This window comes from Gorilla gorilla, chromosome 15, assembly GCF_029281585.2.
Source record: "Gorilla gorilla gorilla isolate KB3781 chromosome 15, NHGRI_mGorGor1-v2.1_pri, whole genome shotgun sequence".
Taxonomy (NCBI): Eukaryota; Metazoa; Chordata; class Mammalia; order Primates; family Hominidae; genus Gorilla; species Gorilla gorilla.
Genome location: NC_073239.2, coordinates 81,200,903 through 81,443,052, shown reverse-complemented (window position 1 = coordinate 81,443,052; position 242,150 = coordinate 81,200,903). Strand labels below are relative to the sequence as shown.

Here is a 242,150-nt window from a genome sequence, read left to right as displayed (position 1 = left end):
GGCGAAGATGAGAGCAATGTTTGCTGGGGAACTAGGATTTCTGTACAGAAGATTAGTGTCACTAGAAGGGAGGGATACAGGCAAGCAATAGGCTCTTCAGGTGGATAGGATACATCTCAGAGCTTTTTGAGCCATGGTCTTTTTCCTGAGGCTTTGGGCTGGGAGCACCGTCCTTTAAAGCAGGCTAGTGATGTGCAGCCATGTAAAAAGCTGTATGAAATGGCGCTGGAGAAAAGCTTTTGTCAACCCAGAAGTTATCTGTGACCAAAAAGTAATGTTGACAGAATTCTATAAAGTCAATGAACATTTAAGATTATTTTATCTAGTGGTGTATATCATTTCCAGTTTTTAAGAACATAATTGGCTATTAATCGGTTAATATCAGTTAGTACTAATTTTAACCATAATTCCTATCCTCTTTTCCATGAATTTGAAAAAATTTTGAAAAAGGGACGTTTTAAAGAGAATATTAGAAAGGCTGGACGCGGTGGCTCATGCCTGTAATCCCAGCACTTTGGGAGGCCGAGGCGGGTGGATTACGAGGTCAGAAGTTCAAGACCAGCCTGGCCAAGATGGTGAAACCCTGTAAAAATACAAAAATTAGCCGGGCCTGGTGGTGGGCGCCTGTAATCCCAGCTACTTGGGAGGCTGAGGCAGAGGATTGCTTGAACCTGGGAGGCAGAGGTTGCAGTGAGCTGAGATCACACCACTGCACTCCAGCCTGGGCGACAGAGCAAGACTCTGTCTAAAAAAAAAAAAAAAAAGAAAAGAAAATATTAGGAAAACAAGGATAAAACCCAGACTTTTCTAATTGAAACTGTCATGAATTGTGAGTACAGATCTCTTGATTTTATTCTTGGAAATTCTTGTCTTTTGTGTAGTTTGGGGGTGGGGGGTATTTGTTTGTTTTTTTTTTGAGACAGAGTCTTGTTCTGTCGCCTAGGCTGGAGTGCAGTGGCTCACTGCAACCTCTGCCTCCTTGGTCCAAGAGATTGTCGTGCCTCAGCCTGCCAGATAGCTGGGTTACTTATGTGCACCAGTACGTCCGTCTAATTTTTGTATTTTTGGTAGAGACAGGGTTTCACCATGTTTGCCAGGCTGTTCTCGAACCCCTCACTTCAAATTGTCTGCCCATCTTGGCCTCCCATCGTGCTGGGATTACAGGCCTGAGTTTTTCTTCTCTCTTTTCTTTTCTTTCTCCTTCTTTCTTTCTTTCTTTCTTTCTTTCTTTCTTTCTTTCTTTCTTTCTTTCTTTTTCTTTCTTTCTTTTCTTTTCTTTGTTTTTTTAGAAAAGGGAATTAGTGGGCTGGAAGCAATGCATATTCTTTGTAGAACTGATAATATATGACTTAGAGATAGAGTCTCAGCTACAACTGAAACAAAGAATGTGAGAAACACAAATTCTTTAAATCTCTTGCATTCAGTCAGCCCTCAACACACCTCAAGCAAACCAAGATTGCAAAAGAGCAAGCAGGCCAGAGTTCTCACATAGAAACACTAAAATTAGAGCTTCAGAGGAATAGTTTCTTTTGCACAGTAACTGTGCTACCTCTGTGCCCAGATATTACAAACACATCTTGCAATCTGACCACCACATTCATCTTTAACACAGGTTTCTGAAACCACAGTAGCAATTATACCCACATGTTCATTAGCCATGTATATTTTTTTCTGCTCTAACTTGTGTTTTGTATGTTCCATAGTTTAAGAGGCATCCTAAGCTTTTCCCAAAAAAGACACTGTATTTGTATTTTGGGTTTTTAAAAATTTGTTTGTTTGTTTTAAGAGACAGGGACTTGCTGTGTCACCCAGACTGGAATGCAGTGGCAGGCTCACAGCTTGCACAAGCGATCCTCCCACTTCAGCCTCCGGAGTAGTTAGGACTACAGGCATGCACCACCGAGCCTGGATAATTTTTGTATTTTTGTAGAGATGGGGTTTTGCCATGTTGGTCAGTCTGGTCTCGAACTCCTTAGCTCAAGCTCTCCACCAGTCTCAGCCTCCCAAAGTGCTGGTATTACAGTAGTGAGCCACCACACCTGGCCAATATTTTTTCTTTACATTAAATATGATCATGCCTTTTATTTAGCATTACTCATTGTGGGATTTATTCTAAGGAAATAATAGAAAATGCAGGTAGTATTATTTATGTTAATGATAATAGAAAGGAAATGGTTTAAATATCCAAAAATAAGAGATTACCTAAATTATAGTACATGCATATGATGAATTCTTATGCAGTCGTAAAAATGGTTTACAAGATTTTTAATGACACGGAAAAATGTTCTTGGTATAATTAAGTGAACAAAATATATGAAACTTGTATCTTCTTATATGTAGGATAATCTAATATAGATTTAAAATGCATCAAAATTGGTTATCTAGAAGGTATAATTATCAGTAATTTTTCTAAGTTTCCTTACTGTGCTTTTACAATTGATTTTGAGAACTTGACTATTAACAGCTACATTAGTCCATTTTCACGCTGCTGATAAAGACACCCGAGACTGGGTAATCTATAAGGGAAAAAGACGTTTAGTGGACTCACACTTCCATATGGCTGGGGAGGCCTCACAATCACGGCAGAAGGCGAAAGGCTCATGGCGGCAGGCAAGAGAGAATGAGAACCAAGCAAAAGGGGTTTCCCCTTATAAAACCATCAGATCTTGCCCCTGGACTCCCCCGAGGGCTGCGGTACTGTCCTGCTCTCCAGTATTTGCAAGGGCCGAAAGGTGTACCAGCATTTCAGCAAGGCCCAGGAACCCCGCACAGCCACACCAAACCCTATGTCTGCTCCAAGGGCTGGAAGTTCGAGTGCATCAGAGGCCGATAGGCCAGCCGAGGCTACAAAAACTAACCTTGGATCCTACCCTCTTAATAAAAAGATTTTGGATGCTGAAAAAAAAGATCAGATCTTACTCACTACCACCAGTTACATGGCAGCAGGCAAGAGAGAATGAGAACCAAGCAAAAGGGGTTTCCCCTTATAAAACCATCAGCTCTTACTACCACGAGAATAGTATGGGAGAAACCGCCCCCATGATTCAATTATCTTTCACCACAACACATGGGAATTATGGGAGCTACAATTCAAGGTGAGATTTGGGTGGGGACACAGCCAAACCATATCAACAGTTGAAACAAAGTCTATTAGTCTTACATAGAAATTATTACTGATTTTCAACAAGTGAACTCTCTCTTTGGCAGATTATAAATACTAGGGTATTTCAAAGTATTTTTAAAATCCAAAGACTAAGGCTCCACAGATTAAATGGTGGAAAAAACAAGAGCTTTAACATATGTCAAATCCTCTGTAATTAATTCCTAGCACCCAGAAGAGTGCCTGGAAAGCAGTAGTAAATCACTAGCTTAGTATTTATTAAAAGTGACCTGAGACACATTATTTAACAAAAAAAAAATTTAGTTTTTTTCTTTATAGTAGGAAGATACACTGCCTACCTCTTATATTTCTGTACTAAATGACACTGCAGAGACCAAAAGTTGAAACAAATTCATATCTGAAAATATTTGTACTAGAGATACAAAGGTGAATAAGATACGGCCTAAAACTATGTGCCTGGGTGTTAGACCTGCCCTAAGGAGACTGAGCAATAATATATTTTTGCAGAATTACTAGGGAAAAAAACCCCAACTTGTGAATTTTCCTAAAATCGTCTCAGCCTCTACCCAGGAACAACCTTCACAAGGGTTGTAGATTATCTTAAGGAGATAATGTTGGCCTGAAGAAAAGATGGAATAACAGCCTCTAATTTGAGGGCCCTTGAGCAAACTGAAATTCAACTAATGATTATCTTTAAGATCTCTATAAATACTGCCATTTTATAATTCTTACAAAGTGCTGTGTCCTAAAATATTTCTTCACCTATCACTACAGGAAAAAACTTGCCATTTGTTTCTTTGAGTCTTAAAGAATTCAGTCTTGAAGTTACACTTAAGCTGTAGATACACAGTAGGCTGGGGTAAAACATTTCCATGCCTGGTATGGAAGGGTAAGAGACCTGAACCTGGAAGGCTTTTTCCAAAAGAGAAGTTAATCTATGACAATAGCAGACAAATTATACCTACTTCAACTTTTAGTGCTAACCTTATAGACCCTTGTGGAATAGACTGAAATAATCTGGAAGAAGTGAGGCTGTCCTATACTTGGAGAATCAGATTCAATATGCAATTATTGTTAATACTTATTTAATTCTTAAACTGAAAAAAAAATGAATTGTACTGGCAAAGTAGTTATTTCTTTGACAGTAAATTGTGTTTACTTGAAAAATGAATTAAGCCTCTGAAAGAGCTAAACACTTTATCAATGGATATTTATACATAATTATTTCTTTGTGTATTAAGAAGGAAATCCAGGCCAGATGCAGTGGCTCATACCTGTAATCCCAGCACTTGGGAGACAAAGGCAGGAGGATCACTTGAGCCCAGGAGTTCAAGACTAACCTGGGCAACACAGGGAGACCCCATCTCTACAAAAAATTTTAAAAATTAGCAGGCATCGTGGTGGGAATCTATAGTCTTAGCTACTGGGGTGGCTAAGGTGGGAGGATCCCTTGAGCCCAGAAGTCTGAGGTTACAGTGAGCTATAATCTTGGCACTACTTTCCAGGCTGAGTAACAGATCATTCTTCTATATTGAAAGAAATCAGGATCTGGCAATAAGAATTTTAGCTAATTCTCTTTGTGCACATCTTAAGCTACCTGAGAACATCATAATTAGCTATATCAGATACTTTATTATTGTGGTATTAGAGGATGGAAGGAGTTAATAATTTTCAAACTAATAATTTTTTTAAATGGCCAGATTGGAAAAAATACAGTATAAATAAAAGTAATATACAGACAATTTAACTTTGGAATATAGAGGAGGAAATTTTATTAGGTAAAAACAATGGATTAAAAAATGTAATAAAAGTACTTTAACCCAATAATTCCATTTTATACTATATACTAAAATACAGAAAATAATCACATTGTAGAATGCATTTATACCATTTATAATTATTATAATTCATTACATTTATAGTTAGTACAGTCAAAATTTAAGCCATTTTTATTTAGTAAATCTAATTCCACCAGTCGATCAAAAATTATTTGTTGATTTATTACTATTTTGATCTGGCACCTTTAATTATTGGTAATATTCTTTTATTTTTCTTTTTCCTACTTATGTTTAGAGGTCTGCAGTTCTGTATACCTCCTTATGTTCCCAAAAGAGATTAACTCTAGGGTTTTTTAGACTCTAATATTTCCCTAGGCTTATTTGTTTTATTTCTCTTAAAGCAGTTGAATTCACATGTATTTGAACCCTTTAGTGGGTTTTTCTCTCCTTTCTACCCACTATCACATTGCAATTAACTCTTTCTCAGATTTTCACTTAGTCTAATTATTAGAATGAATATTCAAGTTATCCTACTTTACAGCAAGGGTTTTTTAAATGATGTAACTTCTGCACATACTATTAAGAATACTATAAATCTCTGTGCTTCTTGTTAAAACGTTGGAATAAATAGTCATAAAAATAAGCATTTCTCAAAATAAATAACATCTTGATATTGCAGAAGAAACAGAATAATCATAAGGAATTGGGTACATAAACAGAAAGAAGTAAAACTACAAGTATATTCAGAATAAGGAAATAAAATTCATATGGTTAAGTAATATATATATATGTGCACATATATATATCAAACAAAGCATTTATAGCCAGACTAAAATCTCACCAGATATTTAACTTCTCCATTAAAGATTTTTTTAAAACATGTTAACCATCGTTTTACTGAATACTTAAATTTTATCTTGAAATTTGAAAGCTGAGAAGCATGGTTTATACATAAATATTGAGAATAAGTATTTTAACAGAAACTTATTCTGCCTTATTAGGTTATATTGCCAAGTTCAGAAGAAAATAATGTGTCTGATTTGTGGAAATCTACCACTATTGAAGTAATACCATTTCTGTTCTCCTTCAAGTTAACAGGTTTAAAAGGGAGTTTCATTCATATAAATGATCAAGATTGTGACTGGCATATACAGTGGAAAAGGAAGAAGGGCAAGCGTTTTACTATAGTGAGTAATAACCAAATTATCGTGTTAAAATATTGGTCTTAAATTTTTTTTCTCTGTACCCATTACTTCTTACACTCTAAACTACAGATTTTTGGTGTAACTTTTTAAGTTGACTAAGTACATTTCATAATATTTAAGCTATAATTCTAGTGATTTTAAGTTTAGAATTATTTATATCTATATAAATAGATTTGTGATTATGTCTCTTTATATTTGCAGTAGGCTAACAACCCCTTTTATTTTAGAAAGACCCTTGAAGATAATTAGCATATAAAGTTTTATTTTAGTATAGCTGTAACCACTGATGTTGTATGAATTTTCTAGTTACTTTTCTTCAGCAGATTTACACAAGTATTAGAGAGTCACCATGAATCAATTTTGTTACAACAAAGTGATTCCAAAGTGATCTTTACTGAGTTTTCTTGGATCTTTGCAACTGGAACTTTTTGGGTTGATGGAAGTTTGTCAGGAAGACAGAAAAGATGGTGCCACTTCAGATCTGATATTCCTGGGTCTGTACTTAAAGATTATCTGTTGAAGATTGATTCTTCCCCATGTCCTCTCCAAATTCAGATCTCTCACTTCTCCACAGGTTTAGAAGGCCCTATTTCACCACTGCCACACAGAAAAAGACAAAACTCAAGAAAAATAATATTACAAGTCGACTGCTCTACAAGATACAACATAATTCTTAGAACAGAATTTCTTGGCTTTGGCACTAGGCCAACACACTGTTAACAGAACAGAGAATGGAAACACAAGCATAGCCCCTAGAATTTAAATTTAATTACTTCCCGAATGTAACTCGTACCATTCAAATATAAGATGTTCTTATTAATCTATCAGTAGGACATATAAATATATAACATAAAAAAAGATAGGGATCAGACAAATAGAGGAAAGTAGGGAGGAAGGAAGCAGTTAAGAAGTGTTTTCCTTCAAATAAAATGATTTTACAATGTACTTTAACTTGTTAATGACAAATCTATGATTGAGACATAAATCTAACAATTTTTTTAAAGTTCATATTCTTTTTACTGTCTTCAGCCACTCTGCAAATGAAAATGAAGCATACACGCACACACACATACATGCACAAAAGAAGAGGAGGGGTTTTCCTGCAAATTCCTAGGCTTATAAGCCTCCTAATCTGCCCTAGTGATTCTGAGTAAAATTATATTTTTGGCAACAGTGCTTTTCCCTCATAATAAGATCCTTAATTTTTTTAAAATTTTTTAAACATAAGCATTTGAAAAAAAAGATGGTTCATAATCTGGATGCTTAGAATTAATGTTTCTATCATCTAAAAATGAGCTCTCCTGATTGTGTTTGATATGAGCAGTTAGTTTAAGGAGAATAAAAACATGTTAACTTTTTAAGTAAGTGGGGGCTTTTTAAGCTGTATAATTAACTGTTCCTTCCTCAAATAGGAGAAAACAAACTGCAAATTTTCTCACATAAAATTATTAATATCCCTGACTCTGATATGAAATAATCTTTTAAATTTTGGTCATCCCTTGGCCCTAGACATTCCCGTGTTTTCAGTTAATACAATAATGATTAGTACATTGATATGTTCAGTTCAGAGACAAGTATTTAATTGTAATCTTCATACTATCTTTTTTGGTCAGCAATTGAGATGGATAATGAGAAATTATAATGGCTTTCTGTCCCTTAGTGATCTGTGGTAGATTTTGATGGAAAGAATGAGCAATTTTGACACTATACTAATTGACTTCAGTGATTTGGTTCTCCTGAATAAGAGAACAACTTAAGTAAGATTTAAACTTCTTAATGCTAAATTCAACCAATTGTGTGCATATAAATGTAAGTGATATTAAGTTTGTTCAAAATTAACATTAATTTTTTTTTTTTTTTTGAGACGGAGTCCGTCTCCCAGGCTGGAGTACAGTGGCACGATATCAGCTCAGTGCAACATCCATCTCCCAGGTTCAAGCGGTTTTCCCGCCTCAGCCTCCAGAGTAGCTGAGACTACAGGCATGTGCCACCACTCCCGGCTAATTTTTTGTATTTTTAGTAGAGAGGTTTCATCATGTTAGCCAGGCTGGTCTCGAACTCCTGACCTCAGCTGATTCACCTGCCTCGGCCTCTCAAAGTGCTGGGATTACAGGCATGAGCCACCTGAGCCACTGCTCCCAGCCAGAATTAGCATTAATTTACAAGCTGCTATTGTCATTTAGTTTATATTTAACACTTAAATGATTATATAGACATTGTCCACGGAATCTTCACTATCTCATTCTTCTGTTCTCACTTGAAAAGTGACATTTGGCAGACGGTAGCCAGATCATTAAAGTAGTAGGTTTAACATAGTAGTATAGAAATAAGGTAATAGACGCATAAAGTTAAAATAATATTAGATTGAGGGAGATTGTTTCACTTAAACCATTAAATAACCTTTTTTAAAGTTTGCTGCTAGGTTAGGGTGGTTATGCAGCTATGTGTCATTTCCTGAAATTATCTTTCATTTGTTTTATGAGTAAAACTGTCTCTATAAGTTTACCCTAAAAATCCATAGGTATTTTGGGAAATTGAATTATAAGTGGCTAGACTAACCAACATTTGTTTTTAGGCAAATTTAGATTGCTCTATAAATCTTAATCAAATCAATCACCTATGGTAACTGGGGAAGGGGGTTCTTCTGTTTATTAGTCAAAGATATGATGAATTTATTTGTTTTTATTTTTTGAGACAGGTTCTCGCTCTGTTGCCCAGGCTGGAGTGCAGTGACACAACCACGGCTCACTGCAGCCTCGACCTCTCAGGCTCAAGCAATTCTCTGACCACAGCCTCCCAAGTAACTGGGACTACAGGCATGCATCACCATGCCCGGCTAATTTTTAAATTTTTGTAGAGATGGGGTTTCGCTGTGTTGCCAGGGCTAGTCTCAAACTCCTGGGCTCAAGCAATCCTCCCAACTCAGCCTCTCAAAGTGCTGTGATTGTGGGTGTGAGCTACTGTGCCTGGCTAAGATGATGAATTTCTTATCCACATAATCTGTTAAGGCAAAAAGAGGAAACTGGTTTTTCTGTTATCCTGCTTTTTCTTGGGAATATTTATTTTCAAATGATTTGAGTCCTTCAACTCAACAGTCTTATAACCAATAAAAGGAAATGGAGATTGGCGGGAGAGATTAAAACATAAAGGACAGGAACAGGGGAAATAAAGGAGGAAAAGGTCACAGACATAGAAATGTGGAAGTTGAATTCAAATTAATTTTTAATTGAGCCCACCTACTATGGGCCCCTCAAAAAGGCTGACAGTACCACTAACTGTTTTAAGTTTAAATGAAGGAAAATCAAAACATAACAGCATTTAATATTTATTTCTAAAACATCATTCTGAATCAACCATTTAAATAAAGTTTTGTTTTCCACTCACATGTTTTCACATTATTCAGCATGTTAATTGGGTACCCACTATTACTAGCCACCTTACCAGCACAGCAGATGACAGATGAACAAGGAGCACAATCTCATAGGAGCTTTATCACATGTGTTTCTAGGCTGAAAAGGCCCTTCTTTGTACTTCTTGATAGGTGGAGTACAGGAATGTAGAAGTCAGAAACCTAGGTTCAAACTCCAGTTCTAAGATACATAGTTTCTGTGTGATTTAGGAAAAATAATCTCTCTGAACCTCAGTCCCCCATCTGGAAAATTAGTATGATACTTACCTCATAAGGCTGTGGGGATTAATTAAAATTATGTATGTAGAGCACTTTGCAGAGTATAGAGAGTGCTAAATAAATGGATGCTGGGGTTATTAAGTGAGAGCCCTAGGATGGATGGATCATGGGTTTCCAAATATGGGATGCAATTTCAAGTTCTTAACACCAAATATAACCCTACTTGTTTTAGTTTCCTGGCATTCATCCTATCATCCCCAGTTTACTGCACCTCAGGTTATCAAGGATGTGGGAGGGATTCTACAAGGGTATGTTCCCCCAGAGCTTTTTGGTACCCTGCAATCCTAGAAGTTGTTGATGCTAGGATGTCTGGAGAGCACTGGCCATTTATTACTGAGAAGCATATGTTACAAAGGAGATGGGAGTAGTAAGGAAAGTTGAGGAACTGATCAAAATAGATGAATGGCAAAAAAAAAAAAAAAAAAGAAACGAAAAATGTTTTAACTTTTAATTCATGATAAAAACCCAGTTAAAATTAGGTATACCAGATTTCTTTATTCTCAACCATGTGTGCACATACACTCAGATTTTTTTCTTTTGGTAGTGATTTGGCTTTTTGTTAACAAAGACACAAGTTTTATGTTTAATTTAAATATTACAATGGTTAAACTGGTTTTGGGGAAGATTTTCCAGAAATTTATTAAATACAAAGTTCCTTAACTACTGACTTAGAGGAATGAGTATTGTTTAACCAGGGAAAAAGTTGTCAACCACCACCATCTTCTCTTCCTACTTTTTTTTAGAATATAAAAGATAATATCTCAATTACTTTTTCCTCTGTCATCATTACTTACAAAAATCTCAATTATTTAGGCATATCCTTGGCATGTTCATAAAATTGTTCCATTAGGCATTCTATAATTATAGTCATATTATTTTTAATCCCTACTCATCTCACCTATAATTTTCAAATGTTTGATTTTTATTCAATTTTTATATCCTGTTCATATATTTTTTAGCTACACTAAAACATGATTTTTCATGTGTATTATTATTATTATTATTTTTTTGAGATGGAGTCTTGCTCTGTTGCCCAGGCTGGAGTGCAGTGGCATGATCTCAGTTCACTGCAACCTCCACCTTCCAAGTTCAAGAGATTCTCCTGCCTTGGCCTCCCAAGTAGCTGGGATTACAGGTGCGCGCCACCACGCCTGGCTAATTTTTTTTTTTTGAGATGGAGTCTTGCTCTGTCACTCAGGCTGGAGTGCAGTGGTGTGATCTTGGTTCACTGCAACTTCCACCTCCTGGGTTCAAGCAATTCTCCTGCCTCAGCCTCCTAAGTAGCTGGGATTACAGGCTTGTGCCAACATGCCTGGCTAATTTTTTTGTATTTTTAGTAGAGATGGGGTTTCACCATGTTGGCCAGGCTGGTCTTGAACTCCTGACCTCGCAATCCACCCACCTCAGCCTCCCAAAGTGCTGGGATTACAGGCTTGAGCCACTGCGCCTGGCCTAACTTTTGTATTTTTAGTAGAGGTGGGGTTTTGCCATGTTGGCCAGGCTGGTCTCGAACTCTTGACCTCAGGTGATCCACCCACCTTGGCCTCCCAAGGTGCTGGTGCCCAGCCTCTACTTTTCCTTTTAATTAGTGTCCTGACTGCTCTAGCAAACTTTTTTTTTTTTTAATTATTAGCCCCTCTGGGATCCTTTCTTCTAATTGAATTTTTGTCCATACTCAAACTGTTAGTTTGCCATATACCATTTAACCCATGTGCGTCATTTCTAATTTTTTTCAGAGATGGAGTCTCACTCTGTCACCCAGTCTGGAGTGTAATGGCATGATCATAGCTCACTGCTCCCTTGAACTCCTAGGCTCTATTGATCCTCCCACCTCAGCCTCCTGAGTAGCTGGGGACTACAGCTGCATGCCACCATGCCCTGCTAATTAAACAAATTTTTTTTTTAGAGATAGGGTCTTGTTATGTTGCCCAGGCTGGTCTGGAACTCCTGGACTCAAGCGATCCTCTTGCCTCAGCCTCCCGAGTAGCCGGAACTACAGATGCAAACCACCACACCTGGCCTCTGAATATTTTTACCTTAAAAACATGGGGGAGATGAAGACGCATTTCTGAGTCCTAATCTACTGCTGCCTTGGTTGTGCTCTATTAATTTCTGAAATTCTTAGTCCTGTTTACTAAGGAATCGTAGAACATGCAAGTTGTATTGTACTATAGTTGATGGCAAGCTTGCTAACCATTCCTCTGGGTTTTCTTGCTGTGTGGAATAAAAGGGCCAAAGCAAAAGAGTCTCATGGTGTTCATGAGACAGAAAGAGAATTTGATTCCACTATATATCTGTGTAGATTCTCCTTTCATTTTTAGATTTGGAACCTGAACACCTAAGCTACAAAGGCAGAAGATCTGGCAGCTTCAACACACTTGTTTCATTACCTTCACACCCAGGGAGGGCAAGAAGCAACAGCAAGGAATGACAGCTCTGCAGCTCTGCAGCTCTGCCCCAGGAGAGGAAGGAGATATTAGGGAACCGGGCTGGAGAAAAGTGCTGGATATTTTTCATTCTCCCTAATTTTAAAAAGCAAGTAGTCTTTAACTTTTTGCCTTGATGAGAATTGTACATTCCACTTTAGAGAAGCCTGTGCTTCCATGTAGCTAGCTCCAAAACAAAAAGGTATGTTCTGTGAAACATGAAACTCAGAAAAAAAAATTGAGGTGGCCGGGCACGGTGGCTCATGCCTGTAATCCCAGCACTTTGGGAGGCTGAAGCCGGTGGATCACGAGGTCAGGAGTTCAACACCAGCCTGGCCAAGACGGTGAAACCCTGTCTCCACTAAAAATACAAAAATTAGCCGGGTGTGGTGGCATGCGCCTGTAATCCCAGCTACTGAGGAGGCTGAGGCAGAGAACTGCTTGATTCTGGGAGGCGGAGGTTGCAGTGAGCCAAGATTATACCACTGCACTCCAGCCTGGGCAACAGAGTGAGACTCTGTCTCAAAAAAGAAAAAAAAATAAATAAATAAAATAAAAAATAAGTTGAGGTATGGCTTTCTAAAACTATAAACATCTCAGTCATGTAAAATTAGAGAGTAAAGTTTATATATTTGCTTGCTAATTGTTAGCTGTTAGTACATATCAAAACACTAAATTAAGCCCCCTTCCTACTGGAATAGATAATCGTTTCTTCAAAAAGTGGTAGTATTTAGAAAAAGCCCTATTCTTTAACAATGGGGAAAGCCACTGCAAGAAAAATTTTGATGAGTCACGAAAAAAGTGATCTTAAATAAATTATGTCCATTATGATACTATATACTGTAGTTTGGAAACTTGGTTTATCTGATCTCTTTATACCACTCTCTGATGGTCTCTGGGTTAGAAAACTTTTATCTGGTTCCTATCAGTAATATACATACCACATTTCGTTTTAAGTTGGATTTCAAATTTAATTACTTGATAAACTATTGTATCTAAGTAAGGGTAAGATGAATCACTTTTCCTGCTTTTGCTGTTAAATTTTTAATTTTTGTGTGTATTCTACCCGTCCCCTGCCTACTTCCCGTTATTTGAATTCTGCACTTGGTTCCTGTGCTATTCCTATCCTTACTTAACACTTCAACATATCCCCACAAATCTCTGAGCTCACATGGTGCTCTAATGCTTTCAACTAAATCTGTACTCACCAGTATGTCTCTCAGTTCTTTTGGCAACTTGTTCTTTTGGCAACTTGTTCTTTTATGTAAATTGTATACAAAATATGATTTGCATATTTTAAATATGATGTGAACAAAAAGAGCAATGCTATTAGTGTTCAGAATCACAAATTTATATTTTTAAAATTAGGAGTTAATTAAAATCCCTTTCATTATGAAAAGGGTACTACATTGCAAGTAATTCACATTAAAAGGCATTCTATTCAATAGATGTGTTTATTGGTGGGTCAGTTTTGCCAATGTTTTAATTCACATGTAATTATGTAGACCCTGTGTCAGCAACAACTAACAATAATACTACTTTAACTGAAAAAATGATAAACTGTTTCCATTGATATACTCTGTGATTATTTTATAATCCTCAAGTTTTATAGTCTTTTACAGAAAAAAATAATAAAATATGGCGATAAACTGCAATTTGCCACATTTCCTCCAAATCTTAGACAGTATAAAACACAAGACATTTTTTTGTGCACTCTACTTTTATAGAACAACCAGGTTTATAATTGATCTCTTTATTTTATTAGATTTATCAATATACATGGAAGCTTTCTCAAATCTCAAAGTTCCAAAAGTATGTATTGTAAAAAATCATCTTTTCCTTTAGAGGTCATATTCTTAGAGAGCTATTAAAGTCTATTTATAAACAAAAATAATTGATAAGCTAACACACTTTAGAAATCAGAATATTTTAAATTAAAATATTTTTAATGAATACAAGATATGTCTTTTTAATTAACTATCATAGTTAAATTTAATATCACAAAACAAAATGGCTTATCCCCACTAATTTTTCAAGTGAGGTAAAGCCACTGGAATTTACACTTAATATAAGTTTTAAATGTGATAATTAAATGATAATATTTTATCAATTGTAAGAAATATTCATTTATAAAAATTTCCTCAGGTTCATCAATCTTTTTAGGCCAAGTTTGAGCCCATGTCAACCTTAAAGGTTAGATTCAGTGCACCTAACTTGCCTAATAAGCTTGTCAATTTAAGAATATGAATTTCATTAATAAGGGGGAATAAAGAGTAGTTAACTCACTAAAAGCGAATGGGATAGTTTCAAATAATTACTTAAGAATTTTAAAAATTTAAACAGAAATGGCCAATGATTCTGGGTTTAAAATTTCACAGGATAACCTTAAAAAAAAAACACATAGAAATAGTGAAGTCATCACCTTATTGATGAAAAACTAAAGTTTAATAGTCATTGAATGGGTAACAACCACTTGTAGTCTACATTTAAAAATTTTAATCATAGCTAAGAAAAACTAAAAACAAATAATTCTATTAAGAAACAACAAAAATGATAAACATTTAATACCTAAATGTAGATACTTAAAATCCTAAACAAAAATATTAAAGTTAAAAGGGCCTTGAAATTTGTTTCTAACAAATCATCTTATATAATCAATTCCTAAATAGCTCATATCCTTTGCTTTGGTGTTTTATCTGCTATCATCTAAACATTAGTACAGTAGAAAATCACTTAGGTTCTTTTCAAATGCTTGGCATTATAATGTGATCTCATATCTTTCCTCAAATTAAATTTTGCTCCACATATTCCACATGTATACAGATGAACATCCATGTGCTGCTCCAACTGTTCATTATTTGGGAATATCTGAAAGCAGACCTGGCATATAGTCTCACCAGCAGATAAATGAGAAATCATATGCCGTACATGGTCATGTTTTCTGAAGTTTCCTTGATCACAAATGGAACAGACATACCTGGCCATGCCTTTGTGCATATCATTGTGCAGTCGCAACTGACGCTCTCTTAAAAACTGCTTTCCACATGTTTGACAAACAAACTGTTTTTCCTTAGTATGAACAGTATAGTGTTCTCTTAAGTGACACCGCTGATAAAATCCTTTTCCACACAGATTACAAAAATGCTTTCGTCTGTGATCTCTTTCATTTTCTTCCATGATGGCACTCTTAAACATATCTTGATCTAAGCAGCTAGACATATGTTCAACCACTAGATTTTCAGTTTCAAAACGCTGGCCACAATTAGGACATCGAAAAGGGCAGGCAGAATGTTTAAATAACTGCTTTTTTTGGATACTGTTTATCTGGTAATGATTGTCCCTAAAATCATCCAGCATTTCAACAAACATATCTCTTATTTCGGACTGCTCATCAGGATTCTCTTCCAAGTCCATTTTCTCCTCAGTATTTCCTAACCCATTCATGGTCAGATCTTGGGGCTCGCCACATCGTTGAGCATGTTCCTGAAGCTGCCTACCCTTTACAAGTATTTGTCCACATTTACCACATGCACAGATATTTTCAATGTGTTTGGCTAAGTAATGAGATGACAGGTCCTCCTCGGTTATTGTAAGTCCACACAGCTCACAAGATGCATTTTCAGTATCCTCTTGTACTGGACTGCTGTTGTTAGGGGGCCTCATATTCTCTAAACCACCTCTTTCATCAGCACTTACTGACATTCGAGGTTTTAGAGTTTTCCTACCACTTTTTTTTATGCTGACATCTTCTTCAACATAGTATCTATAAAATGGCTCTTCAGGTTCATCTTCTAATTCATCATTGTCAGTGGATTCATTACAGTCTTTATCAGTAACTTTAATAATGTTAAAGTCTTTCAGTTCATCTGTAGGAATATCTTCTGGCTCCATCTTAATAATAATCCTTTTCCTCTCAGCAGCTCTGCTTTTCTCTTCACTGGCTATTTCAGACTCCACTGTGCTACTTTTTCTGCTTCCAGTGGTTGAAGCTGAATCATCAGCAGCCTGGCTTGTGTCTCCTCTGTATTTGTCCGTCTGTGCAGAAAATGTTTTGGAAGAATCTTTTTCACCAAATTCAGCTTTGATGTTACTGTCTTTTCCATCTCTAATATCTACTATTCTATGGTAAGATCTTGTGTTTTGGTATAAATGTCTGTTAGTACAGGTTAGCACATGCTCATCTAATAATTTTTCACAGCTAAAGCCAAATCCACAGCTATCACAGGTAAAACTCCGCCCAAAGCGTCTTGACACACGTTCTTTTGGAGTAGATAATTTGGACACGGAACTTTTTTTACATACATCAAATAGTGGCTCAGGAAAATTACCTAATTGTAAAGACTCTTCATCAGCCTCTCTATTATGTGGTGTATTCACCGTTGAACTTGGCTCTGCACACCACCTGTTGGCTTCATTGCCATTTCGAGCCACAGTATCTTCATACATTCTTACCCCAAATATCATTTTGCTGTTCTGTTTGCTGGACGCAGAAGAGGAACATTTTGAACTAGAACAATCTGCATCCTGGATGTCTTCTAAACAGTCAGGAACATTGTATAGCTGTAGGTAGTTCATTGCCACTTTAAACTGCTCAAAACTGGAGGGAGCTGTCATAATTTTTCCTAAATACATAAACTGCAAAATGAGATCAAAACATTCTGCACTAATTTTCATGTTGCTGAGATTCAGTTGTGCAGTACTATGCTGATGGTTCATGAAAAACATTCTAAAATAGGAGCTACAGGCAGCTAGAACTGCCTTGTGTGCTTGAAAGTAAATGTCATCAATTGCAATACAGCAGTCACAGAGAAAACCCCATTCTCTTTGGTTGTTTAGCTGCTGAAGGACATAGCTGCTGTGGCTGGGCTTTGCCATCTTCTGTTAATTAGAGACCTATGTAAAACAAAAATATTAAAGTCAAACAAGATATAGAAAAGCACTTGACAAAATTAATTTTATCATGATTTGTGACTTGCATGACTTTGCTATTACAATCAAGAAATTAAGAGCTTTCCATTCTAATAAAACTCAATAATATATACTTGAATCATTTTTTAAATTTGAAGATGAAGACATCCAGCCATTTATTCAGGTTTTTCATATTGAACAAAGGCATCAAAAGCAAAAGACAGTTTTAGTTTCATTACAACTCTTGGGGGGAACATGTACACTAAATTTGAACAGAAAAAAAGACATTAATTTAAAAATACTTGAAGGAGGCCGAGTGCAGTGGCTCACGCCTGTAATCCTAACACTTTGGGAGACCGAGGCAGGAGGATTGCTTGAGCTTGGGAGTTTGAGACCAGCCTGGGCAATAGTGTGAGACCTCTTCTCTACAAAAAAGTTTAAAAAATTAACCAGGTGTGGTGGCATCACCTGTAGTCCCAGTTACTTGGGAGGCTAAAGTGGGTGGATCACTTGAGCCCAACAGGTAGAGGCTGTAGCGAGTTGTGTCACGCCACTGCACTCCAGTCTGGATGACAGAGCAAGACTCTGTCGCAAAAGAAAAAAAAAAAAAAGAAAACAACTCTTGAAGGATATGAGTAATGAAAGTAAATAAAACAGCAACTTAAACTGAAAGTTAACAATTAGATTGTAAAGTATGAAAAACTTATTAGATAATTAATACTAAGGAACTATTGCTCATTTTTTAAGTGTGAGAAAGGTATTTTGATTGTGTTAAAAAGAATCCTTATCTTTTGGATATATATACTTTAGTATTTACAGATGAAATGATACATCTGAGATATGCTTAAAAATAAATGGGGTGGGTGTGGGGAGCAATAGATGATACAAGATTGGCCATGTGTTGTTAAAATAATCTATTTTAAAACCCCTATTAAGCCTGGGCAACATAGCAAGATCTCGCCTTAAAAACAAAACAAAAAAACATTAGCCAGGCATGATGATGCACCTGCAGTCCCAACTACTCGGGAGACTGATGCAGGAGGATGGCTTGAGCCCAGGATTTTGAGGTTGTGGTGAGCCATGATCACGCCACTGTACTCTAGCTTGGGTGACAGAGTGAGACTCTGTCCCAAAAATAAAAATTTAAAAAAACCTTATTAGGGCTGGGTGTGGTGGCTCACACCTGTAATCCCAGCACTTTGGGAGGCCAAGGCGGGCGGATCACGAGGTCAGGAGATCAAAACCATCCTGGCTAACACGGTGAAACCTTGTCTCTACTAAAAATACAAAAAAAATTAGCCGGGCGTGGTGGTGGGCGCCTGTATTCCCAGCTACTCGGGAGGCTGAGGCAGGAGACTGGCGTGAACCTGGGAGGCGGAGCTTGCAGTGAGCCGAGATCGCACCACTGCACTCCAGCCTGGGCGACAGAGCAAGACTCCGTTTCAAAACAACAACAACAACAACAACCACCTTATTAGATTATATAGAAATGGCACCAAACAAGTTTGATCAGTGCCTTTGTCTTTTCTTGAATTATCAAAGAAGCAATAATTCTATAGAGTTAGAATGTGTCTCATGTTGCTCAACATGCATTTCAGGGTATAAAGAAGCAGTGGGTTTATTTGAGAAGGTATTTTATTTATCCTTAGAGTGTAAAGTTTTCTTTTTTTTTTTTTGAGGCAGGGTCTCGCTCTGTTACCTAGGCTGGAGTGCAGTGGCATGATCATAGCTAACTGCAGCCTCGATCTCCCATGCTCAAGCAATCCTCCCGCCACAGCATCCAGAGTAGCTGGGACTGTAGGCACATGCCACCACATTCAGTTTTTTTTTTTTTTTTTTTTTTTTTTTTTAATATTTTGGTAAAGACAAGGTCTTGCTATGTTGTCCAGGCTGGTCTTGAACTCCTGAGTTCAAGCGATCCTCCTGCCTCGGGCTTCCAAAGTGCTGGGATTGTGGGTGTGAGCCACTGCACCTGGCCTCTTCTATTTTTTTTTTTTTAATTGTTAAAAGAAAAAAGTAAGGCTGAGCGCGGTGGCTCATGCCTGTAATCCCAGCACTTTGGAAGGGTGAGGCTGAGGTCAGGAGTTCGAGACCAGCCTGGCCAACACGGTGAAAACCTGTCTCAACTAAAAATAAAAAAAGTTAGCCAGTCGTGATAGCGGGCGCCTGTAATCCCAGCTACTCCGGAGGCTGAGGTGGGAGAATCGCTTGAACCCAGAAGGCGGAGGTTGCAGGGAGCAGAGATTGCACCACTACACTCCAGCCTGGGTGACAAGAACGAGTCTCCATCTCAAAAAAAAAAAAAAAAAAAAAAGTAGCAAAAAATTCAAACATAGAGGCATATAGAATAAAAACACACCTCAGATCACATACCTCTTTTCAGAGGTAACCCCTCCAAACACTCTGGATTATATACCTTCAGATTTGTTGAGATGCACATGTATGTAGTTAGCATATTGAGTACCTATGAGATGCCAGGCACATAGTTTTGCTTTTGTTGTGTTTTTTAACCTAAATGCTATCATACTATATATATATATATATATACCTCTCCGCAACTAGTTTTCTTCATTTAACATTAGACTTAATATTAGTGGGCATTTAAGTATTTTTAGTGTAGGGAGCTGACTTTGGATAAGGAAGAAAGGAGAGGAAATATTAAAAGCACTAGAATCCTATCATATTATAAAGTTAAAATAAGATCAAATTTTAGCCTCAATTTTTAATCCGTATACATAAAGCTTCAGAATCTATCTTCTACTTAAAAATAAGTTCCCATGCAATTTGACTGAACTTAAAAAGAACATGTAACAAGCTGTTTAGAGAAATAAAATGTTCACTCTTCAAGCTCTGTAGTAGTAATTAAGGGTATCTACGTTTACGTACTTCTATTTGCTTTTTATCCATTCCTCAGCGATCACATATGGGTCATACACCCCTTTTACTACCTATATGCCCATCCTACCACCTCTAAGACATAAAGTTCCATAGCCAGAGATACGGGACTGGTGAAATGAAGATGGCTTATGATGAAACCTGCTGTCTTCTTAAAATTGCAACCACTGCACCTTTTCTGGAAGCCAGATCAAGTTTCAAGTAGGTACAATATTTCAAACCTCTGTAACTCAGGTATCTGTAAAAAGCTGTGAGGAATCATGTTCAGTATGTATCTAAATACAAAAAGCAATGTATGCACAAAGATAGTCATTAATGAGTTACTTCTAATTTGAATGCCTAGTAAAAAAAGGAGTCTTAAGGTAAATCTACGCCCCAGAATTCACTGTCATGTGGCAGTGAATTAAAAATTGTATTTCTGGGCCAGGCGCAGTGGCTCATGCCTGTAATCCCAGCACTTTGGGAGGCCAAGGTGGGCGGATTACCTGAGGTCAGGAGTTCAAGATCAGCCTGGCCAACATGGTGAAACCCCATCTCTACTAAAAAATATATAAAAATTAGCCGGGCGTGGTGGCACATGCCTGTAAACCCAGCTACTCGGGAGGCTGAGGCAAGAGAATTGCTTGCGCCTGGGAGAGGGAGGTTGCAGTGAGCCGAGATCATGCCACTGTACTCCAGCCTGGCTGAGGGAGGTTGCAGTGAGCCGAGATCATGCCACTGTACTCCAGCCTGGCTGACAGAGCAAGACTCTGTCTCAAAAAAAAAAAAAAAAAAATATATATATATATATATATATTTATATTTCTAAATGGCAACTACAGAAGTGGAAAAAATGTTCAAGATGGAGAGCCAAATAAATAAACACAGGATACAAAATTATGTTAGAATTATATAAAACAAATCCACGCCACAACCTTATTCAAAAGGTGGGGGGAAAAAAGATGAAAAAAATACACAAAAATGTTGACCCAAGCCCGTTTTAAGTAGGATGAAATTTCTATGTCTATAGTCATTTTTCTAGGATTCAGAGAGACATTTAATAAATAATAAACCATAGAGTAAGAGGCAGAGGGATAGGTATTATTTCTAAAAAACCAAACTTTCTACTAATAAGAGTAGTTCAAGAATGAAACAAACTTGTTTGGAGAATGAGTACCCATATTAAAGCAGGAACAGAATGCTATTGAGGACAGTATAAGTGAAAAGAGCATGGGCCTGGGATCAGACAGACCTGGCTTCTTATCTAGCTTTGCCACTTTTGGGAACTTGCTTATCCTCATTGACCCTAAGTTTCCTGAACTGAAAAGGTAGGGATAATACCTCAAATACAGTATCATATATGAGGATTCACAGAGGCAATGTGTAAAATGCATCGTGCTTGGCATGTAATAATGAAAGTAATAGTGGATGTTGTAATGGTGGTGATGCTTATTTAAGCATCAGGTAAGTTTGAGTTGATAACCTTAAAATTTCCTTCCAAATAACAGTCCATTAGAAAGCCAGTAGTTAATCTATAAAAACTTTCAAGTATTAAATAGTCCAGGCTTGAAATAATGATATAAAGAGCATAGAAGTTCCAAGGACCCTTTCTTATCTAGATGAGCAGCAGTTTTATCATCAGCAACCAAAATTAATACAACTACATAGAAGATCAATATGATAGGCACATCTATAGCTATAGTCACAATTCAACTGAGTAAAAATACATATTCTTTTATTAACATAAAACACTAAAACATTTAAATAAGAGCACTTATAGCATTTTAATGCACATTTATTCATTCAACAAACATTTATTGACTACCTTTGGTATACCAGGCACTGTATAAAGTGTTGATCATCAGCAGTAGCACAAGTATTCTATATTCATTTGAGGAATTTTTACTTTTCCTAGATCAGTGATTTCATTCAACACGTATTCTGCAAAGCGCCCACTCTACAGAAGAAGGCATCATGCTGTAGTAGAAAGAACAAGTGCTCTCAGTCAGATGGATCACAGTGTGAATCCCACTGCCTCCATGTTTATACTCCTATATTCCCCCTATAGAGCTGGAAGCTGAACAAATGGAAGCTGAACAAATGCTGTGTCTAATTTTTAATCCTAACACAACAGTATTTAGGCTGACCTAGAATTGTAGTTTAAGTAACATTATTATGCAAATGTCCAGGTTCTGAGTAAAACTGATTTTAGGCAGCGTAACTTATAATAGCAATCATTGACACATTAGTACCAGAAAATCTGTCCTTGTTACACCTCATTCAGAAAAGCTTTTTTCTTAAATTTTAATTATTATTTTTTTGAGACAGGGTCTTACTCTGTTACCCAGGCTGGCGTGCCATCATAGCTCAGAATGTCCTCAATAGCATTCTGTTCCTGCTTTAATATGGGTACTCATTCTCCAAGCAATCCTTCCACCTCACACCTTCTAAGCTAGCACTACAGGCATACGCCACCATGACTGGCTAATTTTTGTATATTTTTTGTAGAGATGAGGTCTTGCTATGTTGCCCAGGCTGGTCTCGAATTCCTGGGCTCAAGCAATCCTCCCACCTCAGCCTCCCAAAGTGCTGAGATTACAGGTATAAACCACTGTGCCTAGCCCAGAAAAGCTTTAAGAAGGATTAATACACCAAAAACAGGTAGAGGAGTATGCGGCAGGGGAGGAGGGATCTAAATTCCTGTGAGACTTTTAGCTTATCTCTTGAAGATAATTTTTTCATTAAAAATTTTTGAGGCCGGGCACGGTGGCTCACGCCTGTAATCCCAGCACTTTGGGAGGCGGAGGCGGGTGGATCACAAGGTCAGGAAATCGAGCCATCCTGGCTAACACAGTGAAACCCTGTCTCTACTAAAAATACAAAAAATTAGCCGGGCGTGGTGGCAGGCACCTGTATTCCCAGCTACTTGGGAGGCTGAGGCAGGAGAATGGCGGGAGCCCGGGAGGCGGAGCTTACAGCGAGCCAAGACTGTGCCACTGCACTCCAGCCTGGGCGACAGAGCAAGACTCCATCTCAAAAAAAAAAAAAAAAATTATGAGGCATTCACTTTCATTAAATTATAATTTCACTCAAATTCCAAGAGGAGTTTGCTCTTTTTTCATTTTTTTGACCTCTTTATTAATGCTACCAAAAAAACTTAATGAACTTTATGTTCTAGTAAAGCCTATAAAAGGTTTTAAGTAAATGGACAGCTTGTATTTCAGCTGTTCTTGTTTTTACGACTGAAATCTGTGATTGCTTTTGTTTGTACTACTAGCTGCATCACTGGTAGGACAAGTTTAGCACAACTAGAAGTCAAGGGCTCAGGTCTGAGAGCAGAACCTCCAATGTGACTCAAAGGACTTAATGTCATTTGGATAAGGAAAACAAGCTATATAATGCCAAGAGTTACACTAAGGCTAGAAGGATACCCACTGTGCAGAACTCTAGCAAGAATTAAGGAGTTAGGTGATCCAAAAAGTTTTATACTGGATTTTTAAAATTTTAGTCTGAAAAAGTTTAACGGCTCATCTCAAGTTTAAAAACAGCCACCAAGCACATTAAGCATATTAAGTAATTTAATCATACATTTTTAGAGCTTAGAGAGATCTAATCTAGTCTAACATTCTTATTCCATAGAAGGCAAAGATACATGGTTTTTAATGTATCAGGGTATAGTTAACTGTGCTGAAGCACATACTAGGACTAAGGACTCCTGACCACCCAGATAGTAATAACCTCTATATATGGCACTTCCTTGGTACTATACAGTATGGCCTTCTGGAAAGAACACTAAACAAGGACAGGGCATGAGTCCTTAATACAGGGTTTGTTGGTTGGATGCTATTGAGCAAGTGATTACCCCAATCTGAATTATTTATCTGTAATGTGGCTTTATCCATACATGTCAATCTAGTCTTATTCAATAGATGTGTTCCCTAAGTTATATTGTGTAAGCTATTTCAGTAAATTTCTCACTGACATAGTAAGATTTCAGAAATATTTTTCCTCCATTGCTAGATCTCTCAAATTGGAAATAACAGTTTTGCTGGAAGTTTCTCTTGCTCCAGCCTTGGTAAATGATAATTTAAGGGTCTATAAATAAGCATATCCAATGAATAAAGAAGTACCTTAAAGGAATTTTAAAGTGTTTCTGTGAGGCAAATAATCACCCTCTAAATTGTGTCACAGACTTGCAGCACCAATGAGGCATTTGAAGATGATTCGCTTAGCCTCAGTGAAAGTCTAGAGAGCCTAGCATCACAGTCCCAATTCAGCACCCCAATCTCTGACTTACAATTACCTCTGGATCTCAAGGAAGATTTATGTATATATGTTTCCTTTTACCTATTTCTGTGTCTTATAGGTTGAATGTTATGTATGCAGATGGATTTGAGGATTACAGAGTATTTTAAAAGTCTAAAATGTAATGAAAGGATTCTTACATTTTAACATCAGAATATCAGAATCTATTGAATACTCATAATGTTCCTAACACTGGATAGAGCATTGAAATGGAGGGTGGAGAAGGATGGTGTACAATAGAGATAACTGTATATGAGGGATTAAATTTGAAACCAAGAAACAATTTGAGGAGTTTAATAAACTATATTGAGGCCGGGTGCGGTGGCTCATACCTGTAATCCCAGCACTTTGGGAGGCTGAGGTGGGTGGATCACCTGAGGTCAGGAGTTCAAGACCAGCCTGACCAACATGGTGAAACCCTCTCTACAAAAATACAAAAATCAGCCGCGCATGATAGTGGATGCCTGTAATCCCAGCTACTTGGGGGGCTGAGGCAGGAGAATCGCTTGAACCTGGAGGCAGAGGTTGCAGTGAACTGAGATTGAGCCACTGCACTCCAGCCTGGGCAACAGAGCAAGACTCCATCTCAAACATAAAAATAAAAATAAAAATAAACTATATTGAATAAAGTTCAGCAAGAGTTTAGAAGAAAAGCATTAATTATACCAAAATAGTAGGCTTTAGGAAGGATGTAGGATTTGAGTAAAGCCTTGATGAATGAGTAGGATAAACAGAAAGCAAGGGTGAGGCATTTCGAGTATTTATATAGATGTGTATGTAAATAATTGAGGAGGGTACACAGCAGCTTGGCTGGAAATGTAACAGGACAGAAGGTAGATTTGCTTTACTGGACTGGTAGATGAAGGTTATCAAAGTAGAGTAAATGACAACTGTAATACAATAATAATATGAATAGCTAACATTTGTTATGTCTCACTATATGCCAGGCTCTATTCCAGGCAGATGTATAGGGAGATGTATATATATCTCTCACAGATACATTACACATATACACGTATGGATATATATGGATATATGCAATATATATGTGTGAGATATGCACACATATATTGCATATATACATGTATGCATATACATGTATGTGTGTATGTGTGCATATCTGTGTATGTATCCATATATAGGTATCATTTTATGTGTATGTATGCATATATAAGTATCATTTTAGCATTTAATCCTCGTAACAAACCCTACAAAGTAGATGCTGCTATAAGACTCATTTTCAAGATTAAATAACAGAGGCATACAGTGTTATATAACCTTTGTAATATCACAAAGAGAGGACTTCATGGGATTAGAACACAGGCAATATGACTCTAAGCCCAAGATCATGACCTTAAAGATTCTGCCATCTATAAAAATAATGTCACATTGGCAAAATTCTTTCCTAGAATACCATCTTGCAGGGTATAGGGTCCAATCTCTATTACATTCTCTAGGTTTCTCCTTGAAACTTCCAGGAATAACCAGTTGTAGAGGCTCCCAAAGATAAGAGGTTTTATTTCAATGCACGTAAGTGACAAACACGATCAAGTTTAGAAAATTTTATGCACTATCTGCACTAGTGGCTGTGCATTAGACTCCAAATTCAGTACTTAGTACAGGAAGTTCTGCAATTATAACTGGGTTATATCCTAAAACTTTATTTTTAATTTATTTGGAACTTGAAACACATATTCCCATAGAAACAATAATATAAATGGTGGCTTAGTTTTATACCCACACCCTAAAGACATAATGGAGCTGTATATTAAGCCTAACAGTGCAGTAGTATTACTTGTATCATTAGCACTGACAAGAGATCCAAGGAGCAGTGTGATACAGCAATGCCTACTGTACTGAAGCCTCAAAGACAGGGACAAGGCTTAATGGCCTTTGTTTTCCTTGTGCCTAGCACACTCTTCCCACATAGTTGACACTTAATATGTGCTTGTCAAGTGAAGGAATTAAAAAAGAAGCCAGAGAGCATATACTGTTTGTTTGAATACAAACTCTACCACTAGTTTAGCTATGCGGGAACTTCTTTAAGCCCAGTTTTCTCATCTATAAAATTGGGATAATCATACTTCTCAGAGGACTCTTATATAAATTAGAGATGACAAATGTTCCTTTGCCTTTTCAATCCAAGCACAGTACAATTTAAAAAAAATTAATGTCATAATTACAGTTTATAGAATTTTATGAAATGATCAAGTTCAACCCACTGCTTATAGATCAAAAAGCAAACTGAGGCCCTAAGAGGTTAAGTGGTATGTTCAAAGTCACATTTAGTTTTAGTGGCTGTCAGGATAAGACCTTGGTCTCCTCAATCCTGGTCTAGGGCTCTTCATACTACTCTAACTGCAGCCTACACATATAGCATCACCTGGCTGGCTGTTTTCTCCTCTGAAACAATTATGTTTTGCTGAAACATAGTAGTTGTTCAAATTTGCAAGGGTTTGCACCTACACAAAATGGCCTCAGACTGTTATGCTTTTGGAGATTGGGCTTTGTTGGCTAGTTAGTATTTTTCTGTCTCTTTACTTGCAAGCCAACAACTGTCACTTCTGAAAGTTGTGCTGATCTCCTGTGGCCCACCATTTCAATCTCTTCTTGGCTGTGAAATTAGACAAAAACTCATTGAAAATTGAATCTACATATCCATTCATCCTAAAGAGGGAGCACAACATCTTCTGAAGATCTAGGGAAATGCTCATAAGTAAGATGTAAAGTTTTAATTCCTGAATTTTGCTGACAGGCGATCATATTTCCTTCCTCTTTTGCATCAGGCCAAGGCACTGGATAGCTGAGGTTGCCAACCAAATAACTTACAAATAAGTGAGATGTTCCTGTAGTTCAGTTGCATTATATTCTAAGAAATGAACTTATCCACACAGAAAGCAGAAGGAACACAGTGGCTTCTGGAATATTCCTCTCTCCCTCCAGAAGCAGAGGAGGAAAAGTACATTTTAATCCATTCATCCTAACGAGGCAGCACAGCATCTTCTGACCACCAGAGGGCACTGTGTAAACAGTAGGCTCTTCTCAGCTAAAAACGCTTCACCAGGAAATCCCTTATTGCACATGGCATTCATATTCTTAGGGTTCGTTTTGTAGGACTTCTATTTCAAAGTACTAACTCTGTGGACTCAGATTTTGTCTGGAACCCACTTAAAAACGCCCCTCCCTGTATTTTGTCTCAGCTGCCACCACTATGTACCAATCACCTAGACTACTTGGGAGCTACCTAGAACTTCTCCCTCATAACCAACCATTAAGTGTTGCCAATTTTCCCATTAAATATTTCTCAAATCTGCCCATCTAATCCATCCCTACCTTTCCTGCTCTTGCAAGGCCTCTATTATCACTCCTGAGTTATTAAAATAGGCTCCTCAACCAGTCTCTCAAATCCTTCACTCTCAGGTAATCTTTTTCTTCCCAGAGCAATGCTGTTTTGAAGATGATTCATGAAGAAGAAAAATCATATCACACTATTCTACCATGGTTCCCCTCACATATCTTCAGACTAAAGTATAAAATCATTATTGAGGCATACAAAGCCCTCCATGCCCACCCATCTAGTCTTACATGTTTAGCTACTGCCTGCTTCAAACTTCATGTTCAAGCAACATAAAACTGCTCGTCACCACCTTCACCCTCCTCCACACACACCCAGTATACTTCATAAATTTCTTACTTCCCCTGCAGTTTTACTCATGCCGATTGGTTCTTTGGGTCTGAACCTCCCAGATATCATTTAAAAATCAGTTTATCACCTCCTGCAGAAAGCCTCTGTAACACCTTCCTCTCCCACTATTTTAGGTTTTGATCTCATTGTGTATTACCTCTTTATTTTGCACTTTTTACAGTGTATTTTAATAATCAGAACAGCTACATAAAGTAGGTGTTAAAGCACAAACTAACCAGACTGCCTGGGTTCAAATTCTGGCTCTGCCACTTATTAAGTGTGTGACCTTGAGTAGGTTCTTAGTCAATTTGTGCTTCAGTTCTCTAAGAAGGGATGGTAATCCTTTCTACCTCTGAAGAATTATTGTTAAGTATATCTCTCATGGAGTAAGTGCTAGATAAGAATTGGTTATAATTATGTGTTGGTCTCCCCCATGAGATTGTGAGCAACTTTAAGGCGAGGACTTTGGCTTTTTCATTTCTCTGGAATATTAAGTATTCAGTAAGTGTTACTGAATGAATAACTGGTGAGACAGCTCTCCCTATGATGATGGGAGGGATTACCCAGTTTCCTTCTTTGAGCAGATCCTACACTTTTTTTTTTTTTTTTAATTGAGACGGAGTCTCGCTCTGTCACCCAGGCTGGAGTGCAGTGGCACAATGTTGGCTCACTGCAAGCTCCGCCTCCCGGGTTCACGCCATTCTCCTGCTTCAGCCTCCCGAGTAGCTGGGACTACAGGCGCCCACCACCACGCCCGGCCAATTTTTTTTTTTTTTGTATTTTTAGTAGAGACGGGGTTTCACCATGTTAGCCAGGATGGTCTCAATCTCCTGACCTCGTGATCCGCCTGCCTCGGCCTCCCAAAGTGCTGGGATTACAAGCGTGAGCCACCACACACCCGGCCAGATCCTACACATTTTTTTAAAAAATTGTATTGTTTCCAATTTTGTGGCTCCAGTTTTGTTTAATTCAAACCAAAATCCTGAAAACATCACAATCATATAATTGAAATTCAACAAAATGAAACCAATTTAAAAAAATCATAAAATGTATGTTCATTCTAAGAAACTTAACTCCATTTTTAAGCTTTATTTAAGATTCCCCCGATCCCAAATAACCTAACACACCAAAAGCCTTGCCATTTCACACATGCTGTTCCTTTGCTTAGAACCTTTTCAATGTCTAGCTCACTCTGTTTGGGACTTTTTTCTTTTCTTTTTTTTGAGACAGGGTCTGGCTCTGTCATCCAGTCTGGAGTGCAATGGGGCAATTTCCGCTCACTGCAACCTCCGCTTTCCAGGCTCAAGCGTTCCTCCCACCTCAGTCTCTCGAATAGCTGGGACTACAGGCATTCGGCACCACGCCCAGCTAACTTTTGTATTGTTTGTAGAGACAGGGTTTCGCCATGTTGGCCAGGCTGGTCTCAAACTCCTGAGATCAAACAATCCACCTGCCTAGGCCTCCCAAGGTGCTCGGATTACAGGTGAGAGACATTGTGCCTGGCCTCTTTGGGAAGTTTTTTCTGATCTTAGGGTGAGGCAGATGCCTCTTCTGTGCTGCCAAAACAGCCTATACATACAACAATATGGTACCAATAATGCATCATCCCAACTGTGATGCTCTGTTACCACACTTAAGGCAGATATTGCAATTATTTGGCTCCCCTGCTTTACTGCAAGCTCCTTGACATCAGGGCAGTATCTCAGTCATTACTGAATGTCTGACATTTAGTTGATATTTGATGAGTTTTTGAATGAATAAATGTTTAAACAGGTAAGTTTTATTTTGCTTATCAATTTTTTGTTTATTTCAATCATGGCAACTTTTATATAGTGGTTGGAAATTAAAATTAAAATTAAAATTTAAAGCATTTTCCCATACATTATACAACTGATCTCACAACCACCCTGAGATAGGTATTTTTATTATCCTCATTTTGCAAATGAAGAAACAGGTTCAGTGGCTGACTTCCCCAAAACTGCTTATCTTGTAAGTAGAAGCTGAGACTCTTGATTCAAAGCCCTAAGTTTCAGTTTGTGTAAACCAGACAACACTCTTCTGAATATGACTATTAGCTGAAGTGCCCCTTTGGAACATTCTAAGCCTCCTAGAGTCACCTTTTTCATGAATCTAAAAGCTCTCATCATTCTCTTACTGCTCCATCTTGCAGGAAGAATGTCCAGTCCCTTCCCTAAATCCCCTTCCATCTGCTAACTCCCCACTGTCCACCAGAGCATGCCTCTTCTAATACTTCAGATTCAAACTGGGGATGGAACTCATCTCTAAAAACGACTGCATGCATCTCATATAGACAAAAGAAAATCTGGTTAATTCTTTAATCTTCAAATTTTATTTTGAAAACTATTTTAAATTCAAAGACAGAGTAGTATAAAAACCACCCATGTCCCCAACACTCTCAAATAACCAATGTTGTAATTAACTTTCTATGTACTATTTTGGGGCTCTGTTTTTAGATCATCATCAACTTCTTCACAGTTCATTCTTCTTAAATACACATGGCTAAGGAGTGAGTCCCTGCCGCTTCCTCCCCAGTATCAGTCTCTTCCATGCCACATCTGAAAACAGCGGTCATTGACCCTTCTTTTTTGTCCAATTTCCTTTCCATATGTTCAGCATGCAATCTTTGGTGCTGATCAAGAGGAACCCCATCCCATGTCAGCACAGGGATATATTGGCAGTGGTCTTCATGGCAAGTATACCCACTCCTTCCTAATTATAAATTATGAAACTCTCTATAAAGGTGAGGGTTTGCTTTTGTTTTCATGTGTTTGGCTGCTGTAAATCAATCCATCAGAGGCTGGGCAACAACATTAACATGAACAAAGTATGAAAAATAGCCCACCATGATACAGTAAGTATTTAATAAGGACAAACCTAAAATAGCAGCCCAGTTACTTAATCAAATAATTTTAAATCAGTCCAATGCAAAACACTCCCCTTTCCTCTACCTGGCAATTCTTACCAACCTGAGTAATGTGAACAGAGAACATGAGTCCATGAATCACCACAGGCCATCCCGAGGCAGAGTGAGGCACACACAGCTGTGATCAAATGTTGCCTTCTCTCGTTTTAAACAAGGAATTAACTGTACACGGTGATTATCTCTGGGGAGTGGGAGTCAAAATGACTTTCATTTTTGTATTTTATGTACTTCAGTACAGGCTGAATTTTTCAAAGAGCATGGATTTTATAATAAAAAACTTATTTCCATTTTGAGAAAAAGTACACATGAGTAACCCTTAATTTGGTTCACATAAGAATATGAGAAAAAATAATTTCACCATTTTAGCATGAGATACTAGCACAGAAGAAAATGTCAGGAGAAAACAGTCTATAGAGACCAAAGTGACCTCTCAAGAAGATGTTTCTCAAATATACCTCATTTTTTTGGGAAGACAACAGATTGCAGCTTATTAACAAAAATCTATGGAAAATTTTCTGTATTTCTATACCAAATAGTTTCCTCTCCTTTGCACCAAAGGCTTAGTGCTTTTCCTGGCTAGAGGGCAAGTCTGAAAGCAGGTACTTCTTTTCTCCTGCACATTAGAAAGGGAAATGATGCTACAAAGAAAACGAGATACTCTTAAAAAGGTCGATGAACTATATCTTCCCCAGAGCCTGGCAAAAGAGGAGAATGAGGAAGCAGTACAAAAATTTAGAAGTGTTAAACTGAAATCAAAGCACAAGGTCAAGAGCAAGTGGCTGTGACTGTGCTCATGCCCTGCTAAGGCCCTGGTTAAATATGGTTTCTCTTTTCTCTGACAATGATACACCAGTCCCTTCCCCACAAAAACCCCAAAAAAGTAGGCCATCGTATTAGGAGTGGGAAGACTAGAAAGGCTTCAGGAAAGACCGTTCAACCTGAGTTATTCAATACCATGAAAATGTGGTATTAATGGAGAAAGCCTGCTCATAAAACGAATGTAAGAGGTTAACTGAAGACTCTACTGTAGACGTTATGTTTATTAACCTTTGGAAAAGCATTTCACCTCTACTATGCTTCAGTTTCCTGTTTTTGTTGTTGTTGTTGTTTGTTTTTTTGAGACAGAGTCTTCGCTCTTGTTGCCCAGGCTGGAGTGCAGTGGCGCCATTTCGGCTCACTGCAACCTCCGCCTCCCAGGTTCAAGCGATTCTCCTGCCTCAGCCTCCTGAGTAGCTGGGATTACAGGCGCCCGCCACCACGCCAGGCTAATTTTTGTACTTTTAGTAGAGATGGGGTTTCGCCATGTTGGCCAGGCTGGTCTCGAACTCCTGACCTCAGGTGATCCACCCGCCTCGGCCTCCCAAACTGTTGGGATTACAGGCGTGAGCCACTGTGCCCGGCCCAGTTTCCTGTTTAAGAGGAGGAACCCCCTTTCTAGCTCCCAAAGTCATCCAGTTATTATTGAGACTTTATTAGATATCCAGCAAGTGATTCAAAAGCAAAGTTTTGAGGTTCTGAGCAAATGATGGCCAGCCATCATTCAAGCCTCATCTTTTTGTACTCAATTTTCCCCGTTTCTCCACATCATATCTATCTGCACTGACAAAATTTCATGGAATCTAATTTCTCCGTTTCAAAGAAGACTGTGATTGCTCTGTAAATTATGAGACCTGCATCCTTCACCAAATCTGCTTCAGAGACATTGATCCTAGGTAGCCTCAAAAAGCCTCGGACCACTCCTTGGGTTCGAGTGTCAAAGGGAACACTATTTCTTGTACTGATACATACCATATGGAAATACACTAACACCAATGAAGAATCTGCGTGCACTGCCACACTGAAATTCGATTTAAGAACGTTATCACACACAAATGTCCTATCCCCTGAAAACATCAAGGATTTTCACCAACCTCTTCCTGATTCGCCCAATTTAGAAAATGTCATGTCAACCCTTCAGATCATGTACACGCGTTGCTTAGGTAGAAAGGGAGACTGGGCGGGGTGGCTGAGCTCAGACCCTGCCTACATACTTTAGTAGTAACGACTCCCGATCTGCATCCAACACATTTACCGAACTTCTAGTAAGCGCCCACCGCTGCAAGCGAAAGCACTCCCTTCCCAAGAAACAGATCTTTTCCACTTAAAATTCCCAAACTCAGACCTTCCACTTTTTACTGAACAAAAAGCGTGTGTGCCGGCGAGAGGGGGTGGGAAACAGCGTAGCAAGAATTTGCACGGATCTTACGCCTCCTCCCTCGGAGCGCGCCCAAGTCTGCAGCCTCGGGCTCCGGGACACTTCCCCTCCCACCCGCCGCCGAGCCGCAGCTGTAAGTTGAGAGAAGCGGGCTCTAGGCACGTCAATCAACCGGGTTCTCCCGCCTCCCGTCTACACCTCCCCTCCCCCCTCGAAAAAAATAAAGGCAGAGAAAGAAAGAAAAGAAGATAACTAATTTGGGAACTAGTCTCCGTAGGGGCTTCGCCTCCGACTCAGAGAGGCCGCACGCCCGGGACCTGACGCGCCGGCAACAAGCAGGCGGCCTGGCAGCCGCCCGTCACCGGGTCCTCGCAGCGCGTCCGCCGCGCTCCGGCTCCCCGCACGGATCGGCGCCGCTCCGGCCCCGCACTCCGCCAGGCCCGCGGCCCGTCGCCCTCCGGCCTGGGCCAAAGTTGCGCAAATAGCCCCACAACTGGCAAATACTTACCGGCCGCAACAGGAATCAGAGCTGCGGAGATTTTAGGGAGTTTAAGGGAAATCAGCCGCGGGAAAGGCGGGCGGAGGCGAAGGGGCCGCGAGCTGCAGTGGCGGCGGCGCGCGGCACTCGGCGCTCGGGCTGGGCTGCGCGGAGAGGCTCTGGCTCTGCCAGGGACTGTGCTGCAACAAAGGACTTCCGCTGCCGCACAGCCGCGCCTGCCGCACCGCACTGAGCCGGCCCCGCTTACGCGGCGACTCCGGGTCTGCCCACCAGTTCGCTGCGGCGTCCGCCAGCCTTCCCCTCCCTCTCACCCGCCCACCCACTCTGCCGCTGGCTGCTAGGGGCACCCGCGGTCGCCTGTTTGTTGCAACAAGTTTCTGCGTCGAGCTCCGAGGAGGCTGGCGCAACCCGCACCGCGGGGGCCGTCGCGGCGGCGGCGGCTTGACCACCCCTCTTGCCCCTCTCAAGGGTAGGCTTGGGACCACCTCCTCCTCCTGTTTGCACAGCTGGATGGGACTGGGCTCCTCCCGACTCCCCAGGGCAGGATGCGAGGCTGCTTTCCCACTCCGTCCAGATGTCAGACCCCTGCCCCGTTGGGCCCAGCAGCTGGGCCGTCACTCGTGGTCCGCCTCGAGTGCTCCGGCAACCTCGTCCTGTCCCGTCGGTTCAGGGTCGCCCAGTCCCCGCGCCCCCCGACCCCACCTTCCGTGGGCCTGCCGCCTCTGGCCCTGAGTCACTTCCCCCGCCATGCCCCACCTCGCCCAGTCCGCCTCTCCACCCAGGCTCCCGCGGCTCGGCCTCCCTGGCCCCGCGCCCTCATCCCTTCCCCAGCGAACACGCGGGCGCATCCTTCCCCACCCCCACCTTCACCCCAGAACTGAGGGGGTGCCTGTGCTTTTGCACACCCTGGGGAAAGTCCCCGGGTCACGCGGTTGTTTGTGGGGAGCCTGTGACGCTCAGGCTTGTCCCTATGCTTCCGCCTACAGAGTCACGACTGCGAACTGTGGCGGCGGCACTCAGAGCGCCGGCCGACCCCCACCCGGCCACTGAGGCGGGCGGGAGGGCGCGCACGTACGCACGCACGCACGCACGCACACCCCGGCCCTGGCGCCCCTCTTTCCCGTGCTAGCAGACACGCGGTCACGTGGGGCCATCGCGGGCTGCCGGCGCGGGAAGCCGCGCGAGAGGCGGCCGAGGGGTGCGTGAGCCGGCGCCACTGCTTGCAGTGCGCGGCTTGGGAGCCCGCCCCTCCTGCACGGAGGAGTCGGCCTGCCGCCGCGGCGGCATCTGGGTAAGCGACGCAGTCCTGCCCCTGTGGGCTGCCCCGGGCTCAGTCCCTCCCGCCGCGAGCCACCCAGGGCGGCGGCCTGCAGCTGCACCAGTCGCGGGACAGATGCAAGTAGCTGGGGAGAGGGGTGTTTTTGGTCCGATTGAGATGTCAGGCAGGGCACAGGAGGAAAATACATCCGCGAGTGAGCGCTGGGCCGACAATACCCAGAACCACCCTTTGCTGCTCGTAGGAGCGGCTGCCGGGGCCTGATTCAGGGCCTGATTCGCGGCACGGGGTGCCGCGAAGGTGCAGAGCCGTCCCGGCCGCGGGTCCGGGTGCGACCCCCAGCAGGAAACCCCAGTAGGCCTGCGGCCTCCCTCGGGTAGCGCCGACCCCTCTTACGAGCGGGCGACTTTCCAAATGCTGGGAGGACGCTGCGGCTACTGTTTCCACTCCCAGCTTGTGATTACCTCGTTAAGGGCAAGAAGACATCCCCCCCTTTTCTATCTTCAAATTATGTGTATCTTGTTCTAAGCAAATCCGGTTTTTCTTTTTGAAGCTTGACCCATCTTATCACCGTCTTCTCTGGCACTCAGTATTTGGAGTAATCAGGTGTTACCAGTTGCGGAGGCAGCGCATAGCACAGCGTAGTACCTGGAACCTGACGGCACCTAGCATGTTTCAACAGTTAGCGCCCGGATCACCCCAAGGGATTAAATTTGACATTCTTTCTCTTGAGACTCGGGTCCTGGCAGAGCTGTTGATCCTCTCACAAGATTCTGTCATGTGTGTAAAGTACACTTTGGAATCTTAAATTTTAGAGCCGAGAGGTGCCTTATAGAAAATCTGTTTCATCCCTCTCGTTTTACAGAGAAGACACCAGGCCTGAAGAGCGTGATGTAGCTGGAGCTAGCTACACCTCTTGATAGCTAAGACTCCAAGGCTCCAGACACCTTGGTGATTGCACTCTCCGCCATGCCAGGACCGCAGTGCCAGTTTACCCCACTCACCTGTAGAGAATGTATCCGGCGGAGGTCATTATATATACTTGGCTTGATTCAGGTTATGGAGAAGTCAGGCATGGCCACTGTGTGGGTTTGATAGTATTTTTAGGTGAGGTAGGCCGCCTATGGTGTATTTTTGGAACTAAAAGCCTACACCCCCCAGCCACCCCTGAAAATTTCATTGCTGTTCTCTATTATTTGCAGCATTGGTTACTTCCTTATGTTAAGGCATCAAAGTCTTCTTTAACAATCTGGATATATTTTAGTTAAGGGTAAATCGTGAATCCGTTATCGGACATCAACTCCTTAACAGGGAACAGAACACTGACGGGATATGACATGGAATAGATTAGTTCTGAGAGCTGGCAGTCAGTGAAATATCAAGGTGTGGTCAGGAAGAAAACAGAAAGGAACCCACATAACCTGCTAACACCTTTTTTTGTCCAGTCCTACCTTGAATGTCTTATTTGCGTGTAGTAGAGATGGATTCTGCTCAAGCTGGCCGCTGTTTACTGAGTACTTGCAGTGGGCCAAGTATCATACTAGCTGCTTTCGTAGATGAACTTTGTGTCTTTACCAAAAAGGAGATGGTACTGTCTTCATGTTACAAGCCTGAGGAAACAGGCTTATTACCTGGGCTGTGGTAATACAGTCATTTGCAGTAGAATTTAAGCCTAGATCGCTTATCTCTCAAGTCCAATCAGTGCTCTTTTGCATTATATCTTGCTCCTGTTTCAGCCGGGAAGGGAATGAGAGAATCGCTTGTGGCTGATTTATTGGCGCCTGTGGTTGCCCAGAGAGGCCAAGCAGGACTTTCAGCTGCCCTCTATGCCTTACAAAGTGGAGCTGTGAGCTTCCACCCTATCTCCTGAGGGGAATGTGAAGGAGCCAGGCTGTCTAGCTGGGGAGGAGGTGCCTTGGCCGTAAAATATCCTGGCCAGGGCTGTGCTGGGAAGTGTTGCATAATGCCCTCCCCACCACTGAACCAAAGTGATTTATTTGCTATGGTCCGTAGGTGGTGCCTGACCAACTTGTCCATTTTAGCAATAACAGGGCCAGAAAAGAGTTGGGGGTTTTATATTATTGCAGGGTTTTTCCTTGTTTTAAAAAAGCAGTGCAGGTGCTCTTATCTTGATAAGTTATAAAGTGCTTCTTTCTACACCACTTCCTGTGCCCCTTTTCTGCGTATTTATTCCAAATAGCATGTGAACTTCAGTCTTTTAAGAAGAGAAAGCTAAGAAAATATTGCTCCAGTTTATTAGCACAGGCTATGGAGACAGACCTGGCTTTTTATCTCCACTTTATACCATTTGCTGATTGTGTGTCCTAAGCTTAGGATTTTTCCTCATTTGTAAAATGGAAATGAAAATAATACATTAGTCATCACAGTGAGGATTTTAAGAGATAGTGTATATAGAGCACTTAGCACAAGGCCTTGCATATAGTATTTATTATAATAATAGGTTTTGAAAATAACCAGAATAGTATTCTCCCTAAAAAGGAAAGATATTGCTACTTGAACCTGCTTAGGGATAGAGGAGGAAGAAGAAAGTGTTTGTAACAAACATCAGTTTCAGGATTATTGATTAAATTTATTTATACTTCTGGGGTTTTTTTTGTTTGTTTGTTTTTTGAGACAGAGTCTACCTCTGTCACCCAGGCTGGAGTGCAGTGGTGTAATATCGGCTCACTGCAGCCTCCGCCTCCTGCATTCAAGCGATTCTCTGGCTTCAGCCTCCCGAGTAGCTGGGATTACAGGCGCCTGCCACCACACCTGGCTAATTTTTGTATTTTTAGTAGAGACAGGGTTTCGCCATGTTGGCCAGGCGGGTCTTGAACTCCTGACCTCAAGTGATCCGCCCACCTTGGCCTCCCAAAGTGCTGGGATTATAGGTGTGAGCCACTGCGCCTGGTCCATGTTTTCTTTATCCATTTGACTATCCATGGACATTTGAGTTTTTCCCCCTTATTGGCAATTCTTCTGCCTCAGCCTCCCAAGTAGCTGGGATTACAGACGTCTGCCACCACGCCCAACTAATTTTTGTATTTTTAGTAGAGACAGGGTTTCACCATATTGGCCAGGCTGGTCTTGAACTCTGACCTCAGGTGATCCACCCTCCTCGGCCTCCTAAAGTGCTGGGATTATAGGCATTTATTTACCCTTCTGCTTTCCCTTTGCTAGCAGGAATTTTCTTTCTCTCTCTCTCTCTTTTTTTTTTTTTTGCTTTATTGGGAGAAAAAGTGCTTAGAGTGTTCAGTTATTTTTTATATTTTTCTAATTCATTTCTTCTCTGGTTACAAATCAGTCATGCATGGATGTTTTATTTTTTCTGAAATCTCCAAGCACTTTAAGCAAAGGTTTTTATTAGCCCACTTGAGTAGTGTGTTCATGGGAGTATACTTCCATTGCGAAAGAAGTATTGGTTTACTTGTATCCAGAAGTTTTAGTTACTCTTGCCTGTACTGTATTCTAGGTCTGTACTAGCATTATAATTTTCCATCTTTCTCCTGTCCTTTGAGTACCTTATTTTTTCTTTTAGAAATTTGGTCTGTCTTTAATGGACTGAGAGGAATCTTTTCCTTTCTTTCTCCGGGTTCTGATTTTTTTTAAAGATCTATTAACAATTTGTGCTTACTGTTGTTAGTATTCTTGTGTGCTTGGCTTTATCAGGCATCCTACAATGTAATGTTGGTTAGATGGGAATTAGAGGTGCTTGGAGGTTGGCTATGTCTGCCAACAGGCAGGAGGCCCCAAACTAACGTTTCCCAGTTCCATTAAAGGTTTCTAGAGCATAACTACTCTTCCTGTTTCATCTTCCCCCTCCATACCCTCTTTGCTAACATTCTCAGTAGATCTTAATAAGCAGATGTCTGGAATTACAGCAGATTTTACCTCAAACAGTATTTTCAGATTTAGAATTTCTGTATCATTTTTAGGTGTTATGAAATCCAATCTAGGTGTAATGGAGTAAGAGAGTAAATATTTCTTTTTCCTAAATACTATTTGAAAAGAAGTCTGAAAATAGTGTGTTCCTCCACCCCCCCACCCATGCCCATCCTGCCAGTTTAGGAGCACTTTTGATTCTGTTTTTTCTTTTTATTTTTTTTTTTGAGATGGAGTTTCACTCTTGTTGCCCAGACTGGAGTGCAATGACACAATCTCAGCTCACCGCAACCTCTGCCTCCTGGGTTCAAGCGATTCTCCCGCCTCAGCCTCCCGAGTAGCCGGGATTATAGGTATGTGCCACCACACCTGGCTAATTTTGTATTTTTAGTAGAGACGGGGTTTCTTCATGTTGGTCAGGCTGGTCTCGAACTCCCGACCTCAGGTAATCCACCTGCCTCGGCCTCCCAAAGTGCTGGGAGCGAGCCACCATGCCTGGCCATGGAGCACTTTTGTTCCTTAATCTGGCCAATATTTTAAGGTTACAATTAGAATTACAGTTGTTTATATTTGTTCATTTAATGTAGTCAACATAATTTCCATACTTTGAACACTCTTACGGAATTGTTTATTTATAGAGACTAGTATAAAGTTGTTCTATCTTACTTAGTTTGAACTAATCCAGAGTTACTACAATCTAGAAAGTAAAGAAAGTTTTTATTGTCTCTTAAATATCAATGTAATTGTAGAGTGTGAAATAATTTCTTGGGTTTCCTTGGTCCCGTGTTCTTCTGAGGCAGTGGTTCTTAACTGAGCGGTCACGTTAGAATCACCTGGGAAGCTTTTTAAAAAAAGAATCTGGGCTGGGCGCGGTGGCTCACGCCTGTAATCACAGCACTTTGGGAGGCCGAGGCGGGTGGATCACGAGGTCAGGAAATCGAGACCATCCTGGCTAACACAGTGAAACCCCGTCTCTACTAAAAATACAAAAAAATTAGCCGGGTGTGGTGGTGGGCGCCTGTAGTCCCAGCTACTCGGGAGGCTGAGGCAGGAGAATGGCGCGAACCTGGGAGGCGGAGCTTGCAGTGAGCCGAGATCGTGCCACTGCACTCCAGCCTGGGCAACAGAGTGAGACTCTGTCTCAAAAAAATAAAAATAAAAATAAATAAATAAATAATCTGGCCGGGAACAGTGGCCCACGCCTGTAATCCCAGCACTTTGGGAGGCCAAGGCAGGCGGATCACCTGAGGTCAGGAGTTCAAGACCAGCCTGGCCAACGTGGCGAAACCCCATCTCTACTAAAAATACAAAAGTTAGCCAGGCGTGGTGGGCACCTGTAATCCCAGCTACTCAGGAGGCTGAGTCCGGGAGAAGCACTTGAACCCAGGAGGCAGAGGTTGCATTGAGCCGAGATCGCGCCATTGCACTCCAGCCTGCAGCCTGGGCGACAGAGCGAGACTCTGTCTCAAAAAAAAAAAAAAAAAAAAAAAAAAGAATCTGTGCCTCACCCCTAGCAATTCAATTCTGTTTGGGCTAAGCCTGGGTTGGGACTCAGACATCAATACAGCTCTGCATAGAAGGTTTTACAGTATAGTCAGCAATAAGAACCTCTGTTTCAGGATAAAATGATTTCTACAAACATTCTTTCATTCTCTACATAATTAAATGTCACACCTCTACAGTCATGTGAAAGTTCCATTAAAAAGTTAGTCGCTATATAAAGTCTTTTATCATATGGCACTTGAAATATTTTGCTTTTGCCTTTGTATTTATAGCCATGAGTAAGTAGCTCAAAAAAGATGTACATATTCCTCTGCCAACTTTCCTGTCTCCTTGTCTGAATGAAAATTCATCATAAAGTCTCAGTGGTAAGCATTGACAGAGAAAATACCTAAGACTGTTTTCCTACAGAAACAGTCGTCTTGCTCTTTTTGTTCCTTTTTTATTAAGGATTCTTACAGCCTGAGAGAATGAAGAGCTGTGTAGTCTAGGATATCAGGCTGGCTACCATAGATCTGAGAGTCCAGTCTAGTACAGTAGATTTTTCTAAATACATAAGAATCAAAGATATGTATTGAATATCAAGCCAGCTTTAAACAAACATAGATACTAGTATAAAGTTGTTCCATCTTAATTTGAAGTAATCCAGAGTTACTACAATCTAGAAGGTAAAGAAGGTTTTTGTAATCTCTTAAATATCAATGCTAAAACTATTATGATAATTATCACTTTGATAACAGATAAAACTTTTAAAAATGTAGCACTCTTATATTTTGATACTGGTATTTATAAGTATAATAAAATGATACTTTATTTTTCCATAATTTCTCTCACATCTTAAAATTCTCACCAGAAATTCTCAAATGTAACTTCTAAGCTCTTTCTGTATTCATGGGAAACTTTAGCTATTTCACATACTAGAGAAAATAAAATAGTCAAAGAATGATGAGCAAAGGCTATACAAAAAGTCTAGCTAATAATTTGCAGAGTAGGTTGTATTAGAAAATGTTCTAATAACTCAATGGAATGGGGCTATTGATTTGAAGTAAAATCTGGTATATTACAACATCAAAGATCTCCTATTATGCAAAACAAGTTTGAATGCACCTCATGTGTACTTGGTGTTTTTTTTTTTAATAGATTTTAATTTGTTTCATTTTATACACTTGAAAAGTTTACTCCCTTATTTGATTCAACATATTTGCAAAATCTGCCAACAGTGTAAATGTTGAAAGTTCTAGATGGGGTTTTGAAGAAAGGGCCCTGGGTTTAAACTCAGTCTTGATGTATTATCAGCACCATTTAATAGCTAGTTGTTTGACTTCAGGTATGTTTCCTGCCTTCTCTGAGCCTGTGGTTTCTCAGCCATAAAATAGAGCTGATAGTACCTGCTCTACTACCTCACAAGATTTAAAAGAAAAAAAGATAGTGTAGGGCAGTGGTTCTCAAAGTGTAGTCCAAGGAGCCACTGGAGGTTTCATGGGTCAATAAGGATCTCCCTTATGTAAGAACAGATTCTCAATATACTTGAACCAAAACAACAGATGACAACAGATTGAATGCAGAATCAGATAAGAGAGTCCAGCTGTATCTGTTAAAGCCAGATATTAAAGAGGATTGCAAAATGTAAATTAATATCACCCTTCTCACTTGTTTTTGAAAAATTTTTTAGGAAAAAATATGTTAATATGTAATGGGTTTATTGCTATTTTAAATATTTTAAAATTTCTTTTAATTTTGAATATAGTAAATATTGATAAATATAACCTATATAAACAACAGCTCTTCACAATCTGTAATACTTTTTTTTTGAGACGGAGTCTCACTCTGTAGCCCAGGCTGGAATGCAGTGGTGTGATCTCGGCTCACTGCAACCTCTTCCTCCCAGGTCCCGGTTCAAGCAGTTCTCCTGCCTCAGCCTCCCGAGTAGCTGGGATTACAGGCACACGCCACTGTGCCCAGCTTTTTTTTTTTGTATTTTTAGTAGAGACGGGTTTTCACCATGTTAGCCAGGCTGGTCTTGAACTCCTGACCTTGTGATCCGCCCGCCTTGGCCTCCCAAAGTGCTGGGATTACAGGCGTGAGCCACCGCGACTGGTCTGTAATACTTTTTAGAGTGTGAGTGGATCTTGAGACCACAGCTTTTTAGAACTGCTGATAAACAGTAATGGTTGAGTAGGGCTGCTCTGCCTATGGAATAGCCATTCTTTTATTTATTTTCTAATAAATTGCTTTCGTTTAAAAAGAACACAATGTTGGGGGAGGGGGTAATGGTTGAATAGTTCCTATCAGGACAGTTTCCTGCAGATAACTATAAACTTGATACACTTTTTTTTTTTTTTTTTTTTTTCCTTTTGAGATGGGGTTTCACTCTTGTTGCCCAGGCTGGAGTGCAGTAGCGTGATCTCAGCTTACCGCAACCTCTGCCTCCCAGGTTCAAGCAATTCACCTGCCTCAGCCTCCAGAGTAGCTGGGATTACAGGCATGTGCCACCACACCCGGCTAATTTTGTATTTTTAGTAGAGACGGGGTTTCTCCGTGTTGGCCAGGCTGGTCTCGAACTCCCGACCTCAGGTGATCTGCCCGCCTCTGCCTCCCAAAGTTCTGGGATTACAGGCGTGAGCCACTACGCCCAGCTGATAAAAGTTTTAAAAATTAATAGATGGCATTTGAGAATTACAAAAACTAGATTGAGGTCTGCAATTGGAAGAGGAGAACAGCAATGAATAAGCTTCCGTTTTTATGGCTTTTAGACTGGCATAAGGTCCCAGCTGGTGATATGAAGAGGTGGCTACAACTGTAATAACAACCTGTAATCTCTCTTGAAGAAAAGAGGACAGAGCTCACAGTGATCATGCAGCTGGAAAGTGCAGGAGAAAATCCTAGAAAGAATGTTGGAGTGGCAGAACCCCAAACACTTTATAAACTCTGCTTGAATTTCTTGCAAACCCCTCAACTGTACATGTGTGGAGCAGCCTCCAAACAGCACACTTAAGGCTAAAGGAGCAGAGATTTCAGCTGCTGTCCACCATAGGGGAGGCAGAACTTGGAGTTTAAGTCCAGCTAAGGTAATTGTCTGCAAAAAACAAAAACACAAACACTCTTTGGAAGAATATTACAGAATCTAGAGTCAATTGTATTAATCACAATATCTAGACTATAATCCAGAAACAATCACCCTAATCAGTGGAGACTGACCCCATAATGAGCCAAAGATTGGATTTAGCAGAGAAGATTTAAAGCAGCTATTATAACTATGCTCAAGGATGTAAAGCAAAATGTTGTATATGTGAACAAATAGGAAATCTCAGCAGAGAATTAGAAACTTTAAAAAAGAATGAAATGAAAATTTTACATCTGAAAATACAATATCTGAAACAATCTTGAATAGATTTAACAGATCAGATATGACAGATAAGTCATTTAATTTGAGGATAGATTAATAGAAATTATCTAATCTGAAGTAGAGAAATAAGTTATTATATATGAAAGTTCTCTGTAAACTTCAGTGCTCTATGTAAGTTTCAGAGTTTATTACTCCAGGTTTCTTTCATATGTAAAGGGAAGAGGTATGTTTGGGTCTTCTGATCTGCAGCTTCCTTAATGTCCTGTCCTGTCATGTCTGTGTCTAAGCTTTATACCCTCTGGTTTCTTTATTTTTATATATTTTTTTTGAGACAGAGTCTCGCTGTGTTGCCCAGGCTGGAGTGCAGTGGATCTCAGCTCACTGCACCCTCTGCCTCCTGGGTTCAAGTGATTCTTCTGCCTCAACCTCCCAAGTAGCTGGGATTACAGGCATGTGCTACCACACCTGGCTAATTTTTGTATTTTGAGTAGAGACGGGGTCTCACCATGTTGTTCAGGTTGGTCTCAAACTCCTGGCCTCAAGTGGTCCACTCATCTTGTCCTCCCAAAGGGCTGGGATTACAGGCATGGGCCACTGCGCTCGGCCTAGCCTCTGGTTTCTAATGTCCCCTGCAGTCAGATATTTGGCCCTTGCTGCTTTCCTGTACTATTGTCAGAGGTTACCAGGAATCTTTTGGTCAGTACACTCGACCTGTTTGTAATGGGCGTCACCCCCATGTTTCTCTTCAGTATTTTGCACCATTGCCATCTCCTTTCTGCAAGGTCATTGCATTTCCTCAATGACGATGTTTTCTTATTTCTCCTCCTCTGTCTTATTGTGTCTTTTCTGTTTTCCAAAGATTCATTCTTAGCTTTTTTCCCTCTTATTTCATTCTACTTTTTAGTCTACTTTATTATTTTCATACTTGGTTACTTCAGCCTTGTTGTTTCAGAGGCCTCTTCTCCCTCTCTGGCTCTGCTCTCTCTAGAGCCCTGTCCTGCTTCTTGTCTCTGCTGATCACTAAACATTTCTACTTAGATACCCGGTAGACACTTGGAGCTCAGAGTGTCTGAAGTGAAACCCCTATTCTTCTTCTTCTTTTTTTTTTTGAGGTGCGGTCTCAGAACCTCTTATCAGGACGATTTCTGTACTTCTTCTCTAATGTTCTGGGACTCTGCCTTTATATCAACACCTAGCACGTGGCAGTTACTCTGAAAATGTAATCTGAAGGAATGGATGAATTCTTCCAGTTACCCAAGCTGGAATTCTGAGACTCACCTTTGATTTGATCTCTGTGGTGACAAGTCATGTCAGTTTTGTGTCTGATGTATCTCTTGTATTCGTTCCTTCATTCCCACTGCGATTACTTTGATACCATAGTAGGCTCCTAGCCAGTCTTTCTCCACGCCTTTTCCCTTGCTAATATTTTTTATATGTTGCTATTAGAGCAGTCTTTACTCACGCCTAATGATGGTGATGATGATAATGCCTAGTATTTATTAGGCACTAACTGTGGGCCCACTGTTTCTAAGTGCATTATATCATTAAATTCAAATAACCTAGAAGTTAGATACTGTCATTGTCCATATTTTATAAGTGAAATGGAGGCCCAGAGAGTTAAGTGTCTTGCCAAGACCATGCAGCTAGTAAATGGCAGAGCTAAAATTTTAAGCTGTCTGATTTTAGTTCAAGCTTTAACTACCACGCTCTGTTCTTACTTAAACATCTTACATAGTTCACTTCAAACACGACACTACTTTTTAGTCTTATATTCAGTATCCTTTGTGAGCTGACCGCATCTCATTATTTCTGTTACTTTTTTTTCTATGCCAAGCTGAATCCTTCCGTTATCTAACTATTCATATTCTTCCCAGTAATTTTATTCATTTTATTTTTTCTGCCTGGCCTTGTTTCCCATCAAGTTGCCTGTGTTTATCTCCCTCTGATAGCACGTTCTCTAACTGCTCTGTGCTACTGAATGCATTTATTTCATATTATAATTATGGTTTGATGTTTTATCTTTCCTGTGAGCCTGTAATCTTGAGTGTAGCATCTTGTCATTTTTTTCTGTCTCCACGCCTTGTACAATGCAGGCTTTTACACATTTTTTCTTTATTAAATTGCTCTTCAAAAATATCTGTTGAATAAGTGAAGAATTTAACTGTTACCAACAGACCATTAACCATAAGATTCCTGTATGGGTGGCTTATTAGTGTGCTATGTCTCATTTCCCTATGGTTCAGTAGTTCAATATAATGGGAAGAACTGGTGAAAATGTTTATGATCCGAGGGTTTGGTTTTGTTTTTTTTTTTTTTGAGACAATTTATCAGGCTAGTTTAAGATGCTTCAATATGAACCATTTCATTGATTCTAAGACACGTTTTTCACATGCTGAAATTGTCAATACAGATTTTTAGTTTGTTAGGCCGGGCACGGTGGCTCATGCCTTTAGGAGGCCGAGGTGGGCAGATCACCTGAGGTCAGGAGTTTGAGACCAGCCTGGCCAACATGGTGAACTCCCGTCTCTACTAAAAATACAAAAATTAGCTGGGCATGGTGGCGGGCACCTGTAATGCCAGCTACTCGGGAGGCTGAGGCAGGAGAATCGCTTAAACCCGGGAGGCGGAGGTTGCAGTAAGCTGAGATGGAGCCGTTGCACTCCAGCCTGGTCAACAAGAGCAAAACTCCATCTCAAATAATAATAATAATATAACTTGGGGATTATTCCACATCAGTGCATTAAATATGTAGTTTTAATGGAGTCTGCCTTTTTTTTTTTTTTTTTTTTTTTGAGATAGGGTCTTGCTCTGTCACCCAGGCTGAAGTGCAGTGGCATGATCATGACTTACTGTAGCCTCAATCTTCCTGGCTAAAGCTATCCTCCTGCCACATCCACCCAAGTAGCTGGGACTAAAGCATGCACCACCATGCCTGGCTAATTTTTGACACATAGGAAGCACTATAAAATGTTAGCTATATTTATTATATTACCGATCACTTAGCTGTCTGCTGCCCAAGCCACTGCCAATCTTTAGACTGCTAACCCCGCATTACATCACTGACCTCCTTAGACCTTGGTCTGGCTGGCTGGTGTGGAAACCTCATTCTCTTTTTCAGTGTCTGCTCTTTCAAAAGATGTTCTCCTGGCCACCCAATGATGCCCTTTATACTACAGCTACCTTCCGCCTAAAGTACCAGGGCTCTCTCCACAGTAGGGTAGAGAAGATGATGTATAGTCTGCCACCTGCCTGAAACCAGGGCACTTCTGAATGTTTTTGCTGCTTATACTTGGCTTCTCGGCCAGAATTCTGCATGTTCTTCCTCATATAGGCTTCCCCGCAGTTGTTCCACCTTGCCTTTTACTTCCTTTGGGAACCTACATTATAATATGCGTCTGAATCCAGTTGAGATCAGGGTTTAAGTTCTTTCTTTTGTGTGTGTGTGTGTGTGTTTGAGATAGAGTCTCACTGTTGCCCAGGCTGGAGTGCAGTGGTGTGATCACAGCTCACTGCAGCTTTGACCTCCCAGGCTTAAGTGATCCTCCTGCCTCAGCCCCTCAAGTAGTTGGGAGTACAGGTGCATGCCACCATACCTAGCTAATTGTTTTATTTTTTGTGGAGATGAGGTTTCACTATATTGCTCAGGCTGGTCTCCAATACCTGGGCTCAAGCAACCATCCTGCCTCATCCTCCCAAGGTGCTGGGATTACAGGCATGAGCCACTGCGCCAGCTTAAGTTCTTTCTCAGGAGGCTCTTGGGCCACAAGTAAATTGGGGATGTGGCTTGACATCTATTTTAAGAGTTCCTGAGCTACTGTGATGATAAGTCCCCCAAACATTTGATGAGAGTTGGGAAGCCAGTATCCCCTGAGCACCAGAGGATCCCTGAGGAGGAGTGACATCTCTAGCTCAGCCAGGATACCGTGTTATGTTACTAACATTTATAGCTAACATCGAATAGCAGTTTCCATTACAATATGATTTTCACATAAGTTATTTAACTCTGAGGCAGGAATCAGTATCTCATTTTCATTTTTCTAATGAGGAAACAAGATTAGAAACATTGTGTTCACATAGATGGAAAAGGACAGGTCTGTCTTCATGTGTCACTCATACCAAGCTATCTTCTTACCAGATGAAAAAGGGTCATATTTTATGGTTCAGCAGAGTTTATATCAGTTGTCATAATGGAGGAATTTAGTGTTAGCCGTGTTTGCAGTGAAAGTAATAGGATTGAAAACTTGAATAATTTCATTTAAATTTAGATCTCCTTGTTACTCTGTAGGTTTGTGTGAACTGTAGACAATTTTGTATTAATAAAAAATAATGCATATATACATACACGCCTATCTATATTTATCTTGTCCTTTTTTTCAGAACCACAATGGACACTGCCAGCCATAGCCTTGTTCTTCTCCAGCAGCTGAACATGCAGCGAGAATTTGGTTTTCTGTGTGATTGCACAGTTGCAATTGGAGATGTTTACTTCAAAGCCCACAGAGCGGTGCTTGCTGCTTTTTCTAACTATTTCAAGATGATATTTATTCACCAAACAAGGTAAGGATGTGTTTTTGTAAATAAGAATTTTTAATATTGTGATTTATATAAGCTTTATTATAATATCGTTTTGGAAATTCTTTGTTACGGAGTCACACTAAGAAGTAAAATTATAATTTTTTTTTTTTTGACGACAGAATCTTGCTCTGTCACCCAGGCTGGAGTGCAATGGTTCAGTGTCGGCTCACTGCAACCTCTGCCTCCCAGGTACAAGCGATTCTCCTGCCTCAGCCTCCCGAGTACCTGGGATTACAGGCGCCTGCCACCACGCCCGGTTAATTTTTGTATTTTTAGTAGAGGCAGGGTTTCACCATGTTGGCCAGGCTGATCTCGAACTCCTGACCTCAGGTGATCCGCCTGCCTCAGCCTCCCAAAGTGCTGGGATTACAGGCATGAGCCACCGTGCCTGGCCAAATTATAATAATTTTTTATACATTAGTAATTAAACTCAGTGTGTAGGATCCATAATGGAAAATAAGAATGAAAATAAGAATAGCTAAAATTGGCTGGGCGCCGTGGCTCACGCCTGTAATCCCAGCACTTTGGGAGGCCAAGGTGGGCGGATCACAAGGTCAGGAGTTCGAGACCAGCCTGGCCAATATGGTGAAACCCCGTCTGTACTAAAAATACAAAAATTAGCCAGGCATGGTGGTGGACGCCTGTAGTCCCAGCTACTCGGGAGGCTGAGGCAGGAGAATCGCTTGTACCTGTGAGCTGAAGGTTGCAGTGAGCCGAGATCGCGCCACTGCATTCCAGCCTGGGTGACAGAGCGAGACTCTGTCTCAAAAAAAAAAAAAAAAAGAAAGAAAAAGGAAAGAATAGCTAAAATTTATTGAAGGCTTATCCCATACCCAAGCACTAAGTATTTGCTCTATAATGTAAATTCTACTGCTGTCCCTATTTCAGGGAAAAGAAAACTGAGACTGAGTTAAGTAACGTGCCCATGCAGGATTATACAGCTAATAAGTTAGATGCAGATTTGTCTGAAGCTATGTCTATGCTTTTAGTCACTAAGCTGTTAATTTTTGTTTCATATAACACTTTTGTTATTTTTTATTTTTTATTTTTGAGACAGAGTCTAGCTCTGTCACCCAGGCTGGAGTGCAGTGGTGCCCAGGCTGAAGTGCAGTGGCATGATCTCAGCTCACTGCAACCTCCGCCTCCCAGGTTCAAGCAATTCTCTTGCTTCAGCCTCCCTAGTAGCTAGGACCACAGGTGTGCGCCACCACACCCGGCTAATTTTTTGTAATTTTAGTAGAGACAGGGTTTCACCATGTTGGTTAGGCTCCTCTTGAACTCCTGACCTCAGATGACCCACCTGCCTCGGCCTCCCAAAGTGCTGGAATTACAGGCGTGAGCCACCGCACCCTGCTGATTTCAATAGATTCTTTCAGAAGTTTTAAGATATCTTTATTGTGGCTATAAACATATAAAATTTGCCATTTTAACCATTTTTAATTATACAATGCAGTGGTGATAACATTCGCAGTGTTGTACAACCATTACCACTGTCTATTTCCAAAACTTTTTTATCACCCCAAACAGAAACTTTGTACCCATTAAGGAATAACTCCCCATCTCACCCTCTCAACCCCCAGAAACTGCTAATTTACTTTCTATCTCTATGAATTTGCCTATTCTAGATATTTTGTATAATACTTGTCCTTTTGTGTCTGGCTTATTTTACTTAGCATGATATTTTCTGGGTTCTCCATGTTGTAGCATGTATCAGAACTTCCTTCTTTTTATGGTTGAATAATATTCCATTGTGTGTGTAAGCCATCTTGTGTTTATCCACTCATCTTTTGGTGGACACTCAGCTTCTTTCTACCTTTTGGCTACTGTAAGTAATGTTGCAGTGAACATTGGCATACAGGTATCTGTTTGAGTCCCTGTTTTTAGTTCTTTTGATCGTTTACTTGATAGACTGTTAAATTCCTTAAGAGCCGGTACCTATTTTATTCATCAGTTTTCTACCACTGGCATCTAGTATAGTGCATATCACTTAGGAGTCACTTGATTAATGTTGAACTATTCAGAATGTATGTCTGTGTTTCCTAACTTTAGGCAGTAGATTGAATACATGAAGACTTTTTGCTAGGCCATAAAGTTGGTATAAAATGAAAGTTTAAGCCTTTGTTGCCATGTTTTATTAAGGCAGATTGCTAGGTTCGAACTTCTTAGGAAGAAATTGCTTTAGTCTCAGACTATACTGTTAACTGAAAGGCCAGCTAGGTTGTGTTTCATTTCTTGTGGGTCTGTTTTTGTTTTTAACAGTGAATGCATAAAAATACAACCAACTGACATCCAACCTGACATATTCAGCTATTTGTTGCACATTATGTACACGGGGAAAGGGCCAAAACAGATTGTGGATCATAGTCGTTTGGAGGAAGGGATTCGATTTCTTCACGCCGACTACCTTTCTCACATTGCAACTGAAATGAATCAAGTGTTCTCACCAGAGACTGTGCAGTCCTCAAATTTATATGGCATTCAGATCTCAACAACCCAAAAAACAGTTGTCAAACAAGGACTGGAGGTCAAAGAAGCTCCTTCCAGTAACAGTGGAAACAGAGCTGCTGTCCAGGGTGACCACCCCCAGTTGCAGTTGTCTCTTGCTATTGGTCTGGATGATGGCACTGCAGACCAGCAGAGGGCCTGTCCTGCCACCCAGGCCCTGGAGGAGCACCAGAAGCCCCCAGTTTCCATCAAGCAGGAGAGATGTGACCCAGAATCTGTGATCTCCCAGAGCCACCCCTCACCCTCATCAGAGGTGACAGGCCCCACTTTTACTGAAAACAGTATCAAAATACACTTATGCCATTACTGTGGGGAACGTTTTGATTCCCGTAGTAACCTAAGGCAACATCTCCATACACATGTGTCTGGATCCCTGCCATTCGGTGTCCCTGCTTCCATTCTGGAAAGTAATGACCTTGGTGAAGTGCATCCCCTTAATGAAAACAGCGAGGCCCTTGAATGCCGCAGGCTCAGCTCCTTCATTGTTAAGGAGAATGAACAGCAGCCCGACCACACCAACCGGGGTACCACAGAGCCTTTGCAGATCAGTCAAGTATCTTTGATCTCCAAAGACACAGAGCCAGTAGAATTAAACTGTAATTTTTCTTTTTCAAGGAAAAGAAAAATGAGCTGTACCATCTGTGGTCATAAATTCCCTCGAAAGAGCCAATTGTTGGAACACATGTATACACACAAAGGTAAATCTTACAGATATAACCGATGCCAAAGGTTTGGTAATGCATTGGCCCAGAGATTTCAGCCATACTGTGACAGCTGGTCTGATGTCTCCCTGAAAAGTTCTCGCTTGTCACAAGAACACTTAGACTTGCCTTGTGCCTTAGAGTCAGAGCTCACACAAGAAAATGTGGATACTATCCTAGTTGAGTAGCAGCTTCTCTTTCAGAATTTTTATACCAATTCTGAAAAAGAAAATTTGCGTGGCATTTTTTATTCATAAATTATTTTTCTCCTCAAGTTTCATTGACTTTTTTTCTTCACAGCTTATCCATGGTTTTAAGGTTGTATATATTAGATCTTCTCATAAGACGTATTAATATGTGGCTATTAAAATGTAACATTCAATTACTACTGTGAACTTTTCACAAACGAAATAACAATTTAGAAATCAGAAATCAATGTAGAAATATGGAAACTTTAAATAGTTATTTATAGAATTTCTAAGTTTTTCCAGTTATAGAATCAGTAAAATCAAATTGAATATAAAGTAAATGAAATCTGTTTTAAAGCATATTCTAAACTATCACTTCTGCCTACATTTCACATGAATTCACTCCTACCAGGATTATTTTTAAATATTTTCTTCCATATAGGAAATTAATAGTTATTTTAATGCATAACTGTGTTATACATATGTTATAATGTATAAAAATTTATTTTAAGATATACCAAATCATGAGTAGTTTTATTTTTTAACTACTAGCTCCACAACATCTTACCTACATGGCTTCTCTTTACTTTTTAACATTGAGTATACCTCTTTTTTTTTTTTTGAGACAGAGTCTTTCTGTGTCGCCCAGGCTGGAGCGCAGTGGCGCGATCTCGGCTCACTGCAAGCTCCGCCTCCCGGGTTCACGCCATTCTCCTGCCTCAGCCTCCTGAGCAGCTGGGACTACAGGCGCCCGCCACCACGCCCGGCTAATTTTTTTGTATTTTTTTAGTAGAGACGGGGTTTCACCGTGTTAGCCAGGATGGTCTCGATCTCCTGACCTCGTCATCTGCCCGCCTTGGCCTCCCAAAGTGCTGGGATTACAGATGTGGTATATCTCATTTTTAATAAAAAAAACAGTTAAAGAGAGAAGAGTCAGAGAGACATTAAAAAATATTTAAGAAACAGTAAGATATACACACATAGATAAATAAGCATGCAGAGACAGAGACTGAGCTAGAACTGCATTGACTAAAAACCCCAGGGTTGTTAACTTGGTCTAGAGTGTTTTCTTAGACACCTTAAAAAGTAATTTGAGATTTTTATGACCAGAGGTTTACATGAGTTGAAAGAGAATGATGATAAAATATAAATCATGTTTCTACCCTCAGCGTCAGGATTTTTGGGGCTTCCTGGGTTGATTTTAATTTTCTAAAAATCACTGAAAAAGTAATTTTTCAGTGGCACAGTTTTCACTTTTTTCCTGATCCATAAAACCAGCAAAGTGGATACATGCAGTGTTCTATAACTACATTTAAGATCCATGATGTTAGCTTTCCCTCTATAAATCAACTTAACTCTCTTTTATAATGGTGACACTTACAAAGCTAAAACCCCAGGAAAATTAAAGTTGATGGAATAAATAACAGATTCCCCAGCTCTATATACCTGGGAAATAGCTGGTTAAGCTTCACCACAAAGGATAGATCTAAATTGTTTCTGAAATGTTTAAATTTCAAACCCCGCATAGTCAAGGATAATAAAACAGACTCATCTTTTTTTGCCCTCTTGTTAAATTCTAAGCTTCACAGGCATTTGAATACATCTAAAAAATTTGGTTTGTGAGCCTTAGAATTTAACCACTTACAAAACTCTTGAGCTCCCTCAACTTCTGAGGACGTTTCCTGACACATTCAACAGCATCAGCGTCCAATCAGGAGGGAGCTCAAAGAGTAATCCAGCTAATTCTAAGGACACAAAGGTTTTCTCTAGGTAAACAGTTTAGGTAAATTACAAAGTGGTAAGTTTTTCTTGAGGATTGAATGAAGAAAGCTACTGGATATTGTGTAAGGCAGTTGAGTTTCTGCCTTAAACAAGTGAGTAAAGGCTCCTATGGTTAAGACTGATGTGTGTTGAGAGCACATCTAACTTGATAAGATCAATTGTATTGGGAGTAATTAAAACAAATGTATGTTCTTTGGGGTCAGAACTTCGTCTAATCTTAAACTTTTTTCTACCAATTCACTTAAGCAACTATTGAAATTTGTACTGCCCTCAAAAATGTCATCTCATTGGAAGAACACAAGTATTAACATTGATTTTTTGTATTTTAGGCTAGTTAAGATATATTTCCTAGCCTTCTTCAATTCAAATTCTATTGTTCTTATTAAGATAATTTTTCTCCTCTATATTCTTCCCTGTTTGCCTACTCATTATTATTATTTTTTAATTTAATTTTTTTTTAAGATGGAGTTTCAACCCTGTTGCCCAGGCTGGAGTGCAATGGCATGATCTCGGCTCACTGCAACCTCTGCCGCCTGGGTTCAAGCGATTCTCCTGCCTTAGCCTCCCAAGTAGCTTGGGATTACAGGCATGCACCACCACACCCAGCTAATTTTGTGTTTTTAGCAGAGACAGGGTTTCACCATCTTGGTCAGGCCGGTCTGGAACTCCTGACCTCAGGTGATCCACCAGCCTCGGTCTCCCAAAGTGCTGGAATTACAGGTGTGAGCCACCGTGCCAGGCCCACTCATTATTCTTTGACACAGGAAATCCTTGTATATAGCTAAAGGGTGGAGGTAGAGTTGTACATGGTTGGTTGGATAAGACAGCAAGTGCCTCAGGGCAGAGTTTGGATAAATGGTAAGAGTTTGCTAGCAGCTGATTGGCCGCGATAGACAACACTGATTTAAAGCAGAAATATATCTGTTCGTTGAGAGTTAAGAAAATAGTGGTTAACTGTATTTCTATTCTTATAGTTCCTTTTAATATTAGAAATTCAAAGCAAATGCTCTTTCCTTGTTCCTCAAAACATTCTTTCTGTTTAGGAAGGGGGAAAATATCAACTTCATTTTATAGAAAAAAAATCCCAAAAGCTGAATTCCAGAGATGCAGTGAATAGTGGTGTGGGACTGACCCCCAGTTTTTGTTATTGTTGTTTTCATTTATTCTGCAGGCTTTTTTTTTTTTTTTTTTGGAGACAGTCGTGCTGTGTCGCCAGGCTGGAGTGCAGTGGTGCAATCTCAGCTCACTGCAACCTCCGCCTCCCGAATTCAAGTGATTCTCCTGCCTCAGCCTCCTGAGCATGTGCCACCATGCCCAGCTAATTTTTGTATTTTTAGTAGAGACAGGGTTTCACCATGTTGGCCAGGATGGTCTCGAGCTCCAGACCTCATGATCTGCCTGCCTCAGATTACAGGCATGAGCCACCGCGCCCGGGTCTGCAGGCATTTTTTAAAGTAACTGTCATATGCCTAACACTGTGCCCTGAGTATTATTTTTTAAAGACATGATTGCTCACTGAGAAAATTTGCTTTGTATTTTAAAAGTTCTTCCGGCTAGGCCAGGCGTGGTGGCTCATGCTTGTAATCCCAGCACTTTGGGAGGCCGAGGTGGGCGGGTCACGAGGTTAGAAGATTGAGACCATCCTGGCTAACACAGTGAAACCCCGTCTCTACTAAAAGTACAAAAAATTAGCCGGGTGTGGTGGCACACACCTGTAATCCCAGCTACTCGAGAGGCTGAGGCAGTGGAATAGCTTGAACCCAGGAGGCAGAGGTTGCAGTGAGCGGAGATTGCACCACTGCACTCCAGCCTGGGTGACAGAGCGAGACTCCATCTCAAAAAAAAAAAAGTTCTTCCAGCTAAAACCTTTGTTTTTGACTACATTTCCACAAAATGGAGCTATACTGTTAGCCAGTATCCTAATAATATAGTGCAGTTTGCATAATGATTACCAAGCTTGAAACTGGAAATGTCATATGCACTTTCGTGTGTATCAGGCAGATACTAAACATTTTCCCCTTGAGTCAGCTTAAAATTTTTCCTTCTTTCAAAATCTCACGCAGTTGTTTTCTGGAGAAAAATAGAGACTGTTTTAGTATTTGTTCTTATTAGCGTTATCATCAGAACTCAGCACAGTCTGCCTTATAAGAAAACAAAATTTTTTTTTATTTATAACTCTTGAGATTGTTACTTCTTGCTCTTTCTGATTTCCCATCCGTAAAGTGGGTGTAAGCAATACCTACCTCACAGGGGTGTTGTGAGGATTTATATTAAACGTGTTAAGTTCTCTCAGTATTATTGATTAAAATCAACCATATAAACGACATTTATTCTGTAGCTAGACCTATTAACTTTAGTATTTCAGCCTATAAATTCTAAAATGTTCTTAAAAGCAGTAATGTACTATCTAATATTCAATAACTAATTGACAGAACTGATTGTTATTTTTTACAAATAACTAGAAACAATACTGTTGCTAGAATTCCTGTTCTACTGTAATTTAATCATCACTGTTTCTTTTTAGCCTTCAGTAAGGAGGATACTAGTTCTTTGGCATTATTGGGAATAAAACTTTGTCAATTTCAGCTTTATTGAAAGTTCTCCCAAATATATTGTTTTTGTTTACACAAAGGAAAAGGAACAAAAACAATAAAGAAATACCTTTGTTTTTTTTTCTTTTTTGAGACGGAGTCTCGCTCTGTTGCCCAGGCTGGAGTGCAGTGGTGCGATCTCGGCTCACTGCAACCTCCGCCTCCCAGGTTCAAGCGATTCTTCTTCCTCAGCCTCCCGAGTAGCTGGAACTATAGGCACGCACCACCACACCCAGCTAATTTTTGTATTTTTAGTAGAGATGGGGTTTCATCATGTTGGCCAGGCTGGTTTCGAACTCCTGACCTCGTGATCTGACTACCTCAGCCTCCCAAAGTGCTGGGATTACAGGTATGGGCCACTGGGCCCAGCCTATTTTTTTTTCTTTGATGTAGGTGATCTAAATAGTAGATGAGGACAGGAAATGGGGTGAAGGTAATAATAGTATTATTAGAAAAGTCTTCACTGAAAATTGAAGGAAATACATATTAATCGTGGAAAAAGATAGTGTGAAAAATGTGTAATTTCGTTAACATTTATTTGTACAGGCACATTCTTGATGTTGTGAGTCAGATACTTGATAAGTGTCCATTTTTTGTAGTAATTGATGTAAAAATGGGCCATGTGAAGAATTTTCATAATGTAATTTGTGTCTTTATATGTTTTGAACTACATATAGATTTGTGGCACTTAAATTATTAATTTTTGATTTCTTAAGAGTGAAGTCTGTAAATGATTTCTCTCTGCTGTACTTCTGTGTTTGTATGGTTGGACATTTTGAAAACTGGTGAGATTGCACAGTCCCAAACCTCGATGTCTTAAATACAAGGAATTACAAACTGTGATTTTTGTCTTGAAGACCTGGAAGAATTCATTGTGCTTCAGTATGTATTTGTACCGCACTTGATTAATTAGTTAAGTATTGGTCTGGTGCAATTGACATTAACTGTCATCAACTCCTCTATTTTGTGCTAAATAAAGTCATTTAGTCAGAATGGATCAAATATAAATTATACTTTAAAATAAACTTAGATTATAAAAACTTGTTCAATAAAAAAGACCCACTGAAAAATCTTCAAAGTACATGTAACACATAGCTAATACAGGAGACCAAAATCAATAATACATTGTGTGGCTAAACTCATCCACCTAATGTACTGTGAATTTGCTTCAGAAACATTCTTTTAGAAAGTTGTGTATCTGCCGGGCATGGTGGCTAATGCCTGTAATCCCAGCACTTTGGGAGGCCAAGGCCCAGGAGTCCAAGACCAGCCTGGGCAATATAGTGAGACCTCATCTCTGCCAAAAATTTTGGCCAGGGGCAGTGGCTCACGCCTGTAATCCCAGCACTTTGGGAGGTCGAGGTGGGCGGATCACCAGAGGTCAGGAGTTCAAGATCAGCCTGGCTAACATGGCGAAACCCTGTCTCTACTAAAAATACAAAAATAAGCCAGGTGTGGTGGTGCGCGTCTGTAGTCCCAGCTACTTGGGAGGCTGAGACAGGAGAATCATTTGAACCCGGGAGGTGGAGGTTGCAGTGAGCCGAGATCGCGCCATTGCACTCCAGCCTGGGTGACAGAGTGAGACTCCGTCTCAAAAAAAAAAAAAAAAAAAAAAAGGCAGGGTGTGGTGGCTCACGTCTGTAATCCCAGCACTTTGGGAGGCCAAGGGGGGCGGATCGTGAGGTCAGGAGATCGAGACCATCCTTGACAACATGGTGAAACCCTGTCTCTAGTAAAACACAAAAAATTAGCTGGGTGTGGTGGCACGTGCCTGCAGTCCCAGCTACTAGGGGGGCTGAGGCAGGGGAATTGCTTGAACCCGGGAGGCGGAGGTTGCAGTGAGCCAAGATTGCGCCACTGCACTCCAGCCTGGTGACAGAGCAAGAAACAATGAATTTCATATATTTTATCAAGACAAATTAATGTGACTTAATCAAAAACAAGTTTATTAGCTTAGCTTATAGAATGTGTTCTTATTTTACATCAGTGTTTGCCAAATGTTGTGTTCCTAGTGTTGAGGCAAGTAGTCTTTGTACTGGGTAACATTTTGGAGGTGTGATGCAAAAATGCATTTGTGGGCCTAATTCTTACCAACCATAATCTGTGTTAATAGAAAATTGACGTCCTAATCAAATGCTTTCCAACTGCTGTCTCTGGAAAGAAAGGTAGTATTTCGTCATTTCCCAGAAGTTTCTTGCTTTGCTTCTTTTTTTTTTTTGAGATGGAGTCTTGCTCTGTTGCCCAGGCTGGAGTACAGTGGAGTGATCTCAGCTCACTGCAACCTCCACATCCCAGGTTCAAGCTATTCTCCTGCCTCAGCCTCCCGAGTAGCTGAGATTACAGGTTCCCGCCACTACACTCGGCTAATTTTTTGTATTTTTAGTAGAGACGGAGTTTCATCATGTTGGCCAGGCTGGTCTCGAACTCCTGACCTTGTGATTCACCTGCCTCAGCCTCCCAAAGTGCTGGGATTACAGGCGTGAGCCACCATGCCCAGCTGCTTCTTTCTTCTCTATTTACAGTCTACTGTATCGCCTTTTGCCCCCAGTAACATGATCCACAATAGTAGTTCTCAACTGAGGTATATTAGGATTCTGCAGAAAAAGAAAGAAACAACAGGTAGAACTGAGAGAGAGAAAGAGATTGATTGATTATAAGGAATAGGTTCATGGAATTATGGAGGCTGAGAAGTCCCAAGATCTGCAGTTGGGAGGCTGAGAGGCTGGGGAGTCAGTGATGTTCCAGTCTGAATTTGAAGACCTGAGAAGCAGGAGAGCTTATGGCATAAGTTCCAGTCCAAAAGCTGGCAGGCTTGAAACTCAAGAAGAGCTGATGTTTCCATTTGGGTCCAAAGGGAGGAAAAGACTGATAATTGCAGCTCAAGCAGTCAGGCCAGAGAAAGTCTCTTTTTTTATTCTATTCTGGCCTTCAACTGATGGAATGAGAGCCACCCACATCAGGGAGGGTGATCTTCTTTACTCAGTCTACTGATTCAGATTTTGTCTCCCTCCAGAACACCCTCACGGACACACCCAGAATAATGTTTGACTAACTATTGGGGCACCCCATGGCCCAGTCATTTGGACACATAAAATTAAACATTACACAGGGCTATCCCCCCGCCCATAGAGACATTTGACAATGTGGAGATGTTTTTGGTTGTCACAGTTGGGTGGGCGATGAGGGAGGCTGCTGCTGGCATCTAGTAGGTGGAGTCCAGGGATGCTGCTAAACATCTCAGTGCAGAGGACAGCCTCCCGCAATACAGAATATGTACCTCAAAATGTCATTAGAGCTGAGGTTGACCAACCCTTCTAAGACCTTAAAGTAAGTTTTGTAATGGTTGTCAGGAATAAAAGAATACAAAGAAACCCAATTTGGGGGATTTCTATTCTAGTCATGTTTAGAGCAAGTATTGGAGTATGAGATGTGTTCAGAATTAAATTCTATTTGTATTATCCTTGATCCCAGCTTTTAAAAGATAAAAATGTGATTATTAAAAATAAAAGGAAAAAATGTGATTATTAAAAATCAGAGATGTATTAATCAGCAAGACAGTTTTGAATCTATTCATATAATGTTTGAACTAAATAATTGTCTCCCCAAAGAGGTCTCTTCATGAAATTGAGATTGTAGGTTATAATTTCTGTGAATTTTTAATCTGGCCAAAAGGTGGCACCAGTGTACCTTTAAAAAAATGTTCATTATACTTGAATTCAGCATTACTATTAATAGTAAATATTATTTAGGGCTTAGCTACTTTTGGATCATGCTTTATAGAGTCAAGACTAATGAGAATTTTCTTAAAATTTCATAAGGTACTGCAATATCTTGACATCCGTCTTTAATCAAGATGCTTCTGATTTACATATACATATCTCAGCAGATAACTTTTTTAAATATCACATTATTGTGCTACATTGAGCATTTCTGAAGATTTTTCCAAGTCATTAACTGTGAGGCCTTGGAATTTGGGCTCTTTTAATCAGGCATCACACTCAGTTTTTGGTGTTCTGCCTGGTCAAGACATAGATTGAAGGACATTTGAGTAAATACGCTCCCTTGCTCCTTTCTTGCCTTTTGTTCATTTTTTGTACATCCACAATCTATGAGGTATGTTACCTACTGAAATTTACTTTCTTTTCCAACTGTGGTTCAACAACTGACTTTCTTCTCTCATCCAACCCATTCCATTCTGAATAAGTTAAGAGTTTTCTTGCCTTCAGCTCTTCTCACCTTCCAATACTAAGTGAATACAGCCTGCCTCCCCCTTCATTTCTGATTACAATATTATTCTCATCATCCTAGGACTTTGTACCTAATCACCAGTTGCTTCTCCTAAGTTTATTTTACAGCTGATAAGCCAACTTGGAAAATGAGCCCACTCTCCCTCAGATACATTCTCTTCCACTGTTTATAAAAGTTTGAAACGTTTTTCATTGAAACAATTTGGTGATATTGTATCAAAATAATAAAGTATTAAGCTACTGGAACACCATGGTGTCCTTTCATGTCAAACGTCTGAAGGAATGACAGTCCTCCAAGAGAGATTCTCTGTACAAATGGTGTGTCCCCACTGTCCTGGAAACAGGAGAGGCTTGTGCCAGGGGGCTGGAGAAGATGGCTCTCACCCACTGTGGTCGTCATCCCTTGTCTGGTCTGTGTTATTAACAAGTTTCAGGAGGTTCTGTGTCAGATTTATGTGCATCCAGCAGGCCTTGGAGGAATGGGATCTTGTGTATTTGGCACTGCCACATTTTTTCTATAGTGGAAGCCATGTGAAACTTAGTCCAAACCATATGCAGGTAATTAAAAAAATTTTTTTTTTTAAATGGCATTTATGGTAACTACCATATAGGGAGGAAAACCTGAAGAACCTGGAGTGGTTCTGTAGAAAGTGAAGTCACACCTGTTACTTTTTGAAGGTGAAAACATATTTGCAAAGGCAAGGGAAGAGGTTTTAAAATGCAGATCAAAGATTCGAGGGGAGTGAATCTCAACAGTATTCCTAGCTAACCACTTCTCATTTCCCAACATTGCTCTTTTTTCACATGTGTGCTGTCTGGTGGTGTGAGCTCAGTGGTTTCTGTCCCCTCTATCACAATATTTTAACGTCTATGAGGAAAGACATATAAAGGGAAGAGTCCTTTTTTAAAAATCTTAAATATCTCCTATTTCACTATTAACATACCAGTTTTGCTGCTCTCTCAAACTGGTGGCTATGCTCAGAGCCACCATGATAGCCATGCAGACAATGCACAACACAGTGCTAGGGGGTGCCTCGATTGAATGAAGGCTTCTCTCAGAGTTGTGCTGTGCCAGTGGCACAGCTGTGCATGACAGCCTTGCCTTTCCTTATCCTGGTTTAAACACTGGGTTTAAGAAGCCCTTATTTTGAATTTCTGCAGCAAGTAGCAGTTTTCACTGATATAGTCAGGATTAAACTAAGATAGACAAGTGGTATAGAAATCAGAATAAGATTTAAAATTACCCCTAGGTGACACAACTAATGTCTTGGTCAAAATTGGTAGAACTTGTATTAAAAGGGTGGATTTTGCTGTATGTAAATTATACCTTAATGAGAAAAAGATTCATACCACTCAGAAAAATATAAGTCTTAGAGTTTGATGAACCCTAGTGATTATCATTATTCACTGTTAATCCTTCAGGAAAAACACAACAGCCAGATACTGAGGGTTTTTTAAAGAATTCTAAACAAATTCACCCTGAAATCAGGACAATTACTGATAAGGCTATTTAGGGAACATTTGGATAAAAGATCAAAAACTGAGTTTGACTTTTTTTTTACCTGAATTGAGTCATGACCAATTGTTTTGGCATTTTCTGCATCTCAGCCATATAGAGTACAAGGCAGTTCTAACTTAGTCATTCTGTCAGGAGGATAGAAATACTCTAGTTTTGAGCTGGGCGTGGTGGCTCACGCCTGTAATCCCAGCACTTTGGGAGGCTGAGGCAGGTGAATCACAAGGTCAGGTGTTTGACACCAGTCTGGCCAACATGGTGAAACCCCGTCTCTCCTAAAAAGAGAAAAAAATTAACCGGGCATAGTGGCGGGTGCCTGTAATCTCAGCAGCAGGCTGAGGCAAGAGAATAGCTTGAACCTGGGATGTGGAGGTTGCAGTGAGCCGAGATCACTCCACTGCACTCCAGCCTAGGCAACAGAACGAGACTTCGTCTCAAAAACAAAATCAAAAACAGAAATACTCTAGTTTTGGAAGACCTGTTTAAACAGAAGTGATATTCTAAAGTTCTTATGTTGCAAATGGCCATTCCATATGGAACCTTTGCGTTGTAATTTATATATATTTGATTAGCAGCACATGCATGCCTGAAGCTGCATTGTGATGGTGATTTTATCACAGATGTGGTACAGAAACCCGCTTGTAGTCATACTGAGCAGACCTTCTGTGACCTGTCAGAGTAGGGATTTGGGAATAAAAGGTTCGGGTACAAGTGTAGAAATGACTGCATCTGCTTTGGTGTCACCTTGTGCTTCCTATCTCCCAGGAGTGCAGAAATGGAAGGCCTGGGTCCTAAGACCACAAGTATAGCTGTGAAAAGGGTATAATCCTTCTCCCATAGTAGCACTGTCAGATCAAGGCCAAAAGTTCTTTTTGAGTTTCACCACAAAGCAAGTGGTGGGGAAAGTTCATCTAGTTTTGCTAATGTCCTGAAACTGCTGGACACTGCTCCCATTGTTATGATAGGCTGGAGTTTACGGAGACAGTTTTAAGGCTGGGAGTTTCCCAGACGCGGCGCCACACCATCCTCTCCTCACCTAGGTTTCCCTTCACTGCTCATTGTGCTCACACCCAGTTTTGCAGAGGATTTTCTGTGAATGCGTAGTGCACAGACACGCATACTCTCTTTCCTAAGCTCGGGAACTTAACCCCCAGTAAGCTTAAGCTTTCAGGAAGGAAGAAAGAAAGAAAAGTAGGTATTCACAAAAGGGTTGGGGACTCCAGACGTCAGCATTAAAGGTAGGTCTAAAAAGGGATTAGCAGAATTGCCTGTGAGGACAACTTTTGTGAAGTGTAGTGTATCTTTTTTTTTTTTAAACCAAGAAGAGATTTAATAAAACTTTTTTTTGAGACAGAGTCTCGCTTTGTCGCCCAGGCTGGAGTGCAGTGGCATGATCTCGGCTCACTGCAAGCTCTGCCTCCCGGGTTCACGCCATTCTCCTGCCTCAGCCTCCCCAGTAGCTGGGACTACAGGCACCCGCCACCACGCCTGGCTAATTTTTTGTATTTTTAGTAGAGACGGGGTTTCACCATGTTAGCCAGGATGGTTTCGATCTCCTGACCTTGTCATCCGCCCACCTCGGCCTCCCAAAGTGCTGGGATTACAGGTGTGAGCCACCGCGCCCGGCCATACAACTTTTAAAAATCCTGCAAAATGTGAAATATTAGCTACCCTATTACAGTGTTTGTACATTAAGAAGACATTTTGCTTTGAAGCCAGATTCGTTTTAGGACTTTTAAGGTACTATCAAGTTTTAAATTGGTCCCAAGATTTGGAAAGTACAGTCCTTCCTAGAGCCTGACTGTTATCATCGGGCTGTGGTTACGAAAAGATAGAGTGTTAACATTACCAAAATGAAATCAGTGTCTTAGTAAACACAGAACTTTTTAAACACCCACCTTTAGTACGTAACCATCTGAATAATTCTAGCATTTTCACATTGATTAGTCTTTTGAAAAATCATAAAGATGAACAATTCATAGGTTAATGCAGAAAATAATGAGTATATCAAGAGATGAAAACAGTGTGCTTTTGTCAAATTCACAAATGTCATCAAATTCAGAACTGCCCTTTTGGCTGAATTAGTTCAGCATTGTAGGTGTTTATATTTGTCTTGCTGAAGGACTGTTTTAGGAGTGTTGTTGTAAAATCTCTGTCCAATTCCCAATTAGCAGAGTAGAACTTTTGGTAGTGCGAACTCAGTAGTTCCATCAATGTGATCTTTACAGTTATAGGAAATGAACATAGTTTGCCCACAGTTCTTTTAAAAGATCTGAATAAACATGAGTCCATATAACATTTATTCTGTATTAATAATCAGTACATAAATTAATTCAACTTGAAACCTTTTTTCTACAGAGTATTATTTAATATTATCATCTGATCCACAGTAATTTAGTACTAATTTTAATGAGAAAAAATGAAACCTTTACTTTCATAATAGCTCACCCACTTAACATTTTTACAAAGAACTACTATAAATATGTAACACTATGCAGGATTTTTTCTACACCTAGTCAGAAATCAAAATAAGCATACTGTTTATTTAAAAACGGAACACTTTCAAACTGCTGCTGTATTCAGATCACCACCTTCCCCACACCAAAATTAATTGCTCTCTCTGTGTACTCCCCTCTGTGCCACTCATGTTGCAGCATTATCCATGGCTCTTTGCCTTAACCCAACCCGGTTTCTGTTGTCACTGCTCCCTAGGTTGAGTTCTTGGATGGCAGGGAGCCTGTCCCCCTTATCAAATAGTGTTAGGTATGAGTTATGCCTAATACGTGTGTTGAATCAAATTGAATTTAATTAGGACACCTGAATTTTATGTAGCTTCCTTCTAATTTTTGTAACTAAGGAGCATTACAAATTTTCTTTTCAAAATGTACCATAAAATATACCATGGATTGAAATTTTGAATTATGTATAAGAGAGTTCATGTTACCCAATAAAACATCATAGGAATTTGAACCTAAAGAACTCTAAATCTTAAATGAGGATTTTTTTTTAAATGCACAAATGGCAGGCAGAAAAATCAAACCCTGCTATATTGAGTATCAGATGAAATTAGAAAGCAGACTACATATTTCAATAAAGTTGACATTAAAAGGATCTTTTCAAACAGTGGGATTCTAAAGCCTAACAATTATTTTTAAAATTCGGTTGTAAACCTCGAAAAACATTCTTAACTATAAAAAATAAGGTAACTTGAAGTTAGAAATTTATGGATAAAGTTAATGCTGGATTGCATACAGAAGCCAAATTTGGTGCCTCCATGATCCATATCTTTAATGCCTTTAGCAAGCCTGTTCACATATACTGGTGAAATAACAATCTCTCAGAAGTAAATAAAAGAGATTCTAAGACTCCGCTAAGTAGTAGACCAAGTAAGATCATCACAAACTTCATGCTGTCAAATACATTACCTTGAAGGAAAATTATGCAGACAGTTTTTATGAACAACTCCATTTGTGCCACATGCTTATTATTCTTTGAGGTGGAGGAGGTGGCAGGGAACATAATTTCTGTTTGAAAGTTCTTTTGTTTTCTGCTACCTTTACTTAAATGTTACTGGGTACTATTTTTATATCCTATAAAGTGCTTTGAAAAAATGTTAAGTGAATAGTGCTACATAAAATAGAGGAGAATTTTCACATTCTCTGGGTTGTAAGAAGCAAAGTGAATAATACTTGAGTCTTAAAAGAGGAATGATAATATGCTGAAAAAGTTAACAAGTAGCCAATAATCCCCCTCCCCAACCCCCAGCCTTGCAAAATTCTGGGTTCAAAGAGAAACTGAATTTTGGCTAATAAATAAATAAACATTCATTAAAAGCAGAATTTATACCACAGCAAATGTAAATGAAAATTCATGTGGTGTTCCTAATAATTATTTTAATGTCATTAAATGGACATGAATTGAAACAGAACTTATTTATATTCACTTAATGTTTGCATATAAGGTCGAATTGCTTAAATACTATTACAAGAAAAATATTTTATGACTCTGAAGCCATCTGATTTCTGCATATTTCTATAACAATAAAACAATTTGAATCACCTTAGAATTCACTGTAATAGGATTTGGCCATGTAGCACATATAATCAGATTGAGACCAGTTAATTTCTGAATTCCTTTTTCTAACTGAAATCCTACTTAATTCAACAGATATTCTCAATAGAAAAACAGAAACCTCTTAAGAATGAATGCAAGTAAAATATACATCTTATCATAAAAACAATCAGTACATTCTAACCAAAAATATATATCAAACCACAGTGAAAAAAGTAAAAACCTAGTATTAGATAAAATTTTACTTTCTTAACCAAAAAATTCATTGCACATATTTACCATTTATCTGTTTTTTTAAAAATCCCCCAAAATATTTCCAATAACTGGTAAGTACTATACTTTTTGCTTGTTCATGAGATTACTAAACATTTACAATGCAAGTGTATTGGCTTGGAGGCATCCTTGCAGTAAATGAGGGCAGGATTCTTCAATACACTGTAAAATGCACCAACCTTAGTCAGGTTTTTAAAATTGTTCACTTTTAAATATGATAGCTGGTAGCTGTCCAAGTCCATTAGCACCACATATAGTGAGTTAAAGAGTGTTTTCAGAGAAGATGACTCGTCTTTTTTGTTTTTAATGTTTAAAAGTTGTACAATTAAAAGAAATTGACTTCTTGGGTCATGTGTTTTGAATGACACTTTTCATCTTGCTCAGGATTTCCACCCTCCTCCCCGGATTATAAGCGTGAAGGTAGGAAAATCTGGGGGAAATATTTTTGCACTTCAGCAAAGAATCTTGCTAATAATATCCATGATTTGGTTCAATTTCAAAGTCAGATTAGTTTCTTTTGTTAGAGGTCTCAATATGTATTTACAGAAAGAAATGAAGATGATTCTGTAGGACAAAGTAGCAAATACTTTCTATATGCAATCCATACACAATGCAAGAATTCACCCAGATCATTTAAAATCATCTAATGTGCATTATTTCCTCCAAGTGGAGCTCTTGAACAAATACCTTACATCTCATACTTCATCTTTATTACTTCATCTGTTTCAAGTAGTAACACAATCACTCAATTTACACAATGGGGGAATACACACTTTGAATCCTAACCTGTGAGGTAGGGAAGTGCACTGTGGTATTATGGCCATTTCACACAAGGAAAGATTGAAATAGGATTACTTTTTCAAAAAATATGGCAATCATTGATGAGATCAGATGCTTCCCTTTCAATATGTAAATAAAAATGCAAATAAGCCCTTCTCATTTTTGTAAAGTATATCTGGATTGAAAATAGTGATGAAGGCCGGGTGCGGTGGCTCACGCCTGTAATCCCAGCACTTTAGGAGGCCGAGGCGGGAGGATCATGAGGTCAGGAGATCAAGACCATCCTGGCTAACACGGTGAAACCCCATCTCTACTAAAAATACAAAAAATTAGCCGAGTGTTGTAGTGGGTGCCTGTAGTCCCAGCTACTTGGGAGGCTGAGGCAGAAGAATGGTGTGAACCCAGGAGGTGGAGCTCGCAGTGAGCCAAGATCGCGCCACTGCACTCCAGTCTGGGCGACAGAGTGAGACTCCATCTCAAAAAAAAAGAAAATAGTGATGAAAAAGTTAACTTTCAATATTCATGTAAAATGCTTTTTACTGGTCTCTCTCAACACACAGACATGAAGGAATACTGACATTTAAATTATAATGTGCTTTAGCAATAACTTTTCACTTTTCTATTCACCCACATTCATGGCTCATTTTTGGCCGAGAATAAATATTTGCACTAGATTATTAGGATTTTCCAGGATCATTACTACCAGGCTGGCTTTGAATCTACTCTCCCCTCTTTGGAGAGAAGTTGATGAATATGGCTCTTAAAGAAGTAATTCTGCAAGATGAATCCTATATTATCTGTGATAATTTACTTGGGAATTTTCCCTTCTCCTGGATGAAGAATAATATTCCCCTTGTTTTGTTTTTGCTGTTTCATTTTTTAACTTTTCACAGATAAATCCATGCAGAAATGGATATATACAGATCTGTTGAGGCAGAAAGAAAAGCGGGGGAAAAACCCACTCTCCCTGTTTCTACACTTTTGCACTTAGTAACAATTTGCCTGATTGAAGGATTTGTGAATGGTTCTCCTTTTTTTTTTTTTTTTTTGAGATGGAGTCTCACTCTGTTGCCCAGACTGGAGTGCAGTGGTACAATCTTGGCTCCCTGCAACCTCCACCTCTCGGGTTCAAGCAATTCTCCTGCCTCAGCCTCCCAAGTAGCTGGGATTACAGGCGTGCACCACCACACCCGGCTAATTTTTGTATTTTCAGTAGAGATGGGGTTTCACCACATTGGCCAGGCTGGTCTCGAACTCCTGACCTTAGCTGATTCACCCGCCTTGGCCTCCCAAAGTGCTGGGATTATAGGCGTGAGCCACCGTGCCTGGCCAAATAGCGCTTATAAGAGACTTAAGACTATAAAACCACTCACGTTTAATATCAATATGCATATTCTGCACACTATCTGCTGAAATTGGGAAAATGCAATGTATTTTTTGAGTTAAGCCTGCTGCTTAGGAATGTAACAATTACAAATCACATTCACAAAAGTAGCTCACCTTATTCACCATTTTAAACATATATGTGCACTGTAAAAAATAAGTTTTTAAAAACTTAATGTGATGTTAGCCTATACACAGAGCTGAATTATCAAAAGGAAACCAGACTTTGTTATATCAGAGGTCATTAAAAAGCTTATGGCATACCATAAGTGCTCAATAAATACATCTTCCTCCCCCAAAGCACTCCAATCTCCATATGCCATTTTAGCAACTCCCTGTATGTTATGTCACTTTACACTGCAATCTGTGCTGACTTCCTCCAATCCAGAAGTGACTGCATTTCAGTGGTAGAGTTTTATAAACTTGACTTAATCTTTAGCACTTCTGCGCTGGAATTGTACCTTTTAAGTTCTAGAGATGATAAATCTCTCATTTGTTACTGAGTAAGAAATGCCACAAATGTATAAAAGAATTCTTCATTAAGCTTGTTTTTTCTGCCGTGACTCTGGAGAGTAAGTCACTGTAGAAGATTGTTTATTTTATTATCATCAGAGGCCATTTCATTAACCAGCTGTTCTATTGACAACTGAATAGCATTCTTGACGAGAGAAGAGGCTGTTTCAATTAAGAGTGTTTCATATTGTTCTGAAGTTCTATCCTCAAAACCATTATCATTAGCAAAAACCCCTACTTGCTCATTTTCAGTTGAAATTAAGAATTGCTTAGGGACATTTTTAGATTTTGTAACATCAAATTCACTGATTTCAGTGTCTGTAATAATAATAGCAATTGGCTCCATTCTTTTGCTTTCTTCTGATTTGGATTTCTCTTCAGTGATCCCATTTTCTTTAAAATCTGATTCTTGGCTCAATTCAGTATCTTCTGGCTTAGTTTCTTCAGCTACAATCTCTGTACTTTCATAGTCTTTTCCATTTGGTGCACTTTCTAGGGTACTGTTACTGGCTTCTTCCACAATTTGTTGATCTGGAATTGCAGGTAAAGGAGGAACATCAGAAAGTACTGGCTGCTGATGGTCTGTTTCTGAAGTTTCAAGTGGGCTTGCTTGCTGGGGTTGAACATCTTGTTTTTCCTTGATTGTTTCAATTTCTTCAAGGATTAGAGTTCCCGTTTGAATAGCAGAATGCCCATTATCTAATCCAAGTTCTACTGAAATCACTTTCTCTCCAGAAGTTATGCTATTGCTCACATTTGATTCACAGACCTCATCACCATCTTTCCGTGAGATGCCTTCACTTAGATCCTGGGTTGACTTAGCCTTTGTTGCCTGATCATTCAATGGGGTCTGTGTTTGTATATCCAAAATTTCAGCTTCTTCCTGGACTTTGATGCTGCAGTCTGAGTCTTCTATAATTTTGGAATGATTACTCCTTTTTGGCCCTCTTGGGAATTTTATGCAGGGAATCTTAAGTCTAGATTTTGCCTTTTTCTTAGAAAGATCAGCATCCTCAGCATTTATTGCAGGTTGCATTTCAGCCTCCAATGGCTTTTGCTGCTTTGAAGACCCTGACCTTTTCCTGCGTGTTACAAGACGTTTGAGTGAGGCCCAGGCCCCCCGTGTGGGCTCTGGCTGATCAGAAGCTCCTGCTTCTTGTGGACACTTCCTTGCCACATCAGCAGCTTCAGAGCCAGCTTTGGGCTTCAGTGCTTTGGCTGCTTTCTTTCTTCTCTTGAAGCAAAGCATGGATGCCTTTTCCTTCTGCCTTTCAGCCCCAGGACTACCTTCTGCTGATCTCTTCTCATCCTTGTTTTCTACATGAATTTCTGAAATTGTGGTTTCCATTTTTACACTGCACTCTTTTTCTCTAGAAAACTGTATTCTCTCTTCCTTAGCAGCCTTTTGTGACAAAAAGATGAGCAAAAATGTCACACTAGGTAAAATTTCTTCCAGGCATATTCATACCTTTCATCTTACTCCATACAGTTGTTTTAGGTGGTTTCTCTAGTATAGAAATGCCCAGTTTCTCTATGGCTTGTAATTTCTCTCTTTAATTTCTTGATGAAAGCCCTTCTTTGGATAAATTTTTGCTTTATTTAAAGATCAACCTGATGAGAGAAAAGAAAGTGGTATTTTATTTCACTATGAGCCTATTATTTTCTGTGGAGACTATTTCAGTGAATGTATAAGATTCTACCAGGCATATTTTCCATATAATAACTTAATGAAATGACTGGAGAATAAACATTGGGGTTTACTTTGGCCCTATTAAAGAGTTCAGTGTGATTCTATTTTGTTTTATCCTCCTTGTTGAAACTTCATTTTGGATTACCCTGCAAGTCTGATATTATCAGTTCTTTAGTTGTGTTGTCTGTGTGAATTGCTTATGACTCTAAAGTGCAAGTTAAGCAAACAACAAGAACAAAAAATGAAGTGCAGGATGAAAAGCAAGCTGATGTAATCTTTATCACACTCAATAAATAATTTTAAAGCTGCAAAGGACTTTAGAGATTATTTGAGATTACTCAAATCCAGCCAGATGACAAAACTGAACTCCAGAGGGGAGCAGTTGTCTTGTCAAAAGCCATGCAGCTAGATAAGGTCATAGCCAGAGTTAGAACTAGAGACTTTGACTCTCTAGTTTTACCATTATAACATAAGGTTTCTGTTCTAAAAATGTATGTTCCATCAAGGAAGTGCTATTTTTCATACATATTCTTAGGAAAATTTAGCATTACTGTCATTTCCCACTCTTAAATTAGTTGTATAATTTTGACATTTTCATTTAAGTACTGTATCTGCTGTATCACATGTTTCCACCATAATCTGCACATAGTTGGAAGTCAGTAAGAGTAGTAATAGCTGACATTTATTGAGCAATTCTTGGGTATTAGGCAGTGCACGCACTTTTACATACATCTCTAATCCTCACCACAATATTACAAAGATGGTGGTATCACCACGTACAGATGAAGCAATTTGGCTGAGATTACGGCAGAGCTGTAACAGAGCTCAGATTAACACATGATTGCTTGTTGCTTAAAGCTTATGTTCTGAAACTGGGCTTTAAGAGTTTCATCAGAAAATGAATTGTTTGGGGATACTAATCTGCAGTATTTCATTAGTGAAAAAATTAAAAAATTGATTAATGGTCATTTAACCATAAGGCACTTATCAACTCATAATTGAACCATGAGTAGACTGAATTCTTGTTATTTGAAAACCAAGCTTTTGAAATTCTTTATATTTTATTTTTTTGGTTCAGGAACTAATTTAAAAGCCAAAAATAAGTTGGCAAACTATGCAATTGGCAAACTTAGATAATATAAAGGTGTATTGAAAATTTAATCCTCAGAATGGTATGATGGCACCAAAGAATGGAAATGGGAGGTGATTATCCAACAAAGATCCTATGAATTTTAGCGGGTGGATGCCCTAAAATAAGCAAAGGGACTCATTCTTTATATTGTTTTTATGTAAATCCTTCACTGAAGTTTCATTTGGGTAACCCATAATTTTATGAACTGTAGAAGGAACTGGAACCCTGAAAATCAGTTTATGATCTAAGTAAATATTATCTTAGGTTGGGTGTTTCATACTGTATGCCTCTAACAGAAAGATAAAGTCATTCTAGAACAATGACGGAACTAAAATATGAACATTTGACAGTGTTTCTCCTCACAATGTTTCAGTGAGCACTAGAACCTCAGCTGATAACTGTTTAAATCTTCTCACCTCTTGTGAGTTTTCAGCACCTGAGCATTTTTGTTAAGCAGAGGCTGTATTACCACATAATAGAAATATTGAAATGAGATGTTTAGGAGTCTGTCGTTGGAAACTAACCTGGATTGCGCAAAGACAATCGTTTGAGAAGCTCACTTGAATGTATCTCACATACTAGAAATAAAACGAATACCCAAACAGAAACTTAACTGAAGAGGGAAAATAATGCAGTCTGTAGACAATAAAACTTTGCAGAATGTCAGACTGCAAATGATTCGCTCTTAACCAGCAAGGGTAGCTTTATCGCCTCAGGAAATCTTAAAGTCCCTGTGCTCATTTCCTGATGGAATTGCAAGTCTCGTGTCACAGAAAACACCCCCTTTCCTTTTTTCCTTGAGCAGCAAAGAGCAGCCAGTACCCGAGGAAAGCAATGCATCTTTCCCAGCACCAGATAAGGACCACGAAGCTTCCTCCTGGAGGAAGGAATCTCGAATTCTGGCTTGACGCCCCTTATGGCAGGAGACAGAGCGCAGGATAAAGTACTCAAAAAGGAAAATGCCGGGGGCGTGGAACAGATAACCCAGCTTCAGGCTGTCTGCAGAATTATAATGTAATGGCCAGAAACCCAAAATCACATTTCTCAAAGAGGGATAAAGAAGGAAAAAAGCCACCGGCAACCCATGCTTCTAAGACAAGCTGTAACGCGAAGGGGATAGGTGGGCAGACCTGATGAGGGTCGCCCTGGCCGCGGATTCCAGCGGACAAACGACCTCCCGCGTTCTTACTCCCAGCACCTCAGAGGGCTCGGATACCCCGTATCCAGTGGGCACCTCTTGCCCACTCCGCGGTCCGCGGACCGGACATTGCCCCCGACCCTCCTCCCCCGCAGGCTCCCCGCCCTGCCTTTACTCACGTAGGGCGTCGGGGTCCTTGGCCAACACTGCTCCCGAGGTGGCGGCGCGCTCGCGGGGCCCGGCGCCCAGGCCTCCAGGGAGCCGCGGTCGCACCCGGAGCAAGGCGCCCTCTGCAGAGCCCGCCGCCGGGTGCGCCCCCTCCCCACCGCGCGGGGACAGACAGCAGGCAGCGCCAATGCGAGCGGAGCGGGCGGGCAGGGGCGGGGCGGCCGCGGGAGGCGCGGGGCGGTGCGGGCGCCGGGACCCACCTGCAGCAGCAGCCTGCCTGCCTGCCTGCCGCGGGGAAGCCCATCGTGCTCCGCCCGGGCGCCAATCTCCACTGCCAGACCACATCAGCGCCGAGGCGGGGACCGCAAGAGAGCCAGCCGGAAGGTTCGGGGGGCGGGGGAAGGCGGGGGGGACCAGGGCAATGAACCCCGCGTTTTCTGAGACGCTAAATAGTGAGGTCCGGTTTCAAATTATAGACAGTCGCATTACACATCTCCTCTCCTCCCCCTCAGAATATTTAAAGACAAGGCAGACATAGCATTTTAAAAGCAGGATTCAAAACTGTGCATAGAAAAGCGAGGTCATGTTTGTTTGAAGTGAAAATTACATATATAAATGGAAACAGAAAGAAACCCGACTTTCTCAGGAGTGGCTTGAGTGTCAGATCATCGTGGTTCATCGCCAAACAGGCTTTCAAACCTTTGTCTCCCAGTGGGAAGCAGGTGGAGGTGATTGGTGCAGAACTTTGGCCTGCAGGAGCAGCTGCATCTCTATGCGGACAAGGTGAGAAAGGCACAGGAACCCAGCTCCATCCATCTTATACCTTACATAGTTTCAAAAATAAGTTGAGGTAGCTTACAAGTTACCCATGATTCCCTTCAGGACATTCCCTATGAGGGCATTCCTGGGAGCTCCAGCTGTAAAATCTAGTAGGATCCATCACAATCCCAGCCTCCTCCTCTGGCCCCCATAGCATAGCATCCAGATGAAGAACCTGGTAAGGTGAAGTGAAGAACTACTGAAAAGCAGCTGTGTTCATCTCCTTTCTTCAACAGGATCACGACCTTAGGGAGTGTAAATGTCAGGTGTCCATTTTTGTATTTTTTTCCGGAAAGGTTTTATATTTGTAAGATTCTGTAGTTTCCACAGAGGCTTATCAAGGAAAGAACTCTTGGGACACAAAAGCAAAGCCAAATATAAGCTGTCAAGATCTTAAAATTACAGATAAAAGAGGCAAGAGTTGTAAAACAGTAAAATCCATTAAGCATCTAGTTTAGTTGTAATTAAGAATTCAGGGATGGGCGCAGTGGCTCACACCTGTAATCCCAGCACTTTGGGAGGCCAAGGCAGGAGGATGGCTTGAGTCCAAGAGTTTGAGACCAGCCTGGGCAACATAGGGAGACAAAAAAATTTTAAAAATTAGCTGGGCATGGTGGTGCATGTATGGTCCCAGTTACTCAGGAGCTCAGGAGGCTGAGAAGGGAGGATCACTTGGGCCCAGAAGGTCAAGGCTGCTGTGAGCCACTACTGCACCACTGCATGCCAGCCTGGGCAACAAAGTGAGACCCTGCCTCAAAAAAAAAAAAAAATTCAGTCAGCCTTGTTCACTCAGCAAACACGTCTATCGAAATGGTCTTCGTATCTCTCTATGGGTTGCTAGCGCTGCTTGTTGCCAGTTTTGAACTTTAAGCCAAAAGAAATCCATTATGCTCATAAGCAATTGAGAACTATTCCTTATTGAGATCCAAGGTTTCTCAAAACTAGCAGACCTGGGAGTTTGCAAGAGTTTCAGGCAAAAAATAAGATGAGCTTATTTAGGTGAAGACAGGGTAAAATAGCTGTCTTATTTTTATTTTTATTTGAGACAGGGTCTTGCTCAGGCTGGAGTGCAGTGGTACAATCCCTGGCTCAAGCAATCCTCCCACCTCAGCCTCCCATGCAGCTGGGACCACAGGTATGCGACCACATGCCCAGGTTCTTCTTTTTTTTTTGTAGAGATGGCGTCTCCCTATGTTGCCCAGGCTGGTCTTGAACTCCTGAGCTCAAGTGATCCTCCTGCCTTGACCTCCTACAGTGCTAGGATTACAGGTGTGAGCCCCCATGCCTGGCCTTCACTTGCCTTTCTTTTAAACAAAATTAGTAAAAGGGAACTGAAAGGCAGTTTGAGGTAAGAGATGAATTTATTTAGTATTTGAAGGGCAAATTCGGACAGACTTCCTTAAGGTATATTACAAACAAGTCATCCCTGACCTCCACCAACACACATACACACAGAGTCACTCACACAGAGTATAGTACTATAAATAACATAGTGCACCATGGTTTTTCTTTAGGATATGACTAGAACTCAATGCCATATGTGTGTGTGTGTGTTTAATGTATCCAGTACCTCATGCATGAAAGAAACCTGTCATTCCTGAATTCAGGTAAGTGACAACGAAGGCTGTTTAAGCTATTACCCATATCATTGTCTACTACCCCATTAGTAGCTTTTCATTATATAACAGGAAATAGGCTATAAATGTATTTCTGCAATCTGATGAGAAATTATCCTACCTATAGCTTATCATGTTAATATCACTAGATACAGTGTGCCAGTAAAATAGCTTACATATTTATCTGAGCAATACTCTACTGATCTTACCATTTATGCCATCTTGATCTCTACCCATTGCCTGGGCCTATAGCTACCAAAAATGACTTATAACTCCTTGTTAATAGCTCTTACATTTCAGAGGCCTTCTGGGAATAAGCCCTCCAACCCCGTTCCCTGGGACACCATTGAATGAACCTGAGGCTCCAAGTCTCTGGTGGTTTCATCTGTTCCTGGGCACCATGAGGGTTGCACAGAGCCAACACAAACTCAATAGTAATACTGTTGCAATCTGTTTAATGTGGCAGCACATAAATGCTATCTCTTTTGAATTAAGACTGTGTGTACATCTTCAGTGCACAGAAACAGCCTCTGAAGTGAGATCAGAGAATGTACAATTTGTTTATCAGTAATATTACTAATATGGGGAAGGAAGGCATTAGCAGCCCGGAGAAGAGAAAGGGCACGGGAAAGCCACTAATCTGGAGGGACTCTTAGCACCAAGGTAAAGGCACTAGACCTTCTCTGCAAGCACATGCTAATAGTTACCCCAAGCACTAATGCTTCTATAGGTCTTTTTTATTTTGACACAGGGTCTTGCTCTGTTGCTCAGGCTGGAATGCAGTGGCTCAGTCATAGCTCACTGCGGCCTCGAACTCCTGGGCTCAAGCGAACCTCTCACATCAGACTCCCAAGGAGCTAGGACTACAAGCGTGCACCACTCAGCTGAGTTTTGGGGTTTTGTTTTTTGTAGAGATGGGGTCTGTCTTGTCCAGGTTAGTCTTGAACTCCTGGGCTCAAGTGATCCTCCTGCCTCAGCAGCCTGGACAAGACAGTGAGACCCCATCTCTACAAAAAACAGAACTTCAAAACTCAGCTGAGTGTGGTGGGATTACAGGTGTGAGCTACCATGCCCAGCCCCTACCAGTATTGAGGATTTAAACCCATGTGGCTTTTGGCGATATTAGGAAACCTAAATCCTTTAAGATGATCCTTAAGTCACCATATCTGACAAGACTGCATCCTTCCCTTGTCTATAAAATGAATTCCCAGCAAATCCCATTCCAGGTGAAGTTTCACAGGACATTAAGAAATGTACCAGAAAGCGGTCGGGCACAGTGGCTCACGCCTGTAATCCCAGCACTTTGGGAGGCCGAGGTGGGAGGATCACTTGAGGCCAGGAGTTTGAGACCAGCCTGGCCAACATGGCAAAACCCCATCTATACTGAAAATACAAAAAATTAGCCAGGCATGGTGGTGCGAACCTGTAATCCCAGCTACTCGGGAGGCTGAGGTGGGAGAATCGCTTGAACCCGGGAGGCAGAGGTTGCAGTGAGCTGAGATCACGTCACTACACTGCAGCCTGGGCAAAAGAGCACGACTCTTGTCCCCACCCCCCTCCCCCCCTCCGCCAAAAAAAAAAAAAAGGAAAAAAAAAGTACCAGAAGCAATTAACTCTGCAAACAGGGCCTGGAGGATGCTTTGCAACAGGAACTGACAAGTGCTTACAATGTGCCAGGCCCTGTACAAAGCATCTCAGATGATGTGTTTGAGTAATTCCAGAACCGCCCTCACGAGGTAGGTACCAACAGTGCTCCGATTTCCATGGTGAGGATGTGGAGGCAGGGAGGTGGGTGAGGCTCTCTGCCATGGAGCTGGGGCTCTGCACTGTGACCCCTTTGCCATATGCCTCTCAAGGCAGCGCTATCATTTCTGTGGACTGTAAAATTGACTGTATTACAACATTGACATGGACCTAGGGAATTAAAAATAATAAAACCAAGGTCACTGGGAAAAATACTGCTTTGCCAACATCAGCAGTGTTTAGCACTGGCGCCAGTGGGATGCAGCATCCTCTGGAAGGATCCAGTGGAGGGAGACAAGGGGAAAAAGGGAAGGAAACAAATGGGAGAGGAAGAACAGAGATAGAAGATAAAGAACAAGAAGAGAAGGAAAAATATTTGATTTATTTTTTTAGACAGAGTCTAGCTCTGTCTCCCAGGCTGGAGTGCAGCAGCATGATCCTGGCTCATTGCAACCTCTGCCTCCTGGGTTCAAGCAATTCTCGTGCCTCAGCCTCCCAAGTACCTGGGATTATAGGTGCCTGCCACCACACCCAGCTAATTTTTGTATTTTTGGTAGAAACAGGGTTTTACCATGTTGGCCAAGCTGGTCTTGAACCCCAGACCTCAAGTGATCCGCCCACCTCGGCCTCCCAAAGTGCTGGGATTACAGGCATGAGCCACCTCCACGCCCAGCCAGAAGAGGAGGAAAAAAAATATTAGGTTGGTGCAAAAGTAATTGTGGTTTTTACCAACCTAATGTTTTAGGAAAAAGAAAGTCTGGGCCAGGCATGGTGGCTCATGCCTATAATCCCAGCTACTTGGGAGGCTGAGGCAGGAGAATCACTGGAACCCAGGAGACGGAGGTTGCAGTGAGCTGAGATCGCGCCACTGCACTCCAGCCTGGGCGACAGAGACACTGTCTCAAAAAAATAAAAATAAAAATAAAAAGTCTGTAGGGAAGGGTGGAGCCCAGGCATTTAGAAGAAACTCAATGAATACTTGCTGCACCAACAGAATCGAGGCTCACCTAAGGCTAATGCTGTATGACCATCCTTCTTGAGCACTCTAAACATAGACAGTGCTAAAGCTGTGACAGAAATGGGAATTCCAAGGAAGTTCAGGCAAAAACTTGTATAAGCAATACTTCCTCAGGGTAGAAAAACAAAATTCAACAATATAGAAAGGTATAAGATTAAAAGGTAAGTCATCAACTTCCAACCCAACCCTCTCAGGAGGTCCCCTGAATAATGTGTCCTCTCAGAAATACACAAGCATGCATACATTTCCCTCTAAACACAACAGTATCATAAAGGGCACACTGCAACTTGCATCTTCAGCCCAAGGGTCTGCCTGACAAATGAGCTCACAAAGGATGGCAGAGACCTGTGGCACAGTCTGTTAAGGCTGTAATTCATATTGCAACACCAAGATGGCAAACTTATTTCCTTTTATTCTGTGGAACGTCACTAAAGTAAACAGACGTGCATGATTTATGTTAATTTATACATGATGAGAATTAAGGCTGAAAATGACTTCTGGGGAAACTCCTACTATTAGTTTCAGATCTTCTGGGCAGGGGCTGACTTCTCTTGGCTTACTTATACTTCCTAACTCCCAGTGGGCCCGAATAGACACTGGCCAGACTTTCAAAGTAGCTTCTTGAAGATGGATGGTGATCTGGAAGGAAAAACAAGAAATAAATGTTTTCTCTAAGCACTGAAATGTTTCCTGTTCCTTCCATACTGCACTATTACCCACTCACATTGCCAAAGCTGTTAACATTTACATCCTTTCCTGCCACCAGCTCTTCTAGGGCGTGTCCATAAATGGACTTGAAAATGATGCATGGTATTTCCATAGTACTATGTGAATACTGTTCAAGACCAGACCAAGCCGTGAGCCATGACTGCATTTCGAGTATCACACATACCCTCTCAAAGAATAGTGTTCTAGCATCAAACTACAGTTTGCTTCTACTTGGACCTTAACTTTCTCAAATAATGCAAGAGCTTTTGTTTTATACTATGACCCTTTGATATCCTTGTCTTTTCTAGCTTTTTCTAGTTTTTCTCAGGTGCTCCCCCAACCTGTTCCACACAGGATTTGTAACTTCAGGTCATTTGCATGGTTGTCAGAATGCCCCTTCGCTAATGTCCAAATGAGGGTTCAGTTTCCCAAAACTCACGTCTTCCCTTTTTCTTGGTTAATTCCTCATTTTGCTAAGTACATTGCTAAATAACTTCTTAGGAAGAGATGTGGGGTGGCAAACCCTTGCACATCTGAAAATATCCAGATAGATTCGGCTAGGTGTGAGCACATGTTGAAAGTCATCTTCCCTGTGACCTTACAGGACACTCCTCCATTGTCTAAAAGCTTCTTATTGCCAGTAAGACGGGTGTTAAGTCTAGTTCTCATTCTTTTCATAGGCAAGCCACTTTTTTCGTCTCTGGAGAAAGATGTTAGGATTTTCATGTTTGATATTTTTGCAGTTTCAACAGGATGTGTCTAGGGATATAAGTGCACACTGCAACTTGCTGCTTCAGCCCCAAGGGTCTGCCTAAGGAGAGACACGTCCTGTTGAAATTTCAAAAATATCAAACAATGCAATGTCACTCATTGCAGTCGGTACTCAGGGCCCTTTCACCTAAGGCCCTAAGAACTGCCAGATTGGTCCTGTTTCCTTCTCTTTTCTATTATACTTCCTAAGACATTTGCTAATTCTTGCCTTCTAACTACCTATTCAGAGTATACAGACCGTCAGCTGTTCCTGACCTGCCATGTGTCATCAACTCTGAACCCCAAGCCTCCTGGGGCTTCAGCAGAGGGAGTCTAACCTCTCCTGTAGTTTCCTCTGTAGTCTATTGGACAGCAGTTTTCTCCCCTACACTGTCAACCTGTGACAAGCCATGCTGTGCTTCTTCCAAAAATGTGTTGAAATATAAATATTTCAATTCATTGGTTATTGCCAACTCTCATTACTATCCCCTCTCCCCTCAGGGAAGTCTGAAAAGAAATGTTTTGAAAGCATTAGAATGTGAATTTTTATAGCATCAGTTTGAGCCCTATAATTCATAAATAAGCTACATGAGGAAAAAAGCCAAATTATTACCCAGTAACAACTTACCTGTTTAGAATAATCCATTCACCTGTTCTGTTTCAGGGTCCAAATCAATATCATAAAAACAGGGCCGGGTGGGGAGTCCAGGCATTGTGCTCATCTAGGATGTAAAAAAGCATTACAAATAAACTAATGCTGGGCACAGTGGCTCACGCCTATAATCCCAGGCTGAGGTGGAGAGGATCACTTAAGGCCAGGAGTTCTAAACCACCCTGGGCAACATAGTGAGACCCCCATCTCTACAGGAAATAAAAAATTAGCTGGATATGATGGCATATGCCTGTAGTTCCAGCTACTTGGGATGCTAAGGCAGGAGAATTGCTTGAGGCCAGGAGGTTGAGGCCACAGTGAGCCATGATCATCTGATTGCCTGGGCGACAGAGCGAGGCCATGTCTAAAATAAATGTAAAGTCATCTTTACTTTCACTTTTCCTTCAGAAAGAAAGCCCAAGGCATAAAGATAGAACATCATTTTATAGTTGTCAATAAAGTGGGTACTCTTGTTACATATTAAAAATCAAGTCACTGATCCTGTTAAAAAACTCAGAAACTGATCCCTGCCGGGCGTGGTGGCTCATGCCTATAATCCTAGTACTCTGGGAGGCCAAGGCAGATGGATCACCTGAGGTCAGGAATTTGAGACCAGCCTGACCAACATGGTGAAACCCCATCTCTACTAAAAATACAAAAATTAGCTGGGCATGGTGGCGTGTGCCTGTAATCCCAGCTACTTGGGAGGCTGAGGCAGGAGAATCGCTTGAACCTGGGAGGCGGAGGTTGCAGTGAGCTGAGATCTTGCCACTGCACTCCAGCCTGGGTGACAGAGCAAGACTCCATCTCAAAAAAAAAAAAAAAAAAAAAAAGGAAAAGAAAAGAAACTGATTCCTCATGTCCTTCTGCAAACCAAACGCCAGCCTTCACTGTCATCTTCCATGTGGTCACAAGCAGTAGCAGGAGGTGTTTCCACCTTCACCTTACAAGAAGGAGTGCGGGGAGTAGAGGAGTTGCTCACTCGCCTCCTCAGCTCACGCTTTGCAAGACCAAAAGGAGGTACAGGGCTTGTCTGCTTTTAAATTTTGTTTCGTTCAGTCTTGCTAGCTGAGCTGCCCATGTGATTTTTGCTTCAGCAACACGACGGTAGGAGTTAGTATCCTTTAACTTGGGCCAAGACACTTTTGTACATAATCTAGATGGTTTTATAATCACCATTCTTACTGGCCCAAAATGGCCTTCTAAAACTAAACTTGTAATGCTTACAAATTATATTTGTACTCACTACTTTTCTAAAGACTCGGCTTTGACAAATTTCTACTTAGATGCAAATATGTATGGCTTGCAAGTGAAAACTCCGTATATTTTTATCTGTAACAATGTCCTATATAATGAATACACACAAGTTCCAAATCAAATCTAGACAGGAAAACAGCTTAGGTTACTTCTAAAACTTAACTATAAAAAGGTTATTTAAAAAGAATGAGTCATCTTCTGTAACACAAAACATCATCAATACTTTAGAAAACCTCATTCTGACTGACTTCTGAGTACCAATCAATATTCCCCAAAACACATTATAGGGATCTGACAACTAGTTTATATTCTTATATTGTGTAAGAGGTAAGGAGGTGCTAGGTGTGAGACAAGTAGGAGAAAGGAAAGGATGGGTCCTTAGACACAGCAGAAAAACCGGAAGATGACATTATAAAGATATAAGACACATGCCCATTGTTGTAGACGGGCATGTACATGTCAGCAGAAAACCCTAAAGATGGTTCCTCAAACAGTGATGAGTAGGATTTTTGATATTTTCACTCATTCCCCAAGAGGATTTTCCCTCCTAAACACTGGTCACTGATAATCAGAAAAAATACAAAAAAAGAAAATATTATGTGTACGCACATGTATGAACCTAGATATAAAGTTCTGAAAATAAGCCATCACACTTTGAATTAGTATAGAAAATATTCAAATAATCTGAGTCTCGTTAAGGCCCCAACGGCAACTGGAAGGTGTTAGAATAGTGATTAAACCATTTGATCATGTGTGGAAACGCCTTGGTCCAACTTAAAGTTAAAGGCCTCTGACACATACTTTGTTCTAAATGAGAAAGTCTTAAGTTCGGCAGGCTGTCTCTCTCTCCACCTTACAGCCTGACTGTCACTGGCCTGACTGCTTCCAGATTTGCTTTCACCTCTACTGTTACTCTTTTCTTCATGTGAAGATCAAAAGTGACAAGAAAGAGTACAGCTACCCGTCTTTCAGCTGGTAGCTGCTGACAACTTCTCCAAAAAGAACAACACATATTTCTGCACTATTCAAGGTGCTGGGTAAAAATGGTGGAACATTCCTACCAAAAGGGATTTCTACAAATCCTGGAGACTGATGTACATCATAGCAAGGCTAAGCCTTCTGCTCTCTATAGAGAGCTAAGGAGGCAGTGAGATGCAGGCATTTGTGCTAAGCACCACTGTGATGTGATGATGTTGCCTACAGTGTGAGCTGAGGGCAGCAGGGCTCTCACCTTTCATAATTTGCCCAAGGCCAAGATCTGAAGAGGTGAAAATGAATTCAGCTCTAATGTCCTACGTTTTCAACTCTATAATGCCACCTCCTACCACTTTCTTACTATACTGAAAGAATGACATAAATCCAAAAGGATGTATGTTGGTTTCTTTTCCATGTGTGTTGGTTTAGTTTAATATTTCAATCCTGTATTGCATGGCAGTACAATCTGTAGATACAGGATACAGGGCAGATTTAGCGGATAACCTAGATTCAGGATCCAAGTTAACCTTGGAACAATGTCAGCCCAAACTATGATTATGTCCTTAAGCATCCCTCCCCTCTGCTTCCCAACTGGCAATATTCTTCTTTGAATATGCATAAAATCTGTAAGATAAGAAAGCACTGGACACCTTGTTCACCTTGAAGCGTAAATAAGCAACCTCACCTTTCATATCTCAAGGGTCCATTTGCATTTTTTAATGGGGGAAATTCCTTACTTAAAAATAATGAACCCCCTGAATTTCAGACATAAGTTCTAGGCCTGTCAGTAAAACCTCTGTCCCTACCTCCTAGGGCTGTGGGGGGACTGAGTTAATCTATGTAAGGCTCCCAATAAACATTAACTGTGATTATGTTAGCACTACCCCAGCCTATCAACTGGGCTCATCCTAGATTCAGTGAAGAGCATACTGTCCCTGGGAAACAGAATTTTTTATTCAGTATGAGTAGTCCTGGCATCATTCTTGATTTGACACCAAGATGGTCCACAGCAAGAGCTATATAGCTCCTGCTTTATAGCTTATGATCCACAGCAATCATAATAGGCCCGATTCCAATTTTCTTCTGGGCAGTGAACTCTGCTCACTTGGCATTTGCTTGATGGTTTCGGCAACACACTTCAGACAAGAAGTGCAGATGCGCCCACTACTCCCTTGCAGCATGCACTTACCGTTCCTACTAAGGGGTACAGAAAACCAGCCCCAACGCTGGCGCGGATGTCACGAATGGGCAGAACGAAGCCTGTAGGGACACCTTTTTGCTCTGGGTTGTGAGACAAAGACAAGTGTGTTTTAGCCATGCAGATGGGGAGATTCCCAAAGCCCTGGGGAAAGAAGGGAAGAGAGGGAGGACAAATGAAAAGATGACAACCCAGCAATGACCATCTGGGCCCTGTGATTACATGGATTCTTCAATTTATTTGAAACATCCAACTCCCTTTATATACATCTCTATCTTGCTGTCCTCCAGCTTATTTATTATGCCAAAAAAAAAAAAAAAAAGAACTGTTGGGTGAGGGAGTTAGGTACTCACAACTGTAGTCCACAAGTGAATATTTTATTTCCATCTATGGAAATAACATAAAACCAATTTAAAATAATAGTTTGGAGTAGATATGAGAATAAAATTGGAGAGGGTCAGGTGCAGTGGTTCATGCCTATAAATTCCAGCACTTTGGGAGACTGAGATGGGTGGACTGCTTGAGCCCAGGAGTTCAAGACCAGCCTGGGCAACAGGGCAAAACCCCATCTCTACAAAAAACACAAAAATTAGCCAGGTGTGGTGGTGCGTGCCTGTAGGCCCAGCTACTCAGGAGGCTGAGGTGGGAGGATCACTTGAGCCTAGGAGTCAGAGGCTGCAGTAAGCTGAAATTGTGCCACTGCACTCTAGCCTGGGCAATGGAGCCAGACCCTATCTCAAAAAAACAAAAACTGGAGACGTTCTCAATATTTTGGTAAGACATTCTGTATTTCCTCATGGATTTCTACACATTCATATACCGCCTATGGGTAAATAAAGAACCAGGGACTGTGCCACCTAATCCAAACTCAGTATTTCAGAGGAGAGAAGGCTGCCACCCAGAGAAGTGAAGCAATGGGTACTTGGCAGGGCTGGGAGGACCCAGAGATTGTGACTCCAAGTCCTGCTTTGCAAAGAGTTGAAAGGACAAACTAACCAAACATCTACCTGCTTCGTGTAGACTTCAGCTTTGTGTTGAGCTTCGGGAAGTAATTCAATGTCATCTGCTCCATAGATCTTCTGTGCAATAATCCTGATTTTATCCTCAACTGGGAGCTAATGCACAGGAAAGAGATGGGGACACCATGACTGGACACATGTGAGGACATTTAACCAGGACATAGCCACATTCTAGGTCAGAGTCCCTAAAAGGGGCAGAAGATGGTTTTTATATACATATACATAAGCAAATAGTTTGAGGTTGATTGGGTTAAGAACACTTTCTTTTTTTTTTTTTTGAGATGGAGTTTTGCTCTGTTGCCAGGCTGGAGTGCAATGGCGCGATCTCAGTTCACTGCAACCCCTGCCTCCCAGGTTCAAGCGATTCTCCTGCCTCAGCCTCCCGAGTAGCTGGGATTATAGGCATGCACAACCAAGCCCGGCTAATTTTGTATTTTTAGTAGAGACGGAGTTTCTCCATGTTGGTCAGGCTGGTCTTGAACTCCCAACCTCAGGTGATCTGCCAGCCTTGGCCTCCCAAAGTGCTGGGATTACAGGTGTGAGCCACTGCACCCAGCCAGGAACACTTTCTTTTAATATCAAGCCTCAGATTTTATAAGTGAAAATGTCCCACAGAGGTAAAGTTTTTATATCTATATATGCAGATATACATATACACACATACATATATTATATATATAGATATAGATACACATTAATATATATTAAGTAAGGTTTTAAATATATACTTACATAAGTACATATTTAAAATCTCTCGCTAAGTACATCATAAACAGTGTTGCTGACTACCCAAGAATAATTATTTCTTCATAAATAAAAAGTAGATGTTCAGGCTGGGTATGGTGGCTCATCCCTATAATCCCAGCACTTTGGGAGGAGGCCAAGGCAGGAGGATCACTTGAGCCCAGGAGTTTGAAACCAGCCTGGGCAACATAGCAACACTCTGTCTCTTTAAAAAATAAAAATTTTAAAATAATAATAAAAATTAAAAAGTAGATGTTCTATTCTAATACTGGAGATCAGTCCTGTCAAACCAGACCTGGGGACACTGTTTATGAAATAAGACAACCAATGTCCATCTACATAACTCCCAGTCTGTATATGAGAGGCAGATGCTACCCTTAACACAATTGATTAAGTGCAAGCACCAGGAATTAGGAAATAGTCATAAAATCAAAATCACCCAGGTATTAGAAAAAACAACCCAGTGATTTACACGATCAACACGCATTGGGCATGTCCACTTTCTGTGGCACCTGAAGCTAACAGTGCAGTGGACAGAGACCAGTGGTCTAACTGGTGAGGGCCTCAGTCCCATGGGCTGTTTCCTCTGGGGCAGCCTTCAGAGAAGTGGAGCTGGCTTCTTAAAATGCTGTGTAGACTAGTTCAGGGCATTAAGATTAAAGAGAACAGCATACGGAGAGGTTGCCTAAAGGAAATCAGAAGCAAAGCTACTCATGGGTAATTTGAATGAGCAAATTACAAAAATTAGGCAATATATCTGTCTTTATAGCAACTAAAGCTAAAAGAACATATTAGGCAGGTTCTTATTTATTTGAGACAGAGTTTTGCACTTGTTGCCCAGGCTGGAGTGCAATGGCGTCATCTCAGCTCACTGCAACCTCCACCTCCTGGGTTCAAGAGATTCTCCTGCCTCAGCCTCCCAAGTAGCTGGGATCACAGTCATGGGCCACCATGCTTGGCTAATTTTATATTTTTAGTAGAGACAGAGTTTCACCATCTTGGTCAGGCTGGTCTCGAACTCCTGACCTTAGGTGATCCACCCGCCTCAGCCTCCCAAAGTGCTGGGATTACAGGTGTGACCACAGCGCCCAGCCAAGTTTTGTTTTTAAAAGGAGCAATAATCTATCTATAAAAACAAAAATTCCCTTTTGAACTAAACAATGATAATTTATGAAGGGGCTTTATATAATGGGCATGAATAAAGTGAATATTCAATAAGGACTTTATAAAGATGAAACACAGATTATTTTCATATGCATCTCATAACTGGAGCTCTATAAATGCCAAGGCACATTTAGAACTTCTGAAGCAAAAGCACTTTGGTTGAAGGGTGATTTAAGACTAGCAGACGCTGAGTAAGACAAAAAGTGGCAGCCTCCTGTTTGCCAGAATGGATAAAAGTTGCAAGTAGAAATGGCTTCTAAAGTCCATATGTCCCTGCTCTTTCAGGTCTCCTGCTGGTTTTCAAGGACTGGGCTTCCAGCCTTGGGTGCTATGCATTGGAGCCTGGAGAGGGTGCCTATAAATGCTTTGCATTTGTGTGCAAATTTGTGTTTATGGCATTTTTCTAAAAGGATGATTGCTGAACAGATTTTAAAACTTGCCTATAAAATCAAAGCTCAACAGGAGAATGTCAATGTCAATGTTAATTAACTGTAAGTGTATTATATCTGCAAGGGGCAAAGAGAAATAAGAGAACACTAAAACTCAAGAGTAATAAGTTTATTCCTTCTGCTTTTTTATGGCTGTTTTTGAAAGTCTATGATTATCTATTAAAAACCAAGCCAGGCCAGGCACATTGGCTCATGCCTATAATCCCAGCACTTTGGGAGGCTGAGGCAGGAGGATCACTTGAACCCAGGAGTTCGAGACCAGCCTGAGCAATATAGGGAGACCCAGTCACTACAAGAAAAATAAAATAAAATAAAACAAAATTTTTTTTGAGACGAAGTTTCGCACTTGTTGCCCAGGCTAGAGTGCAGTGGCGCGATCTCAGCTCATTGCAACGTCCGCCTCCCGGGTTCAAGCGATTCTCCTGCCTCAGCCTTCCAAGTAGCTGGGATTACAGACGCCTGCCACCACACCCAGCTAATTTTTTGTATTTTTAGTAGAGATGGGGTTTCACCATGTTGGCCAGGCTGGTCTCCAACTCTTGACCTTAGGTGATCCACCCGCCTCGGCCTCCCAAAGTGCTGGGGTTACAGGGGTGAGCCACTGTGCCTGGCCAATAAAACAAATTAGCCAGGCTTGGTAGTACATGTCTGTGGTCCCACCTACTCAGGGGGCTGAGGTGGGAGGACCACTTGGGCCCAGGAGGTTGAGGCTGCAGTGTGCCATGATTGTACCACTGTACTCCAGCCTGAGCAACAGAGCAAGACCCTGTATTAAAACAAAAAACAAACAAAAAAATCAAGCCAAAAACTAGCCTAGAGAATAGGAAAAATTAACTACAGCATATATCTCATATTCCTAACACAGTTTCCAGTTGTTGTTTCCATACTACTTAATGTCAAATCACATCCTGAAATACACTGGACAGATAAATGAAAACAAAACACAACCCTATAATAAGAACCTTTTCCTGAACTAACTTTATTGTATCATAGAGTAAGCAGGGCTCTACTTAGACCAGGTGTAATTTAATTTGCTTAGTGATGGAAAAAATGATGAAGCTTCCTGGAGTACTTTGGTTTTACATGTGAGGGCCCTCAACTTGAGGCAGCACCTTACCAGGAAGTGAGCGTGGGGGCACACTTCTTTCCCCTATTACTGAAAAGCCATCAGAAAAATTTTGTAAGCTCGATGCAGCCCCTTACCAATCTGCTACATGGTTGGTGCCTTGTTTTAAAGGCTACAGTGAATTACATATTTGGTCTATATGTAACCTTCTCTTCTGCCACCTGTACTTTGACCCTTTTCGAAGTTAGGATATGAGCAACGGTTCCCCCTCCACCCTGGGGTATTCCTGCTTAAATCCCCTCTGTAAGTAAGCAGTGGCATATGTTTATAAAAAGGCTGTCTGGGCGGACGCAGTGGCTCACGCCTGTAATTCCAGCACTTTGGGAGGCCAAGGCAGGTGGATCACAAGGTCAGGAGTTTGAGACCAACCTGACCAAGATGGTGAAACCCCGTCTCTACTAAAAAAATTAGCTGGGCACGGTGGCGGACGCCTGTAATCCCAGCTACTCGGGAAGCTGAGGCAGGAGAATCACTTGAACCCAGGAGGCAGAGGTTGCAGTGAGCCGAGATCATGCCTCTGCACTCTAGCCTGGGCAAAAGAGCAAGACTCCATCTCAAAAATAAAAAGAAGGCTGTCTACAGCTGGGAGTCCAGGCTGTGGTTGTATAAGTCACCTACGTGGGAATCAAACCGCAAGGCTGAAGCTGCGAAGCATGGGGCTCTAATAGAAGTAGCCACACAGAAACTTCACTGTGCCCTTTTCGTCTTTTTTCTTTTTTTGCAGACAGCAAATCACCCACCTTGAGGTCATAAAGGAGCTGGAAGCTGCTGGGTGCTTGTGCTGCTCTCTGGACGGCCTGAGCCAGGGCTAAGGCACCCTTGCCCCCTTCTGCCCAGTGAGTGCACTTCACGGCATCAAAAGCCCCATGTTCTCTGGAAAGGCGGCTGATGAGGTCCAGCTCAGACTCTGTATCTGTCCTATAAAGGAAGCACTTCATATCAAAGCATGGAAAATGGCTGGAGAGACAGAATTGTCTTCTTTTTGCCATTAAACCTCATGTGAATTACCCACTGATAAACGAACACTAACCAAGAAATTTGGCCTGGGTTTGAATCTCAGCTCCGAAACTTACTAGCTGGTGACTTTTGGCCAGTTACCTAATCTTTATGTGCCTCAATTTCCACCCGGGTAATACAGGAATAATCACAGCACTTATTTCATTGGGACGTTGTGAGACTCAGATGGTAAATCCATGTAAAGTACTTGGAAAATTCCCAGCACTCCAGAAGGAATCAGTAAATACTAGCTTTTAAGAATTTTGCTGGCTGGGCGCGGTGGCTCACACTTGTAATCCCAACACTTTGGGAGGCCGAGGTGGGAGAATCACGAGGTCAGGAGATCGAGACCATCCTGGCTAACACGGTGAAACCCCGTCTCTACTAAAAATACAAAAAATTAGCTGGGCATGGTGGCAGGCACCTGTAGTCCCAGCTACTAGGGAGGCTGAGGCAGGAGAATGGCATGAACCCGGGAGGCAGAGCTTGCAGCGAGTGGAGATCGTGCCACTGCACTCCAGCCTGGGCAACAGAGACAGACTTCGTCCCAAAAAAAAAAAAAAAAGATTTTTGCTTCCCATTCTACTATGGTGAGGCCATTATAACAAAACCCTGACCACCAATGCAATACCTAAACAACCCACACAAGTTCTTGCATGACCCCTTCCAGAGTAATATGCCCAATTCTTTGTCAAGACAACATCCCACCAGATCTAGTAAAATAATGGAACACTATAGGCCTATGACCTTCTGTTAGCATAAAAGGCCTCTAAAGATGAAAAAGGAACATTGAACTTCAGGCTTGTGTGTTACTTCCCCCAGTGGAAAGGAAAAGGGCCCATAGGAGCTGAATCTGACTTTGGGACCCTCAGTGGGTGAGGTGGTGAGCCCGCTGTGACGTACGCAATGCCTGTCACAGTGCAGGCTAAAACCACAGGCTATAACCAATAGCAGTAACTGAAAAACAAAATAAAGCTAAAAGCAGTGCTGTACAGTCAGCTCCAGGAGATTTTCCACATTCATCCTTTTCGCTTACACTCTACACTTACTTGAATGCATTCACGGCCACTACTACTGGAATTCCAAACATTCTGGCATTTTCAATTTGTTTCTTCAAGTTACTGAAGCCTTTTTCAACCAGCTCCAGGTTCTGTAAAAACAACAGTGAAAGGCCTATGAGATCAGAGAGCTGAAAACCACTGCAGGTTCTTCTTCAAAGGCAAACAACCTCCTTGAGCCAGCAGCCACTCACTGTCAGGACAAGGAGGCCAAGAAAGAAGAGAGAAGGTCCCTTGGTGCATTTTTTCCAGTGCGGTGAGTGGATGCTATGGAGAACTGCAGCTTTCACTCCAGCCTATGACACTAGAGTGGAGCTCTGCTTGTTTCCCAGCCTTCAAGAAAAAAAGAGCTGGTATATTTCCTGTCATTATGCCACATCATTATAGCTTATTTGCTGTTTGAAAGGAATTAGTTACCCTTACCCAAATTATATTTACCAATTGTGTTTATAGATTTTATGTATTCATAGGGTTATGATAATACAAATTGACTCTACTCGGCACAGCACAGACCCTTCCATCAGAAGACAGAGCCTAACAACATAGTGGCTGGCACAGAAGAGGTATTCGTTATATGGCTGCCGTAAATACTGCCAGGAAATATGAAGTAAGCAGTGATGTTTTCAAAGGTTTTGATGAACTCGACCGTGAACGAGGTCAAGAAATAAGATAAATACTATCTTTAGGAATCAGGCCAGTGGCTGGGCCCAGTGGCTCACACTTGTAATCCCAGGACTTTGGGAGGCCGAGGCAGGAGAATCCACTTGAGCCCAGGAGTTTGAGACAAGCCTAGGAAACATAACAAGACCCCATCTCTACAACTGAGAAGTTAATTTAAAAAAAAAAAAAAAAAAGGGCCAGACCTGGTGGCTTACGCCTGTCATCCCAGCACTTTGGGGGGCCGAGGCAGGTGGATCACAAGGTCAAGAGATTAAGACTATACTGGCCAACATGGTGAAACCACGTATCTATTAAAAATATAAAAATTAACTAGGTGTGGTGGCAGGAACCTGTAGTCCCAGCTGCTTGGGAGGCTGAGGGAGGAGAATCACTTGAACCCCGGAGGCAGAGGTTGCAGTGAGTTGAGATTGCACCACTGCACTCCAGCCTGGTGACAGAGCAAGACTCTGTCTCAAAAACAAAAAAAAAAGAACTGAGCTGGATGTGGTAGCTCACACCTGTAATCCCAGTACTTTGCGAGGCTGAGATCGGAGGATCACTTGCACCTAGGAGTTCGACAGCAGCCTGCCTGGGCAACATAGGGAGACCCCGTCTCTACAAAAAATTAAAAAATTAGCCTGGTGTGGTGGCGTGTTCCTGTTCTTCCAGCTAGTTGGGAGGTTGAAGCAGGGAGACTGCTTGAGCCCAAGAGTTAGAGGCTGCAGCTATGATCACGCCTCTGCAGTCCAGCCTAGGTGACAGAGTGAGACCCTGTCTGTAAAAAAAACCCCAAAAACCGGCTGGGCATGGCGGCTCATGCCTGTAATCCCAGCACTTTGGGAGGCCGAGGCGGGTGGAACACGAGGTCAGGAGATCGAGACCATCCTGGCTAACACGGTGAAACCCCGTCTCTACTAAAAATACAAAAAAATTAGCCGGACATGATGGCGGGTGCTTGTAGTCGCAGCTTCTTGGGAGGCTGAGGCAGGAGAATGGTGTGAACCCAGGAGGCGGAGCTTGCAGTGAGCCGAGATCGCACCACTGCACTCCAGCCTGGGTAATAGAGCCAGACTCCATCTCAAAACAAAACAAAACAAAAAAACCCACCAAAAACCAAGTACTACAAACTAAAGGGAAGCAATTAATGAAATGTATCTTTAAGTATGTTTACTGCAGCCCTGCTTGTAGCATTGGAAAATTATAAACATAAACCTCCTCCAAGGGGGACTGGGCCAATGAATTATGATATATACACTCAATAAATATTTATCATGCAGATGTTATGAAAGTGAGACCCATCTGTGTTAACATGGAACCTGTCCAATATGTACTAAAGGTGCAAAACCATGGAGAGCTTAATTATTCCATTTTAGGACAAACACAAAAATACATGTGTATAATTCATGAAAAATTTTTAAATGTTGAGAAATATGCACCGAACTGTTAAGGGGACTCAACTCACATATATTATATTCTTATAATGTTTAATTATTATTTTTTACAAAGGGTATATTACTATTGTAGGCTTAACAATACATTAAATATTTTTAAAATAAAAGTCTTCTATAAAAATACATATACTGAATCATCGAGCAAAACCCAGCAGTAATGTTTGTTGATCCCAAAAAAGCAGAAATAGGTAGGATAAAAGGTGGAAAACCACTAGGTTCATTATAAATGTGACTTATGCTTTTTTCCTTTAATAATTGAAAACTGAGATTATGATTTATTTGAGCTTCTAAAGAACACTGCTAATTCTTTACCTCTAGTCACATGAAAACCAATTAATATGTAACGCTGATCAAGAACAGTTTTAAATAAGTAGAATTTCTTAAATGAAGACACCAGCTGGGCCAGCTAGGGGCAGTCACTGTAATTAGACACAGGAAAGGCTGTGGGGTGGCAGGAGGGCCAGAACTGTGAATTCCCCTCCTACGCGTGAATCAGACAAATGACCATAAAAGGCAAACCATAACTCAGAAGACAGGCAGACTGAAGGTACCAGCAATTTTTTCTAGCCAGTTTTGAAATACTTCCTTTGGGGCCTGAACAGTGACCCTGTATTACTTGATAATTTAAAAGCCTTCCAAAAAGGCAGAAAAATTGAATTAGTAGTGACAGCAGGTGACCTTGCCACCTTATCTGATGGCCTGTCTTTCCTGTAACCACCCCAAACTGGCTTTAGAGATGTTTCTTTGATGGTAAATGACATAAATATGAAAAGATTTGAGCTCACAGTTGTTCTCTAGCCTCCTGTTTGATGCTATAAATATCCAGGAAGCTTTGTCTAGAAAAACCACCAGAATCCTGACCATATATCTTGGCCTGTTAATATGGATTTAAATTGGCAGAGGAGAAGCCATTTCAAAAAAGGTCTCTACTTGCTTCTGATCTGAATGGCATTTGGAACTTACCCAGCCAATGCAGGGAAGACAATGGAAGGGAACTGCTATTAGTCTAGGACAGGGTTTCTCAGCCTCACACTCCTGACATTTGAGCTGGATAATGTTGTAGGGGCTGTCCTGTGCATTAAAGGCTGTTTAGCCAGCATCCCTGGTTTCTACCCACTAGATTCCAGTAGCACTCCCCACCTCCAGTTGTAGTAATAAAAAAAGTCTCTAGACATTGCCAAATGTCCCCAGGGTCAAAATCAGCTGTTGAGAATCAACCACTGGTCTAGGGCAGTGGCTTATTGACACCCTATGTGGGACAATTCTGTTTTGTGAGGTGCATCTTCCCTATCTACTCATTTAGTATAACTCCTCAGCACACTGCAGGCCTTTTGGCACCCTGCACCCTGGGTCACAGCAATAACCCATTCATTTCCACATGGGCCCAGTGGAGAAATGCTGATTCAAGGTGTGGTGCTTTCTAGGACACGTGATGAGAAATAACTCAGGTTACCTCCTGTATGTAAGCCTTGGGAAGAGGCAGTCCAGCAGTGACCTGGAAGGAAAAGAAACAGAGTCAGAGGCATTTCCTATTTAAATCTCCTAGCTTAAAATGGTGCTTTTCATGTGTTAAAGGCAAGACGCTGCAATGCTTGCAGGCTGTGCAGTAGTATAAGATTATTTCCTGCCCTAAGGACTTAGGGTATGTGACCAATCACACAGCACAGAACAAAATCAACTGCTTTGAGCAGCATGGAAGACCTCTATGACCTGAATTAAGGAGGTGAGAAGGACCGGATCGATGGCAGGAGAGGTGGAAAGGGGTGTACCAAGCAGGTGCCGTGACTCATCGAGTGAAGGCCATAGCAGTGGGGTTGGAAGTCAAGGGGAGTGTGGGGAAAGAGGAAGCGGTCGGGCCTGCGGAAGTCACCCTGGGATGTCTGTCGATAGAGCCCGTGATGAGCCCTGCCATGGTTTCATGAACTGGTCCACAGTGCCAACCTAGCATTGGTGGAGCTGAACCGTGGTGCAGGGTCAATACAAACAAGAGGGAAAACAATACAGAAGGATTTTCTCTCTCTTTTGTAGAGTATATCTAAAGGATGGAGGTGTCTGGTGCCTCCCCGCCCCGCCCCCCAGCCCCCAGTCTTGATCTATGCCGTGGCTCAGCCCTGTTGCATCCACAGAAATGAGCAAGTGGGTGAAGGTGTCCATTTCATGGGCCCCACCATGGGCAGTGGATAGTGATTAAGAAGCTCTGCCCTCTTCCATTGCAGTGAGACTGTGTGCTCCAACTCCAGAAGGGGCTGTGTGGAGGCAGAGCAAGAAGCAAGGACCTTACAGGTAGCTTCCCGTCAGCAAGCTAATGAGAGCAGGAGGCCTACTCTCTTGACAGAACCATATGTGCAAATGTTCCCCTCCATGCACAGCATTATGGGACATTATCCTGACTGTGAGGTCAGGAGGAAGCAAGGAAAGGAGGTGCGATGGTGTGAGGGTGAGTGAGGGGTGTAAGAGAGAGGAATGTTAGTTGTGACTGGGGAAAAAAAAGGGAGTCTATCCTGTGCTACTAGCAGAAAGGGGTGTGCTGGGTTGGGAGTGCCTTTGGCACTCAGGGATAACTAAGACTGGATAGGGGTGCTGGGGTTGTTATGGCAGCATTCCCAGTGTGCTCTGGGGACCCAATCCTTTGAAGGGGTCCATGAAGTCAAAACTATTTCCATAAGATTCTGTAACATCTTATGGCCCTTTTACTCTCATTATCATTCTCTCATTGAGCATATAATGGACTTTTCCAAAGGTTATGAGACATGTGATGTCACAACAGATCAAGTGCTGTCTTCAATTAAGCCAGACCCAGAGAAGATCTGAAAAATGTACAATGCCTAAATTTTGCTGGGAAAAGATAATGCATTTTCATGTTTACAAAGTTCTTTATGTTAACATGTAACTCAGTTTTAATTTCTAATATGGTAAATATCAATAGCTATAACCCACATGAACAAAAACTCTTTTAGGCCCTCAATAACTGTCAAGAGTGTAAAGAGGTTCTGAGGCCAAAACAGAGAACTGCTACATTAGGACAAACCCTGACCAAAAGAAATTTGATTTTTATCCTGTAGGCCAGGGAGGCCTTATTTCCTAAGTTACAATACAAGCTTCTGGTGGACAGGAATTTAATAGTTTTTCAAATGATTTCAGAAAACCTAGCATCATGTCTTTTCATGTAGGCCCTAAAGAAAAGGTGTTAAAATACTAGGATAAAAAGTAGTAGGAATTTCTAAGCAGTAGGAATTCAGAGAAATACAAAATTCAGGCTGGAGGTGAGGATGAGCCAGTCTCCACCTGTTTCTGTTACCCAGGGCAGCCCTGGGCAGATCTGCCATTCTCCTCTCCCCCACTCCCTCCCTAGGGTGTGGAGGCCCTGTCCAGCATGAACAGTATACTCAAGAAGGGGCTGACCTCTGTCTCAGCTAACTGGTTTGGTTGGCTGGTTGCCAGTGTCACTATACAGAGGGATGCAGATTTAAAAAGAACAGTCTGAACGTAAAACAGTTTTTTGTGGGGCTAGCCAAGTACACGTCCTTGGAGGGGTTTAGATATTGTCAGATGTCCTTCGAAAGGTAGGCCAGGCAGCCGATTTTGGCCCTCTTAAAATGCTGAGCGCTGACGGTGCCTGTGAGTGATAAGGCAGCCAACACAAGGGCTGTCTGCCCATCCCTTGCTTTTGCAGCCTGTTAATCACGAGGATAAGAGCAACTCAATGAAGAAACAGGCAGAAGTCATCCAACTTCCTTTTGGCCATCAGCACACTGCCGATAATCAGATACTTCAACCCACCACTCACCGTGGGGCCGCCCCCGTGCATCTTGAGAGCCCTGACAGTGGCAACAAGCACCACCACGTGAGGGCAGAGGCCGGAATACCGGCATTTGATGTTAAAAAACTTTTCCATTCCAATGTCTGCTCCAAATCCCGCTTCCGTCACTGTAAAGAGGAAAGCAACAGTAAAAATGCCATCCCAATTCCCCTGATGTTAAAAGAAACATACAGTCTATTCACTGGTTTTGCAAAAAACACTAACCTACAAACCCTTCTGGGCCAACAAGCTTGAGTGCGATCCGGTCTGCAATGATGGAGGAATTGCCATGTGCGATGTTGGCAAACGGGCCAGCATGGACAAACACTGGAGTGCCCTGTGGAAACCAGGACACCATGAGCTGAGCTGCCAATCCTGCTTCCAAGTGGGATCACACATTCAACAGTATGGAATTGATTTAGAATCGGAAGGAAGAATACTTCCCAGAAGGAAAATACAAAGTCATCTCTTTTATTTCAGTAACGTCCCAGTCACAGGTGTGAGGAAGAATGAGAAGAAAGAGATGAGCAAGTGGAGAAGGTCTTGACTACCCAGGTTAAGTGTGCTTAATTTTTTTTTTTTTTTTTTTTTTTGAGACGGAGTCTCACTCTGTCGCCCAGGCTGGAGTGCAGTGGTGTGATCTCGGCTCACTGCAAGCTTTGCCTCCCAGGTTCTCGCCATTCTGCCTCAACCTTCCGAGCAGCTGGGACTACAGGCGCCCGCCACCACGCCCGGCTAATTTTTTGTATTTTTAGTAGAGACGGGGTTTCACCATGTTAGCCAGGATGGTCTCGATCTCCTGACCTTGTGATCTGCCCACCTTGGCTTCCCAAAGTGCTGGGATTACAGGCGTGAGCCACCGTGCCTGGCAAGTGTGCTTTATAACCACTCTGCTCTGACTGTCCAAAACCAATTCAAGAAGGCAGGAGTCACTCTGCTCACCTCCAGTGTCTGCATGAGATTGGGCTTGATTGCGTCCTTCATAAGCACTGTCAGTGCACCACTTACCCCCTACAAAACAAATGTGTGCAGCATCAACTCCCACCAGCAAAAAAACCCAACCTTCTGAAACCAATATTTGACATTCTAGGCTTACCCATGTTAGCCATCTTGGACCAACTGATACTTTCACCTGAATTGGACCATTCATGGTTTTTTTCTGGATATGCTATGAAGTTGCCAATTATTAAATTATTTATTTTTTGAGACGGAGTCTGGCTCTGTTGCCCAGGCTGGAGTGCAGTGGTGCAATCTCGGCTCACTGCAAGCTCCACCTCCCAGGTTCACGCCATTCCCATGCCTCAGTCTCCCGAGTAGCTGGGACTACAGGCACCCGCCACTATGCCCGGCTAATTTTTTTGTATTTTTAGTAGAGACAGGGTTTCATTGTGTTAGCCAGGATGGTCTCAATCTCCTGACCTTGTGATCCACCTGCCTAAGCCTCCCAAAGTGCTGGGATTACAGGCATGAGCCACCGCGCCTGGCCAAAGTTGCCAGATAGAATACAAATGACATTCACATGTAATATCTGGAAAAATATGTAACTCTGGAAACAAGCATCTTAATCAAGCTCAGCTGCTGACTGATGTGAGAAATCCATTCTAGACTAGTTTAGAGCACGGCAATGCTCGTTCCCAGAGTACTCAGTTATTTGTAACTCTGGTATCTGGGCAGAAATTTCTATAAATACCAAACTCAATATGTGTCTTCCAAAGCTGAAACTGCAATATTACGCAAGAGTTCAATACCAACTTTTAACATCAGGTCACTCTATTAAGCCATCAAAGTGTAGCTGAACTAACTAGCAACAAAGATAAAGCAATGGTACTCTTGATGTTCTCTGCAAATTGAAGTCATACACCCACTTTTAGAGATGCTCACAGGATGAAGATGTTACTCAAATCATCTGGAACTTGTGATCTATTACTAAAGCATACCAGCTATTATTCACTCTGAGTACTTTTTAAACATTTCATAATTATCTTGTAATTAGCAAAATAGGATTAAATTGATGAATTAATTGCAATGTCTTAAGTACAGCATTAAATTTTGTTATTAATAACTGCTGAAAGACCCTAGGACAACAGACACAGATATGTCGCCAAGCCTGGCGTGTCTGGGTACCCACCAGATCTTCGGCACTGACGGGCTCTCCTTTCTTACTGGATGCCACCACCATTTTGCCCAGTCTCTCTCTCATGTCTTCTAGAGAAGTGGTGAGAGCCAGGACAGCCATAATTTCACTGGCCACAGAGATATCAAACTGGGCCTGTGGGCAGGGAAAAGAGGTACTAGTAAAAACTTTGTGTTAAACCAGAAGTGTGAATTGCAAAAGTGATCCTCTTTTACATCTGAGGCTTAAACAAATAGCTTAAAAGGATAGAATAACAGAATACTACCCAAAATACTTAATGAAAATAATCCTCTAATAGCAAAAAATATATTAATTAATTATTCCAAGACCCTGAGTTGTCATTTTTTTTTTTTTTTTTTTTTTTTTTTTGAGACAGAGTCTCGGTCTGTCGCCCAGGCTGGAGTGCAGTGGCACAATCCTGGCTCAATGCAACATCCACCTCCTGGGTTCAGGCAATTTTCACGCCTCAGCCTCCCAAGTAGCTGGGATTACAGGCGCGTGCCACCATGCCCAGCTAGTTTTTGTATTTTTTTTAATAGAGATGGGGTTTGGCCAGGCTGATCTCGAACTCCTGACCTCAAGTGATCCGCCCACCTTGGCCTCCCAAAGTGCTGGGATTACAGGCGTGAGCCACCACGCCCAGCCCTGAGTTGTCAGCTTTTTAAAATAAATGTTATAGTAGGACCAAAAAGCTATGATTTTATCCCTATGAAGGCCGCTTATAATCATGCGCTTATTGTTTCTTTCATATACAAGGGAATAATATGGTACCTCTTAAACCAAGGAGATATACAGTGAAATGGCCACAAAAAAGAAGCAATTTTAATCAATTTCTATGCAAGGATATTCACTTGGGGCTCTCCACCTCCAGGAAAAAATGCTGGGGGAAAAACACACAGGTGACACATGGGATTTATTGCAAAAGCTGTCAGGAGTGCTCAATGCCACACACCTACTCACTTCCATTTTAAAAGGGAGAAGGCAGAACAACACCTGGCAGTATCAATCGTATGAGAGAGGATGGAGGAGGAGAGAAGCAGCAAGATCTAGTGCCTCTGAACTAATTTCCTTGGAAAGGGACAAATTATTACCGTCCGTGTGTGACCCTTCTCCGTTGGAGCCTGTCCAATCGTGATCTTCCTCAGGAATCTATCATTGGTATCCAACACTACAGCAGACAGGCAAGATATAGAACGATTTTGAGTAAAAGGACCACAAAGTTAAAGGAAGCAGCAGAGTTTTAAAGCAATAAGTCTAATTTCATGATTGTCTATCAATATTTCAAAATGGATGGCAAAGCTAGAATATGTGTTAAAGTTAAGAAATGATGTTCATATACCATAAATACACAGGAGTTATTTTTACAGCAAAGGAATGTGGAATGGCTTGGTTTTATCCCATCTAGAGAATTCAAACAGTTAACTAGAAATCTGGAATCTATTTTAAAGCATATTCCACATAGAAGAAAAACAGAGCAGTCTACATTTTTTTCAAAAGACTGAGGTTTGTGGTGTTGTTCTGTGGGATGATGACTCATTGACTTTCCACCACCGTAAGAAACGCAGGAGCCATCAAATCAGGGCAAGTGCAAATATCTTTTGAAACATGCTGGGTGCCAGGCCTGGTCTGGAAATTTAGGAAACATAGCACACTTAGCAGAGATAATTTTTATTCTGATGACAGAATATCTATCCAATTATATAACCACAAAAAACATGGCAAAGACCAAGCAACTAACCAACTAATGACCTCCCAGGACTAACTACTGTTAACATTTTAGTGTACCCTCAGTTCTGGTTTTTGGTATGTGTAGTGTAATAGGAAATATATTTGACCTTTGTCATGGGTTCCTGACAAAAGGCTCATAGAGCTCTTGGAATTCCAAGGGTGATAGGAGTGTCTTGTTATTCATTACAAACTCCTTTTGATCACACCTGAGTTTATGGTAATAAGTGACTTATGGTAGGTCTCCTAGACAGCCTCAGGAAAGGAATGGTCACCAAAAAGACCAAATGATTAGAGGGCTGGAACTTTCAGTCCCACCCACCAACCTCTGGGTAAGGTGTTAGGGGTGTATAAAACTCTTGAACAGGCCGGGCACAGTGGCTCACGCCTGTAAATCCCAGCACTTTGGGGGGCCAAGGTGGGCAGATCACCTGAGGTCAAAAGTTCGAGGCCAGCCTGACCAACATGGAAAAACCCTGTCGCTACTAAAAATACAAAATTAGCCGGGTGTGGTGGTGCATGCCTGTAATCCCAGCTTCTCAGGAGGCTGAGGCAGGAGAATCGCTTGAACCCGGGAAGCAGAGGTTGCAGTGAGCTGAGATCACTCCATTGCACTCCAGCCTGGGCAACAAGAACAAAACTCTGTCTCAAAAAAAAAACTCTTGAACAACATGATTTGGTGAGCCTCTGGGCTGGTGAACACATCCAGGTGCTGGGAGAGTGATGCCCCCTACGCTTCTCTTCCATCTGGTTGTTTCTGAGCTGTATCCTTTATAATAAACCATAAACACAAGTGAAATGCTTCTCTGAGTTCTGTGAGCCATTCTAGCAAATGAACCTGAGCAGGGGGTTGTGGGGACCCTCCAGTTTATAACCACTTGGTCAGAAGCACAGGTGACAACCTGGACTTGTGATTCGTGTCTGAAGTGGGGCAGTCTTTTAGGACTGAGCCCTTTACCTGTAGGATCTGCTCCAGACAGTTAGTGTCAGAATTGAGTTAAATCATAGGATACTCAGTCAATATCCACTGGAGAAGTGAAAGCTGAATTGTTGTGGAAGAAAAAACTACCCATCTGGTGTCAGAAGTGAGGTACTGAGAGTACTATGAGTATAGACAGGAAACAGGAGTTGCCATTTCAGTATCAAATGCCAAACAATATCAAAGAAACACAAAATTAAATTGATCCATATTCCTACTAATAACATCATTGCTGATGGCTGAATATGTTTTAGAACAGAGTTTTTCATCTTAGAGATTGGTGAAGCAGTGTAAGGATGTGAGAAGCTCACAGAGTACAAATTTGCCTATATATTTTGTGGGGTTTTTTTTCCTTTCAAGATGTTTTCTATTTCAAAATTAAAATAATTTCAAAGTAAAAAAACACACACACACAAAATGAACAAAAAAACCCAGTTCATACTCTAAATGAGTCAAGGAGAAGCATTTTTAAGGCACTTGATAACATGCCAAATTATTTTCCATAAAGACTGTCATAATTTCATACCAAAAGCAGTGTCTTATATAGCAATCAGACACACACACACCCCACTCTTGCTGTAATGTGTTAGAGGGTTAGAGCCAACCCTTATTTTTCAAAAGAAAAAAGTATCAGGTTTCATGTAACTAATATTTCTGTAAAAAATAGCTAGTCAATAGGTATGACTGCCTCTAGTTGCTTAGAAAACATGAATGAGACACGAAGCAAAAGAAAAGTAAATCGGATACTAAATCTTCAAAATGGACTTTTAGCTTATTCCTTATAAAATATTATACCATTTGTCTAAAGCTACTGAAGCAAAGGAAGAGAAATTCCAATGTGGTTTTAGACATTGAGAGTGTCATCTAAAAAACGCCATTAGCTAGCAACGGTTATTGAGTCAAGGAAAATCACAAAAACAGTCAATAAACTGGCCTTCAGCTCTACTCTGCATGAGTGGATGAAGATTCCTTCTCAATAGTGATACAGAATAGAAGGTTGCATTGTTGATGCAAAGTGAAATCTAAGCTACACTAGTTGTGCATTGAGAAAAGTAGCATATGGCAGTGAAGCCAGGCAACCTACTTACTGAACTGGTAAGTATTTAAACCTTGAAGGCTACCTAATATGCTATAAGAGAATTTAATAAAATGAGGTAAAAAAATGATTAGGTAGGCCGGGTGCGGTGGCTCATGCCTGTAATCCCAGCACTTTGGGAGCCTGAGGTGGGCGGATCATGAGGTCAGGAGATCGAGACCATCCTAGCTAACATGGTGAAACACTGTCTCTACTAAAAGTACAAAAAATTAGCCGAGCATGATGGCGGGTGCCTGTAGTCCCAGTTACTCGGGAGGCTGAGGCAGGAGAATGGTGTGAACCTGGGAGGCAGAGCTTGCAGTGAGCCGATACTGTGCCACTGCGCTCTAGCCTGGGCGACAGAGCGAGACTCCATCTCAAAAAACAAAAGATTAGGTAAGCTAGAGAACTACAGAAAAAAATCAAGTCATTTATGCCACACAAGAGTTCTAAGAATAAAGGTCACACATGATTCAAGAAGTGATTAAACATAATTTCTCTACTTCATGACACTAAAACTTTTTGCATAAAATTAAATTTGTAAAATGTGATTTTTGGTTTAACTACCCTAATTTCAGTCAACACTGAATAGCCAGCAAAATGTTCGACCAATCCAACAAAGAGATTTGATGATAGCTAATAAGGAGAGATACTGAGAGAGGTGGCAAGAAAAAGAAATAATGTCACCATCTTGGTCATGCCTTAGCTGGTAAAATACCAACATGGAAGCTTCTGAGCCTCACATTTTAACAACTCTTCTGGAGGGTGTAGGGTGTGCAATATAGCCAAAACAAACGGGGCTTGTATACTGCTCTGGTACCTCTTTGCCAAGTTATGGTTTCTGGATCAATGTCCAATCTTGCAAATCTGTTTATCTCTTCATCTGTCAGTGTGGTAGGGTCAGTCTTTTCAATGCCTAGTCTCTGAAAGGGTAGGAAAATGAAAACATAAAATAAGACAAACAGAAGCACAATAAACGTAAGACAAAAACTTTGACCCCTAGCTCTAAATGGGATCCCCTCTAGGAAATGCAAACCATCTTAAATTCAGAAGGAAAAACTGAAAGCTGGGGGTTATTTCCTACTGTCAGCCTAAAGAAAGACATTACAAAAAATTATCTCCAAATAGGTTGAGTTTATTCAGGAATGAGCGATGAGGATTATAACCTGGGATGCCACAAATATGCCTAGTGAGAGAAGGGAAGCTTTTACTAGCAGAGAAGGAGAGCTTCGGCTAGGCGTGAAGCTCAGCCTGTGGCTGAGCCTGTAATCCCAGCACTATGGGAGGCTGAGACGGGCAGATCACCTGAGGTCAGGAGTTTGAGACCAGCCTGGCCAACATGGTGAAAGCCCGTCTCTACTAAAAAATACAAAAATTAGCTGGGCATGGTGGTGGGTGACTATAATCCCAGCTACTTGGGAGGCTGAGACAGCAGAACTGCTTGAACCCAGGAGGTAGAGGTTGCAGTAAGCCGAGATCGCGCCACTGCACTCCAGCCTGGGGGAGACTCCATCTCAAAAAAAAAAAAAAAAAAGAAAAGAAAAGAAAAGAGGGAGAGCTTCACATAGTCTGCTTAGAAACAGAGTTCAGGTCAAGGCTGCAGTGAGCCATGATTGTGCCACTGCACTACAGCCTGGGTGACAGAGCAAGACACTGTCTCAAAAAAAAAAAAAAAAAAAAACAAACAGAATTCATTGCTCCCAGAAGCTCAAAGCCAGAGTTGTCAATTCATTGGTGCAGTTGCCGTTACTGGGTAAGTGTAGTTTCAAGAGCATCTTATCTGAATTACTCCCATCCTGAAGAATGTCTAGTAATAAGTCTTGTCATGGAAACATAAGCATACATTTGAAATGTGCAAGCTGTGCAAAGCAGGAGATGTGTGAAGGACGTGAAGGGATTTCTTTTGGGGTTTTATAAAGTTGTTGGAAACAATTTTTGCTTTTGTTTTTTTGAGATGAGGTCTCATTCTGTCACTTAGGCTAGATTATAGTGGCCCAATCATAGCTCACTGCAACCTTGAACTTCTGGGTTCAAGGGATGCTCCTGCCTTAGCCTCCCGAGTAGCTGGGTATAACTACAGGTGCATGCCACCACACCTGGCTCGTTTTTAAATTTTTTTGTAGAGACGAGGTTTTGCTTCATTGCTCAGGCTGGTCTCGAACTCCTGGGCTCAAGTCATCCTCCTGCCTTGGCCTCCCAAAGTGCTGGGATTACAGGCCTTGCAAACAGTTCTTATCACAGACACGTAAGTGTAAGCCTCCTCTTCTTCATGTCTTCCCAGCCCTGTTTTTTCTGGGTCTGACAAAAGTGATTTTATCCCGATATCTGCAAATTCACATTACTCACACATGTACAAAGGTATTATTAACATGTTTGTCCCTATAACTGAGCACCAGAAGATTTCCCTAAGCCTAGACCTAAATAATCATAGTATCATAGTGACCAAGAAGTGTTGTAAAACACAAACCCAATTTTTTTTGAGACAGTCTCTGTCTCTCACCCAGGCTGGAGTGCAGTGGGGCATCCTCAGCTCACTGCAAACTCCGCCTCCCGGGTTCAAGCGATTCTCCTGTGTCAGCCTCTCGACTAGCTGGGGCTACAGGCGTGCACCACCACGCCCAGCTAATTTTGTATTTTTAGTAGAGATGGGGTTTCTCCATGTTGGTCAGGCTGGTCTCAAACTCCCGACCTCAGGTGATCCACCTGCCTCAGCTTCCCAAAGTTCTGGGATTACAGGTATGAACCACCACGCCTGGCCTCCTCATCTCTTAAAAAAAAAAAAAAAAAAAAAAAAAGCTGAGCTCAGTGGTTCATGCAAGTAATCCCAGCACTTTGGTATGCCAAGGTAGGCAGATCGCTTGAGCCCAGAAGCTTGAGATCAGCCTGGGCAACACGGCAAAACCCGGTCTCTACACAATATATAAAAATCTGGGCATGGTGGTACCTGGCTGTAGTCTCAGCTACCTAGTTGGGTGAGGTGGGAGAATCACTTGAGTCCTGGAGGTCGAGGCTGTAGTGAGATGTGATTGCACCACTGCACTCCAGCCTGGGTGACAGAGTAAAAGCTTTTCTCAAAAACATAAACAAACAGGCCGGGTACAGTGGCTCACGCCTGTAATCCCAGCACTTTGAGAGGCCAAGGCGGGTGGGTCACCTGAGGTCCGGAGTTCGAGACCAGCCTGGCCAACATGATGAAACCTTCTCTCTACTAAAAATACCAAAATTAGCTGGGCATGGTGGCGGGCACCTGTAACCCCAGCTATTCAGGCTGAGGCAGGAGAATTGCTTGAACCTGAGAGGCGGAGGTTGCAGTGAGCTGAGATCACACCATTGCACTCCAGCCTGGGAGACAGAGTGAGACTGTCTTAAACAAACAAACAAAAACCAATACATTTTTGAAAAATTAAAAAACAGAAAAACAAAAACAAAAAATCCCTTGTGGCCAGACATGGTGGCTCACGCCAGTAATCCCAACACTTTGGGAGGCTGAGGCAGGACCATCGCTTTAGACCAGGAGTTTGAGACCAGCCTGGACAATATGGTGAGACAAGGTCTCTACAAAAAAATAAAATAAAAAATTAGCCAGGTGTGGTGGTGTGTGCACCTATAGTCCCAGGTGCTCAGGAGGCTAAGATGAGAGGATTGCTTGAACCTGGAAGGTGGAAGCTATAGTGAGCTGTGACTGTGCCTCTGCACTCCAGCCGGGTTACAGAGAGAGATGCTGTCTCAAAAAAGATAACAAAAAACAAAACAAAACACCTCTCCTTTGCTGTTTCTTTATGGTCATACCCTCCCTTCATCCATACCCTTAGCATCTATTGATCTGTTCCCTAGCACTATAGTTTTCTCTTATTCAGAATATCATATAAATGGAGGCATGCAATATGCAAGCTTTTGAGACTGGCTTCTTTCACCCAGCATAATGCCACTGAAATTCATCCAAGTTGTTGCTTGTATCAATAGCTCATTTATTTTTATTGGATGGATGTACCAGTTTGTTTATTTATTCATCCATTGAAAGACATTTAGATTAGTTCCCAGTTTTTGGAAATTATTAATAGAGCTGCTAAAAACATTAATGTACAGATTTTTATGTGAACAGAGTTTTCATTTATTTTGGGTGAGATTTCTGGGTCAGGTGGTATGGTGTATGCTTACTAACTATGTATTTGTTACAGAAATTCAAATAAAATATAGACATAACTACGGTTTTAACTGTTTAACACAGACCCTTATCTATTGAGGGCAAGGCAAGTATTATTTTACAGACAAGTAAGCGGAAAAACAAATCATTTAACAAATTTGCTTAAGGTCCCAATGATGCAAACTCCAAAGGCTGCTATGCCGCCACAGTGGCATCCTGACTCTTGCCCATGTTATAAAGGAAGTGTCGTTTTTTTCTTAGCTGAGGGCAGGTTGTCAGTGTTCTATTTATTCCACGCTAGCCACTTCTAATCTATAGATAAATGAGAAATAACCTCTACCATCCATCTTTGCTATGTATATCATGACTTTAAGACTATGATTACTGATGTAACTTCATCTAAAATAGGCTACTCCAAGAAGACTTTTATGTCCTAATCAATGATCAGATTCCAGATTCCATACAATATAAAAAATGTGGAAGAAAAAAAGCTTACCTTTAACCTTCGGATTTGGATGTCAGAGAACCTTCTCACTCCATTTACTGATGGCACCAAACGATTAAAGAGAGCCTTAAAGAAAAGAAAGGGGCTTTAAAATGAGAGGAGCCCCATTGCCTTGCTACCTGCATCCTCAGCACCCAAGAGACCAACACTAATTCAGATGGTTCAATACTTTCAAAACTGTTCAGTGGGATTCATGGGGCTTTGGCATCCTACCTTGTCTGTCTGGGTCAGTTCATGAAATATCCGAGCATCAATGGCCGCAGCAACGAGGTTATTAGCTGCAGTGATGGCATGGATGTCACCTGTGAGGTGGAGATTAAACTACAAAAGAACAGAAGCCACATTAGTCTCCCAGCTGCTCTGTATCTTTCCAACTTTCATTCTATTGCAAAGCTCAATCCCTATTTTAAAGCCAATGGAATACTGAAGGCAGCCCAGTTAGTGGACAAACACCCAATATAGGGAGTTCTTGCAAACATAAATGACTGGCTGGGCGTGGTAGCTCACAACTATAATACCAGCACTTTGGGAAGCCGAGGTGGGCGGATCACTTCAGGCCAGGAGTTCAAGACCACCCTGGGCAACATGGCGAAACCCCATCTCTACTAAAAACATAAAAAGTAGCCAAGTGTGGTAGCGCGCACCTGTAATCCCAGCTACTTGGAAGGCTGAGGCAGGAGAACTTGGGAGGTGGAGGTTGCAGTGACCCAAGATCACACCACTACACTCCAGCCTGGGTGACAGAGTGAGACTCTGTCTCAAAAAAAAAAAAAAAAAAAAAAAGAAAAAGAAAACATAAAAGACTAATTATTGGTCCACAGAATCTCCTCCCAAATACAGAACTTGCAGTTTTTCCAAAATGAGATGTCCAGAGACCACAAATACCACACCACTGGGATCAACAGCCACACTGGGTTACTGAGGACACACTTCAAAACAGCGAGGAGGAGTGCATGGGAGCAGCACCAACTCTATGTCTATGCACTGTTCCCATTTCTGCAGTTACATAAATGAATTCTGAAATGGCTGTGTGTTGGTGCTTCCCGATACCATGCTTCATTTGGTCATTTGCTTATAATAATCATTCCCACTGAAAGCCAAAGTTTGAAACCAAGCTGTATCACAAGTCTACAAATTAAGTTGTTTTCCCCCTAGGTGTTGCTTTCACTGAGAAACAAGTCATTTGTCCACTAAGAGCTCTACAAAAAAGGCTAATCTCCAGAGAGAAAAAGCTATAATAAAGAATCTAGGCTGGGTGCGGTGGCTCACGCCTATAATACCAGCACTTTGGGAGGCCGAGGTGGGCGGATCACGAGGTCAGGAGTTCAAGACCAGCTTGGCCAACACGGTGAAACCCCGTCTCTACTAAAAATACAAAATTAGCTGAGCGTGGTGGTGCATGCCTGTAATCCCAGCTACTCGGGAGGCTGACGCAGGAGAACTGCTTGAACCTGGGAGGCAGAGGTTGCAGTGAGCCGAGATTGTGCCATTGCACTCCAGCTCTGGGCAAGAGAGCAAGACTCTGTCATGGGGGAAAAAAAGGATCTAATTCAGCACCCTCCCCCCCACAAAAAAAGGGGGATCTAATTCAGCCAAATCCCAGAATACTTTACCTCTTCCATAGGAATGACCTGGGAGTAGCCGCCTCCTGCAGCGCCACCTAGGGGACAGGTCAAGGGTAGAGGCTCAGTTAAGCATGCTTCTCCATCCAATGACTTAGAAATCAAATAAATGCAAATACATTATTGTAACTACTAAGCACATTTATTTATTTACTTTTTACAATCATTTGGACAGTTTTGATCAAGTGTTTTCTAATACTAAATAGTCTCTCAATTGAAATCTGAGTTTAAATGACAAAACCATGAACAAATATATACCTACTCATTATCTTTAGAAATAGGTTCCTTGTGATTACTGGCATTTGTTAAAACACCCAGCTGACAGTTACATAAAGGCAACCTGTTCAATTTCCTACTCTCATAAAGCTACTTTGGCTTTTAAAACAGAAATATTTAAAATACATACACCTAACAAAAAGACTATAATTTTTCCTAAATAGAGAGAAATAGATTAGGCTGTTAGAAAGCAGCCTAATGGCTAGATTTTTGCTGGCCTACTTGGATTACAGGTTGAGTATCCCTTATTTAAAATGCTTGGATTTGGGTTTTGGATTTGGGTTTTTGTTTTTCAGATTTTGGAATATTTTCATCATACTGATCCAGCATCCCAAATCCAGGATTTAAAATCTGAAATGATCCAATGAGCATGTCCTTTGAGCATCGTGTCAGCACTCAAAAAGTTTAGAATTTTGGAGCCTTTCAGATTTCAGGTTCTAGATTTCTGATGCTCAATCTGTATTAGCCAAAAGCCAGTTGAAAATGTCCAGGACACCAAGCATGGCTGCTCATGCCTATAGTCCTAGCCTGGGAGATCAAGGCTGCAGTGAGTTATGATCATGCCACTGCACTCCAGCCTGAGCTGGGACTCCAGACAGAGCAAGACTCTGTCTCAAAAAAAAAAAAAAAAAAAAAAGTCCAGGTTACCACATTATCAGTGCAATAAATGTAAATCAGATATATATATATGTTTTTTTAGACAGAGTCTCATACTGTCTCACAGGCTGGAGGGTAATGGGCTGGGATTACAGGCACATACCACCATGCCCAGCTAATTTTTGTGTTTTTAATAGAGACGGGGTTTGCCATGTTGGCCTGGCTGGTCTCGAACTCCTGGCCTCAAGTAATCTACCACCTCACCCTCCCAAAGTGCTGGGATTTCAGGCATGAGCCACTGCACCCAGCCCAGAGATATATTAATATGCATTTTGTTTTTGTGAGGCAGAGACCGTGCAGTGAGGCAATTTGCAGTAAGAGTAAAAGGAAAATAATGGGTTCAATAAGCAGAACAAGGAATAGCTCATGCTGAAGTTGAAAGGGGGTTAAGACAAGCTCAAGAGCAGAACAAAGTGATTACATTTATAAAATAGGTGGAAGGGTGGGCTGGGCACGGTGGCTCACGCCTATTATCCCAGCACATTGGGAGGCCAAGGTGGGCAGATCACAAGGTCAGGAGTTCAAGACCAGCCTGGCCAACATAGTGAAACCCCATCTCTACTAAAAACACAAAAATTAGCCAGGCATGGTGGCACGCACCTGTAGTCCCAGCTACTTGGGAGGCTGAGGCAGGAGAATTGCTTGAAACCAGGAGGCGGAGGGTGCAGTGAGCCAAGATCATGCCACTGTACTCCAGCCCAGGCAACAGAGCGAGACTGTGTCTCCAAAAAAAAAAAAAGGTGGAAGGGTGAAGGTGTACCCGGTGTCAACATTTGTAGTAATTGCTAGAACAAGCAAAATGTGATACCCTCACCAAGCAGAGAAAGCTAACTCTAAGAACCTATCATAATTAATAAAAATTATTTTAATTAAGATAGCAGCTTGGCACGGTGGCTCATGCCTATAGTCCTACCAATTTGGAAGGCTGAGACAGGCAGATCACTTGAGGTCAGAAGTTCAAGACCAGCCTGGCCAAAATGGTGAAACCCCGTCTCTACCAAAAATACAAAAATTAGCCAGGCATGGTCGTGCGTGCGTGCCTGTAATCCCAGCTACTCGGGAGGCTGTGGCAGGAGAGTCTCTTGAACCCAGAAGGTGGAGAGGTTGCAGTGAGCCGAGATCACACCACTGCATTCCAGCCTGGGTGACACAGTGAGTGAGACCCTGTCTCAAAAAAAAAAACAAAACACATGTTCTTAGTACCGCAGCAATAAAAATCTGAAGGTAAAGTACAAGTATGGTAGTAATTTAGAGCTTGAAATAGACATGGAAGAATCACTCTGGTACTTAATACAGGTGCCTTTGACCAAGCCACCTCTGAAGTCCCAGTTGCTGCTATTGTAAAATGGTGACAATACTATCTCATACTGGATGATAAAATAATATGCAAAAACTGCTCAGCACAATATCTGGCACAAAGCATATATTCAATAAAGGTAGGCTTTTCTTATTCCCAACAAGGTGAAACATCTGTGGGGTTTGTCATTGTCTCTAGAGTGTCTGTAAGATGATCAGTAGCTATGATTACCTTTATGGTTACTGTGGCAGTGGACTATGAGGGTCAAATAAAAGCACCTCCAGCTACATATCACCCATCCCAGAGAATCCCTGTGCAGTGGCAAACAGTGACAGCAGGAGCTGGGGAGATCCAATGACAGCCTTCATCAAAAGCATGACTACAGAGGTTTGTGAGAATGACATTCCTGGTGTTGAAATGAGTTGAAGACCCCATAAGTATCATAGGTCGCGTGGGCCTGGGAGGACTGAAGGAGAAGCAGGTCCCCTGTCACCACCCATGGTCCAGTCTCACTAGTACCTTTTATTCCAAAGGTGGGGCCCTGAGAAGGCTGTCGCACACACGCAAAGACATTCTGGTAGAGATGGGCACCAAGGGCTTGCACTAGCCCAATTGTAGTTGTGCTTTTCCCTTCTCCCAGGGGTGTTGGAGTTATTCTTCAAGACGAAAGCAAAAGAGAAAAAGGTTTAAAGAATTAAGTGTATCTGAATCACTAAGTCATACCTAGCAGATCCTAGAGAATGACTCGTAATCTAAAGATTAAGAAAGACAAAGTCAGGCATAGCAGTGTATGCCTGTAGTCCCAGCTATATAGGAGGCTGAGGCAAGAGGATCACTTGAGCCCAGGAGTTCCAGGCTACAGTAAGCTATGACTGCACCACTGTACTCCAGCCTGGGCAACAGAGCAAACCCCCATCTATTAAAGAAAAAAAAGAAAGAAAAGACAAAGAAAAAGAAAGACAAAAGCCCTGAAAGGTATCTTTTTCAAAAGTCTTAGTTGTAATTTCCAAAAAACTTTAAGAAAAAAAATGATTCCTGTATTTTAGCTCTTCTTGCTGTAAGAAGCAAATATACTTTATCTTGTAGAGACACGGCTATAATTTTAATTTCTCATTTTATATTCTCAAAAACTAGCTTTTTAATATAACCTCAGCCCAGCAATAAAAATGAATGCTTAGTAAATCCATCAAATTAATGAATTTTGGGTTCAAAAAGGTGATTCTGGCCGGGTGTGGTGGCTCACACCTGTAATCCCAGCACTTTAGGAGGCTGAGGTGGGTGGATCACAAAGTCAGGAGTTCGAGACCAGCCTGGCCAACATAGTGAAACACAGTCTCTACTAAAAATACAAAAATTAGCTAGGTGTGGTGCCTTGCAACTGTAGTCCCAGCTACTCGGGATGCTGAGGCAGGAGAACCGCTTGAACTCGGGAGACAGAGGTTGTGGTGAGCCGAGATCGTGCCACTGCACTCCAGCCTGGCCAACAGAGCGAGACTGTCTCAAAACAACAACAACAACAACAACAAAAGGTGATTCTATCTTAAGACCAGGTTTTAAGACCAAACTCTTCCACTTACTAGATGGATAACCTTGACCAATTTTCTCATCTATGATTGTAATCTATTCTTACCTACCTCTCAGGATTGCTGTAAGGATCAAATGAGATCAAATACGGGTGAAAATGCTAAAATCAAATTAAAGGCACCTCTACATACATGTGCCAAGTGCAAATGCAACGCCTAGTATTAATGATCAGGACTGATAATAAGATTCGGATGGCAACATGAATAAAAACCATACCCAGTCACCACCACGTATTTCCCATCAGGCCGGTGCTTCAGGCGTTCTAGTGCTGACAGCAGAACTTTGGCCTTTGTTTCACCATATAATTCTACCTCTTCAGACAGCAGACCAATCTCTCGAGCCAGCTTACCAATGGGCTTCGGTTTACAAGATCGTGATATATCAATGTCACTTTGGAAACATAGAAAATAGGTATTAATGTTTATCCACTGAGTTTAATTAATCCCACAGTAGTAACAAGCCCCCAACCCAACCCCAACCACTGAAGGCACCTTCAGAGGGAGCATATGTGAACCCACAGTATCTGTCAACTAAAAACCAACAATTCACAAAGTTTTAAATCAGTAAAACTTTATTTTTACCTTGGAACAGGTGTCTTGAAGTTAAGGTTGTTATACTGAATCATCCACTTTCCTGGCTTAAATTTCTCCAGGAAACGCTTGGCACTCTCTACTGTGCTCTAAGCAAAATGAAATAAATGAAACTTAGAAGAGGTGGTTATTTTAATCCTCACCTCAGTTTCAAGCTCCAGGTCACTCCAGTTCAATCACAAAATGAACTGCTTCAGACCCACTTATTACCATGCTTCAATCCTAGGTAAGAGTCAAGAGGCACCTAACATGCTTTGGGGCTGCTCGCCTGGCCCCTGTCAGCTGGTGCATGTTAGAAAGGGAAAGGAGGCCGGGTGCGGTGGCTCACACCTGTAATCCCAGCACTTTGGAAGGCCGAGGTGGGCGGATCACCTGAGGTCAGGAGTTCCAGACCAGCCTGACCAATGTGGAGAAACCTGTCTCTACTAAAAATACAAAATTCGCCGGGCGTGGTGGTGCACACCTGTAATCCCAGCTACTCAGGAGGTTGAGGCAGGAGAATCACTTGAATCAGGGAGACGGAGGTTGCGGTAAGCCAAGATCACACCATTGCACTCCAGCCTGGGCAGCAAGAGCAAAACTCTGTCTCAAAAAAAAAGCAAAAAAAAAGAAAGGGAAGGCAAACCAAAACAGACCTGGCCAAGCCAGTGTGATCGCACTCTTCTTCTTTCAAAGTTATTATATTCCAAAAGAGACTGGAATTATGCCATCCCTACTTTCCTCTATTAATGTGCCTGATCTTATTTCTCTGTTCTTCCCTTCCCTTTTTCTCAATAAATTCACATCTTTACTTCTGAGTAGGTTTTTGACATTTCTACTTGGGGAGAAAAGCAGCCAAAACTCGATCAGCTTTTCAGAACTCTTATAGAAGCTTTTATTCACAATTACCTGCATGAGCATTGCAACTGTCATGGGCCCTACGCCGCCAGGAACAGGAGTGATGAAGCTCGCCCTCTCTTTGGCCTCGTCGTATGCCACATCACCCACAACTTTTCTCCCATTTGGTTTTTTATCATCTGGTCAAGTGGGGAGAAATCAAAACTAAGTCTCAGAATCACAGTCCTGGTGATCAGTTACGACAAAAACTCAGCAGAATTGTAGAGTGTGTTAGTCCCATCAGGCTCCAGTGCCTACTTAACTTAAAAGCTATGGAATGACAGATGTTTGCTATTTCTTAGGGAGAAAATTATTTTACCTGCAAAAATTCACAAGATGCATAAGTGGTTTTTCAGAACCTGGAGAATCCTTTTGTAGTCTCTCAGGTGGCAAATAAAATACCAACTGTTTTTTATTCTTAAAACCAACTACCCAGTATATAATGAGCACCCATTTTAAAATGTTAATTTGCTAAAGCCTACAAAGGAAATTTTTTGGGTGCACAAAGATCCAACTCTGTCACAGCTGCCAGATATTGTTTCTACAGCAACTGTCAGCATTTTGTGAGCTCCATGTGTGAGCTGGAGGAACAATTCAACATCCAATTCCAAAGACACAGCTACTTAAATGTATGCTAAAGGCAAAGAATATAATTACACTTCCCTTAAAAGGACACAAGAACAACTACAAATCTTACCAGCAAAGAATAGCTGTTCAAGAGAACAAAACCCAATGATGCATCATTGCTCACTCACACAAAGACCATCCTACACTTGGCTTCAGTGCACTTCCAGGAGGGGCTGGGGGCGGGCCTAGACCTCGAAGCAATAAGGCTCCCGCGCTGCATCTGGTAGTCTTAGCGACATCACCACTTCTCTCTGATCAGATCGCCACAACTGAGAAGAAGCTCCAAGGTGGAGGCAAGAAGCCAGAATTAAGAGATTAGCAGGCACTTTGGGAGGCCGAGGCGGGCAGATCACCAGATCAGGAGATCAAGACCATCCTGGCTAACACAGTGAAACCCCGTCTCTGCTAAAAATACAAAAAAATTAGCCGGGCATGGTGGCGGGCACCTGTAGTCCCAGCTACTTGGGAGGCTGAGGCAGGAGAATGGCATGAACCCAGGGGGTGGAGCTTGCAGTGAGCGGAGATAGCGCCACTGCACTCCAGCCTGGGCAACAGAGCGAGACTCTGTCTCAAAAAAAAAAAAGAGATTAGCTGTAGCATCAGCTCTTTTATTAAAAATTAGGGCCAGGTGTGGTGGCTCACACCTGTAATGCCAGCACTTTGGGAGGCCAAGGCGGGTGGATCACCTGAGGTCAGGAGTTCGAGACCAGCCTGGCCAGCATGGTGAAGCCCCGTCTCTACTAAAAATATTAAAAAATCTGCTGGGCGTGGTAGCGGGCACCTGTAATCCCAGCTGCTCAGAGGCTGAGGCAGGAGACTCACGTGAACCCGGGAGGCGGAGGCTGCAGTGAGCATTCCACTCCAGCCTGGGCAACAAGAGCAAAACTCCGTCTCAAAAAAAAAAAAGTTAGTTCTGCAGCTCCCGTGGGCTCCATATTAATCTGAAGTCCAAAATGCAAAGAAGGCTTAACACTACCTATCACAAATTTGCTGAGGGCAAAATGAGAAAATGTGTACATTACTGAAATTGAAAAAGCAGCCTCCAAACGCAAGAGTTTCTCTTTCCACCACAGATACGTAAGATATTTTTTATATGGAGTAAAAGGAGCTGGTCAACACAACTCATTGGGATGGTTTCAAGTTTCTAGAAGATTATAAAGCAGCAAACTGGCAGAACATTTCCTCTCACAGCCCCTAGAGTCATTTCAAAATGCCAAGGAAATATAGATAGAGGTTTGCCCTCTGTACAAGTTTCAGTCGTCTTCACACTGTAGTTAGCTTGAAATACCCGCTGCATCTATTTCTACGTGTTAATGTTAGTCATTTTCGTTTTCCCACAGGTAAGAGACACATCTTTGACTACATGACTAAACGCAGCACTGGTGAGTTCAGTTTTGCTCCTAAACCAAATACTGTCAGGGTTGACGAGACACTGCTAAACATGCAGTGCTTCGTGGATAGGATGATGTGGTCAGTGGAAAAAGTGACCACTACTCAGCCTAAGCATATGACCTCAGTAATGAGCAAACCTTTTGGTTATCTACCCCCAGCCCTAGAATTTCTCTTTCTTTGGGAAATCACATGTACAAAAATCAACTAAAGATCCAGCTGAGCCCTGACTCTTCTACATTTAATTTGGGGACCCTAATAATAGAGGCCAGTCCAGAAGCAGCTACACTGGATAGGTTGAGGCTGGATTGCATTAGGGTGGGGAATCTGTTCCCACTTTTTAACCCTTCCAGATAAAACACTATTGATCTGGCCCTTCTCAATTTATCTTTAGTAAGCCAAGCAGGAAGAGCACTCTTATGTGTTTCTCTGGCCAATACTTTCTGCCCTGCACTTGAATCTTTAAAAATATTACTTCTTTGTAAAAGTTATACACACCTTGATTCATTCTTAATTTGGCAAGTGACTTACAATATTATCCCTGAGTGGACCATGCAAACTATTTAAATAATCAAAATATGAACCAAGAAGTAGCTCAGTGGTAGAAAAGGTTGCTTCTAAAGTGAACATTTGCAAATATCAGTCTTTAGGTCCTGCAGCCCATTTGCTGGTCTGTAACTGAGTGATTCTGCCATCCTTTGGGGAACACAATAACATCCAGCTGTATCAGCATTAATTTGCCTATATGCCCAAGATCAGTAAAAACACTGTTGACCAGGAGGGAAGATACTGCTTTGATTTTATTCATATTTTATTGTCTATGTAAGGAATCAATGTGAAAAGGATGGCAAGTTTCATGTTTAAGTCAACATTTCCTACCTATCTGCAAGACTCAAGATCCCCACTCAGGTTTTTCTTCTCCATTTCTCACATGTAATCCAAAAAAAAAAAATGCCAAAAGCAGAAATATGATACAGAAGATGCAAGGTTTTAAAAAGACTGAGCTTGCTGGGCGTGGTGGCTCACGCCTGTAATCCCAGCACTTTGGGAGGCAAAGGTGGGCAGATCACGAGGTCAGGAGATCGAGACCATCCTGGCTAACATGGTGAAACCCCATCTCTACTAAAAATACAAAAAAAATTAGCCAGGCGTGGTGGCGGGCACCTGTAGTCCCAGCTACTGGGGAGGCGGAGGCAGGAGAATGGCGTGAACCCACAAGGCGGAGCTTGCAGTGAGCCGAGATCGCGCCACAGCACTCCAGCCTGGGCAACAGAGCGAGACTCCGTCTCAAGAAAAAAAAAAAAATTAAAAAAAATAAATAAATAAAAAGACTGAGCTTGAATGTCATATCGCAAGTATTCAAAGTGAGGAGTTGTAGGAGAGCAATTTCTTTATCGCCTGTTAGATAATTACACTACAAGAAAATGAGTGATCAATTATGAGCTACTGTCTTAAAAGCACGGTAGGGAGAGTGGGAGGGAGGTTAAAAATGGTGAAGGCTTGACAGTGACTAATGTTCCTGGCAGCTCAGCGTCTACATCTGAAACTTGAGATGGGAAGGGAGAAAAAAGACTTCTAGCTATAACTCCCTTCAACAATTCAATAGATATGAGTGCCAGTGGTCAGATGGCAGGAAGCTGGATGTGGCGCCACAGTGACCACTGCCCTTGAGGAGCTATCTAGGCAGGAGAGCACAGGACGCCATACATGAGACACATGCAACAAAAGATACAATACACATGTTCTATGGGAGAGGAGGGAGGGAGAGAAGGAAAGATCACCCCTTGATAAGAGGAAATCAAACAAGGTTTGGAAGGAATAACAGACATGACAGAGAGGAGATGGGGAGGAAGCAGCTGAACCTTCTTTAGTTGTGTAGCCCAAGGCCTGGCGTTGTGCTTGATACACAGTAGTTGCTCCGTTAAAGATTGTTCCTTTCTTGGATCTATGAGGACGTACACAAGTTTTGCCCTATTGTTCTGTGAAGTTTTCTGTTTGAAAGAGTAGCCCACTCCACTAAGAATGCAGGTGAGGGAACTACAAAGGGCAAACGAGGCATGTGCAGGAAAGGGAAAGTGGTCCACTTTACAAGTCGAAGACAGGTATTCACCATGCGCAAATGAGATCACAGGCTGCAGAGGTCACTGAAATTAGTGTGAGGCTAAGGAGTCTGGCAAGTAAGAAGGAAGAGGCTCAGAGTTCCATGCCAGAAGGTGAAAATGGCAAGGCGAGAGCACGGGGATAGATCTGAGTGGGAAGCAGCTGGAGGGAGGGACACCTGCAAAGAAGTTATCACAGCCCATCAGCTGAGAAGGTAACACTCAGTGGTGACACTCAGAACAGAGGAGAGAGAAAACAATTCCTAATATTTACAGACTGGTCCAATATAGGGAATGCTTGGGAGGGAAACTAAAAGGCTTCAGACCTGCGGGAAGGAAGAATGGTGATACTAACCAAAAGACAGGAGTAAGGGGTAACTTGGGGATGAGGATGCCGAGTACAGTTTTGGACATGATTAAAAGGCTAGATTTATCCTCTCAGCCTAGAAAAAAACCCAGGTCAAATATCTTCTTTGTAAAGCCCTCTTCTTGGCAGAATGAGTCCCTCTTCTGGACTCTCATAGCACTTTGCAATAATTATACTGTATTTTAAATCCATCCATCAACTTTGCTAAAATAAAGGGTGATCTCTACATGAAGATAAAGTGATATATCCCTCCTGCCCTCCCTCTCACTTTCTCCCTGGACAAAGTCATCTTGGAAGCTGTACAGCACATGATTAAAATCACAGGCTCTGGCACCAGGCAGACCTGCCTGCAAGTGGCAACTCTTCTATCTACTAACTGTGCACCCTTGGGCTAGTCAGTCTCTCTAAACCTTAGTACTACAAGCATAAAATGAGACAAGCTTCTCTCTCAGGCTTCTTTTGATGACCTAGATACCATCCTCAATACCAGCAGCCACCTTACTCCTCCAGCAACACTCACCTGGGACATAATTGATTCCACAGTCGATGACTATTGCCCCAGGTTTGATCCACTCCCCTTTAACCATTTCAGGCTGACCAGTTGCAACCACCAGGATGTCACCTTTATTTACCTAGGGGTACGGGATTTGGACATCGGAAATGAAATAATGAAATACACACCAAAAAAAAAAAAACCCAGAAATGAAAAGGATATCCCAGAGCTTTGTATTAAATTCTTAACTGTCGTAAGCTATTTCATAAGATATTGGGTTAAGGCCTCAAATGTAAGCCACACACTGTTTCTGACAGCCCTTCACATGCCGTGCTCATTTCTACACATGCCAAAGAGCTCCCTTTCACCAGCCACTTTACCCAATAGGGAAATCAGTGTCAACCTGCAAGGCAGAGGGGCAAACAGGCTTGGGGCACTGCGTGTTATGTCCAGACACTGCTCCTTCTCCTACAGAATGTAGAGCACTACTTTGGGAGGATTAAAAGAGAAAGTACTAGGCCTCTCTCCTGCTCTCTCCCCACATTTAAGAGACTGCACTGTCAACAGGCACGTGTGTGTGTGCGCGCATTCTTGGGCTCAGGAATCTGATGCAGGGACCTAGAACAAGCTGCCATAGCTATTAGCAGACTACTGCCCACGACTGCCTCTGGACCACCTTCACTCTGAGGCCACCACTTTTACACACATGGGATCTGGCTGCCAGAGGTCAATCTGAGTGCCTGTACTGCTAATCCCTGTCCACCACGAGGCAGATTAGGGTAGAAAGTACTTGGTGAGAGGCCAGGCATTTTGGGTCACGCCTGTAATCTCAGCACTTTAGGAAGGTGAACCAGGAGGATCGGTTGAGTCCAGGAGTTTGAGTCCAGCCTGGGCAACATAGTGAGACCCCTGTCGCTACAAAAAGCTTAAAAATTAGCCAGGCATGGTGGCACATGCCTGTAGTCCCAGCTACTCAGAAGGTTGATGCAGGAGGATCACTCGAGCCCAGGAGTTCAAAGCTGCAGTGGGCTCTCATGGACTGCCACTGCACTCAAGCCTAAACAACAGAGCAAGACCCTGTCTCTAAAGAAAAAAGACAAAGGTCGGGCATGGTGGCTCATGCCTGTAATCCCAGTACTTTGGGAGGCCAAGGCAGGTGGATCACCTGAGGTCAGGAGTTCAAGACCAGCCTGACCAACATGGAGAAACCCTGTCTCTCCTAAAAATACAAAATTAGCCAGGCGTGGTGGCACATGCCTGTAATCCCAGCTACTCAGGAGGCTGAGGCAGGAGAATCACTTGAACCCAGGAGGCAGAGGTTGTGGTGAGCTGAGATTGCACCATTGCACTCCAGCCTGGGCAACAAGAGTGAAACTCCATCTCAAAAAAAATAAATAAAGAAAAAAGAAAAAGGAAGAGAGAAAGTACACAGAACAAACTCTGTATAAACTTCGGCATGCTTTTAATTTTATGTTTTTTTTAAATTAATTAAATTTTTTTTTTTTTTTTTTTTGAGACAGGGTCTTGCTCTGTAGCCCAGGCTGGAGTGCAGTGGTGTGATCGTGGCTTACTGCAGCCTCGACCTCCTGGGCTCAAGCAATCCTCTTGCCTCAACCTCCCGAGTAGCTGGGACTACAGGCATGTGCCCACCCCATCTGGCTAATTTTTAATTTTTTTTTGCAGAGAAAGCGTCTCACTATGTTGCCCAGGCTGGTCTCAAAAACTCTTGGGCTCAAACAATCCTCCTGCCTCAGACTCCCAAAGTGTTGGGACTACAGGTGTGAGCCACCCCACTCAGCCTTTAATTTGAATTTGTTTTTTCATCTTGTAAAAATGAGATGATGGGGTTAAATGAGGTCATGAGTGTAAAGGACATGGCAGCCTCTGGCACACCCACCCTCCCCACCGTAACACCTTTACCTCTCCTCTGGACACCCTACCTCCTCATCCAGATTGGCAGTCTTGGAGTGGCAGGTGGTCACTGTGGCATTGTTCCACAGAAGCAAGTCATGCATCGGGGCCCCAACTATTTTACTGCGCCCAACCACCACAGCATGCCTTCCGCCAATCGGCACCCCTGAAAGAAAAGCCAGCCTGCATCAGAGCTGGAGGATAGAAGCTGCCCTCCTTCACATGCCACGTGGAGAATTTAGAATAAGTGCACAAAAACAGGTTCTTAACATCAAACAGAAACCTTCCTAAAAGCATTCCTTCTTTGGCAATAATATCCTCAACTCTAGGGTTTCAGCTATAAATTGGGACTTGTACTTGTGTCCTTCTGGCCGTGGGTTTTTGGGAGCAGCTTAAGCCAAGATCATTCATTGAGTCATAGGGGAGTGGGAAGAAAACCTACACTCAAAGAAAAAAGAAACCCTGACATACAGCTAATCAGCCATACGGAAGAAGACATCAGATTAAATTACATGGGGAAAAAAGTTAAAACAAATAGGGTGTATGTAACAGGTTGGAGAGATGTGTAGGAAATTAGATTAGTATCGGTAATTCCTTCTAACTTTGGTAAGTTTGTTTATACAGTTCCTCACCCAAATTTCTCTTTTGGCTTAGGGCCTGAGCCATAGGGTTACTTGCAGGGAAGTGATAAAGGGGAAACTGAACTGTGGCAGCAAAGCTTTCTTTTTGCTATCACAGCATCCATTTTTCTGGCAATACACCAATGTCCTTTTCAGGGCTGACTCATACTCTACTAAAGACAGCCTGAGTGAGTACCCAGTAGTGGACAGGGGACCATATTTCTTCACTCAGCTGATAAGATCCAATCCCATGACTGTTAGGCATGAGGATGGAACCAGGCTGTAGGTGTTTGTGGCCACAAAGTGGAGCCCGAAAATGAGCTGTCGACAAAGAAGAAAGCAGAGAGAAGTTGACGACTTCATCAGAGTCCTCAGGGCAGTCAAGGCTGAGGGCAGTGGACCCTTGCTCAAAGCAGCAAGGGTTTAAATTGTGCTTCTCGCATAAAATCATTTTTTTTCAGAAAAAGATAAACTCTTATAATAATGTGAACATCATGAACATCTAGAAGTAAAGACCTCAAAGTTTTAAAAGGTAACTTTCTATACTTTTTAGGATTCAGCAGAAGAGTTAAAGCTGCATCAGGGCAAATGGTAGCATCGCTGTCAATAAGAGGCAGTGGGAGGCCTTCAGGTGCTGTCCTCGTGGGATTTTTTTCTTTTAAGCAAGGCACTACAATGTTTGCTAAATATGCTGAAGAATATACATTTAACTGTAGAAATGAACTGTCAAAGCTTGACCTTTGACCTTTTCTTGCCAACCACAGAAAATTTTCATTTATGCTGGCCAAAACTTTCCACTTGAAACTTCTGACCTACTTCTTTTTACCAGGACCCATTTCCTTGTAAAAAATAACCTCTGCTAAAAGTATTCATAATGAAATTAAAATAGCAAGGTGCTAACTAGTAACGGGACAATATGGCCAACTGTGCAGGAGACCCATTTCCAGCCATCTGTCGAGTCCTGGAACTACTGTGGAGATTCAGTGCCCATTTTGGGGGTGGGGGGAGGTGGGGCTTTTCACTTCATATCCTTTTAAACTATCCAAATTTTTATTACTGTATAGGTTAAAATGAATTGCTTTGAACTCAGATAACTCTGAATTCAAATCTTGGTTCCGTTGTCTCCCAGACAAGTTACTTGCTCTCTGAGCTGGTTTTGTTTGTTTGTTTGTTTGTTTGTTTGTTTGTTTTAGAGACAGAGTCTCACTCTGTTGCCCAGGCTGGAGTGCAGTCAGGTGATCTCGGCTCACTGCAACCTCCGCCTCCCAGGTTCAAGCAATCCTCCCACCTCTGCCTCCTGAATAGCTGGGAATACAGGTGCACGCCACCCTGCCTGGATAATTTTTTTGTATTTTTAGTAGAGACAGGGTTTCACCATGTTGACCAGGCTGGTCTCGAATTCCTGACCTCAGGTGATCTCAGCCCGCTTCGGCCTCCCAAAGTGCTGGGATAACAGGCATGAGCCGCTGTGCCTGGCCTGAGCCTATTTTCTTAGCAGTTGAACAATAACAGTACCTACTTCATAGAGTTGCTGAGAAAATTGAGAGAAAATTTAGGTAACATCCTTAGTAGACAGGCCCTTCTGCCAATCAAGTCCATTTATTTATGGCCCACAATGTACCTCCTCTATGCCACCACATGTCAAGACCAGGATTCAGGAAATGGTGCTTTCTTGTTGTTTGGTTTGTTGTTTTTACCTGTCTCTTTGATGAGTTCCAAGCATCCCTTAGGCGTACAAGGAATGAAACAGTCATTGAGGTCACCTCTAGCAAGTTTCCCAGCATTGATGCTAGTCAATCTAAAAAAAGTGATGGAAATAAGAAGGAAATAAAGGCAATTAGATGTCTTTACTCTTTAGAAACATTTATGCTGTATTCCCCAAATAGAAACATAATATAAATGAAAGCATGCAATGAGACATAGGAAGCCAAGCCACACTTACCCATCCACATCCTTCTCGGGTGCAATAGCATTGATCACTTCTTCAGTGTTAATGGAATTTTCTGAATCTAAAGGTAGCTGCACTAAGAACCCGTGTACAGTAGAGTCTTCATTCAAAGATGTAATGTACTTCATCACCTAAAAGTAATACCATATATAATTTGTATATCACACAGAAATCAAAAGGTAGGAAGAAACACTTTCTAAGGCAAAAATTAGGTTGCCCTATTTCCCCCCAACACTTTAATTATAGTCCTTTCAGAATGTACCTTCCCCTTGAATCCTGAGAGCACCTGTACTTTAACATAGAATGCATCCCCTAGGTGTCTGGTAAGAAGTCCATCAAATAAAAGAGCTAAGAGGCTGGGCGAGGTGTCTCATGCCTGTAATCCCAGCACTTTGGGAGGCCAAGTCAGGAGGATTACTTGAACCCAGGAGTTCAAGACCAGCCTGGACAACACAGTGAAATGTGACATCTACAAAAACTTTTTAAAAATTAGGGCCGGGGCTGGGTGCGGTGGTTCACGACTGTAATTCCAGCACTTTGGGAGGCTGAGGTGGGTGGATCACCTGAGGTTGGGAGTTTGAGACCAGCTGGGCCAACATAGTGAAACCCTGTCTCTACTAAAAATACAAAATTAGCCAGGTGTGGTGGCACATGCCTGTAATCCTAGCTACTTGGGAGGCTGAGGCAGGAGAATTGCTTGAACCTGGGAGGTGGAGGTTGCAGTGCGCTGAGATAGTGCCATTGCACTCCAGCAGTGAGTTGAGATTGCGCCATTGCACTCCAGCCTGGGCAACAATAGTGAAACTCCACCTCAAAAAAAAAAAAAAAAAAAAAAAAAAAAAATTAGGGCTGGGTGCGGTGGCTCACACCTGTCATCCCAGCACTTTGGGAAGCCAAGGCAGGCCTCCCAAAATATAGAAAATTATTTTCTATAATTTGCACCTTACAATACAATAGCAGCTACTGGATCACTTGAAGCCAGGAGTTTGAAGCCAGCCTGGCCAACATGGTGAAACCCTGTCTCTACAAAAATACAAAAAATAAGCCGGGCATAGTGGCGCATGCCTGTAATCTCAGCCTCTCAGGAGGCTGAGGCATGAGAATCGCTTGAACCCAGGAAGCGGAGTCTGCAGTGAGCTGAGATCGTGCCACTGCATCCAGCCTGGGCAACAGAGCAAGACTCTGTCTCAAAAAAAAAAAAAAAAAAAAAAAGCGGGGACAGGTGCAGTGGCTCACGCCTGTAATCCCAGCACTTTGGGAGGCTTGAGTGGGCAGATCACTTGAGGTCAGTAGTTTGAGACCAGCCTGGGCAATATGGGCAACTAAAAATACAAAAATTAGCTGGGCATGGTGGCACATGCCTGTAGTCACAGCTACTCAGGAGGCTGAGGCATGAGAATCGCTTGAACCCAGGAGGTGGAGGTTGCAGTGAGCCAAGATTGCACCACTGCACTCTAGCCTGGGCGACAAGAGTAAAACTCTGCCTCAAAAATAAAATAAAATTAGTTGGGCATAGTGGCTCATGCCTATAGTCCCAGCTGCTCAAGAGGCTGAGGTGGGAGGATCACTTGAGCTTAGGAGGTTGAGGCTACAATGAGCTATGACCACACCACTGTGCTGCAGCTGAGGCAAAAGAGTGAGACCCTGTCTCTAAAAATACAATACAATAAAATAAAAAGAGCTAAGAACTCTAATAACTTATTACAGCAATAATACCCATGTTACAATCATCCAAATCAAGATGTAGAGCAGCAATGTCCAATCATCTTTTCTGCGATGGCAGAAATTTTCTATAATTTGCACCTTATAATACAATAGCAGCTACTGAATCCTTGCAAAGTGGCTAGTACAACCACTAGCCACTTTGGTTAGTTGAGATTGCGCCATTGCACTCCAGCCTGGGCAACAATAGTGAAACTCCACCTCAAAAAAAAAAAAAAAAAAAAAAAAAAAAAAAAATTAGGGCTGGGTGCGGTGGCTCACACCTGTTATCCCAGCACTTTGGGAAGCCAAGGCAGGCCTCCCAAAATATAGAAAATTATTTTCTATAATTTGCACCTTACAATACAATAGCAGCTACTGGATCACTTGAAGCCAGGAGTTTGAAGCCAGCTTGGCCAACATGGTGAAACCCTGTCTCTACAAAAATATAAAAAGTGAATTTTTAATTTTATTTCATTTTAACTAAATTCAAATAGCCTCATGGGGCTAGTGGCTCCCATACTGGACAGCGCATATATGGAACATTGCCATAACCTCAAGAAAGTTGCTTTATCCTCCTACAGTTTAGCATTAATCTCCCACCTACAGGCAACCACAGTTCTGACTTTAATCACCGCTGATTTGTTCTGCCTAGTCCTGAACCTCATATAAAAGGAATACATATTTGGTTTTTAGAATGCAGATAATTACAGGCCAAGGATAGGTTTTACCTATTTTTTTGAGACGGAGTTTTGCTCTTTTTTCCCAGGTTGGAGTGCAATGGTACGATCTTGGCTCACTGCAACCTCCGCCTCCCGGGTTCAAGTGATTCTCCTGCCTCAACCTTCCAAGTAGCTGGGATTACAGGCATGCGCCACCACGCCTGGCAAGTTTTGTATTTTTTAGTAGAGACAGGGTTTCTCCATGTTGGCCAGGCTGGTCTCGAACTCCCGACCTCAGGTGATCTGCCCACCTCAGCCTCCCAAAATGCTGGGATTACACGCATGAGCCACTGCGCCTGGCTCCAAGGATCAGTTTTAATAAACACAACAGATGATTTGGAAGCAAACAGTACTGCAGTCACACTTTGAGTACCAAATGTTCATCCCTGCACCATCTCCTCTGTGGGAGTCTGTGAAGGAAGAATACCTGGAGGTGCCAGGCGTGGTGGCTCACGCCTGTAATCCCAGCACTTTGGGAGGCCAAGGCGGGTAAATCACCTCAGGTCAGGAGTTCGAGACCAGCCTGGCCAACGTGGTGAAACCCCGTCTCTATTAAAAATATAAAAATTAGCCAGGCGAGGCGGTGGGCGCCTGTAATCCCAGCTACTCGGGAGGCTGAGGCAGGAGAATTGCTTGAACCTGGGAGGCAGAGGTTGCAGGGAGTCGAGATCGCATCATTGCTCTCCAGCCTAGGTGACATGAGCAAAACTGTGTCTCAAAAAAAAAAAAAAAAAAAATACCTGGAGGTCTTGGCTAAATGTGTCAGTCCCCAAAGCCCCCGTAAACCAAAACCAAAGAGCAAACCACTTCACCTTCCCTCTTCACAATCAACTCATAAAAGCTCACCTCAGATTCTGTGGTTGTTCTTGGTAACTTAATATGAGTGGCTTTGATCCCAATCTGCAAAACAGACATTAAAAGCAGGTAAATGGCAAGACAACTTGAGATATTGAACCATTTCTTTTACAGACATGACTAACAAGCAAGGAGGTGTTGGTCATCATTTCACCCTTGTATGTTCTGAAGAATGAGTCCCTCACTTCAACCCATTCATCATTCATTTGCTAATTGCCACCACTGCACTTCAGCAATGTCATGCTTGCTATTTCTTGAGAAAGGAAATTAAATCTTGGGACCCCAAATTCATTAAGTCAAAGGGAAAAGCCAAGCTGGGAACTGGGTCATGTAAATCTGCCTCCCCCTTTTTGGTTCCTAAATAAGATGTTACAAGATGAAAAGCTACATGCCTCCCCCATATTTTGCCCACAAAGGAAATTCGTAGTGAGCTGCAACATCTTTATGATGTTTCTGTTAAAATTTCACCATGGCAATGTAAATCCCCCCAGCCCACCAGACACAAATGTATATCTGATTTTTCCCCTGCCCAATTCTGTCTATGTTATCTTATGTAAAATGCAGATTGCCTGCATTTTTCCTCTGCCCCACTTGCCTATATCGTCTTTTTTTTTTTCTGGTTGGAGCTTCACTCTTATTGCCCAGGCTGGAGTGCAATGGCACAATCTTGGCTCACCACAACCTCCACCTCCCAGGTTCAAGCGATTCTCCTGCCTCAGCCTCCTGAGTAGCTGGGATTACAGGCATGCGCCACCACACCCGGCTAATTTTTTGTATTTTTAGTAGAGATGGGGTTTCTCCATGTTTCTTAGGCTGGTCTAAAACTCCCGACCTCAGGTGATCCACCCGCCTCGGCCTCCCAAAGTGCTGGGATTACAGGCGTGAGCCACCGCGTCCGGCCATCTGTCATCTTATGTAAAAAATGCAGATTCACTGAGCCAGAGAAGGTCATGAATGACTATTTTTCCTTACCCACCTCTTACATGAAAACGTGTACTTTTCAATAACCCACCCTTTCCTCTTTAAATTTGGAGAACTTGAAATCATCTTCGGAGAAAGGTATAGACCTGTCTCCCAGGTGTGTCCTTAATTTTGGCAAATAAATCTCCTAAAATGATTGAGACTTGTCTTGTCACTTTTCTCAATTGACATCCTGCTCTTTGGGAAGAAAATCATTAATGAGAAAACAAAAACTCAAGGGCAAACCAGAGGCCACAGATCTAACCCACCCATTTCTGACTTACAAAATAGATAAACTAATGTCTCCTGTGGGTGATAAAAGTTTTCACAGGGAGGACCAAAAAGGGCAAGGGGTAATCGATAGGACCCAGGTGGAGGTTGGGGAGGGTGATGGCACAGCTCTTCTGGCGTTACCTCTTCAGCAGCCTTCAGCTTCACATTTATATAAAGATTGGAATCATCTCTGTTGCCAACCTAGAATAATAAATGCATGCAAATCAGATGATTAGGGAAAGGCAAAGTGCACAGAAAAGCTTCTACAATTTTAGTTTTAATAAAAGAAATGTTTAATCATGCGACTCTTGTTGCAGAGAACTTTTACAGGAGTATAGGGAGGCTGTGGGGGCAGGAGGGATTATGTGAACACAGATGGTGTTACAGCCCCTCCCCTAAACAAGGCCCACCTGGTTCCCACTGCCAAACCCCAAACAGAAAGTAGAGGATATCTGCATCTGCACTGGAAACTAAGCAAGGATGCTGCAGGCCTACTAGAAACATGTGGGATTTCTGCTGCCATACCAGAAAAACAGAGTATGGAGGGCTGAGAAACTGTCATCAGGCAAGAAAAATGCCTGAGAGGCAGGAGCACCCAGAGGGCACATTCCACACCCTCTCCCCCACCCCCAGGGGCAATGGAAAGCTCCCTGGCCCCGCCACACAGAGAATAGAAAGGAGGGTGGAAGGACCTCTCTCTAGTTTACACAGAATAAACAGCCAGGCAAGACAAAGGGCAATCTGCTGGCCCCAACACAGAGAGGAGGCCGGGTGCAGCAACTCAGGTCTGTAATCCCTGCACTTTGGGAGGCCAAGGGAGGAGGATCGTTTGAGCCCAGGAGTTCGAGACCAGCCTGGGCAACATAGCGAGACCCCCATCTTTACAAAAAATTAGCCAGGCATAGTGGTGCATGCCTGTAGTCCCAGCACTCAGGAGGCCAAGGTGGGAGGATTACTTGAGGTCAAGAGTTTTGCCATGATTGCACCAGTGCACAGTGAGTCATGGTACTATGGCTGGGCAGCCTGGGCAACAGAGAGAGACCTTGTCTCTTAAAAAAAAAAAAAAAAGAGAGAGACAGGGAGAAACTTGTAGTGCAGAGGCCAAATCCTTTGAACCACCATGCAGTGTCTCACTGTGTTCCCTCTGTTTCTTTGACCATGAACATATTTATAGTTTATCATTATAACCATTTATTTGTAAAATTTTATTGTACTAATATTGTTTCATGCTCCAGTGGTTGGTATTTCTCCTTCTCAAGGTTGATATATGCTACCATAAGTTGTGTTTCTCCCAGAATTGCAGAGGGTTATCACAGAGGGAAAGGTGGTGGTCCCTTCATATCAAAGATAACTGAAGCATAGCTCCTTTTAACAGGACCATGGCAGAGAAAGAAGCCCGCTTTTGTAACAGAGGATTTTCTGACCTTGTCATATTGGTGCTATTACTGGACGCTCTCCTCAGATCTCAGGACATGGCCTGAATCTTAGTTTCAGTTGTCCCTTATACAGACAGTTCTCAGTTTTGTGGTGCTAATTTGAATTGCAAGAGCCAGAAGAGTCCTTTGAGGGGAATTCTACTTTTTTTTTAATGGGTTATTTGTATCTAAGTACATTAGATGGTTCTCGTAGGGGCCTCCCTAGACTTTTCGTGCCTCTCATGTTTCCTCTTTGGTCACTTTCTATGTATGTTCTTTGCCCCACCACCCAACCCTCACTGGTTCAGTTACCAGATTTGATACATTCCGGAATTTTTAGATCAAAGTAGGAAAGGAGGTGGTTCTAAATACAAAAGTATTATTTTTTTACAATTTCATTCATATTTATACCTACCACTAGTTATTTAGTCTTAACTCTGAGATTAAATTGTTTTATCACTTGCTGCCAGTAAGGAAGCCACAACTTCTCTGTTCTAGAATTTATCTTCCTTCATGTTTCAGGTAAGTGAAATGTAACTTATAAGTCAGTTTTCCAGGAAAGGTAGGTGGACATGTTTCTAAGTCTGTATAACTGAAAATATTTTTCTGCTGTCCCTTGCACTTGACTGGCCTTGCCTGATTTGGAGTGACAGCATTTTCCTTCGGAGATGTTGTCTTTGGCATCTAATGTCACACAGGAGAAGTCTGAAGTCTCTCGCTGTTGTTGTTCCTTTACATGTAACTGTTTTCAGCCTGAATATTTCTGAAGGAGTTTGTCTAAAACACTAAAACTACAACCAGTTCCAGAAACAAAACTTAATAGTTATAGTTATGAGCGTATGTCAGTTTTATTGGAAAAGACATCTAAAAGCCAATTCACAGAGTCACTCTTAGTATAGGTTTTATTTATTTATTTATTTATTTATTTATTATTTTTGAGACAGGGTCTTACTCTGCCACCCAGCCTAGAGTACAGTAGCATGATCATGGCTCACTGCAGCCTGCAACTCCTAGGCTCAAGCAATCCTCCCACCTCAGCTTCCCAAGAAGCTAGGACTACCAGTACACGCTGCCACAAACAGCCAATTTTTGTATTTTTTGTAGAAATGGAGTTTCTCTATTGCCCAGGCTGGTCTCAAACACCTGGGCTTAAGCAATCCTCCTGCCTCAGCCTGCCAAAGTGCTAGGTAGGCGTGAGCCACCACACTTGGCCAGTATAGGCATTTTATAGGGGAAAGTGGTTATAGAACCATTGATAGACTAGATGCAAAAAGAATGTTTAAAGAACGTGTATTCTGGCCGGGCATAGTGGCTCACGCCTGTAATCCCAGCACTTTGGGAGGCTAAGGCGGGCAGATCACCTAAGGTCAGGAGTTCGAGACTAGCCTGGCCAATATGGTGAAACCCCATTTATACTAAAAATACAAATATTAGCCAGTCATGATGGTGTGCACCTGTAATCCCAGCTACTTGGGAAGCTGAGGCAGGAGAATCCCTTGAACCCAGGAGGCAGAGGTTGCAGTGAGCCAAGATCGTGCCATTGCACTCCAGCCTGGGCGACAAGAGTGAAACTCCATCTCAAAAAAAAAAAAAAAAAAAAAAAGAATGCTGATTTCTCCTTGAAGGTGGCTGAGTACTACATCATCCAAAAAAGATCCTATTCCAGAACAGGTTAGGGACACTTTTTTTATACCAGGAGTCTGCAAACTGTTTCTGTAGAGGGGCAGAAGGTGTATATTTTAGGCTTTGTGGGACACACACCGTGTCACAGCAGCTGCTGCTATTGCTTTTTTAACTCTTTATAAACTGGGCAGCATTTGGATAGGGGCCACAGTTTACTAATCTGTGTTCTACACCGTAAGATATCTTGGGTATTGGTCTACTGGTTCATTTTTCTTTCTGTTTCAGAAACCTTATGAAGATACAGGCTAGTTGAGTTTATTAACTGTATTCTGTCCATGTATTTTGTGAGGACTGAATGAGTTACTATACATAAAGCACTCTGAATAGTTCCCGAATACTGTTAAAAATCAGTTTTTTGGCCAGGTGCAGTGGCTCATGCCTATACTCCCAGCACTTTGGGAGGTCAAGGTGTGTGGATTGCTTGAGCCCAGGAGTTAGAGACCAGCCTGGGCAACATATCGAAACCCCATCTCTACAAAAAATACAAAAATTATCTGGGCATGGTGGTGTGCCTATAGTCCCAGCTCACTTGGGAGGCTAAGGTGGGAGGATCCCCTGGGGGACAGGGGAGGGCAGAGGTTTCAGTGAGCAGAGATCACATCACTGTACTCCAGCCTGCATGACAGAACAAGATTCGGACTCAAAAAAAAAAAAGAGAGAGTGAGAGATACTAATGAGGCTATGGGGCTGAGGCTGTATTTCTATCACCTTAGCAGAAACTTTTTTTTTTTTTTTTGAGACAAAGTCTTGCTCTGTCACCCAGGCTGGAGTGCAATGACACGATTACAGCTCACTGCAGCCTCAACCTCCCAGGCGTGAGCAATCCTCCCACCTCAGCCTCCTCAGTAGTGGGGACTACAGGCGAGCACCACCACAACCAGCTAATTTTTGTATTTTTTTGGAGACAAAGTCTCTCTATGTTGCCCAGGCTGGTCTCGAACTCCTGGGCTCAAGCAATCCACTCGCCTTGGCCTCCTAAAGTGGTGGGATTACAGGCGTGAGCCACCATGCCTAGCCCATTAGTATCTCTTATAATGAAAAGTCAAGTCTTAATTTCCTATAAATATTCAGTTATTTGGGAAGATACTCATCCATTTTATTAAAAAAAAATGAAAACTCAACTTTTAAATATATACTTGGGCCAGATCATGAATGTTCTTGAATGCATTGCTAAGGAATTAGAAAAACAAAGGGGAAGAACAAATGGGTTTTAGAGACAGATCTGGGTTCATTTCCCAGACTCAGTCCCTTCCTAACTGGCTTTGGGCAAGCTACCCAAGATCTTTGAGCATGAGTTACTATGGCTATAAGGGGACATCTCCTACATCGTAGGGTAGTATAAAACATAGAACAATTAGAAATATAAACAAACAATTTGAATTACTGTAGACACTCTATATAAGTAGTACAGGTTGAAGATCCCTAACTCAAAAATCCAAAATCGGTCAGGTGCGGTGACTCGGCACTTTGGGAGGCCAAGGCAGGCAGATCACTTGAGCTCAGTTTGAGACTAGCCTGGGCAATATGGAGAAATTCTGTCTCAAATACTAAAATTAGCTGGATGCCTGTAGTCCCAGCTACTCAGGAGGCTGAGATGGGAGGATAGCTTGAGCCTGGGAGATCCAGGCTGCAATGAACTGTGATCACACCCCTGCACTCCAGCCTGGACAACAGAGTGAGACCCTGTCTCAAAAAAAAAAAACAAAAAACACACAAATAAAAAATGCTCCAAAATCAGAAACTTTGAGCACTGACAACGCCAAAAGTAGAAAATTCCACACCTGGCCTCATGTGATGGCTTACAGTCAAAACACAGTTAAAAGTGCATTTCATGCAAAATATTATTAAAAATATATAAAATTGGCCGGGAGCAGTGGCTCATGTCCGTAATCCTAGCACTTTGAGAGGCCGAGGCAGGCGGATCACCTGAGGTCAGGAGTTCAAGACCAGCCTGGCCAACATGGTGAAACCTCATCTCAACTAAAAATACAAAAATTAGCCAGGCGTGGTGGAACACACCTGTAATCCCAGCTACTCAGGAGGCTGAGGCAGGAGAATCGCTTGAACCCAGGAGGTGGAGGTTGCAGTGCCCCGAGATCATGCCATTGCACTCCAGCCTGGGTGACAAGAGCAAAACTCAGTCTCAAAAATAATAATAATAATAATAATAATAATAATAATTATATATATATATATATATACACACACACACATATATATATAAAATTACCTTCGGTCTACAAGTATAAGGTATATAATGAAACATAAATAAATTTTGCTTTAGAATTGGATCTCATCCCTATGTATATACAGATTCCAACATCTAAAACACTCTTGTCCCAAGCATTTCAGATAAGGGATACTCAACTTGTACCATCATTCTGGTAAAGGATGGAGAGTGAGTGTGGCTGGATAGATTGTGATCAGACTTGCATTTTAACAAGGGCTGCAATTGCAGTCAGGAGGACAGACAGGAGGTATATAGATAGAACCCCCAAATCATTAAGCAGCTAACCATAGTGGCCCCAGGGTTGGGAGAAATAGGAATCAAGGGGAGGCAACAGATTCCAAGAGTTGATGAGAGGCACAATCAATAGGACAACAGCCCCTAACTGGATGCAGGGAGTGAGGAAGAGAGCTCCTAAGGAGACGGCCTCAGGCTTCTAGCTCAGGGAATGTGGGAAGATGGTGGTGCCAGCACCAGAGCGAAAAAGACTAGAGGTCTGAGGCAGGGAGATGTGATTACAACATATTATATAAACCTTGTATCACAGAAAGCTGTTGACTCTGGTGCTAAAGTACAAAATTAAAAGATTCTACCACTGTTTTATCAGCAAGGACACAGGAGACGAGCTGTAGAACAGTGTTTATGTAATAAAAACATTTGTAATCAATAAATTTAAAAAACAAGGTTGGAAGTCAGTTTTTAAAATGGAGGAAAAAAAACACCCCCAATATTGCTTTAAAAAGGGTATACTTCTTGCCTATGACATTTACTCTTTCTACAACAAACAATTTGCAAAAATAAGCCAAGAAATAACCAGCCACCAAATGTACCAGTATACACCCACAACATATACTTTTGATTCTTAGTAATTTGCAAAAAAGGGAAAATCCACCACAGCAGAGAACATGCCAGGCAGAGAGTGACAGGCCTTCTGTGCTTTTCTTCTCAGCTAAGCCCTCTTAGACAAACAGCAGAGGAGGAGAGGGGAATATTTAAGTACTATTCACTTTGACTTTTTTTTTTTTTTTTTAATTGAGACGGAGTCTTAGGCTGGAGTGCAGTGGCACAATCTCAGCTCACTGCAACCTCTGTCCCCCAGGTTCAAGCGATTCTCCTGCCTCAGCCTCCTGAGTAGCTGTGATCACAGGTGTGCACCACCACACCTGGCTAATTTTTGTATTTTGAGTAGAGATGAGTTCTCACCATGTTGGCCAGGCTAGTCTCAAACTCCTGACCTTAAGTGATCTACCCGCCTTAGCCTCCCAAAGTGCTGGGATTATAGGCATAAGCCACCGCACCATGCCCACCTTGACATTCTTGATGAACAAGGGATAGAAACTTAGCAAGGGATTAAATGATCTATTGGAGACATACAAATAAAGAGATTGCGAAGGAGACTATGTCCAACTTGGGTGAAACTCTGATGGGAGTTTCAAATGAAAGCCCTGAGTTTCCTGTCATCCAAATCAAGATTGCAAACATTCCTTCATACATTTGTCCGTAAAAATATGTATTGAATATCTCCCTACTGGGTGAATCTGGAGCTCAGGGAAGAAATACTGGATAGAGACCTAAATTTGGAAGCATTCCCTCATGAAGCTATGGGACTGGGTGAGGTTACTTAGGGAAAGAATAAGATGGGGAAGAGATCTCAAGGGTGAGCCCAAGGCATTCAAATGGTTTAGGTATTAGGGTGATGAGCAACAACAAGCAAAGGAGACTCGAAGGTGGGAAGGAAACCAGTGGTGTCCCAGACCAAGAGCCTGGAGCTCAGAAGAAATCTAGATTTAGAAGTCACTGGCCTGATAGATGAAACTGCCTAAAATAATGGTTCTGATAATGTGGCCCACACACTCTTGAGGGACCCCAAGACCTTTTCAAAGATTTATGAGGGCCAGACTAGCTTCATAATAATACCACTACAATGTTGTTTGCCTTTTTCATTGTGTTAACGTCTGTACCGATGGTGCAAAAGCAATGGTGTGTAAGACTACTAGTGAACCAGCACAAATCAAGACAATGGCTTTGGACTAGTTGTCAAGGTTTCCTTCACTACCACACACTCCCAGTAAAACTAAATGCCAGTTTCACTAGGACCGCCCTTGATGAAGAAATACACATTATTAATTTTCTTAAACTTCAACTTGGCCGAGCACAGTGGCTCATGCCTGTAATCTCAGGACTTTGGGAGGCCAAGGTGGGAGGATCACTTTGAGCCCAGGAGTTGGAGACTAGCCTGGGCAACAAGGCGAAAAACCGTCTCTACAAAAAAATACAAAAAATTAAGGCCAAGCACAGTAGCTCATGCCTGTAATCCCAGCACTTTGGGAGGCTAAAATGGGAGGATCACTTCGGGTCCCAGAGTTCAAGACCAGCTAGGGCAACAAGGCAAAAAAAACTCTACAAAAAAATACAAAAAATTAAGGCTGGGCGCAGTGGCTCACACCTGTAATCACAGCACTTTGGGAAGCTGAGGCAGGTGGATCACCTGAGGTCAAGAGTTCGAGACCAGCCTGGCCAAAATGGTAAAACCCTATCTCTACTAAAATTACAAAAATTAGCTGGGCATGGCACCTGTAATCCCAGCTACTCCAGAGGCTGAGGCATGAGAATCACTTGAACCCAGGAGGCAAAGGTTGCAGTGAGCTGAGGTTATGTCATTACATTCCAGCCTGGGGGATAGAGCGAGATTCTGTTTCAAAAAAAAAAAAAAATTAGCAGGGTGCGATGGCAGGTGCCTGTAATCCCAGCTACTCAGGAGGCCGAGGCAGGAGAATTGCATGAATCTGGGAGCGGAGGCTGCAGTAAGCCAAGACTGCGCCACTGCACTCCAGCCTGGGCGACAGAGCAAGACTCCGTCTCAAAAAAAAAAAAATTAGGCATGGTGGCGCATGCCTGTAATCCCAGCTACTCTGGAGGCTGAGTGGGAGGATCACTTGAGCCTGGGAGATGAAGGTTGCAGTGAACCAAGATTGTGCCACTGCACTGAGTAACAGTAAAACTCTGTCTCAAAAAAGTAAAAAATATATATATATAAATAAACCTCAACTCTTGAGTGCATGTGTTTTTAATAGTCTATGTAAGGAATTGGGAAGCACTCATAATGCACTTCTGCTATATACAGAAGTACAGTGGTTGTGGTTGTTACTAAAGCATTAGTGCTTTTTTCTTTTTTTTTTTTTTTTGAGACAGGGTCTCACTCTGTCACCCAAGCTGGAGTACAGTGGCATGAACACAACTCCCTGCAGCCTCGACTTCCTGGGCTCAAGTGATCTCCTGTCTCCCTCTCATGTAGTTGGGACCACAGCTCTATACTACCACTCCTGGCTCATTTTTTAATTTTTTTGTAGAGATGGGATCTCACTTTGTTGTCCAGGCTGCACTTGTGCTTTTTTGCCTTGTTAGCTGAAACAGATGCATTTTTATATGAAACACCTACTTGAAATAACAACTGACAAGCAATGATTATTCAGGCTTGAGTATTTGACAAATATTTTCTCAAAAATGAATAAAGTGAAACTGGTATTTCAAGGGAAACAATTAATTGTATTTGTTGCCAATGATAAAATGTAAGTTTTTGGGTGAAAATTAAAATTTTTTATCCACCCTTGTGAGCTTGACAGCTTCTCAATACTTGAAAACTTCTCTGATGAGCTTGTTGGTGATGTTAATGATTCCAATTCTTTCATATTGCATAATGAAATGTTAACATTTGGAAGATCTGCATAATTCCGGGAACTATTATTTTCCAAATGAGGAACAAAGGATGTTACAAAACCATGCATGGGGTAAATATTCATTCCAAATGTAACATTTTGATGTAACAAAGTGTGCAAGTCTGAGAAGATGTAACAAAGTATCAAAGTTCACTGATAGAGTTTCAGATTCTACATTGCAACTAATCTTTTAAAATTTACTTACTGAGTCCTGGTACAACATCAAAGAAAAATACCCACAATTACCTGGAAAGACTGTTAAAAGAATTCTTCCCTTTTATAGCTACACATCTGTATGAAGCCAAATTTTCTCTATATATTTCAATCAAACCAGCACACAGCAAAAGACTGAATGCAGAGGCAGATAGGACTCCAGCTCTCTTCTACTAAGCCATACAGGAAAGAGGTGTGCACAAATATAAAATAATGCCCCTCTTTTCACTAAATTTTCTTTTTAAAAAAGTTTTTGTTCCATAAAATGTTATTTATGTTAACATATAATAAATGAGCTCACTATTGGCATTTTTAAATGAATAAACATTTTTAAAACTTCCTAATTTCTCTTTTGTTTTTTTGAGACGGAATCTCTCTCTGTCGCCCAGGCTGGAGTGCAGTGGCACAATCTTGGCTCACTGCAACCTCCACCTCCTGGGTTCAAGTGATTCTCCTGCCTCAGCCTCCAGAGTAGCTGGGATTACAGGCGCCCACCACCACGCCCAGCTAATTTTTGTGTTTTTAATAAAGATGGGGTTTCACCATGTTGGCCAGGCTGGTCTCAAACTCCTGACCTCAGGTGATCTGCCCACCTCGGCCTCCCAAAGTGCTGGATTACAGGCAGGAGCCACCGTGTCCGGCCAAAACTTCCTAATTTCTAATATAGTAAACATTAATGGATAAATCTGTATAAACAATAGCTTCTTGAGGTCTTACATCTTGAAGAGTGTAAACGGGGCCACGTACAGTGGCTCACGCCTGTAATACCCATGCTTTGGCAGGCAGAGGCAGGAGGACTGCTTGAAGCCAGGAGTTCAACGCTACAGTGAGCTATGATTGCACTACTACATTCCAGCCTGGCAACAGAGTAAGACCTTGTCTCTCAAAAGTAAATAAATAAATAAATACATTAAATTAAAGAAAAAAAAGATTGTAAAGGGGCCCTACTAAGACCAAAGGTTAAGAGACACTGGCCTAGAGAAAGAGTATCCACAGAGAAGAGCAGAGGGCCAGGATATGCCAACATTTAGAAGCTGAGCCAAAGTGGGGAGCCTGCCAAGAGAGACTGAAAAGGCATGAGATTACACAACAGCCAAAAAAAAGGGAGGAAAGTAGAGGGAGAGGTCTGAAATGATACTGAGAAATCAAGCAAAGACAACATTAATGGAAATACACTATCATAATACCTGTAATATTGCCAGGCGTGGTGTGAAACCAGGTACTTGCTCCTTCAACTGAGCGACTTGATTTTTCAGTCTCGCCCTTATTTGCCTAGAGAAAAAGGAAAGCGTGGGGTTAACACTGAATGTTTCAAGCACAAATAAGTGATGCAGATTATTAGATGTATTTCTCTTTTATTTGTTTGTTTGTTTATTAACACAGGGTCTCGCTCTGTCACCCAGGCTGGGAGTACAGTGGCACAATCAAAGCTCACTGCAGCCTCGACCTCCTGGGCTCAAGCGATCCTTTCACCCCAGCCTCCTGAGTAGCTGGGACTTTACAGGTCTGTGCCACCACACCTGGCTAATTTTTGTACTTTTGGTAGAGATGGGTTTCACCATTGCCCAAGCTGGTCTTGAATTCCTGGGCTCAAGCGATCTAGGACCTTGGCCTCCCCAAGTGCTGGGATTACAGGCGTGAGCCACTGCACCCGGCCTGTATTTCTCTTTTTTTTTGAGACCAAGTTTTGCTCTCATTGCCCCGGCTGGAGTGCAATGGTGCGATCTCAGCTTACCACAACCTCCACCTCCCAGGTTCAATCGATTCTCCTGCCTCAGCGTCCCGAGTAGCTAGGACTACAGGCATGCGCCACCACGCCTGGCTAATTTTGTATTTCTAGTAAACGCGGAGATTCTCTATGTTGGTCAGACTGGTCTCGAACTCCCGACGTTAGGTGATCCCCCCACCTCAGCTTCCCAAAGTGCTAGGATTACAGGCGTGAGCCACTGCACCCAGCCTGTATTTCTCTTTTAAATCAAAAACACTGGCCAGGAGCAGGCAATGGTTCATGCCTATAATCTCAGTACTTTGGGAAGCTAAGGCAAGAGGATTGCTTTAGAACAGGAGTTTAAGACTATCCTGGGCAACATAGTGAGATCCCATCTCTACAAAGAATAAAAAATTAGTTGGGAGTGGCGGCAGGCCCCTGTAGTCCCAGCTGCTCAGGAGGCTGCGGCAGGAGGATGGCTGGAGCCCAGGAGGTTGAGGCTGCAGTGAGCTATGATGGTGCCGTTACACTCCAGCCTGGACGATAGAGCAAGACTGTCTCCAAATAAAATAAAATAAAATAAAAACACCACTGAATGGACATTATCTGGTTTAATATGTACAGGAACTTCCCAACAATTTTCCAGGCCTCAAGTAGATGTGAATCTTTTTCTTTTTTCTTTCTTTCTTTCTTTTTTTTTTTTTTTTTTTTGAGATGGGGACTCGCTCTTGCCCAGGCTGGAGTGCAATGGTGCGATATCTGCTCACTGCAACCTCCACCTCCTGGGTTCAAGCGATTCTGCTGCCTCAGTCTCCTGAGTAGCTGAGATTACAGGCGCGTGCCACCACGCCCGGCTAATTTTTTAATTTTTAGTAGAGATGGGGTTTCACCATGTTGGTCAGGCTGGTCTCGAACTCCTGACTTTGTGATCCACCCATCTCAACCTCCCAAAGTGCTGGGATTACAGGCGTGAGCCACCGTTCCCGGCCACGTGGATCTTTTCTTACTCCCACTGACACTAACTGAGCCACAGGGTTCAGGGATAATTGAAAATGTATTAGTTGATGGCATTCAAAATCATATAGTAAATAAATGAAAACTTAGACCAACACTTCTAGAAAGTGCTGATCCTCATCTTTTTTCACATTTCCACTCTCCAGGTGCTGTCATGAAAAATTTTACAGGAACAAACTCAAGCACACACCTTTTGCTCAACCTGCACTAGTAAGATGACCACAGCGTATCCGTATAAGGTTGAATGATAAATCAATGAATCCCACTCCAAATTCAGTGTAAACTTACAAATTATATTCTAATTCACAAAAGAATTTTCTTTACAAAGAATTTAACACAAGGCTAAAAGTATAACCTCCTGCAGTCTCCTTATTAGAGTGAAAGAAAGTATAACCTCTTGCAAAACTAAGATGATCAATTTACCAACATACAACTTCTCAACAATACACTAGGATGTCAAGTAAATGAAATTACATCCATAAATACATATCTGAATAGCTCAACCTTGCCCAGTTATGATATATGATACAATGTTCAACTTGAACATGCTCTGTCCCTCTTGGAAAACCAGTTTTGTCATTTGTCATATGGACATTCACAAACAGCTCTTCCTTCATTCTGATTTGGTTACTCCCAGTTCCACTTCTCCACACGTCACAAAAAACTGACATAAACAGGCACACAAGAAATAGATTATTTGGACTGGCCTAGTAAACATCAAGAATGTTGAATGGTACAAGAAAGAAATCATACCCAAGATTTTCAAATTTTATTTATTTTTATTTTTATTTATTTATTTTATTTTTTGAGATAGGGTCTGGCTCTATCACCCAGGCTGGAGTGCAGTGATGCAATCACAGCTCACTGCAACCTCCACCTCCTGGGCTCAAGCCATCCTCCCACTTCAGCCTCCCAAGTAGCTGGGACTACAGGTGCACACCACCACACTTCAGCTAATTTTTGTATTTTTTGTAGAGATGGGATTTTGCCATGTTGCCCAGGCTGATCTTGAACTCCTGAGCTCAAGTAATCCTCCCACCTTGGCCTCCCAAAAGTGCTGGGATTACAGTTATAAGCCACTGCACCCAGCTCAAATTTTATTTCTAGTTAGTGACTTTGTTTTTTCAAGTCATTATTCTCTACAATAATATAGCTCAAAAGAAGAATAGACCATTGGATTTTTTTTTTTTAACTGGGATTGGACCTGGATAGAGGCCACAGTTCTGCTCTGAGACAAGGGAACAGGGAATACTGCAGTTTGCACTCCCCCGCAGTTCTAGCCCTGAATGACAACCAGATGTGGTGCTGGGCATAGCCTAATACCCCTACACAGTCACCCAGGCTCTCTTTGGCCCTAAGTCTTATATAATCATTCTTGCGGAAATCCATTAGAAATTCCAATTCACTCTGTTTAACATCATGGCTGAATTTAAAATATTTAACATGTTATGACAGAGAAAAAAACACATTGCTAAAATATAACCTTTAACTCTTATTATGGATATAGAAAAATGAGTAAATAAAAATAAAATATAACATGGACATTTCAACAGAAGCTATATGGTAGGCAAAGGAGGCAGCATGAAATTTACATGATTAAAATAAAGCTGCCTTTAGACAACAAAAATGCTGAAATGTGCCATAAGCTTAGAGTAGTTCTCAAATAATTCTCAAATGGCACAGGGAAAACACTTTTAGTAACTGATCAGAGAAGAAGCAAAAACATTCACCTTCAAAATACAGGGCTTCGGGCTGGGCATGATGGCTCACGCCTGCAATCCCAGCACTTTGGGAGGCCAAGGCAGGCAGATCACGAGGTCAGGAGTTCGAGACCAGCCTGGCCAATATGGTGAAACCCCGTCTCCACTAAAAAATACGAAAAATCAGCCAGGCGTGGTGGCACGCGCCTGTAGTCTCAGCTACTCAGGAGGCTGAGGCAGGAGAATCGCTTGAACCCGGGAGGCGGAGGTTGCGGTGAGCAGAGATCGCGCCACTGCACTCCAGCCTGGGCGACCCACTGAGACTCCGTCTCCAAACAAACAAACAAATAAACAAACAACAACAACAAAAACAGGGCTTCTTCTAAAAAATAAAGTCTTCTTCTAAACAAGGACACAATTTATCCCCCTGCCCCAGTAGATTACTGTTATAAGATTTTTTTTTCTTTTTTTTTTTTTGAGACGCAGTCTCCCTCCGTCTCCCAGGCTGGAGTGCAGTGGCGCGATCTCGGCTCACTGCAAGCTCCGCCTCCCGGGTTCAAGCCATTCTCCTGCCTCAGCCTCCCGAGTAGCTGGGACTACAGGCGCCCGCCACCACGCCCGGCTAATCTTTTGTATTTTTTAGTAGAGACGGGGTTTCACCGTGTTAGCCAAGATGGTCTCGATCTCCTGACCTCGTGATCCTCCCGCCTCGGCCTCCCAAAGTGCTGTGATTACAGGAGTGAGCCAAGGCGCCCAGTTATTATAAGATTTTTAAAATGCAGAACACAAATGTTTTATTTAATATGTTTTATTCCCATTTTGTTCATTTGTTGATCTATTTCATTTGTTCATTAACAATTTTTATACTACTAAAAAATACTTCGGCTGGGCACGGTGGCTCACGCCTATAATCCCAGCACTTTGGGAGGCTGAGGTGGGTGGATCACCTGAGCTGGGGGGTTTGACACAGCCTGAGCGGTGAAACCCCGTCTCTACTAAAAATACAAAAAAAAAAAAAAAAAAAATTAACCGGGAGCGGTGGCGCATGCCTGTAATCCCAGCTACTCAGGAGGCTGAGGCACGGGAATCGCTTGAACCCGGGAGGCAGAGGTTGCGGTGAGCCGAGATCGCGCCATTGCACTCCAGCCTAGGCAACAAGAGTGAAACTCCATCTCAAAAAAAAAAAAAAAAACCTTCAAAAAATTTTTAAAAACTTAATATGTAGTTCTCTGTAAAAATAATTGTGATTGTAAGGCCACCTAGTGTTCCAAGAAATACATATATTTCAAATTGCTAGTCATTTAAGTCAAATTAAAACACTAAATTACCTTCTCGTTGAAAGAAAACTGATTTTCACCTATCACTAATATAGCAAAAGCTATATCAGTATACAAGACAGTCAACTGACAATAGTACTATTATTACATAAGAATATTTACTAAAAAAATTATTATAATTTAACCCAGACATTTACCAAATTTGACAGTTACCTCAAATACGTATTTGAAAGCTTAATGTGAGGAAGCTATTTTATGCTTCATTGAAAGTTTATAATGTAAAGTTCTTCCATGCAATTCTCTCTAACTCAAAGCCCTAAGAAAGCAAAGGTAAACTGCTTGATATTTATGACATGAAAATAAGTCAGAATAGTGTAAAATTTTAATGAATCCTATAATTCTTAGTGAGGGTAAAGTCCATCATTAATCCACACACACAATGACACAATAACTCATGTTAAGCTTCTGGATCAGGGTTTTTCAGTCTCAGCACCACTGACATTTGGACCAGATCATCCTTTGTTATGGGGACTATCCTGTGCACTGCAGGATGCTCGGCACCAGTCCTGGCCTCTACTGCTAGATGCCAATAGCACACCCCTTCCCCATATGACAACCCAAAAGACTCCAGGCATGCCCAATGCCCTGAGGTAGAGGGAGGAAAAAACTGCCCCATTTGACAACCTCTGATCTAATGCAATAAACGGACTAGGTTGGACTGGTTAAGGCTTTATAAAATTTAGGATTTTAAAAGTGGACCGTAAGTTCATTCAGAAAAAGGTCTCAAAGAGAAAAGAACCTTCGGAGTCCTGGTACAGGCAACCAAGTGTGGTAGGGTTCCTGAACAATGAGGTCCCACCTCCCCCACCCCCACCCACTCAAGGATGAAGGGGTAGGCAGCATCTACTCAGATCCAACAAATTGATGGCATGAAGGTAGACAGTACAGTATTGCTAAACTTTTCACACCTTTCAAAAAGTCAAGCATCCAGATTTTTATGTGTAACTACAGGCATAAGTGTGTTAAGAAGTAATCTAATGTTGTAAAGTAATAAATGTGTTGAGAAGTAATCTAATTCTGTAAGCCAAACAAAAAACATTTGGCCTCTAGGCCACAATTTTATCACCTTCTGCCAGTAGCAAGAGTTATGAGACAAGACAAGGTTGGCTCTGAGTATGAGGATCTGTAAGAAGCGGTGCTTAACTATATGTCAACAAAGGAGAGTTGATGCCAGTGGGTCTGCTGGTGAGAACAGGCAGACCCCTAATTCTAACACTGAGAATTAGTCTCACTATTGGAGGATTACCTAACCATAGATCGGGCCGCTAGAGCTGACTAGGGCTCCAATGAACAGCTCTAGGTCCCTTGCAGCCCTCTGGATCATCAGAGGGGAAGGTAGAAAGAATGGGGAAGGTAAGGGTTCTCCACTTGGAGGGAAGAACCTGCCAAGAGCTTGTAATGAGAAAAGCCTCACAAGGACCTGGCCTTCCTGCTTTTCAAAAAGACTAAAGAAAACCTTAGGTAGAAAAGGTTAGGTCTAAAAGGCTGCTTACTAAGGAGGGACTGGTATTTGGGCACAAGATCACTTATAATGTTAAGTCATTCATTGCAGTCAAGATTAAGTTCCTGACCTGGCAAAACCTTTCACAGAAATGCTCCCTTATCTCTTGGGACCTCTCAAGAACCAGATACCAAGCAGTACGTCTCCCGTCCAGGCTTGTGGTGCTGGGCAAAGAAAAAAAAAGCTTAGCCAGCAAAGTAAGTAGGTCTGACCTGTCTCTAACCAGTCAAAATTGGACTATAACCTCAAAAATGACTTTTTGAAGAGAATCTGTTTGGGTGCTTCCCAACCAGACTGATGGGTGGAATGATTTCCTCACAGTGGAAAGGCCTCAGGGAGAACCAAACCCAGGGTGTCTCCTGCTGGAGGGTAGAAGTTTGCAATTCCTTCTAGCAAGCCAATGACAAGCCCATGGTAGGGAAAGAAATGCACCGTCGAGCCTCTGCCACCTACCTTGGAACACCTGGGCAAGTCACTTAGCTTCTGGCTAAAGTGTCATAAACTGCAAAATTGAGGGGAAGGGTAGTAGCCGAGTGGCTGAGGAATCTTGACTGTGGCACCTTTAGCCACCCACTTCTTCAAGGTCAAGGATTTACAGGGTGACAGAAGCTGCTTTTTGGTCAATTAAGGGGTGCAAAGGAGAGCCAACCGCACAGTGCAGGGGTAATGGGGGCCTTCTGCACTGTGGATGGGATGTCAAAGAAGCTTGTTTTGAGAGTCTTACATTCTTTTAATCCTTGGGGCAACGTCAGGAAGTAGACAGTTCTCATCATCCCTACTGCACAGAGAGGAAAGTGAAGCTAACTTTTCCAAGGCCACACAGGCATCCCTGCCCCTTAACCTCTATTCTACCAACCTCTACTGAGTCAATTAGAGGAGAAGGGAGCCATTTGCCTCCACTCCAAGGACCCTCCTCTGTACTAGGCCAGCTTTCCTTCTAGAAGATTCTTCATGCAAATAGGGGATGTAACAGGGAACCATAGACCCCTGCTCAAAACCCCACTACCCAAATCCCAAACTGCCTGATCCCAACTCCCCTGACGGACAAGGACAGACACTTATTTGCAAACCACATCCCCAATCAGGTGCCATGACCATAGTAGTTGGCTGCCAGCTCTGGGCTCTGCTGCACTATCACTGCAACCTGCCCAACAGCCTGGCTGGGGTCCTAGCTGAAGGTCTCACCCTCTCTGGAACTCCGACCTCTCCTGCACAAGCTTCCAGAATCAATCCAGCTATGACAGTCAAGGTTCCATGTAACTTTTGAGCAACCTGCACCTTGGAGTTCATTACAGGCAATTTTTTTTTTTTTTTTTCTTTCTGAGATGGAGTTTTGCTCTTGTTGCCCAGGCTGGAGTGCAATGGCGCCATCTCGGCTCACTGGCTCACTGCAACCTCCTCCTCCCAGGTTCAAGCCATTCTCCTGTCTCAGCCTCTGGAGTAGCTGGGATTACAGGCATGGGTCACCACGCCCAGCTAATTTTGTATTTTTAGTAGAGATGGGGTTTCACCATGTTAGTCAGGCTGGTCTCCAACTCCTGATCTCAGGTGATCCTCCTGCCTCGGCCTCCCAAAGTCCTAGGATTACAGGCATGAGCCACCACGCCCTGCCCAGACAAATCTTTTTAAGCACAAAAGGGCCTACATGTATTTAATCTACAGGACAAAGTAAAAGTCTTATCCATGTTAACTTAGTAACCAAGAAGATCTGCCCTTCACTATGGTAAGCAAATTATTTTCACAAAAACAGTTCTTCTAGCCCTGTAGCTAAATGTACAGCCAAGGTTCCAAACTTTTATCTTTGGTCACTAGGATAAATTCTAATTTTAAGTCTCAAGATTATAAGCCAGCTCCCAAAGGTACAGCCTGGATAAACACAAACATCACTTTTTTATTCAATGAGTACTTTCTAAGTACCTATTTATTAAAACTTACCATGTACCAACGACTTCTCTAAATGCTTTATAGGTATTAAACTCATTTAATTCTAACAACCTTATGAGTTAGGTGACATTACTACCCCAGTATACAGAAGCTAAGGCACAGAGGTAAATTGCATGACCCAGTGATGCACAGAGGAGGCAGCACCGTGCTTAGGCTCTGGAGCTACCATCCACAGCGAGCTTACAAACATACCCAACTTGCCCTGCACTTGGCCAGCAAACACTCGCAGCACCTACTCAAACCATCTGCCTCTTCACAACCAGTCTCTTTAGAAAGGAGACTTAATCAAGAAAAATGTCACTAATGGAGAGAGCAGGCTTAATTATAGCAAACTAAGGGAAGGAAAAACCAAACAAATCATATAAATGTAGTAAGCCTCCCTTTGAAAGGCCCACTTATAGAACAACTATGCTTTCTTGCCTACAAAGCAAGGTGGGTCTTCCAACACTAATGTACATCCTTCTCCCACTTTGCATAATCTTTTAAAAGACACCACCCTTCTGCCCAGGGCAGGGTCAGGTTCCTCTACTCAGGAGCCTCCGCTAGGTCAGCTTCTTACAGGGCCATTGCCATTGACCCCCAAAGCAGTAATTTAGTAACTGGTGAGGACAAAGGTCTATGGCACAGGCTGTGTTTTTGGTCAGGAGCTATTTCCCTCACAACATTGGCAGGCTTAAGGCTCCACCTCCTTCAAGTCTTTGCCTGTAAGTCACTTTTACAAAGACTATGACTCCCATATTTAAAATTGCAGCCACCATGCCACAGAAACTCCTGTCCCTCTTTTCTGCTCTGGTGTTCTCTTTGTGCTTCCCACCAGCTCACAATGTGTTTCACCTATTTAAATGTCTGTCTCTACCCATCAGTATGCAAGTTTCATGAGGGTAGGGATTTGGGCTGTTTTGTTCACTGTTAGACTCTCAGAGCTTTGAAGATTGCCTGGCTTAGGGGACACATACAGCTACTTGCTGAGTAAGTGAATAAATACCCACAAAGAACAGATACTTGTCTCTAACTCTCAGACCTTCCACCAGTTGTCAAATTCAGGCTGCAACCTTAGAATTCCCCGTGAGGAAGAAATGGGGCTGTTACTTCCAAAGAAAGATAATTTGGCAACTAAATCCATCATGTAAGTACCCAGTTTCCCACAGAGTAGAGCAGGTAGAGAAGGAATCTGGAATGCTGAACTTTGTCGATGTCCGGGCTCCCAGGAAGGCATAAAAGGAGAATAATAATAGAAGAGGACGAGTCAGGGATAGCATTCTCAGCAGGGTGGGAAACATGGTAATGAGAGGAAGACTGTAAAGAAAAAGCAAAGCGCCGGCGGGGGCGCAGTGGCTCACACCTGTAATCCTAGCACTTTAGGAGGTGGAGGCGGACAGATCACTTGAGGTCAGGGGTTCAAGACCAGCCTGACCAACATGGCGAAACCCCATCTCTACTAAAAATTCAAAAATTAGCCGGGCATGGTAGTGCATGCCCGTAGTCCCAGCTACCTGGGAGGCTGAGGCAGGAGAATCGTTTGAACCCAGGAGGCGGAGGTTACAGTGAGACAACATCGTGCCATTGCACTCCAGCCTGAGCAACAGAGCAAGACCCTGTCTGAAAAAAAAAGAAAGAAAGAAAGAAAGAAAAGCTTATGAAATTCCTTTTAGCAAGTAGTAAGTGCTGGTTAGAATGAAAAACATCATATACTGGGTGAAGACCTTAGTTTTAGTTGAGCCATTGCCATTCACCCTTGGACAAATCACACCACTTTTCTGGCCTCAAATGATTTCCTAATCCGCAGGATGGAATGTGGGAAGTGGGGTGGATTTTTAAGAAATTCTAGGACCGGTGCAGTGGCTCATGCCTGTAATCCCAGCACTTTGGGAGGCCGAGGTGGGTGGATCACATGGGGTCAGGAGTTACAGACCAGCCTGACCAACATGGTGAAAGCCCGTCTCTACTAAAAATACAAAAATTAGCCGGGCGGGGTGGCACACACCTGTAGTCTCAGCTACTCGGGAGACTGAGGCAGGAGAATCCCTTGAACCTGGGAGGTGGAGGTTGCAGTGAGCCAAGATCGTGCCATTGCACTCCAGCCTGGGCAACGAGAGTGAAACTCTGTCTCAAACAAACAAACAAACAAACTAGCTGGACATGGTGGCGGACGCCTGTAATCCCAGCTACTTGGGAGGCTGAGGCAGGAGAATCACTTGAACCCAGGAGGCAGAGGTTGCAGTGAGCTGAGATCAGGCCATTGTACTCCAGTCTGGGCGACGAGTGAAACTCCATCTCAAAACAAAAAATTAGCTAGGCGTGATGGCGGGCACCTGTAATCCCAGGTACTCAGGAGGCTGATATGAGAGAATTGCTTGAATGCAGGAGGCAGAGGTTGCAGTGAGCCAAGATTGGACACAGCAAGACTTCATCTCAAAAAAAAAAATAGATCTCAAGGCAGCAGCTACCATGAAAAAAAAAAAAAAAAAGATAATGAATCATTCATATATACATTAACTAATTACTGATTATTAATACAACATATATCGAATACTTATTATGTGCCAGGAAGAATTCTAAATGATCATCTGTTAGGAACCCATTTAATTCTACTAACATCCAAATGACCTAGACATTACTTTTACTTAACATTTGAGGAAACTGTGGCACAGAGAGGTTAATTAATTTGCTTAAAACCACACAAGTAGTAAGGCACGAAACAGGGTTTCCAGGTGTTTAGGATATAGACAAAAATAAGACAATACATGTATTTGCCCTTATGGAGTTGATAAACATATTTAATTTGCTCTCCAATTAACGAAAGTATATTCAGTGAGCACCTATTCTCAGTACTGGCCCAGATGCATTATTATTGTACTAAATTATCTGCACTATTATTATGCACTAAATTATCTCTTCACAATCAGTCTTTCTAAAAGGAAGATTTTTATATTAAAACAAAAAGCCACTGGAAAAGGAAGTAAGTTTGAATACAAGCAAACAAAAAAGGAAAGTAAAGCAGAAATACAGTTTAGCAAGCCACATGTTGAAAAGCACTAAGCAGTAAGTATTGTGATTTCTTTTTTTTTTTTTTTAGACGGAGTTTTGCTCTTGTTGCCCAGGCTGGAGTGCAATGGCGCATCTCAGCTCACTGCAACCTCTGCCCCCCAGGTTCAAGTGATTCTCCTGCCTCAGCCTCCCAAGTAGCTGGGATTACAGATGCCTGCCACCACACTCGGCTAATTTTTTGTATTTTTAGTAGAGATGGGGTTTCACCATTTTGGATAGGCTGGTCTTGAACTCCAGACCTCAGGTGATCCACCCACCTCGGCCTCCCAAAGTGCTGGGATTACAGGCATGAGCCACTGGGCCTGGTCTTTTCACCACCGATGACTTTGTAATTCACTCAAAAACCTATTACAAAGTTAGGAGTTACAGGACAATTACAATTTAGTAACTGCTGTGGCTGGCAACAGTTACTTACATAACTGGTGATGTGAAAGGTCCCAAGAGCAAACTCAGTAAGGTCACACAGAATATATCTTTCCCTTCTTCATCTACTAGAGGGAATATATCTTTCCCTCTTTCTTCTACTCTCATTTTTCCTCACCAGTCACCTCCCAGACAAAAAGCAGCCAGTGTTACTTCCTGGGAGTAAAGCTGGCAACGATACCCACTAATTAAGCATTCAGATGTCCCGCAAGGGTAGAACAGGCAGAGGTCAAGTGGAACGCAGAATATTCTCAGGACTCAGGAGCCAAATTAAGTTTCAAGTAACTCTAGGACCAGGGCAGAGAGATGGCTGTTAGAGAGAAGCACGAGATTGAAGAGAAACGAAAAATGTATTAGATTTCACTTAGCGTATGATAAGACTATGGTATAGTGGGAAAAGCTATGAGCTGGAAGGACCCTTTGTCATTAGCAGCCTTGTAGTCTTGTCAAGCCTTGTCACCTCACTAGTCTCCATCTACTCACCTCCAAATTAACGGGAATTAAGTAGATTGGATTTCTGAGTTCCGACTAGGGGGGCTCCAGGAAGCCGCAACTACCCACTCTCCCGGCAGAAAGTCACCAGCAGCTGCGCGTTTGGGAGCATAGTCGGCACAGGACTTTTCCCCGAAGCACAGGAGCCAGCGGCTACAGCCACTAGGCAGTCCACTTGCAAACGCAGGCTGTGCCCGGGTTCTCTTTCTTTGGCTGCAGGTCTTCAGGTGTTATGGGCCTAACTCTTCCGCTACAAGTGTCCCTCCCGCAAAAAATGGGTCCGGGGGACCTGCACACCCTCAGAGCCCTCGTCCACAGCCCCACACTCAACAACAATGTCAGGTGCTTACGCGGAGATCTCCTTCCCGTTCAGGATTTCTGCTGGCGCCATGGCCTTTATTAGTCCGCTGCCCACGATGGACACCACCAATATCGAGGTTCCACTCCCTCCGCAGCCAAGCAGGACAACCCAACCCACGTGCTTAGGGACTGGCCAGGGGATCACACTACTGCGCCTGCGCCCCTGCCCGCTTCTCCCCCCCGCAGACGCGGTGGCGCATGCGCAGTTCGGAAGGACCCGAGTCCCTTAACTAACGGAGAGCTAACAGGTCGGGGACTGCGGGACGGAAGAGGGAGGGGAAGATGAAGAAAATCGGTGATGAATGGCTGGCGGAAATGATTGGCGGAAAGAAAGAGCCAGTTCACAGTGCGCCTTTGTATTCGGCGGGAAACCCGGCGGAAGAGGGAGCTGGAAAGGACTCCGGAACCCGGCCCTAATTCCAGCCAATCAGGGAGTAGAGTTGCGGGGCGGGGCTGGGGCGGGGCAGTCTCGCGGGAGACAGTTTCGCGGGTTCGGGAGGCGAGTCTCCGGTTTCCGCCCAGTCTCTGGGGACGCGGTGGCGGGGTCTGAATCGCCTGGCTTCTAGGGCGTTTTGGTCGGGTCCCCGCACGGGAGCGAGGCAGGCACTGGACTCGACAGCAGATGTGGAACTGGAGAGCTTGGCGCGCCCTCATACTTTGTCACACACCTACGCCACCAGACTGGGGTCGGGCCCCTCCGCGTTCTGCTCTGGAGGGCCTGGGTCTGGGCCCAGCATCGCGCTTTTAGAATCTTCTCAGCTGAATCTGACGCTCAGCCGTAGGTGAAGCTTAGCCCGCTGTTTCAGGCCCCGCCGACCTGGAAGGAGTGTCAGAGCTGGAGCGCGCGTGGCCTCATCGGTGTTGGGGTCACCCCGGGGTTGCCAGGGCTCAGGGAGGGTCGTAGTCTGGATTTTGTCACCCCCGTGTCCCCGCCCCGCAGCAAGTCTGGAGTTGGAGAACTCATGCGGTCTTCGTAAGCTAGATGCCAGTTGACCCTCGAGGAGGGATGCTCCCTCCCCTTAAGCGTCCACGCTGGAGAAGGAGTAAGATGGACAATTGCCTGGGGAGCCTGACAGGGCGGTGGCAGCTGGGATGCTGGAGAGGACTGGCCCCTTCAGTTACTGAGTCCAAGGAATATGCTTGCTCTGCTCTAGGAACCGCGTTCAGGTTACAGTCATCCCAGTAGAGTCCTGAAGATGCGTGGTTTAGGTCACTTAGGAGTTGACCAGATACCGGGTTTCTTGTACAAGCCGTTTCTGACGGTGGCCTGTTTCAACTACTGGCAGAGCTCATCTAAAACTTTTTTTTTTTTTTTTTTTTTTTGAGACGGAGTCTCACTGTGTCGCCCAGGCTGGAGTGCAGTGGCACGATTTTGGCTCACTGCAACCTCCGCTTCCCGGGTTCAAGCAGTTCTCTGCCTCAGCCTCCCGAGTAGCTGGGATTACAGGCGCCACCTAATTAGCCCGCCACCACGCCCGGCTAATTTTTGTATTTTTAGTAGAGACGGGGTTTCACCATCTTGGCCAGGCTGGTCTTGAACTCCTGACCTCGTGATCCACCCACCTCGGCCTCCCAGAGTGCTGGGATTACAGGCGTGAGCCACCGCACCTGGCCTAAAACTAATTTTTTATTAATTTTGGGGCTTTTAATATTTTTTTCTTATTTCTAAATTCTGAGGTTATTTATAGTAGCCCCATATACGGGATTAGAAAATCTCTTGTGATTTTCTATTTCTGGTAATTATTTCTAATATATATTTTTTTGTTTTTGAGACGGAGTCTCGCTATGTCGCTCAGGCTGGAGTGCAGTGGCATGATGTCCGCTCTTTGTAGCCTCTGCCTCCCGGGTTCAAATGATCCTCCCACCTCAGCCCCCCGCGTAGCTTGGACCACAGGTGCATGCCACCACGCCGGCTAATTTTTCTATTTTTGGTAGAGTTGGGGTTTCACTATGTTGACCAGACTGGTCTAGATCTCAAGGGATTAGTCTCCCTTGGCCTCCCAAAATGCTGGGATAATGGGCATGAGCCACCGTGCGTGGCCTTAAAGTTACTATTCTTAAAGTTTGCACAAGTGATATGTTAAAGGCACAGACTTAGTAATATAATGACATTATAATAATAACCCTAAAACACATTGTCTCATATTGTGTTGTACCTAAACAAGTGAAATTAAGAAGAAAATTGAAGGAAATGTTTCTGGTAAATTGCAGATAGTGAATCTTTTGTCTTATACTGTCAAATAGATATTGACTATTCCAGCTTTCTTATTTGTTGAGGAAGATGGCAGAAACCCCATTTTACAGAGGGATAGACTTTGAAGGATAATACCCAAAGCTGCATAGCTGTGGCTGGTATAGGCCCCAAACATGATGTTTCTTCTCTAAATCTACTGCCTTTGCCATCTCAACAGCCTGGTTTTTGACAGTATCTATGTATGAGTTGCATAAATCGTTAATTCATGGAGCTAGAGATACCCTAGTGAACCAGCAAAGTTTCTGCTCTCAGCTCATATTCTGGTGGAGGAGACAACGATCAAGTTAAAGAAATACATAGGCTAATTTTAGAGATTATGACATGCTATATTTTAAAAATAGGCAAGCTAAGAGGATAGGCAGTGATGCTGGGAAGTGGGAAAGTTTTGTCTCAGAAATGTGGTAAGAGAGATTTCTTTGGGCATCTGACTTGAGCAGAAACCTTAATGAAGAGAGGAACTTGGAATGTAAAAGAAAGAAAGCAGTGATTTGCTTTGAGCAACTGGAAAGATGGAATTGCCATTCGCTGAGTTGAAATAAAGTAAAATGTAGAAGGACTAGGTTTTGGGGTTAAGATTATGAATTCGGCTTTAGACATTTTTAGATTTCTCTTAGACATCCAAATGGAGAGAAGATATTTAAATCCATGAGATTGAATGAGATCCAACCAAGGGTATTGTAGGTAGAGAGAGGACCAAAGACTGACACCTAGAACCTTTCAGTGTTCAGAATACAAGGAGACAGGAGGAACCAAGAGGGAAGATTGAAAAGGAGAGTCCGGCTGGGAGCTGTGGCTACACCTTTACTAATCCCAGCACTTTGGGAGACCAAATATAGGAAGATCACTTGAATCCAGGAGTTTGTAGAACAGCCTTAGCAACATAGCAAGACCCTGTCTCTACAAAAATAAAAATTAAAAAATTTGCCTGTAATCCGAGCACTTTGGAGGCTGAGGTGGGTGGATCAGCTGAGGTCAGGAGTTTGAGACCAACTTGGCCAACACAGTGAAACCCCGTCTCTACTAAAAATACAAAAATTAGCTGGGCATGATGGCTGGCACCTGTAATCCCAGCTACTCGGGAGGCCGAGGCAGGAGAATCCCTTGAACCTAGGAGGCAGAGGTTGCAGTGAGCCGAGATCACGCCACTGCACTCCAGCCTGGGAGACAGAGCGAGACTCCATCTCAAAATAAATAAATAAATAAAAATTTAAAAAGTTAGCTGGGCGTGGTGGCATGTACCTGTAGTCCCAGTTACTCAGAAGGCTGAGGTGGGAGGATCCTGTGAGCCCAGGAGTTGGAAGCTTCAGTAAGCTATAATCATCACACTGCACTCCAACCTAGGCAACAGAGCAAGACCCTGTCTCTTAAAAGGAAAGGACAGTCCAGTGTGTTCTAAGGAAAACCCCAAGAGCATCCCACCTTAGAAGACAAGTGAGGAGGCCTGGCATGGTGTCTCATGCCTGTAATCCCAGCACTTTGGGAGGCCAAGGTGGGTGGATCACTTGAGGTCAGGAGTTCTAGACCAGCCTGACAAACGTGGCAAAACCTCCGTCTCTATAAAAATATAAAAATTAGCCAGGTGTGGTAGCGCATGCCTGTAATCCCAGCTACTAGGGAGGCTGAGGCAGGAGAACTGCTTGAACTCAGGGGGCAGAGTTTGCAGTGAGCCAAGATAGTGCCACTGCACTCCAGCCTGAGCAACAGAGTGAGACTCTGTCTCAAAAACAAACAAAAAAAACAAGACAAGTGAAGTATGTGTTTCATGGAAAAAGGGGTAATTAATTCTGTCAAGTGTTGCAAATTGGTCAAATAAAGAATGAAAATCAACCTTTCACAGCAAATAGAAGGAAAAAATATTTTTATTTGAATGCTTATAAAGGCAGTTGCTAGAAAAAGTGTTTACTTTTTGCAGAGGCCCCGTTTTTACAACCTTTTTCAGGGGTAATTTGATATGATATCTACGGGAAAAAAATGGTTTTTTTTTGAGTCGCTCTGTCACCAGGCTGGAGTGCAGTGACATGATCTTGGCTCACTGAAACCTCTGCCTCCCAGGTTCAAGCAATTCTTCTGCCTCAGCCTCCCAAGTAGCTGGGACTACAGGTGGGCGCCACCACACCCAGCTAATTTTTGTATTTTTAGTAGAGACGGGGTTTCACCATGTTGGCCAGGATGGTCTCAATCTCGACCTCGTGATCTGCCTTCCTTGGCCTCCCAAAGTGCTGGGATTGGTACAGGTGTGAACCACCATACCTGGCCCGAAAATTTTAAATTTGTATTTTCTTTGACGTTGTAATTCCACTTCCAGGATTTTTTTTTTGGGACAGGATTTTACTCTGTCACCCAGGCTGGAGTGCAGTAACACAATCAGCTCACTGCATCCCTGAACTCCTGGGCTCAAGTGATCCTTCTGAGTAGTTGGGACTATAGTCACATGCCACCACCCCTGACTAATTAAAAAATTTTCCTGTAGAGATAGAGTCTTGCTATGTTGCCCAGACTGGTCTCCAACTCCTGGCCTCAAACCATCCTCCCACCTTGACCTTCCAAAATGTTGGGATTACAGGCGTGAGCCACCTCGCCCAGTTTAGGAATTTATCTTAAAGTAATATTTACATATAAAGAAAGATGTATAGGCTGGGTGCAGTGGTTCACGCCTGTAATCCCAGCACTTTGGAAGGCCGAGGCTGGTGGATCAACTGAGGTCAGGAGTTCAAGACCAACCTGGCTAACATGGCGAAACCCCATCTCTACTAAAAATACAAAAATTAGCTGGGCGTGGTGGCCGGCCCCTGTAATCCCAGCTACTTGGGAGGCTGAGGCAGGAGGATAGCTTAAACCTGGGAGACAAAGGTTGCAGTGAGCTGAGATTACACCATTGCACTCCAGCCTGAGCAACAAAAGCGAAATTCCATCTCAAAAAAACAAAAACAAAAATGAAACAAAACAAAAAAACCATGTGTAAAACTGTTAATCACAGCACTGATTTCAATAGCAAAAAACAAAATTTCTGTCAGGATGGATGCAGTTGTTAAAGGAACAGCAGATACATATGTATAGACATGTAAGATAGCTTTCATACTTTTTTTTTTGAGATGGAATTTCGTTCTTGTCACCCAGGCTGGAATGCAATGGTGAGATCTAGGCTCCGCTTCTCAGGTTCAAGTGATTCTCCTGCCTCAGCCTCCTGAGTAAGATAGGAATACAGGTGCCCGCCACCACGCCCAGCTAATTTTTGTATGTTTAGTAGGGACAGGGTTTCGCCATATTGGCCAGGCTTGTCTCAAACTCCTGACCTCAGGTGATCCACCCACCTCCAAAAGTGTTCGGATTACAGGCATCACCCACCACGCGTGACCAGCTTTTATACATTTTTAAATGATAAAGACAGGTTAATAAAATATGTAATATTATTTATGTTGCTATATCCAAAAAAAGGCCTTCTTTGATTACACTATCAAAAGTTACCTCTCCATTTACATCCCCATTACTATCTCATTAACCTGTTTTATTCATAGCACTTACTACCATCTAAAATGATTTTATTTCTTTATATATTTGTTTGCTACCTGTCTTTTACACCAGAATTTAACTTTTAAGCTTTGTTTGTTTGTTTGTTTTGAGATGGAGTCTTGCTCTGTTGCCCAGACTGGAGTGCAGTGGTGCGATCTCAGCTCACTGCAACCTCTGCCTCCTGGGTTGAATCAATCCTCCTGCCTCAGCCTCCCAAGTAGCTGGGATTACAGGCATGTGCCACCATGCCCAGCTAATTTTTGCATTTTTAGTACAGCAGGGTTTCACCATGTTGGTCAGGCTGGTCTCGAACTCCTGATCTCAGGAGATCCGTCAGCCTCGGCCTCCCAAAGTGTTGGGATTACAGGCGTGAGCCACAGCACCCAGCCAGAATTTAAGCTTTATAAGAGATTTCCTGTCTTGTTCATACTTATATACCTGCAGCTTCGAAACATATATATATATGTTTAATATATATAATAGATATATTTTAAATTATATAGAGAGAGATGGAGTTTCACTCTTGTTGCCCAGACTGGAGTGCAATGGCATGATCTCGGCTCACCACAACCTCTGCCCCCCGGGTTCAAGCAATTCTCCTGCCTCAGCCTCCAGAGTAGTTGGAATTACAGGCACGTGCCACCATGCCTGGCTAATTTTGTATTTTTAGTAAAGACAGAGTTTCTCCATGTTGGTCAGGCTGGTCTCAAGCTCCTGACCTCAGGTAATCCGCCTGCCTCGGCCTCCCAAAGTGCTGGGATTACAAGCGTGAGTCACCATGCCCTGCCAGAATTTAAGCTTTATAAGAGATTTCCTGTCTGTTTATACTTAAATACCTGCAGCTTGGAAACATATATATGTTTATATGTATATATTACATACATTATATATATATATTTTATATATTATAATTATAAACTCCTGACCTCAGGTGATCCACCTGCCTCAGTCTCCCAAATGCTGGGATTACAGGCGTGAGCCACCGCGCCAGGCCAGAAACATATTTTTAAAAATCTTGTTTTAGAGGAAAAACAGAGTATTTCTTTTTTTTTTTTTTTTTTTAATTAGATGGATTCTCACTCTATTGCCCAGGCTGGAGTACAGTGGCAAAATCTTGGCTCACCGCAACCTCAGCCTCCCGGGTTCAAGCAATTCTCCTGCCTCAGCCTCCCGAGTAGTTGGAACTACAGGCGTGTGCCACATGCCCTGCTAATTTTTGTATTTTTAGTACAGATGCGGTTTCACTATGTTGGCCAGGCTGGTCTCGAACTCCTGACCTTGTGATCTGCCCACCTCGGCCTCCCAAAGTGCTGGGATTACAGGTGTGAGCCACTGCGCCCGGCCTATTTCTTCTCTTTGTTTAGTTATTATCTATTACTCTCATTCCTATGAACATAACTTGTTTCTCCCCACTTAATTTTTATCATACATAATTGTAGACAGTGGGCACTGTCTTCAATAATAGTGAATTTAGCAGTAAATTCACATTAGACCAACTTGTATAGCTTTAAAAAATATATTTATGTCTAGGTTTCACCCTTGACCAACTAAGTCAGAACTTGCGTGGGTTCAAGGTTCATTATTCTTTGAAGATAAGATGATGTTTGAATAAAATTCCTGGTGATTCTGGTATCAAGAATACAAATTTGGGACATACCTTTTCTGCTGTAAAAATATTTTCCTAAGGCCAGGCGCGGTGGCTCACGCCTGTAATCCTAGCACTTTGGGAGACAGAGGCGGCGGATCACTTGAGGCCAGGAGTTCAAGACCAGTCTGGCCAACATGGTGAAACCCAGTCTCTGCTAAAAATAGAAAAAATTAGCCAGGCATGGTGGCACGTGCCTGTAGTCCCAGCTACTCAAGAGGCTGAGGCAGGAGAATCCTTTGAACCCGGGAGGCAGAGGTTGCAGTGAGCCGATATTGCAGCACTGCACTCCAGCCTGGGTGACAGATCAAAACTCTGTCTCAGAAAAAAAAAAAAAAAAAAAAGAATTTCCTAGAATTAGAATCGCAGGGGTTTTTTTTGTTTTGTTTGTTTGTTTGTTTGTTTTTGAGACAGAGTTTCACTCCTGTCACCCAGGCTGGAGTGCAATGCCGTGATCTCGGCTCATTGCAACCTCTGCCTCCTGAGTTCAAGCAATCCTCCTGCCTCAGCCTCCCGAATAGCTGGGATTACAGGCACCTGCCACCATGCCCAGCAAATTTTTGTGTTTTTAGTAGAGACTGGGTTTTACCATGTTGGCCAAGCTGGTCTCGAACTCCTGATGTCAGGTGATCCACCCAGCTCATTCTCCCAAAGTGCTGGAATTACAGGCATGAACCACTGCACTCGGCCTTTATTTATTTATTTATTTTTGAGATGAAGTCTTGCTCTGTTGCCCAAGCTGGAGTGCAATGGCACGATCTCGGCTCACTGCAACCTCCACCTCCCAGGTTCAAGCAATTCTCCTGCCTCAGCCCCCTGAGTAGCTGGGATTACAGGCGTGCACCACCACGCCTGGCTAATTTTTGTACTTTTAGTAGAGACAGGGTTTCACTATGTTGGTCAGGTTAGTCTCGAGCTCCTGACTTCGTGATCCGCCTGCCTCAGCCTTCCAAAGTGTTGGGATTACAGGCGTGAGCCACCGCGCCTGGCCAGAATCCCAGTTTTTTTAACACATCTAATGCTTTAGGAATAGTAAATGGAAACATCATTTCCCCTTCTTTCGAAGTACTTCTACCTTGATGAGATGTATGTGTTGGAGTACAATATTTGACCTAGCCAAGAATTTCACAAAAGAAAAGCCCAAAATATGATTTTCACGTTTACTGGACTGTTCACTTTTGGTGGGATCACTTTCTTAAGATTACTTAAGGTACTAATGCTTGATGAAAATCATTTGTGTTTTCACTTCATTAATTGGAGAAAGAGCTACATGTTTTTGTTTGTTTGTTTGTTTGTTTTTGAAATGGCGTCTCGCTCTGTCGCCCAGGCTGGAGTGCAATGGCGCGATCTCAGCTCACTGCAACCGCCGCCTCCCGGGTTCAAGCGATTCTCCTGCCTCAGCCTCCTGAGTAGCTGGGACTACAGGCGCCCGCCACCACGCCCAGCTAATTTTTATACTTTTAATAGAGACAGGGTTTCACCATATTGGCCAGGATGGTCTCAATCTCTTGACCTTGTGATCCACCCGCCTTGGCCTCCCAAAGTGCTGGGATTACAGGCGTGAGCCACTGCGCCCAGCCAGAGCTACAGGTTTTACTCTAACACTTTAGAAGGTCCTTTTTCTTTGTACCTCTGTGATGTGTTCACCTAGCAACAGCTTCTTTGATATGCAAACATTCTACAGGCAAATTGCTCAGAGCAGCCACTCATGTTGGACAGTTCAGGTCTCTTCTGGAAACTGGCCTTGTATTTGGAATTTTCTCCAGAGTCTGATGTGGTAAAAATTTATACTTTTCACTTCTTACTAAATGCAGCAGAGCATACTACATCTTTTGAGTGTGTAAAAAATAAAGTAGTCATGTACAAACCTAAAATCACAGAATAATCATGTAATGGTGCTATATTTTATTTTTACTTTAGATTCCTAATACATTTTTATTGTATCTTTATAAGGTTAGTTTGGGAGAATAGCACTATCATCATCTATATTAGTTAACTTTGCATTAAGGTTTTTCATTAAGGTTTTTCCCCTGTTTGGTTCTTTCATTTTACAATCCATATTTTTTGTGCCTGGTATGGGATGATAAAGATAACAGAAATAGCTCCTGTTTTTAGGTACCTTTATTTGTTTGTTTGGAGACAGGGTCTTACTCTGTCATCACCCAGGCTGGTGGCACAATCATAGCTTACTACAGACTAACTCCTGGCTCAAGCCATCCTCCACCTCAGCCTCCCAAGTAACTGAGATTACAGGTGCACACCACCACCTCTGGCTAATTATTAAAATTTTCATAGAGACAGGATCTCACTTGGTTGGCCAGACTGATCTCAAACTCCTGGTCTCAAGTGATCCTCCCACCCCAGCCTCCTGAAGTACTGGGATTGCAGGCATGAACCACTGCCCTGGCCTAGATACATTTAATGTAGTAGAGGAGATGAGATTTTTACATAGTATAATATTGAATGAGACAACAGTCAAAAGAAAGTCACATACTATAAGAGAAGAGATTACCCTTACCTTTTAGGAATCAAGAAAACTCCCTGGAGGAGATGGTACTTGAACTTATACTGGAGGATTTATATGTCCATCCTTCTTGGTTTATATTTTGTCCCACATGGTAGCTTGTTTCTTTTTTCTTTTTTTTCTTTTTTGAGACAGAGTTTTGCTCTGTTGCCCAGGCTAGAGTGCAGTGGCGCGATCTCGGCTCACTGCAACCTCCTCCTCCTGGGTTCAAGCGATTCTCCTGCCTCAGCCTCCCTAGTAGCTTGTTTCTTAGAGACAGTGTGAGTGAAACTCATTAAGTAAAGTCAATACAGCACAAGTTTCATAAAATGGTAAAGAAATAGAAATAAAAGTAAAGGATGAAATTCTTAAGAACTTTGTCAGGCCGGGCGTGGTGGCTCATGCCTGTAATCCCAGCACTTTGGGAGGCCGAGGGGGGTGAATCACCTGAGATCAGGAGTTTGAGACCAGCCTGGCCAACATGGCAAAACCCTGTCTCTCTAAAAATACAAAAATTAGCTGGGCATGCTGGCGGGTGCCTGTAATCCCAGCTACTCGGGAGGCTGAGGCAGGAGAATCGCTTGAACCCAGGAGGCGGAGGTTGCAGTGAGCCGAGATCACATCATTCCACTCCAGCCTGGGTGCCAAGAGCAAAAAACTCCATCTTGAAAAATAAAGAACTTTGTCTCCAGTATCATTCTTGTTCTAGGACTGAGAAACAGTTCATTCTTCATTTTCGTCTACTAAAATTTAAGTTCTTTGATTTTCTTCTTTAGGTCTTGGAAAAAGAATTGATATAGTAATTTTCTTAGGTATCAAGTAATGAAAATGAGAAAAGAGACTAGTCTCATTATAGATTTTTTTTTGTTTTTATTCTTATTTTATTTTATTTGAGACAAGGTCTCGCTCTGTCACCCAGGCTGGAGTGTAGTGGCTCCATTATGGTTCCCTGCAGCCTCGAACTCAGGGGCCCAAGCAATCCTCCCACCTCAGCATCCCGAGCAGCTGGGACTACAGGTGCATGCCACCATGCCTGGCTAATTTTTGTGCTTTTTCGTGTATAGAGATGAGATTTCGCCATGTTGCCCAGGCTGGTCTCAAACTCCTGGGCTCGAGAGATCTGTCCACCTCAGCCTCCTAAAGCGCTGAGATTACAGGCATGAGCCACCACGTCCAGCCTAGAGATATTTATACTTTAATAGCTGCCTGCAATACCAATACACCTAGAATGAATTAGAAGAATTTGAAAACAGATTTCAGGATTAGTAAAAGAAAGTCAAGCCCTGTGCCTCCTGTTCTACATTCCTCAAATCACATAATCCTGATTTTTTCCTCCTCGTATGAAAATTCCTCTCATTTTGGGCCTGTTCGATTTTTTGGGAGACACCACCCAGCAGAAACATACCGCACTTACATGCAACCCCTCCATTGCACAGTTTCTAAATGCCCCCCCTTTTTTTTCCATTCTCTGATCCTAAAAAAAGAAATCCAGTGGCACAATCACGGATCTCTGCAGCCTTGATCTCTTAGCCTCAAGTGATTCTCCTGCCTCAGCTTCCTGAGTAGCTGGGACCACAGGTGCTTGCCACCATGCCCAGCTATTTTTTTTCTTTGTTTTTTTGTAAAGATGTGTCTCACTATCTTGCCCAGGCTAATCTTGAATTCCTGGGCTCAAGTGATCCTCCTACCTTGGACTCCCAAAGTGCTGGGATTATATATATATATATATATATATTTCCATTTTACTTATGTTAATGCTTTCCCTCTTTTGGCATAGAAAAGCTAATAAAGCTTAAACTTAAATGGAACTTGTATAAACACAATATATCTGATGATACCTTTGAGAGATGTCTTACATTTGTCTTTTCTTTCAGAAAAATGTGATGCCAGTCCCTGAAAAGTGTAGCAATTTAATTATGGGTAGCATTCTTCTTTCCCTGTACTTACTATAGTATTAACTTACTACTAATGCTAAGAAGTTTATAATTTTTGATAATTCAGATTTGGATTAGATTAAGATTTATGTCTGTGCATAATTCATTAAAAACTTTTTAAACCAAATTGTCAAAAAAGATTGTAGGTACCTTGTTTAAAGAAAATATATAAGCTAGTTTCAAGAATTCCAAAATATTTTTTAAAAGCAGCTCTGTACATGTCGATAAATTATTTGCTCATTGTAATTTTTTGAATCTGTTTGTCAAAGCAAATGTAGACGGGCTCGAACTCCTGACCTCAAATGATCCACCTGCCTCAGTCTCCCAAATGCTGGTATTACAGGCATGAGCCACCGTGCATGGCCTGTTATCATTTTTAATTGAAAATTTTACTGAGATAATTGTAGATTCACTTGCCATTATAAGAAATAATTCAGAGATATCACTTGTATACTTTGCCCAGTGTCCCCCAAAGGTAAAATTTTGCAAAATTATAGTCTAATGTAACAGCGTGAATATTGACATTAATACAATCCACTGAGTTTATTCAGATTTCCCCAGTTTTACTTGTATTCAATTGTGTGTTTGTGTATTAAGTTCTATATAACTAGTCAATATACTGAACAGTTCTAACATCACAAGTATCCTTCAGGTAGCCCTTTTGTATCCACATCCACTTCCTTCTCATCCCCAACTATTGACAACCACTAATCCCTTTTCCATTTCTAAAATGTGATTTCAAAAATGTTACATACTTGGCTGGGGGCGGTGGCTGATGCCTGTAATCCCAGCACTTTGGATATACTGTCTCTACTAAAAATACAAAAATTAGCTGGGAGTGGTTGTGCACACCTGTAATCCCAGGTGCTTGGGAAGCTGAGGCAGGAGAATTGCTTGAACCCGGGAGGCAGAGCTTGCAGTGAGCCGAGAGTGTGCCACTTCACTCCAGCCTGGGCAACAGAGTGAGACTCTGTTTCAAAAATAAATAAATAAATAAAATGGTCTTCATACAGCCTTTGCTGCTAGGAAATATAGTTTCTAATTAATGTAATTTTTTGTCAAATACAAAATGTTTCTGAATGTTTCTGGTTATCAAGCTGGTAATCTTTTACAGTATCCCCAATTTTTTTTTCTACTCTCTTACTAGTTCTCCAGATCACATGCAGGCTATTAAGAAATGTGAACTAACAAATTAAGTTAAAGTAGCAGGACGGGCGCTGTGGCTCACACCTATAATCCCAGCACTTTGGGAAGCTGAGGCAGGTGGATCACTTGAGGTCAGGAGTTTGAGAGCAGCCTGGCCAACAAGGTGAAACCACATCTCTACTAAAAAAAAAAAAAAAATTTGCCAGGTGTGGTGGTGCATACCTGTAATCCTAGCTATTTGGGAGGCTGAGGCATGAGAATCGCTTGAACCCAGGAGGCAGAGGCTGCAGGGAGCCAGGATCATAGCACTGCACTCCAGCCTGGGTGACAGAGCTAGACCCTGTCTGAAAAAAAAAAAAAAAATGTTAGTAGCAGCAGAGCACAGTGGCTCATGCCTGTAATCCCAACACTATGGGAGTCTGAGGCGGGAGGATCTCTTGAGCTTAGGAGTTCAAGACCAGCCTGACAACATAGTAAGACTCCATCTCTACAAATAATCATTAAAAAAATTAGCCGGGTGTAGTGGCACCTGCCTGTAGTCCCAGCTACTGGGGAGGCTGAGATGGGAGGATCACCTGAGCCTGGGAGGTCAAGGCTGCAGTGAGCTGTGATCGCCATTGTACTCCAAACTGGGTGACAGAGTGAGACCATGCCTCAAAAAAAAATAATAAATGTATAATTTAAATGTGACCTAACATTATGAAGTTTTTAAAAACAAAATTATGAATGATTTTAACACTTTCTCATTAGCTAAGAAATCTTCAGAAAAAACTTTTCATAAAAGAAACTTCACTGCAAGAGTTGAAGCCTGAGCTAGAAAGTTACAAAGAAAATAATGTACGACAGTCGTTCCAGATAATGTCCCTGAAAGATAATATCAAGGACCTACAGGAACTTACTGCTTCTCTAACCAGAATTAAGTATTTGAGAAACACCAATATTCAGAGGCTTCAAAGATGCAACTGGGATTTAACTAAATGAATTATTGAGCTAGAAAACTGTCTAAGGTAGGGAATTTTCCAGTTTGTTTTCAAACATGTCTTTTGTTGTAAGCTTGCAAATAGCATATGAACTCCATACTCCTGATTGATCATAGAATTTAAATCTGCAGAATTTCACTTAATACCTGACCCAACATTATTATATTTTGTATTGAGATATAACTTAAATACCTCGGGCCAGGTGTGGTGGCTCATGCCTATAATCCCAGCACTTTGGGAGGCCAGGGCTGGTGAATCACTTGAGGTCAGGAGTTCAAAACCAGCCTGGCCAACATGACAAAACCCTGTCTCTACTAAAAATACAAAAAATTAGCTGGGCATGGTGGCATGCACCTGTAATCCCAGCTACTCGGGAGGCTGAGGTAGAAGAATCACTTGAATCCAGGAGGTGCGAGACTCTGTCTAAAAAAAAAAAAAAATCCAATTTGAGATATAACTTACATACCTCAAGATTCAGTTAAAGTGTACAATTCAATGGTTGTACAATCATCACCACTATCTAATTTCAGAACAATTTCATCACACCTCCCGACACCGCCCCCCCCCCCCGGAAAAAAAAACCCATGCCCGGCTGGGCACGGTGGCTCATGCCTGAGATCCCAGCACTTTGGGAGGCCGAGACAGGCGGATCACAAGGTCAGGAGTTCGAGACCAGCCTGGCCAACATGGAAAACCCCATCTCTACTAACTACAGGCAGGTGCCTGTAATCCCAGCTACTCAGGAGGCTGAGGCAGGAGAATAGCTTAAATCCAGGAGGCGGAGGTTGTGGTGAGCTGAGATCATGCCATTGCACTCCAGCCTGAGCAGCAAGAGTGAAACTCTGTCTCAAAAAAAAAAAAAGATTTAATGATTGACCTGCTGGATTTTGAACTTGCATGGGGCCTATAGCCTCTTTCTTTTGGCCAAATTCTCCCTTTTGGAATGAGAGTATTTACCCAGTGCCTGTATTCCCATTATATTTCGGAAGTCACTAACTTGTTTTGTTGTTGTTGTTTTTTGAGACAGAGTCTTGCTCTGTTGCCCGGGCTGGAGTGCAATGGTACAATCTCGGCTCACTGCAACCTCTGCCTCCCGGGTTCAAGTGATTCTCCTGCCTCGGCCTCCCAAGTAGCTGAGATCACAGGCATGCACCACCACCCCCGGCTAATTTTTGTATTTTTAGTACAGATGGGGGTTTCACCATGTTGGCCAGGCTAGTCTCCAACTCCTGACTTCAGGTGATCCACCGGCCTTGGCCTCCCAAAGTGCTGGGATTACAGGCATGAGCCACCATGCCCAGCCCGAAGTTACTAACTTGTTTTGGATTTTACAGGCTTACAGTCAGAAGGGACTTGCCTTGTCTCAGGTGAGACTTTGTTCTTTGGGCTTTTGAGTTAATGCTGGAATGAGTTAGAACTTTGGGGGAACTGTTGGGAAGGCAGATTGTATTTTGAAATGTGAGAAGGACATGAGATTTGAGAGGGCCCAGTGGGAGAATGATAAGGCTTGAGTCTGTGTCCCTGCCCAAATCTGATGTCAACGTGTAATCCCCAGTGTTAGGGCCTGGTGGGAGCTGATTGGATCATGGGGGTATATTTCCCCTTTGGTGCTGTTCTCATGATAGTGAGTGAGTTACCATGAGATCTGGTTGTTTAAAAGTGTGTAGCACCTCTCACCTCACTCTATTCCTTCTGCTCTGGCCATGTAAGATGTGCCTGCTTCCCCTTCACCTTCTGCCATGATTGTAAGTTTCCTGAGGCTTCCCTAGCCATGCTTCCTGTGCAGCCTGTGGAACTGTGAGCCAATTAAACCTCTTTTCTTTGTAAATTACCTAGTCTGAAGCATTTCTTTATAGAAGTGCAAGAACAGACTAATACACTGAACATCTCTTCATGTGCTTATTGGCCATGTGTATATCTTCTTTGTAGAAATACCTATTCATATTCATTGTCCCTTTTAAAATTGGGTTGTCTTTTTATTGCTGAGTTGTAAGTGTTCTTTATATTTTCTGGATACTGGACTTTTATTAAGTGTATAATTTGTAAATATTTTCTCCCAATTTGTGGGTCATCTTTTCACTTTCCTAAAAGTGTCATTTCAAGCAAAAATTTTAATTTTGATGGAGGTGTGTGTGTGTGTGTGTGTGTGTGTGTGTGTGTATGTGTGTCTTTGGTGTCATAGCTGAGAAATTATTGTCAAATCCAGGATCGTGAAAGATTTACATCTGTATTTTCTTTTAAGAGTTATAGTTTTGGCCAGGCGTGGTGGCTCATGCCTGTAATCCCAGCACTTTGGGAGGCCAAGGCAGGTGGAGTTTGAGACCAGCCTGGCCAACATGGTGAAACTCCGTCCCTACTAAAAATACAAAAATTAGCTGAGCATGGTGGCACACGCCTGTAATCCCAGCTGCTCGTGAGGCTGAGGCAGAAGAATAGCTCGAGCCAGGGAGACAGAGGTTGCAGGGGGCCAAAATTGTGCCACTGCACTCCAGCCTGGCCGACAGACTCTGTCTCAAAAAAAAAAAAAAGATTTATAGTTTTGGCTGGGCGTGGTGGCTCATGCCTATAATCCCAGCATTTTGGGAGGCCAAGGCAGGTGGATCACTTTAGGCCAGGAGTTTGAGACCAGCCGGGCTGACATAACAAAACCTGATCTCTACTAAAAGTGCAAAACTTAGGCTGGGCACAGTGACTCACGCCTGTAATCCCAGCACTCTGGGAGGCCGAGATGGGCAGATAATTTGAGGCCAGGCATTGGAGACCAGCATGGCCAAAATGGTAAAACTCTGTCTCTACTAAAAATACAAAAATCAGCTGGGCGTGGTGGCACGCACCTGTAATTTCAGCTACTCGGGAGGCTGAGGTGGGAGAATTGCTTGAACCCAGGAGGCAGAGGTGGCAGTGAATTGAGATCATGCCACTACACTTCAGCCCGGGTGATAGAACGAGACTGTGTCTCAAAAAAAAAAATAATAATAATAATAGCTGGACATGGTGGTGCACACCTATATTCCCAGCTACTTGGAAGGCTGAAGCAGGAGAATTGCTTGAACCCAGAAAGTGGAGGTTGCAGTGAGCCAAGATTGTGCCACTGCACTCCAGCCTGGGTGACAGAGCAAGACAGGTGCACTCCAGACTGGGTGACTGCACCCCAGCCTGGGTGACACTGCACTCCAGCCTGGGTGACAGAGCAACTAACTAACTAACTAACTAAAACTATAGTTAGTTTATATATAGTTTTTAGTTAAAACTATAGTTAGTTTGAGCCAGGCGCGTTGGCTCACGCCTGTAATCCCAGCACTTTGGGAGGCCGAGGCGGGCGGATCACGAGGTCAGGAGATCGAGACCATCCCGGCTAACAAGGTGAAACCCCGTCTCTACTAAAAAATACAAAAAATTAGCCGGGCATGGTGGCGGGCGCCTGTAGTCCCAGCTAGTCGGGAGGCTGAGGCAGGAGAATGGCGTGAACCCGGGAGGCGGAGCTTGCAGTGAGCCGAGATCGCACCACTGCACTCCAGCCTGGGCGACAGATTGAGACTCCGTCTCAAAAAAAAAAAAACAAAAACAAAAACCAAAAAAAAGCCATAGTCTTTCTAAAACTATAGTTAGTTTATAATTAACTATAGTTTTAGTTATAAAATATAACTATAAAGTTATAGTTTTAGCACTTACATTTATGTCTTTGACTTCTTTTGGCAAATTTTTATATATGATGTGAGGTAGGAGTCCAGATTCATTGTTTTTCATATAAATATCCAGTTGTCCTCAGCACCTCTGTGGAACTATCTTGGCATTCTTGCCAAGAATCAATTGACCATAAATGTATGGGTTTGTCCTTGGGGCACCCAATTCTGTTTCATTGGTCTGTATGTCTGTCCTTATACCAGCACCACACTGTCTTGATTAATGTAGCTTTGTAGTAAGTTTTGAAATGGGGAAGTGTGAAAAATTCCAACTTAATTTCATTTTTTTCAAGATCATTCTGGCTATTTTGGGTCCCTTGCTTTTCCATATGTATTTTAAGATCAGCTTTTCCATGAACATGGAATATTTTTCCATTTATTTAAGTCTTCTTTAATTTCTTTTTTTTTTTTCCCTGAGATGGCATCATGCTCTGTCGTCCAGGCTGGAGTGCAGTGGCACGATCTCCGCTCACTGCAACCTCTGCCTCCTGGGTTCAAGCAATTCTCCTGCCTCAGCCTCCTGAGTTGCTAGGATTACAGATGCTCACCACCATGCCCAGCTAATTTTTGTATTTTTAGTAGAGACAGGGTTTCACCATGTTAGTCAGACTGGTCTTGAACTCCTGACCTTGTGATCCACCTGCCTTGGCCTCCCAAAGTGCTGGGATTACAGGCGTGAGCCACCGCGCCCGAACTTCTTTTTCTTTTTCTTAGATACAGGGTCTTACTCTGTTACCCAGGCTGCAGTGCAGTGGCACAATCATAGTTCAGTGTAATCTTGAATTCCTGGGCTCAAGCAATCCTCCTGCCTCAGCTTCCCAAGTAGATAGGACTACAGATGCATGCCTCCATGCCCAGCTAATTTTTAATTTTTTTTTTGTATAGAGTTGGGGTCTTGCTATGTTACCCAGGCTGGTCTCAAACTCCTGGCCTCAAGCAATCTTACTGCCTTGGCCTTCCAAAGCACTGAGATTACAGGCATGCACCACCGCACCCAACCTCTTTAAATTGTTTTAACAATGTTTTGTAGTTTTCAGTGTATGTGTGTTACATTTCTTTTGTTAAATTTATTACTAATATTTTATTCCTTTTATGCATTGTAAATGAAACTGTTTCCATATTTCATTTTTTGATTGTTTATTTTTAGAGAGTAGAAATACAATTGATTCGTGTATATCAGTCTTTGTCCTGCAAGCTTGCTGAACTCATTTATTAGCTCTAGGGTTTTTTTGGTATGTGTGTGTGGTTTCCTTGGGATTTTCTCCATACAAGACTATGAATCTGCAAATATGTGGGTTTTTAAAAATTTATTATTATTATTATTTTTGAGATGGAGTCATACTCTGTCATCCAGGCTGGAGTGCAGTAGCACGATCACAGCTCACAACAACTTCTGCCTCCCAGGCTCAAGCAATTCCCCTGCCTCAGCCTCCTGTAGCTGAGATTACAGGAGTGAACCACCATGCCTGACTAATTTTTGCATTTTTAGTAGAGATGGGGTTTTGCCATGTTGCCTAGGCTTGTCTCAAACTCCTGGGCTCAGGCTATCCACTCGCCTTGGCCTCCCAAAGTGCTGGGATTATAGGCGTGAGCCACCACACCCAAATATTGTTGAGTGTTTTTAATCACAAAAGTGTGTTGGATTTTTTGTCCAATGCTTTTTTTTTTTTTTTTTTTGCATCTTACTGAAATAATCATGTGATTTTATCCTCTATAGAATTTGTTATTGTTAGACTTATTGTATTAGTTGGTATACAGAGAGAGGAGATATTTGATAATCTGCCCTCAGTTGATAGAAGGAGAAACAAAGTCATTAATTTTTCCTCTTATAAGAATAATATTTGAGAAACTCACACAATATGAAAAGCTATTCTATTCAGATGTGCACACTACTGTAGCCTTTTTCTATTTTGTATTGGTTAGTATGTATCAGGTCATCTCATAGGTTGGGGCTCTTCTGAGTCTTGCATTTCTCAAAACACTTTTTTTTCTTTTGCTGTATTTATACCAAGTCACTTTTTGTTTGTTTGTTTGTTGGTTGGTTTGTTTGTTTGAGTCGGAATCTCACTCTGTCACCGAGGCTGGAGTGCAGTAGAGTGATCTTGGCTCACTGCAACCTCTGCCTCCCAGGTTCAAGCGATTCTCCTGCCTCAGCCTCCCAAGTAGCTGGGACGACAGGTGCACGCCACTCTGCCCAGCTAATTTTTGTATTTTTAGTAGAGATGGGATTTCACCATGTTGGCCAGGCTGGCCTTGAACTCCTGACCTCAGGCGATCCACCCACCTCAGACTTTCAAAGTGCTGGGATTACAGGCGTAAATCACTGTGCCCAGACTACTTTTTAAAAGAAATTATATAGGAGACTAAAATTGAATAAAGAAACAAACCTTTACTCAGATTGAGATATTAGTTAAACTTAAGGGCCTGAAACAAGGAAAATGGGGTTTGCTTTTTTCTGGTTGTGCAGAGAGTGTATGAATAAAAAGGACTCACAAAGTTGAAGTGAAAGACTGATTAAAAGAAATTCATCATCCAAATATCTTCTCAGTGTTAAGCAAGCACATGAAGTTAGTTATAGCTCGACCCTTAACAGCTAATCAGGTAAACTCTTCAACTCAGTTTTGAACGTAACATAGTACACTACAGACTTTTTGTTTTTGTCCTCAGAGCTAAAGAGAAACAATGGCTATATGGCATACTATGAGGATTAATTTTATATGTCTACTTGACTGGGCCATAGGGTGCCCAATATATGGTCAAACATTATTTTAGGTGTTTCTGTGAGAGTATTTTGGATAATTTTAACATTTAAATTGGTATACTGAGTAAAGCAGATGATACTCCCTATTGTGAGTAGGCCTCATCCACTGAGTTAAAGGCCTGAATAGAACAAAAAGATTAACCCTCCCCCAGGTAAGAGCGAATTCTTCCTGCCTGATGGCCTTCAGAATGGGACATCAGCTCTTTTTCCTGCCTTTGGACTCAAACCATTGGCTCTTCCTGGGTCTTGAGCCTGCTGGCCTTTGGACTGGAGCTACACTATCAGCTCTCTTGATTTTCAGGCCTTCAAACTTAGACTCGAACTACATTATTGGCTCCCCTGGGTCTCCCAGATCCCAGCAGATCTTGGGAATTGCCAGCCTTCATAATTGCTGAGGCAGTTCCTTTTTTTGAGATGGGATCTTCCTCTGTCACCCACACTGGAGTGTAGTGGTACGATCATGGCTTACTGCAACCTCAAACACCTGGGCATAAGTGATGCTCCTGACTCAGCCTCCTGAGTAGCAGGGACCACAGGCACATGCCACCATGCCCAGCTAATTTTTTAAAAATTTTTTGTAGATACAAGGTCTCACTTTGTTGCCCAGGCTGGTCTTGAACTGCTGGGCTCAAGCGATCCTTCCACCTCAGCCTCCCAAGGTGCTGGGATTATAGGCATGAGCCACTGTGCCCAGCCAAAAGTCAGAAGATAATTGAATGGCATCTTAAAGTGCTGAAAGAAAAAATACTGACAACCCAGAATCTATACTCAGTGAAATTATCCTTCAAAATTGAAGATGAGGCTGGGCGCGGTGGCTCACGCCTGTAATCCTAGCACTTTGGGAGGCCGAGGCGGGCGGATCACGAGGTCAGGAGATCGAGACCATACTGGCTAACATGGTGAAACCCCGTCAGTACTAAAAATACAAAAAAAATTAGCCGGGCATGGTAACGGGTGCCTGTAGTCCCAGCTACTCGGGAGGCTGAGGCGGGAGAATGGCGTGAACCCAGGAGGCGGAGCTTGCAGTGAGCCGAGATCGCGCCACTGCACTCCAGCCTGGGCGAGAGTGAGACTCCGTCTCAAAAAAAAAAAAAAAAAAAAAAAATTGAAGATGAAATAAACATGGTTTCAGAAGAAAAAAAAAGAAATCATTTATTGTCAGAAGAACTACACTATTAAGAAACACACCAGGCAATTTTTCAGGATGAAGGAAAATGATCCTTGGTGGCTACAGAGAAATGTAGGGTAGAATAAGGAGTAAAGAAAGGGTAAATAGAAATTAATACTGACAATTAATTTTAAAAAATCCTATACAATTTATAATATATGAAAAAGTAAAACATATCAGTAGTACAAGGGCAAGAAATGGTAAATGGAGTTATGCTATCGTAAGTGTTTTATTTAGGGAGTATCACAAAAGTATTAAAGTAGAATGTAATAGGCCGGGCGGGGTAGCTCACACCTGTAATCCGAGTACCTTGGGAGGCTAAGGAGGGCGGATCACTTGAGGTCAAGAGTTCGAGATCAGCCTGGCCAACATGGTGGAACCCCACCTCTACTAAAAATACAAAAATTAGCCAGGTGTGGTGGCACACGTCTGTAATCCCAGCTACTTGGGAGGCTGAAGCATGAGAATAGCTTGCACGTGGGAGGCGGAGGTTGCAGTGAGCCGAGATCCTGTCACTGCACTCCAGCCTGGGTGACAAAGCGAGACTCTCAAAAAAAAAAAAAAGCATGTAATAAATCAAATATGCATTATGTAATCACAAAATCCAGCTTAACAACTAAATAATAATTTAAAAGATATTAAAAACTTAATATGGAAGAAAAATGAAATAAAAAACTTTATTAATCCAAGGCTGGGCGCGGTGGCTCATGCCTGTAATCCCAGCACTTTGGGAGGCCGAGGCGGGTGGACCACTTGAGGCCAGGAGTTCCAGACCAGCCTGGCCAACATGATGAAACCCCGTCTCTACTAAAAATACCTGGGCAAAGTAGAGCATGCCTGGCCGGGCGCAGTGGCTCATGCCTGTAATCCCAGCACTTTGGGAGGCTGAGACGGGTGGATCAGGAGGTCAGGAGTTCGAGACCATCCTGGCCAACATGGTGAAACCCTGTCTCTACTAAAAATACAAGAATTAACTGGGCATGGTGGCACATGCCTGTAATTCCAGCTACTCTGGAAGCTGAGGCAGGAGAATTGCTTGAACCAGGGAATCAGGTTGCAGTGAGCTGAGATCATGCCACTGCATTGCAATCTGGCGACAGAGCGAGATTCTGTCTCAAAAAAAAAAAAAAAAAAAAAATTAGAGCATGCCTGTAATCTGAGCTACTCAGGAGGCTGAGACACGAGAATCACTTGAACCTAGGGAGGCGGAGGTGCAGTGAGCAGCGATCACACCACTGCATTCCAGCCTGGGCGACAGAGTGAGACTCCCTCTCAAAAAACAAACAAACAAACAAAAACTTTATTAATCCAAATTAAAATGGTAGAGTAGTAGTAAAGGAACAGAGAATAGATGGGAAAAACAATAAATAACATGATAAACCTGACAATTTCAATAATTACTTTAAAGATAGATGGTATTGTAACTGCCCAGTGGGTTCACCTTGCCCGCTGCCTAGACAGACACGATTTCTCAAGACAGGGGAATTGCAATAGAGAAAGATAAATTCACGCAGAGCTGGCTGTACGGGAGACCAGAGTTTTATTATTACTCAAATCAGTATCCACAAGCATTCCGCCTTCAGAGTTTTTAAGGACAACATGTTGGGTAGGAGGAAGCCAGTGAGCCGGGAGTGCTGATTGGTCAGTGATGAAATCATAGGGAATGGAAGCTGTCTTCTTGAGCTGAGTCAATTCCTGGGTGGGGACTACAAGATCAGATGAGTCAGTTTATCAATCTACGTGGTGCCAGCTGACCCATCAAATGCAGGGTCTGCAAAATATCTCAAGTACTGATCTTAGGAGCAGTTTAGAGAGGGTCAGAATCTTGTAGCCTCCAGCTGCAAGACTCCTAAACCATAATTTCTAATCTTGTGGTTAATGTTAGTCCTACCAAGGCAATCTAGTCTCCAGGCAAGAAGGAGGTCTGCTTTGGGAAAGGGCTGTCATCTTTGTTTTAAACTATAAACTATAAAGTAAGTTTTTCCCAAAGTTAGTTCAGCCTACACCCAGGAATGCACAAGGACAGTTTGGAGGTTAGAAACAAGATGGGGTCAGTTAAGTTAGATCTCTTTCACTGTCTCAGGCATAATTTTGCACAGGCGGTTTCAGTATAATCATTTCAGTACAAGACAAGATTTAAAAAAAGAAAACTAATGCTAAGCATTTTTCAAGAAACATACTGTAGGCCGGGTGCAGTGGCTCATGCCTGTAATCCCAGCACCTTGGGAGGCTGAGGCGGGCAGATCACGAGGTCAGGAGATTGAGACCATCCTGGCTAACATGGTGAAACCCCGTCTGTACTAAAAACACAAAAAAATTAGCCGGGTGTGGTGGCGGGCACCTGTAGTCCCAGCTACTCGGGAGGCTGAGGCAGGAGAATGGGTCAACCCAGGAGGCAGAGCTTGCAGTGAGCCAAGATCCTGCCACTGCACTCCAGCCTGGGTGACAGAGCGAGACTCTGTCTCAATAAAAAAAAAGAAGGAAACATACTGTAGCCAGACGCCACCTATAGTCCCAGATACTTGGGAGGCTGAGGCAGGAGGATAGCTTGGGACCAGTTTGAGACCAGCCTGAGCAACATAGCAAGACCCTGTCTCCAAAATTTAAAAATGTTTAAAAAGAGATATATTTTACATATAAGAACACAGAAAGATGTTATTAAAAATAAAAAAAAAATGACATTTGGGTAATGTGAATATTACCCTAAAGAAAGCTGCATCCATGTGGAACTGTTACCGGGAATGGGTCCCAATCTAGACCCCAAGAGAGGGTTCTTGGACCTCACGCAAGAAAGAATTAGGGGCAAATCCATAAAGTGAAAGCAAGTTTATTGGGAAAGTAAAGGAATAAAGAATGGCTACTCCATAGGTAGAGTTGCAGTATGGGCTGCTTAACTGAGTATACTTATAGTTATTTCTTGATTATATGCTAAACAAGGGGTGGATTATTCATCGGTTTTCTGGAAAAGGGGCAGGCATTTCTCGGAACTGAGGGTTCCTTCTTTTTTTAGACTGTATAGGGTAACTTCCTGATGTTGCCATGATATTTATAAACTGTCATGGCCCTAGTGGGAGAGTCTTTTAGCATGCTAATGCATTATAATTAGTGTATAATGAGCACTGAGGACAACCAGAGGTCACCTTTGTCACCATCTTGGTTTTGGTAGGTTTGGGCTGTCTTCTTTATCACATTCTGTTTCATCAGCAGGGTCTTTGTGATCTGTATCTTGTGCTGACCTCCTATTTCATCCTGTGACTAAGAATGCCTAAGCTCCTGGGAATGCAGCCAGTAGTTCTGAGCCTTACTTTACCCAGCCCCTATTCAAGATGGAGTTGCTCTGGTTCTAATGCCTCTGACAGAACCTCCTGATTGTCACAATATTACCAGTAGCAGCAGGCAGCTATTCACACCCAAATTTCCCCTTAAAAAGAATGGCTTCAAAATTGACCTCCCCCGTGGGAAATACTGCAGGACTTAACACAGGATTGTTTTTCTCTTCATTTCTCTACGATTTCTTTCTTTCTTTTTTTTTCCTTTTTTCCGAGGTGGAGTTTCTCTCTTTTTGCCCAGGCTGGAGTGCACTGGCGCAATCTTGGCTCACCACAACCTCTGTCTCCCGGGTTCAAGCAATTCTCCTGCCTCAGCCTCCCGAGTAGCTGGGATTACAGGCATGCGCCACCACGCCAGGCTAATTTTGTATTTTTAGTAGAGACGGTGTTTCTCCATGTTGCGACCTCAGGTGACCCGCCCACCTCGGCCTCCCAAAGTGCTGGGATTACAGGCGTGAGCCACTGCACCCAGCCTACCATTTCTTTTTGGGACAGGGTCTTGCTGTGTTGCCCAGGCTGGTTTCTAACTCCTGGGCTCAAGCGATCCACTGGCCTCAGCCTCCTGAAGTGCTGGGATTACAGGAGTGAGCCACTACACCAGGCCCATTTCTCTACCATTTCTGATCTCTCTAGAAACACTTGGATAACTGCACAGCTCCTTTCATAAGAAATATATTTTAGGGCCGGGTGTGGTGGCTTATGCCTGTAATCTCAGCACTTTGGGAGGCCGCGGCAGGTGGATCAACCGAGGTCAGGAGTTCAAGACCAGCCTGGCCAAGATGGTGAAACCCCATCTCCACTAAAAATACAAAAAATTAGTCGGGAGTGGTGGTGCATGCCTGTAATCCCAGCTACTCAGGAGGCTGAGGCAGGAGAATCACTTGAACCCAGGAGGCAGAGGTTGCAGTGACCCAACATTGTGCCATTGCATGCCAGTCTGAGCAACAAGAGTGAAACTTTGTCTCAAAAAACAAATAAACAAATGAACAAACAAACAAAAAATCACTGTTATTCCTCAGAGTAAAGCAAAGATCATCCCCTGCAGAAGCTTAGGAACTATGCACAGAACTTTACAGAACAGGGGCGATGCTTTAACTGAAGGCTGACTACTGACCAGAGAATGGAATTCTGAGAGGGCTCAAGGAATAAAAGGAAACTGGGCAGGGAAAGGGAAGGCACCCATCTGAAGCAAACTTCAGCGGCCATCAGGATATCTTGTGGTGGTCACAAGTTGTAGGCTCTGTTTTTGGAAGGTTTGGGTATAGTGCAGGATTCCATTTGTCTACTTTGCTACACCTCTGCCTGAGGTACACTGTTGCCAGAAAAGAGGGTCCCAATCCAGACCCCAAGAGCAGGTTACTGGATCTTGCACAAGAAAAATTCAAGGGAAGTCACACAGCACAGAGAAAAAGCAAGTTCATACAATGTTACTGAGTAAGTTATCCCCAGAAAGCAGGAGGAGGAACACACCATCCTTGTTAGTGTCTCTATTTATAAGAAACTTATGAGAAGCTATAATTAAACTTGGAACATGCAGATGTGCTCACTAAAGGTAGGGGTTATTGGTGTTATAGATGACCATTAATCTTTCAACCTAAGCCTGCTCATTAACGGCATCTTTAATAAAGTGGGCTACACTCTTAGGACATCTGGACATTCTGCAGGATTGGTGGGAGATGTTCTGTATGGCCACCAATATTCTGTAATTATAATTGGTGGTCAGCTTGGGATGTGGCTATTTTCAGACCACAAGCATTAACCTTACAGAGTGCCTAGCTACTGATTTCAAGGTGGAGTCACTCTGGCCATGTTTTACCAAACCAGAGGTCTGGTAAGGAGAGGTTCCTCTAACACCATGAGGTCAACGTCACTCAAGTTCCTGGCCAGCCAAACTCTGAAAGCGAGGAGTCCCAAATTGAGGATCAAGTTCCTCCAGAAATCATTGCTATGGGTGGCAAAGCAGTAGATTCCCTGAAGCCAATCTCCCACATTGTCTGGAATTTTGGGAGCTTCATTTGCCCAGCTGGCAGTGCCAATGGGGACCCCGCTGGAAGCCATAGTAGCACCTTTGGGCTCTGCATAGGACTTGCTCAATACACCATATTGGAGTCATTGGCTCTTTTTGTTATTTTAAGTTGAAATTTGAAGATTGGCTGAGTTGGTTTCATGATATTGTTGCCTACTGATATCTTACACAGAGTACGAGTACATCTGGTTGAAAGAGAAAAGGCAGAGAGAAAAGCAGACTTTTTGGAGTTGTTCTCAGGCACTAACAGATTCATCCCTTATATGCATATGAATGGACAATAAGATTTCTTGGATATTTTCATGGCAAAGGTGAGGAGAAATTTTTATTGCTTTTTGAAGAAACATGATTTTTATTACCTTGGGTTATTCCAGGAGATAATTGATAAATGTTGAGTAGTTTGTTGGTCTTCTTCTTAAAGGAGGATCAAGAGAAGCAGTACAGTATGGCAGACTAGAAGCATTTCTGTTTTTTGTTTTGTTTTGTTTGAGATGAAGTCTCGCTCTGTTGCCAAGGCTGGAGTGCAGTGGAGTGATCTCTGCTCACTGCAAGCTCCGCCTCCTGGGTTCAAGTGATTCTCCTGCCTCAGCCTCCCAAGTATCTGGGATTACAGGCATGTGCCACCATGCCTGGCTAATTTTGACATTTCTAGTAGAGACGGGGTTTCACCATGTTAGCCAGGCTGGTCTCAAACTCCTGACCTCAGATGATCCACCCACCTCGGCCTCCCAAAGTGCTGGGATTCTAGGCATGAGCCACCGCACCTGGCTGAAGGGTCTTCAGTATCATCTCTGTGATAGATAAATTGTTTAGTGGGTTATCTACATTGGCCATTGACATCTAGAATTAGGGTATGAGCTGGGTTTAGAAGAAGGAAATTAGGCTGGTCTGCAATAGACAGTGATTCATATGATAAGCAGAAAGTGTTACAGAAGTCTGGTAGAGGAGGATGGGAGACAGATTATTGTCAAGGAGATAGTAAAAGTTTATTTTGAAATCCTTAGACTATGCCGGGCTCAGTGGGTCACACCTGTAATCCCAGCACTTTGGGAGGCCGAGGCGGGCGGATCACCTGAGGTCAGGAGTTCGAGACCAGCCTGACCAACATGGAGAAACCCGGTCTTTATTAAAAATACAAAATTAGCCAGGCGTGGTGGTGCATGCCTGTAATCCCAGCTACTTGGGAGGCTGAGGCAGGAGAATCGCTTGAATCTGGGAGGCGGAGGTTGTGGTGAGCCAAGATCGCGCCATTGCACTCCTGCCTGGGCAATAAGGGCGAAACTCCGTCTCAAAAAAAAAGAAAGAAATCCTTAGACTATAAGTTTGTTGTATAATCTGCATGTAAAACAAGGTCCTATATGACTCAAATAATGTGCAGGGTTCCCTTTAAAAAGTTCAGCAACTACTTTCCTTTTTTTTTTTTTTTGAGATGGAGTCTCGCTCTGTCACCCAGGCTGGAGTGGGTTGGTGCAATCTTGGCTCACTGAAACCTCTGCCTCCTGGGCTCAAGCCATCTTCTCACCTCAGCATCCTCGGTAATTTAGTTGGGACTACTGGCATGCGCCACCATGCCCGGCTAATTTTTTTGTATTTTGTGGAGAGACAGGGTTTCACCATGTTGCCCAGGCTTGTCTCAAACTCCTGGGCTCAAGTGATCCTCCTGCCTTGATCTCCCAAAGTGTTAGGATTACAGGCGTGAGCCACCACACCTGGCCAATGACTTTCAAATTTGTTTAAAGTAATCCCAATCTTTATTTGCCTCTCTCAAGTAATTAATGATAACATTTTCTTTAAAAAAAAAAAATGCTGTCACTAGGCTGGGTGCGGTGGCTCACATCTGTAATCCCAGCACTTTGGGAAGCCGAGGCGGGTGGATCACCTGAGGTTAGGAGTTCGAGACCAGCCTGACCAACACGGTGAAACCCTGTCTCTACTAAATACAAAAATTAGCCAGGTATGGTGGCGGGCACCTGTAATTCCAGCTACTTAGGAGGCTGAGGAAGGAGAATCCCTTGAACCCCGGGAGGTGGAGGTTGCATTGAGCCGAGATGGCACCATTGCACTCCAGCCTGGGCAACAAGAGCAAAACTGTCTCAAAAAAAAAAAAAAAAAAAAAACCAGACCGGGCATGGTGGCTCACACCTGTAATCCCAGCACTTTGGGAGGCAGAGGCAGGTGGATCACCTGAAGTCAGGAGTTTGAGACCAGCCTGGCCAACATGGCAAAACCCCACCTCTACTAAAAATACAAAAAAATTAGCTGGGCACGGTGGCAGGTGCCTGTAATTTCATCTACTAGGGAAGCTGAAGCAGGAGAATCGCTTGAACCTGGGAGATGGAGGTTGCAGTGGGCCGAGGTTGTGCCATTGCACTCCAGCCTGGGAGACAGAGCAAGACTCCGTCTCAAAAAAAAAAAAAAATCTGTCACTAATCTCTAAGATCTCTGAATAATTCTCTCAGAATTAGAGTCCATACAGCTCTGATCTTTTCTTCTTTTATGCTGCTTGTTTTTCCAAGGCTTTTAGTGATGCAAACTTATCATTACAATTCCAGCTTTCCTTCTATGTCTTGGTTTTACACGACAAGAAGCCCAGAAACTGAACTTGCTTACTCAGCTCCCGGGGTTGAAGGTGGCAAGAAGGTGGTAAGAATCCTAGACAGGCTAGGCCTGGTGGCTCATGCCTATAATCCTAACAATTTGGGAGGCCAAGGCAGGAGGATCGCTTGAGGCCAGGAGTTCGAGACTAGCCTGGGGAACATAGTGAGACCCTTTCTCTACAAAAAAAAAGAAAAAATTAGCTGGGTGTGGTAGTGCACACCTGTGGTCCCAGCTTCTCAGGAGGCCAAGTTGGGAGGATTGCTTGAGCCCAGGAGGTGGAGGCTACAGTGAGCAATGATGGCACCACACTCCAACCTGGGCAACACAGTGAGACCCTGTCTCAAAACAAAACAAAACAAAACAAAACAAAACAAAAGAAAGAAGACTTGGTAGAATTCTCCTGTGGGAGTTTGCAGAAAGAAGTAGAACATTATTATTGTTTTTTTCCTGTCATATTTTTAATGGAAACAGGATGATTAGAAGAGTGCAGGGGAAAGGTTGGGGAAAAGAAATGTGACTTCTTTCACTTTTACATTATTGAAATTGTTATTTAAATTGTATTCTATAACCATAATTAAATCTTTATAAACTTTTCACTTAATGATCTTAGCATTCATTGATGGTCTTTGCCTGAATCTTATTTCAAAAGGCAAGGCATTTCAAAAATGCTGATTTTTAAAATTTCTATCATTTCTTATACACTTATTAGCTCACATTTTTCTGTAATGAGTTTACCTTTATCAAGTGGGACTCTTTGGTTAGCTGCTCCTCTAAGCTAATTTTCTTGTATTCTCAAAGCAGTTTCTCCACACTATCATTTCAATACCTCTTGCTGTTCTAGTTTGCTGTTTTGAGTATGTCCTTGTCTTACTTATGTGATTGACTTTTTTTTTGAGATGGAGTTTCTCTCTTGTCGCCCAGGCTGGAGTGCAATGGCACCATCTCTGCTCACTGCAACCTCCGCCTCCCAAGTTCAAGCGATTCTCCTACCTCAGCTTCCCGAATAACTGGGATTACAGGCACCCACCACCACACCCAGATAATTTTTGTATTTTTAGTAGAGACGGGGTTTCACCATGCTGGTCAGGCTGGTCTTGAACTCCTGACCTCAGAGGATCCACCCGCCTTGGCCCCACAAAGTGCTGGGATTCCAGGCATGAGCCACAGTGCCTGGCCATGACTAACTCATTCCATTGAGGGTCTTTTCTCCTGAAGTTTTGTGCTATGACTTTATATTTCAAAAGAAGGGAAATAGATGTCTCAGTATTAAATTTCAAACGGGAAGTTTAACCTGTATATTGGCTTATTTAGGGTAAGAGTGAAGCTATCCTGGCCAAGAACTTTGACAGGACAATACTATTCGCTCTGAAGGACCAAAAAATGAGCAGAAAATTTGGGATAAATGTCAACAAGATTTGAACCCTAAAGAAAAGCAAGCATCGAGTTAGACAGACGTCCATATTCATTCAACTGGGAAAATAAAACTGTGCAGTCCCAACATCAGAATTTCCTTGGTCAGTTGGTTATTGCGGGACAGCATTCTTCTGCATGACAGTATTGTCTCCTTACCAGCCACAGAGGAGGCTGTGAAAGAGAGGATTTGGGAAATTAGTGCAAATGAGAAATCTTGGAAATCTGGAAGTATATAGATATAAAAGTTATTCTTTCCAGTTTGATTCTTTTATGATATAGATTTTAATATCAGTCAATTTAGGAAACTCTGTGGCTCTGAATTATAGTTATAATTCTAGTTTTACTATTACAGTGAAAGAAGAGAAGAGGCTGTTCATTATTATATTGGAAGTAGTGTAGCATGTTTATTAAGAGCACAGAGCCCCAGCGTGAAGCCTAGCTCTGCCATTTGCCAGCTGTGTGTGTTCTTGGGCAGACTACTTATCCTCTCTGTGCCTCATTTTCATTTGTGAAGTAGGGGACGGTGTGTAGTTCCCACCTCACAGAGTGGTTGCAAGGACCAAATGGGTTAATACATGATAAATGCTTAGTTTAGTGTAAGTTCAATAAATGTCAAAATAGTGGTATGTTAAAGATAGTGTTTACATGATACCCTAAAATTAACTGCCAGTTTGTTTTAATTTACTAGTCAAGTCTATCAAATGATTGAATCAGCATGTTTAAGTGGATATATCTCATTTGTGTCCAGATCATTTTGGTATATTCATGACTCCTCACCTTAAAATTCAAATGATAATAGGTACAGTTAGTCCTCCATATCTGTGGATTCAACCAAGTAAAAATAAAAAATTGCATCACAACAAGGCATGGTGGCTCACATCTGTAGTCCCAGCACTTTGGGAGGCTGAGGCGGGTGGACCGCTTGAGGCCAGGAGTTTGAGACCAGCCTGGCCAACATGACAAAAACCCATCTCTACTAAAAATACAAAAATCAGCTGGGTGGTGGTGGCTTGTACTTGTAGTCCCAGCTACTCAGGAGGCTGAGGGATGAGAATTGCTTGAACCCAGGAGGTGGAGGTTGCAATGGGCCGACATCTCACCACTACACTCTAGCCCGGGCAACAAATCAAGATTGTCTCTTTTTTTTTTTTTTTTTTTTTTTTTTTTTTGAGACGAAGTCTCGCTCAGTCGCCCAGGCTAGAGCGCAGTGGCGCAATCTCGACTCACTGCAAGCTCCGCCTCCCGGGTTCACGCCATTCTCCTGCCTCAGCCTCCCAAGTAGCTGGGACTACAGGCGCCCACCACCATGCCTGGCTAATTTTTTGTATTTTTAGTAGAGACGGGGTTTCACCGTGTTAGCCAGGATGGTCTCGATCTCCTGACCTCGTGATCCGCCCGTCTCGGCCTCCCAAAGTGCTGGGATTACACGCGTGAGCCACCGTGCCCGGCCAAGACTGTCTCAAAAAAAAAAAAAATTGCATCTGTACTGAACATGTACAGACATTCTTCCTTTTCATTATTCTCTGAACAACAGAGTACAACTATTTACATAACATTTACGTTATATTAGGTATTATAAAAGTCTCCCGAGAGACAGAGGTTGCAGTGAGCCGAGATCGCGCCATTGCACTCCAGCCGGGGGGACCAGAGCGAGTCTTCCTCTCAAAAAAAAAAAATTTTTTTTTGAGATGGTTTAAAGTGTACAGGAGGATGTGAATAGGTTAGATACAAGCACAATACCATTTTGTATCAAAGACTTGAGTATTCATAAATTTTGGCATCTCTAGGAGGTTCTGACACCAATCTCCCAGGGACACTAGGGACGCCTGTATATGGCTTAGATTAAGTGTGTTAGTGAAACCTGCTACACAGTAGCCTGTTTAGAGTTCCCCATTTTTAAAAATACTCTGCTCTTTTAAAATTCATTATACAGCCTTATTTCTCAGTACTGACTAAAATGTCTTATTTTTATATATCGAAGCTTTCTATTTATTTTTTAAACCAATGTATACATGTCAAATCCTAAAATCGCCTGTATTAATCTACTTAGTAACTTAATGTCACTCCAATGTGTATATAAATAGAACTTGCACATAGTTTTGAAACTACGTAGAAAGCATGGAGGCTGGGTGCGTAGGCTCACGCCTGTAATCCCAGCACTTTGGGAGGCTAAGGTGGGCAGATCACCTGAATTCAGGAGTTCGAGACCAGCCTGACCAATATGGCAAAACCCCGTCTCTACCAAAAATACAAAAATTAGCCTGGCATGGTGGCATGCGCCTGTAGTCCCAGCTACTTGGGAGGCTGAGACAGGATAATTGCTTGAACCTGGGAGGCGGAGGTTACCGTGAGCCAACGTGGCACCACTGCACTCCAGCCTGGGTGAAAGAGCGAGACTCTGTCTCAAGAAAGAAAGAAAGCAGGCAGGGGGGCGGGGGGAAGGGCAAGCAAGCATAGAGCATGAGGAAGTTTTTAATGTCTTTTTCTTACAGAGAGCTAAAGCCTTTCAGCAGGAAATCCAGATGCTCACTAAGTGACTAGAGCAGCTGCATCATCTTTAAGAAGAAGGTGCTCAAGAATCATCCCAAGCTGAAGAAAAAAGTATTGGGAACAAAAAAGACCCTTGAAATGTCTAGAAAGAAAAATTGAGATCAAGGACTTTTTCAAGAGAGATTAGACTTGGACAGGAAGAAAGTAAGAATTTCCTGAAGTATAAGCATTCCTTTGATAATGAAAATGATTGCATTTTATTCATAACTAACTTTATCTAATGTTTGAAGCTGTTAATACTGTTAATACTTTTCTCCACATTGGGAAAGGGGGGAAATTTGCTACAAACTCTGAAAGCTTCCGATTTTATTTTATTTATTTATTTATATTTTTTGAGAGAGAGTCTCGCTCTGTCACCAGACTGGAGTGCAGTGACGCTATCTTGGCTCACTGCAACCTCTGCCTCCTGGGTTCAAGCGATTCTCCTGCCTCAGCCTCCCGAGTAGCTGGGACTACAGGCACGCGCCACCATGCCCAGCTAATTTTTGTATTTTTAGTAGAGACGAGGTTTCACCATGTTAGCCAGGATGGTCTCAATCTCTTGACCTTATGATCCACCTGCCTCGGCCTCCCAAAGTGCTGGGATTACAGGCATGAGCCACTGCCCCGGCCTCTGATTTTATTTTTAAAAGCCTCTTCTCTCTCCGTATCTCCATGTCTCTTTTGTGCACTTATTTGATATTTGTTGTGAGGGCATCTGTTTACATATATATCTCAATGTACTTTAAGGAGAGGATTAGAAGGAAAGGAGCTCAAAGGAATAACTCTCTTTTTTCTTTTTTTTCAGATGGAGTCTCACTCTGTCACCCAGAGTGGAGTGCAATGGTGTGATCTCGGCTCACTGCAACCTCCGCCTCCCGGGTTCAAGCGATTTTCCTGCCTCAGCCTCCCAAGTAGCTGGGATTACAGGTGCTCACCACCCGCCCGGCTAACTTTTGTATTTTTAGTAGAGACAAGGTTTCACCATGTTGGCCAGTCTGGTCTCAAACTCCTGACTGCAGGTGATCTGCCCGCCTTGGCCTTCCAAAGTGCTGGGATTACATGTGTGAGCCACTGTGCCCGGCCAAAGGAATAACTCTCTAATGGGGAAATTTTAGGAATTGTGACAGGCAGATATAATGAGCATTGATGAGGGGCCATTGATGATGTCTCTCAATAATCACTGTATAGGTCATTCTCTTCTCTACTCTCTGCTTCCCTGAATCTGTAAGGAAAAAGGCAGTCCTAAAAGTTGGATAGAAATAGGTAGATTGCAATACAATTTATTTTCAGGAGATTCTCTATTTTACTACCTCTTCATAGAATTGCCTATCATAGCCGGGCACAGTGGCTCACACCTATAATCCTAGCATTTTGGGAGGCTGAGACAGGCGGATCACGAGGTCAGGAGATTGAGACCATCCTGGCCAACATGGTGAAACTCTGTCTCTACTAAAAATACAATAATTAGCTGGATGTGGTGGCACACACCTATAATCCCAGCTACTCTGGAGGCTGAGGCAGGAGAATTGCTTGAACTCAGGAGGCAGAAATTGCAGTGAGCCAAGGTAGTGCCGCTACATTCCAGCCTGGTGACAGAGCAAGACTCCATCTCAAGAAAAGAAAAAAAAAAAAGAATTGCCTATCATAACCAAACTACGTTATAGTATTTCTATAATTGTTATGGTCCAAAGTGGAATCTTGCTCACTCATTTACCATTTACTCATTTAGTCTTTTTTTTTTTTTTTTCTGAGACTGAGTCTCACTCCATCACCCAGGCTGGAGTGCAGTGGCGCAATCTCGGCTCACTGCAACCTCCACCTCCCAGGTTCCAACGGTTCTCCTGCCTCAGCCTCCCAAGTAGCTGGGACTATAGGTGCGTGCCACCACACCCGGCTAATTTTTGCAGTTTTTAGTAGAGATGCAGGGTTTCACCATGTTGGCCAGGCTGGTCTCGAACTCCTGACCTCGTTATCTGCCTGCCTCAGCCTCCCAAAGTGCTGGGATTATAGGCATGAGCCACTGCGCCCAGCCTTCATTTAGTCTTTTGGCTCATTCATTTGTTTATTTATCCAATATTTATTGAGCATTCAGTTTTCTTTTCTTTTTTGAGACGGAGTTTTGCCCTTGTTGCCTAGGCTGGAGTGCAATGGCGCGATCTTGGCTCACTGCAATCTCTGCCTCCCGAGTTCAAGCGATTCTCCTGCCTCAGTCTCCTGAGTAGCTGGGATTACAGGCATGCGCCACCACACCTGTCTAATTTTGTATTTTTAGTAGTGACAGTGTTTCTCTATGTTGTTCAGGCTGGTCTCAAACTCCCGACCTCAGATGACCAGCCCACCTTGGCCTCCCAAAGTGCTGGGATTACAGGTGTGAGCCACCATGCCTGGCCTAATAGTTTTCTTTACTAGAGTTCTTGGGTTTTCTGGATTTCACTGTATATTGTCAAATTGTTTCCTAGGAAATAATGTATTTTTAAAATTTCACTTATTTATTTTATAAATAATTTGATTCTAAAGGTGGAACAGTTTGGACCAGCTCATGGGAGAACTGTCTTTTTTTTTTTTTTTTTTTTGAGACAGTCTTGCCCTGCCTCCCAGGCTGGAATGCGGTGTTACCATCATGATTCACTGTAGCCTCAACCTCCTAAGGCTCAAGTGCTCCTCTTGCCTCAGACTCCTGAGTAGCTGGGACCACAGGTGCACACCACTATGCCCAGCTAATTTTTGTAGAAATGGGGTCTTTCCATGTTGCTCAGGCTGGTCTTGAACTCTTTGTGGCTCAAATGATCTGCCCATCTCTGCCTCCCAAAGTACTGGAATTACAGCCTTTATTTCTTTTAGATTTTCAATTTACTGCCACTAAGTTGCAAAATGTTCTCTTAGAATTATTTTTATCTTTGCATTCTGTATCCATTCTGTATGCATATCTATATATTCTGTATATTCCTCCTTTCTAATATTGTGTATTTTCACTTTCTCTCTTTCCTTTTTAACCAGGCTTGCCTGAGGCATCTATTTTATCTTTCCAAAGAACCAGTGGTTCTTTTTGAGACAGGGTCTGGCTCTGTCTATTGTCCAGGCTGGAGTGCAGTGGCGTGATTATGGCTCACTGAAGCCTCAACCTTCAGGGCTCCAGTGATCCTCCTGCCTCAGCCTCCCAGATAGCTGGAACTATAGGTGCACGCCTCCACGCCTGGCTAGCTTTTTGAAGTTTTTGTAGAGATGAGGTTTCGCCATGTTGCCCAGGCTGGTCTCAAACTGCTGAGCTCAAGTGATTCTCCCGCCTCAGCCTCCCAAAGTGCTAGTATTACAGGCATGATTCACCATGCCTGGCCGGTTCTTTTTTTAAAATATACGTTTTATGGCCAGGCACGCTGGCTCACCCTGTAATCCCAGCATTTTGGGAGGCTGAGGTGGGCAGATCACTTGAGGTCATGAATTCGAGACCAGCCTGACCAACGTGGTAAAACCCTGTCTCTACTAAAAATGCAAAAGTTAACTGGGCATGGTGGTGTGCACCTCTAATCTCTGCTACCTGGGAGGCTGAGGCAGGAGAATCACTTGAACCAGGGACGTGGAGTTTGCATTGAGCTGAGATTGTGGCACTGCACTCCAGCCTGGGCAACAGAGCGAGACTGTCTCAAAAATAAATAAATAAATAAATAAATACACATTTTACTAGTTTATTTTGGTTTATATGTAATGAATATATATAGTATGTTTATTAAATCTGCACCCTACTTTCCCTTTTCCCTTCTTAAGTAAATGTGCTTTTTTTGTCTTTTGTTTTTAAATCAGAAAAAGAGTAAGTACTATTGAATGTTCCTCTGTAGCTTGTCCAATAGATTTTTATAAGAAATGTTTCTTTTCACTGTGTTCTATGTATTTTTGTAATTTTAGTGTTGATTTCCATTTTTTGGCTGAAGGTATTCAGAATTTTTGTTTGTTTGTTTTTTGTTTTTGAGACGGAGTTTCACTCTTGTTGCCCAGGCTGGAGTGCAGTGGTGCAATCTCGTCTCACTGCAACCTCTGCCTCCCAGATTCAAGCAATTCTCCTGCCTCAGCCTCCCTAGTAGCTGGGATTACAGGTGTGCACCACCATGCCCAGTGAATTTTTGTATTTTTAGTAGAGGTAGGGTTTCACCACCTTGGCCAGGCTGGTCTCGAACTCCTGACCTCAGGTGATCCCCACGCCTCGACCTCCCAAAGTGCTGGGATTACAGGCGTGAGCCACCGCACCCAGCCTAGAATTTTTTTAACCCTTTATACACACACACACACACACACACACACACACACACTTTTCAAAATCAAATATACCAAGAGTCTTTTATTGAAAAGGAGCAGCCCTCTTCTGTACCTCTCTTATTTCCCAGAGGGAACTCTTTAACTCTTTTAGCTGTTTCTGATAGTAACTTCCATTTTCCTAAACAATTTTAAACTGCCTTATCTCGAGTTATCTATATTAGACATGTTGTTGATTTCCTGTTATATGATAGATGAAATTTCATCTCTCATACCACTTTCCTACCTGCTCCTTTCATCTTCCCAATCTGGTTGTATTGATATTTTAAGCTAAATGCATAATCAGCATTTACTTTACCGTGATACTAAATGTTTACAAAAGCATGAAGTACTATATTCTTGGTACATTTTCTTTCTTGTATTGCATTTTATTTTTCCTACAGTTAATACCTTCCTTATATTTTCATACGTTTAATTTTCAGTGTTCATTTATTAAGGTTTTTTCCTGCCTAAATCTGTATCAGATGATCCTTTAGTCTTTAAAAATCTCCCATTTTTTCTCTCCCAAAGTCCTTCGTTCCCTTGCTTCAGTCTGGATTTTGCTCTGTGGGCCTGAGCACAGCCATGATCCCGTGACTTTCCTTCTCTAATCTCCTGGTTAGGTTTCATTGTTTGCCGAATCACATTTCTTCCTCTTTTTTGGTTTCCTTTCTTATTTTACTGGAACACATCCTCCAATGGCTTCCTAAGAAATGGTGCCTTGGAGAGTGACATTTTTTGAGGTCCTTGTGTGAATGACAATGTCTTTTTTTGTTTGAATCATCATACTCAATTGATAGCTGGGTTTAGACTTTATTTTCACACATAGACTTCATTGTCTTCTAATCTCTAGGGTTGTTATTGAGGAAAATATGCCATTCTGATTCTTGTTCCTTAATATGTTATTTCTTTTAATGGATTAAAACATTTACCATAACTTTTTTGTAATAACATTTTATAACTAATTTTTTTCTCATAATAAAATTAATTGAGCTGGGCATAGTGGCTCATGTCCATAATTCCAGCACTTAGGGAGGCTGAGGTGGGTGGATAGCTGGAGCCCAGGAATTTGAGATCAGCCTGGACAACATGGCAACACCCCATCTCTACAAAAAATTTAAGAACTAGCCAGGCATGGTGCACACTTGTAGTCCCAGTTACTGGGGAGGCTTAGGTGGGAGGATGGGTTGAGCACGGGAGGTCGAGGCTGCAGTGTGCTGTGATTGCACCACTGCACTCCAGCCTGAGCGGCAGGGTGAGACCCTGTCTCAAAAAATTAAAAAATCATGTGTATTAGTGAAGATTTGTAAAGTAGAAAATAACAGAAATAAAATTGAAATCACCAGTAATCCCACCATTTTGCGATAACTAGTATTAAATATAGGTATATTTCCCTCTGATTATTTTCCATGTATATTTTTATCATCATTGAGATATACATAGTTTTTCTTAATCCTGCTTGTTTCATTAACTACATCATTGTTAATTTTTCTTAATAAATATTTTTGAAAACTTAATTTCTAGGGAATAGATAATCTATCATATAATAATTTTTCTTTTTTGACATTTGCATTGTTTCAGTTTTTTCTATTGTGAATAATGTTGTAAAGAATATCTTTGTGGGCCAGGTGCGGTGGCTCATGCCTGTAATCTCAGCACTTTGGGAGGCCAAGGTGGGCGGATCACCCGAGGTCAGGAGTTTGCGATCAGCCTGGCCAACATGGTGAAACCCTGTCTCTACTAAAAATAAAAAAAATTAGCCAGGCATGGTGACAAGCGCCTGTAATTCCAGCTACTCGGGAAGCTGAGGCTGGGGAATCACTTGAACCTGGGAGGCGGAGATTGCAGTTAGCCAAGATTATGCGATTGCACTCCAGCCTGGGCCACAAGAGCAAAACTCTCAGATATTCAAAAAGAATATCTGAATATCTTTATGGCCGGGTGCAGTGGCTCACGCTTGTAATACCAGCACCTTGGATGAGCAACGCAGGAGGATCACTTGAGCCCAGGAGATTGAGGAAAAAAAAAAAAAAAAAAAAAGCCGGGTGTGCACACCCTGTAGTCCCAGCTACTCCAGATGTTGAGATGGGAGGATCACTTGAGCCTGGGAGGTCAAGCCTTCAGTGAGCTGTGATAACGCCACTGCATTCCAGCATGGGTGACAGAGCAAGACCCTAACTTAAAAAATAAAATAAAATAAATAATATCTTTGTGTGAGTCTTTTTTTTTTTTTCCAGAGACGGAGTTTCGCTCTTTCGCCCAGGCTGGAGTGCAGTGGTGCAATCTCCGCTCACTGCAGCCTCCGCCTTCTGGTTTCAAGCGATTCTCTTGCCTCAGCCTCTTCAGTAGCTGGGATTACAGGCACCTGCCACCACGCCCAGCTAATTTTTGTATTTTTAGTAGAGACCGGGTTTCATCATGTTGGCCATGGTCTCGATCTCCTGACCTCGTGATCTGCCTGCCTCAGCCTCCCAAAATGCTGGGATTACAGGCTTGAGCCACAGTGCCCGGCCTGTGTGTGAATCTTTATCCACATATTTGATTATTTCTTTATAATACATTCCTAGAAAAGTTGAACTAATCTATGCTACTGCTTGGTGCTTATAAAATCTATTTCATTGTACTCTTGGTAGTCCTGAGTCATCACTTTTATTGTCATATTTTATTTTCTTGATTATTTTAATAATGCTTATTTATGGTGAAAAATATTTTACTTATGGAAGTATTGTTAAGCCTGCAGTGTGTTAGTCTGGAGTGGATGTGGCATTATGCTAGTGTATAATAACATCTTAAAGCACAATTTTTTACTTCAATACTGTTGATTTCTGCAAAGGAAAACTCAGGGACTAAGCATTCCCAGATAGACAAGCATAGCAAGAAGTTCAAAAAGCTAGAGAAAGACAACATGCAACAAAACAAATGTTATTGAATATTTGGCAGAATTTGCAGATTGCTACTACGCAAAGATTGGAGGAGAAAATTCAGAAACTTCAGAAACAGCTCAGTGATTTGAAATTGTCAAATAAAAATATGAAAACTCAGCTGACAAGAGTAAATGTCCTTAAAGTAAGTAAAGGAAGTGAGGCTTTCAGAAATTCACTAAAGCTTTGGTCTTTTACCATTTTAGCAGCATGCTTTTCATTGAAGCTAAAAAAATTAATATTAAAATTATTTTACATACATACAAAAGAATATATATTTAAGCATATAGAATAAAATTGGAATTCACCACTCATTTTAAGAAACAAATATTACCAATACAATTGAAACTCCCATATATCCATATATCCTCCTCCTTGTATTCTAAGTGTTATTATTACAAATCCCTTGTTTTTTGTTTTATTATTATTATTCTTTTTGAGATGGAGTCTCGCTCTGTTACCCAGACTGGAGTACAGTGGCGTGATCTTGGCTCACTGCAACCTCTGCCTTCCAGGTTCAAGTAATCCTCCCACCTCAGCCTCCCAAGTAGCTGGGAATACAGGCACGTGCCACCATGCCCAGTTAATTTTTGTATTTTTAGTAGAAACAGGGTTTCACCATGTTGGCCAGGCTGGTCTCAAACTCCCGACCTCAAGTGATCTGCCTGCCTTGGCCTCCCAGAGTGCTGGGATTACAAGTGTGAGCCACCATACCCAGTCTGTTTTTTGTTTTAGTTTTACTTGTGTCTCTTATTGGGGTAATAGTTAAAAGTTGTAGTCATTTTGGGGGCTCTTCTTTGGACCTTCTCCATATCAAACTTCAGTTATACTATTTCAAAAATTATGCCTTAAGCCAAACAGGCACTAAATAACTGATCAACTGATATGCCAGTTTATCAGCAATATTTCTCTTACTGAAATGCCAATTATCTTCTATATTTCTATATTTGATTAATGTAGGTCTTTAAGACCTTTGAGGATGCAGAAAACATGTTAAGACTCTTTAAATCCCAAGCGGCCAGTTAATAAAAGTGCTAAGTAATAGTTATTGATGAGCACGATCACGGAGAAATGTCCTCTTAATTCAGAAATTTTGGAATGTTTTTCTTTTCCATGTATCTCTGTCTTCATAAAAAAAGAAAGAAAAGGAAAAGAAGCAAGAGTTATCATAACTGTTATTTAGAAGAGATCTAATCCTAGTTATCTCCTTCCTTTCCCCCATCTTATATGCTGTCACAGGACAAAACAATTGAAGAGCTCAGCCAATCTTTAGCAAATGTTGAAACGATGAAAGAGAAGGCAAATGTTGAAACGATGAAAGAGAAGGCAGTTGTGAAAACAGAAAACTTGAAAACTACATTAGACTCTGCAGAGCAAAAGGCAAGATCAGACAAAGAGAAGACCCAGCAGATGTTAGATGCTGTCACTTCTGAGCCCCCAACAGCAAAGAGCACACCTGAAGAAGTATCAGGACAAGAACAAGAGGTTTTTTCAAAATAGTAAAATTAAAATTAATTTAGTTGAAGTGATAAACACCCACACCTACTTAGACTGTAACTAACTTGACAAAAGGGAATATTGGCTTATGGAATCATGAGTTAAACAACCTAACCTCCAGATGGGTGGAGATACACCTGGGCCCCAGGATCAGCACCTGGAACCTACAAGCCCTTTCTCATGGTCACTTCTTGGCATCTATGTGTCAGCTCATCTGTCTGACTGCTGGTTGGTTTTCTCCATTACAGGAAACATGATCACTGGCAACCATGGAGATTTATATGGAGTTTCTGTGACAGGAGAGAGAATCCCAAGAAAAGGTCTTATTGACCCAGTTTAGGTCAAGGGCTTATCCCTGCTAAACCCACAGTGGCTAGGGATGGGATATATGATTATTTTATATACTCTAACCAGTGACCAGGAGGGTAGAGTTCTATGACATCATGTGTCATCATGTGAAGCTCAGGGGAAACCATGTGTGTCACTTTCTGTGTCACTGTCTAGGAGAATATAGTAGTGCTTCTTGCTTAGATTTTCACTATACTTATAAAGCAAATATTTCGAGAGAATTTTTTAAAGGCCAACTGATCATCGGGGGCAATTTTTAAATTATATGTCACTTCTCCATATATTAGTTGCTTATGAAACTTATACCTTAAGATATGCTTAAAACATAAAGTCATGATATTAGCATTTTCACTTTTTTCTCTCTTTAACTTCTGTGTGTTCACTTTCTTGATTGTTTCTATTCCTCTCTTTTATTTTTTGAGACAGAGTCTCACTCTGTCACCCAGGCTGGAGTGCAGTAGCATGCTCATGGCTCACTGCAGCCTCGACCTCCCGAGCTAAAGCAATCCTCTCACTGCAGCCTTCTGAGTAGCTGGGGCTATAGGCGTGCCACCACCACACCTAATTTTTGTATGTTTTGTAGAGACAGGGTTTCACCATGTTGCCCAGGCTGGTCTCAAACTCCTGGGCTCAAGCAATTCTCCTGCCTTGGCTTCCCACAGTGCTGGGATTACAGGTGTGAGCCACTGTGTCTAGTCCCTTATTTTATTTTCAGTCAAATCTGTTTTCCTTTGGTCACCTTGTAGTTCACTCTTCACTTTTTAGATGATTTAGTGTTTTCTTGCCTGAGTTCAACTCTCACATCTAGATATCTTGGACTATTCTGAATTATTACATTTCTGATTCAAAATAAAGTTTTCCCCCCATTTTTGCAAATCCTTTAAAAATTGATATTTAATTTTTTTCAGGGGTATTGTGTCAAATATTTGTCCTGTGTTTCACGGCTGTGTTTTTTTTTTTTTTTTTTTTTTTTTTTGAGATGGAGTTTCGCTCTTGTCACCCAGGCTGGAGTGCAGTGGCATGATCTCGGCTCACTGCAACCTCCACCTCCTGGGTTCAAGTAATTCTCCTGCCTCAACCTCCTGAGTAGCTGGGATTACAGGCAGTGCTACCATGCCCGGCTAATTTTTGTATTTTTAGTAGAGATGGGGTTTCACCATGTTGGCCAGGCTGGTCTTGAACTCCTGACCTCAGGTGATCCAACTTCCTTGGCCTCCCAAAGTGTTGGGATTACAGGTGTGAGCCACCATGCCCGGCCCATGGCTGTCTTTTGGGAGTATTTTTTTTTTCATCGCCTGAACAGTTTAGATGATAGTGCCTTTCTGTTTACTTCTTAAAGTAATTTTATGTGAATATAATTTGCCATTTGTCTGTATTCACTTTCAAATTCCTTGAATTGCTCTGGTCTTCAGATGTTTCTACTTTAGGGTAGCTGGAGGCAGGGCTTACTCACTAGGTTCCTTAGCTCAATACCACCCTCTTCTGTTGGCACAGTGAGTGCAGTTTCTAAAGTTTACTAGATCAAGCCTTTTTGGGAGTGAGGGTTTATATGATGTCTGATTCTGTAATACTGTCTCATTTGTATAAACTTATTAATTTCCACTGTTTGCTTTTTTCTTTTCCTTTATTACCAAGCCTCGAAGGAACACAACTACCTCCCTCTCCCCTCAGAAACCTTGCCCTCTACAACTGCCATTTTTGGTCTCATGTGCTTCCAAGACCCTTGCTTTTCCTTCATTTGTCAGTGTTCTGATCCACCAGATCTCAGATTTGTTCTTGGTATTTCACCATTTATGAACTGTCTTGTTTCTGGGGGTAAGGTTGTCTGTGTTCTACACCAGTGAAAATTAGCTGCACCTTCCTCTGTAGCTGCCTCTGCTGGTTTAGAATATTTATTTCCCCACTAACATGCAAATTGAAGTTTGTGGTATTCTCTAGTTTTGCTTTAGGCATGATTTACAGGTAGTTTTTATTTGATCTCCGTGTTGATCACTATGGTTTTTGGAGGATGGGTAGAGAAATGTGTTTTTAGGGGACTGGTATTATCATTCAGCAAATCAGAAGTCCAAAACGTAATTACCTTATGGATGAAAAATAACAAAATAAGCAGCAATAAAATTAAATTTACTCTATAAAAGTATAAAAACAAGAAAAAATTTAAATGCAAAGGAAATTTTAAATAGTTATTGTAATAGAAGAGACCATTTTTCTAGCTTAAAAATATTGTTTGAAAGTAGAATATATTACGTTTAATAATGTTTAATAAGACTAAATTTCTAGTACCAATTCTTTGTACATAATACCTGGGTGACCCAAACTAATAACATATCTTGATTTCTGTAATGGTTGTTTGTAGCTTAGTGACTTTCAAGAAACTATTCTCAGCTACTCAGGAGGCTGAGGTGGAGGTTGCAGTGAGCCAAGATCACTGCACTCCAGCCTGGGCGACAGAGTGAGACTCTGTCTCAAAAAATAATAAATGAATAAAATTTAAAATTTAAAATAAAAATGGAAACTGCTCACCTTCCGAGGTAGTTTTAGATGTACCCAAGATATCCTCTGTGGGAACAAGTCAGAATCTGGACAGGCCTGTGGGACTCGATGCCTGTTTTAGAGAGCTCTTCAGCATGGGAGGGGTGAGATTATATTGGACCTTACAGAAGTACCATTTTGGAACAAAATAATTATCTTGAATATTCATTCAAGGGATAAATGAGAATCACTTTCCAAATGGCCACAGCCATGATTCCCAAACTGTGTGCCAAGGCACACTGGTGCACTGTAAGGATCTCAGCATGCCATGGAATATTTTGATTTTATTTATATATTTATTGAGATGGAGTCTTGCTGTGTCACCCAGGCTGGAGTGCAGTGACATAATCTCGGCTCACTGCAACCTCCGCCTCCCGGGTTCAAGCAATTCTCCTGTCTCAGCCTCCTGAGTAGCTGGGACTACAGGGGCCTGCCACCACGCCCGGCTAATTTTTGTATTTTTAGTGGAGACAGGGTTTCACCTTGTTGGTCAGGCTGGTCTCGAACTCCTGACCTCCGGTGATCCACCCACTTCAGCCTCCCAAAGTGTTGGGATTATAGGCATAAGCCACCGTGCCCAGCCTAAATATTTTGATTTTAAAGGGAAGCACTGTAATATTTGACATCTGTCAGGAAGGTACATGGATACTAGCTTCAACATTACATCACCCTTCATTCTTTTTGATGACATACCTTTGTGATAGAAACTGCCCAAGGCTTCTCAGGATTTATAAATTTGTTGCCGAGTGAACTTCAGTAGTTAGTGGTATCGCTACCAAAGAAGCTGTCCTGCAAACTTGGGGAAGGAGGCTCTTTCCCCAGATTCTAGGATCCCTGGCTGCAATGTAAGAAACTTGCTTATCCTTCCTCTCAATAATATCACCAGCCTAGCAAAAGAGGAAAGGTGAGGGACACCTTGACCAGAACCTCCACTTGCAGCCCAGCCTGCTCAAGCTGTAAGAACCACCTTCTTATTCAGAATTTCCCCAGAGCCACGGCCCCAAGGGTCATCTGCCTGCTGCAGCCTTAGCACACAGGAGCCTGGGCATGAACCAGGCAGACCCTCTCCTCCTTCCAGGACACCCTTCTCTTAGGAAATGGAGGCCTTACCAGCTCCTACAGCCAAGCTCTCCATGAAGGCCAAGGTGTTAAGGTGGGCCAGTTTCTGAAAGAGCCACTTTCTGAGCATATTAAAGAAAAATCTCTTGTAAAAACAAAGAGGGCTTAGTGTTAATGCTCCTTTATGAATTGTGTTAGTAGGAACTGATTGTTCAATCATGGGGCAGTGCAAAACGTTAGCTGTGTTAACTCTGAGCAAACAGGGGAGATCCTTCAAGGACCTGGAACAGTTTTCTAGAAAAGCTTTTAATCATGTGTCCAAATCACTGCCACACTCTTCTTTAATGATAAGAATTGGATTTAGATTTAAGGCTTTAGATAAATGATTCTCAACCTTCAAGATGCTATGAAATTACCTAATTAAGGAATTTTTTTTTTCCTAGGCCTATCCAGAGATTCCAGTTCAGTTTGTGGTATGAGGCTGAAGTATGGATATTTTTTTCAAAGCTCCTTAAGTATATAAATTGATAAAATTACTTTGGAAGACTGGCAGTGTACGAGTTTTCTGTTGCTGCTGTAACAAATTATCATAAACTTTGTGGCTAAAACAGTACAAATTTATTATCTTACAGTTCTAGAGGTCCCATTGGGCTAAAATTAAAGTGTCAACAGGGTGTGTTCCTTCTGGAAAGGGGAAAATCCATTTGTTTGCCTTTTCCAACTTCTAGAGGTTGCCCACATTCTTGCCTCATTGCCTCCTTCCTCCATCTTTAAAACTAGTAGGAATTGATCAGGCCCATCCAGTCTTTCTCACAGCTACTATTCTCTGGTTCTTTATCTGATTCTACAATTTCTCTGATTCTCCTTCTCTTGCCTCCCTCTTCTCTATTTTTAAGGGTGCTTGTGATTAAGTTGGGCCCACCTGGACAATCCAGAATGCTCTCCCTATTTTAAGGCCACCTCTTGGCAAACTCTGTAAACTTAATTCTCTTTTGCCATGTAACCTAATATACTCATAGGTTCCAGGGATTAGGACAAGGATATTTTGGGGGAGCCATTATTTTGCTTGCTGTAGTTAGCATCTACTAAAATTGAATACATGCATGCCTTATGAAGACGTAGTCCCACTTCTACATACATGTTAGAAGCAAATTTTTCAGTGCCACAAAATAAAAGAAAATAGCACTCGAATATAAATTTTCTCAGCAAGGCAAATTTACTCTTTCAGGAGGGTGCCCCTCGTAGGTCTGGTTGCCACGAGAGGACGCACAAACAAAGGAAAGCAGGGGGTTTTATTATCTCTAATGCAGCTTGTCCCTGTTACTGCGTCTTGCCTCCACTGGCTGGAGTTGGACCGCACGATCTAAGCTGAACCTGGTTGGCTAACTTGAAAAGTGCAGGAATGCGGTATTCAAGTGGGAAGGTGGGAAGATCAATTTTTCTGGGAAAGCTGTTACAGCAGGGAGGGGGTGATTTCTTGGCTGTCATGCCTGAGCACAGCAGGATGGGAGGGGCTGATAGATTGGCAGGCAAGATTACTGTAGACAAAGAACAGGGAAATAAGACTTCAGGACAGACAGTACAAGGAAGTGAAGACCTCTTGGAGAAGAATACCTTGTTTGTAACAAAGTGAAACTCTTTGAAGAGGAACTGTCTAAAATACTTGTTTTTAACATATATAACAGAAATGTGTACATATTCTTTTTTAAATTTTTAAATTTTATTATTTTTTTTGAGACAGAGTTTCGCTCTTGTTGCCCAGGCTGGAGTGTAATGGCACAATCTTGGCTTACTGCAACCTCTGCCCCCTGGGTTCAAGTGATTCTCCTGCCTCAGCCTCCCGAGTAGCTGGTATTACAGGCATGCGCCACCACACCTGGCTTATTTTTTGTATTTTTAGTAGAGACCGGGTTTCTCCATGCTGGTCCGGCTGATTTCTCGAACTCCCGAACTCAGGTGATCTGCCCGCCTCAGCCTCCCAAAGTGCTGGGATTACAGACGTGAGCTACCTCGCCTGGCCAGAAATGTGTGCATATTCTATACAAAGACATTTACAATATTACTAACGGTGGCATTGTTCATTATTGCCGGAAACTGGAAACTACCCAAATGAACAATGGTGGCTTAAGTATGGCAATCAGATCCATTAGTTAAGCATTCGATCTCCTTTGGGGTTGGACAGGGAGAGGTCAACTGGAGTGCTGAATTTTTCTGAGGCCAAACTAGAAAGTAACTCTAGGAGCTGGGCGTGGTGGCTCATGCCTGTAATCCCAGCACTTTGGGAGGCCAAGGCGGGCGGATCACCTGAGGTCGGGAGTTGGAGACCAGCCTGACCAACATGGAGAAACCCCGTCTCTACTAAAAATACAAAATTAGCCAGGCGTGGTGGCGCATGCCTGTAAATCTCAGCAACCTGGGAAGCTGAGGCAGGAGAATCGCTTGAACCTGGGAGGCGGAGGTTGCCGTGAGCCGAGATCGTGCTATTGCACTCCAGCTGGGCAACAAGAGTGAAACTCTGTCTCAAAACAACAAAACAACAACAACAACAACTACTACTCTAGGACCAGGACTGGGAGATGGCAAATAGGGGAGAGCATGGAGTTCCACTAATAAAATGGTAATACACTAACATAGTGGAGAAAGCAATGGGCTTGTAAGGAGAACTTGGTTCTTGTTGAACATCCGTCACTAACCAGTCTTGCAACCCTTGATCAAGTCTTGTCACCTCACTAAACTCGAATTTTCTTTATCTCAAAACTAGAAAGAAATCGTGGCCTGGATTTTTGAATTATGGGGTTTCAGGCAGCCACAAGTAGGCTGGCAGAAATGTTTTCTGGTCAAATAAAGGAGTCTGTTGCCCCAGAACAGGAGCCAGGGGCACAGCCAACAGGAAAATTCTGCCTGGGGCCCCATTCCTCAGCTGCAAGGTACCTGTCTTCAGGTGTGGCAGGCTGAGATCTGCCTCCTTGTTCCCGGCCTATCCCGCTGGGCCCCTCCCCTACAAGTGTTCGCTTCCATACAGAGGGACCATTAGGGCCTGTACATCGTACTTCAAGTCCCCTCCTGTGGTCCAACATTCCCTAGGGGCAAGTGCAACTGTTTATGCGGAGATCACTTTTCCGTGCAGCCCAACTGAAGGTGCACGTTCCACCGCAACTTCGTGCTTACAACAGCTCGGGAGGCTGCGCTACCGCGCCTGCGCCCCTCTGAATATGGCAGCGCGTGCGAGGTCCTTAAGGGAAAAGGAAGGGCGGGGACGGAGGGAGACGACTTCAACGTAGGGAGTTGTTGCTGCTACACTGCCGGCCGGAGAGGACGAGGAAAACGTGGAGGAAGTCGGTGATGACTGGCTGGAGGGGATGATTGGCGGGTGAAAAGAGCCGGGCCAGAAAGCACCTTTGCATGTGGCTAGAAACCCGCCTGAAGAGGGGCTGAAACCCACGCCGGAACCCGCCCGATTCGAGCCAATCAGGGAGAGGAGCCGGGTGGGGGGGGGGGCCGGGGCGGTCTCGCGGGAGGGGGGCGGGGCGGCCTCGCGGGGGGTGGACGGGGCGGTCTGCGGGGAGGGGGACGGGGCGGCCTCGCGGGAGGGAGGACAGTTTCGCGGGTTCGGGCGGCGAGTCTCCCGGATGCGCCTCAGCTCTGGGGACGCGGTGCAGAAGTGTGAGGGCGCCCGGCTTCCAGGCAGTAATGGGCGGGTCCCTGCGCGGGAGCGTGGCGGGCGCTGGACTCGACAGCAGATGTGGAACTGGAGAGCTTGGCGCGCCTTCCGACTTTGTCACACACCTGCGCCGCCAGACTGGGGTCGGGCCCCTCCGCGTTCTGCTCTGGAGTGCCTGGGTCTGGGCCCAGCACCGCGCTTTTAGAATCTCCTCAGCTGAATCTGACGCTCAGCAGTGGGTGAAGCGCAGCCCCCTGTTTCAGGCCCCGCCGAGCTGGAAGGAGTGTCAGAGCTGGAGCGCGCGTGGCCGCCTCTGTGTTAGGGTCACCCCGGGGTGGCCAGGGCTCAGGGAGGGTCGTAGTCTGGATTTTGTCACCCGCACGTCCCCACCCCCCCAGCAGGTCTGGGGTTGGAGAATCCACGCGGGCTTCATAAGCTAGATGCCAGTTAACCGTCGAGAGGGGACGCTCCCTCCTCGTAGGCGTCCACACTGGAGAAGGAATAAGATGGGCGATTGCCTGGGAAGCCTGACAGGGCGGCGGCAGCTGGGATGCTGGAGAGGACTGGCCCCTTGAGTTACTGAGTCCGATGAATGTGCTTGCTCTGCTGGAGGAACCGCGCTCAGGTTACAGTCATCCCAATATGGTTCTGAAGGTGCGTGGTTCAGGTCACTTAGGACTTGACCAGATACCGGGTTTCTTTTACAAGCCGTTTCTGACGGTGGCCTGTTTCAACTACTGGCAGAGCTCATGTAAAACAGACTTTTAAAAAAAATTTGGGGGCTTTTAGTATTTTTTTCTTATTCCTATATTCTGAGGATATTTTATAGTAGTCCCATATATGGAATTAGATAATCTCTTTTTTGTTTGATTAACAGTTTTATCAAGTATAATGTACATACCATAACGTTCACCCATTTTAATGGATTCAATGATTTTTAGCATATTTACAGAGTGGTGCAACCATCAGCATAATAGAATTAAGGAATCGTGATTTTTTTTTTCTGGTAATTGCTTTTACCGTTCTCAAAGTTTGCACAAGCGGATATTTTAGAGGTACAGTGTAATATAAGAGCTTCTGAAAATGTCCACTTAAGTTGTTTTATATCTGAGCAAGTGAAATTAAGAAGGGAATTGAAGCAAATATTCCTGGTAAGTTGTAGGGAGTGAAACTTTTGTGTCTTGTAATACCAAGTAGATATTGACCATTTCAACTGGTTTTTATGCTGAGGAAATGCATAAACCCCATTTTACAGATGATGAAATCGACTTTGAAGGATAAGTTGCCTACAGCTGCATACCTGTGCCTGGGCTAGGCCCCAAATCCAGATGCTTTATCTCTCAATTTGTTACCCTTGCTACCTCAACAGCTTGGTTTTCAACCATGGTACTGATGTGTGTGAACAGTACAAGCCATTCATTTACTGAGGAAATAATTACTGAGTGCCACTCTGTGCCAAGAACACTGCTATAGGTGCTAGAGATATTAGTGAATCAGATACCGTAGTGAACTGTTCCTGCCCTCAGCTCATCTTCTGGTGGGGAGGACAATGATCAAGTAAAGAAATATATAGTTTTAGAGATTCATCTATTTTTTTAATAGGTAAATTAAAAGGGCAAGGAATGGCAGTGGGAGGCAGAATCTGATGAGAAAAATCTGAATGAAGAGAGGAAGTTAGGATATAAGAAAGAAAGCAAGGGTTTGATTTGAGCAAGCGCAAAAATAGAGTTGTGATTTACTGAATTGAAATAAGGTGATACTGGAAGGACCAGGTTTTGGGGGTACAATCATAAGTTCAGCTTTAAATGTTTTTAAGTACCTTGCCTCTTAGACATCCAAGTGGAGATATGGCATTTAAATTCATGAGATTGGATGAGATCCCACCAAAGGAACAGGTTTAGGTAGAGACAACCAAATACCGATGCCTAGGACACTGCAGTGTTTAGAATTCAAGGAGATGAGAAGGAAACAGGAGGGAAGATTGAAAAGAAGAGTCCAGTGTGTTATGAGGAAAACCCCAAGAGCATGCTGCCTTACAAGACAGGTGAAAAATGTGTTCTATGAAAGAAAGAGTAATTAACTGTTAAATGTTACAGACTGATCAAATAAAATGAAGACTGAGAATGGCCTGTTTGTAAGGTAATAAAAATACATAAAATCTTTTGATAGAAATATTTATACATAAAGTTAGTAAGGAAACAGTGTTTACTCCTTTTTGCAGAAGTGTAAATTTTTACAACCATTTTGAAGGGCAGTTTGATATTATCTACAACTTAAAATTGTGCTTGCATTGATAATTTCACCTGTGGAAGTTTATCCTACAAAAATATTAATATGTGCACACAAATATGTGTAAAAGTATTTATCACAGCTTGTACACATATATATTTATAAATGTGTTGTCCAGGAACAGTGGCTTATGCCTGTAATCCCAGCACTCTGGGAGGCCGAGGTGGATGGATCACCTGAGGTCAGGAGTTCGAGCCCAGCCTGGCCAACATGGCGAAACCCCGTCTCTATTAAAAATACACACACACACACACACACACACACACACACAAGTTAGCTGGGCGTGGTGGCGGATGTCTGTAATCCCAGCTATTTGGAAGGCTGAGGCAGGAGAATCACTTGAACCCGGGAGGTGGAGGTTGCAGTAAGCCGAGATCACACCACTGTACTTCCAGCCTGGGCTACAGAGTGAGACTTCATCTCAAAAAGAAAAAAAAAAAAAAAGTTTATCACAGCATTGTTTACAGTTGTAAAAAGGTACAAGTTTTCATCAAGATGGATGCAGTTGTTAAAGGGAAGATATAAACGTGTAGATATGGGAGATAGCTGCTATAGACGGAATTGTGTCCCATGAACTTTCATATGTTGAAGCCCTTACCCTGAATGTGGTGGTATTTGGAGGCAGGGCCTTTGGGAGGTAGTTTGATTTAGATGAGGTCACGCAGATGGGGCCCCCACGATGGGAGTAGTGTCCTTATACAAACAAGAAGGGAGTCCAGAGCTTTCTTCTGTCAGTCATTTAAGGACATGGTGAGAAGGCAGCCATCTGTAAATTAGGAAGAGTCCTCACCAGGAACTGAACTGGCTGTCACCTTGATCTTGGTCTTTCCAGGTTCCACAGCCATGAGATATGAATGTCTGTTTTTAAAGCCACTCAGTCTGTGGTATTAATATTTTGTTATAGCAGCCCAAGTTAAGACAGATAGCTTTGTTAAATGATAAAGTCAGGTTATCTAATAGAATGCATAGTATAACCCCATTAATCTTAATGTATCACAGGAGGCCTTTCTAGTCACACTAACAAAAGTTACTCCTTTGTGTGCCTTCCCTGATCACTGTTACATTATTCTATGTACAGCACTTATTATCTAAAATTATTTCATTAATTTTTATACATGTTTACTGGCTTGTCACAATAGAAGGTAAGCTCTGTCAGGGGTTTCCCTCTCTTGTTTATCTTTATATCCCCAGTGCTAGGTATATATTACTTTAGGAAAAACCATTATTTATTAAAAATATTTTAGGAAAAAACCCTACACAAACAGTATTCCTGTGGTGGTTTTAAAATAAGACAACAGGCTGGGCGTTGTAGCTCATGCTTGTAATCCCAGCACTTTGGGTGGCCAAGGCAGGCGGATCACCTGAGGTCAGGAGTTTTGAGACCAGCTTGGCCAACATGGTGAAACCCTGTCTCTACTGAAAATACAAAAGTTAGCCTGGCCTGGTGTCACACGCCTTTAATCTGAGCTACTTGGAAGGCCAAGGCAGGAGAATCACTTGAACCCAGGAGGCAGAAGTTGCAGGGAGCTGAGATCGCACCATTGCACTGTAGTCTGGGCAACAAGAGCAAATGTCTCAAAAAAATAAAATAAGACCACAATCTCTTTGATACTGTTTCCTTCCAAAGGTGGTGGCTAATCCTCCTCTTCTTGAATGTAGGCTGGATTTAGTGACTTGCTTCTATGTGTAGAATATGGCCAATGTGGAGGTATGTCAATAGGTCATGACTTCCTTTTTGTTCTGTCTCTTCGATCATTCACTCTGAAGTAAAGCAGCTGCCTTGTCATGAGAACATATCAAACAGTGCTGTGGAAAGGCACATTTGGTGAGAAATAGGCCTACTCCCAACAGCCAGGGAAGAACTGAAGCCTTCTGTGAGCATGTGAATGAGCCACCTGAGAAATGTATTTTTCATCCTCAGTCAATCAGTGTCTCAAAAGAGGCCGTTAGCTGGATCCCTCAACAAAGCCACTTTTGGGTTCCTTTCAGATAATACATGTTTGCTTTGTAATCTACTAGGTTTGGTGGTAGAATGAGAAGACTGAACACACTCCCCTTTAGGACACATCATAAAGCAAAACAAGTATGGCCCAAAGTAGCATACACTTAATGTTCTTTTCTACTAGGATTTACAGAATTCATTGTTGGTACAATTTACTCTTTTAAAAAATAATTTTTATGTTGATCAGAATAAAATACTGTATTCCAAGCTATATGTGCTAATTTGATTTTATTTTAAAAATGTATTGAACACTGGAACATACAGATTTGAAAGATTTGACCTTAATATATATTTATATATAAAATATGATTTTGAAATAATGAACTTTTAAATTTAAAATTATAAATAATTTTTAAAATGCCTTCTATTTAGGTAAAGAATCTTCAAAACAAACTTCTCATATGATATGGTTTGTCTGTGTCCCCACCCAAATCTCATCTTGAATTGTAGCTCCCATAATTCCCACATGTTGTGGGAGGGACCCAGTGGGAAATAATTGAATCATGGGGGGTGGTTTCCTCCCTATTGTTCTCGTCGTAGTGAATAAGTCTCATGGGATCTGATGGTTTTATTAGGGATTTCCCCTCTTGTTTGGCTCTCATTCTACCTTACCTGTTGCCGTGTAAGATGTATCTTTCACCTGCCATGATTGCGAGGCCTCCCCAGCCATGTGGAACTGTGAGTCCATTAAACTTCTTTTTATTTATAAATTACCCAGTCTTGGGCATGTCTTTATCAGCAGTGTGAAAATGGACTAATACATCATAAAAGAAATTTCATTGCAAAAGTTGAAGTCTGAACTAAAAAGCTACAAAGAAAATAATGTTTAATAGCCATCCCAGATAGTGTCCCTGAAATACGATGTCAAGGATCTAGAGGAACATATTGTATCTTTAACCAGAATTAAGTCTGAAAAACAAGGATTCAGAGTCTTAAAAGAGGCAAGCAGGACTTAACGGAACGAATTATAAAACTAAGGTAGAAAATTCTAGTTTATTTTTGAAACATGTCTCTCATCATAAGCTCACATACAGCATATGAGCTCCATGCTCCTGATTGATCAGTTTAATCTCATGGAATTTCACTTATTGCCTGGTATAACATTATTACAATTTTTCATTATAAGACTTGTGATTATCAAGGTCAGGATATCAAGACCATCCTGGCTAACACGGTGAAACCCCGTCTCTACTAAAAAATACAAAAAATTAGCTGGGCGTAGTGGTGGGCGCCTGTAGTCCCAGCTACTCGGGAGGCTGAGGCAGGACAATGGCGTGAACCCAGGAGGCAGAGCTTGCAGTGAGCTGAGATTGCGCCACTGCCCTGCCCTCCAGCCTGGGCGACACAGCGAGACTCTGTCTCAAAAAAAAAAAAAAGATTTGTGATTATCTGGTCAATGTGTGTAGAGAGGAGATGTTTGATCATATACGGTACCCTTTTTTTTTTTTTTTTTTTTTTTTTGAGATGGCGTCTCGCTCTGTCCCCCAGGCTGGAGTGCAGTGGTGCGATCTCCGCTCACTGCAAGCTCCGCCTCCTGGGTTCATGCCATTCTCCTGCCTCAGCCTCCCGAGTAGCTGGGACTACAGGTGCCCACCAGCACGCCTGGCTAATTTTTTGTATTTTTAGTAGAGACGGGGTTTCACCGTGTTAGCCAGGATGGTCTCGATCTCCTGACCTCGTGATCCACCCGCCTCGGCCTCCCAAAGTGCTGGGATTACAGGCGTGAGCCACCGTGCCTGGTTACAGTACCCTTTTTGATAGCAGGAGAAAAGATGGTCATTAATTTATCCTCTTATAATAAGAGTAATATTTAAGAAAGCCACAAAATATGAAAAGCTTTTCTATCCAGATTTACGTTCTGTTGTAGACCATCTTTATTATTCTGTTATTTACTGTACATTAGACCAATTGATAGCTTTCATTTTCCTCTGGGGTTTGCATTTCCCAGATCACTTTTAAAAGGAAAACATAGGAGCCTGAAACAGAAGTGGGAAACAAATATTTACTCAAACTAAGAGATTAAAATCATGGTGTGTCACTCAGCCACCATTTTAGCACTAAAGACAAAAACTGATGGTCCCTAGAGCCTCACTCTGTAGTCTTATTTGAAACTGTGCTTAGAAGATGAAAAGGACAAAGACATAAATTTTTAAAAATGAAATTATCCTGAAGAGTTTGCTATGCCTGATCAGCTATTATACATCCAGCTATGGCTATGGTTGATGAATTGCTTTTAATTACTTTTTCACTTGAACTTTTCAGCCATCTTATTTCAGACAATATCTGCACAACCAGAAAACACACACACACCTTGATCTCTTGTTGCTGGCTACTGAGTTTAATCTCTTAGTTTGAGTAAATATTTGTTTCCCACTTCTGTTTCAGGCTCCTATGTTTTCCTTTTAAAAGTGATCTGGGAAATGCAAACCCCAGAGGAAAATGAAAGCTATCAATTGGTCTAATGTACAGTAAATAACAGAATAATAAAGATGGTCTACAACAGAACGTAAATCTGGATAGAAAAGCTTTTCATATTTTGTGGCTTTCTTAAATATTACTCTTATTATAAGAGGATAAATTAATGACCATCTTTTCTCCTGCTATCAAAAAGGGTACTGTAACCAGGCACGGTGGCTCACGCCTGTAATCCCAGCACTTTGGGAGGCCGAGGCGGGTGGATCACGAGGTCAGGAGATCGAGACCATCCTGGCTAACACGGTGAAACCCCGTCTCTACTAAAAATACAAAAAATTAGCCAGGCGTGCTGGTGGGCACCTGTAGTCCCAGCTACTCGGGAGGCTGAGGCAGGAGAATGGCATGAACCCAGGAGGCGGAGCTTGCAGTGAGCGGAGATCGCACCACTGCACTCCAGCCTGGGGGACAGAGCGAGACGCCATCTCAAAAAAAAAAAAAAAAAAAAAAAGGGTACCGTATATGATCAAACATCTCCTCTCTACACACATTGACCAGATAATCACAAATCTTTTTTTTTTTTTTGAGACAGAGTCTCGCTGTGTCGCCCAGGCTGGAGGGCAGGGCAGTGGCGCAATCTCAGCTCACTGCAAGCTCTGCCTCCTGGGTTCACGCCATTGTCCTGCCTCAGCCTCCCGAGTAGCTGGGACTACAGGCGCCCACCACTACGCCCAGCTAATTTTTTGTATTTTTTAGTAGAGACGGGGTTTCACCGTGTTAGCCAGGATGGTCTTGATATCCTGACCTTGATAATCACAAGTCTTATAATGAAAAATTGTAATAATGTTATACCAGGCAATAAGTGAAATTCCATGAGATTAAACTGATCAATCAGGAGCATGGAGCTCATATGCTGTATGTGAGCTTATGATGAGAGACATGTTTCAAAAATAAACTAGAATTTTCTACCTTAGTTTTATAATTCGTTCCGTTAAGTCCTGCTTGCCTCTTTTAAGACTCTGAATCCTTGTTTTTCAGACTTAATTCTGGTTAAAGATACAATATGTTCCTCTAGATCCTTGACATCGTATTTCAGGGACACTATCTGGGATGGCTATTAAACATTATTTTCTTTGTAGCTTTTTAGTTCAGACTTCAACTTTTGCAATGAAATTTCTTTTATGATGTATTAGTCCATTTTCACACTGCTGATAAAGACATGCCCAAGACTGGGTAATTTATAAATAAAAAGAAGTTTAATGGACTCACAGTTCCACATGGCTGGGGAGGCCTCGCAATCATGGCAGGTGAAAGATACATCTTACACGGCAACAGGTAAGGTAGAATGAGAGCCAAACAAGAGGGGAAATCCCTAATAAAACCATCAGATCCCATGAGACTTATTCACTACGACGAGAACAATAGGGAGGAAACCACCCCCCATGATTCAATTATTTCCCACTGGGTCCCTCCCACAACATGTGGGAATTATGGGAGCTACAATTCAAGATGAGATTTGGGTGGGGACACAGACAAACCATATCATATGAGAAGTTTGTTTTGAAGATTCTTTACCTAAATAGAAGGCATTTTAAAAATTATTTATAATTTTAAATTTAAAAGTTCATTATTTCAAAATCATATTTTATATATAAATATATATTAAGGTCAAATCTTTCAAATCTGTATGTTCCAGTGTTCAATACATTTTTAAAATAAAATCAAATTAGCACATATAGCTTGGAATACAGTATTTTATTCTGATCAACATAAAAATTATTTTTTAAAAGAGTAAATTGTACCAACAATGAATTCTGTAAATCCTAGTAGAAAAGAACATTAAGTGTATGCTACTTTGGGCCATACTTGTTTTGCTTTATGATGTGTCCTAAAGGGGAGTGTGTTCAGTCTTCTCATTCTACCACCAAACCTAGTAGATTACAAAGCAAACATGTATTATCTGAAAGGAACCCAAAAGTGGCTTTGTTGAGGGATCCAGCTAACGGCCTCTTTTGAGACACTGATTGACTGAGGATGAAAAATACATTTCTCAGGTGGCTCATTCACATGCTCACAGAAGGCTTCAGTTCTTCCCTGGCTGTTGGGAGTAGGCCTATTTCTCACCAAATGTGCCTTTCCACAGCACTGTTTGATATGTTCTCATGACAAGGCAGCTGCTTTACTTCAGAGTGAATGATCGAAGAGACAGAACAAAAAGGAAGTCATGACCTATTGACATACCTCCACATTGGCCATATTCTACACATAGAAGCAAGTCACTAAATCCAGCCTACATTCAAGAAGAGGAGGATTAGCCACCACCTTTGGAAGGAAACAGTATCAAAGAGATTGTGGTCTTATTTTATTTTTTTGAGACATTTGCTCTTGTTGCCCAGACAATATCTGCACAACCAGAAAACACACACACACTTTGATCTCTTGTTGCTGGCTACAGATCCTGACCTCGTGATCTGCCCACCTCGGCCTCCGAAAGTGCTGGGATTACCAGCGTGAGCCACTGGGCCCGGCCGCAAAGGATCTTTTTACACCATGTCTGGTTCCCAGCCCTTTTTCTATCCTTCCTGTGCAGTGTGGACTGAGTTGACTGAGATATTTAGGCCCAGGACTTCTTGCTTGTTCTATAGTTATTGAGAAAAGTGTGTCAAAATATCCATCACTGATTAAGGATTTGTCTGTTTATTTAGTTCTATCAACATTTATTTTTTAACTTTGAAGCTATTTGCATACAAATTGAGGATTTTTATCTTTCTATTGAATTGCCCCTTTTATCGTTATGAAATCTCACTTATTTCATGTAATACTTTTTGCCCTATAGTCTAGGTTGTCTGATATTAACATAGCTAGATAATATTTCTTAGATTGCATGGTATGTATTTTTCCATTTTTGATTTTCAATCTTTCTATGTGATTAAAGTATATCTTTTGTAAACAGCATATAGTTAAGTTTTGTTTTTTAATCTAGTCTTATAATCTTTGTCTTTTAATTGGAATGTTTAGGCTATTTACATTAAATTCTGATATTGTTGGAATTAAGTCCACCATACTGCTACTTACTGTGTTTTTTCTCCTCTGGTCTTTGTTCTTGTAATAATTAGTTTGTTTTTTGTTATTGTTGTTTTTTTTTTTTTTTGTCAGGATGGAGTCCTCTTCTGTCACCCAGGCTGGAGCGCAGTGGTATGATCTCGGCTAACTGCAACCTCAGCCTGCCAGGTTCAAGCAATTCTTCTGCCTCAGCCTCCCGAGTAGCTGGGATTACAGGTGCCTGCTGCCATGATGATTAATTTTACGTGTTAACTTAGCTGGGCTGTGTTGCCCAGATAGTTGGTTAAACATTATTCTGGATGTTTCTGTGAAGATGTTTTTGGATGAGGTTAACATTTAGATCGGTGGACTTTGAGTAAAGCAGATTACCTTTCATAATTTGGGTGGGGCTCATCCAATCAGTTGAACATCTGAAGAGACCAAAAGACTGACCTTCTGCAAGCAAAGAAAAATTCTGCCAACAGACAGCCATTGGACTTGAACTTCAACATTGACTCTTCAGTCTATTGGCCCACCCTGCAAATTTTGGACTTGCCAGTAAGTGTCTGAAATCTAGTGAGGCAATTTCTTTCTTTTTTTTTTTTGAGATGGAGTTTGGCTCTTGTTGTCCAGGCTGGAGTGCAGTGGTGCGATCTCAGCTCACCGTAACCTCTGCCTCCCAGGTTCAAGTGATTCTTCTGCCTCAGCCTCCTGAGTAGCTGGGATTACAGGCATGTGCCACCACGCCCGGCTACTTTTGTATTTTTAGTAGAGGTGGGGTTTCTCCATATTGGTCAGGCTGGTCTCAAATTCCCAAACTCAGGTGATCCACCCGCCTTGGCCTCCCAAAGTGCTGGGATTACAGGTGTGAGCCACAGTGCCCAGCCTAATTTCTTTCTTTCTTTCTTTTTTTTTTTTTTTGAGATGGAGTTTTGCTCTTTTTGCCCAGAAAGGAGTGCAATGTGGCAGGATGTTGGCTCACTGCAACCTCCACCTCCTGGCCTCCCTAGTAGCTGGGATTACAGGCGCCTGCCACCACGCCCAGCTAATTTTTGTATTTTTAGTAGAGATGGGGTTTCACCATGTTGGCCAGGCTGGTCTCAAACTCCTGACATTACGTGATCTGCCCGCATTGGCCTCCCAAAGTGCTGGGATTACAGGCGTGAGCCACCATGCCTAGCCGGGTAGTTTATCTTGACTTGACTTCAGGCTCACCAATCCTTTTGGCTGCAATTCTACGATAGAAAAGGACATAAAAAACTGTAAATTAGCCTTAGAATAAAGAGATATTATCATTCCCTAGCAATTAGTATTCAAAGCAAGATCCAAACATGTAATTAGTCATTTATGTATCTAAGCTGTTAGTATGTATGATACAAGTTTTCACATACAAATTTCTTCTTTCTTTCTTTCTTTTTTTTTGATAGAGGCAGGGTTTCACGACATTGCCGAGGCTGGTCTTGAGCTCAAGTGATCCATCTGCCTTGGCCTCCCAAAGTGCTGAGATTACAGGCATGAGCCACAGTGCCTGGCCCAAATTATTGTAGTTGTTTCCAATTCCTTTCCCCCTTCTCACATCCCAATTAAAGAATTTCACTCAGGAATTGTTGTAGTAGAAGTACTTTAGTCTGTGTGCTACGGTTTGGATACTGTTTGTTTGCCAAGTCTCATGTTGGAATTTGATCACTAATGTTGAAGGTGGAGCCTGGTGGGAAGTGTTTGGGTTGTTAAGGCAGATCCCTTATGAATGGTGTGGTGCCCTTCTAGAGGGAGTAAGTAGGTTCTCACTCTTGGTTCCCACAAGATCTCGTTGTTGTAAAGATCCTTGTACTTACCCCTCCTCTCTCTCTTGCCTTCTCTTTCACCATGTGATCTACACACACAGTATCATAAGGCATCTTTCTGATCGTTTAGTGTTCACTCTCCAGTACCTTTAATATTTGCCTTCAAATTTCTCAAATTTCTTTATTTACTTCCATTTTTCTCCTACAATAATTGTAGGCATACTTAAAGTAAAATTACAATATAAATAATATTTTAAAATATCTACAACTAATACTAAAGGGGTTACTTTATTTTATTTAAATTTTATTTTTAAATAAGAATTTAAAATATCTGCAACTAATATCAGAGCCAAGGGGCTACTTTCTTTGAAATACAGAGAGTCTTTAGAGTCAGACTGTGTATGTTTCAATCTGGGATCTACCTCTTATATTGTAGGTTTAGACAAATTGCTAAATATTTCTTGTCCCAGTTTTCTCATCCACAAAATGGAAAAATTAGCTTCCCTTTGCTGTCTGCCTTGAGTAGAAGCTTCCTGAGGCCCTCATCCAAAACAGATGTTGGTGCCATGCTTCTAGTACAGTCTGCAGAACTGTGAGCCAAATAAACCTCTTTTCTTTATAAATTACTCAGCCTCAAGTATTCCCTTATAGCAACACAAATGGACTGAGATACCGTGTGTGATGTCCTAATCCTTATAATATTATCCTACTACCCAGGCAGATATTGCTCTCCAAATGTCTTCTTAAAAAGGATGGTTTCTGAAATGACACCCTCTTGGGACCATTGGGATTACTGAACAGCTGTTTTCATTAGAAATCTTTTTTTTTTTGAGACAGAGTCTTGCTCTGTCGCCCAGGCTGGAGTGCAGTGGTGCAATCTCAGCTCACTGCAACCTCTGCCTCCCAGGTTCAAGTGATTCTCCTGTCTTGGCCTCCTGAGTACCTGGGACTACAGGTGTGCAACACCACACCCAGCTAATTTTTGTGTTTTTAGTAGAGATGGGTTTCATTATTTATTTATTTTTTTGAGACGAAGTCTCGTTGTGTCACCCAAGCTGGAGTGCAGTGGCGTGATCTCAGCTCACTGCAACCTCCGCCTCCCAGGTTCAAGCGATTCTCCTGCCTCAGCCTCCTGAGTAACTGGGACTACAGGTGCACACCACTATACCTGGCTAATTTTTTTTTTTTTTTTTGTATTTTTAGTAGAGGCAGGTTTCACCATGTTAGCCAGGCTGGTCTCAAACTCCTGATCTCAGGAGATCCACCCGCTTTGCCCTTCCAAAGTGCTGGGATTATAGGCTTGAGCCACTGTGCCCGGCCTTAGAAATATATTTTGACTATACATATATTTTGTTTTTATTTATTTTTATTTTTTTGAGATGGAGGCTTGCTCTGTTGTCCAGGCTGGAGTGCAGTGGTGTGATCTCAGCTCACTGCAACCTCTGCCTCCTGGGTTCAAGTGACTCTCCTCCCTCAGCCTCTGAAGTAGCTGGAATTATGGGCACATGCCACCATACCCAGCTAATTTTTGTGTTTGTATTTGTATTTTTGAGGTGGGGTCTTGCTCTGTCGCCCAGGCTGGAGTGTGTGGCATTATCTTGGCTCACTGCAACCTCCTCCTCCTGGGTTCAAGCAATTCTCCTGCCTCAGTCTCCCGAGTAGCTGGGATTACAGGCGCCCGTCACCACACCCAGCTAATTTTTGTAGTTTTAGTAGAGACGGGGTTTCACCATGTTGGCCAGGCTGGTCTCGAACTCCTGACATAGGTGATCTGCCCACTTTGGCCTCCCAAAGTGCTGGGATGACAGGCGTGAGCCACTGTGCCTGGCCTAATTTTGTATTTTTAGTAGAGATGGGGTTTCACCATGTTGGCCAGGCTGGTCTCGAATTCCTGAGCTCAGGTGATTCACCTGCCTCAGCCTCCCAAAGTGCTGGGATTACAGGCGTTTGCCACTGTGCCTGGCCAACTATATATATATATTTTTAAAGGGGACATTTCTTTTTAATTTTAGAATGGACATTTGAAAATTGTTTGAATTATTTTAGTCCACTGATATCTTTCAGTCTATTGACACAAGGTATATCTGGTTTAAAGAGAAAAGGTAGAACAAAAAAAACCCATTCTAGATCAATTGGTAGATGCCAACAGATTCACTCCCATATGAATATGAAAGGACAAGGAACCATGAATATTTTCATGATGAAGGTGAGAATAAGTTTTGATTGATTTTTGAAGAAAAACAATTTTTGTTATCTTGTGTAACTCTAGGAGGTAATCGAGAAATGTTGAGTTGTTTGTTCGTTCTCTCCCAAAGGGAGGGTAGAAGGAAGCCATGGTTCCTTTATACCGTGGTTGACTGGGAGCCTTTATGCCTTTCTGATATATGAAGAGAAAATGCAAAGGGGGCCTGAAAGTCTCTGTGATACTGAAGAGAAAGGTATAGGGGTAATAGGGCTGTGAGAAAGCTGAAAGCTGAGATCATGTTACGGAATAAGATAGCGGAGTTTCATATTTCTGGTATGGAGCAATTCCTGCTGATGACAAAATCCAGGATTGTTTTTGGATCTAGGTGTAGGTGGTTGAAGTAGGGTATAAAGGCAGTCATGTGCTGGTAAACTGGCTCTTGAGAAAAAGCACCCAATTTGAGCATTTGTTGACTTTTGATACCAACATGTCATTGAGCATAGAATTAGAAAGAGAAATGAATAATCAACTCTTGGGAGCTGGAATGATCTGGCTTTAACAACCACTTTCTACATCAAAAAAAGTTAACGTTATTAATATTATAATAATAATTAAATAATAAATGAGTGTAGGTGTAGGGCATTGGAATTAAGTACACACATGAATCACAAAGCTGTATTGTTGGATCGATCATCTACTGTGACCACTGAAATCTTGAATTATGGTATGAGTTGGTATAGAAGAAGAATGTGAGGCCCCAAATCTTCATTGAGTGAAGGAGGGTTGAGGAGTAGTCAGTAGAAAAGAATAAAAAGAGAAGATTTTATAGAAGTCTGTTGGGGGTAAAATATTGCTGAGGAAGTAGTGGAAGTGTTCTTCAAATACCTTCGACTATAACCACTTTTTAATGTAATCTGTATGTAAAGCAAGGGTCTACATGATCCAATCTATGTGTGGGCTCCATTTATAAAAGAATATTTCAGTCATCAAAACTAGTTGAAAGTACAGTTAATCCTTTAATAATTTGGGGTTAGGGGATATGGCCCTCATGCAAAAAAAAAAAAAAAAAATCTCTGTATAATTGTTGACTCCTCCCAAACTTAACTACTAATAACCTGTTGTTGACTGGAAGACTTACCAGTAATATAAACAGTTGACTAACACATATTTTGTATGTTGTATGTATTATACACTGTATTCTTATAGTAAAGCTAGAGAAAAGAAAATGTTATTAAGAAAATCATAAAGAAGAAAAAATATATTTACTAATCATTAAGTGGAAGTGGATCATCATAAAGGTCTTCATTCTCATCGTCTTCACTTTGAGTAGTCTGAGAAGGAGGAAGGAAAGGAGGGGTTGGTCTTGCTGTCTCCGGGGTAGCAGAAGTAGAAGAAAATCCACGTTATCAGTGGACCCATGCAATTCAAATCGGTCTTCAAGGGTCAACTGTAATTCCAATCTTAATTATTTGCCTTAACTAATTTTCTTAATTTAATAACAGGTGGAATATTCATAATTTACAATAACACCTTCATTTTCTTAACTTTTCTCACTATATCTCTCACATCACATCCTAAACCTTTTTCTCCTGTGCCTTACTCTCCATTCTCTTAAAAAACTCTCCCAGATCCAGTCTATGCTGCTCATAATTTCTCTTCCCTTCCTCTTTTTTCTACCTTCTTTCTAATGCAAATTCATCATTTCATGAATACTTCTCTCCTCTTATTTCCTACTTTTACTCAACAAAAGTCCAGAAACTAAACTTGCTTACTCAGATCCCAGAGCTGCATAAAAGGACAGGAGATCTTGGATGATGTGTGGGTTGGAAACAGAAGGTATTACATTCTTTTGTTAAATAATTGAGGATTTTGCATGTGGTTAAAATGATGTCAGAGCTAGGCAAGGAAACAGGATTCTCCTACATTCCTGATAGGAGATTAAATTGGTACAACCCATTTGGAAATGCATTTGTCAATACCTCCTAAAACCAAAGTGTATCCCTAAAACCAAAATATATCCTACCCTGTGACTCAGCAATTCCACTCCATCAACAGTGGAATGTAATGAATATGGCTATCAGGTTTCAATATGCTAGTGACATCTGCTACATCTATTAACGGAAGTCTATAATTTTTTAACTTCTGATCTCTCAAAACTTATTTTATGACTTTATTACTCTACAAACTAAAATGTCTTACTATTGTGTATCAGATCCACTTCTTTTTAAATTAATTTTTAAATGTCAAGTCTTAATAGTCTTCCTTTAGCCTCTATTTACTAATTTATTGTCCCCACAATGTCACTCTAAATGTAACTGTTAACTATCAGGAAGTATTTCCTTCTTTTTCTATAGAGAACAGAAGATCTTCAGCAGGAAATTCAGATGCTTACTCAGCAAATGGAACAGCTGTATCATCTTTATGAACAGCTGTCTGTGAATCATTCCAACTTGAAGAAAAGTATAGGGAACAACAAAAGATCCTTGAAATACCTGGAAGGAAAAATTGCTTTTAATGATGTTTTAAAAGATTAGACTATGAAAAAAGACTTTCCTGAATTATAGATGTTATTTTGGGCAATGAAATTGACTATTTATTATTCTAATATTAATAACTTTATCTTTATTGGTGTAGAAAGCTGATAAAAACTATTTATATTTCACTTAACATTGGAAAAGTGAGGGGGAAAAATCCTTAGAGTTATGCTTCTAATTTTATCAAAAAACATGCCCTTTCCCATATCTTCAGTTTTTTCACTGTGTACATATTTGATAGATAAAACCATCAATATAATATGGAAAGTTTAGTGTCTTTTATAATCTCTTCTTGTAAGTTACATAACATCACTTCTGCCATATTCTATTAGTCAAACAGACCAACCTGATACAACGTTGTTCGAGACTATAAGGGTACCAGGCGGCGCGGTGCAGATCATTGGTGGTCATCTTAAAAGTCTGGCCTACCACACTCATTTCTTTTACTCACAAACTGAATGATTTGCTTATTCATTCATTTATTCAATACTTATTGAACAACCACAGATTTTACAAACATATAGGACGGGCTGGCGGCAGTGGCTCACGCCTGTAATCCCAGCACTTTGGGAGGCTGAGGTGGGCTGATCACCTGAGGTCGGGAGTTCAAGACCAGCCTGGCCAACATGGAGAAACCCCATCTCTACTAAAAACACAAAAATTAGCCAGGTGTAGTGGCTAACATTTGTAATCCCAGCTACTTGGGAGGTTGAAGCAGGAGAATCGATTGAACCTGGGAAGTGGAGGTTGCAGTGAGCTGAGATCGTGCCACTGCACTCCAGCTTAGGCGACAGAGCAAGACTCCATCTCAAAACAAACAAACAAAATAGGACTTAATGAAGTAAAGTCAACAGTAGACCATATAGAGTTTAAAGATAAATATATCATCTCATCTAGCCTCCACCTCTGCCTTTGAATATGTGTATGGAAATAATACATTGAATGGTTAATCCATGCAAATAAAAATAATCCTTTATTAAGTTTTCTTAAGATTGTACAAAATAACGTGTGCTTGGCCAGGCATGGTGGCTCACACCTGTAATCCCAACACTCTGTGTGGCCGAGGTGGGATCACTTGAGGTCAGGAGTTTAAGACCAGCCTGGCCAACATGGTGAAGCTCTGTCTCTACTAAAAACACAAAAATTACCTGGGCATGGTAGCACATGCCTGTGGTCCCAGCTACCTGGGAGGCTGAGGTGGGAGAATCATTTGAAACTGGGAGGCAGAGGTTGCAGTGAGCCAAGATCGCACCACTGCACTCCAGCCTGGGCAACAGAGTGAGACCCTGTCTCAAAAAACAAACAAAAAACAAAATAACATGTGCCTACCCCAACACTTAAAGCCATGCTAAACAGTTTAAAGAAAATAATAATCTTCTCTCTGCCCATGTCACCTCAGTAACCAATATTAACCATTCCCATAGTTATGGAAATGTGTAAACATATATAAAGGGTAATGGTGTCTTCACAAAACTAAGATCATTCTAATAAAAATATTCTGCAACTTCCTCTACTTACTTAGTAGTGCCTCATGGTTGTATCTTAAGTTAAAAGATATAGCTCTTCCTTTAATAACTATAATATTCTATAGTATGCATGTATCTTAATTTATTCAACCATTTCTCTTTTGAGGGATGATATAATTATTTACTTCTTTTGGTCACTACAAATAATGCGAAAATAAGTATCTTTCAACTTATATCCTTCCACACTGGTGCTTTTGTTGCTAGGGGATTAATTGACAAATACGAGCTGATAGGGTCACAGTGCATATTTTAAATTCTAATAGCCATTGTCAGATTACTATTTGCAAAAAGATAGAAGCAGTTCATTTAAGAGTAAATCATTCTCCTTTACATCCAGCTAGCATTGAATGCTGTCATTCTTTTTTGTTGTTAGTTGGGTAAAAAAAGAAAAAAAAAACAAGGTACCTCATTATTATTGTAATTTACATTTTCTTGACTACTAGCGAAGGTAGGGATCTTTTTTTTTTTTTTTTTTTTTTTCCTTTCTGTGGAGATAGGGTCTTACTATGTTACACAGACTGGTCTCAAACCCCTGGATCAAGCTATCCTCCTTTCTCAGCCTCCCAAAGGGCTGAAATTACAGGTGTGAGTCATTGCACTTAGCCAGTAAGCATCTCTCTTTTTTAAAAAAATAATTTCAGGCCAGGTGCAGTGGCACACGCCTGTAATCCCAGCACTTTGGGAGGACAAGGTGGGTGGATCACCTGAGGTCAGGAGTTCGAGACCAGCCTGGCCAAGATGGCAAAACCCTGTCTCTACTAAAAATACAAAAATTAGCTGGGCATGGTGGTGGGCACCTGTAATCCCAGCTACTCGGGAGCATGAGGCAGGAGAATGGCTTGAACCCAGGAGGCGGAGGTTGCAGTGAGCTGAGATCATGCTATTGCACTCCAGCCTGGGTGACAAGAGCAAAACTCTGCCTCAAATAATAATAATAATAATTTTAAATTTTATTATAGATTAAGGGGTACATGTGCAGGTTTGTTACATGGGCTTAATGCGTGATGCTGAGGTTTCGGGTACATCACCAGGTAATGAGCTTAGTACCCAATAGGTGATTTTCCATCCCATGCCCCCTCTCTCCCATGTCTGGTAGTCCCCAGCGTCTATTGTCCCCACCTTTATGTTTATGTGTATTCAATGTTTAGCTCCCACTTATAAGTGAGAACATGTGGTATTTGGCTTTCTGTTCTTGTGTTAATCTGCTTAGGATAATGGCTGCCAGTTCCATCTATGTTGCTGCAAAGGATGTGATCTCATTCTTTTTAACGGCTGGTAAGCATCTTTATATATGCCTGTTGACCACTGGGCTTTTCTTTTCTACATATTGCCTCCTTCTTCCCATAATTTGGATCTTAGGTGCAGAAGATTGTGCTAATCAAATTTCTTAAATAATGTCTTGTCATTGGGGACATAATGGTCCATCTCTATTTAATTTTATTGTTTTTGGTTCCATTCCCCACTTCCATTCCTTATGCCCATAGGTAGTCTCACTTAAATGTGTTTATGTCTATCATTTTGTTTATGTGATTAAAAAATCATTATTGGGATATTTACATGCCATAAAATTCACTCATTTAAAGTCTACAATTCAATGATTTTTAGTAAGTTAATAACGTTGTGCAAATGCCACCACAATCCAGGTTTAGAACATTTCCATCACCCGAAAAAGATTTTTTTTTTTTGCTTCTAGACAATTAATGCCCTCTTCCATCACTAGTGTCAGGCAACCACCAATCTGCTTTCTGTGTGTATACCTTTTCCTTTTTTTGGACATTTCATAGAAATAAATAACTTTAATATGTAGTCTTTTGCATCTAGTTTTTAAAATTAGCATTGTTTTTGAGGTCCATCTATGTTGTAGCATTCATCAGTATTGTGTTCTTTTTATTGTGGTATTCTATTGTGTGGATATGCCACATTAAAAAAATAATACTTTATTTTTGGAAGCAATTTTAGGGTTACAGAAAAATTGACTATAAACTACAGAGATCCCATAAACTTCTTTCCCCATCTTCACAGTAACAAATTGCATTAGTGTGGTAAATTTGTTACAATTGAGTTAATATTAATACATTATTATTATTATTATTATTATTATTGAGGCGGAGTTTCACTCTTGTTACCTAGGCTGGAGTGCAGTGGCATGATCTCAGCTCACTGCAACCTCCGCCTCCCGGGTTCAAAAGATTCTCCTGCCTCAGCCTCCTGAGTAGCTGGGATTACAGACATGCACCACCACACCCGACTAATTTTGTACTTTTTTTAGTAGAGACAGGGTTTCACCATGTTGGTCAGGCTGGTCTTGAACTGCTGACCTCAGGTGATCCGCCTGCCTCAGCCTCCCAGAGTGTTGGGATTACAGGCATGAGTCACTGCGCCCAGCCTGATACATTATTATTAACTAAAGTCCGGGGTTTACATTAGGATTCATTCTGTAATGTACATTCTATGGGTTTTGACAAGTGTATAATGTAAAGTATCCATCATTACATCATCATACAGAATGGTTTCACCGCCCTAAAAATGTCCTGTGTTCCATCTGTTCATTCCTTCCTCCTCCTGCAAACCTCTGGCAACCTCTGCAAACTCTTTTTGAGATGGGTGTCTCGCTATGTTACCCAGGCTTATCTCAAACTCCTGGGCTAAAGCAATTCTCCTGCCTTAGCCTCCTGAGTAGCTGGGACTACAGGTGTATGCCACCGTGCCCAGCTTGATCTTTTTACTACCTCCGTAGTTTTGTCTTTTCCAGAATGTCGTGTATTTGGAATCATACAGATATAACCTTTTCAGATTGGCTTCTTTCACTTAGTAATATGCATTAAAGTTTTCTCCATGTCTTTTGGTGGCTTAATAGCTCATTGCTTTTTATTGCAATGTGAATAAAAAGCATTTTTTATTGCAAATAATATTCTGTTGTGCAGACTTACTACATTTTAGCTTTCCATTTACCTAATGGTAAATCTTCGTTGCTTCCGATTTTTGACAATTATAAATAAAGCTGCTATAAGCATTCAAGTGCAGGTTTTTATGTGGACATAAATTTTCACCTCACTTGGGTAAAAGCCAAGGAGTACTGTTTCTGAATCTTATTGTAAGAATATGTTTAGTTTTGTTAGAAACTGCCAAACTGTTTTACAAAATGGCTATTCCATTTTGCATTTCCGTCAGGAATGAATGAGAGCTATTGCTGTCACTCTCACATCCTCACCAGCATTTGGTGTTGTCAGTGTTCTGGATTTTAGCCATTTGAATAGGTGTGTAGTGGTATCTCATCATTGTTTTAATTGCAATTCCCCAATGACATATGATGTTGAACATCTTTTCATATGCTTATTTGCCATCTGTATATCTTCTTTGATGAGAACTTTTGTTCAGAACTTTTGCCATTTTTAAATTGAGTTCTTTATTTTCTAGTTGTTGAATTTTAAATTTTATTTGTATATTTTGGGATAACAATCCTTTATCAGATATATCTTTTGCAACAATTATCTCCCAGTCTGTGGCTTGTCTTTTTTATTTTCTTAATAGTCTGTATCACAGGGCATACTTTTTAGTTTTAATGAAGTCCAACTTGTCAGTTTTTTTTTCATGAATCTTGCTTTTTTATTGTATCCAAAAAATCATCTCTAAACCTAGGTCACTTAGATTTTCTCCTACGTTGTCTTCTAGGAGTTTTATAGTTTCGTGCTTTACATTTAGGTCTGTGATGTATTTTGAGTTAGTTTTTATGAAGGTTGTATGAGGTCTGTGTCTAGATTCATTTTTTGTTAATGTGGATATGTAGTTGTATGTAGTTGTTCTAGTACCATGTGTTGAAAAGACTATCCTTTCTTGATTGAATTGCCTTGTTCCTTTGTTAAAGATCAGACTTTGGATGAGTCTATTTCTTTAATTTCTTTCATCCAAGTTTTAAAATAGTCCTCATTTAGACTTTTTTTTTTCTTTTTTTTTTTTGAGACTGGGTCTCTCTCTTTCACCCGGGCTGGAGGGCTGGAGTGCAGTGATGCAATCACAGCTCACTGCAGCCTTGACCTCCTGGGCTCAAGTGATCCTCCCATCTCAGCCTCCCTAGTAGCTGGGATTACAGGCACATGCCAACCACGCCTGGCTAATTGCATTTTTTGTAGAGATAGGATTGCACCATGTTGCCCAGGCTGGCCTTGAACTCTTGGGCTTAAGCAATCTGCCTGCCTTGGCCTACCAAAGTGCTGGGATTACAGGCATGAACCACAACATCTGGCTAGCTAATTTAAAATTTTTTCTTTTGTAGAGATGGAGTCTTGCTGTGTTGACCTGGCTAGTTTCTAATTCCTGGCCTCAAATGATCCTCCCACCATGGCCTCCTGGGGTGCTGGGATTACAGGTGTGAGCCACCACACCCAGCATATTTTGTTAGATTTATACCTAAGTATTTAACTTGCTTGATAACTTAAATTTTTTTTTTTTTTTTTTTTTGAGATGGAGTTTCGTTCTTGTCGCCCAGGCCAGAGTGAGGTGGCGCGATCTTGGCTCACCGCAACTTTTGCATCCCAGATTCAAAGGATGCTCCTGCCTAAGCCTCCCAAGTAGCTGGGATTACAGGCATGTGCCACCATGCCCGGCTAATTTTTGTATTTTTAGTAGAGACAGGGTTTTACCATGTTGGTCAGGCTGGTCTCGAACTCCTAACCTCAAGTGATCCACCTGCCTTGGCCTCCCAAAGTGCTGGGATTACAGGCATGAGCCACCGCACCTGGCCGATACTTTAAATGTTATTGTGCTTTTAATTTCAATTTCTAATTGTTCATATTTGGTATATTAGGAAAGCAATTGACTTTGTATATTAACTTTGTATTTTGCAACCTTGCTGTAATGGTTTATTAGTTCCAGAAATTTTAAAAATCAATTCTTTGGGATTCTCTACATAAAGAATCATGTAATCTGTGAACAAAAACAGTTCTATTTCTTCCTTTTCAATCTGTATTAATTTTCTTTTCTTTTCTTGCCTCATTGCACTGGCTAGATCTTCTAGCATTGTACTGAATAAGAACAATAAGCATGGATATCCTGTTTTCAATCTTAGAGGGAAAGCATTCAGTCTTTCACCATTAAATGTAATGTTAAATATAGATTTTTTTATAGATGCTTGTTATCAAGTTGAGGAAGCTCCCCTGTATTCCTGTTTTTCTGAGATTATTTTTATGAGTGGTGTTGAATTTTGTCATGCTTTTTCTGTGTCTATTGATATGATCATATGTTTTTCTTTTCTAGCCTGTTAACATAGTGAGTTACATTGATTTTTGAAGGTTGAACCACCCTTGCATCTCTGGAATTAAGGCCTGATATTGTTTGGATATTTATCCTACCCAATTCTCATGGTGAAATGTAATCTCCATTGTTGGAAGTGTGGCCTGGTGAGAGGTGTTTGGGTTATGGGGGCAGATCCCTCATGGCTTGGTGCTGTCCTCACGATAGTGAGTGAGTTCTCACGAGATCTGGTTAATTTAAAAGTGTGTGGCTCCCTCCCTGTCTCTCTATCTTGCTTCTGCTCTAGTTATGTGATATGCTGTCATATGCTGGGCTCCCCCTTCACCTTCTGCCATGATTGTGAGCTTCCTGAGGCCTCACTAGAAGCTGAGCAGATGCCCCGCACCATGCTTCCTGTACAGCCTGTAGAACTATGAGACAATTAAACCAATTTTCTTTGTAAATTATCCAGTCTCAATTATTTTTTGTTTGTTTGTTTGTTTTGTGAGATAGGGTCTCACTCTGTCGCCTAGGCTGGAGTGCAGTGGTGCGACCTGGGCCCACTGCAACCTCTGCCTCTGGGTTCAAGTGATTCTCCCACCTCAGCCTCCTGAGTAGCTGGAACTGCAGGCGTGTGCCACCACGCCCGGCTAATTTTTGTATTTTTTGGTAGACATGGGGTTTCACCATGTTGGTCAGGTTGGTCTTGAACTCCTGACCTCAAGTGATCAGCCTGCCTTGGCCTCCCAAAGTGCTGGGATTACAAGCATGAGCCACCACAGTTGGCCTCAAGTATTTCTTTATAGCAATGAAAGAATGGCCAAATACAACCCCACTTTATCGTGGTATATAATTCCTTGTATGTATTGCTGAATTTGATTTGATAATATTTTGTTAAGGATTTTTGTATATATTCATGAGATATATTAGTCTGTAGTTATTTTATTTTATTTTTATTTTTTGAGATGGAGTCTTAGTCTGTTGCCCAGGCTGGAGTGCAGTCGTGTCATCTGGGCTCATTGTAACTTCCACCTTCTGGGTTCAAGTGATTCTCTTGCCTCAGCCTACAAAGTAGCTGGTACCACAGGTGCATGCCACCATGCCTTACTAATTTTTGTATTTTTAGTAGAGACGGGGTTTCACCATGTTGGCCAGGCTGGTCTCAAACTCCTGACCTCAAGTGATCCACCCACCTTGGCCTCCCGAAGTGCTGGGATTACAGGCAAGAGCCACCGTGCCTGGCCACAGTTATATTTTTTTGGATTGTCTTTGTTTGGTTTTTATATCAGGGTAATATTAGTTTCATAAAATGAATTTAGAAGTATTCTCTGTGTCTATTTTTTGGAAGATATTGTGTAGGATTAGTGTTAACTCTTCTTTTAACATTTGATAGAATTCTCCAGTGAGACCATGCGAATATGGAGATTTCTGTTTTGGTAAGTTTTAAAATTATAAATTCTGGCTGGGCACCGTGGCTCATGCCGTAATCCCAGCATGTTGGGAGGCTGAGGCAGGAGGATCACTTGAGCCCAGGAGTTTGAGACCAGCCTGGGCAATAGAGTGAGACCTTGTCTCTAAAGAAAAAAAAAAAAAATTAGCTGGGCATGGTGGCATGTGCCTATAGTCTTAGCTACTCGAGAAGCTGAGGTGGGAAGATGTCTTGAGCCCAGGAGTTCAAAGCTACAATGAGCTATGGTCATGCTGCTGCACTCCAGCCTGGGTGACAGTGAGACACTGCCTCTAAAAAATAAAAATAAAAAAGTAAAAATAAATTATAAATTCAATCTCTTTAATAGTTAAGGGCAATTAAGATTATCTGCTTAAGACCAGGCGTGGTGGCACATGCCTGTAATCCCAGCACTCTGGGAGGCTGAGGCAGGTAGATCACGAGGTCAAGAGATGGAGACCATCCTGTCCAACATGGTGAAACACTCTCTCTACTAAAAATACAAAAATTAGCTGGGCATGGTGGCATGCACCTGTAGTTCTAGCTACTTGGGAGGCTGAGGAAGGAGAATTGCTTGAACCCGGGAGGCAGAGGTTGCAGTGAGTGAGATCATGCCACCGCACTCCAGCCTGTCAACAGAGCAAGACTCCATCTCAAAAAAAAAAAAATTACAAAAAATACAAAAAATTAGCCAGGTGTGGTGGTGCACACCTGTAGTCCCAGCTACTCAGGAGGCTGAGACAGGAGAATCGCTTGAACCTGGGAGGCAGAGGTTGCAGTGAGTCAAGATGGCGCCACTGCACTCCAGCCTGGGCAACAGAGCGAGACTCTGTCTCAAAAAAATAAATAAATAAAACATTAAAAAAAGATAACCTGCTTAATATTGGATGATTGTAGTAGTTTGTGTTTTTCAAAGAATTGGTTCATTTAATCTAAATTGTCCAGTTTATGTGTGTAGAGTTGTTTATAATAATTCCTTATTATTTTTTAGACATCTGCATGGTCTGTAGTGATAGGCCTTGCATTCTGAATACTGGTAACTAGCGTCTTCTCTCTCTCTCCTTTTTTTTTTTTTTTTTTTTGAGACAGAGTCTCGCTCTGTTGCCCAAGCTGGAGTGCAGTGGTGCGATCTCGGCTTACCACAACCTCCACCTCCCAGGTTCAAGTGTTTCTCCTGCCTCAGCCTCCTGAGTAGCTGGGACTACAGGCACACACCACCATGCCCAGCTAATTTTTGTATTTTTAGTAGAGATGGGGTTTCACTATTTTGCCAGGCTGGTCTTGAACTCCTAACCTTGAGATCTGCCCACCTTGGACTCCTAAAGTGCTGGGATTACAGGCATGAGCCACCGCGTCCAGCCAGTCTTCTCTCTTTTGTGCTTTGTTAGTCTTGATAGAAGTTTGTCAATTTTATTAATTTTTCTTTTTCTTTTTCTTTTTCTTTTTTTTTTTTTTTGAGACGGAGTCTTGCTCTGTTACCCAGGCCAGAGTGCAGTAGTGTGATCTCGGCTCACTGCAACCTCCACCTCCCAGGTTCAAGTGATTCTCCTGCATCAGCCTCCCGAGTAGCTGGGACTACAGGCTTGCACCACCAGGCCCAGCTAATTTTTGTATTTTTAGTAGAGATGGAGTTTCGCCACGTTGGCCAGGCTGGTCTTGAACTCCTGACCTCAGGTGATCTGCCCGCCTCAGGCTCTCAAAGTGCTGGGATTACACGTGTGAGCCACCGTGCCCAGCCAATTTTATTAATTTTTCAAAAGAACCAGTTCTTTGTTTCATTGGTTTTTCTCTTATATTTTTCCTGTTTTACATTTAACCAATTTTGTTCTTATTTTTATTATTTCCTTCCTTCTGCTTGCTTTGGATTTATTTTGTTCTTATTTTCCTAGGTTCTTGATGTGGGAGCATAGATTATTGATTTGAGATCTTCCCTCTTTTCTAATACACACATTTAGTGCTATAAATTTCCCTCTTGGCAGTGCTTTAGCTGTGTCCCTCAAGTGTTGATATGTTTTATTTTCATTTTCATTCAGTTCCATGTATTTTTAAAATTTCCCTTGACCTATGTTTTATTTAGGAGTACTTGTTTCATTTCCATGTGATTGGAGATTTTCCTGTTATCTGTTATTGGTTTCTAGTTTGATTCCATTGTGGTCAGAAATCACATTCTATATGATTTCAATTCTTGTAAATATTTTGATGTTTGTTTTAATGCTCAGGATATGGTCTATCTTACTATTTCTTGCATGGACCCTCAAAAGGTTGTGTAGCCTGCCTCTTGCAGGGTGGAGTATTCTACAAATGTCAATTAGATTTTGTTGATGCTGGTGTGGTTGACTTTTTCTATGTTCTTGCTGATTATCTATCTCATTCTATCAACGGAGAGAGGAGTTGAATCCTCCAACAGTAGTGGATTTTTCTCTTTCTTCTTTCTTTCTTTCTTTTTTTTTTTTGAGACGGAGTCTTGCTGTGTTGCCCTGGCTGGAGTGAAGTGGTGAGATCTCCACTCACTGCAAGCTCTGCCTCCCGGGTTCATGCCATTCTCTTACCTCAGCCTCCCGAGTAGCTGGGACTACAGGCACCCGCCACCACGCCCGGCTAATTTTTTTGTATTTTTAGTAGAGGCGGGGTGCCAGGATGGTCTCGATCTCCTGACCTTGTGATCCACCCGCCTCAGCCTTCCAAAGTGCTGGGATTACGGGTGTGAGCCACCGCACCTGGCCTCTTCTTTCTTTTTTCTTTTCTTTCTTTCTTTCTTTCTCTTTCTCTCTCTCTCTCTTTCTTTCCTTTTCTTTTCTTTCTTTTTTTTTTTTTTGACAGAGCCTCACTGTTGCCCAGGCTGGAGTGCAGTGGCCTGATCTCGGCTCACTGGAACCTCCGCCTCCCAGGTTCAAGTGATTCTCTTGCCTCGGCCTCCCGAGTAGCTGGGACTACAGGTGCGCACCACCACATCTGGCTGATTTTTGTATTTTTTATTAGAGATGGGGTTTTGCCATGTTGGCCGGGCTGCTTTCAATCTCCTGACCTCAGGTGATACGCCCACCGTGGCCTCCCAAAATGCTGGGATTATAGGCATGAGCTATCATGCCTGGCCTTTTTTCTTTCATTTCTGTCAGTTTTTGCTTCACATATCTTATAACCTTGTTGTTTGGGGGCATTTAAGATTACTATGTCTTCTTGGTTGATTGATCCTTTTGTTATTATATAATGTCTCTCTCTGTGTCTGGTAATTTTATTTGCTCTGAAGTCTACTTTGTTTGACACTTTCCTTTAATATTTGCATAACATATTTTTTCCATCCTCTTACTGTCAAATTCCTTATATTATTATTTGAAGAGTTTCTTATAGATATCATATAGTTAATCATTTTTTAAATCCCCTCTGCTAACTCTGTCTTTTAACTGGGGTATTTATTTTTATTTATTAATTTTTTTCTTTTTGAGATGGAGTCTCACTCTGTTCCCCAGGCTGGAGTGTAGTGATGCTCACTTGGCTCACTGCAACCTCTGCCTCCCGGGTTCAAGTGATTCTCCTGCCTTGGCCTCCCAAGTAGCTGGAATTGCAGGTGTGCACCACCATGCCTGGATAATTTTTTTGTATTTTTAGTAGAGACTGGCCAGGCTGGTCTCAAACTTTTGACTGTATGGGAACAGACACACAACTCTCCCAAATAAGCACAACAGAGAGACACAGAAGCAGTCCAGCACTCTGATAAACTCTCCCATCCTGAATCCTTAAAAATGCTTAGTCTGTAAGAGGATGTGCCTCTGACCTAACTCGGCCAGATGCCCCTCTCAGGTTTGTTTTCTCTAAAATAAACTTGTCTTGACTGGCAAGCCACCTTTCTTTTCTCTCCTCTTTCTTTAATTCCTACACTGACTTCAAGTGATCTGCTTGCTTCGGCCTCCCAAAGTGCTGGGATTACAGGCGTGAGACACTGCGCCCGGCCTAACTGGTGTATCTAGACCATTTACATTTAATGTAATTATTGCTATATTAGGGCTTAAGTCTTCCTTTTCATTTTGTTTTCTCTGTTTTTTAAATTTCTGTTTTCTTTTTCCTAATTTCATGCTTGTTCCTGAAACATTTTTTAGAATTCCATTTTGAATTATTTATAGTTTTTGATGATAAACATATATATTTGGTATAGCTTTTTTAGTGGTTGCTCTAGGTATTACATTTTGTATATATGACTTAATATAGTGTATTGACGTCATTTTACCAGTTTGAGTAAAGTATAGAACTCTTAGCTTCCATTATGTCTCTACTTTTCCCTGTTTATATAATTATCTTAGCTATTTCCTCTTCATACATTTAGAACCACATCATACAGTGTTATAATTTTTGCTTTAACCATCAAACATAATTTAGAAAACTCAAGAGAAGAAGGAAAGCCTATTGTATTTACCCCACAGTTTTGCTCATTATATTTTCTGTCTCCTGATGTTCCAAGATTCCTTCATTTTTAAAAATCATTTTCTTTCTGTTTGGAGAACTTCATTATTTAGTAAGTCTTTTTGTTTTTGTTTTTGTTTTTTTTTTAGAGATGGGGTATTGCTGTCACCTAGGCTGGAGTGCAGTAGTGTGATCATAGCTCACTGCAGCCTTGAACTCTTGAGCTCAAGCAATCCCCCTGCTCAGGCTACCAAATAGCTGGTACTATATGCATGCACCACCATGCCTGGCTAATTTTTTTTTCTTTTTTTTTTCTGAGATGGAGTCCCCCTCTGTCACCCAGGCTGGAGTGCAATGGCGTGATCTCGGCTCACTGCAACCTCCGCCTCCCAGGTTCAAGCAATTATTCTCTCATCTCTGCCTCCTGAGTAGCTGGGACTACAGGCACACACCACCACACCTGGCTCATTTTTGTATTTTTAGTAGAGACAGGGTATCACCATGTTGGCCAGGCTGGTCTCGAACTCCTGACCTCTAGTGATCCGCCTGCCTCAGCCTCCCAAAGTGCTGGAATTACAGGTGTGAACCATCGTCCCCAGTGTGTTGTAGGCTTTTAAAATGTAAAGCAAAATTGTTCTACCAGCAGTGAATCAAACAGTAGGTTTTGAAATGTCAAGAAGCCCAAACACAAATTTAAGTTAGAGTTTTGTAAAGTAATATAAGTTCTCCTTTGAATGCATTTTAATATATTAATAATTTTCTTTAGTATTGCTTAACCCCCTGTAAGCCACCAGGGCTCCATAATTATTTTGAAACCAACTCCTAAGTTAATATTCTTTAACTGTAATTTCAGCATCCTTAAGTCTTCTAAGCACAGCTATAAGTTGAAATGATTTTAGAGAACTGTGAGTAAAAATCTAATATGATAAAATGGCTCCATTTTGCAGGGAAGGATGTACTGGTAATTGACAGAAAATGACCAGGAACATGGAAATAAGAGTAGGTCAGACAGATTGAATTGTTAAGTATTTTGAATATACTATAAATGAGATACAAATGATATTTTGAAATCAATATGCCATTTTTGTTGTATCTAATAAGGACTTTTAAGGATACAGTCAAGAAGGAGAGATGCAATATTACTGTGTTTAGCCCTGCTAAAGCAAAGGAAAGTACTGTACGTAAAAGTTCTCTGGCGCGGTGGCTCACGCCTGTAATCCCAGCACTTTGGGAGGCGGAGGCGGGCAGATCACGAGGTCAGGAGTTCCAGACCAGCCTGGCCAACATGATGAAACCCCGTCTCTACTAAAAATACAAAAATTAGCTGGGCGTGGTGGTGGGCACCTGTAATTCCAGCTGCTTGGGAGGCTGAGGCAGGAGAATTGCTTGAAACCGGAAGGCAGAGGTTGCAGTGAGCCAAGATCGTACTACTGCACTCCAGCCTGGGCAACAAGAGAGAAACTCCGTCTAAAAAAAAAAAAAAAAAAGGTTCTCCAGCATTTTTTGAAAAAGGCAAACTGCACTCATAAAATTTTACCTTTGGGACAGAATCTTTATAGATACATATTCAATGGAAAGAACAGATTTGATGACAATATTGAGCTTATGAATTAATCAAATTTGAAGCTGCTCTACACCCAGAATTATTTTTTGTTTTTGTTTTTGTTTTTTTTTTTGAGACGACGTCTTACTTTGTCTTACTTTGTCGCCCAGGCTGGAAGGCAGTGGCGCGATCTTGGCTCACTGCAACCTCTGCCTCCCAAGTTCAAGCGATTCTCCTGCCTCAGCCTTCCGAGTAGCTGGGATTACAGGCACCGGCCAGCATGCTCGGCTAAGTTTTGTATTTTTAGTAGAGACGAGCTTTCTTTTTTTTAAGACGGAGTCTCGCTCTGTCGCCCAGGCTGCAGTGCAGTGGCGTGATCTTGGCTCACTGCAAGCTCTGTTTCCCGGGTTCACGCCATTCTCCTGTCTCAGCCTCCCGAGTAGCTGGGACTACAGGCGCCCGCCACCATGCCCGGCTAATTTTTTGTATTTTTATTAGAGACGGGGTTTCGCCGTGTTAGCCAGGATGGTGCCGATCTCCTGACCTTGTGATCCGCCTGCCTCAGCCTCCCAAAGTGCTGGGATTACAGGTGTGAGCTACCATGCCCAGTTTATACCCAGTCTTGTTAAGTGAAGTGTTACATCTCCCTCTGTTTAGTTCACTTGACGCAAGATTCTCTTTTTTTTTTTTTTGAGTTGGAGTTTAACTCTTGTTGCCCAGGGTTGTAGTGGCACAATCTTGGCTCATTGCAACCTCTGCCTTCTAGGTTCGAGCAATTCTCCTGCCTCAGCCTCCAGAGTAGCTGGGATTACAGGCGCCTGCCACCAATACAATAATTTTTTGTATTTTTAGTAGAGATAGGGTTTCACTATGTTGGCCAGGCTGGTCTCAAACTCCTGATCTCAGGTGATCCACCCACCTCGGCCTCCCAAAGTGCTGGGATTATAGGCATAAGCCACTGCGTCCGGCCTAAATTCTCTATTACTTGAGAATAAAACAACCTGTTAAAATATTATACCACAGTGTGCTTGGCCTATGTAACATCTGCTTAGATAACATACTCTCTTAAGCAGTAAATGAGTATGAGTTACAGGGGCTCTCCTTGTGTTCTTTAGGGACTCTAGAAATGCCAGATAATTCCACTTTTGTGGTGACAGAAGAATCTGGCAATAATAGCTACCGTTTACTGAACAACAACTGCACATCAAGCACTGTGTCATATGCTTTAGGTATGTTATTTAATCCTCACCAAATGCCTAGGTATTATTCTTCTTTTCTTTTCTTTTCATTTTCTTTTCTTTCTTTTATCTTCTCTTCTTTTTTATGTTCTTTCTTTTTAACAAAGAAAGAAACTGAGGGGGCTGGGTGTGGTGGCTCAGGTGTGTAGTCCCAGCATTTTGGGAAGCTGAGGTTGGAGGATCACTTAAGGTCAAGAATTTGAGGTTACAATGAGCTATGCTAGCGCCACTGCACTCCAGCCTAGGTGACAGAGTGAGACTCTGTCTCTAAAATATAAATAAAATAAATTTATATCTGTTCAAAAGATAAATGACCTTTTAAACAAACAACATGTAGTATAAAGTTTATTACATAAAATCATAAAAAATAATTAATAAAAAAGCCAATGTGACCTAATTGATATTTATAGAACACTCTAAAAATAGCAGAATACACATTTTTAAAAGTACCTGTAGAACATTTTATCAAAATAGGCCATACTATTTTTCTCAATAAATTTAAAATTATTTCTGTCATAAAATATACTTTCTGACCACAATATAATTAAATGAGAAATCAATAAAAAGGATATCTAGAAAATCTCCAAATGTTTGGAAAATACAACTTCTATATCATACATTAGTTTAAAAAAAAAAGAGAAATTGGAAAGTGTTTTGAACTGTCTGAAAATTAAAACGCAAGATAATGAAACTTGTGAGATACAATAAAGCAGCGCTAGAGGGAGTCTTGCAGCACTAAATGCCTGTATTAGAAAATAGGGGCCCGGCGCTGTGGCTCATGCCTAATCCTAGCACTTTGGGTGGCCGAGGCAGGTGATGGCTTGAGCTCAGGAGTTCAAGACCAACCTGGGCAACATGGTGAAACCGCCTCTCTACGAAAAATACAAAAATTAGCTGGGCAGGGTGGCATGCACTTGTGGTCCCCGCTCCTCAGGAGGCTGAGGTGGGAGGGTGGCTTGAGCCTGGGAGGTTGAGGCTGCACTGAGCCATGTTCATGCCACTGCACCCCAGTCTGTGCGACAAAGCAAGACCCCCGTCTCAACAACAACAACAACAACAACAACAACCAAACAAACGAAAAACGAAACTAGAAAAAGAGTAAGTTAAACACAGAATAAAATGAAGACAGGAAATATTAAGATTGGAGCAGAAACTTATGAAATAGAGAACAAAAATAGCAGAAAATCAATAAAGCCTTAAGCTGGTTCTTTGAGAAGATCAATAAAATTTATAAATCCCTAGACCGGGCATGGTGGCTCACACCTGTAATCCCAGCACTTTTGGAGGCCGAGGCGGGTGGATCACGAGGTCAGGATGTGAGACCACCTGGCTAACACAGCGAAACCCTGTCTCTACCAAAAACACAAACAAATTAGCCGGGCTTGGTGGCGGGCGCCTGTAGTCCCACCTACTCAGGAGGCTGAGGCAGGAGAATGGTGTGAACCCAGGAGGCGGAGATTGCAGTGAGCTGAGATTGTGCCACTGCACTCCAGACTGGGCGACAGAACGAGACTCCGTCTCAAAAACAAACAAAACGAAACAAACAAAAAAACAGGTTAAAAGGCCGGTGCGGTGGCTTACGCCTGTAATTCCAGCACTTGGGAAGGCTGAGGCGGGCGGATCACAAGGTCAGGAGTTCGAGACCAGCCTGGCCAACATAGTGAAACCCCGTCTCTACTAAAAATACAAAAAAAATTAGCCAGGCATGGTGGCACGTGCCTGTAATCCCAGGTACTCAGGAGGCTGAGGCAGGAGGATCGCTTGAACCCAGGAGGCAGAGGTTGCAGTGAGCTGAGATCATGCCACTGCACTCCAGCCTGGGTGACAGAGCGAGACTCTGTCTTAAAATAAATAAATTAATTAATTAATTAAATTAATAAACCTCTAGCCAGACTGAACAGAAAAAAAGTGAAAGGAAACACAAATTACAAATATCAGGAATGAAAGAGATATCCTACAGATTCTACAGCTATTAAAATAATAATTAGAGAATATTATGAACAACTTTTTAACAAAAAATTCAACATGTATAAAATGGACAAACCCCTTGAAAAAAACCAAATTACCAAAAATTGTACAAGAAGAGCTGACCTCAGTAGTCCTATATCTATTTTTAAAAATTGAATTTGTAGTTTAAAACCTTCCTACAAGGAAAACTCCAAGCCCAGATGGCTTCAGTGGTGAATTACACCAAATGTTTAAGGAGAAATAACAGCAGTTCTCTACTACCTCTTTCAGAAAATGGAAGCCAATGGAATACTTCCCAACTCATCCTAGGATAACAGCATTACCCTGATACCAAAACCTGACAAAGACATTCTTAGAAAACTACAGATCAGTAGTCTTCAGGAACACAGGTGCAAAAATTCTCAAGGAAATTTTAGCAAATCCAACCTAACAATATGTAAAAAGGATAATGCATTAAGACTAACTGGAGTTTATTTCAGGCATATAAGTCTTCATTTCAAAGCCCAATCAATATAATTCACTACATTAACATAAAATTAAACCATATGATTACCCCAACAGGTCCACCAAAAGTGTTTGACAAAATCTAACATCCGTTCCTAATAAAAACTCAGCAAACTAGGTATAGGGGCCCTTTGTTTGTCTTTTTCTGGTTTCCAAGTCCTTGAAACAAAATCCAACTATGTCCAAATGCCATGAAGGTTTGTGTTGCTGCTGATGTCAGAGATAAACATTACTTTAAAGGACAGGACGGAGTGGAGTAGCAGAAGCATTTAGATGAGAAAAAAGACAAGTTAACTTGTTTAATTCTTCTTAAGAGCCAAAATGCAGGTGTTTCTTGCACAATGTAGTATTCTTTTTCTTTTTACGTTCTTTTTTTTTTTTTTCTGAGATGGAGTTTCGCTCTTGTCACCCAGGCTGGAGTGCAATGGCGGATCTCAGCTCACTTCTGCCTCCCAGGTTCAAGCGATTCTCCTACCTCAGCCTCCTGAATAGCTGGTATTACAGGCATGCGCCACCATGCCCAGCTAATTTTTGTATTTTTACTAGGGACGGGGTTTCACCATGTTGGTCAGGATGATCTCAATCTCTTGACCTTTTGATCCGCCTGCCTCAGCCTCCCAAAGTGCTGGGATTACAGGCATGAGCCACCGTGCCCGGCCTATTTTTCTGTAGTCCCATTTTCTTGCTTCAGAGTTATTCAGGAGTTAGCACAGTACTACAATTGCTATGCACAGAAGCTGAGGAACATTTGGTAGTGTTAAATACCTAACATTGACTTAAATCTGTACAGAGGTAGTTCTAGACATACTATGCTTCTTTACTGCATCAACCAGATGGACATTAAATGGTAGAATTATGACTGATTTGTATAAAGTATTTTATATAGTACATATATTTTATTTATTTATTTATTTATTTATTTATTTATTTATTGAGATGGAGTCTCGCTGTGTTGCCCAGGCTGGAGTGCAGTGGTGCGATCTCGGCTCACTGCAAGCTCTGCCGCTCTGGTTCACACCATTCTCCTGCCTCAGCCTCCCGAGTAGCTGAGACTACAGGTGCCCGCCACCATGCCCGGCTAATTTTTTTGTATTTTTAGTAGAGATGGGGTTTCACTGTGTTAGCCAGGATGGTCTCAATCTCCTGACCTCGTGATCCGCCCGCCTCGGCCTCCCAAAGTGCTAGGATTACAGGCATGAGCCACTGCGCCCAGCCTAGTATAATAATTTTTAAAATTAGCTTTAAATATTTTTGAGTTAAAATCTTGATATTTTAAAATGTTGCCTATTAATTAATTTTTTTTTTTTTTTTTGAGACGGAGTCTTGCTCTGTCACCCAGGCTGGAGTGCAGTGGCACGATCTCGGCTCAGTGCAAGCTCTGCCTCCTGGGTTCACGCCATTCTCCTGCCTCAGCTTCCGGAGTAGCTGGGACTACAGGCGCCCGCCACCATGCCCGGCTAATTTTTTGTATTTTTAGTAGAGACGGGGTTTCACCGTGTTAGCCAGGTTGGTCTCGATCTCCTGACCTTGTGATCCACCCACCTCAGCCTCCCAAAGAGCTGGGATTACAGGCGTGAGCCACCACGCCTGGCCGCCTATTAATTTTTATAAGCAGTTTGCTTTTAATATTTTAGAAGAAAATAGCTCTTTGTATACATTTAAAACCAGTTTTAACTTTTTAAATTTTAATACTTTATTTATTTATTTATTGTTTGTTTGTTTGTTTGTTTGACAGAATGTCTCGCTCTGTTGCCCAGGCTAGAGTGCAGTGGAACAATCACAGCTCACTGCAGCCTCAAACTCCTGGGCTCAAGCCATCCTCCTACCTCAGCCTCCCAAGTAGCTAGGACTAGAGGCATGAGTCACCACACCCAGCTAATTTTTAAAAGATTTTTTTTTTTTTTGCAGAGACATGGTCTCACTATGTTGCCCAGGCTGATCTCAAACTCCTGACTTCAAGTGAGCCTCCTGCTTCAGCCTCCCAAAGCGTTGGAGGTTACAGGCATCAGCTACTATGCCCAGGTTTTAATTTACTTTTGAATAAGTATGTGAAATTAAATAATTCAAACTTAAAGCTGTTGGAACGTTATTCTGAGCCGTGAGAGGTGTGTGGCTGTGCAGTACCTGAGTCACATGGCATGCAGCTGCAACTTTTGCCTTGTTTTTCCTTTAGATAATTAAGAACAAACAGCACCAAAGACCCCCACACATCATTACCCCTCCTTATAGAGTGATAAAGTATTCTTTCTTGGAATTTAGCAATCTGTAACCAATCAAATTGCTGTGGCATATGCACTAGTCTTGTATGAAAAGAGTCTTGCTCTGTCACCCAGGCTGCAGGGCAGTGGCAGTCATAGCTCACTGCAGCCTCGAACCTGCCGGGCTCAGGTGATCCTCCCACCTCAGCCTTCCGAGTAGCTAGGACTACAGGCATGCACCACTGTGCCCAGCTAAATGTATTTTTTGTAGAGATGGAGTTTTGCCATGTTGCTCAGCCTGTTTTTGAACTGGGCTCAAGCAATCTGCAGGCCTCAGCCTTCCAAAGTGCTGGGATTACAGGCGTGAGCCACCATGCCCAGCCAAAACCAACTAATATTAACAGTATTTTGTGTGTCTCTCTAAATATATCCTATGTGAATGTATGTATGTATTCTTTCTTTTGCCTTTATAAACAAATGATAGTATATTTTTCATAACGTTCTGCACTCTGATTTTCTTCTCAATGTATCTTGGCAGTCTTTCTCAGTATATAGTGACTTTTCTCATTTTTTTATCTTTATACCTCAATATCTGGCACATAGTAAGCAAATTATAAATGCTGAGTGAATGAAATATTAAATGAATAAAAACGAAATTTTTGTGCTGCTGTTGGAAATTAGCTCTCTATATTTCAACATGTTACACATATACAATGATCTAAAAACTTGTCTTACTCTTTCCTATCCACTAGAGGGAGACATCAACCTGTTGTGGAAAAGAATGATCACTTAAAGTCTTTAGAAATTCTGAACCAACTCTCTAGCAGGTGATCCTTGTTGGAATTTGAGCCCTTAACGCTATCCAGGACTGGAGGTTGAAGGGACGATAGAGGGAGCAGGAGGAGAATGCACATGGATTAAGGAGCGAGAAGACAGGTGAACTTCAGCTTTTTTGCTAACAGACAAACTACTGACCCTGACTCAGTGATGTGCTAGTAAACCAGCTCTTAAAAAAAAAAAAAAAGCCCTAGATTGCTGATTTGTATGTAATGTTTATGAATTTCAGTAGAGAAAAAGACAATATTTAAATTGAGCCATGCACCGAAAACAAGAGAACAGCCAAGAAGTGTTCACTTCTATCAGTGCCCTGGGTTGTTTGAAAAAAGAAGCCGACCTGAGCACCTGTGAGCTCCCTTCTGGCGAGGAGAAATCTGGAGTGTAGTTATTCCACCATGGCCAAATTCAAGCCACTCGGGGTTTAATCACCGAATTGCAAATTCCTTGAACATTTAACAGTAGGCTCTCTTGGCTGGGCGCGGTGGCTCATGCCTGTAATCCCAGCAATTTGGGAGGCCATGGCAGGAGGATTACCTGAGGTCAGGAGTTGGAGACCAGCCTGGCCAACATAGTGAAACCCCATTTCTACTAAAAATACAAAAAATTAGCTGGGCGTGGTGGCAGGTGCCTGTGGTCCCAGCTACTCGGGAGGCTGAGGAGGAGAATCGCTTGAACCCGGGAGGCGGAGGTTGCAGTGAGCCCAGATTGTGCCACTGCACTCCAGCCTGGGTGACAACAGTGAAACTCCATCTCAAAAAAACAAAACAACAACAACAGTAGGCTCTCTTGAGCCAGCCTGAGCAGGCTCTTGCATGCTGCTGAAGCTTGTTGGGTCTTAGTTACTTTTCCTGTAAAGTGGGGATGATAAATCTGCTCATTATGTAGATTCTATTACATAGAGGACACATAAGTTCTTTGAATGCTTAAAGCAATGTTTCCTGAACTTCTTTGGTCATGAAATCACCCAGTGGCTTGTGTAAAATGAACATTCCCAGGACCTGCCCTACAGCACCTGGGTTAGAACATTTTGGGGGAGGGGGCTGGGAATCTATTTTAAATAAGCAACCCAGGTGAGGCCGGGCGCGGTGCCTCACGCCTGTAATCCCAGCACTTTGGGAGGCCGAGGCGGGTGGATCATGAGATCAAGAGATTGTAGACCATCCTGGCTAACACGGTGAAATTCCATCTCTACTAAAAATACAAAAAATTAGCCAGGCATGGTGGCAGGCGCCTGTAGTCCCAGCTATTTGGGAGGCTGAGGCAGGAGAATGGCATGAACCCGGGAGACAGAGCTTGCAGTGAGCCGAGATTGCACCACTGCACTCCAGCCTGGGCGACAGAGCGAGACTGTCTCAAAAATAAATAAATAAATAAATAAATAAATAAATAAATAAATAAAAATAAAAAATAAAAAAGTGACCCAGGTGACTCTTATGACCCTGTGAAATGGGAGAAACACTGCTGCAAATCACTCTTATAATTGGGTCAGGTGTCAGGGGTCTTTCTCTAACTTCACAATTGGGCCTGCTTGAAGAGATGTGTGCAGAGTTCCACAACACACTCCAGGCAGGCATTTAACCCCTTCACTATCTCCTCTACCCTCAGAGCCCAAACTTCCCAAAGAGGAAAACCTGCTCCTTGCCATCTCTTAGGCCAAGGCTTCTGTACACCTGGGAAGTCCTTCAATCTGAGGATCTCTGGGTTGTTTTCAAACTACTATTTATTGAGAATTTACAAAGTGTCAGGCACGTTACAGCAATTTGTCATTTCTATGAAATAGCTTCTTGTGCTACTCCCATTTTACAGAGAAAAATCAAAGAAGTTGGGAAAATGTCGAAGGGCACACAACTAGGAAGTGTTTGTGCTGAAAACCCACCCTAGGCCCAAGCCTTGGAACTCCAAGCCTGGGTTCCATCCCTGCACTGGGCAATTCTGATCTATGTGCGCTAGTTTCCTTGTGTTCTCTGTTCTCTCCGTAGAAATCCTGGGCTCTCTTCTCCCAACCACAAGGTTAGGTTGAAAAACAGAGCAGATGGAGGTAGTTTGTAGCCTACAGGTGCCCTGAATGAAGCTTCCGCAGTGCTAAAGTGGAAGAACGAGGGACTCCAAGGGAAGGATTCAAGGCTGGGCCCATGCACCTGTGTAATTCAGAAGAGACCGCAGAGGAGATCAGCGCCCTCCAATTAGCCCTGGTCAGGAGCTCTGGGAGTTACTGTAACTCTCTCAGAAGAACCCAAACGTGCAGGAACGTGACTTCTTACCTTCTGAAAGTCCACAAAATTCCTGATTGCCACCATTAATTTGTCACTTATCATTTGCAACAGGCATTGTAGGTCGTCTTATGCATTTGTCTTCTCCCTTCAGCTAGTGTATAAAGTCTTAGGGAGACCAGCAGTTCAGAGAGAATGGGCTTTGGTGTGAAACAGATCTGGTTTGAACCCTCTGCTACTTACTAGCTGTTGGGCAAGTTCCTTAAACTCTCTGAGTCTTAATCTTCTCATCTGTAAAATGGAAACATAAGGAGTACCCACCTCATTGGATTGTTTTAAGGATAAAATTAAATAGTGCAGGCAAAGGATTTACAAGCAACTGCTGAATGAATGGTAGTTATAGCCTCCTCCTCATCATCATCTGTGAGCAAACACCCTCATATTTCCTTGTGTCTCAGGTAGACACTTAAGGTATTGCAAGCATTAAGGGGGTATTGTCACAAAGAGATAAATGCATGAGGGCAAGAGGCAGTCTCAAAGAAGAGTGTTTTATGAAAGAATAAATGTAATGCTGAATGTCAGAAAAAAAATTTTTTTTTAAAGATGAGGTATCTATCACCCAGGCTGAAGTGCAGTGGTGTGATCTTAGCTCACTGAAGCCTCAACCTCCCAGGCTCAAGTGATCCTCCAGCCTCAGCCTCCCGAGTAGCTGGGACTACAGGTGCCACCACACCTGGTTAATTTTTGTATTTTTTGTAGAGATGGGTTTTCGCCATGTTGTCCAGGCTGGTCTTGAACTCCTGGGCTCGAGCGATCCTCTCATCTTGGCCTCCCAAAGTGCTGGGATTGCAGGCCTGAGCCACCACATCCAGCGTGTCAGAAAAATTTTAAGGTGAAAATAACTAAAGAAATTGTTAAGAATTTTTTCCCTTGAGTGGTATTTTAGACTGAGATGAGGGAGGGTAGAGGTAGGATGGGAAGGAAGGGATGGGGTCCGGTTGAAAGGCCTGTGAGATAGTAGCAGTGCAATATGGCGGACATTGACAGCCTCAGTGCTAGGAACACAGAAACTGAATCTCTTGCAAGGAGGCAGATGTGCATCTGTATGGAAGTCAGATGACCTGTGTTCCTATGAGTGCAAATCTGGAAAACACCCTCAAGTTTCCTTGTCAGCAAATTGGTGATAAAATCAACATTGTAGGGTTGGTGTGAACACGCAGCATGATGTGGCCATGCAAGTTCTTTGTTAACTAGAAGCCAGTGTCATGCCAGGACAGCAGTCCTCCTAGTAAGCTGTGGCTGGTGGCATGGTAGAATATGTGGAGCAGGCTGAGGAAGCACTTGACTTGACTACGAGCAGAACCATTAAGAAGCTAGTTAGCTAAACTGCCTGGACAGTAGAAAAATAATATGTGAGGATGTAAAAGGAAGAGAAACAATGTGAGGGGAGAGGAGAATGCAGAGATCCTGGCCCATGGAACAGCATCGGTGATCCTTAAGTAGCTGCATGAACTACTTGGAGAAGTTCATTTTCTGGTTATAATTCCCAGCAAAGGAGAGGACTGAGTAAGAGAGAAGAAAACGATTCCTTTCTCTGGTTAGGTTCATCAGATCAAACGGTGACATATGTGAAAGAAGCACTCTGTGCACAAAAAATCAAGTCTGTATTTTTATAAAAGCCATTTCTGGGCTGGGCACGGTGGCTAAGGCCTGTAATCCCAGCACTTTGGGAGGCGGAGGCGGGTGGATCAGGAGGTCAGGAGATCGAGACCATCCTGGCTAACACGGTGAAACCCCGTCTCTACTAAAAAAAATACAAAAAAATTAGCCGGGTGTGGTGGCGGGCGCCTGTAGTCTCAGCTACTTGGGGGGCTGAGGCGGAAGAATGGCGTGAACCCGGCAGGCGGAGCTTGCAGTGAGCCGAGATTGTGCCACTGCACTCTAGCCTGGGCGACAGAGCGAGACTCCGTCTCAAAAAAAAAAAAAAAAGAAAGCTATTTCTGTAATGAGCATCACTGGAGAGTTAGTTGCTATGGGTCTAAAGGACAATATGAGGCAGTTATAGTAACTTTCCATGATATAAACAAAGAAGTTGAAAATGTTAGATACATTTACAAGAAGATGTAGAAAAAACTTTAGTCAAAATTTTTGAAATATTTTTTGAAATATTAAACTCTATGAAATCAGACAGTCTTATCTATGGTCTCAAGCCATGTCTGTCTATACCTTATTTTTTTTTATCTCATTTCAGGGAATATTACACTGGCTGACTTCTTATTAATATCTTCTGAGCCAGAAAATGTAAGGAAGCTGCATTTTCAGAATTGCATTTGAGTCATTTGTGAAATTGCATATTACAATTTGCCGCTATTTCTGACAGTCCTATAACTTTTTTTTTTTTTTTCTTAACTGGGTGTTCACATTCATGCCAATGACCTCTAGGGGCTAGTTTCTCTTCTAGCTCGAGAGAATTGCTGCAGAGTTGGAAGTAAGGACAAAAATGTGTATTCTTCATGTTTGATTTCAAATGCATAGAAAATTAGAAACTTAAGGTATGCAAGAGATTTGTGTGGAATTTAAGTACCTTCGAGGGGCAGTGGACAGGACAAAAAGTTATTTTTTACCTGTTTGTTTACAAATAGCAAAGATCAAGACTGAAACACATGAGTGTGATTTAGAAAGAGTTGGCTGCAGGTGCTGCTTGCTCAGGTGGTTCATTTAAACTGC

General features: G+C 42.0%; 4 protein-coding genes and 3 long non-coding RNA genes across 26 annotated transcripts; 4 read left to right on the top strand and 3 right to left on the bottom strand.

Moving 5' to 3' along the window:
• Window positions 1-4,863: 4,863 nt before the first annotated feature.
• ZBTB1 (zinc finger and BTB domain containing 1) lies at window positions 4,864-34,763 on the bottom strand. Of its 9 annotated transcripts, XM_063697901.1 has the most exons (4): window positions 34,113-34,331; window positions 21,826-21,977; window positions 15,196-17,111; window positions 4,864-6,701 (listed from the first exon to the last, which is right to left on the bottom strand). In XM_063697901.1, exons 3-4 carry the CDS (start codon window positions 17,091-17,093, stop codon window positions 6,665-6,667), a joined length of 1,935 nt encoding a protein of 644 aa, XP_063553971.1. In that variant the 5' UTR covers window positions 17,094-17,111; window positions 21,826-21,977; window positions 34,113-34,331; the 3' UTR covers window positions 4,864-6,664. The 9 variants fall into 9 exon arrangements, with proteins under 9 accessions (XP_063553971.1, XP_055218020.1, XP_004055338.1 ...); XM_055362045.2 differs by lacking the exon at window positions 21,826-21,977 and having other exon boundaries at window positions 34,113-34,311; XM_004055290.5 differs by lacking the exons at window positions 21,826-21,977; window positions 34,113-34,331 and adding an exon at window positions 33,637-33,953.
• LOC109023232 (uncharacterized) lies at window positions 6,020-24,741 on the top strand. Its single transcript, XR_010130773.1, has 3 exons — window positions 6,020-6,086; window positions 20,041-20,222; window positions 24,192-24,741. It is a non-coding gene; the product is annotated as an uncharacterized lncRNA (long non-coding RNA).
• Window positions 33,985-91,045, top strand: ZBTB25 (zinc finger and BTB domain containing 25). 8 transcript variants are annotated; one of them, XM_063697904.1, is made up of 4 exons: window positions 34,760-34,918; window positions 48,009-48,188; window positions 50,466-51,409; window positions 52,230-60,466. In XM_063697904.1, exons 2-4 carry the CDS (start codon window positions 48,016-48,018, stop codon window positions 52,388-52,390), a joined length of 1,278 nt encoding a protein of 425 aa, XP_063553974.1. In that variant the 5' UTR covers window positions 34,760-34,918; window positions 48,009-48,015; the 3' UTR covers window positions 52,391-60,466. The 8 variants fall into 8 exon arrangements, with proteins under 8 accessions (XP_055218026.1, XP_030857612.1, XP_063553974.1 ...); XM_063697905.1 differs by lacking the exon at window positions 52,230-60,466 and adding an exon at window positions 88,847-91,045 and having other exon boundaries at window positions 34,761-34,918; XM_055362051.2 differs by lacking the exon at window positions 34,760-34,918 and adding an exon at window positions 33,985-34,096 and having other exon boundaries at window positions 50,466-60,466.
• On the bottom strand, window positions 64,016-73,030 carry AKAP5 (A-kinase anchoring protein 5). Its single transcript, XM_004055293.5, has 2 exons — window positions 72,896-73,030; window positions 64,016-70,367 (listed from the first exon to the last, which is right to left on the bottom strand). Exon 2 carries the CDS (start codon window positions 70,102-70,104, stop codon window positions 68,821-68,823), a length of 1,284 nt encoding a protein of 427 aa, XP_004055341.3. The 5' UTR covers window positions 70,105-70,367; window positions 72,896-73,030; the 3' UTR covers window positions 64,016-68,820.
• Window positions 78,473-150,720, bottom strand: MTHFD1 (methylenetetrahydrofolate dehydrogenase, cyclohydrolase and formyltetrahydrofolate synthetase 1). Of its 4 annotated transcripts, XM_019009549.4 has the most exons (28): window positions 150,287-150,720; window positions 137,957-138,041; window positions 127,657-127,716; window positions 126,274-126,327; window positions 122,999-123,135; window positions 122,754-122,854; window positions 120,466-120,602; window positions 118,553-118,664; window positions 113,563-113,690; window positions 112,666-112,763; window positions 112,301-112,474; window positions 111,020-111,156; window positions 108,262-108,308; window positions 106,862-106,969; window positions 106,640-106,714; window positions 102,820-102,922; window positions 99,312-99,388; window positions 98,215-98,355; window positions 97,029-97,097; window positions 96,312-96,423; window positions 96,075-96,214; window positions 93,741-93,782; window positions 90,168-90,268; window positions 88,863-89,040; window positions 84,628-84,735; window positions 83,612-83,764; window positions 80,167-80,260; window positions 78,473-78,719 (listed from the first exon to the last, which is right to left on the bottom strand). In XM_019009549.4, the coding sequence occupies exons 1-27, from the start codon at window positions 150,325-150,327 to the stop codon at window positions 80,171-80,173; spliced, it is 2,808 nt and encodes a 935-aa protein (XP_018865094.4). In that variant the 5' UTR covers window positions 150,328-150,720; the 3' UTR covers window positions 78,473-78,719; window positions 80,167-80,170. The 4 variants fall into 4 exon arrangements, with proteins under 4 accessions (XP_018865094.4, XP_030857608.3, XP_055218003.2 ...); XM_031001748.3 differs by lacking the exon at window positions 80,167-80,260 and having other exon boundaries at window positions 150,287-150,473; XM_055362028.2 differs by lacking the exon at window positions 84,628-84,735 and having other exon boundaries at window positions 150,287-150,473.
• Window positions 150,721-159,260: 8,540 nt separating this feature from the next.
• Window positions 159,261-196,971, top strand: LOC109023231 (uncharacterized). Of its 2 annotated transcripts, XR_010130771.1 has the most exons (9): window positions 159,261-159,482; window positions 164,039-164,295; window positions 177,408-177,546; window positions 179,788-179,878; window positions 183,739-183,940; window positions 184,584-184,705; window positions 191,003-191,128; window positions 192,223-192,468; window positions 196,863-196,971. It is a non-coding gene; the product is annotated as an uncharacterized lncRNA (long non-coding RNA). The 2 variants fall into 2 exon arrangements; XR_010130772.1 differs by lacking the exon at window positions 164,039-164,295 and having other exon boundaries at window positions 159,263-159,482.
• A 3,011-nt stretch (window positions 196,972-199,982) lies between these two features.
• LOC129526778 (uncharacterized) lies at window positions 199,983-237,460 on the top strand. Its single transcript, XR_010130770.1, has 4 exons — window positions 199,983-200,734; window positions 209,940-210,383; window positions 231,584-231,697; window positions 237,129-237,460. It is a non-coding gene; the product is annotated as an uncharacterized lncRNA (long non-coding RNA).
• Window positions 237,461-242,150: the final 4,690 nt, after the last annotated feature.

Bases quoted from the DNA above. Each gene is read 5' to 3' on its own strand.
- ZBTB1 (XM_055362041.2), bottom strand. From the start codon at position 17,093: ATGGCAAAGCCCAGCCACAGCAGCTATGTCCTTCAGCAGCTAAACAAC.
- ZBTB25 (XM_063697906.1), top strand. From the start codon at position 35,574: ATGTTTCAACAGTTAGCGCCCGGATCACCCCAAGGGATTAAATTTGAC. The intron at 35,684-48,008 runs GTGTGTAAAGTA...CCTTTTTTTCAG, and splicing joins CTCTCACAAGATTCTGTCAT to AACCACAATGGACACTGCCA. The intron at 48,189-50,465 runs GTAAGGATGTGT...TGTTTTTAACAG, and splicing joins ATATTTATTCACCAAACAAG to TGAATGCATAAAAATACAAC.
- AKAP5 (XM_004055293.5), bottom strand. From the start codon at position 70,104: ATGGAAACCACAATTTCAGAAATTCATGTAGAAAACAAGGATGAGAAG.
- MTHFD1 (XM_031001748.3), bottom strand. From the start codon at position 150,327: ATGGCGCCAGCAGAAATCCTGAACGGGAAGGAGATCTCCGC. The intron at 106,970-108,261 runs GTAAAGTATTCT...GTTCTTTTGTAG, and splicing joins AGGTCATTCCTATGGAAGAG to TTTAATCTCCACCTCACAGG. The intron at 102,923-106,639 runs GTAAGCTTTTTT...CTACCCTTTCAG, and splicing joins TCCAAATCCGAAGGTTAAAG to AGACTAGGCATTGAAAAGAC.